Raw genomic sequence first — 236282 nt, 5'->3', positions numbered from 1 at the left:
TTTCAAATAAATAAATAAGCCTTTAAAAATAAATTAAAAAAGAAACTAACATTACAATCAATTTAAAATATTTTCACCAGCAGAAAACTCAAATGTATCTTCTAGTTATCACCTCTCACTCTCTTCCCTCTTATTACTAAACAAACATTAGTCTAATTTGTGTCTCTATCGATTTGCTTATTCTGGACATTTCCTATAAATCAAATCATAAAGTAAGTGGTCTGCTGTGTCCATCGTCTTTCACTCTGCACACTCTATCCTCTTGGTTTTGTTAAATAATGTTATTGTATGGATATTCTACATTTTACCTATCTATAGACTAGTAGATGAGAAGTTTGAGTGTTAAAACTTTCTGGGTATTATGAGTAATACTGCTATGGGTAATCCATGTTGGTTATGGTCAGTGATGTTTCGTTGAGACTGATTGTTAAGGGACTGTTGGAAGGGGAGTTGGTATAAATAAGGGAAAGGAATTGAGAGTACAGTTGGGTCCATGCCAAAATTGAGAGAAGAAATGAAAGATGGAAAACTGAAAACATTCTAGGGCATGATTAAAAACAGAGCCAGGATGACCAGAAAAATATGCATTTGGAATATGCAGAAACACTGGTATTTAGAAGGGCTCTGGGCTGTCCCAGGAGCATAAAAGGTAGATCTGAGTCAAATTCCTTCAGACATTAAACCTTGCGTAAACTCAAACCAACATCTGTTATGCACAAACCATTTTTAGCTTTAAATGAGTTAAATCTTACTTAAATAAGGTGAATATAATTTGATTATTGATGAACTTAATAAAATATGGATAGCAATATATGTAAAATTAACGCATTTTTGTTTAAAAGATACAAAGTAATTGCATGCAAAACTCTTGTTTAAGCTTTTAAATAAGCATGAGATTTAAAATAACAAATAGCACAGCAGGTGTTACGGCTCAGTGGGTTAAGCCACGTCTTGGGACAGCTGCATGCCATATTAGAGTTCTGGTTGGAGTCCCGGCTGCTCTTCTTCAATTCACCTGGAGAGGCCATGGATGATCACTCCAGTGCTTGGGCCGCTGCCACCCAGATAGGAGGCCTCCACGGAGTTCCAGGCTCCTGAATTCAGCCTGTTCCAGCCCTGCCTGCTGCAAGCATTTGGGAAGTAAACCACCAGATTCCAGAACTAACTAACTCACTCTCTCTTTTTCCCTGTCACTTCTCATTTGAAGTAAATAAATCTTTTAAAAAGTAATATTAACACTGATAGTTGATGAAATATTATCTAATCAATATCATGTTTTACCACAATAAAATGGTCAAGACATTAAATGCATCCATTTGTAACATACACATTTCAATCTCCTCCATACTAAAGAAAGGTTTGGATTTTTGGCCATTTGCTAAAAAAAACAATGATCTGATAAATTAGCTTCTTGTAGCTGCAAAGTAGCTTCAAAATTAAAATAAGCTATATTAAATGTTATTTTCTAAAAATGTTGAATATACTTTGATCACTACGCAAATGCAAAAGGCTAGAACATTTTCATTATCCTATGTTAGTTTAAACCACCAATAATTTAGAAATTCTCATCAACCCACTGCAGCTAAAAATCATAGAATCTCACTGACGGACAACATAGAAAAGTACAAAACAGCTTAGAAGGCGTTAAGCATGTTTAAAGCACTTCCAGATCTTCATTTTGAGATCTAATTATTGAGACTGATTCAAAAAATTAACTAAACTTGGATTTTTCTAACAAATAATGGCTGACAAACTCTGTACTATACACAAATATATGTAATATACTCACTTTGATTATATTTAAGATAGGATATTTTATTTTGAAAATGAAAAGAAATATTTTCATTTTAAAACACAAACATTGCATGTGAAATATCATTGTTAAACAAATGCTATGATATCTTGAATGGAGACTATTAGTATCTTGGTTATTTCTCCTAGTTCACATAATCTATATTGGGTAGTTGTCAAAATCCTATTACACCCCTGGGCCGGCTCTGTGGCTCACTTGGTTAATCCTCCGCCTGTGGCACCAGCATCCCATATGGGTGCCGGGCTCTAGTCCAGGTTGCTTCTCTTCCAGTCCAGCTCTCTGGTGTGGCCCGGGAGTGCAGTGGAGGATAGTTCAAGTGCTTGGGCCCCTACACCCGCATGGGAGACCAGGAAGAAGCACCTGGCTCCTGGCTTCAGATCGGCGTGGCACCATCTGTGGTGGCCATTTTGGGGGTGAACCAATGGAAGGAAGACCTTTCTCTCTTTCTCTCTCACTGTCTATAACTCTACATGTCAAATAAATTTAAAAAAAAAATTTTAAAAATCCTATTACACCACTAATGTTATATCTCAGAATAGAAACTGGGGACTCAGAAATGTGTATACGTTAAAAAGAGAAAGATTATACTAAATCTCATACATGAAAAAGACTTTCATGAGAATGTTTTACATAAAATTCTGCATAAATAACAAATAAGTGGAGAATTATTTGTAAGAAGGTAAAAACACAATAGAAGAACAGGAGCAGGAACAATCAGACCTATTGTTAGGATCTACAATGAGCGTGCATGTAATTTTAGCCATCTGTATTTTTTAGTAGAACTCTCACTATTGACAACTTAAAAACTACAAAACACCACACACTGTAAATACAGATGCTCAAAATTTTATTCTTGAAATCATAACAATAACACAACCAATTTCCTCTTGGCTGAAGCCCATAGGTTAGAATCAATCCTGTGTCTTAAAGAGGCCTGGAATATACTTTTCACCTCACTCTGTTGCTATCTCTTCTTTCCAGATTTCTCAACATAACATCTCTTACTTATTCTGCATCATTTACTTAATTTTTTTCAAGCATCCAATAAAACTACCTCTGGAAATGTTTCACCTGCACTGGAGTTCACTTGTTCATATTCTTCTCTTTATCCCAGTCTTTATACTCTTTCTGATTGAGGTACACTAACCTGGAGACCTAACAAATACTATGGCATTGGTTTTGCTTCAGAAAAATGCAGCCTGTATTTCAAACAACTGACTTATAATTTAACCTTTGAGTTTCATTCAATTTATGATGTGGAGTTTCCTACATTCTTGAATCAAAATGCTTGGTTTTAGTCTAGAGTTCTTCACTGACTGCCAGACCATAATGAGTTCACAAGAATAGAGCCTGACCCAGCTGCTAATGGACAAAATGTCTGAGTCGGCAAAGTTGTGTAGGGGTTGGGCAGGACAGAAAATGAATGTGAATGAAAACTGAATACTGTAAGAAAAGACCCACGTTATGAGGAGAAGATCCAGAAGACTAAGGACTGAGGATGCAAACAGCAGGTCAAGAATGCAAACTAGGATAGCAAAAGGAGTTGGGGGCCAGCACTGTGGCATAGCAGGTTAAAGCCCTGGCATCCATATGAGTGCTGATTCTAGTCTCAGCTGTTCCTCTTCCGATCCAGCTCTCTGCTATGGCCTGGGAAAGCAATGGAAGATGGGGCAACTCCTTGGGCCCCTGTACCCACGTAGGAGACCCGGAAGAAGCTCCTGGCTTTGGATAGGCATGGCTCTGGCTGTTGTGGCCACCGGGGAGTGCACCACTGGATGGAAGACCTCTCTCTCTGTCTCTACCTCTCTCTCTAACTCTCTCAAATAAATAAATTAAAAAAAAATCTTTAAAAAGGAAGATAGTAAAAGGAGTTGGGCAGTGCATTCTCAACACAGCAAATGAATTATCAGTTTGTATAGGTGGCTTTAAGAGCAGGAAAGGCAATACTTGGCATCACTATGGTGTAAAAGCAGGATTAATATCAGTCTCAAGAACTCAGAGAAACTTTAACGGTGTAGTATGGCATTCCTAAAAAGCACAATGTCATTTCTGGATAGTTGCAGTGCTTGACCACAAGCCTGAATTTTAAAAGATCAAATACTAGTGATTCTAAGCTACAGTGATCTTAAATCACACTAGGTAAAGTGCATGGTGGAGTTAACTAGAGACATTATCCTAGCTCAGCTGATTCCAGAGAAACAACTCTCAGTTACTTGACAAACTTAATTCTAATATCTTTGATTCAGGGTTTTGAAAGACCAAATGGTGCTAACCAGTAATCTCTAAATTCTAAATTGTAAGAATCGGCAACAAAATGAAAATTTAGACTAAATTATGTCACATGCTGTTGTGAAAGTTGATTATTGCATTTTAGCATACGGTTTGGCACCAGATATCCTACATGGAATGTACTCTGTCATCTACAGTCAACATTTTTATTGAAAGAGAAATGTATAAATACGGAATCAGGATAGATTGCTAACGGGCATATAATTGGATTTTATAAAAGTATTTATTTGTTTGAAAGAGAGAGAGAGAGAGAGAGAGAGAGAGAGAGAGAGAGAGAGAGAGAGAGATATCTTCCATCCACTGGTTCACTTTCCAAATGACCATGACACCCAGGTACATACTAGGGGCCAGGAACTCCATCCAGGTCTCCCACGTGGGTGGCAGAAAATCAAGTACTGGATCCATCACCTGCAGGTTCTCAAAACCATCAGTAGGTGTTGGATCAGAAGCAGAGCAGCTGGGACTCAAATCAGCGCTCTGATTAGGAATGTGAGCATCCCAATGAGCAGCTTAAATGGCTGTGCCAAGTCTTCCCTGAGGGGCAGGTATTCGGCTTCAGTTAAGATGCCATTTGGGATGCCCACATCCCATCTGGGAGTTACTGGGTGAGAGTCCCGGTTCTGCTTCTGATTCCAGCTTCTTGGTAATGCAGGTGATCACTCAAGTAGTTGTGTCCTATGGCGGAGACCCAGATTGGGCTCATGGCTCGGCTCCTAGGTTCAGTCTGACCTAGCCATGGACTTTGTGGACATTGTGGAGTGAACCGGTGGATAGATGACTTCTCTCTTTCCCTTTCTATAAATGCATTACTTTTGGAAAAGAATGCCCTATTCAGGCCAACAGAACACAAAATGCACATGTTGTTGGTATTGTGAAAAACTCTAAAAGGCAGATGGAAACTTGTTACTTTTTGGAATTTTACTTTATAGTGATTGCCATGCCACTGCATTATTTTAGGTAGGAGTCAGACACTATCAGGTCTTCATGGTAGCAAGATCACATACAAGAGTTTGGAGATACTCTGGGTGGAAGTGATAAGAAAGGGAAATGAATCAAATGTCCAGGACAGAAAGGATAGGAATCTGATCCGAGGAAGTTTGGTGTTAAGACAGAGAGGAGAGGACACATTCTAAAGTTAGAATGGAGACAGATTCACCAGGGCCTAATCAATGAATATGAGGAAATTGGTCAGAAAATAAAGAAATGGTGATTGAGAGTGATTCCAAACAAGAAGTAGATTTCAGTGGCAAGGAAAAAGGGAATGCAGAGAGTTTGGTTGTGAATACACTAATGAAAGTGCGTTGCAACCTCTTAACAGTATAAACAGAGGTCTCCTGTGTATCTGAATCTGGTGTTCCAAGGACAGGTTGGGTGAAAGAGGTGCTTTTGGTGGACACCATTAAAGATTATACACTAAAAACAAAGTCTTACAAACTGATGACATTATTAGAGTGCTTACTTAGTTTGATAGCTGTCGCTCCCCCTCTTCATGGAGGAACAACACTGAACCCTGCCTAGGCTTCATATCCGAGTCACGGCACCATTATGTCGCTCCCCCTCTTCATGGAGGAACGACACTAAACCCTGCCTAGGCTTCATATCCGAGTTACGGCACCATTATGTCGCTCCCCCTCTTCGTGGAGAATGACGCAGGACCCTGCACTGTTCTTTTGTCTGCTCGGCCCTCCCCGGGTTTGCTGCTGGTTCTTCCTGGGTTGGCTACTGTCCCTTCCACCTCCGTGGAAGGGCGGTTCCCCCTGCCACTTTCCCCACTTCCGCGGGGGAGCGGCACACCGCCGGCCGGCTCTCTCGGGGGCTGCTCAGATGTTCCTTCAGATAGAAGTTCCCCTTAGATGTTCCTGGTGCATGTTGTCTCTCTCCTCCTTTATAGTCCTCTTCCACCAATCCCAACTCTGCTACCCACATGCCAAGTACGCTGCTCTCCTCCAATCAGGAGCAAGATCAGCTCCTGCAGCTCATCACTCAAGCTGGTGAGAGGCAGCTGTGTAGAAGCTGTTTACTCCCTTCTCAGCACCATATTGTGGGAGAACAGATGCATAGAATAAGTCTTAATTCCAGTAACAGTCTAGTCTGAGTTGCTCCCCACAGATAGCATACTCTAAGATGGAAAACCTATTTTTACAGCCAGCTGTCCTATCCTCTCCCACAACCCAAGTTTGGATGGGAAAAGAGAATTTAAGCATCATCTCCTAGGTTTTGCTCATACTAGGCATGTAATAATGAAGAGCAGTTTTCTTGGAATCATCACCCGCTTTCCCATCTCCTTAAAATTCTAAGAGCTTGGGTGCTTAAATCATAATGAATCTTTTTCTCAGAGTCTCCACACGGACTGTATGTGCATCCTCTACACTGGACTGGAGATGGCCCTAAAGTCCTTAGGTCTCAGAGTTTCAATATCTTAAAATTCTAAAATATAATCACAAATAGAGAAAGCTCTGGGAAATCAAAGTTTGTTTTTGTTTTCTTGTGCAGAGAAGTGTGTGCACTTTTGAAAATCTATGGTAGAAAAATAATGTCTTGAGTTAACACAAAATATGATGCTTAACATAGTTTGTGTTTTGCTTCCAAAGGATGACTATCTTATTGCAGGGTGATGTGCTACAGCATTAGAATTTGTTTTTACAGTACATGCATTGGGTATCATATACAGATGCTCCCTGAGTTAGGACAGGGTATGTCTAGGTAAACTCACAGTAAATTGAAACTGTTAAGTCCAAAATGCATTCAATATGCATAGCCTATCAAACATCGAAGCTCAGCACCAGAGTAGCATACAGGGAATCAGCCACTTCCCTTCATGACTCCATGTTGCAGAGTGGGAGCTACAGCCTCTCCCTGAATGCAAGGGAGGACCAATACCTCATGATGTGAGGCCAGTAGAAGGTCCACATTCAAAGTAGAGTCTCTACTGAATGCATATCACTTTTATACCATCTTAAGTTAAAAACAGTAACAAGCCATTTTCAGATGACAACCATTTATATTACAACATACATAAATCATATTGCCTTTTGACAACAGTTTCAAAGTTCTAAAACACATCTGTTCTAAGGATTTGAATGCAATATAATATGAGCAGGTGACAATCGCAATTCATGCAGTGTTTGCTATGTCCTGGTAGAGCTCTTTTCTGTTTATATGTAAAATATTCCTGAAGCCATTCTCTGAAATAGGTGTTACATCAGTTTTAGAGACAAGGAAACTGTAGCCCAAGTGCCATGTCCTAGTTTGTACCAGTAGTGACTAGTGGAATAAGCACTCAAACCCCAAAACTTGGAATTACAAAGTCTATATAATTTGCCACTGAAGAACCCAGTTTGCTGTGCTTTAGGTGAAACTGAGAGTAGCTGTAATGATGTCCTATGATCGATTGACCTTTATATTATCCATAACACAGAACACAGATTCCAAAAACTGATGAAATAGTATTGATATATGATGAAATAGTATTGATATATGCAATATAATAAAACAAGCAGATAAAGCAAAAAGAATTTTGTCACAGCCTCTTTGGTTTTCATTCTGAGCGTTCATTCTCATAGTTTTCTGGGCTTCTTCCTCTTCTCTGAATAGCTCAGTTGTTGCACTGTTAGTTAGGGCCTAACAGAATTTTGATACCTCTTCAGTTGAGAAAACCATTCCACAGAGCCTCCACGCCATCTGTTTAATCTGACGTCTTACACTTCACATTAAAGCACTACTACCACTTTCATGCAGAACATACATTCTGGAAAACCCTTTAATTATTCTTTCTGTCCATTCATGTTTAGGCCTTTAAAACATAGCTCTCTGTGCTGTCTTAGGTCTGCCTCTTCGCTTGGCTGCCTCCCTGGTTTCCCACAATGCAACAGGCCCATGCTCCACTGCACTCTTTCAACCGCTCACAGCCATTTCTCGGGATCCTTGGGGTGTGTGTCTTTGTTACTCCTCCCCATCGATACATGCATAAAGTGATGCTTCAGATTATTTTTGCTAGAAATCATACACATGTTCTCCATCAGCAGAGCTTTCTTCCAAGTAGTCTGCACGCTCCTGCATGCGGTCTTGTTTTTCAACTGTGTATGAAGTCAGTGTTCACGGACACATGACAGCCTGCTTTGGGTTCTATTTGTGTATGACTAATAGAATACACATAATGTCACTTGAGCCTCAGTTCAGTCCCTATGGTAATCATGGTAAACACTTAAAATAACTGCCTGCTGAGAGGTTAGTTACGTGGTTTATAAAACTAGGACATTGTCCTATGGAAACCTGAAATGTCCATATTATTGCTTTCAAAATTCCAGTAGAAAACTATGAGTAGACTGCATGATGTTAAAAATAGAAATGCTTAACTTTCCGAGAAGCACACCTGTGTCAAGAGCATACTGATGTTGCTCCAGTCAACAGCATATCCCCACTTTGTGGGTGAAGGTGAGAGGGCTGTATATGGAATAGAACATTAGCATTGTTGGAGGTCCATTAGCTGTAAGGCCTTAAACCATCTAAATACCAATTTAATTTATTTTAGGAGGGTCTGTGAAAGAAGTACATTACTTGCACATAAACTAAGTACTGAAGGGGCAAAGTAAAGAGAAAGCTTTGAGTGATTGAAGCAGAAGTCACCAGTATTAACACGTATCAGGCTGAGGCAAACAGGGAAGGTGAAATTGAGAAGCTGCTTAGTGAACGTAAGCATTTGAAATACAGACAGACGAGAGAACTCCAAACAGCTTATGGAAGTATTAAATGAAAAGTGAGTTTATTTTGGTGCAAAGTATTTTGAAATCCATGCATATCTTATCCCTAACGTGCAATTTCCACGAAGTTTCTGAAGACACCTCTTACTTATTTTTTGAGCTTGAGCACCGGCAATAGTTCAGCACTATGACTGATTTACATCCTATAGTGATTTACTGCAGCCAGCTTTGATGCATACATGGTTAAGACACCACCTGCATGCAACACCTATATGGGCACCAGTTTGAGTTTTGGCTGCTCCACTTCTGATCCCACTCCCTGCTAATGCACTTGGGAAAGCAGCAGAAGATGGCTCAAGCGCTTGGGCCACTGCACCCACGTGGTTCTCATGAAGCTCCTAGCTCCTGGTTTCAACCTGGCTCATTCCTGGGTAGTGTGGCCATTTGGGGGGTGATCCAGTGAATGGAAGAACTCTCTCTCTCTCTCTCTCTCTCTCTCTAGCTTTTGAATAAATAAATAAATCTTAAAAAAAAAGAATAAGGGAAATGAGCATAACAAAATCTGGCTTGAACACTGGAAAAATTTATAGAAACAAAATAAAAGTAATTTTTATATATACAATTTTTAGGCTTAAAAATACACATCCTTGCAATTTCTAATGTTATATATGTGGTAGTGCATAGACAATTTCACAATCTCACTATGTACTGCAATGTGTTACAAGAAATTACTGGGGCATTTCAATTTTATTGTAAATAAAAACACATACTTCTTCAATACCCTTTTTGTTCCTCAAACATGAGGAAGATTAAGTAATTTTGGGACATCTATATTTCCTACTAGCAACATTTTAAATTGCTTTTTGAGGAAATATTAGCATGAATCCATAAAAATTGTAGCATAAAAGAGTATGATAGATGACTTGAAGACATAAGTCTCACATATTTTAAGACTATAAAAAGATGTTGCACAATATTAAGCTTTAGGCAATTTCCCCCAAAATGAGTTATTATTTCAGATAAATTGTTACATTTCTCTCTCCAGCCAAGTAAACTGTGCTTATGTCCACAATGACTCTTGTCCCTTTTGATTTTATATAACTAATTTACTTTGTATCATATTTACTTGGGAAACTATTCCACATTCAATTGTCTGTTCAAATATACAACAATGATAAATCAAATAAAGCAAAAACCATTAATACACAGCCAACAACTGGAAAAGAATTAAAGAAAGAAAAATCGTATGTGACAGTCAAGAATCCGGATTTTTTAGTACGCATTCAAGGGCACTATGTGCCCCTTTGTCTGATGGGAGGAATGGGAGCTGGCAAGAACTCTGCTTCCAGCCTGGATTTCTGATGAGCCTCTCTCTTAAATGCAGAACTGACAAAGATAAATGGAAAACTATAAGTGCATACATATACTGTGGTTAGAAAAAATGACTGGGATCGGCGCTGTGAAGTGACAAATGAAACCACCACTTGCAATGTCGGCATCCCATATGGGTGCCGGTGCTAGTCCCAGCTACTCCACTTCTGATCCAGCTCTCTGCTATGGCCTGGGAAAGCAGTGGAAGATGGCCCAAGTCCTTGGGCCCCTGCACCCTCATGGGAGACCTGTAAGAAGCACCTGGCTCCTGGCTTTGGATTGGCACAGCTCTGGCCTTTGTGGCCAGTTGGGGAGTGAACCAGTGGATGAAAGACCTCTCTCTCTATCTGCCTTTCTTTACCTCTCTGTGTAACTCTGACTTTCAAATGGATAAATACATCTTTAAAAAGAGAGAGAGAGAGAGAAATGATCATAAAATGGTGTAACACCTCCGTTCTGGAGATTTGAAAAACACTGGTGTTGAGATTTGAAATTACATTTACTTTCATTAGGAAAAATTTCAAGCAAATAAACTAATGAAAATAGTCAAAGTCATTTAGAAATCCTAGGGCTATGAGAAAAGCAAAAATAAGAATATATGATTGTCAAAAGTTTGCACAGAAGACAAAAAAAGGCCGGCGCTGCGGCCCACTTGGCTAATCCTCCGCCTGTGGCGCCAGCACCCCAGATTCTGTCCCGGTTGCTCCTCTTCCAGTCCAGCTCTCTGATGTGGCCCGGGAGGGCAGTAGAGTTTGGCCCAAGTGCTTGGGCCCTGCACCCGCATGGGAGAGCAGGAGGAAGCACCTGGCTCCTGGCTTCGGATCGGCACAGCCCCGGACATAATGGCCATTTGGGGGGTGAACCAAAGGAAGGAAGACCTTACTCTCTCTCTCTCTTACTGTCTAACTCTGCCTTTCAAAAAAAAAAAAAAAGTTTGCACAAACCAGGACACAACCCTCACAAAAATAAAAATAAGAAGAGAAGAGCTATGCCAATCCAAAGCCAGGAGCCAGGAGCTTCCTCCGAGTCTCCCACATGGATGCAGGGGCCCAAGCACTTGGGTGATCTTCTACTGCTTTCCCAGGCCATCAGCAGGGAGCTGGATTGGAAGTGGAGCAGCTGGGACTAGAATCAGCGCCCTTATGGGATGCAGCAAATGTTTTATGAACGAAAGCTTTCTAAATGTTTTTCAAATATTTCTTCTTTCAAGAGGGAGATCTTGCCTGTGCAGAACTCCAAATGCATTACTAACAGACCGGTTAGTAAAGTAGAACCCACAGTCCACCTGGCATGGAAGTGAGCGTTCTGGATCTCTCATAGCCTTCAGTTTGTCAAGGCCAACTAATATCACTGCTTAATAAAACCAGTGCTTTGCGAAGTAATGATCTGACTGTTGTTAAAGGAAGCTTTTATTGACTGTCAGTTACTTAGATGTGATTAGATTAAAGCCTCTCATTATTCAGAGAACTAAATCAAATGACCTCAATTTTTTTTGACACTCAGTCTTAATCTGCACTATACACTAGTGCACACTTTCTGATTGCTGCTTACCGAGGGGCTAAACCCATCACATCGATCTATCAAATCAATGGTTGGCCATATTAGGCAGCCAAAATCACTAAGTGGCCAACTTAGATAATTAAAGATGCTGGGAAATTTTGTAGACTAAGATAGTTAAACAAAGATTCAAAGTATTCAAAAAGTATTTGTAGTCACTTGCTTGGGATAGTTAATGGATGTTAATAGGAACCAATTAGAGCTGACCAAATCATTACAGCCCAATACAGGTGATACCCAAAATCACAGACGCAGCAGGTCAAATGGCTAAGATGCTAACTGTGGAAGTACCACTTGATAGCAAACATTATAAATTTAAATTTCTGACTATGATTTTAGGGAATAAAAAGAACATAAGTAGAAAGATACAATGTCACAGCCAAGCTGAAACATGAAATTCTTAAATCAAGATTTATCAAGTGGGAAATCAGGCTAAAGAACAAAGGACACTATACTGCTATACAACATCAGGCAACTTTAAAACTTACATAACAAAAAACTTGGAAATTGTTGATTTGCATTATACCTTTTGGAACTCAAAATCTTTACTACCATGTATATAATTTTCCTAGGGGGAAAAAAAAACAAGATATGCCACTTAGGCATAAGAAGGAACCAGAACATTTTCATTTTGAAATCGTGAAATTCACCTATTTTGAGAGGTAAGACATGAAAGAAGTTTTCTTCCAGATTCAAATTTCTCCATTACTGACCTAATTTAAAGCACCAACAACAAGTCTGGGAGACTAAGTTACTAGCAGTAAACTATGATATGGAATACATCTCCTTCAGTCTAACACATAGTAGAAAAAAGATATGAAACAGAGAAGAACAAAAGTATAGTCATTTTTCTGCCAGAAAGTGAATGAGGGGAGGGGGCTGGCACTATGGCGCAGTGGGTAAGCCACCACCTGTGATGCCAGCATCCCATATAGGCGCTGGTTCGAGTCCTGGCTGCTCCACTTCCGATCCAGCTCTCTGCTATGGCCTGGGAAAGCAGTGGAGAATGCCCCAAGTCCTTGGGCCCCTGCACCCACCTGGGAGATCATGAAGAAGCTCCTGGCTCCTGAATGGCACAGCTCCGGCCTTGCAGCCAATTGGGGAGTGAACCAGTGGATGGAAGACCTCTCTCTCTCTCTCTCTCTCTCTGCCTCTCTTTCTCTTGCTGTGTAACTCTTTCAAATAAATAAATAAATAAATATTTTTTTAAAAAGTGAATGAAAGAAAAAAAAAGTGATAGCAAAGAAATTAAATGCAGGTCCTCATTTCTCTTCCTTTGGGCTTCAAAACAGAGGACACTGGGAACAAAGATGCCACCACACAGACTGACCCATAACATCCTCCCACACTGACACATCAAAGTGGTGTTGGTAGGACAGCTGCCCAGTCAGAAGGCGCCCTCTGCTTGGACCCTGAGGGCCACCCCTAGTTCCTACACAGCACAATCACCAGCTTAAGAATCACCCCACTTGGCATGAGATCCAAACTGCATGGTGAGGTGACTCTCCCCAGAGCTGAATAGTGGGGTCAGTGGGATACATAGGGGCCATGTTAGGTATTAGCAGCCTGTAGCCAACAGAGCTAAGTTCATCCTTCTCCTTCCCATATGCCCAATCTACCACCATCTCAGAAAAAATGAATCAGGAGGCAACTGAAAGATTTAACACCCAAATAATTTTTTTAAATTTATTTGACAGGTAGAGTTAGACACACAGAGAGAGAGAGAGACAGAGAGAAAGGTCTTCCTTTCGTTGGTTCACTCCCCAAATGGCTACTATGGCTGGCGCTGTGCTGATCTGAAGCCAAGAGCCAGGTGCTTCCTCCTAGTCTCCCATGCGGGTGCAGGGGCCCAAGCACTTGGGCCATCCTCCATTGCCTTCCCAGGCCACAGCAGAGAGCTGGACTGGAACAGGAGCAACCAGGACCAGAACCCGGCGCCCATATGGGATGCCGGCGCCACAGGCGGAGGATTAACCAAGTGAGCCACGGCGCCTGCCCCGACCCAAATAATTTTAAATCAAATTATTTTATTCAATTAGTATCTGATCATGGAATTAAACTATAAACTAGATTGTACAGTTGCTATTGTTATGTCATTAAGGAACTCATAAGGAGATTTTTATTTTTTGGAGACTTGGGAAGTAAACAAATGTATAGACTGACTGACAAGACTGCACTTTTCCCACACAGTCCAGTTCACCTTCTTCTGCTAATACCAATATGTAACTTGCATACTGAATGATCTTGGATAGAGTGCAAGGAAAAACTTGATGCTTCACTCAATTCTCAGGGTCTTTGCAATGTTAAATTTGTTCCTTGAGGCTAATATTTCCCATTTTCGAGTAAAAATTCAAAGAGTAATTTTAACTATTTTTACATGAATTACTCACCCAGCGCAGTTTAATTATTCTGCAACTTAGAAAGTCCATATTTTACACTCATTCTCCAGCAGGGGTCCTGCTTCAATTTTGGATTTCTGGAGTAGAAAAAGGAAAGTTTGTGTCTTCTCCCTCTTATCCTGTACTCATTCATTATTCTTCATCATTTCTAGAGCCATTGGCCTAAAAGAAAAAAAAAATAGTGGAGCAGGATGCCAGGCCTTCAGTACCACAGTGGTTCTTGTGGACATTGTCCTGCAGAACAGACTCATCTGCACCTCTCCACACGTGCCAGGTTCCCCATGGATGTCCACTCTGGGCTGCCCATCCTCCTCTGAGAACCTGCCTCCCATCATCCACCTCTCATCTGGGATCCTCTCTCTCCTCCCCAGCTGTCTATGCTAACTCCTGCCAGCAGAGTGCCCAGTCAATGCAGGCATGAGCCTGAACTTCGATGGAAGGTCTGTTCCAGCTCAGTGGAGACACCTCAGTTTTACCTTGCTAGACCCAGAGGCAGAAACTTCTGTGGGCATTTATCCTTAGGACAGGCAGCCCTATGGCAATGCAAGTCCTCGTGTCACTGAGGATAAAGGGTCCACCAGGAAACTCACCGAAATGACAGAGAACAGCTCTCCTTCCTTCCACCACCAAGTGTGGAGAGAAGAGGATGGTCACCACAGCATGCACAGACCCTTTACAAGGAAGGCCAACTCTCCCTAATCAGCCTTCATCACTGATTACTTCTCTTTTAAAAGGTAGAGTGGGGGCCAGTGCTGCAGCATAGTGGGTAAAGGCGCCGCCTGCAGTGCCGGCATCCCTTATGGGTGCCGGTTCGAATCCCGGCTGTTCCTCTTCTGATACAGCTCTCTGCTGTGGCCTGGGAAAGCAGTAGAAGATGGCCCAAGTCCTTGGGCCCCTGCACCCACATGGAAAGACTCGGAGGACGTTCCTGGCTCCTTACTTTGGATCAGCGTAGCTCCTGCCATTGCGGCCATGTGGGGAGTGAACCAGCGGATGGAAGTCCTCCCTCTCTCTGCCTCTCCTTCTCTCTCTGTGTAACTCTTTCAAATACATAAATAAATCTTTAAAAAAAAAACTTAAGAGTGAAGGCTGGTAAAGGCAATTTCACAATCTCTGTGCACTGTCCAAGTACGTAGGCTTGCGTTTTGCTTTAGGCTTTCAAATCCCCGGGTCTCTGACACCCATTTCATTGCCTCTGACATTGGAGGCCTCTACTGAGACCTCTGTTCCAAAAGAAGAGATGAACCTGACTCCTGTTGCAAACAAGTTTCAGGATTCTGGCAAAATGATGCAAACTGACTGGTTTCTGTGTTTTTTCCACTTATTGTAGTTACTAACAGACACATAAATATATAGGTATATCATATCTATTATACACATTATATAATCATGAATTTATAAGAACATTAAGTGTATAAAATTATATTTACATAATATATGATAAACAAAATAGCTTGTGTACTTGCTGTTCCCTCGATACTCCAATGTACAGTTTTCTATTTTAAAATATTTGCATTTTTTATTCTAAACTTTAGATGGAAAAATATTAAATCACAAATCATATTTTCTCCAATCTCTGTACCTGTAGACACAAAGGCATTTATTTGCACACTATGGACATATACACCTCAGGGATGTACTGGCAGTTACCCAATGCCATTTCTTCTTTACCTGAAAACATCATCTAGTCACATTCTCTGGCCTCCTTTACTAAAGAATTGCAATCCTGTGGCTCAGTTCCAATTGGTAGAGCATAAAGAATGCAACGTTGAACAATTTCAGACTTAGCCTACAATAGCCACTCACTCCAAGGCTTCCATTTCAGTGAGATAGTGGGCCTCCAAGATGCACACTGGGGAGAGGCCAGAGCTGTGTGTGGCCAGGCCTCTGCCCCAGTGACCAGAGCACAGGTTCCCCGCAGCCCTGCACACACTTGACTATTAACCACTAATACAAGCAAAACAACTACAAAGGAAGAATGCTCCAAAATCGGTCTGATGGAGTGGGAAGAGATGGTGGAGTAAGAACAGTCAATGCCCAGGCAGTGACAGATGATCCAGATGGGTCCAATCCAGTGTTGACACTGTCACCACCAGGGGGCACCAAACAGCAACCCAAACAAGATAACTATGGCACACAGGAACCCACAGAGCATCCAAACAACCAGGCACGGTCATACCTACATCTTTCTCAATGTCACAATCATTAAAATGGACATTTTAACTGTTTAAGTCCCTTGGACCCTACTTATCCTATAATTAGGCTTTATCTTTAATAATAAAACTAATAAGAACAATACCTGGACTACCGTGATATTCTTCTACAACTCAGTAATTCATTTACTTATCAAAAATAGGAGATAAACATTGCACACACTGTCAGGCTTGTCACACTGGTAAAGCTTCCAGGAGCCTGTCAGTGTGGAGAGCAGTATGACAGCCCCACCTCATTGGGATGGGCTGCCCCGACCCCCCTACTGTGTAACTCACGGCACTGAATTTCTAAGTAGGGCAAGGAGCAAAGGAAAGCTCTGACAACAGATCTAAGCTGAGATGCACACAGCCTGGTACTTAAACCTTACAATCCAATCCATAATAGTCCAAAAACCTAGCGTTTTCATGTGAAACATACCCTCTTTTGCTGTCAATTATTCTCGACTTGTCTATTCTTCCACTTGTCTCCAGGGCCTGATCAGGGACAATCAATAACAACCAGGCACAGCTGGCTCATTATACATGGGGCAGTTTCTAACATGTAGACTCATTCCATTATTACACACCATCAGCCACTGTGTGGGAGGGGAGATACGTCTTGAGTGACGGATGGACTCTACATCGTGGGCGGTGGGCGTATACAGGCTTGCTGATCTGGAAAGAGTAAGACTGGATGATTTGGACAGGAGTTCAGTGGGAGGAATATTGTGACATAGAATGAGCAGATAATCTTGTTCTGCTAAGTGCCACTGAGAGTTCTCAGTCCCCTGACGTTGGTTAGCTCTTTACCTAGTCCTCCAAGGATTTCCCTCCTGTCTTCCTAGTTTTTGTTCAGCAAGTCCTCGTGTGCTGTAACCGTGGTGACATGTACAGAGACACAGAACTCGCTAAGCAGTTCTCCATTCAGCCCATACTAACCAATGGTGTTCCCTTTGCCTCACAAGGCCCAAACTGCCAGAACCAGAGGTCCCTGCAGGGCTTCCAACATGAGACTGCTTCAGGCAAACTATTTGGCCCCTGCTTCTGCCCAGACGGCCTCTCACAACATCATGGACATGAAGACTGGGGCTGGAAACCAGAGGAGCCATTTGGGTGGTCTTCCAGGCTGCATTATCTGACATGCTGCTCAGTTGGCTCCTGCCACCACCAAATGAAGGTGGTGACATCATTGAGAGCCTTCGGGAATTAGTATTTGCAGCATCACACGAGGTTAAAGAAGGAAGGAGTAATCAGACACACCAGAAGTTATGGGCGAGCACTCAGGAGAGTGGAGGGGGCAGGAATGGACGTGGAAATAGGGGGCTACGGCTAACTATGCAGTCTTCTTGACAGAGAAGAGCCTTTTGGTAGCAATGGTTCCACGATCATTTCTTTTCCCTCTCCTCTCTCTCCCTGTCCTCCCTCTCCCTCTCTTCCCTCCCCTCCTCTCTCCCTTTCTTCTTCTCCCTCTCCTCTCCCTCTCCCCTCCTCCTCTCCCTATTCTCCATTTTCCTCCTCTACCATACATGAAGAGAACTGGTGGTGGATAATATTCTGTGTTTGGTTCTGTAAGGAGGGTGACAAAATTGGCAGTCTCTCCCAGTGATGTGATGGGGTCCCCAGGACTTAGTAATTTTCACATCTGGAGAAAAGAGCAAGAGAAAAGGTAAGACTCTTCGATGAGAGGGAAAGGCAGCAGGTTGGGCTGGACGTTCTCTGCACACACAGGCCATCTCTGTCTTGCTCTGTGCTATCAGTCAGAGGTTTTTGAAATGTATCATCTTAGATTCCTTCCCCTCTCGAAAGGGACTGGAAGAACGAAGTCAAAATATATGTCTACCTTTTCTCTCCTGGAGACTCCATTCTGCAAGTCTCTGATCACGGCTACGGGATTGAGACTGTCCCATGGTTACAATTTACACTGGGTCCCCCATGTCTCTTAAGACACAAGGTGTGACAACTTTCTTCGCTGCTAGACCCCGGGTGGGTGCCTCACCTATCCTTGAGGGGCCCCTTGTACACACCTTTGTGCATAATTCCCACTAAAATCCCTTTCATTACCTACTCCTACTTACTGGTTGAAGAACTAGATGGCACTAGACTCGGGCTGGCATGCTATTCCTGACCCTGCACAAACAAGCCACTTGCTTGAAAATGTGTCCTGAGAGACGTAGATGATGGAAGCCTCGCAAAGGGCCGAGGCACCTATACCTACCAGTATGCTGATTTCTGAAAAATTCCAAATGAAAATGAAAGGTTTCTTAAAAAAAGAGAGAAAAGTTAAAAATAAGCTATCAAAAGTATCACTTTAGCATTCACTGTTTAAATTATTTCCAAAAGCATTCTTTTTACTTCCAGGTAAAAAGAGCAGCTTTAATCGTGCAAAAGGATCAGAATTAAATAACATGCAATGTTATGAATTAAAAATTTTACTCATTTCTTCTTGTTAAAGTATGTATTAAATGCCCTGAAAGCTCCTTGTGACACAACAAGTACATGTCAAGGAACAAGCTTTGAGATCATCAATAGGCAAGACATAAAAAATGGATATGAAAATGTTCTTCAGTTGGATTTGAACAGTGTAATTAGCTGTGTCTTAACAATCCATCTAATAGTATATTATGCAATTTAAAAAAACTTGTATTTATAAAACTATATTTTATCATTTTTGCCTCTTAAATGCTTGAACTTGCGCTTATTCTTTCACGGCAGAATTACAAATTCTTACTTTCCTAGACTGATGTCTATGTCATAAAAATCTACCTGGGGGCTGATTAGGGCCTAGGAAAGCACAAGGCTGGATGACTGGGGATAACAGGGTGGGAGGAAAGCTATGTGGACGGTCCTCTAGGAGTGGACGAGGTGTGAGTAGATAACAGATTTCAAAATTCCTTTTTATCCTCTGGCTAAATTAGCCCACATTTTTTCATCTTGTGTTCAGTGATCACTCACTCATTTATGACTGGTGTGGAAAATTCTTCACCCCCTTAGGTAACCCTGCCCATTTCCAGAAGGTTTCACCCGGGCTTCAAGCTTCAAATTTCCCCATTAGCCAGTGAGCCAAGCTACCATAACTGTACATCAATGACAACAGACATCGCAAGGCTGACAGAATCGCAAGCCAAAAGGTGAAAATCCACTACATCTGTAGCCCTGAATATATTAATATGTGGGCAAGGCCTTTTTGAAGCTTAAAGCAATGGCAGTATAATACAGGTTTACTTTAGAACTGATATTTACCTGTTCACATGACATATATATGTATATATATACACACAGAGATACAAATCAATTAATGAAATAATTAATATTAGCATTGACAGAAACTTACTTACTTGATCATGCAAGGGTTTCCTCTTGCACGTGTGATTCTTAGAACTGTTACAACCAAAGGCAGAAGTACAGCCTTTCACAACAGTCATATCGCCAGGAACTGCTGACCAAGAGCACATTATTCCAAAGCTGTACACCCAAAATGTACATCTCCCCGAAGCTCGTGTTTTTAAAATATAGTTAGCCTCTTCATCCTTTCTTACACTCAAAGTGTAAGAACACACATACATAATCAACATACGTAACCAAATGATGCTGAAGGTGTGTGGCGCCGCGTTAAGGTTAAGTAGTCACAGGACACGGGGAAGGAAGGAACAGTGAGGATAATCCTCCCATGTGAACTCATGCAATTCAGTGAAAATGCTGGAATAGCTTACCTGTCGTATATGTCAGGTCACTAACCACACCACACCACACCATACTTCCCAACCCTCAGCAACAAACAGATGGTCAGGCAACTGTACTAAAGAATATTATACAATCTCTAAAAAGAATTCTTTAAGATAGTAACATAAGGAAAAACCTCTGGAAAGACCCTGCCTAGTGGAATCTCTCTGAGACACAAAAGATGATGTTGGAGTGATTCCTTTGTTACATACAAACGTTTGGAGACCTGTGTTGTGGCACAGTGGGTTAAGCACTGTTTGCAACACCTGCATCCCAGATCAGAATACCAGCTTGAGTCTTCGTTGCTCCATTTCTATTCCAGCTTCCTGCTAATGTATCTGGGAAAGCAGTGGAAAAAGGCCTGGTTACTTGGGTCCCTGCCACCCTCATGGGAGACTCAGAAGAAGCTCCTCGCTCTTGGCTTCCATCCAGCCGGCTTCTGCCAACGCAGCCATTTGGGGAGTGAACCAGTAGATTGAAGATCATTCTCCCTCTTGTCTGTCCCTATCTTTCTGTGTCTCCCACTCTCTGTCACTCTGTCTTTCAAGTAAATAAAATAAATCTTAAAAAAATTTTAGACATAGTCTCTGAATAATTCTGATAATAGCACTAAGCACACTTTAGTATCATTAGTGGCAAATCACAAATTCCAAAATCTACTGTTTGCTATTACTAAAGGTAAAGGAAAGGACTAAAATGCAAGAATTTCTCTAAAAGTGAATGGCGATAGCTGATTATAATACACTATTTTGCATCTAAACATTGTATACATTTTGAACATCATTCATCATGCGGTTAAATTTAATCCTGTTTTATTTGAAAGTATACAGCATTGGCCGGCGCCAAAGCTCACTAGGCTAATCCCCCGGCTGCGGCACCAGTACTCCAGGTTCTAGTCCCGGTTGGGATGCCAGTTCTGTCCTGGCTGCTCCTCTTCCAGTCCAGCTCTCTGCTGTGGCCCGGGAGTGCAGTGGAGGATGGCCCAGGTGCTTGGGCCCTGCACTTGCATGGGAGACCAGGAGGAAGCACCTGGCTCCTGGCTTCAGATCAGCGCAGCGCCAGCTGTAGTGGCCACTGCGGGGTGAACCAATGGAAGGAAGACCTTTCTCTCTTTCTTTCTCTCACTGTCTAACTCTGCCTGTCAAAAAAAAAAAAAAAGTATATAACATTGATTGAAAAGTAAGTCCCTGCATCTGCTGTCTTTCTCAAATTTCCTGGCTTTTATTTTTGAGCTGAAGATATTTTCTTTTCTCAAATATGACATTTTGAGGTAAACTGGAGAGGATCAGAGAAGAGCTTATATGATATGATTTGTGCGGAATTTCCCAGCCTTCAATCGTGTAATTTTTCTCCTCTGTCTCTAATCAAATCATTCACATTCCTCTGCCTTGGCTTTGTCCACCCCCTCACCTTGATTAATTCCTAGTTATTCTCGACATATTTTTTGAAATGTCATTCATCAAGGAAGTCTTCACCAACTCCCTAGGAAAAGGCCAGGTTTCCTACTTACGTAACCCACCCCATTCTGAACAACCTCTTCCCATTGTTCACAAGTTGGAACATCATCTACTTGCTCTGCAGTGTTTCTGATTGCAATGGGTTGTTTCCACGTCATGCTTGCAGTTGTTATACATTTTCTCATTAATTCTGTCTATGTTTGCATGGTGGAACAAAGATTATGTAGCTCGGTGCGTGCAACCTCACGACGCTTGACGTTTCTTGGAAAAGAACGCCTTTCGTCACTAGATAATGCCTGTTCTTTCTTTGTCTTGTTACTGGTAAATATCATTTATCTATTATCAAAATGATGTGTTGTTTTAGATCTTTGGTTTTAAAAAATTATCTAGATTTGTTTTCAACAAATATGTTTATACTTCTTCTGATCCCCACATGCTTGAACTCTTTGTCTTCCTATGTTCTGTTTTATCTACCAGGCATTTATTTCTCTCTTTTGCTACATGCTATTGAGTGGTAATATTCTCTTCATCCCACTCCTTTTAAATTTTTTAATTGACTAACGATTTGTATCTCTCAAGAATAAGTCTACTTATGTAAGATAGAAATAATTTGGTTTTAACAAAATCATTGTAACCTTACATAAAATAGAAATTTAAGCTGTCTGGGAAAAGAATGAGGCTATATGGTGTCGCAGCCTCAGGCCACCCTTATCTTGTTCTGTCATTCTTGGCAACTGGCTTAGTATTTATGGTCCATTAGGAACCCTTGAGTTCTGGTTATATACAATTGCCAAAGGATAAATGTGACATTTCAATATCATTCCATTTGGCCAGAGCTTAGTCATATGGCTACACTAGCTTCCAAGGAGAGTAAGAAATTTAAATTTTCATCTAGGAAGCCATGTACCCAGAGAAAAGTCTGAAGTTCTGGTTCTAGGGAAAACTGCATAGAAACAATCAACTGGGCAAAGTGCAGCCACGAAGCGCCAGATCATAGATGGTGCATTATCACTGACAATGGCACATTTTACAGACTGAGTTAATTCTTTATACAAAGAAAAGAGTATGCTTTCACCATCGATTCTCCCAACACTTCTGGATCTTAGCAGTCTTTAATTACTTACCAACTGCTACCTACAGATCGCAAATGCATTGTGCTTCTGACTTGTTAGGTTCAAAACATTAGGCATATGGATTCCATCTCTCTCTTCATATTTTTAGAGTCAAAATTCCCCAACATATTTGACCAATTTCAGTAATTTACCCAAATTCATCACTTTCCTTTGCATTTTACTCTACCCTTAGATTTTATTTTATTTTCTTTCCAAGTATACCTTTTAGTAGTTGTTTCAGAAGAGATCGGAGGGTGAAAACATCTCTTCGTGGATCTGTAATTATTTCCCATGCTCTCAGATTATAATTTAAATGAGTGTTTAACTTTGGGTGGTAATTTGCTTCCCATTAATTTTAAAAAGAGGACTCTGTTTTCTTCTATATTTATGTCATGTAGAATGCTATAGGCAGCAAGCCACATCATCTTTCCCTCCCTCTGGCATGCTTGTGAATTTTAGCCTCTGTATTTCCCCATTATTTTATGTTTAATAAATGTAAGAATGGATTTTTTAATCCTCTATTACACTCGTTGTACATATATTTTATGTGCTATTTTTAACATTCAGATATTATCAACTTTTTTTGCGGTTTCCATTCAGGTTCAACCTGCGGAACACATGTGACACACTCATTGAGTCATTCATCCCCTCAACTTGACATAGGTCCTTGTGTTTGGTTTCCTCTTGACCTCGCGGCCTGTCCCTTCTGTGCTCCAATATCACATCATTTCTTAGAGCTTGCTTATTTTTATTCTGTTTTACACATTCACTAAAATTCTTATTTTTTATTTTAGTGTGATTTAATAATGCTGTTTACCTAAGTATATAGAAAGAAACTAGGTAGGATGACAAAGAGAGACAGAGACATTGATTAATTTTTTGGTTCTCTGGTTAAATCCTTTTCATGTACACCCAATCTCATTTCATTTCTACTTAATTCTGATCACCTTTTTTGTTTTTAATGCATGTTATTCTTAATCTCTGAGCAATATGAACATTTTTACTCAGTTCAGATAACCATATTTTGTTCACATGGCCTGTGTTAAATTTATTTCTTGATAATTGGCTTTGTTTCTTGGCTGCAAGCACAGATTAATCTCACTGGTCTGCTATGACTGGTTGTTTATTTCAATGTATTGAGCGTTGGCCAACATAATGAAATGTATTAACAAAAAATGAGACAAGGATGCTCTTTAGAAATGCATCTGTGAGTTTTTGGTAGTGTATGTTATAGAAGCCCATCAGCTTTGTCTAACTGAAATACTTGGATTTATGATTTGTACCTAAATAGTTTAATAGTTTTGGTAGGGGCTAGCTCTTTTTTTTTTAAAGATGCAATTATTTATTTGAAAGGCAGAGTGACAGAGGGAGGAAGAAAGAGGGAGAGAAAAAAGGAGAGAGAGAGAGAGAAAATATGCAGGGAATTGAACCCAGGTACCCCAATGTGGGATACAGAATTTCTCACTGGCAGAGAAATCACTCAGCTATATGTTTACCCCATCATTTAATTATTGAAGTACTCTACTCAAATAAAATAATTAAACTTTTAAAAAAGAAAAGGTGAGATGAATAGAATGAATGTATTTATTATGGCCTAAATATTCTGAATTAATTGTACAAGCTATTTTAATAAAGACATTTGCACATATTCTGAGAGGAAAAAGAATAAATCTGCTTGATATTATTTATCTCCACCCCCCCCCAAACACAAATATCCCTCTACTTTACTAAAACATTTTATTTCTTAATAACATTATTAGGTCATAAAAATCACAGTTACTATGACCAAAGTATAAGAACACACAGAGTTTTAATACTGTAAGAGTAGTGAATGACTTGCTTATCAAAAAAAAAAAAACCATATCATTAAGTGAAAATAGCAGAAAAGAGCAAAAACATTTACTTTATAAAACTAAAATTAGTTTGGAGATTTTTAAAATTTATTTGTTTTCATTTGTTGACAGGCAGAGAGACAGACGGACAGAGCTCCCATCCACTGGTGCACTTCCTAAATGCCCACAGTAACAGGGCCTGAGCCAAGGGAAAGCCAGGAGTTGAGAACTCAACCCAGGCTCCCCTAAGGAAGCCAACTAGCCTTCACCACTGCCTGCCAGGATCTGGATCAGCTGGAGCTGCTCAGGGGCTGGAGCTTGTTCCAGGACCCACACGCTCTGAGATGGCACATCAGGGTCTTTACCAGCACTCTAACTAGTAGGCCAGATGTCTGCCCCCATCTGAAAATGTACACTCACCTCCAGTGGGTTAGAGAATGGAGAGACAAAGAGGACTGGGCCAGAAGCAGAGCGTTTTCCATAGGGACGGAGCGATCTCCCAGCAGCCTTTCCCCCTCCTTGTTGTAGCATCCTTCCTCCCCTTCGGGACGTTGCTCCTCGGGTCAGTGCCTCCACTCCAGGGATAGAAATGAAACCACCTTAGACATAAAGCGAGCATCTGACCTCAGTTCCACCAGTCAGATTCCGCTCAGGAGTTTGTAGCTGGACTGTGTATAGCACCAGCAACGTTAGCTATTCCTTTGATCTTGTGAAGTTTCTACAGTCATTTCCTTCCTGCTGAACTCTGCCAAGGGCTGGTTTTTCTGTGCATGCACTTAAAGACCACTTACTATAAAAGGAGCAACTGCTGAACTATTTCAATAAATAAACAGAAAGTCTCAATAAAGAAGAGGAAGAAGCTGGGAAACACTGCAAATTCACTAGTCCAAGAAATCTAAATGGGACATGGTTAAATGATGACAAGAGTTCAGAGCAGATTTTGGTTATGGGGGGAGAAGCAGTCATATGAAGCCAAGCTAAAGTGTTCAAATTTGTACACATGATTTAATTAAGCAACATAAAGATTAGCAGATAATTATATCACTGTTCATTAACATGAGGATAGTGTCAGGACTCTAGAGGCATAAAATGGAGGCGGTGGTCCTGCTGAGTGCAGCAAACTGGGCGCAAATAATAGAAAAAAAAAAAAACACAAGAACGTGAAGGCTGCAGCTTGGAAGCTGCCTTGTCGTGGCAGATGATGACGTGTGGGACAGGAAGCTAACTAGCCCCACGCACAACACTACTGAATTTGGACATCTTCCCCAGGAACATGCCATGATAGACTTGAGCAATTCCTAAGATCCTCTCGTCCCCACAGATACAGTATGCTCAGTCAACCCTGAGACCTCGTCACCACAGTCACTGGAGTGCATATGTGCTAATGGCTGATACAGTCCAGCTTTGTAAGAATGAAAATGGAGGCCCGTGCTGCAGCACATCAGGTCAGGCAGCTGCCTGTGACACTGGCATCCCCTGCTGGAGGGAGGCTTCAGTCCTGGCTGCTTGGCTGCTCCGCTCCCTATGCAGCTTCCTGATACTGTGCCTGTGAAGGCAACAGAAGATGGCCCATATACTAGGGCCCCTGCCGCCCACATGAGACCTGGACAGAGACCCTTGTTTCTGGTTTCACCTTGGCTCAGGCCTTGTTCTCATGACCATTTAGAGATCTAGGGAGCGAACTAGTGAGTGCAGGATTCATTCTCTCTCTCTCTCTCTCTCAGTTGCTCTGCCTTTCAAATAAATAAACTAAAGCTTAAAATAGCAATAAGAATAGAATATTATCTACTAAGATACTTGCATACTGGTTATTTAAGTTTCATTAATTACCACAGAATAAAAAGGCCTTAAAAGAGCTTCACTTAAGTGAAATTTTGAAAAATAGTGCTGTATTTCTATGTAGTTTCTGGAAAACACACTTCAGAGCTCAACTGTCATTATCTCTTAAGATGCTAAAGAGGTAATGCAGACTATTTTATCATTCGGGGTTGCCTTGCATTCACCTTCTTTGGTTTCCTGTGAAACCTGCTATACCCAAACATGATTTCTTCAATTACAGCTAGTGATTTCATTTCTTAATTGTTCATGTGTAGCTGAGATACTCAGGCGGCCTTAATGTTTCTGGGGTTCAGCTTAGTTCAGAACTACTTGCAGCTTATGTTCTTAGTAATATCACGGTATCATGACATCATCATTATAATAAGCATCATTATTAATTTAGGAATTTAAATCAGAGTGTCATGAATTAATATAAGATGTTTAAAATGAAAAAGAATTGTCTACAACTACAGTAATTAACATTAAACATTCTGAAAGGCTAATATGCTTAAATAAGCACTCAAGTTAATATCCTGTGAAAACACAAAACAATTTATACTGTTTTCCAAAATTTGAAGTCAAGGAGTTACACTGCCCTAATGATGCACATTATTGGAAGTTGTCATTATTGTTCTGTTTTCCATGGACTAAGCACTATCCTCAAACCTTCATATGTGTTATTTAATCTTCACACCAGACCTATGAGTGAAGTGTTATTCCTCATTTGCAGATAGGAAACTAAAAGTTCAGTTGAGTGTGCAGAAACAAGCCTTGATAATAACAACAATCATAACTATGCTGAATGATCACTAAGCACACGCACATAGGTCCTCATACCCCACCCGTGGTGAGCCTGAGACTGATTCTCAGCACAGAAGTGCAATGGTCACCACACTCAGACATTACGGTGCTGAAATAATCATCTTTGTCTGTATTGCTTAGTGTTCAAAAATATGGATATAAATTTAGGGTGATGGGGGCAGATGTTTGGCTTAGCCGTTTGGATGCCACACAAGACACCCATATCTCATATTGGAGGCCTTGGGTCTGAGTCTCAGTTTAGCTCCCAATTCAAACTTGCACAAATGCAGACCCTGGGAGGCAGCAGGTGATCGCTCAGGTGGCTGGGTCCCTATCACACACATTCGAGACCTGGCCTGAACTCGGCTCCAGGTCCCGGCCTCAGCCCCAGACCTAAGTGTTGTGGGCATTCGAGGAATGAACCAGAGGATGTGTCTGATTCATTCATACTTTCCCTGTCTCTCTCCCTCCCTTCCTTCAATCTGTGTCTCACTACGTGTCCCTCAGTATCTGTCTCTGACTTCTAAATAAATTCATAAAAATTTAAATGTATGGTAAATTGAAAGTTCCTATTATCAGTAAACTATCTTAATTCTCCATCTGAATTTCATAGATGAAGACTCTCCCACATAAAATTACAATAAATTCTTGGCTTTCTTCTGATAATTGTATGTTAAATCAATCAGCCGCCGGTGCCTCAGCTCACTACGCTAATCCTCTGCCTGCGGCGTCGGCACTCCAGGTTCCAGCCCAGGTTGGGGTGCCGGTTCTGTCCCAGTTGCTCCTCTTCCAGTCCAGCTCTCTGCTGTGGCCCGGGAAGGCAGTGAAGGATGGCCCAGGTGCTTGGGCCCTGTACCCGCGTGGGGGACCAGGAGGAAGTACCTGGCTCCTGGCTTAGGATCAGCACTGCGCGCCAGCCATAGAGGCCATTTAGGGGGTGAACCAATGGAAAAGGAAGACCTTTCTCTCTGTCTCTCTCTCTGTCTAACTCTGTCAAAAAAAATTAAATTAAATTTAAAAAATCAATCAGCTGCTTCATCCTATTAAATGTGTCCTACTAAACAACAAAATATTAAACTTATTATATACTACTGAACCTTATAATTACCTTTTATCCACCAGAAACTATATGCAATATAAAAATACACTGATGGAAATAGCCACTATGTACTTTCTGAACTAACTTACAGTGAGAGATAAGTTCCAAAAAGAATTCTGAATAATACTAGAACTAAAACTCTTGCAGATAATCAAAAACCCTCTGAATTCTCCTGAGTTATAGAAAGTTATGTACATGTAGCCAACCTAGGAATAGCAGCAAACTAATTTATTATGTATATATAATATTTGAAAATTTTCATGTATGAAGACATTACTTTTGAAACAGATAATCTACTTAGAAATTAAGCATGAAACGTAAGCCCATAAAGAAGAGCTTAATTTAAAAAAAGAAACTGCTTGATACTAAAGAAACTATCTGAGGCCAGGAAGTGGCATAACCGATAAGAGGTCAGCGCTGCATTGCTCAGGAGGACACACTGAATGTCTTCTCCTTAATGGAAAGATGGAGATAAGGTTTGAAAGCAGTCTGATGGGGACTTAGATACCTAACTGGATGCAGAGACGCAATATTCAACCTAACTTGGCAGCCTGGCGATGATTCCTTTTATCAGCTCAGGAGGGCTCACGTCATGTTCTGTGATTAAAACTATAGCTCTTCCATGTGCATTGTCAATACAAACTCTTCAAGAAAGAGGAAATATGGCCCCCAAGATCTGTATCTGCTTACAATGTCCATTTAATGTAAACAATAACCTAGCTAGAAAAATCTTTGCAGTTTAATATCTACTTTTAAGCCATGATAAATTAATAGGATGTTTTTAACTGATTGGCAATTATTTGATTTTCCAGATGGAACCAAAAGTCAGGTACTTGAATAAAAAGGTAATTCATCTCCACATAAATTTTTTAAATTTCAGCACTCTTCATATATTAAGCAAATATTTTGTCAACAAATATATTTATATTTGAGTATATTCTGAGCAATTCGCTTATTCCCAAATGAGCATCTACTCCCATTTATAAAATAGGGAGAATTGTTTTAATAATTAGCTTAAAAGCTATAGGCACACATTCAGTGTAGATCGGTAAAGAAAAACTAGGGGCAAGCATTTATCCCAGTGGTTAAGACATCAGTTAAAACACCGTGAACATGAAACCTCAGGGGGAAGCAGTTTCTGCGAGCTGGCACTGCACCCCCTCAAGAGGCCCCCTCCTGCTGGAACCCTCTCGACTGCTGTTCCCTACCTTGCCCATACTCAGCTTGAAGAAGCCAGAGTGGTCATCATCCCATACCCCTAACAGAAGTTAGGGTCCATTCTTCAGGGGGAGGAATGTGAGGAATCAGATGGGTTCATGGGCAGCCAGGGTTGCTCCTAGTGGAAACTGAGGGTGCAGACCTTTTAGCAAGGTCAAAAGTGCCTGCCCCACTCATTGAGAATTTCCAGTCTTTTGAGAATAGCAAGGGGGTGGTGATTCCACCCTTTTGAGCTCCCAGTTTACTGTAAAACAAATTAGGTATCCCACCCTCTGATGACTCTTGTTTTATTATGAGCAAGCCAGACAGGATAAAAAGCTACGATCAGGTCTTTTGATGGGTTTTGTCCTTGCCTTGTAACTGAATATCAAACTGAGAAGTGTTTTCTTCTTCCCCCAAATTGTGCTTAGAAACCCCAGTATCACTAGCCCCTTTGGGTTTTGTCTCTCTCAGAGCCCCCTCCAGGCCACTCTGGCTGGAAGTCTCTGACTTAAATCTTGCTTACAAAAAAACAAAAACAAAAACACACCATGCCCACACTACATCCAATTCCCTGCTCTGGCTCCTGACTCCAGATTCTAACTAATGTAGAAGCAGTGGTGACAGTTCAAGTAATTTGGTTCCTGCCACCCATATGGGAGACTTGCATTGAATTTCTAGTTCCCAGTTTCAGCCAGCCAAGTAAGAGCCACTGCGGGCATTTAGGGATTGGGCCAGCAGATGGGAGCTCTAAGTCTGTCTGTCTCTTTCTTTCACTGCCACTAAAATAACAATTTATAAAAGGACAAAAATAGAGGCTGACATTGTGGTGCATCCCATATTACCACCAGTTTGAGTCCCAGTTGCTCCACTTCTGATCCACCTTCCTGCTAAGCACTTGGGATAAAAGCAGATGATGGTCTGAGTGCTAGGGTCCTGCCACCCACGTGGAGACCCTGACTTCAGCCTGGCCCAGCGGGCAGCTGTGGCCATTTGGGGATGGATTAGCAAATGGAAGATAACTCTCTATACCCACCCCCCTTCCTCTGTCATTCTACCTTTCAAACAAAATTATATATACATATACATATATATAATAAAATGGACAAAGATAAAAAGAGACAATAAAACTAGACTGGTGAGTAACTGTCCATTTTAATACTCAAGTTATCTCCAAATAGAAAGAGAACGAAAACAGAGTAAAATACAGAGGTAAAGGACAAATGATGTTAATTCTAGAGATCCTTAAAACCTCATAGATGTGACACAGCGGTGCTTTTTCTGTTGTTTCTGTTGATTCTTGGCTTTGCATTGTGCTTTCCATTATTTCTAAATAGTTCTCATGACGTCTAAGTGTGACCCCATATTCAGACAGAAGAGCAACATCTGACGATGTGGCAGCTTTAAGTATCACGATCAGCAGGTGAAATTAATTTCACCCAAAAGCACCTTTTGCAAGCCCCCCTCTGCTCTCTAACCCTGAAACCTAGTCTGCAATTTCCATAGCCCTAGGAGATGGGACCTCACTTTCTTTCCTTGCCAGAATCCTTTCAATGAGACTCCTCCTATGTTCCTGGCTCAGCAAATACACTGTCCTTTATTTAGTGAAAGTTTAATTCTCATCCGAAAGGTTAGATGTCTTATCTTTTTCTTTTTTTTTTTTAAAGATCTATTTATTTGGGCCGGCATCGCAGCTCAATAGGCTAATCCTCCGCCTGCGGCACCGGCACCCCGGGTTCTAGTCCTGGTCGGGGTGCCGGATTCTGTCCCAGTTGCTCCTCTTCCAGTCCAGCTCTCTGCTGTGTCCTGGGAGTGCAGTGGAGGGTGGCCCAAGTCCTTGGGTCCTGCACCTGCATGGGAGACCAGGAGAAGCACCTGGCTCCTGCCTTTGGATCAGCGTGATATGCTGGCCGCAGCGGCCATTTTGGGGGTGAACAACGGCAAAGGAAGACCTTTCTCTCTGTCTGTCTCTCACTGTCCACTCTGCCTGTCAAAAAAAAAAAAAGATTTATTTATTTGAAAAAGATATATATATATATATATATATAGAAAGAGAGAGAGAGAGAGATACTAGAAAGTCTTCCATCCACTGGTTCACTCACCAAATGGCCTTAACGAAGCCAGAGTCAGGAGCTTCACCCAGGTCTCCCAGGTGGGTGCAGGGGGGGCCCAAGCACTTGAGCCATCTTCTACTGCTCTCCCAGGCACATTAGCAGGGAGCTAGATTGGAAGGGGAGCAGCTGGGGCTCAAACCAGAGCCTAAATGGGATGCCGGCACTGCAGGCAGCAGCTTTACCTGCTATGCCTATCTTTCAATGCAATGGCCAGCTAAAACATGCTAACACACCACGAGTTCTGAAAAGACGGCTTTCCCCAGACTTCTGCAGCCTTAATAAACACCTCTTGTCTCTTCCTTGGAAGAATCAGGACCTTCACCACGTCATGAATTAATCCATTAAAGATAAAAGATTGCATTTGAGTTTCTATGGAATGCAGCTTCCTACAACATAATCCTTTGTTCCCTTTCCTATTTTAAAATTTTATAAAAGATCACTTAACACATCTTGATGTACTGGTCCTTTTGACAGAAGCTGACATTTTTAATAAGACAACTCAACTGTTTGAGTTTGCTCAACTATTTGAGTTTGGTTTAGTACGCATTTATTGTGTTTCAAAATGTACTTTCCTGAATATCTGTTGTCATGGGTACCCTAATCTGCTTTTCTTCTTTGTTCTAAATTAGACAAAGACACCCAAAGTTTGCAGGTTTCTTCTCCTTCATGTCTTCCTTGACCTTAATTCTTTATTTATATTGCTACTTTAGACTTGTGCCGAGTCAGTTTCAACTGAAAACACCTTTTCGTCCTATTGTAACCCAGGTGCAGAAGAAAATGCACAAAGCTACCTTAAAATATCCTTGCTGATACAGTTATTCTGGGTCATTTTAGAGTGCCATGTAGCAGACTCACAAATGAAAGGCTTCTGGAAAAGTGGCTAACACCTGAAAAATGTGGTGTCCTTTGAAACACAGAAGGAGGTACTCTTACATTTTAAATTTTATTTCTTTATTAGTATTTATTTGAAAAGGAAGAGCAAAGGACAGAAACACAGGGAGACTCAGAGATCTCCCATCAACTGCTTTGCTTCTCAACTGCCAAAACTGGGCCAGGCTGAAGTCAGGAGACTGCAACTCAACTTAGGTATCTGGTGTGAGTGTCAGGGACCCAAGACTTAAACCATCACCAGTAGTGTCCCAGGATGCACTTTAACATTAACTTGGAAGTGCAAATGGAGTCAGGGCTTGAACTCTGGCACTTTTAATTTTTTCCCTTTATTGTTATTAATTCTAAATTTACAAAACTGAAGTCATGAGATAGTATCACAATGAGCTCCTACATACCCATTTACTTTATTAACATCTCAGATTTGTCACAGTATATTAACCATACCCAGCTTTGTACCAAATGTCCATTCCCATATTTGGCTTTTTATCCTTTTCCACTAATTACAGTGAAAACAGACAGTTAATGGCTAAGCGAAGTCACATATTGTTGGAATTCTATACTTGAATGAAAATAAACATCACCTTCCATATCCATATTTATAATCATATTAAATGGATCAGAGATGGATTCGCTGTTATCCTGTTATACCAAAAACTTGTGAACATTCTGGGAGATCCACATTTCTCAAGTACTTTGTAAATTTAGTCTCAGAGATCACACTGAATATTTGTGTTTCCCTAGCTAAGATTTTGGATCTGGTTCTCAGCTTTATGAATACTTCCTGAAAGAGCTTAGCCAATATCAAGGATGACACAGCTTGAAAACTTAACTTTATACATCCTGCATTTCTTTTTTTTTTTTTACTGAACTTTTTTTTTAACTTTTATTTAATGAATATAAATTTCCAAAGTACGGCTTATGGATTACAATGGCTTCTCCCCCATAACGTCCCTCCCACCCGCAACCCTCCCCTTTCCCACTCCCTCTCCCCTTCCATTCACATGAGGATTCATTTTTGATTCTCTTTATATACAGAAGATCAGTTTAGCATACATTAAGTAAAGATTTCAACAGTTAGCTCCCACACAAACATAAAGTGAAAAATAATAGATGATTTTTTAAATGATGATGAAATCAGATCAGACCTATTGTCATGTTTAATCCCAGCGAGAGTCAAGTTGGGGATTAATAATTTCTTCTTCTTCTTTTTTTTTTTTTTACAGAAGATCAGTTTAGTATACATTAAGTAAAGATTTCAACAGTTTGCACCCCCATAGAAACACAAAGCGAAATATACTGTTTGAGTACTCATTATAGCATTAAGTCTCAATGTACAGCACATTAAGGACAGAGATCCTACATGAGGAGTAAGTGCACAGTGACTCCTGTTGTTGACTTTACAAATTGACACTCCTGTTTATGCCATCAGTAATCTCCCTATGCACCAGTCATGAGTTTCCAAGGCTATGGAAGCCCCTTGAGTTCGCCGACTCTTATCTTGTTTAGATAAGGTCATAGTCAAAGTGGAGGCTCTCTCCTCCCTTCAGAGAAAGGTACATCCTTCTTTGAAGACCTGTTCTTTCCACTGGGATCTCACTCACAGAGATCTTTCATTTAGGTGTTTTTTTTTTTTTTTCCATAGTGTCTTGGCTTTCCATGCCTGAAATACTCTCATGGGCTTTTCAGCCAGATCCGAATGCCTTAAGGACTGATTATGAGGCCAGAGTGCTGTTTAGGACATCCGCCATTCTATGAGTCTGCTGTGTATCCCGCTTCCCATGTTCAATTGTTCTCTCCCTTTTTTATTCTATCGGTTAGTATTAGCAGGTACTAGACTTGTTTATGTGCTCCCTTTGACTCTTAGTCCTTTCATTATGATCAATTGTGAACAGAAATTGATCACTTGGACTAGTGAGATGGCATTGGTACATGCCACCTTGATGGGATTAAATTGGAGTCCCCTGCTATGTTTCTAACTATACTGTTTGGGGCAAGTCATCTTGAGCATGTCCCAAATTGTACATCTCTTCCCTCTCTTATTCCCACTCTTATATTTAACAGGGATCACATTTCAGTTACACCCGTTCATGATGAAAACTCTAAGCAAACTATGTTTGGAGGGAACATTCCTCAATACAATCAAAGCAATCTACGAAAAACCCACAGCCAACATCCTATTGAATGGGGAAAAGCTGGAAGCATTTCCACTGAGATCTGGTACCAGACAGGGATGCCCACTCTCACCACTGCTATTCAATATAGTTCTGGAGGTTCTAGCCAGAGCTATTAGGCAAGAAAAAGAAATTAAAGGGATACAAATTGGGAAGGAAGAACTCAAACTATCCCTCTTTGCAGACGATATGATTCTTTACTTAGGGGACCCAAAGAACTCTACTAAGAGACTGTTGGAACTCATAGAAGATTTTGGCAAAGTAGCAGGGTATAAAATCAATGCACAAAAATCAACAGCCTTTGTATACACAGACAATGCCATGGCTGAGGAAGAACTTCCAAGATCAATCCCATTCACAATAGCTACAAAAACAATCAAATACCTTGGAATAAACTTAACCAAGGACGTTAAAGATCTCTACGATGAAAATTACAAAACCTTAAAGAAAGAAATAGAAGAGGATACCAAGAAATGGAAAAATCTTCCATGCTCATGGATTGGAAGAATCAATATCATCAAAATGTCCATTCTCCCAAAAGCAATTTATAGATTCAATGCGATACCAATCAAGATACCGAAGACCTTCTCAGATCTGGAAAAAATGGTGCTGAAATTTATATGGAGGCACAAGAGACCTCGAAGAGCTAAAGCAATCTTGTACAACAAAAACAAAGCCAGAGGCATCACAATACCAGATTTCAGGACATACTACAGGGCAGTTGTAATCAAAACAGCATGGTACTGGTACAGAAACAGATGGATAGACCAATGGAACAGAATTGAAACACCAGAAATCAACCCAAACATCTACAGCCAACTTATATGTGATCAAGGATCTAAAACCAATTCCTGCAGCAAGGACAGTCTATTCAATAAATGGTGCTGGGAAAACTGGATTTCCATGTGCAGAAGCATGAAGCAAGACCCCTACCTTACACCTTACACAAAAATCCACTCAACATGGATTAAAGACCTAAATATACGACCTGACACCATCAAGTTATTAGAGAACATTGGAGAAACCCTTCAAGATATTGGCACAGGCAAAGAATTTCTGGAAAAGACCCGGGAGGCACAGGCAGTCAAAGCCAAAATCAACTATTGGGATTGCATCAAATTGAGAAGTTTCTGTACTGCAAAAGAGACAGTCAGGAGAGTGAAGAGACAACCGACAGAATGGGAAAAAAATATTTGCAAACTATGCAACAGATAAAGGGTTAATAACCAGAATCTACAAAGAGATCAAGAAACTCCACAAAAACAAAACCAACAACCCACTTAAGAGATGGGCCAAGGACCTCAATAGACATTTTTCAAAAGAGGAAATCCAAATGGCCAACAGGCACATGAAAAATGTTCAAGATTACTAGCAATCAGAGAAATGCAAATCAAAACCACAATGAGGTTTCACCTCACCCCAGTTAGAAAGGCTCACATACACAAATCTAACAACAACAGATGCTGGCAAGGATGTGGGGGAAAAGGGACACTAACCCACTGTTGGTGGGAATGCAAACTGGTCAAGCCACTATGGAAGTCATTCTGGAGATTCCTCAGAAACCTGAATGTAACCTACCATTCAATCCAGCCATCCCACTCCTTGGAATTTACCCAAAGGAAATTAAATTGGCAAACAAAAAAGCGGTCTGCACCCTAATGTTTATTGCAGCTCAATTCACAACAGCTAAGACCTGGAACCAACCTAAATGCCCATCAACGGTAGACTGGATAAAGAAATTATGGGATATGTACTCTTTAGAATACTATACAGCAGTAAAATCAATGAAATCCGGTCATTTGCAACAAAATGGAGGAATCTGGAACACATCATGCTGAGTGAAATAAGCCAGTCCCAAAGGGACAAATACCATATGTTCTCCCTGATCAGTGACAAGTGACTGAAGACCAAAAAGGAAACCTGTTGAAGTGAAATGGACACTATGAGAAATGGTGACTTGATCAGCCATAGCCCTGACTGTTGAAGAACAATGTAATACGTTATCCCTCTCAGTATTTTTTGTCTGTTCTACTTAATACTATTGGTTTAATTCTGTAATTAATACAGTTATGCTTAAGTGTTGAAATTTAACTGAAAAGTGATCCCTGTTAAATATAAGAGTGGAATAAGAGAGGGAAGAGATGTACAATTTGGGACATGCTCAAGCTGACTTGCCCCAAACGGTAGAGTTAGAAACATACCAGGGGATTCCAATTCAATCCCATCAAGGTGGCATGTACCAATGCCATTTCACTAGTCCAAGTGATCAATTTCTGTTCACAATTGATCATAATGAAAGGACTAAGAGTCAAAGGGAGCACATAAACAAGACTAGTGTCTGCTAATACTAACCGATAGAATAAAAAAGGGAGAGAACAATTGAACATGGGAAGCGGGATACACAGCAGACTCATAGAATGGCGGATGTCCTAAACAGCACTCTGGCCTCAGAATCAGCCCTAAATGCATTCGGATCTGGCTGAAGAGCCCATGAGAGTATTTCAGGCATGGAAAGCCAAGACACTTTGGCAAAAAAAAAAAAAAAAAAAAAAAAAAAAAAAAAAAAAAAAACCGACCTAAATGAAAGATCTCTGTGAGTGAGATCCCAGTGGAAAGAACAGGTCTTCAAAGAAGGAGGTACCTTTCCCTGAAGCGAGGAAAGAACTTCCACATTGACTATGACCTTGTCTAAATATGATCAGAGTCGGTGAACTCAAAAGGCTTCCATAGCCTTGGAAACTCATGACTGGTGCATAGGGAGATTACTGAGGCCATAAACAGGAGTGTCAACTTGTAAATTCAACAACAGGAGTCACTGTGCATTTACTCCTCATGTAGGATCTCTGTCCTTAATGTGTTGTACATTGTGATTTACTGCTATAACGTGTACTCAAAGAGTATTTTTCACTTTGTGTTTCTATGTGGGTGCAAATTGTTGAAATCTTTACTTAATGTATACTAAACTGATCTTCTGTATATAAAGAAAATTGAAAATGAATCTTGATATGAATGGAAGGGGAGAGAGAGCGGGAGATGGGAGGGTTGCGGGTGGGATGGACGTCATTGGGTGGGGGGGAAGCCATTGTAATCCATAAGCTGTACTTTAAATTTATATTCATTAAATAAAAGTTAAAAAAAGATCAGTTTAGTTGAGACAAAAAAAAGAGAGGCCAGCAAAGTGGTGTAGCTGATAAAGCCACCACCTGCAGTGCTGGCATCCTTTGTGTGCACCAGTTCGAGTACCAGTTACTCCACTTCCAATCTAGCTCTCTACTATGGCTTGCAAAAGCAGCACAGTATGGCCCAAGTCCTTGGGCCCCTGCACCCACGTGGGAGACCTAGAAGAAGTTCCTGGCTCCTGGCTTCGGATCATTGCAGCTCCAGCCGTTGCAGCCATCTGGGGAGTGAACCAGCCAATGGAAGATCTCCCCCAACACACATCGCCGCCTCTGCCTCTGCCTCTGCCTCTCTGTAACTGCCTTTCAAGCAAATAAATAAATCTTTAAAAAATTATTAAAAGAGACAAAGGAGACTATGTAATTATTAAATGAACAATTTAGCAGGACTGTGACTATTATAAATGTATATACACCTAATTACAGGGCACCTGGCTATTTGAAAGAAATGTTAATTGATTTAAAGGGAGATATAGACTCAAACACTATGGTAAAGGGGGACTTCAATACCCCACTTTCAGCAATGGACAGATTAAACAGACAGAAAATCAATAAGGAAACAAAAGAATTAATTGACACCATAGGCCAAACAGACTTAGCAGATATTTACAGAGCCTTCTATCCTACAGCCACAGAATACACATTTTTCTCAACAGTGCATGGAACTTTCTTTAGGGTTGACCACATGCTAAGTGATCAATAGACCACATAAAACAAATCTCAGCAAATTAAATGAAAAAAATCATACCATGCATCTTCTTGGACCATAATGCAATGAAGCTGGAAATCAGCAACTCAGGAATCTCCAGATCATATGTAAACAAATGGAGACTGCACAACACACTCCTGAATGGACAGTGGGTCATAGAAGAAATCAAAAGAGAAATCCAAAAATTTCTGGAAACAAATGAAGATGACAATACAACATACCAAAACTTATGGTATACAGCAAAAGCAGTGTTAAGAGGAAAGTTTATAGCAATTGGTGCCTATATCAAGAAATTGGAAATACATGAGCAATTAATGCACCTCAAGGATCTAGAAAAACAACAGCAAACGAAACCCAAAACTAGTAGGGGAAAAGAAATAATTAAAATCAGAGAAGAAATAAAAAAGTTGAAACAAAAAAAATACTAATCAAAATACCAAAGACATTCTTCTTAGATCTAGAAAAAATGAAGCTGAAATTCATCTGAAAACACAGGAAACCTCTAATAGCTAAAGCCATGTTACACAACAAAAAGCCAGAGGCATGACAATACCAAATTTCAAGACATACTACAAGGCAGTTACTATCAAACAGCCTGGTACTGAGACAAAAACAGATGAAAAGACCAATGGAACAGCATAGAGACACCAGAAATCAAGCCAAGCATCTACAATCAACTTATATTTGACCAAGGAGCTAAAACCAATCCCTAGAACAAGAGCAGTCTCTTCAAACAATGGTGCTAGGAAAACTGGATTTCCACATGAAGCAGAACTCCAACCTTATACCTTACTCAAAGATCCATTCAAAATGGATTAAAGACCTGAATCTATGACCTGATATCATCAAATTAATAGAGAGTATTGATGAAACCCTGCAAAACACTGGCACAGACAAAGAGTTCCTGGAAAAGACCCCAAAGGCACAGGCAATCAAAGCCAAAAAAATAATAATAACAAATGGGATTACATCAAATTAAGAAGCTCTGAAACACTCAGGCAAGTGAAGAGGCAACCAAAAGACTGGGAGAAATTATTTGCAAACTATGCAGCTGATAAAGGATTAATAACCAGAATATATAAAGAGACCAAGAAACTCAACAAGAACAAAACAAACAACACAGCTAAGAAATGGGCAAAGGACTTAAACAGCCAATTTTCAAAAAAGGAAATCCAAATGGCCAACAGACACAAGAGAAAATGCTCAGGATCACTAGCCGTCTGGGAAATGCAAATCAAAACCACAATGATTGTTTCATTTCACCCCAGACAGAATGGCTTTCATATAGAAATCAAAAAACAATGAATGCTGGCGATGATTTGGGGAAAGGTATCCTACTGTTGGTGGGAATATTAACTGATAAAACCACTATGAAAGACAATTTGGAGGTACCTCAGAAATCTAAATATAGTCCTACTATGTGACCCAGCCATCCAACTCCTTGGAATTTACCCAACAGAAATGAAAAGCAGCAAATAAGAGAGTTATATGCACCCCTATGTTTATTTTAGTTCAATTCACAATAGCTAAGACATGCAATCAACCTAAGTTCCTCTCAACTGAAGACTGCATAAAGAAATTATGGGATATGTACTCTATGGAATATTACACAGTGGTAAAAAATGAAATCCAGTCATTTGCAACAAAATGGATGAATCTGGAAAACATCATACTTAGTGAAATAAGTCAGTCAGTCCCAAAGGGACAAATACCATGCATTCTCCCTGATCTGTGGTAACTGATAACTAGCAGAGCACCCAAAAGGTAACCTGCAGAAGTGAAATCGACACTATGAGAAGCAATGACTTGAACAGCCCTTGTCTTGACTGTCAAGGAACAGGTTTTTTTTTTCCTTCTTAATAACATTGGTTGAACTCTTTACTTAACATAGAATTAACCATATGTGTATAAAGTCAGTTGAAAATAAATCCCAGTTAAAAATAAGAGTGAGAATTAGAGAGGGAGCAGTTACATAGTTCTGCATATATTCCTACAGACACACTTCTTGTTTTTTTTTAAAGATTTATTTATTTATTTGAAAGAGTTACACAGACAGAAGAGAGGTAGAGAGAGAGGTCTTCCATCCATTGGTTCACTCCCCAGTTGGCCACAACGGCCAGAGCTGCGTTGACCCGAAGCCAGGAGCCAAGAGATTCTTCTGGATTTCCCACATGGGTGCAGGGGCCCAAGGACTTGGCCCCTACTGCTTTCCCAGGCCATAGCAGAGAGCGGGATAGGAAGTGAAACAGCCGGGTCTCAAACTGGCGCCCATATGGGATGCTGGTGCTTCAGGCCAGGGCATTAACCCACTGTGCCACAGTGCCAGCCCCCAGATGTACTTCTAAGGGTGAAGCTAAAAACTTGCCATGGGACTCCAAATCCCATTAAACTGGGTGATAATAACACCATCTAAGTGTTAAAGTGATCATTTTAAGTGTGTAACTGATCATATGGATAGGATTAAGTGTTAAAGGGATCATATAAATAAGATCAAGTGTCTGATAATAACAATAGATAGAATTTAAAAGGAGAGAATGTTCCAACATGGGAAGCAGTCCACACAGCAGACTCATAGAATGGCAAACGCCCTGAACAGCACTCTGACCTCAGAATCAGGCCTTAAGGCATTCTGGTCTGGCTGAAAAGCCCAGGAGAGCATTTCAGGCATGGAAAACTAAGACACTGGGGTGGGGGGGGCGCGGTAGAGTCCTACATGAAGGGTCTCTGTGAGTGAGACTCCAGGGGAAAGAAGAGGCCATCAAACAAAGATGCCCTTTTCTCTAAAGGGAGGAGAGAACTTCCATTTTGATTATGGCCTTGTCTAAACACTGACGGAGTTTGTGGACTCAAAAGGCTTCCATAGGCTTGGCAGCACATGTCAAGAGCCTCTGGTGATCACTGACATCACACATGAGAGTGTTAATTGTTAAATTAACAACAGGAGTCACTGTGTACTTACTACCCATGCAGGACCTCTGTCCTTAAGGAGTTGTACTGTGAGGGTTAACTGTAAAACTTGTTCTCAGTTTTCTATATTTTGTGCATGTGTGAGTGTAAATTATTTAGTAATAAATAGCTAATTAATTCTACTTTTGTTAGCAAAATTTTAAAATAAAGTTGAACTTAAACACTAAGGAGATTGTAATTAAATCACTGGCATCCATTTTTTAAAGTATTTCAGGGAAAATGTAGGTTTTTAAAAGACTTCTTTATTTAAAAGGTGGGGCAAGAGAGAGAGACAGGGAGAGAGATCTTCCATCACTGGTACAGCCCACAATGGTGGCAACCACCATGTCTGAACTCAGCAGCCAGAAACTCCACAATGAACTCCCACATGGATGGCTGAGGCCCAGGCCTCTTCTGCTGCTTTCCCAGGTGCATTGGCAGGAAGTTGGATTGGAAGTGGAGCAGCCATGACTGGAACTGGCATTCTGATACGGAACCCTGGCAGCATAAAACACAGTGGCTCAGCCTGCTGTTCCTCAATGCCAGCCCCAAAAGTTGTGTTTGTTTTCTTTTAATTTTCGTCTTCATGTTTCACCTCCTTCTGTGACTAAGACAGTAGAGAATAAATACCTGCAGTCTTTGTAGCATTTCAGAGAATGTTTTCTGCATCCATTCTGTGTCCTCTGAAAGGTCATCCCCACCAAATGGAATCAACCATGAGTCTTCTTGACAAGTCTACAGACAAGTTTAAACACTTTGTAATAAAGGAGCAAAGGCTCATAACCATTCTACAACTAATGCCAGACCCAGCAGACAGCACTGGAAGGTTATACACTAAGGAGAGAATGAGCTGGATTGTGGGGGACTTTGCAGGTTTGACTAAATAATGTGAATTGGAACCTTCACCAGGGTTGGAGAATGTCTGACCCATTTCCCATATAAGGCCCGTGAAATCATTTGATCTGGCCATGCCCAGGCAACAGCCGGTGGCACCTGAAATTCAATAAACCTACAGCTGGCTAATTTTTAAGCTGATAATTTTGTGTGGTCCACAAATGATGCTATAAATATCCAAATGGACCTTGGCAGAACAAAGGTTCCCCAGCCCTGCAAGCAATGACTTTCAACTCAAAAGCCAATCAGAACAAAGCAACACTGTTTTTATTTCTCCATATCATAGTATTTACAGTTTTGAAATTTCAGTTAATATTAAAGGAAAATACAAGATTTACACTCATCAAAGAAGATGTGATTGGACCGCTGCTGTGGCATAGCATGCTAAGGCTCCATCTGCAGCAAAGGCATCCCATACAGGGCGTTGATTCATGTACTGGCTGCTCCTTTTCCAATTCAGCTCCCTGCTTACAGCCTGGGAAAGCAGTGCAAGAAGGCCCAAGTGCTTGGACTTCTGCACACATGTGGGAGACCCAAAAGAAGCTCCTGGCCCCTGGCTTCAGATTGGCTCAGCTCTGGCCATTGAGGCCATCTGGGGAGGGAACCACTGGATGGAAGATCTTTCTGTCTCTCCCTCTCTCTGTCTGTAACTCTACCTCTCAAATCAATCGATAAATTGAAATCTTAAAAAAAAAGAGGATGTGACTTTTAAGGTTAAGAAACAGTGCAGACTTAGGAATAAGCAGCCACTATGTCTTTGAAGAAGCAGGATTCAGGAGAACTATTTCAGGAGCAAAGGAGAGAAGCAACGGCAGGTAGGAAAATTAATCAGTTCAAATGTCAGGGGCAAAAGGACAACTCTGTGTATAATTAAAGGAGAAGAAACAGTCGTGAGCAATGTTTAGAAGAACTGTTTTTTAAGTCTTTTTAAAAATTTTTTAAACATTTTTAAAGGCAGAGAGAGAGTCAGACACAGAGAGGTTTTCCATCTGTTCACTTCTCAAATGGCCATCAATGGGCAGGGCTGGGCCAGGCCAAAACCAGGAGCCAGAAGCTTCCTCTGGGTTTCCCACATGGGTGCTGGGGCACAAGGACTTTATCCATCCTCTGCTGCTTTCCCAGGCACAGTAGCAAGGAGCTGGATCAGAAGTGGAGCTGCTGGAACACAAACTGGCACCCATATTGAATACCAGCGCTGCAAGCCGTAGCTTAATCTGATACACCACAGTCCAGCCCCCTTAAGTGTAGTTTCTTGTGGAACACTAGATGATGTATTCACAGAAAATAGATCATAGCAGGTGTCCACAGCAGACATTTCTGAAATGGCTTCCAATGTCCCACACACATGACTGCCATATTTTTATGTGAACTCTCTTCGTGTGTGTGTGTGTGTGTTACCTTTTATTTTTTTTATCTGACCAGAAGATTACAAAGATGATTTGTCTTCTAGTTCAGATATTCTTTCTTCTCCTTCACCAAGTCTGCTATTTTGGCCTTCCATTGCATTTTTTACTTGATCTATTGAATTCATTTCTAATATTTCATTTTGATTTCTCCTTAAAATCTTAATTTCACAGGAAAAATATTCATTCATGTCATATATGTTTTCTTCAGTTCATGGATTTCCTTCTGAGTGCCTTTGAGTAATCCTATGGTTAACTGTTTTTATTCTGTTTCTGGCATGTCCTCAATCTCTTCATCTTCCCATTCTAATATTGGAATGTTATTGTGTTTCTTTGTGGGGATCATGTTTTGTCTTTCTTATTCTTGTGTCTTGAATTTCTGTGTTTGCTTTCAGGCATTGGTGGAGTTGATTTTTGTATTTTTCCTCTGCTGGCTTTTAACTTTGAGCTGTGCCTCTGTGGCTTAGTGAAATCTCTGCACTTTCTGTGAATACCAAGAGGTGAGTGTGGGTGTGGCCAGGGAGCTCTGGTCATTGCTCCAGGACAAGGCGAGTATCCACGGTAACAGAAAAATTGGGCATGCTAAATCTCAGTACCCAGCTACACTCTGCACTTTGTCGTGTAACTACTGAGTCCCTACAGTCTGAGCACACAAGGCTCCCACAGTGGCTGGGTCCAGAGGTTTCTGTCTGCCCTGCCAGTCTGTCTAGTAAACTTAGAGGTTGACATTCACCAATATGGCTTCACATAGGCATGTTGATCCTCGGAGGCCACGGGAGCCTTACCCTCCCAAGTGGTAAGATTGCTCAGCCATCTCCAAGCCAGACTCAAAGTCAGTGGGGACTGAGGATTGTTCCCTATAACTAGAATCTCTGAATCACACACATGTAAAGAGCCACTGGCTGAATCTGCTCCCTCCCCACCACGGCCACCAGCACTGGTGAGAAGACGTTCTGTCTCAGCCAGTTGCTGTGTACACACACAAAGGCTTCTACAGCTGCTGCCCAAACCCAAAATGGCTCCTGCCCTTTCTCAGCTGGGCAGCGGGCAATTCTGTGGGGAAGTTGGGGCAATATTAATGTGCCGTCTCTCTTTCACTGGGCAACCACTAGCAACTACTAGGAACCACTGACCCCCAGGGCTCCACAATGGACTCATGCCATGCTCTCTCTACAGCTACATCACCACGGGTTGCTACCGTCTGGTCTCACCTCTGTCTCCAAACTACCACCTGCTCTGGCTCTGAGCTGCTGCAGTTGTCTGTGTTCGTGCTGTGTGTCCGCATCCTCCACACAGGTCCACGGAGTTCTTCCTTTTGTAGGATTTCCAGTGCAGTTTTCTCTCCAATTCTCCCGTGAGAGTGCACTTCCTACACTTTTTTTAAAAAGTTTCTTTAAGGATTTTTATTCAGAGAGAGAGAAATGCACAGGAAAGAGAGGGCTTTAATTAGTGGGGAAAGAAGTCTAGAAGCTAGATTGGGTCCATACCATGCAAAGAGCAGGCTGGCATGAGGAAGCATGCAGGCAGGAAAGCAGAGGCAGGGCAGAGGCCATAAAGCCTTGCCCTCAGAGGTGCAGTGCAATAGGGGTGCGCAACCGAAAAAGGGAGGGACCCACCATGCTCCAGGCCCTTTATCTATCCCAAAGGTGGTGGTTACATCGTCTGATCAGCAGGTGAGCGTCCAGGTGAGATCAACAGGGGCATGACATCACACAGGGGGCGTGGTCTCCAGCTTACAAATCTGATCAGTTTTATCCTGTCTGCCTGCCTGCATCATTCCCCCCTCAGAGAAATTCCAGACTGTAATCTTAAGGGACTCTGGAGGGTGTCGAATCACTATATCTTCTATAGCTGCTTCCTGCTGATTAGGGGCGTAGTGCAGGACTTGCCTGCCCTGGGTCTGGAAGTCTTCGCCTATCTCATCTAATGAATTTGTTTTATGAGCTGGAGAATTTTTGGTCACCACCAATGGCTGTGTTCCCTGCATGGCCAGTTGTTCTTAGAAGTTGTTGAGTTCTGAAACATTTAAGTTTGTTAATTAGCATGAACAAAACTGGAACAAAGCTAACTGCAAGTGGTGTGCCCCTTCAGATAGAAAGAACTTATCTTACAGACTTCCAGATAGTGAGTGGTGATAGGCTACCCTTATGTAGAGTATAAAACCATTTAGCTTGAGTGTAGAGGATTATAATAAAAGAACCTAATAAGGAATTTATTGTCAATAGCAGCTCCCAGACAGAATCAAAAGAGGAGACAGGTACAGCATGTCTGCCTTAAGGTGCAGCAGTCTTGATACAGCAAAAGCAAAAGCTTCACTAATCTTTTTGTTTTTGAAGAGATATCTAAGATCCTCAGTTGACTTCAGGAATAATCAGATGTGCCTTTTGAGTTCACCTGTGAAGACTTTGAGCATGACCACCTCAGTACACTTTTTTATCCTTAGTCTAGTGCAGTACGTCTTTCCCTAATCTGCCATCTTGGAATCTCTCCCCAGTATGGCATTCTTTGAAGCCAACCTTGCCCTCTTCCTTTTTTCTCCTGAATTTCTCAAAAATTTTTCATCTCACTCTTGTAACTCTTTCACTGAATGTTTCCTAATTAATTAAGTTTCATTTACAATATTTTCTCTTCAGTTTAAACTTGATGGTAGAGACCATGTTTGCTTTGTTTGTGTTGACAAAAAATTAAGTCATTTGTCAAAAAATATTTAGTTAACTGAAATACCTATGTTGATTATTAAATGCAGTAGCTAAAAATCATGGATCTTGGGGACATCTATCAGTTCTGGATCTTTCATTCACTACCTATGTTTACTTTCCTAATTATGGCATGTAAAATACTAATTTGCAACCTGCAGGGGACAGAATCAGGACAGCTGGCATATGATCCATTCTATTTTTTTTTTTTTTTTGACAGGCAGAGTGGACAGTGAGAAAGAGAGAGACAGAGAGAAAGGTCTTCCTTTTTGCCGCTGGTTCACCCTCCAATGGCCGCCGCAGCCGGTGCACTGCAGCCGGCGCACTGTGCTGATACGATGGCAGGAGCCAGGTGCTTCTCCTGGTCTCCCATGGGGTGCAGGGCCCAAGTTCTTGGGCCATCCTCCACTACACTCCCTGGCCACAGCAGAGAGCTGGCCTGGAAGAGGGACAACCGGGACAGAATCTGGCACCCTGACCAGGACTAGAACCCAGTGTGCTGGCGCCGCAAGGTGGAGGATTAGCCTATTGAGCCACAGCACCGGCCCCATTCTATTCTTGGTTACTATGGAAATACACCCAGAGGAACAAGGTATGGCTAGTCACCTAATCCAAGCTCCTTAAACATAGATATCTAGACAACATGTTTATAAGTTGCTATGAAAGAATATCATACACTGGGTGGTTTAAAAAATATTCTTCAGGGAAGATTTGGTGTCTGTTAAGGGCCTGCTTTCTGCATCATAGATGATTGTTCTCCGTGTTCTCACATGGCATAAAGAGGGCTGGTGGGCTCTCTGGGGTCTTTTGTAAAAGCACTAACCCCATTCATGTGGTCTTCACCCTCATCACTCAATCATCTCCCAAAGGCTGCACTGTCTAATATTGTTGTATTGGAGGTTAGGATTTCAACATATGAATTTGAGGGAACACATACCTTCAATCCATAGCACCAGAGCATGAGGCAAGTAGACTAGTGATCTTTGGTAAGAGGAAGCACCCTTATCTATGGTACACTTCTAGCAGGATGTCTCTGGTTTATAGTTGCTTATAGTAAATACACCTGAAATCTGTGGACTCCCAGAGACTCGGTTCTCTGAATAATATCACACAAGTTGTATAAAACTCTGGGTTAAAAAGGTGTTATTTCAAAACATCAATTTTCCTACTCTGTAAGGTGACTGGCAAGAAGATAACAGAAAACTTAAAAACAGTGTTGGAGATTTATGGGATGCTATCAAACTACCCAACATACAGGTCTTAGGGGTTTCTGAAGGTGTGGAAACAGAAAATGGATTAGAAGGCCTTTCTAGTGAAATAATTACAGAAAACTTCCCTAATTGGGAGAAAGAAAGGGACATCCAAGTACAGGAAGCATAGAGAACTCCTAAAAACACGACCAGAAAAGATCTTCACCACAACACACTGTAGTCAAACTCTCCAAAGTAAAACCTAAAGATAAGATTCTAAAATGTGCACAAGAGAAACGCCAGATTAATTTCAGAGGATCTCAAAGTAGACTCACAGCTGACATCTCATCAGAAACACGACAGGCTAGAAGGTAAAGCAAGAGATAGTCCAAGTCTTAAAAAAAAAAAAAAAAACTGTCAACCCAGAATACTGTACCATGCAAAGCACTTTCATTTATGAGTGAAGGTTAAATAAAGACCTTCCATAACAAAAAGAAATTGAAAGAACTTGTTGCCACTCATGCAGCCTTACAAAACATGCTTAAGGATGTGCTACACAAAGAAAACACAGAAACATGGTTATCACTATGAAAGAATGAGAAGCAGAAAATAACCCAGTAAAGGTATAATATAAATCCAAAGTAAACAACAGGGATATTTGAGCAAAAACAGCAGGGCCAAGTCAGTGCTCATCAATAATAACCTTCCACATAAAGGGCCTCAACCCTCCAATTCAAAGATACAGACTGGCTAAATGGATTAAAAAACAAAACCCATCTATTTTCTGCCTAAAAGAAACTCATCTCACCAACAAAGATAAACACAGACTGAAAGTGAAAGGATGGAAAAAGATATTCCATGCTAACAGAAACCAAAAAGAACTTGTGTAGCCATCCTAATATCAGAGAAAATAGACTTTAACATAAAAAATGTTAGAAGAGATGAAGAAGGGCAATATGTAATGATTAAGGGATCAATTCAACATGGAAGATGTGATTATAATAAATGTATAGACACCCAATTAAATGGTACCTGGCTAATTAAAAGAAATGTTAATGAATCTAAAGGGAGACACTGACTCCAATGCAACAGTAATGGGGACTTCTATACCCCACTTTCAGCAATGGACAGATCAACCAGGCAGAAAATCAACAAGGAAACAACAGACTTAATCCACACTATAGACCACATGAACCTAAAGGATATCTACAGAACTTTGCACCCCTCAGTGGCAGAATACATATTCTTACCAGTGCATGGAACTTTCTCTAGGATAGACCATTTGCTAGGCCATAAAGCAAGTCTCAGGAAATTTTAAAAGATTGAAATCATACCATGCATCTTCTCTAACTACAATGGAAAAAACCTGGAAATCAACAACTCAAGAATCTCTAGATAACATGCAAACAAATGGAGACTAAACAACAGGCCTCTGAATGAACAGTGAGTCACAGAAAAAAATCAAGAGAAATAAAAAATTTCTGGAAACAAATGAAGACAACAATACATCATATCAAAATTTATGGGATGGGGCTGGCGCTGTGGCTCACTTAATCCTCCACCTGCAGCGCCGGCATCCTGTATGGGCGCCAGGTTCTAGTTCCGGTTGCTCCTCTTCCAATCCAGCTCACTGCTGTGGCCTGGGAGGGCAGTGCAGGATGGCCCAAGTGCTTGCGCCCCTGCACCCACATGGAAGATCAGGAGGAAGCACCTGCTTCCTGGCTTCAGATTGGCACAGCGCCAGCCGTAGCGGCCATTTGGGGAGTGAACCAATGGAAGGCAGATTTTTCTCTCTGTCTCCTTCTCTCTCTCTCACTGTCTATAACTTTACCTGTCAAATAAAAAAAAATAAAAAAAAAAACTTATGGGACACAGCAAAAGCAGTGTTACGAGGGAAGTTTATAGCAGTTGGTGCCTACATGATGAAACTGGAAAGGTGCCAAATAAATGAGCTATCTATGCATCTCAAGGACCTAGAAAAACAACAAACCGAATGCAAAATTAGTAGGAGGAAAGAAATAATTAAAATTAGAGAAGAAACAATATTGAACCAAAAAAAATCAGAGAAACAAAAAGCTGGTTTTTGAAAAAATAAACCACACTGATACAAAATGGGTTAAAAAACAAGACCCATCTTTTCTCTGCCTACAAGAAACACATCTTACCAGTAAAAATTGCCATTTTTAGTCAAAATTAAAAAAAAGAGGGAGAAGTACTTAAATCAATAAAATCAGAGGTGAAAAAGGATATGTAACAACAAATACCACAGGAATAAAAAGAATCATCAGGAACTACTACAAAAAGCTGTATTCCAACAAATAAGGGAACCTAGAAGAAATGGATAGATTCCTGGACACATACAACCTACCTAAATTGAGCAATGAAGAGATAGAAAACCTACATAGACCAATAACCAAGATGGAGATTGAATCAGTAATAAAGACCTCCCCTCCCCCACTCCAACAAAGAAAAGTCCAGAACCAGATGGCTTCACTGCTGAATTGTACAAGACATTTAAAAAGAACTAACTCCAATTCTTTTAAAGCTGTTCAAAACAACTGAAAGGGAGGGAATCCTCCCAAACTCCTTCTATGAAACCAGCATCACCTTAATTCCTAAACCAGAAAAAGATACAATAGAGAACTATAGAGCAATTTCTCAGATGAACATGGACACAAAAATCCTCAACAAAATACTAGCCAATAGAATCCAATAACACATCAGAAAGATCATTCACCAGGACCAAGTGGGATTTATCCCTGGCATGTAGGGATGGTTCAAGATTTGCAAATCAATCAATGTGAACCATCACATTAACAAATTAAAGAACAAAACCCACTGGTGCCGCGGCTCACTAGGCTAATCCTCTGCCTTGCGGCACCAGCACACTGGGTCTAGTCCCGGTCGGGGCACCAGATTCTGTCCCGGTTGCCCCTCTTCCAGGCCAGCTCTCTGCTGTGGCCCCGGAGTGCAGTAGAGGATGGCCCAAGTGTTTGGACTCTGCACTCCATGGGAGACCAGGAGAAGCACCTGGCTCCTGCCATCGGATCAGTGCAGTGCGCCGACTGCAGCGCGCTGGCCGCGGCAGCCATTGGAGGGTGAACCAATGGCAAATGGAAGACCTTTCTCTCTGTCTCTCTCTCACTGTCTACTCTGCCTGTAAAAAAAAAAAAACCCATATGATTACCTCAATAGATGCAGAGAAACCATTTGATAAAATATAACATCCTTTCATGATGAAAACCTTAAGCAAATTGTGTATAGAAAGAACATACCTCAACACAATCAAAGCAATTTATGATCAACACATGCTCAGCATCTTATTGAATGGGAGAAAGTTGGAAGCATTCCCACTAAGATCCAGAACCAGAAAGGGATGCCCACTCTCACTATTTCTATTTAATACAGTCCTGGAAGTTTTAGCCAGAGCCATTAGGCAAGAAAAAGAAATCAAAGGCATACAAATTGGGAAGGAGGAAGTTAAACAATCTCTATTTGCATATGGCATGATTCTATATATATGGGATCCAAAAGACTCCACTAAGTGGCTATTGAAACTCATAAAAGAGTTTTGTAAAGTGGCAGGATATAAAATTAACACACAAAAGTCACCAGCCTTTGTATACACTGACAATGCCATGACTGAGAAAGAACTCTTAACATCAATCCCATTCACAATAGCTACAAAAAATATCAAATGCCTTGGAGTAAATTTAACACAGGATGTCGAAGAAGGGTGGGAAGCAGGTGGAAGGAAGGTCAGGAGGGGAAGAATCACTATGTTCCAACATTTGTAAATGTGAAATGCATAAAGTTTGTATGCCTTAAATAAAATGTTTCTAGGTTAAAAAATAAAAATAAATTTCATGGACATATCTCAAAAATGCTAAAAAAAAGAAAGAAAGAAAGAAAAAAACCTCCAAATACCAACATACTAGGGATTAGATTTCAATATATGAATTTGGAGAATTCACATTCCATCTATAGAATCATGGAATTCCTGGAAGACAGGATGATGAGTCATGATGAGATCTCTACTTTAGAAAACAGGCACAACTGGCAGGGACTCATTTATTATTTCTTCAGATTGATGTATTCTTACCTCTCGCAAAAAGAAAAGTGCTTTGATTTTATTATGGAAATTACTCATATACATGCAGAGATATAAGAAAATAGAAACACAGAACTATTTCTTGAAGCCTGAGATTGTGCAACAGCCTTCTCAAGACATAAATTTGTGACCCAGAGCATGATCCAAGTAGTAGAAACAAGTGTCTTGAAGGAAAGTCAGAAAAAAAAAAACTCACCGGAAGATTACTAACAGAAAAACAGTCATACACTACAGGATATAAATCACAGGGCAGAAGTCATCCTTCTAAGAAATCAGTTAAAATCTTAAGTGGCCTTAAAATCTTAACCTTGGCTGCCTCAGAAATCTTCAAATGTGAACTTGTGTTCATCATATGCAGCCTTCAAATGAGCCTAGAGTAAAATAATTTTCCATCTGTCATGCTTCATCACAGAATACCACCTTGCCCTTCTCAGAAGCACAGAATTGTCACCCTCACGCACCTTACTTCCTCAGAACTAAACACTGCACTTACAAAAATCTCCCTTCTTTCCCACCTCTTCCTATCCCACTAATAAAATTTTAAAACTCTAAAATACTGTTATTTGATTAAATTCTAAGCAAATATTTTAAATATTTAATTATACATTAAATATTTAAAATATTAATTTTAGTTTAATCTAAATGTATCCAATAAATAATCCAACTTTCAAATGTTTGCAAATGAAGAGTAATGCAGTAAATTCATGTATCACTGAGAAATTTTAAATTTTTTCAAGTAAAAAGTTCATTAAGACTTTGTGCAAGTCAGAGTGGGGCAATATGAAAATAAACCAGAAACATCAGAAGTAAAGATGAAATAAACTGTAACTCATCTATAAGAAGAATCCAGTTACCAAGACGTATGGGTAGATTTGGATGAATTATCTGCTTTTCTCGAAGTTCAAGTCAGCCCCCAAACCTTGGTATTTACTTTGGGGGGAATCCTACATGGGAAAACCAACAAACCTGTCTGCAAATAACCCCTTATTATCACCAGTAGGCAACACCTAAAATGACGGAAGAGCAGGTCCCACATCCTTCAAAGATAGCTATCTGAAGGCAACTGCTGCTGGTGGGAGTGTGTGGGGAAGACAAGCAAGAAATTCACCAACCCAAGACACTGCACGGATGGAAGGCCATGCTCTTCTGTCCCTGCCGAGACGCAGGGAACACACCATACTCCAGACCCACCAGCAGCAGCAAGAAGCACACGATTTGGGAAAGATCAGAAATTTTATACAAGTCCAGCCCCCCAGATTCAGGCACATACAATCTCCCCAAGACTAAAGTTGAAACAGGAGTATCAAGTAATGTTTCTCTCCTCACTAGAATTCTTACTCCAAATACCAAAGGACAAATATCGGATCTCACAAGAGCTACTGAAATCTGAGAGTGTGACAAAAATACTGAGAAAATCCCAGTGCTTTCTGTATGCTGCCTCTGCTATGGCCTAGCTTATGAAATACCCTAAATTAATTTCGGGTGCTGGCCTAGAAATCTGATTCTTGAGTTCAACCTTACTGAATGGCTTATTTTTTGTTTTGTTCGGCAAATACTCTGTGCATGCAAACACAGTGGTAGGCATGGGCAAGATCTCACGGAGAACCCTGACTCCCATTACCATACGGTAGTAGCTTGGCAGGTAGGACCAGAGTTCATGTCTAAAGTCCACTGTCACGGAGATTTCTTCTTCCACAATAGCTCTTGATTGAGTCTTCACTTTTATTCCCACTTCCACCACCCCAGCACAAATGGTATTATATTGAACATAACTTGCAACACAGAAATTTGCCTGTTTGTGATCTCTCCCCTAGCTTTCTACACCATCCATAAAACCTTTCATAAATCTTTATTAAACTGCTTTTCTCATGCCAGCCCCTGTGCAAGAATCTTCAGTAGATTCCCAAGTCCTACATTCTGATATCCATGACACCAATGAAGACAAGCTAATCTATGGACAGTGCTGGAAGGTCTAACATAATAATTAGGAATATAAGATGGCACTACTTAAGCTCCATTCAAGTTTTAAAAAACAGGATAAAATTATAAGACTGAAGCCCATGGAGTTGCATTTGGAAAATGTTGTATAAGAGAACTATATCAGTGTCCATTCAAAAAGTATGAACTACACAGAGATGCAATAGTCCTCCATTATCAACCAAGGATATGTTTTAAGACATTCTGCAGATGCCAGAAATCATAGATAGTACCATATATATATACCATGGATACTTTTCACTAGACATACATACTTGTGATAGTTTCATTTACGTATTAGTCACGGCAAGAGATTTCTAAAAAAATCTAACAAAATTAACAATTATTAAAAATACAATGCTATTTAAAATATGAATTGCTTATTTCTGGATTTTCCATTTAGTATTGTCGGACCACAGCTGACTATCGATAACTGAAAATGCTGAAAGTCAAACCATATAATTTCAAATAAAACATAGTTAACTAAATAAAAAACTATTAAATAGTTTCACTGAAAGAGTACAGACAAGAGGTAGCAACTGCAAGAAACAGTTTTTATCCATAGGCTTGAGGGAACAAAGGGAAAAGGGTGAAATTGTTAAAACTTAGAAACTTGGAGGAGAGGCTTATGCTTGATGGTTAAAACTTCCATTCCATGATTTGTTTGCCCTTAACTAGGACTTCAGTTGTTTGGTGTCTTAGTTTGTTTGGGGTGCTATAACAGGTATTTCTCACAGTTCTGGAGGCTGGGAAGTGCAAGGTCAAGGTAGCAACGGCTTTTGTCTCTGGTGAGGGCTCACTTCCTGTTAATACAAGGCACCATTTCACTATGTCCTCACGTGACGGGAGGGACAGGCGGCTTTCTGTTTCTTCTTGTAAATGACATGTATAAGGGCTACATTTTAAATGTAATCATCTCCAAAAGGCCCCACCTCCTCCTTGGAGATTAGAAGTCCAACATAAGAATTTGGGGCATACCCAAGCATTTAGACTATTTGAGTAGTCCTGACAGGCTGAGAAAACCTCCAGGCCTGATGGGTCTGAATCCTTAGTACCCTGCTTTAGTCACGCTAATTTTCCACTAGCTTTTACAAATGGACATGAAAGTATGAAGTATCCCTAGAAAACCCCATAATTTCCAATGGTGCCTCCACTGTATGACATAAGTCAATTTCCCTTACATTTCCAGATGTAAAGTACTGAATACGTTCTTTTGAATTGTTTTTGTTGTGTTTTGTTGACGAAATGCAAAATATAGGCCGGTGCCACGGCTCACTTGGCTAATCCTCCACCTGCGGGGCCAGTACCCTGGGTTCTAGTCCTGGGTTGGGCACCGGATTCTGTCCTGGTTGCTCCTCTTCCAGTCCAGCTCTCTGCTTTGGCCCGGGAGTGCAGTGGAGGATGGCCCAAGTGCTTGGGCCCTGCAGCCGCATGGGAGACCAGGAAGAAGCAACTGGCTCCTGGCTTCGGATCGGTGCAGCACACCGGCCATAGCGGCCATCTGAGGGGTGAACCAATGGAAGGAAGACCTTTCTCTCTGTCTCTCTCTGTCTGTCTAACTCTGCCTGTCAAAAAAAAAAAGAAAGAAATGCCAAAATATTACATATATTAGATCAAACAGGAAATATGACATGAATTACACAGTAACTCTAAAGACCAGAACATTTAGAAATGGATTTGGTCTCAGAAACTAACACAAACTGTATCATTTATGGAAACTGATTAATAGTGCTTCACTGCTTCATCAGTGGCCAGCATTGTGGCCCAGTTGGTTAAGATACCACCCTCAACACCAACATCCTATATGATCACCAGTTCAAGTCCTAGCTGTTTCACTTCTGATCCAGCTATTTTACCTACTTCATATAGTCCTTACTACAACTTGCTAAGGTATGTATTATTGTCCCCATTTTACAGAAAACAAAACTGACCCAGATTGACTTGCCCAAAGCTATTCAAACAATGAACAACACAGCACCAAAACACACTTTTCTACTACCAAGTCTTGATTGTCACACCATTCCACACTATTGCTTATTATAAACAAAATTCATAGATATAGTAAATCAAATTATCCGATAGGATTACTACTTTAGTAATGTAAATAAATTCTGAGACATGATCTAAACTTTATGAGTTATGCTGATCTGTATTTTTAGTGATTCAGTTAACTTTTTCATCCTTATCAGATGTCTAGAACTCAAAGTTCAACAAATATTAATAAACATGATTTGTATAATCATTCCTTGTCCCTTTCCAAGAAAAAAGTCATTTTACAATCAGTGTTTCTGAAATTAGTATTTTTCCCTTTTTCTAACAGATGTAAGACACCTATTAGTTTGCCTTACATTTCTTTTGTCTGTTATATAGTTTACACCTAGGTTTGTGTTGCACTACATCTTGACTGCATACATATTACAACACACTCATGCCTTCCTTTTGAAATGGCTCCTGCTCTATGACATTAGTGGTATGTATTAAAAACAGACAGTAGGGTGGCATGCTAAGATCCGGCAACAATGAATTCTATCACTTAGACCTTAAGTCAGATTCTCCCTTTCAAACTCCATTTCTGAACCTCATTTAACCCTTTCTCTCAACTAGTTAATACCAAATGCCTAGATCTTCATAGACTCCTTTGTCTGCAAAAGGATGTCCTTCTAAGTCATTGAGACTCTAGGCCAGAAGCACTCCAGGTACGGAAGGTATAACACTGAGCACAAGAGACTCAAATCTGCCGTGGGGGGAGTTTCTGTTCTACTGGGACCTCCCCATCAAAATTCTATCCTTGAGTGTCTTTGCTGGGATGAGGAAATTTCAGATTATGGTATACAAGGGATGGAGTTTTTGCTTAAAAAAAAAAACTTTATTAATTAAAATATCCTGACATAAGTGGGATGCATTTACCCTTTCCTCCTTTCTCCTGTGAAATGAATTTTTAATTTAAAAATATAATGATGTATTATGGAAAAACGTATAGGGATGTATAAAACTAAACTGTTGCATCAAAAATTCTCAAACATCATTAAACAGTTTCCATTTTCCCTTTCTGCATGAGTATGTTTCCTGAGGACACCACTGGGGTAAAAACTCTTGCTCAAGTTCGCACAGCCAGCAGGCCAGAGAGTAGAAACCCAACCCGACCTAACTTAATTCTCAGAGCAGGGTTCAAGGCCCTAAACTCGGGTTGTGTCAGCATGCATAGTATCCACACTGCTGGTATGCAAGGTGGCACCATGCCACCTGCACAGCCCACGTTCCTACCTGGAGGTGAAACCCAGAAGCGTGCCGTCACCACGCTGCCACTGCGGTTGCTACAAAAACGAGGTCCACAGTTTCCAGTCACTCCTACCGTTGTGAAAAACGCGCTGTCTCCACACCATGCCGTCCTCACACTGCCCTCACTTGGCAGGGCAAAGGGAAGGCGCCATGTGTCCACGCCACGCCGCTGTTAGGTCCACACACAGCTTCCGGTCATTCCTGCTGTTGTGAAAACCAGCACCGCATCATCTCCATGCCGCCATCGTGGTTGTTATAAATACGAGGTCCACACACAGCTTCCGGTCATTCCTGCCGTTGTACACACCGCACCGCGCCGTGTCCACACGGCCATTCCGCGCCGCCCTCACACTGCCCCCAGTTGGCCGGGAGAAGGGAAAGCGCGCCACGTCTCCACACCGCCATGTTAGGTCCACACACAGCTTCCGGTCACTACTGCCGTTGTACACACCGCACCGCACCGCACCATCTCCATGCTGCCATCATGGTGGTTATAAATACGAGGTCCACACACAGCTTCCGGTCATTCCTGCCGTTGTACACACCGCACCGTGCCGTCTCCACACGGCCATTCCGCGCCGTCCTCACACTGCCCTCACTTGGCGGGGAGAAGGGAAAGCGCGCCGCGTCTCCCGCTCCCGGAGCTGCAGGGCTCCCGAGCGGCTCGCGCACGTCAGTTCCCTCGTCAGCCTCCGCAACGCCCCGGACTGGCGCCCGGGCAGGGCCTGCGGCGCGGCGCCTCCCTCCGCCATGGCTGCCCTCCGGAAGAAGCTGGTGGTGGTGGGAGCCGGCGCCTGCGGCAAGACGAGCCTGCTGGTGGTGTTCAGCCGCGACCACTTCCCGGAGGAGTACGTGCCCACGGTGTTCGAGAACTACGTGGCCGACGTGGAGGTGGACGGCCGGCGGGTGGAGCTGGCGCTGTGGGACACGGCCGGCCAGGAGGAGCACGACCGCCTGCGGCCGCTGTCCTACCCGGACACCGACGTCGTGCTCCTGTGCTTCGCCGTCAGCAGCCCGGACAGCCTGGAGAACGTGCCGGCCAAGTGGGCCCCGGAGGTCCGGCACTTCTGCCCCGGCGTGCCCCTCGTCCTGGTGGGGAACAAGAAGGACCTGCGGAACGACGCGGGCACCAGGCGGGCGCTGGCGGCCTGGAAGCAGGAGCCCGTGCGGCCTGAGGCAGGCAGGGACGTGGCCAGCAGGATTGGCGCCTTCGGCTACCTGGAGTGTTCGGCGAAGACCAAAGAGGGCGTGAGGGAGGTGTTTGAGATGGCCACGAGGGCTGCTCTGCACGCCAGACGCGGCAAGAAGAGGTGGGGCTGCCTGGTCCTGTGAAACCTTGCGGCTCGGTGCGAGTGGCGTGTTCGCTGGGCTTCCTGTCTGCTTATTGGCGTGTTTTTTTTTTTTTTTTTTTTTTTCATTTATCAGTGGTTTACCAAAGACTGCAAACCGGAAGTCACCTTGCTACAGCGTTTAGAAGTCAACCATGGTCAATGATATCCAACTCGGCCACCACCACCATCCCCCCCCCGCCACTGCCCTGTACCCTAACCCTGCCTGACACAGCAGGTGCTGTGAATTTCTTCACTTCTTTCTTGAAAGAGAAAGCAGGTGTCTCTTGTGAATCAGGTTGGAACTACTTTAAAACCAGCATCCCACCTGGCAGCTGCAGGGTACTCTGATGCGTTACCACTGCGGAGCTTTGCTCCTTAGCAGATCTCATTGGTGTACCTCTGGGTATCCAGTTTGTTTCAAAAAAAAAAAAAAAGGGGGGGGGGAGTGGGGACTCAACCAGCAAGACCCAAGTCCATGCGGCTGTGGCAGAGTTACAGCTCTGTGGTTTCAGGTTTGTTACCTTATGGTTCCTGTGTAATTAGTGCCACTTAATGTATGTTACCAAAAGTAAATATATCTACCCCAGGCTAAATGTGGTTTTGGTATAATTGGATTGCATAATACCGATATTTGCCAACCCTTCAGAATGTGTATTGGCTTGTAAAAAAAAAAAAAAAAAAAAGTAGTGTTTGAAAAAAATTGAGATTGAAGTTTCAATTTCAGTTTTGAAATTCCCACTGTGTTACTATCTCTGGTAAAAGATAACCACATCACTTGTTTTCTACCTATATCAGTACCTGTTTCCAGAGATGAGCTAAGTCAATAGGACTTTGTTTTCACACCTGAGGCAATTAGAATCTGTGGAAGGTGCTATAATCTCTCTCACCTGGCCTGCAGGCTCTGGCTGTAATTCACAGCGCTTTTTCTCTTCACTGGGTCTAGGTTCCCTCACAGAGAAATTGCCAATCTTAAAGGTGGAACTTGATTTCCCGCTTCTCTTTAGTGGACTAATTTTTTTCCCCTGTACTTGTTAATTTTTCCAACTAATAAAATAAAGGTAGTTTCAGCCCCAAAAACAGTGCTGAAGTTTTTTGAAACCTGAAATGGCAAGAAAGGTGGTAATGGAGGACAGATTTCAATGTCACTGTTAGTCTAAATTATTAAGCAACCAGATAGGATTTATAGAGATTTAAAATATATCTTCATGGTGGGAATAAACAAACATTATCTTGGTTTGTAGCTCCATTCCGAATTCTGTAAAACACTGGTAGAAATGGTTTGCAAACTTGTTCAGTACAGGGCCACATCATAAGTATCTTAGGCTTTACAGACCATTCTTTGTTGTGTATTCTTTTTTTGGTGGTGTATTTTATTAACAACCCTTTAAAGAAATAGAAAGCATTCTTAGCGCTATGCAAAAACAGGCCCCAGGCCAAATTTAGTCCATTAGCTGTAGTTTGCTGTCCCCTAGAAATGGGTGTCTGGTTCCACCACAACCTTCTCTGCTATTGTCTACATAAATGTCTAAGATGTACAAGGTGAACTTTTTCACTGGAAGTTTTGTGACTGGCCGAAACAGAGGTAAACTTAAAAATTCTGATTATATTTTTTCTTTTAAAAATGCTCATGTTACAAAATAAACAGATACAGCGATTTCATGCTATATTAACATAAAGAGATTCTTTGTTTTTCTTTCACTTATAAAAGTTCAAGAAATACTTTTAAATTTTCAAATTGAGTACTTTTTTACAACAGTAAGTGCATAAATGATTGCTGTATCATCAGAAGTAAATGTATAGCAATTCATTGGGCATTGTAGAGTATCACAAATATATCAAAGTAGACTATATATTTTTTTGACAGGCAGAGTTAGACAGTGAGAGAGAGAGACAGAGAAGACTTTATATTTTTGGCCGGCGCTGCGGCTCACTAGGCTAATCCTCCACCTGCAGCGCCGGCACCCCGGGTTCTAGTCCCGGTTGGGGCACCAGATAATGTCCTGGTTGCTCCTCTTCCTGTCCAGCTCTCTGCTGTGGCCCAGGAGGGCAGCGGAGGATGGCCCAAGTGCTTGGGCCCTGCACCCCATGGGAGACCAGGAGGAGGCACCTGGCTCCAGGCTTCGGATCAGCGCAGCGCGCCGGCTGCAACGAGCAGCCATAGTGGCCATTTGGGGGGTGAACCAACGGAAAGAAGAACTTTCTGTCTCTCTCTCACTGTCTAACCCTGCCTGTCCCCCCCACCCAAAAAAAAAAAAAAAAGAGCGAGAGAAGACTTTATATTTTAAAGATAAATGTGTTCACTTATTTTCTGAAATTGCTTTCATAAAAATGTTCCCTATACAATTGCTGGTTTTTGTAGCATCTTTTTAATACATTTTTACTACCCAGACTTTGTGTTTCAACCTGTGTCTTTTTTGGACGACTATAAACTAAAAAAATTCTTTTTTGTTCAGGTAAGAAAAATAATTTTACAGTGAAAAATGTTTCACTGTAGCTCGTGATGAGACAGGGGTTATTCCACTTATTAGTTTGCACACAATTGTGAGTAAAATATAGTTGCTTAGTTCTAATTCAGAGTATTTGGAATGGTAAAAATTCCAGTTCTTCAAAAGAGGTCAATGAATAAAAAAATGATTTTTCTGAAAATCAATTATATCACTTATATTAAAGCCTTGTGTACTAATTGTGAGCTACATATCAGCAATTACAAGTCACGAAGCAGATAACATAGGCCTGATACTACTGCCGAGAGCAGAGGTCCTCTTTGGAACCAACTCAGCTCTTATGAAACCATTTGATATGAAAACCATCTCTCTGGCTTTAACTTTTTGCAAAACTGAATATCCAGAAGTAGTTTGGCATGCAGATCCCATGATTCCAAATGCACATCTTTGCATGGTTGTAAGATTTCAAAGACATTTAAGTCTCTAGGACAACTTAATAAACTATCAATTTGTTTATTTGCTCCTAATAAATTGTTAGTTGTAGAAAAAAATAAACTATCAATTTGCTTTTTTAAGTATCTGATCTCTAATCTTAAAAATGAAAGAAACTTTTAAAATAACTGTTGGAAAATTTATATAATCAGTGGAACAGATTAAGTGCACATAGGTTTTTTCCCCTACTGAAGTGGTATTAGAATCTCTCTCTTCCTTTAATGAGTTTTGCTGTCAACTTTATCATGTGATCTGATTCTAAATGTTTTTAACTTGAGAATCACTGTCTTGGCTTGCCTAAAAAAGTACAAATTGCAAAGGGAGTGTCATAATATCTTGCTTCTCTTAGGTGAAAATGACCCATGCAGATGTTCAGGTAAAGGAAATTTGGCCTGGCTATCAAATGGTCATGGATGAAACAAACAAGAATTTCAACTGAAGCCTGAGATTTGCAATCTACATCACTGCTTTTCCACTGAGTAGCATATGAATTGACAATATGATCATCTACTTTCTGTTATCATTAGCTGATTGTATTATTGGTTAAAGCCAGCCTATGAGGATGAACATATAGCTTAATATGCAAATCAAATAAAATGTGAAATACACTTATTTACGATATACTTGCATTATAGAAAGTATGATTAAAATTTAAAGTAATTTAAAAAATTAAAAGTAATTTTTAAAAAGATTTATTTATTTGAAAGGCAGTTACAGAGAGAGAAGGAGGGACAGAGATTGATCTTCCATCCACTGGTTCACTCCCCAAATGGCTGCAATAGCTGGAGTTGTGTCAAGCCAAAGCCAAAAAACTAGGAACTAGTTCTCACTGGGTTCTGCTACTTTGTGCCCCAGCAGACTGACTCTTTCCTATTACCTCCCACTACACCCCACTTTCCAGATGCTCTGGTTACTGTCGTTTCTACTGAAGTTTGTTTCAGCAATTTCTACACTGGTTTGGATATTCCTGGTAGGACGCACTATGGTGATTAACACTATTTTGTAAATAAAAAAAAAAAGTATTGTAGTATTGTATGCGCACTTGTGTGTCACCTGTGTTACAATCATTTGGGTTCCATTTCAGGCTTTGGCTCTGGTTACTAACGTGGAGTTAGCCAAACTATAGTTTGAGTGCATGATCATTTCTGACACCCACTGCAAGGAGTCCAGCTACAAAGTAAAAAGGGAAAATTTATACAAGATTTCTCTCTGACTTCTGCACCAACTTAAAAGTCAGTAGTTTCCCAAAACTACCCTTGTGCTTGCTAATTCACGAGAAAGGCCCACAGTAATCAGGAAGGCTGTTACACACCTGGTGATGACCAATTGTAATGCAGGGGAACAGAGGATTCCACATGCCCTTAGCACATACTGCCTTCTCGGCACTCGTGGGTGATAAACACACATGCAGTGCTGCCAACCGGAGAAGCTGACCCAGGTCTCCCCGTGAGCAGAGCTGTTATTGTGGTCCTATTAGGTAAGCGTGATGGATTGACTGCCTCTATAGTTGAGATTCAGCCTCCAGGTTAACTGATACCACATGATTCAAAGACCCAATTCTAAAATCACATGGCTGAGCTTTCTGGTGTGGTCTGCTCTCATCTGAAGATTATCAGTCATGGCCAGCCACATTCTCAAAAACATTCCAGATAGTTATGATACAAATTTCCAGAAGCTACAGGCAAAGTCCAGACTCCACTGTAAACTATGTAACATCTCTAATCCTGTGTTTTTTCATCTGTAAAATAAATGTAATCATACTTTCCCTATGACTTTCAAGCCTTAATTCATGAAGAAATGCTGTAATCCTCTATATTTAGAAAAAAATCCCAGCTAGTAAAAATTTTAAAAAAAAAAAAAACCTCTTCATTTCTGCTAGAATGAGGTAGCTTCTCTGTCTGAGAGAATACTGTCAAATGGCCCCCACCACAAATCCCATTTTCCAAAGATAATTCTGATTGCATCATGTCCTCAGACAGGCTCTCCCATTTTCAGGGGAACGGTACCTTGTGGTGAGATGTCCACTGTACCAACCACTGGCAGGAGAGCCATAAAATACGGCCAGGCAATTGATTTATATATATTTCTTCTTAAAGCACTGAAAAATGCTAAAAATGGAGAGGATTTTCTAAGATGACAGTATACAGGAACCTGATTTACGGATTAGTTATTATGAGCTCTGATACTACGAGGGCACTCAGTGCTTTTCACCAAGCACAGGTGCACAGAAATAAGATTCCCGCCTGTCCTGGAGAACAGCATTATCTGCATGTGTGTTCGATATGAAGTACAAGAATTAAAGAAGCAAATTTCATATTTTAGTAATGTGACTCTAAAGCCACAAATGAATGTGGGTATGCTTATGGTTTGGAAAATTTTCCACAATCAAAAATATCAGAAAATGAATTTTAGATGTTGTTTTTATATTTTGTACTCAGTATGTGCAGCATCTTGCAAATATCTTTTAAATAATATGTATGGCTACAGTCATGTAAAATGAAAAGTACCCCAAACACCTTGAATAATATGAAGAAATTTGTTCATTTCATAATTTCAGCTTTAAAAATAAATATTTAGAGGTTTCTAAGGTAAGTAGCTTTGTTGCCATGGATCACTCAAATTTGTAAAATACACATTTGTAAAATTGTAAAATCTAAGAAAGTATTCCAGTCATTAAGAAAGGGTATTCAGGGGCTGGCACTGTGGTGTACAAGGTTAAGCCTTGGTCTGCAGTGCCGGCATCCCATAGGGGTGCTGGTTCAAGTCCTGGCTGCTCCACTTCTAATCCAGCTTCCTGCTAATGCACCAGGTAAAGCTGTGGAAGACGGCCCAAGTCCTTGGACCTCTGCACCCACGTGGAAGACACAAAAGAAGCTCCTGGCCCCTGGCCTGGGCTGGCCCAGCTCTGGCAGTTGTGGCCATTTGGAGAGTGAACCAGCACATGGAAGATTGATCTCTCTCTCCTTCCTTCTCTGTATCTCTGCCTTTCAAATAAATAAATACATCTTTTTTAAAAAGGGTATTAAAATCAGCTTTGAATAGAATAAACTTTAAGTGGAAGCATTAGAAGACTTTTTTAAAGGTAAACGTAGAAGAATGTAATGGAAAAAACTGGGGAACGGAGATCTTTGCAGACTTCAAAAAGTTCACGGAAAATGTGAATTATCTTTTCATTCCATTTTTCTGTAACCTGTATTTTTAAGGGACTTTTGTGTTTGAGTTGGCACTCAGTGGCACTTGTGAACCATTAACTTCAATTACACGGAAAACCCCAAACAAACCCTGGGCATTGTAAATCTCATTAATTTTTAAACACATGGGGACTGGAATAAATGGACTTTGAATTAACTCAATCCAAATTACCTGATATGAAAACATAATTGCAATTCCGTTGCCTGAAATCAGTCGCCAGTTGAAAATGCAGAATAGTTTGCTATGCTAAGGTTTATTACAATTTTATCTGTTTTGAAGTTTCATAGGAATGTTTTCATAAAACATGAGTCTGAGATTGAGAAAATAAGGGATTTTAACGGACATTTCCATATAATTTTGTAAACCTCGGGGAGCATTTCATCAAATGTCCCTTCTTTAAGGGGGGGATCTTTGAGTTGCTTAAGTAAAACATTCAATTCAAAACATACAACTGCAATCCTCAAGCACACCCGCTAATGCGTCATCAAGAAAATCAGGACTCGCGTATTTCTAGACTTCCTGCTTTGTTTCTACAGCAGTAAGGTAAAGCATAATATTAACATGAGCCTAACAACGAGAGTGAAAATGTGAAGAAATATGCTATAAGAGAAAAACAATGGAAATGTTGCTAAAATGAGATATTTTCAAAAACCAAAGAAAAATCACCTTGAAAAATCTGCTGCTTTTGGAAAGTCTGGTGTCCTTGGTCCCATCTACTTGTAGACAGTAAAGTCACCATATAAACTTTTAATATTTTTGTGTTGTTTTACCAAAGTTTCTATTTCTTAGATCTTAAAATAATCTCTGATTGGAGGCAGGCCACATTTCCTGAGGGATCCTGTTATTAATACCCTCATTTAAGTAAAGAATTATGAAACACAGAATAACGTCCATCCTATGTGCCTTACAGAAAGCTTTAAAGATTAGCCCCCTGTACCCAACCCACTTGGAACACAGTAACACCCACAGACAACACGTGAAGGCTTATACCTGAGAAAAAATGTGCTTTGAAGCCCTTCTTGGACACAGTATTATCAGACTTGAACTCGATTCTCATGTTGTTGAACTGGGACGTGATCACTTCGGGCACTTCAGCTCCACAGAACTTGCCGTGTAACTTAGCCTCAGAGGAAAGCCCACTCCAGATCTCCACATAATCATATTTGCAAACCTGCAAAACACGTTAATGTGGTCAACAGACCCGAGAGTCGCAGATGATTGACATTCACACATGCATTGCGTTTTTATTCCTGTATCTAGTATGATGTTTTTATTCCCCTCTTTATTCCTGTGTTAATGTTAAATCAAGCTGAAATAAACAGGTAAAGGAAAGATAAACAAGACTAGCACAGGGCTCAACCATGAGTCTGAAGGGATGAAACAATTAGAGAGATGAGAGCCCCAGAGGGTGCACACACATATGTATGCTTGTTTACATCTTTCCTAAAATATTAAAGGAGAGTTGAGATGAATGTTTGTTGAGGCATAGGCACTGATAATCACAAGACAAGCAACTCTGCCCTTTCAAATCAAACTCCTGAAACCTTCACCAGGGACTGTGAAAATACTTCTTACATGTGGTCTTATTTAATATTGACAGTATATGACATAGCCTATGAAATCACCAATAGCAACAGAAACTGTACTTTCTATGGTAGAGATGAGAAAACTTAGCTCTAGAAATTTTTTATACAACGTGGTCAACATTTTCTTAGCCTACAAGGCAAGGTGGTGATGAACAGCACGGAGTGTGGTTTAGAACCGGGCTGTCTCACAAGAAAGCCACATTCTAATCAGAGCTGCACCATAAACAACTTTCCAAGTGAAAGACAGATACTTGGTATATAAAAAGCAGACGTTTTGCCTTTCCAATTTGCTAACGTCTTGGAGTTGCTACGTACTAGCAAGTTACTCTGTATGATTACTGTAGAATTGCAAACAGGCTGGAACTCTAGTAAATGGGACAGAGGCAAAAATCTAGCTCATTGTGACTTACATGAAATGCATTAACAACAAAAGGGAAAAAGCTAAGTGAATCTCAGGCAATAAGCACTGTTGTGGCCACTAACAAACATTTTGTGAATACACTTTCCCAAAGTTTCTGTAATAGGACATGTTCTATAGAGTATATGTTGTATGAATGACCTTCTTACATAAATGTTTAATTAGCAACACTTAACAGTTTGCAAAGGATCTTTCTGCAACTGAGGAGGACCCCATGAGAATCATGCTTTGAGAAAACAAAGCTCAATTTACGTAAAACCTGAACAGAAACCTTCAGCCTTTTAAGCAACACCTATCAAAAATGAGTCAAAGAATGTCACATCCGTCATAACTATAGTTTTATGGAAAACCATGAAAACAGAAGTCATTCAACACTGAATTCATATGAAATCACAGAATGGGTAGTAAAATTGAGATTTTCAAAATGTGTAGCTCATAAAAAGTTTTTGCAAAAATATTACAAAAATCATTTTCATTATTTCGATACTTCCCACAAACTCAAGCTAGTTTGTAAAGAAAAAATATATTAATGTGGATAAAGTATGCTGAAAAGAGTAACTCTATTCTTTTCTATCATGAAACTTAATCATGATGTTAACAGAAAAAAGCTGAAGACGTCCAGTCAGTTCTAGGCTTCTACAGTTCTCTGAAATACATCTTTATTATGGTTCAGATTTCAATTCCCTTTAGGTAATGAAATAGCTATATCTTTTACATTGAAACCACTGATATGGACTAATCTCATGGTATAAAATGCACAGATATTACAAACACCTCAACACGTACTGCCCTCAGGCACACATGCCTTACATTTCTGTTCTCACACTTCTTTGCAAGTGTTCATCAGATATACATCAAAGACATGAGTTATTTTTAATCACGTTTAGAGGTGATGAGTCATGTTCATTTTCAAATAAACACAGAAACTAGTTATTGGGACCAAAGGTGTGGAAGAAGTTAGTAAGAGAAAATCAAGTATGAGAGATTAAATAAATACTTATAACCTTTTCTCTGGAATTAAACTTGTGTAGACCAATCATACAAAGGACATTCTTCAACAAGTTCTCATTCTTATTTCTAGGCTTGCCATTCATTTATATTTGGTGTACTGTCATATAGAAACTTTCAAATAAATAACTTCACTTGTTTAAATGTGGTTACCTAGCAGAAAATGCTACTATTGATACAGTATGCAATAATTTATAGAAGATAGCTTCAGCTCAACATGTCTTACCGAGGTTAAAAAATTAATTATTTATTTATAAAGCATGCACACATTCATAATGAAAAATTACTTTCATAATGAAAATACACCCATTTCTACAAATAAGATATACCAAGTTGTTCCAAATGGATATTTTTGTTATGACTCAAATCAAAATCCACTGGGTATTTTTTTCCCAGCCATGACATGAAGCTGACCCTAAATACTCCAAGTCTCTAACAAATGGAGAAAATGGTGTATATTAACTACATGAATTAGAAACTCCCTCTAGGTAATTTCCTATCTCCCAGAAACAATCTAAAATAGAGTACTATGCTCTTTTTTAAAAAAAGTTTTCTGATTTGCCTTCAGGGATTCCTTCATTTTTAAAAAAAATCTATTTATTGCTCACTTACTTCATTGCCTTCCAATTCAAAAAACTCAAACTTCATAGATATTCTGTACTGGGTTGGTGCAACCACTCGCCACACACAGTTTTTATTAGGAGGATACTCTTTGGGCCATCCTGGGGTGGTGATGGTGCCATTAAGCTTGGTAAGAAGTCCGCCACAAGCAGCTAGAAGAAAGAAAAGGAAGGGTATTCCCTTATTAAAGTCACCCCCTTCTTAGCACAGTTCCACTGATACCCAAACATTCAAAATAGCCAAGATACAGGACCTACCAGGATATGAATGAATGGATGAAGAAAATGTGGCACATAATAAAATGGAATAGTATTCAGCCATAAAAAAGAATGCAGTCCTGACATTTGCAATGCATGGATGGAAGTGGAGGTCATTATGTTAAACAAAGTCAGGCACAGAAAAGTCAGTACCAAATGTTCTCACTGTATGTACAAGGTAAGTTGATCTCATAGAAGTAGGGAGGAGAATAGGGTTGACAGAGGCTAGGAAGGTTGGGCAAAGAGAAGATGGAGAGAGGTTAGTGACTGGGTACAGAAATCAAGTTAGATAAATAGAAAAAGCACAAGTGGTCTCTATATAGTACAGTAGGGTGACGATAATTAACAGTTATTTACTACAGATTTCAAAATACCCATAAGAGAAGTTTTTCAATACTCCCAACACAGAAAAACAATAATTATGCTGATGTGATCACTACACATTGTACACATGTAAAGAAATAACATACTGTGCGTCATGAATACATGTAATTATTAGGTGTCAATTATATAAGTGAATGAAAAAACCGCCTTCTGGATTCCAACAGACACTGAAGCTACTGTTCTTTAGTTTTTAGAACAACTATGGCAATCATGAAACCACAGTTACAAAGTACCACTTTGCAGCTTTGCAACCAGGCAGATAAGAGGTACAACAATATTTTAGATCACTTTAATCTTTGGCAATCAACCTAAAGGAAACTGGGTGTCAGTTTTTGTATCTCTTAAATGGGTTCACCATAATAATATCTTGTAGTGTGCCTTGGGTACTTCAGAATTAACAGAAAGAATACATTTTAGAATTGATAGAGTTGTGATAAGGAAAAGATATATGTAAAGCATAATATAGTCTAAAATCATTCTTTCTTCAATCTCTTTTTTGCCAAGACAAGCAATGATGTATTACCTGAGTCAGCGGGCAAGATAAATTATGACAGATACAACATATTTGTTATTCCACAAATCTCTGTTTAACAACTGGTTTTCATTTCCTGTGGATGATCTATTTAAGAGAGACACCATTTACTTCCCTTCTTTGCTAACAGCGAAGTTAGCAAAATCAAAGTATCCCAGAGCAAGTTGTGTGAAAAGATCATATACACATTTTATAACTAATTCCCAGGGAGTCAAGAATTGCTTAAACTAAATGGTCTCTTTGATTTTATGTACATGTCACTGGTGTGCCAAGTCCTCTTTTTGAAAGGTATGGCATTTTGTTCATAACAATGTATCTTAATTAACAGAGAGAGGATTAAGTGTTTAATAGACAAAAAAAGATCAACTTTTACAAAGAAATAAGGAATCACTGTTTTTTTAGGTTGGCAGATATGGAATGAATTCATTAAGGAAACACCTTAGGCACCTTTGCCTCTTACATCCTCTAGCAGAGACACAGTAGAGAACAAAGTGCTTATTTTCAGGGAGCTTGCATTTCAGTGGAACACACCAAAACAAGTTAATAAATACAAAAATGCAAGTATTGCTGCAAGTCCTGTGGTGATGCATTCGACAGGAATTTCTAAAGAGGAATAAAGGGGGGAACAGACTGCAGGAATGAAGATCCAAATGTTTATTCTCTCTCCAGTCTGAGGTGTGAGGCCTCTGCTAGGGTGGAGGAGAGGGAAATGAGAGAGGCAGCTTTAAATGTGAGGGCAGAGATCTTAGGACATGGTAAGACAGCCTGGCAAACAAAACCTCACATGGGATTGTAAAGAAGAAATGTGGATAACCATGACAAAGACATCTCTGTTTAAAGAAGCATTTATTCATGAAATGCATGTCTGGTTTTAGGCTAGATGCTTTCTGTCTACTACATGCTGGAGGTAACAAAAGCAAATCCGGTTTAGGGCTGCTGACTTAGAGACCACAGAGACCACAGTAAGAAAATATCAAGTCATGGATGGATGGATGGGTGAGTGGGTGGGTGGGCAAATAGGTGGGTAAAATATCTAGATTTAGAAAGAGACAGAAATGCATACATGCACACACAACAGCGTAGTAACCAAAGGAGGACAGAATTGATTACATAACAAGAATTTGTTATCAGCTGTGACTTTGAATTAAGTCTTAGTAGTTTTTGGAAAGAGGTTATTATAGGGGACAAGAAAGGCATGAGGGAAAGATAGAGATAGAGATAGAGATAGAGATAGAGATAGAGATAGAGATAGAGATAGAGATAGAGATAAGGATGGAGACAGAGTTAGAGATACAGAGAGCACATGAGAATACAAAACAGTCATCCCTCCATAAGTGGTTCTTCAACACCTCTGGATAAGGAACTCTGTGGCTGCACAAGTCCCTTATACAAAATGGTGCCGCATGTGCAAATAACCTGTGCACACCCTCCTGTATACTTCAAATCATTTCTAGAAGACCTGCAATATCTAATACAATGTAAATGTTATGGGAATAGTTGTCTCACTATCCTGTTTAGAGAATACATACAAGAAAAATGAAAGAAGGCTGCACTTGCTGAGCACAGGCTTAATTTCTTTTTGGAATATTCTGGAACAGTAGCTGATTGAATTCGCAGAGGGGCAACCCGTGGATGTGGAAGGAGGACTTGGGCAGCAATGAGGGTGCGCGCAGGTGCTGCCCGGGCCCAGCCATACCTTCGCAGCTCCTCCTGTCCGGCCCCAGCTCGTAGCCCGGCTCACAGGCACACTGGTAGCTGCCCAGGGTGTTCAGACACCGCTGCTCACAGCCGCCTCGGTCAGCTTTGGCGCACTCGTCTTCCTCTGCAAAAACGGCAGAGTTACAGGATGACCACCATGTTGTGCTTTCATAGGCCATGTTTGAAAACAGGATTCTACCTGGCTCTGAGGACAACGAAGACAACGACTCACCTCTCCGACACAAGAAGAGGGAACACAGCCTTTGCTGGATGACTTGCAAGAATTCAGGTCCCGCAACCCAGGAATTAGAGAAGCAGGCTAAGTCCTGGACCTACAGCAGGGCCACCCAGAGCCCACGTTATCCCAGCGTGTGTTTGCTCTGAATTTGAGCTTAGAAGGGGATGATTAATGAAATAATAAAAAAAAAAAACAGCTGCAATAGCATAGCTTCACCTACTGATTTCACAGAATAGTTGCAAGATATGTCTCAAAATGTTTTTAAAGAAATAACATTAAGAAAGAGATTGTGGGAATAAAAATTAAAAACAGATGAAAATCCTAAATTCACTGGACCTCTTTCAATTGAAAGCCTTTGGTGTTTCTTACAAATACATTTTGAGCCAGAAAATATAACTATCTCACATGTTTGTGAATGTATATACTATTTAACTGTATATATACATATGAAAATATGCATAGGAAATATATATGAAATATGTTATTTTCATTTTCTAGATTTATTTATTTATTTGAAAGTCCGAGTTACAGCAAAAGAAGGAGAGACAGGGTGAGAGAGAAATCTTCCATCTATTGGTTCACTGCTGAAATGGCCACAGTGGCCAGGGCTGGGCCAGGCCAAAGCCAGGAGCCAGGAGCCAGGAGCTTCATCTGGGTCTCCCATGTGAGTCTTTGCTGCTTTCCCAGGTTCATTCGCAGGGAGCTGGATCGGAAGTGGAGCAGCTGGGACTTAAACTGGTACCTATATGGGATTCTGGCACTATAGGTGATGGCTTTACCAGCCATGCAATGGCGCCAGCCCCAAAACATATATTATTTTAAAAAAATGTATGACAGAAAATCTTAAACATATAAATGAACATTTGAATAAATATTTTAATACATGCAGTAAAAGTGTCAAGTTGCTCTGCTTTTTTAATTCATATGGTGAATATTTAAGCAACTCAGAGAAAATGTGTTTTACTGTTTTTTAAGTAACAAAATATTTAGGTTATCTGTAAATTTTCATATATACAACTGAGTACATTATGTATCCTATAAAATTAGTATAGAGGAAACATTTTTCTCTTTCTTCATAACAATTTTATTGCACAATGACACACTTAAAATAATTTCCTATGAATTTCAGAAAGCATATTTGATGCTATTTACCCCAAAGCAACTTTCTTATCTCAGTAATATGCAGCTAACATGGAACTAGAAAGCAAACTGAAATGCAGTTATGTAACCACAAATTAAAGTTGATCAGTTCTGTCTTTGTCAAAAAGACACTTTAGATATCAGAAGATCCTGTTAAGGAAGCCACCGGGAATTTCCCAGGGGGGAACAGCATCCTGTAAAGCTGAGTTTAGACGCGCTGGCATCTGGAAATAAATCGATTGTCTGTGTGTCAGTGCACTCTCTTCTCATTGGGAATCTTTTATTGATTATATGCACTGCAGATATTTAGTCCTGTCTGTGTATCCCTTTCTGGATTTTGCTAGTTTGACTATTTCATAAGAAACAGATGGTTGAGTGCCCTAACGGAGTTCTTACTCTGTGCTTCAACGTTGTTTTACAAAAAAAATGTTTTCCACCAAAACATATCAAATCATCCTTATAAACTGTACCTACTCCAACTTTTAATACAATTTTAATTTCGTCCTCCCCTGGAAGCTAGATGCTGTATTTACTCCAAAGAAAGTTCCTCATTCGTAAAGGACTTCCGATTACCTTTAAAGAAGTTAGCGGCAAACCCAGCCTTGTTCACAGTTCCGTCAGAAACAAACTTCATCCACAAGGTGTTGGAGGTAGATCTTATGTCTTCAGGCTTATCATAACCACAGAAACGCCCTATCAAAGGGCTGTTTTCGCTGGTTCCATCTCGAACCTCTATGTAGTCATAGGCACAGTTGTCATGTCTTTCAATCTACAACAGTGAATATAAATCTTATTAATAGATGAAACAGGGGCTGGTGTTGTGGCACAGCAGGTAAAGCCGTGACCTGCAGTGCCCACATCCCATATGAGCACCGGTTCTTGTCCAGGCTGCCCCCTCTTCCGATCCTGCTCCCTGCTAATGTGCCTGGGAGAGCAGTGGAGGATGGCCCAAGAGCTTGGGCCTCTGCACCTACACGGGAGACCCGGAAGAAGCTCCCAGCTCTTAGCTTTGGCCTGGCCCAGTCTAGCTGTTGCAGCCACCTAGAGAGTGAACCAGTGGCTGGAAGATTTCTCTCTCACTCTGTCTCTCCCTTTCACTGTAATTCTGACTTTCAAATCAATCAATAAATAAATATTTTTCTTAAAAAATAGATGAAACAATTCTTATAGGAAGATAATTAAGTACTCTCAGTGTTATAGTACTGACATAGTAAGACTGAAGATGACTTATATTACGTAAGTGCACATAAGCATTCCTTATGAGTGTATATGATAATGCATTGCACATTTTTTATTACGAAAACAATACAGGGACAAGTACTTTACTTGGGTCAGGATCAACAGAAGATAACTAACTTTTTAAATGAAATTAACTTCTAAGTACTGATTCTTTAGTAACTAAACCTGAAAAAAATACCCAGACTTAAAATGATCATTGAAAACACTGGCCATATAAACTGTAAGCAATGATTTGTTCTGAAACATAGTCATAAAAATAGCCCATCACTCATCAACAGAATCATTATTTTATTCACAGAGAAGCTGAATCCAAATTTCCTTAACAAATGTAGTACAAGTTTAGGCTACAAATATAATTTTGAAAAGTGACTCTGATAATTCTAGAGGACATTTCTTTCTAGTTGATGACTCTATCCATAATTAGCATGACTGTATGTAGACTACTGCTTGACTGTGGAGTCAGCACTGTCTTGCCCTTTCTCAAGGTAACATGGCCTTGTTTGGATGAGCCCTGCCACCTCGACACACTCTTCTTTAATCAGATAACCTGGGGAAATGTAAGCTCTTTCCTTATCAACGATCACACTATCGGTCTATGTCTATGAAATTTTATGGAAAACATATTCAACGACCTGTGTTTTGGTCCTGAACTCCTTAAAGCCACGGAACGAAAACTTACAAATTATTTTAAAAATAATAATAATCTTTAAATAATATTTTTGCTTTTAATTTCAAAATCTTAAGAGTCAACTCCCTATTAGATATTTGAAACTAGAAAACAGATACACTAATCTACAAATCAAAAACCATTGAAAGAACCACACGTTATCTATCATTCATCATACAATTCAGTAACTTGTCCATTTTCTTGTTACAAACCAATGTCAGGAAATAGATTCTTTCCTTGTAGCTACAACCTGAATGCATGAGACTGCTGTTGTAGTTGCTAGAAATCTCTTTTTTTTATCAATATATAGACAGCAATAGTCTTCAAATTAGGTAGCATAAGGACAACCAGAAAAAAAAATTGGGGGGGAAATACAAATGTAGCTGGAACTAAGTACTGCATTTGCTGCTTCCTTTTCCCAAATCAAAAAACAGGATTCATTCATTCTTTCATCAAATACTCCGCGTCTCCTCTCTGTGCTAGGCACTCTTCTCTGTGCCTGGGTACCTGATGTGCATCATTCACTTAGCAAAACAACAAAGAACCTGTCCTGCTGGAACCCACATTCTACTGACAGAAAAAACAATAAAACCACTGAGTGGGGCTGGCACTGTGGCTAGTGGGCGACGCCTCCACCTGCGGTGCTGGCATCCCATCGTGGGTTTGTGTCCTGGCTGCTCCTCTTCTGATCCAGCTCTCTGCTTACAGCCTCGGAGAGCAGTGGAAGATGGCCCACATCCTTGGGCCCCTGCACCCACGTATAAGATCTGGAAGAAGCTCCTGGCTCCTGGCTTTGGGTCAGCCCAGCTCCGGCTGTTGTGGTCATCTGGAGAGTAAACCAGCGGATGGAAGACCTTTCTCTCTGTCTCTCCTTCTCTGTCTGAAAGTCTGCCTCTCAAATAAATAAATTTGAATAATCTTTTTTTTAAAAAAATCACTGAATCATCAAATATTAAAAAGTAGTAAATTCCTTGGAAAAACATAAAGTGAAACAAGCTAAGAATTAGAAGGGCGGATCTTTATGCTAGCAGGTAGGAGGCTTGTTAAGATATCTGTGTCCCACAGGTGAATATTGGGTATGATTTTCAAACCCAGCTCCTGATTATAGCTTCCTGCTGATGTGGATCCTGAGAGGCAGCAGGAGATAGCTCAACTGGTGGGTTTCCCACTACACATAAGGAAGCCTGAATTGAGTTCCCAGCTTCTGGATTCAACCTAGTTCAGTCCTGGTCAGCATGGAGATTGGTTAGTCAATCAGCTTACGGGAGCTGTCATTCTCTCTCTGTTGGTCTCTGCCTCTCCGATAATAACTTAACTTTAAAGGGATCTCAATTATTCTCTTCCTTTGCACCAATTAAAATAAATACACATTTTTTTTAGAAAGGGGAGGAAAGTTTGCAGTTTTGAAATGCCTTCAGGGAGGGGCTCACTGAATATGATTCATAAATCTAGATTTTGTTCCTGAAAATAAATCCTCTTTATATGTGGGGTTAAAGAATACATGAAAAAATATTTGCATAAACAATGTCTTGTTTCAAAGCACACTTTAAAAACGGATGCTGTTTAAATAGGGATTGATTCAGAGCTGGCAGGGCACAGTTCTTCCAGCTACTCACCAGGGATAACAGGTGCATACGACACTCTCTGGTCTCAATCTTTCATACACTGTCTTCTTCATAAATATGAGAATGTTCCCAGATGGCCAAAGGCCATTCATCCGTCAAAATGGTATCTACAGGCCGGCGCCACGGCTCACTAGGCTAATCCTCTGCCTTGCTGCGCCGGCACACCGGGTTCTAGTCCCGGTCGGGGCACCGGATTCTGTCCTGGTTGCCCCTCTTCCAGGCCAGCTCTCTGCTGTGGCCAGGGAGTGCAGTGGAGGATGGCCCAAGTGCTTGGGCCCTGCACCCCATGGGAGACCAGGAAAAGCACCTGGCTCCTGCCATCGGATCAGCGTGGTGCACCGGCCGAAGCGCGCCCGCCGTGGCGGCCATTGGAGGGTGAACCAACGGCAAAGGAAGACCTTTCTCTCTGTCTCTCTCTCTCACTATCCACTCTGCCTGTCAAAAAAAAATGATATCTACAACTTTCAAGGTATGGGATTTGATAAATGAATAAGCAACACTGAACCAGTGACAAAGCTGCAGGGGAAATAACCGAAGGTCCCAGCAAGTCGTCCTGGCCTCCCCTGCTTCGAGCAGGCAGAACTGCTCCTGATTTTCAACTTGTACTGGAACACTGGGGCTGGGGAGTATTTTAATAAGATTGCTTTAAAAAAAATCACAGTGAGGGGCTGGTGCTGTGGCGCAGCAGGTAAAGCCATGGCTTGCATTGCTGGCATCTCATTTGGGCACCGGTTGAAGTCCCAGCTGCTCCACTTTCGATCCAGCTGTCTGCTTTGGCCTGGGAAAGCAGTAGAAGATGGCCCAAGTCCTTGGGCCCCTACACCCACATGGGAGACCCAGAAGAAGCTCCTGGCTTTGGATCGGCCCAGCTCCGGCTGTTGCGGTCAACTGGTGAGTGAACAAATGGATAGAAGACCTCTCTCTCTACCTCTCTTTCTCTCTGTGTGTAACTCTTTCAAATAAATAAATAAATCTTAAAAAAAAAAAAACCCACAGTACTACGAATGAAGAAAATAAGACACATGATTGAAGAAAATGAAACAAAAGTCTACATTTCCTCAGTTATTAAGAAGAAATGGGACAACAGATATTGTCTTCATAAAATTCACACTTTTCTTCTAACAGATACACAATAGATTGCTATAATTTTAATATAAAGTATATTCACTGGTTACTTAGCTAAAATTGGATGTTTAAGTATTTCATATGATACACAAACTATAAATATTTCATGGGTAAAATGTATAAAAATGGGCATTTTAGGATGAAAACCATTAGTATATAGTTATCTATATTGTTTATTAAATATTACCTGTCTGGTATGGAGTAAGGAAACAGAAACATAGACTGTAGTCCCACATAGTAAATGCCAGTTGTTGAGTTGGCTAGACAATACAATACGCATCATACAAAAGTTCATAATATTCAGTAATGCAGTACTCCCAGCAGCAAGCCTGGATACCTCAACAGTGACCGGAATGTTCTGTCCTTTCCCAGTTCATTCCCAAGTGCAACGCCTGCACGATGAGCCGACGCTATCGTGTCAATGATAATATGTTAGGAGTCATAACAGGGAACGCAAATCAAAGTTTGGGCTGTATTACTTATGCTATTTGTGCAACTTTTTCTCCAGCTACCTCAAGTTTCTTCATCAATTAATGTTCAGAATGGATACAAGGAAATATAGCTGGGGCTAAAAATCAAGTCCATTGATGCTATGCCAGTAACCTTAATTTCCATGAGAAAAAGAACACCCAAATCAATGATATATGAAAACAAAAACAAAATAAAAAACAAAAAGCAGTCCCTTCTTGAGCTACAGCATGCACACAATTCAAAGACCTGGGAGCTGAACACAAAGTCATGCATAATTACACATATAATAAATGCGTCTTGATAATGATGGTGCTGACTTCTTACAGATTTTGAGGTAATCAGAGCATACATCGTACATAAGTATGGCCGGTATATCATAACATAAACCGGACCTAATATGCACATAGAAATTAAAGTGAAAATGATAGAAAACTCTAAAAAATTTCAGAAAATTAATAATTAAATGATATTGGAATCAGATCCCAATATGCAAAGAAGGAAGAACGAGTACTATGACTTGCTAGATGGGTTAATATTGTATTTCATTACTAAGTGGGGAATCACACCTCTAATGGCCTAGTAGACAGAAACCACAGAAAACTGCGGAGATTTCCACTTGGCAAAAACAAAAGTAAATTGAATTGAACCCACAGCCACCAACCTCGCATCCTGAAGCGGCCGCGGTGTGCGGTGCGCTGCGCTGGGCTCACTGCGTGCGTGTGAGTTCTCTCGGAGAAGGAAAGTCAGCCCTGGAGGAGGGGCCGGCTCCGGCGCGGGGCCCGTTCCCACGCCTCTGGGACCACTTCATAAATCTCCAAACAGTTTATACCCGGCAGACGCATCTACTGCTCTGGCAAGAGCTCTCAGAACCCTGAAACTCCTAAACAACAGTTTTCTTTAAAAGGTCCCTATGCCACCCAAGAAGTTAAATAATGAAATTCCCATGGAATCTAGAAATACTCCACTGGGGTAAATATTCAAAAGACCTGACAGCACAGTCCTGCATTCCACGTTCATAGCAACCTTACTCACAACAGTCACAATGTGGAAGCGACCCAATGGGCCATGGATAGATGAACAAAGAAAATCACAATGGAATATTAGCTAGCCTTAAAAAGGGAGAGAATTCTCATATATTTCACAACATGGCTAAACCTTGAGGCTTATGTTAAGTAAAACACTAGTTGCAAAATAATAAATACTATATTATTCCACTTCTATGACTTACTTAGAGTACTCAAATTCATAAACTGAAAGGAAAGTTGTTGCCAGGGACTAGGGCAGGGACAAATGAGGAGTTATTATTTAATAGGCACAGAGTTTCAGCTTTACAGAATGAAAGAGTTGTGGGAATTGACTGCATAATAATGTGAAGATACTTAACACCACTGAACAATACATTTAAACTTTGTTATGATGCTGAATTTCGTGTTATGCATCATGTACTACAATAAAAAAATTCTACTGTGATGTAGGTTTATTATATAATTACTGCAATAAAATACAGTAAATGCAATAAAAATGATACTACCTTTATAGATAATATAATTTTAAGTAACGTATTATACAAACAATATTAAGACTCTTTTTTGCTTTTGGAGAGAATATAAAAGAAAACTATGACTAATAAAGACAATATGAATGAGCATTTATCATTCAAGCTTACATTCGTTTTAATAATGGGAAAATCTAGTAAAGTCTAGGAAATAATGTTATTGACAGAAGAAATTTTGGAAAGATGCATGTAAGCTTAGTGATTAAGATGCCTGTGTCACCCACTGGGCCTGCCTGGGTTTGATCCCTGTCTCTTGGTCCTGGATCCAGCTTCCTGTCAATGCAAACCCTGAGAGGCAGCAGGTGATAGCTCAAGTAATTTGGTTCCCACCATAAACACGGTAGACCTTTACTGCATTTCTGGCTCCTGGTTTCAGGATCTACTGCAGGCAACTAGGGAGTGAGCCAGCATATGAAAGTTGTCTCTCTCTGTTTGTCCATCTTTTTCACTCTCTCAAATTTAAAAAATAAAATCTTTTGGACAAATGGGAAAAAGTTAATATATAGATAATTATTTAAAATGTATTATCTTATTCAAAATTTATTAATGACATTTAATATAGCCTTAAAAGTAATATATAATTACTCAAGAAAGAGGAGAAACAATATGCTCAAATGTTAAAATCAACAACATGGAAGGTTTATAGGTTTGCTTGGATAGGTTTATTTTCATAAAATCATTCATTTAAATGCTGCCAATTCATGATGTAGCATTTTTCATCTCATAAATTTAAAAATCTTATTGAAAACCTGCTATAGCCAGAGAGTATGCACTCAGTGGTATGTGAACAGTGCTAAATTAAAAAGAATGTCTTTGACAAATGAGGATGCATCAAAACCTTTATGAAAAATTGAATTAACTGATATCCATGCATATGAGTGCAATGACAAGTAGGTGAACTGTGGAAGGCATTGGCTGCTATGAGAAAATGTGATGCTACTCTCTACTCCCAGGGCCTGGTGACAGAAGTGCACAGACCACAGACTTGGTTTCAATCACTGCACTACCAACTGTATGACCTTGGGCAGGTTTACTTAAACTAACCAGGGCTAATCTCTCACAGTCCAAATACATCCTGAGCCATAATTCATGAAGAGCTGTTTAACTCTTGTCTTTTACACTCATTAACCAATGTATACTCTTAGCTGAACACCCAAAAATAGTACATGGCAAGCAGAAAACCATTAACCCCCTTATCTGGTCTTCTTTCACTCACAACAGAAAGTCTACTTATCATCACCTATTAAAAAATAGCTAAAGACTCCCCCCGGTGCTTCCCGGCCGCCCCTACGACCTGGCGGCGGCGACTGTGGCCACAGACCTGGAGAGCGGCGGAGCCGGCGCGGCTTGCGGCGGTAGCAACCCGGCACTCCTGCCCCGGAGGGAGACCGAGGAGTTCAACGACCTCCTGGACCTAGATTTTATTCTGTCCAACTCGCTGTCCCATCAGGAGTCGGTGGCCGCCACCGTGTCCTCGTCGGCGTCTGCCTCTTCCTCGTCCTCCCCGTCGAACAGCGGCCCTGCCAGCGCGCCCTCCACCTGCAGCTTCAGCTACCCGATCCGCGCCGGCGGCGACCTGGGCGTGGCGCCGGGCGGCGCGGGCGGCGGCCTGCTCTATGGCCGGGAGTCTGCGCCCCCTCCCACGGCTCCCTTCAACCTAGCGGACATCAACGACGTGAGCCCGACCGGCGGCTTCGTGGCCGAGCTCCTGCGGCCCGAATTGGACCTCGTGTACATCCCGCCGCAGCAGCCGCAGCCGCCAGGTGGCGGGCTGATGGGCAAGTTCGTGTTGAAGGCGTCGCTGAGCGCGCCCGGCAGCGAGTATGGCAGCCCGTCGGTCATCAGTGTTAGCAAAGGCAGCCCCGACGGCAGCCACCCGGTGGTGGTGGCGCCCTTCAGCGGCGGGCCGCCGCGCCTGTGCCCCAAGATCAAGCAGGAGGCCGTCTCCTCGTGCACCGTCGGTCGGCCCCTGGAGGCGCACTTGGGCGCCGGACCCCCTCTCAGCAACGGCCACCGGCCGACCGCACACGACTTCCCCCTGGGGCGGCAGCTCCCCAGCAGGACTACCCCGACCCTGGGTCCCGAGGAACTGCTGAGCAGCAGGGACTGTCACCCTGCCCTGTCGCTTCCCCCGGGCTTCCATCCCCACCCCGGGCCCAACTACCCGCCCTTCCTGCCGGAGCAGATGCAGCCGCAGGTGCCGCCGCTCCATTACCAAGAGCTCATGCCACCGGGTTCCTGCTTGCCGGAGGAGCCCAAGCCAAAGAGAGGCAGGAGGTCGTGGCCGCGGAAAAGGACAGCCACCCACACTTGCGATTACGCGGGCTGCGGCAAAACCTACACAAAGAGTTCTCATCTCAAGGCCCACCTGCGGACCCACACAGGTGAGAAGCCCTACCACTGTGACTGGGACGGCTGTGGGTGGAAGTTTGCCCGCTCCGACGAACTGACCAGGCACTACCGCAAACACACCGGGCACCGCCCGTTCCAGTGCCAGAAGTGCGACCGGGCCTTCTCCAGGTCGGACCACCTCGCCTTACACATGAAAAGGCACTTTTAAACCCCACACGGTGGACAGGACCCACACTGCCAGAAGCGAGTTCAGTATTTTTCGCCTTTCACACTGTCTTCCCGAGGAGGGGGGAGCGCAGCCGGAAAGCACTACAGTCATGGTCAAGTTCCCCGCGAGTCAGCTTGTGAGCGGATAATCAGGAGGAAAGAGGAATCCAGAAGACAAAAATCAAAGGACATTTCGGGTCTGTGACTGGATCTTCTACCATTCCAATTCCAAATCCAACTTGAATATTCCTGGACTTAACGAGGAACACCCAGGGGGGTGACTGGAAGTTGTGGATATCAGGGTATCGATTAGATCCATGAGTTGGGGGGGTGGGGAGGGAAGACCAGAATTCCCTTGAATTGTGTTTTGATGCAATATAAGTATAAAGATCACCTTGTATTCTATTTGCCTTCTAAAAGCCATTATTACCATGTTAGAAGAGGGAAGAAATTCAGGTACAGAAAACGTGTGTTCATAGCCTAAACGATGGTGCTTGGTGAGTGTTGGTTGTAAAGGTACCAAACGAGGAAGCCAAAGTTCTCGAACTGCTGCATACTTTGACAAGGAAAATCTATTTTTGTCTTCCGATCTACATGTATGACCTAAGTCAGGTAAATAGACCTGGTTTAACTTTAACATTTTGATGCAGACAGTCTGTTATGCACTGTGGTTTCAGATGTGCAATAATTTGTACAATGGTTTTATTCCCAAGGATGCCTTAAGCAGAACAAATGTTTTTTCTATATAGTTCCTTGCCTTAATAAATATGTAATATAAATTTAAGCAAACTTCTATTTTGTATATTTGTAAACTACAAAGTAAAATGAACATTTTGTGGAGTTTGTATTTTGCATACTCAAGGTGAGAATTAAGTTTTAAATAAACCTATAATATTTTATCTGAAAAAAAAATAGCTAAAGGAATTAAAGGATTATTTTGCTCAAGCAATCTACCAAGCACCAAGATAAAAACTTATTTACTTAGTTTAGAGTGTTGCAGCTGGCAGTAATGAGGGTTAAAGCTATTAAATATCTCTGGTTTTCATAAGGAAAAGTTACACCAAATCCGAATGTGCAGCAATGTTGACAAGTACCTCAAACATAATCCCACTTGAATTCATGTATGTGGGGATTCAATTTAAACAAGAGTTAGCTCCAAGTTTATTTCACTTCTTTGCTGCTTTATTGACATTTCTTTGAAGTTGTTATTATAAACATTTCCACTCTCCCAAACTTTCTCTCCTGTATTTCTGCAACTGAAAAGTCCCCAAATAGATTAGTAGTACTAGAAGCTTCTTTACAAACAATGCTGCCGCGGAATTGCGAAAACTCTGCCCAAGTTAATTTCAGAGGTGAGAGATATTCATAAAAACATTCATGCCAGTGTATCAGTCATAAGAATAATGCATCCAGTAACTATTTCCTGTCCTAGTCCATCCAGGACACTGGAAGAAGACAGCATGGCGTGAGCTGATGGTGACCAGTAGAAACCGACTGCTCACAGTTCTGGAGGTTGGGAAGTGTGAGATCCAGGCCCTGGTGGGTTCAGCATCTGATTGGCATCTTCTCGCTGTGGCGGAGGCTCCGGGGACTCTTTCATGAGGGCACTAATCCCATTTATGGAGGCCCCATCCTCATGATCTCATCACTTCCTAAAGGGCCCACCTCCTCAAAACAGTACCTTGGTAGCTATGAATCTGAGCAGAACACAAACATTAAGCTCACGGCGCTTCCTAAATGGCATGATATAAGAAGGAAGGGAATTTTGGTATATGCTACAGTAGCATGGATGAATTCTGACAACCTTATGCTAAGTGAAACAAGCCAGCACAGAAAAAGTAAATACGGCATGAATCTACTTAAAGTACATAGATTCATAAGCCAGAAAGAAGGGCCATTGGCAGAGACTGCGAGAGTGTATCACCCTCGAAATAGTGTCTCTTCCTGTTCAAAGATGTCTAAACTTCATTCACAAAGACACTTATTCCGGTTTTCTTTCTGAAATTACACTAACATCCAAGTAGCACTGGGAAGGGTAGAGCTATGACGTAAGTTCACGGGAGGATATAAACGACAGAGAGCCAGAGAATTCTTTACAGTGTATTCGGGCAGATTGATGGGTGCATTTATCTTACTGGCCTTTTATCTGCAGAGAAAGAGTACCACAGAGAAGGGAAATATCGCCAAATCAGACTGCGCGGCGATGTTGACAAGAACCTCAAACTTAATCCCACTTGAACGAATGTATGTGGGAATTCAATTTAAACAAAACTGCAAAGCTGGAAACTGTTTGTGAGGAGTGGAAAAGACTGGGATCAGTAAGGAAGAGCTATATTTTGTGAGACAAAACCACAGAACTCCAAGAAGGTGTGAGGACATTTTCTTTAATTATGTATTTTAAATATATAATCTGCATATTGAAAACATTAAATAAATAAAAATGAAGTGACAGAGAAAACAGACAAAGTTAAACAAGGCAACTGATGCCCTATTAGAACAAATAAGAAAATATTTAGAGGGGCAGGGATTCGGCCTGGTGGGGAAGACACTAGTTAAAATGTTCCCAGCCAATATGAGAGACATGAGTTTGATTTCCAGCTCTGATTCCTGACTCCACTTCTTGCTAATGTGGACCCTGGGAGGCAGCAATGATGGCTTAAGTAACTGGGTGTCTGCCACCCATAACAGGGACCTGTATTGAATTTTAGACTCTTGGCTGCAGCCCCAGAGAGGGGCCACGGGGAGCACGTGGGAGGAAACCAACAGATGGGATTGCTGACACTTCCTCCGTCTGTCTCTTAGATAACAGGAAAATCTCAGAAAATACTATATGATCTATTGAAAGACAGCTAATTTATTAATCTTTAAGATATCACAAAACACAGGTAATAGCCATTGGTTAGATAATTTTCAGTGAACTGGTTCTTTTAGTCTAAATTAGAGGTGAAATCATCTATGCAGTTTCATTTCACTTTTAATAACACACAGGTCTATTTGAACAATGTTTGTTATCCCACGAGTCCATAAAAATAAAAAAAAATTAAATGTGAATCAAATAACCTTAAAATCAAGATTTTTAGATGTGCAAAGTGGTTAGGAGCATAAAATAGAACATCACGATCAAGGCAGAAAATGTTATTCCATGATAAAGGAAATAGGTATGAGAAATTATATGGTACCTATAAAGGTGCCGAGGCCAGTGCCAAAGAAACACAGTGCACATGGGGCTGGTATTGTGGTGTAGCGGGTAAAGGCCACCTCCAGGCCAGCATCCCGGATGGGCACCGATTTGTGTCCCAGTTATTCCACCTCCAATCAAGTTTCCGGCTAACGGCCTGAAAAAGCAGCAGAGGACGGCCCAAGTCCTTGGGCCTCTGCACCCACATGGGAGATCCGGAAGAAGCTCCTGGCTCCTGGCTTCAGTCTGGCCCATTGCGGCCATCTAGGGAGTGAAGCAGCAAATGGAAGATCTCTGTCTTCCTCCAGCTCTCCCTCTCACTGTAAGTCTGATTTTCAAATAAATGAATATATTTTATTTAAAAAAAAAAAAAAAGAAAGATAGTGCACAGGCGTGCAGGCAGGTGTGAGCCTCTGTGGGCTCGTGGGGGTGGTGCCTGGACTGCCCAGGCCTCCAGCTTCCCTAATGAAGCTGAAAGCAGCTCAGAATCTTGATTTCTGATATAAACACTTATCTGTGTGATGGTTAAAAAAATACAAAAACTGGGTCCCCCCCCCCAACAAAAAGACAGTCTACCTTTTAACCTCTTAGTTTAGAAGAGAAATAAAAGTTCTATCACGTAATGGACCCTCCAAGAGTCTCATGAAACAACTCCACGCATTTGTCCAAAAAAAAAAAAAAAAAAGATTGTCAGTAGTTCAAAACATTCCGATTCAAATAGAGCAGATAATGTAAACGCACTTTAATCTTCTTGGAAATGTCTACGAGGAGAGGAAAGGAAAAAATCCTGTCCCTCTTGATCTTGCATTTTATAGGCAGTCCTTGGCTTCTTCGCTGATTAAAAGGCCGATTCTCCGGTTCTTTGCTGACTTAATGAGGAGTCCCTTACATGGCACTGTCATTTATGGAGAATACGCCCAGTAGAGTTCGCCTAAAAGACTTTACCTCAAAAGCCTGAAAGGTCAGTCCCACGTGGTAGCTCTCCGACACCATTATTCGCCACACGCATTCCTTCATGGGTCTGTAGTCGTCAGGGTAATTCGGAGACTGAATCTGCCCTTCATTTTTCCGTATCTCACCTCCACAGATGGCTGAAGTAAGCAAAAAAAAACAAGCAAATAAATAAACCTCGACGACGTGCCCCTTCACTTCCCTTTCCTTCTAAGGTGATGTTTAAGTTCAGTTCCTGGAGCTGAGTACATAAAATTATCAGGTTATAAAAATCAAAGTTGACTGGTTGCGCTGTTGTAAAAATTTATACGGTTAAAAAAAATGTCACTTCACTGTAAATGTCAGATAACAATCGGCCAAGGACTATTCAATTTTTAATCACTGTTATTTCATATATTCACCAAAATGAACACTTCTTTTTTAAAACTTTTAAAATCCTTCGGGGATTTGGTAAATGAATTCCATGTGAGCTTGCGCGGTGCTTCTCCGATTTGGCTCATTCCCTCGTTTGGACCACAGGTGAACAGCTCATCAGAATGGACGTCTTCCCCAGAGCGGCACTCCCGGGGCCTCTGCAGGGAGCCATTGCCATGTGCTCAACATCTGTGGCCCCAGCCCAGCAAGCCGCTTCGCTGCTGTGTGCGTCATTCTGAAGACAAAATGCTTCCGTCGACTTAAGGCTTAAGGGAAGCAGAAATCGTCTTTGAAATCACCTAAACGCGTGTGCCGGGGTCTCCTCCACCCACAACCTGGCAAGAGAGGAGCTGTTCTGGAAGCCAGGAGGCACGATGCCAGTGTACCGTGTCAGAGAAGTGCAGAACAAAGCATCTAATAAATCCTTCCTTGAATGCTGCCTCTTGTTTAGACAAAGCACACTCCAGAAATGTGCACACAATTCCTCTCTGTTGCAGTTTCCTAGAATAGAGCCCTTCAGCAGCCCAGCGAATCAGCCCAGAGAAAAGCAAGAATGCCTTCATAACATTTTAACGTTATTGTCAAACGAAGTTTAAGAACTCTTGTGTCATGTGTATTCTTTCACATACCCCTAAGCACATTTAGAAGTTACTGTGACATTGATAATGGGTCACAATGAGTTGTTCTCGCACTTTAAATTTATGGAGTATTTTTATTCAAATCATCCTTGTGAATATTATGAAACATGTTCAGAGAATTTAGTAATTTAGAAGCATGACTTAAATATCATTCTAATGAAGCTGAAAGAGCAGACACTTCTGTTGTGAGATCTAAGATGGACAGATCTCTGCGATCCAGTGGGACTTGCCTTCATAGACAGCGGCAAAGCCTTTTCCTACCCAATTACTGCTGCTACGAAACTCGATCCACATCCTGCTGTCTGTAGAGGCGAGAACTTCTGGCACTTTGTCCCCACAGAATCTACCTAAAAGAAGGAAAGGAATAAAGAGAGATTCCTAAATATGACTCAGTATGATCATGGATTTTCATGATAATTGCAAAGTCTATACAAGGAAGCTCCGAAAGTTCATAAACAACAGAATTAAAAGATGTGTACTTTGGAATTATCACATTGACCGACTCATGTCTGTACCACTGGCATACAGAATTAAGACAGGCTGTTCAGAAAACACAGTTGTAAGAGGCCACGTGGGGTACGGAGGTAGGGAATTTACTCGATGGACAACAGAAACAGGTGCACATCACCCCAAGACGCTGGGTCGAATTCTTCATCTGCTCCTTAGCATGGGATGACTTGGCCAAGCCTGTGTTCTCACCTTGAAGTGGATTTCCTTGTCCAGACACGTTTAAAGATCGCTCCTCTAGAAACCCCTGGGCTACCTCCCGTGTCTAATAGCAATGCTCACCTTCCATCCTACCCACAGAGCCATCATCTCTAGCCATGTGGGCAGAGAGGCAGAACTCTCAGCTGTAAGTTACAATCTTTTCTAACTGTGTAGTCACAGATAAGTTGGACAGAAAACACACATATAAGACCTATCATTTCTCTCACTCTTCCCTCCACATTTGTATTACTTACATTATGTCTGTCACTGTGCTCTAGGCTTCCACATGATGACAAAATGGTTAAATGTGACAATTTATATGAAATAATTCTATACACATATTAATTGTTATCCATATTCTTTGTTCTGGAAAAATGCCATACGTAGTTTTAACATACGAGAAATGCTGGCTGACTTGAACAAAGCAAACCTCACTAATAGCTAGTGAAAAAACACATCATAAATTGCACAGTCCATCCGAGGCAGGCAGCACCAAGCAGTACTTCTTAGAGTGTGCGTGCGAATGGCTAGGAAACTGACAAAGTTCAGTCTGCTTCAGAGGTACGCAGTGGGACCCGAGTTTCCACAATCCTAATGCCTTTCCGGATGATTCTGAGCCAGCAGTCCAAGGAATACACCCCTCAGAGCAAGGCCCAGGAAGAAAAGATGGGGAAGGACTTGCCCATGAAAACAAACACACTGAGCCAGTCCGGTGGACCACTCTACGCTGAACCCTGCCATAAAGACGCTCCTCTAAACAAGTGCTTTCTCACATTTTGTATTTGCGTCTGATTTTCCAATATGAGCTCAATGAAATGTTTCCTTCTGAAGGCACATCCCTATGTAACAAACTGCTTCACCCAGGCTGCAAAATTAAATGTAAAGATAACGCTTCCCTCAATGCAACTTAGCCGCATTTGTTCAAGCCTTCCTCTTCCCTTATTTTTAAACATTTCCTCTTGGACTTACTCAGGTTGCTGTCACTTTTAATGTAAGAGTGTCCACTCAGCAGGTTTTAGAAAAAGATCTGCATAGCACACAACTCAACTGAGCACAGCTGCTTCTAAAAATAAAGGAGAAGTCACAATGCCTAGAAATGAGATCCGGATAGAGAAGACACTTGAGTGCTCATACGGCTCTCACCTTTAAGTAATACAGAGGCAACAGAAGCCGCCGCATGCAAGTTAACAGTGCGGTCTGTGGTTAAACGTGGGTGGCAGACTTTGGTGAGCACCAAATCTGAGCTACAGTTTATGAGGCAGACTATAAATGCCTCTTTTCAGCCACAGAAAAGCTGTCTGAGAAGTTTCAGGAACACGGAATCTGCTTGTTTTGGGAAACCACCTGCCCTACATGTACCTGACAGCTCACTGGATTACATGAGCAAAACACACACAAACAGCCCATACACAAGGAATGTGTCCATTTCTTCATCAAAACTGCGTTCAATTTTATTTATTTATCGAGAGGTGGAGAGACAGAGAGAAGATAAATAGACAGATAGAGACAGGCAGACCAAGAGAGCTCTCCAAAGGCTGGCAACAGCCCGGGCTAGGCTATGCTAAAGCCACAGGCCCAGAACTCAATCCAGATCTCTCCATGGCTGGTAGGGACCCACCTATTTGAACAATCACCTGCTGCCTCCCAGGGTGCACCTCGCAGGAGGCTAGAATTGAACATGGTGCCAGGACTCACCCAGCCCACATTGATGTGGTATGTGGGCATCCCTTTAGGTATCTTAATTGCTAGGCCAACCACCAGCCCCAAGCTATGAATCTTAAATTTAAAATGCAAAGACATTGTTCAAGCTAGCCACAGTCGTTACAATTCATGGGAAAGCCATTGTCAATCATGTTCAGAAGCAAATCTGCTGCACAATATATGCTCTTTTAAACTCCATCTGGTTGACTGATTAACTTTAAAAAATGATGAATTTAATCAGTGATTTGTTTCTGAATATTTTGTGTATGGTTGAAAAAAGTATACTGAAACTAAAGATAATACTGATGGCACATATTTTTATCTCTAACGCAACTCTGGGAAGAATCAACTTTCTTTAGACAGGTCAGATAGCATGCACAACAATGCAGCAGGCAAACAGTGTCTTACCAAGGAGGGGTGACTTCCTCCAGTACCCATCTCTCACTTCAATGTAGTCATACCAGCACAGACTGCTCTTGTATAAGTCCATCGTGGTGAAATTTAAAACAATCTGCAAAACAGAGGGGAAAACACACAGAGTAAAAATGATTGTAATTCTACACGATGATGTGATTTTTGGAAGTGAGGAGCCCAGGTCTACGGTGAAAGTGTGTTCACGGCTAATTCCTTCTCTTTTCTTTATTAGCATCACCCTAACATCTTTTCTTCACACACACACCTGGAAAACATGTTGTCACATTCTCATTTGTAGTTGACAATGTCAGTAGAAGCACAGTGTTAAGAACTGAATAAACCAATATTTTAGCAATTAACCCAATTTGTATAAAAATGTGAACAATTCTAAAATAGAACTCTTTAGTCAAATAGTTTATTTTGAATTTTCCCAGGATAAACATGCCTAAACCAAAAATTCTGATTTTTCCACGAAGGTCTTCTTTTTAATAATTTATTTCAAAGATGACCAGTCAGACATCTATAATTATGTTAAAAATAACCACTGTGTGCCATTTCCCAGAACATAATATCATTGTGTATGTAGAAATGTTTTAAATACAGCCTAGGATTCATATTTATTCATCTAACTATAATCAAAGGCAGATGTCACTGTGCTTCTGTAGCTCCAAGAACATGGATTCAAAGACCTTCCAAGTTCAAAGCTATTGTACATGACCTTTTATTCTGTGCTTTGTTAGTATGATGCTGCAATTCTAGGAAAGACAATCTTACAACTTGATAAAAAGACTTCACTTTCAAATAATTACTTTTCAGTTTTACTTGATTATACCAGAAGGAGGATCCAAGTTACACAAAGGATGCACTTACTGATGATTTGGAAAATATTTGCTCTAACTCTATTCTACTTTTCATATATATAATTTTTTATTTACATAAGGTGAACAAATTTCATGTATTTCATATACACAGATTTAGGAGCATAGTGATACGTCCCACTCTACCCTCCTGCCCACGCTCCCACCCTTCCTCCTGCATTTCTATGCTTCCTTTTAATTTTTACAATGATATACTTTCAGTTTATTTTATAATCATAAGTTTATGACTCCTACTCTTTACTCTAGAAACTGAAATGGACTTTGGCTAAAAGCAACAAATTATGGGTATTTGAAATGCTTCCATTACAAAAAATAGTTCATACAATATTAAAAGACACTTTGCAACAGATGAAAAAGCTGAATATGAGGTAATTCTCAAGGATTTAAGAGTGTTGGGATGATATCACTGAATCAACCTTGAATCCATATTCTAGAAGAATCTACCAATTCTGTGTCAAAAAGCATGCTTCTCCCCTTTGTTGAACAAAAAATTTAACAGAAATCTAAGTATTAATAATGGTAAATCAACCTTGGACTAGTTTACTCCTTCGCAGAATGAAGAGATAATATCACCACAAATATGAAAAGTGTTCAAAAACTTCATGGAAATGGAAGTAAAAATATATTTTGGAAGAAAAATTGTTGAAATGTATGCATATGAGGAGCTCAAAAAGTTTAATCACGCTAATTGTATATTTTTTAGAAACTTCATGTATTTCAAAAAATTACATGAAAATAAGCGTCTTCTAATTCCTATTTCCACAAAATTTTTGTATTTCTAATGGCATCTTATGTCTGGTACCACAGTGATCACCAATAAAACTGTACATCAACATTGGTTTCAAATCACATTAACATGTATTTTTTTTATTACCCACATGGAAATTTCCCAAGGACAAGAAAATAAAGATATGCTGTTTATTTTTTTAAGGTAAATCAATAGGTTATGGCATAAATTGGTTTTGTTCAATAGAATTGTTCATCTATTTTTGTCTTTCTTATATATGTTTTTCCTTTTTTTCTTTCTTTGTCTTTCCCTTCATCCAATTTTATTATTCCAAATATTTTCAATAATTTCTCAAATATCTGAGCAAAGTACATATCATTCTTTTCTTTCTTAGCCAGTAATCCTCAAAGTTTGATTATCAAAATGTATTAGATCACTATTAGATTTCAGATTCTTCCCATGAAGTTTCCAGACATTTTCTCCACTTGTAAATACCGAGGTAACATTACATGATCCTTCAGCTGTAGCTGGGAAATCATTTCTGTTTTTCTCCTCTTAACTTGGTGTTTACATCTGTACAAATGGGGAATACTGCCTGTTATCGAGTTTCATTCTGCATTTTCCCCCATAGTACCCACCAAGGATTCAGTTCATGTGTCTGCTTAAGAATTCCTTCTTACAACACAGACAGCAAAGCTAGCATACAGACACCAAAGCTCACTCAGTGGCTTTCCTCTTGCATTTGAAAGGAAGCTTTCCAATGATGAGCAAATATTTTCAATTTCCTCCCGGATGTGGAAAAAAGTCAGCTACATTGGAAACATGTAAATCATCAAATTTCACCAAAAACTGAGAATAATCTGGTTCGACTGCTAACAGTTAATATTTGAACTTTCAGAACACACACACACACTCATAAACACATACACATTTGGAAGTTTCCTATCTTGTTTTTGATCTTCTAGTTTAAATGCCAACTGCCATGGAGGAACAAAGTCGACCTTATATTAACATAAAATATAGAGTCCTAGAAGCAGAAAATGTAATAAAGATAGGTTTCTAAAATCCAATCCTTAGAACTTTGACAACAGAAGCAAAATGCTGGCTTTTGACTAAGGTTGCTAACAGAATCATACTTCAGTTACAAATCAAAAGCTCTTGAAAAATATTTGGTGGCTTCATATTATGCTACTTTGTATAGATACATTGCATCTTTTCCCAAAAAATAACAATATGAAATTATAGATCACAATTATGTAAATATTTTATTTCTGATGGCAAATGTAAGTATCAATTTCAAATCAATCATAGTTTCTTTAGAACCTATGATTGAGGGAGTTTCTAGAAACATGCACATTCAGTTCTTGGTTAGGAGTCTTGGTTGCAAAGTTAAGTTGATGCAACTGATGTCATTTGCTTACTAAAAACTTATCTTCCAGGCCAGCTCTCTGCTGTGGCCAGGGAGTGCAGTGGAGGATGGCCCAAGTGCTTGGGCCCTGCACCCCATGGGAGACCAGGAGAAGTACCTGGCTTCTGCCATCGGATCAGCGCGGTGCGCCGGCCATGGCGCGCAGGCCGCAGTGGCCATTGGAGGGTGAACCAATGGCAAAAGGAAGACCTTTCTCTCTGTCTCTCTCTCTCTCACTGTCCACTCTGCCTGTCAAAAAATTAAAAAAAAAAAAAAAACCTAGTCTTAGATTGCTACAGAGTAAAAAATCATGGAGAAAGACAGATCAAAAGTTCAAGGGACTGGCTATCTACAAGTCTCCAGGGAAAGACAGAATCAATGAACTTTAGTCGGCACAATTAAGATATTGACTTCCTAAACAGATTCCATTGGCAATATAAAAAGGCTAGTTAGAAAAATTTACACCTTTTAGTGCTTAGGATAAGGACTATACAAACCTTGCCAATCAGACTGATATTATTAAATGGCTTTTCAGAGAGAGATTAGAACAAAAGGGGCAAGATAAAATAGCTTACTGGACTCCAGCCAGAAGCAGCTTGGACAAGTCAAATGAACTCCCTAGAGTGAATACAGTTTTCTCTTTCAGAAATAAGGCTCAAAGGGAGCAGATCAGGGATCAATAAAAAACACTGTTCCTCAAGAATATAGACAAGGGTTATAAACAAGAATCAAATCTCAAAATGTCAAATTCACTCATACACATAACATTTTTTGTACTCCATATAAATCGGTTACCACAAATAAGGGCAAACATATAATTTCGTCTTTTGGAGACTGGCTTATTTCACTAAGCATAATGGTCTCCAATCGCATCCACTTTGCTGGAAAAGATAGGGCTCCATTCTTTTTATGGCTGAGTAGTATTCCATACCGTGTGTGTGCGTGAGTGTGTGGGTGTGGGTGTGGGTGTGTGCGTGTGTGTGTGTGAGTGTGCTTGTGTGTGTGTGGGTGTGGGTGTGTATCACAATTTCTTTATCTGGTCCTCAGCTGATGGACATCTGGTTGACTCCATATCTTAGCTATTGTGAATTGAGCTGCCAAAGATATGGGGTACAGATAACTCTTTCAAATGCTGATTTCATTTCTTTTGGGAAACCTTGTGAATTTTTTAAATTAATTTATTTATTTGAGATGCAGAGTTATATAGAGAGGAGAGACACAGAGAAATCTTCTACTGATTCACTACCCAATGGTCACAACAACCAGTGCTGGGCAAGGGTGAAGCCAGGAGCTTCTTCTAGGTCTCCCACATAGGTGCAGGGACCCGAGTACTTGGGCTATCCTCCACTGCTTTCCCACGTTCATTAGCAGGGAGCTGGATTGGAAGTGGAGCAGCTGGGACTCAAACCGGTGCCTATATGGGATGCTGGCACTGCAGGCGGCGGCTTAACCTGCTGCACCCTAAACAACATCCCCAACCTCGTAAAGTCTTAATCTCCTCCTGTGTAATCCTTAAAGAAGTTGTCCTGGGGCCAGCACTGTGGCTTAGCGAGTAAAGCTGCCGCCTGTAGTGCCAGCATCCCATATGGGCGTCAGTTCGAGTCCCTGCTGCTCCACTTCCAATCCAGCTCTCTGCTATGGCCTGCACCCAAGTAGGAGACCTGAAAGAAATTCCTGGCTCCTGGCTTTGGATTGGTGCAGCTGCAGATATTTGTCTGCCTGGGGAGTGAACCAATGGATGGAGGACCTCTCTCTCTCTCTCTCTCTGCCTCTGCCTCTGCCTCTGCCTCTCTGTGACTCAGCCTTTCAAATAAATAAATGATTCTTTAAAATAAAAAGGAAGTTGTCCTATTTAGACTTCTGTGTATAATCACGTATCTTTCACCTCATTCCATTGATGATGTTGCTAAACTTCATTGGTGTATGGTGAGTCTACAGACACCACTGCCATTGTCCTAATCACCAGCGGTGCTCCCCACTTAAGGGATGGAAACTTTAAATATATAACTATGTGTGGGGTTTAAATTTAACTACATTAGGAAATGAGACAGACGGGTGCAGAGATTTAGAGAGAAGGAAAAATGGAAAACAATGGGGGAGAATTGTTCAGTGAGAATTGAGAAAAAAATGTCATTCTCAAAGATTTGGTGAATTAAAAGCTAATTTATCTTCATTCAAAAAAAAAAATCCCGTAACTTTCCTTTACTCCATGTAATTCATAAGCTATAACAGCAACTGGCTTTTAATTCTGCTTTAGAAATACAGACATCTTTTGTCACAGAGAATAGTGCTTTCATGACTGTGCTTTTACTATGTTAAATAAAGTAATGTATACATGAATATTTACTCTGGTTTGAATAAGAAAATGACCCATTTGTGCATTTATATCATGAAAATCTCAATTAGAAACCACACTTCTAATTTTCTTTCTGTTAATAATGGAAATATTTAAGAGTCACTGGCTGAAATTTAAATTAATACAATTTGATTATTTTTGATTCATATTAACTTTCCTACAATTTAATGCTCAAATGAATCTCCAGTGTGATTTTTAAGTGTGATGTCTGAATGCATACATGGAGAGAGACAAGCAAAATTGTTTACATGCAAAGTGGTCAGTTATTTAATTGTAGCAATTAAATTACTAATAGTAAAACCTTTCTCTTTCTAAACGATTAAAAACATCACACGCTAAATGTTGCTAAAAATTAGTCAAGAATCACCCCTGACTTTTTCATAGTGGTGCCATTCTCTTACAAGTGTGTTTTTCCTATGGAAATATGAATTTAAAAAAATTAAAGAAATACTGCATGTGCCTGTATATTTTATAAACCTACATAAAACATTTAAAAGATATTTATACAAGTATGAATCCAATTTAAGTATCCATGATGTAAATAAATCTATGAATACTAAGTATTATTAGATACAGGACAAAATTCTATAGGTAAGCAGTCAGATGACTACAGATAGGATTATGTACAAAAGAAAAAATTTTAAAACTTACTTTCAGTATTGAATCACTAAGATGTAAAAGGCCTTAAATAAACTTTACATTTAAAAAAAAGTTAACTGTCCTTCTGAAAACTTAATAGACCTAAATTAGAAGAAAATGAACCATTACAAGATAATTGGGAAAGCCGTAATATCTTATAATTTACTGTAGCCAATTTGATCTTGAGGGAGTGGGAACCTCTTTTCTCAGCAGAAATGTTTACTAAATTCACCAGGCTGAATCAATGAATTAAATAATCACATCATACTGAATGACCAACTTCCTAGCTATTTCCTGTGACTATCCAGCCAACTCACTTTTTCTTGCTTGCATCTGAAACCTGAACTGCTCAACAAAAGCATACTACCCCATATGTCAAGGAGCACATATTAAATTGTTGTGAATGAATCAGCTTGCTTTCTCCTATCCCCTGAGGGCATATCTTCCCAGACTCACACCAGACTCGTAATAAGTGTAATGAACATAAGAGCTTCCCTATCACTCAATACATAAACAACATCAAGGTAAATTTTCAGGGATGAATATAACCATTACACCCCTGATAATCTGCAAACATTATTAAACTAGCAGGAAATTAAAACTGTTATAGTTATTTTACCTTCTGCAACCTTAGTGATCTAGAAATATTTCCAAATGTGAATGCTGTTAGTGTTAGGTAAAGGGGGTTTCTTTGGAAATTTAGTTTGGGAAAACTGTATTGAATCTTTCACGTCTGCTCTTTCAAAGATGATCACTACTCAGGATGTGAACAGAACTCACAACATAGCAAATTTGCAGCAGAATCCCTTTTCTTCCTTGAACCATCAATGTACTGGAGTTCCCTTAGAATATTCTTGTTTTATAAATATATTTTTTAAAATTGTATTTAAGTTATACAAGGTTCATGCATTTCATATATACAGATTTAGGAACATAGTGACACATCCCCCCACCCCCACCCCGCCATGCTCCAACCCTTCCTCCTCCCTCTCACATTCCCACTCTTAATTTTTACAAAGATTTACTTTCAGTTTACTTGGTGATTATATAGCTAACCCTACACTAAGTAAAAGAGTTCAACAAATAGTATGAAGAGGAAAACAAAAACAAAACAACACACGGTTCCTCAACGGAAGCAACAAGGCTGCAAACAATCACCAAGACTCTTTCATTCATCCTTTCTTCAAAACTTCATTCAGTAGCAAAATACACAGTGGCTCACCAGTAACTTCGTGAGAACTTTTTTTTTTTTTTTTTTTTTGAGCAGGGTTATAAATACCTACTGCCAAAATTTTCATGTATATACCATTAAGGAAGGGACTTGAAAGAAAAGGTCATTCAGGAACCAATTTTGCAGTTCAAATAAAGGATATTCTTTCTCTATTGGCAAGGAAACTCAGCACTTGATTAGAAAATCATGCAACTCCTTAGTAACTATCAAATAACCATTCTATTTTGCTCTTTTACTCATGAAATTAAAAGAAAACAATGCGTATTGCCCCAGCTCTTGAAATCTGAATTCTAACAGCTTGTTTTGATTTGTAGCGATGAGTATCCCAGAGTTCCCTCCTCGCTCATCCCATGATTGCTTGGAACTTTGCATGTCACTTGTCAGCAAGGAGAGAGACAAGTAAACAGCTGGGTAAACCATGGCTTGTCCATCAGCAAGAGCACAGCCCAGCACAGCCCAGCACAGCCCAGCTCAGCCACGTGCCTGTGTTTGCAGAGAGCAATACCTGGACATCGATACAGCTTTCTTGCCTGTGCAATATCTCCTTTACTTAAACGCGTGCGTTGACCGATGGCGGGACGTATGCCATTATCATCGCGGGAGGGGAGAATCGTATCCAGAAACATCCCCCTGAAAGAGAAAAGAAACAAACCACCCCTACGTCACCAAATCAAAGCACATATCTTGCTTACCAATATACGGTTGCTTTTTAAACTCAAGTCAATCAAATGGAAAATACAATGGAGTGAGCTCTAGGCAGTGTGTCAAACTTTCAAAACACCAGCATCATGTGTGTGTAGCATAAAATCAATGATGACATCCACGTGTTCCTTAGAAAACTGTATTATGTGTTTTTAAAATACATGGAATATTTTATAGTCTCCCACCAAGTACACCATGGCTCTGTTTTTGTCTCCCAAACAGATCTAAGAATCCCTTAGATTGTCAGATTGTAAAACAATTCTTCCTCATGATATATATATATATACAATATATACAATAAAGACTTCTGCAATTACTAAAATTCAAAGAGTCAAACAAAATACACCTTAATATTCTTCGAATTAAATTCTAATTTAACTATCTAAGCATTTAAGATTTCTTACAAGTCTAAATGCTATAACGTATGTTAAAAAAGGAAAAACAATGTCAAAATGTAGACAGAACAGTGCAAAACAAAAGTATTATGTATCATTTTCAATGTTTCATGGCAAAATTGCTTAGCAAAAAATCCTAATCAGTGCCCCATTGATTCTAAGCTATAGATATTGAGTTGCTTTTGACTCAAAGTTTTAGTAGAAGAATTACTACTTTTCCTACTATGTATGAGTTAAAATTCTTAATATAGTACACTAAAGATACATTCTAATTTTGCAATACGTATCAAACATTTATAACTCTAAAGGAAGTGCTTAGGTTAAAAATACAATGAACTGTGAAACTATTACAACAGGTTGAGAAGGAGGGAGTTTGCCTGTGTGGATTTTTAAAAAACAAAAATTGTTTTTCAGAAAATAAAGAAGGAAATTTTCCACAAAGATATTTTAAATTAAGAAATAACCTTAGCACCAATGCCTGCAATGGGCACCCATATGGGCACTGGTATGTGTCCCAGTGTTACTGTTCCAATCCAGTTCTCTGCTAATGGCCTGAGAAAGCAGTGGAGGATGGCCCAAGTCTTTGGGTCCCTGCACCCACATGAGAGATTGGAAGAAACTCCTGGCTCCTGGCTTTGGATTGGCCCAGCTCTGGCCATTGTGGCCACTTGGGGAGTGAACCAGCAGATGGAAGACTTTTCTCTCTGTCTTTTCTCTCTCCCTCTCTCTGTCTATAACTCTACCTCTCAAATAAATAAATATAATCTTAAAAAAAAACAGAAATGACCTTGTAAGATGTCTTTTTTTAAAAAAAATTCTCATTTATTTTTCTGAGAGGCAAAGAGACAAAGAGAAAGACAAAGAAAGTTCTCATCCTCAGGTTCAATCCTCAAATGCCTGAAACTTGGGGGCTGGAACTGGGAGCTAGAAAACCAACTTAAGTCTCCCATGTGAGTTACAGCAATCAAATCAATTTGGCTACCACTGCTGCCTCTCAAAGTGCAAATAATTTGGAAGCTGGAATCAGACTCTGACCTCGAAAGTGAACCCTGATTCTTTGATGTGGGACGTAGCATCATAACGGGTATCTTAACATCCAGAAGAAATGCCCATCGCGTAAGATATCTTTTAAATGGAGATGAGTGATGGGACATGCCTTTTCAATATTTACAATATCACACATTTATACTGCAGGTTAAAGAATAACACTTTAAGCTCTGCTTAGTCCTCCCCTTTAGGAAACATTCGTTCAGCACTGTTCTAGGTTTGGATTTATAGCAGTGAACAGACTAACAAAAATACTGCTCTTTCTGATTTTAATATCCTAATGTGGGGAGAAAGACATTAAAATGAAAGACCAATAACTTGGGTAGTGATCAGATCAGCACTGTGGAAAAAATAAAGGACAGAAGGTGGGTATCGGCTGCACAGCAAGTCTTATGGCTACCTACCAGTAGAGAGTCCCCAGAAAGAACCATTTAGAGATGCAAGGACTTCTGAAATCTTTGAGCACCAGCTAGATAATGTGTTTACCTGGAGGACAACAACTACTAATTTATAGGAAGATGGCAAACAGAATGACATGGTTAACTTATGACTTATAGCTTTTAGGTAAGCAAAGGAGTGGTGATATACAACCTGGCCATCTTAAATCCCAAGGCGGCAACTCTTTAAAGCCAGATCTAAGCACTTATAGAACTCCATCTATATACTGCCCGAGACAAGGGCAGACAAGTAGAGACTAATGATTTATGGGAACTGACCATCAAAAGCAAGAGCTCACACTAAGATGCAACTTCGGGAGGCCCCATGTAATTGGAAAGGGAAGCTGAGTTATAAGGTAGCATTGAGAAAAGCCATCTCTCAATGGCACCGCATGAATCAACAGAAACATTAAGTAGGAAAACGGAAATTGATGGAGTGTTACAATTTCTGCAGTCCTCCAGTACTAAGCAAAGTATTGACTATTTTCTATTTTCAAAAATAAATGGGCACTCTTTGACGAGTTTCACTTTTTAAGCTTTCAGGAGGTTCAATATTTAAAAAAAGTTAATGACATTTTGGAGTGGATATATGCTACCTTGGCCAGTAGAATAATGAATTTTGACTTATTCTATATACCGAGGTATCCTTTCTTACATTCTAAAGGGGACCAATCACCCATTCTTGTACTTTCTTTATGGTCAGGAAGTTAACAATTCTGTTTGTCCAAGACATGGCCATTGAGCAAGGGAGGTGTTATCAATAGGCCAGAGGCAAATCATACTGAGGTTCCTTTCTAATAGCCATTCTTCATTTATTTTAATTGTGTAAAAATGGCAAATGAGCTATTCTTTTAAGAAACTTTGTAAAATTTTACAACTTTTCTTTGTTTTAATGAAAAAGTTATCAGTTTGCATGAATTTACCTTACAGAATATCTATGCATTTGAAGGCCTCATAGGCCAAGACTTCTCACCATGATTTCCTAAACCTATTCCATGGGTTACACTCACAGAAACAACTGGAACATTGTAGACTCCATGAGTTCAGAACAGAAGAACTATAAAACCTCTCACTAGTGTAGAGAAAGCATTTGACAAGATTCAAGACGCTTCCCTGATTCATACTCAACAAACCAGAAAGTGAAAGAAACTACCTCAAAATAATGAAGGTCACAAATGAAAAGCCCACAACTGAGGCCGGCGCTGTGGCTTAGCAGGTAATGCCTGCCGTGCCAGCATCCCATGTGGGCGCCAGTTCGAGTCCTGGCTGCTCCACTTCTGATCCAGCTCTCTGCTGTGGCCTGGGAAAGTAGTAGAAGATGGCCCAAGTCCTTGGGCCCCTACACCCATGTGGGAGACCGGGAAGAAGTTCCTGGCTCCTGGCTTCAGACTGGCGCAGCTCTGGCCATTACAGCCAGCTGGGGAGTGAACCAGTGAATGGAAGACCTCTACCTCTCCTTCTCTCTCTGTGTAACTCTGACTTTCAAATAAATAAATAAATCTTATTAAAAAAAAGAAAAGTCCACGGTTATCATCATATTCAGTGGTGAAAAACAAAGCTTTTCCTCTAAGAGCAGTAACAAAGGATGCCTGTTCTCAGCCCTTCTGTTTAACCTGGTACTGGATGTTGTGACCACAGTAATTAGGAAAGAAGGTAGAAGACGGGAGGAGGAGGGGGAACAAGAAGGTGAGAGAGAGGGGAAGGAAGTAGAGAAGAAGGAAGTAGAGAAAAAGGAAGAAGAGGAGGACTAAAGAGGAGGAGGAGGAAGAGAAGAAGAAGAAGAGGAAGACTAAGGAGAAGGAGGAGGAGGAGAAGAAGAGGAAGAAGAAGAATTAAAATTAAGGAAGTAGGAGACATTACCTCTATCTGCAGATGATATGGTCTTACACAGAACACCCTAAATGCTCCACAAAAAACTGTTAGAACTAATATGTGAATTTAGCAAAATCAAAACACAAAACCAGTTATCTTTCTACACGCCAACAGTGAGTTACCCATAAAGGAAATCAAGACAAAAAATTGTACAAATACTTAGAAGTAAACCCAACCAAAGAAACGAAAGACTTGGACAGTGAAAACTAAAACAACATTGCTGAAAGAAATTAAAGTGATAAGTAAGTGGAAAGGTCCTGTGATCCTGGATTTAAAATTAAATAGTAAGCTCTTAATATTACTCAAATAAATCTATAGATTCAATACAATCCCTATTAAAATTCCAACGTTGTCTTTTTGTATTATTTTATTTGAGGTAGAGCTTCAGACAGAGAGAGGGAGAGACAGAGAGATCTTCCATCTGTTGGTTTACACCCCACATGGCTGCAATGGCAAGAGCTGGGCCTATCTGAAACCAGGAGCCAGGAGCTTCTTCTGGGTCTTCCATGTGGCTGAGCACTTGGGCCATCTTCCACTGCTCTCCCAAGCCATTAGCAGAGAGCTGGATCGGAAGAGGTGTGGTTGGGACACAAACCAGTGCCTATATGGGATGCCAGAGCCCCAGCAAAAATATATTACAAAGCTACAGTAATCAACATATTATGGCACTGGCATAAAGATAAACCTCTAGACCAATGAAATAAAGTAGAGAACCCCCCCCCAAAAAAAAACTAATGTATATAATCAAATTCTCTTCAAGAAGGATTCCAAAAGGCAGCCTTTTCTACAAATGATGACAAAAAACTGAACATCCACAGCCAAAAAAAAGAAGAAGAAATGAATTTGCACCATTATACTATGTAAAAGTATTAACTCAAAGTCAACTACAGATCTAAACATAAGACCCTGAACTATAAATTCCCAGAAGGAAAAATAAGGGGAAAGCTTCATGGCTGTCATGATTTATTGGATATGACATCAAAAGGCAACAGTATATTTAAAAAGAGAGCCACACACGATGAAATCAAACTTAACAGATTTTGGTCATATAGGACAAAATCGCCAGAGTGAAAACGTAACCTGCGGAATGGCAGAAAATATTTGCAAATCATATATCAGATTAAGTGGTTAAGAGCCAGAATACACAAAGAACTCTCACAGCTCAACAACAAATCAAGTAGCCTGAGTAACAACTGGGCAAAGGACTTGAGTAATCATTTCTCCAAAAATGACACACAAGTGACCGCCATGCATCTGAAAACATGTTCAGCTAATCAATACAAGATGCGCATCAATGATCACAAAAATGTCAATCTAAACCAAAATGTGGGGCAGTCATTATGGCATGGGAAGTTAAGTCGCCACTTGGAATGCCTGGTTCAAGTCCCAGCTACTCTGCTTCCAATCCAGCCCCCTGCTAGTGCACCTGGAAAGCAGAAGATGATGGCCCAAGTACTTGGGTTCCCGCCACCTACATGGGAAATCCAGATGGCTTTCTTAGGCCCTTGCATCTGCCTGGCCAACCTCTTGCTGTTTCAGTCACTTGAGGACTGAACTTACAGATAGAAGATCTCTCTCTTCTCTGTCTCTCACTCTCTCCGGTCATTCTGACTTTCAAATGAATAAATAAATCTTGTGATGGAAATTATCAAAACAAAGGAAAACAAGTGTTGGTGAGGACATAGAGAAAGCTAGAACTTATAAACCGTTAGCAGGATGTTAAATGGTGCAACCACCATGAGAAAAGTGTGCAAGTTCCTGAAGAATTAAAAGTAGAAATGCCACTGGGGTCAGCAATGTGCACAGTGGGTTAAGCCACTGCCTGCGATGCCAATATCCCACATGGGTGTCAGTTCGGATCCTGGTGGCCTCACTTCAAATTCAGCTGCCTATTGATGCGCTTGGGAGAGCAGCAAAAGACAGCCTAAGTCCTCTGGCCCCTGAACCCATGTGGGAGACCTGGATGGAGTTCTAGGCTCCTGGTTTTGGCCTGGACCAGCTCTGGCCTCTGCAGCCACCTAGGAAATGAACCAGTGGTTGCAAGATAGAGCACTTGCTCTCTCTCTCTCTCTCTCTCTCTCTCTCTGCCTTTCAAATAAGAACTACTACATGAACCAGCATCTCATGTCAGCTTAGATAGTGCTAAAGAATAGAAAGAAGGATCTCTGAGGAATAGTTACACACACATGTCCCACAGCAGCACTATTCACAGTTGTCAACGAGTGGTAATAACTCAAATGTCTGTTGATGGACAAAGGCATACATAAAATGTGATTATACAATCAAGTATTAGTCATCATTATTATAGAGGAAAATCTTGTCGTATGCTACAGTATGGATGAACTTAGAGGAAATAATGCTAAGGGAAATAAGCAAGTCACAAAAGGACACACTCTGTATGGTTCCAATTATACAAGGTATCTAAGGTAATGAAGTCCACAGAAGCAAAAAGCAGACTGGTGATTGCCAGGTGCTGGAGAGAGAGAATGGGAAGTTGCTGTTTAATGAGTACCAGGGCTTCAAGTTTGCAGACGAAAGTGTTCTAGAAATGTTTCACAACTGTGAATATACTTAACACTTTAAACTCTATACGTAAAAATGGCCAAGGAGGAGCTGGTGTTTGTCTAGTGGTTAAGGTGCCTACCTCCCACATCAGAGTGACTGATTTGATTTCCAGGTCTGGTTTCTGACTTAGGCTTTTTGCTAAAGCAGATCCTAGTAGGCAGTGGTGATGGCTCTAGGAACGGAGTTTCTGCCACTCCCGCAGACCTGGATTGACAAGTTTCCGGTTTCACTCCCAGCCCAATTCCAGCCCTGGGGCAGTGACCAGTGGAAGGATTTTTTTTTCCCTCTTTTTCTTTCTGCCTTACAAATAAATAAATATTTTTAAAGGTTTAAAATCATAAGGTTTTATTATGTGGAGGAAGGACTGAGAACTGTGACAAATGCTTCATTACCTGAAATCAATTACATATGTCAATAAGCAGCCTCTCTTTTTGGAAGATTTATTTATTGAATTGAGAGGCAGGGTTACATAGAGAGAAAGGTAGTGACAGAGAGAGAGGAATCTTCCGTCCACTGGGTCATGCCTCAAATGGCTGCAATGGCCGGAGCTAGGCTGATCTGAAGCCAGGAGCCAGGAGCTTCTTCCGAGTCTCCCATGTGGGTGTAGGGGCCCAAGCATGTGGGCCATCTTCCACTGCTTTCCCAGGCCATTAGCAAAAAGCTGGATCAGAAATGGAGCAACCGGGACCCAACTGGTACCCATGCGGGATGTCAGCACTGCAGGTGGAGGCTTAGCCTACAACGTCACAGCGCTGGTCCCCAAACACCCACTTTAAAGACTCCAGTTTATAAAATAATATGAGTGAGGATCAATCAGATATTATCTTTCCTACTATAAGGTCTTTTGAACTACAGAAATCTGTTTATTTATGAAAAAATGAGTAGCATAACTTTGAATCAATTTGATCGAATAAAAAGTCAAGACTGGGGGCCGGTGCTGTGGCGCAGCAGGTCAACACCCTGCCCCGAAGTGCCAGCATCCCATATGGGTGCCAGTTCAAGTCCCGGCTGCTCCACTTGCGATCCAGCTCTCTGCTATGGCCTGGGAAGGCAGTGGAGGATGACCCAAGTCCTTGGGCCCCTGCACCCACATGAGGACCTGGAAGAAGCTCCTGGCTCCAGGCTTTGGATCGGCGCAGTTCCAGCCATTGCAGCCAATTGGGGAGTGAACCAGCATATGGAAGACCAATCTCAATGTCTCTCTCTCTCTCTCTCTCTCTCTCTCTCTCTCTGCCTCTCCTCTGTGTAACTCTGACTTGCAAATAAATAAATAAATCTTACAAAAAAAGTCAAAGCTGGTTGGCACACAACACAAAGGCAGATGATGGAGGAGACAGCAGCAGGCAGCATGAGAAGAGTGGTATATGGAGAAAACAGCCAGGCGGAAAGGCAAAGCAGACAAGTTCCAAGTTCAGGAAAGACTCAGCATTTCTGAAGAACAGGAAGCGTTCATTATTTTCTGCACTCTTTGCTACTTCCTGTCTTCCAAATAATCAAACCTCAGGTTAATTCTAAGTAACTGAATTCAGCAGCATAAGAGAGCAGTCTTGTCTAAACTTGGACCAAATGTTCATTTCTTTCACATCTCTATGGAAAACTCCCTTCCAAACATTGGTCTGAAACTAAAAATTTTATTATTCTTTAAGAATAATTGCAGGCTAAATTTCTGACTGTCATTTTTACCAAATCCTAAATTCAAATTCCAGGAACAATAAGCATGGGGATAGTTATTATATTTTAACAAAGATATATATACATGCATATATTATATATGCATGCACATGCATATATACATATACATACATATTTATGTGTATATATATATGTGAAACATATACTTCAGAGGAGAATGGTTTTCAAAATAAAAGGGTTTCATAAAGTTCACGGAAAATGCATATTGTGAAAAAACTATATATGAATTTTAAAATGTCCTTACAACAAAACAAACTTATCTTTTAATTCCAGTTTCCATGAAGTTTTCAACATACACTGCACAGTCAACCCTCGCTTTTTTTTTTTTTTCAAAGTATGGGTTTTTATAAAAGAATGATTCTAAAATGCGTCCAAGTACAAAGGGCTCATTAACACATCCTTCTCTCCTTTTTGCCAAAAATCTTTTATTGAACACATTTGACGTTTTCTTTCCTTCCTGAGCCTGCCTTCATAAACAGTTGTTAATGAACTGTGAGATGGATGTAACTGGGCAAAAGAGTGAATAGAAATGGATGTAGGAGGGTAAAATGAGCCTGAGTGTGCCAAGGGAATGGGTGAGTTCAGTGGTTTTACAGCTCCGAATTCCTTACCTGGCAACTATTTCCTGGATGCCATCATCTTTAGAATGAAGTGGATCAAAACCCAAGTTTATTTCACTCTTTAAAAAGAGTATTCAGTTAATGAAAGAATCCTAAGGTTAATAATTAATGAACGATAACTGAAAACTATATGAAGAAAAATATCTTCTTAACTTGTTGTCTTAGAATTCATTGAGTAATAGTCTTTCTTGAGCATTGGTGGTACTCGAGCCACTGAAAATGCACAGTATCCAACCGGAGTTGCATGCAGAGTGTGACATTCCAACGCAGCAACCAAGTAAACCATTTGACTTTTCACTACACTACACTTTGGCAGTTTAATACACGGACTGGTTTGGTCATGATTTTAATTGACATTTTTAAAATAATTAAAATATACTTTAAATCCTTGATAATATCCTATCACTTCAAATGTATATATTTGATAGGAAAGGCAAAAATGTGTTGTAATATGTCATTAAAATGTCTGTTGTTGGCTATATTCTTAACCATGATTTTTTATTTATTTTGCTTGGTTTATTTCTGCCATAGAGCAGCAACATTTGAAAGGTATTCTCATTCTAATGTGAAACATAGCTTTGAGAGGAGCTACATGGAGGGAAGGAATTAAAAGTCAAAAGGTATAACCTGAGAGTCCAACCTTGAGAAGGTGTTCCTGGCATAGTGCATGATGCTGTCAAAGTCGTATCTTTCCCCAAGTGAGTTCACTTCACCGGGTTCCATCTTCAGAAAATTGTACTCTTGACCTAAGGATCAGGGACAAACAGAATCTCAGAAGCCTGGAAGAGGGGAGAGCACCACAGCCCTCCCTCGACTCGCATCTGCTCTTCATTAAATGACCCGTCTCCTTGCTGGCTCCACTTACACTCTCAGCCGGGCGCATGTGCCAAGGGCAGAGGTTTTCACTCGAGCTCCTACTGAAAGAATGGGTTAATGACTTTATCTCGGCAAAAACACTGACAAAACCAAACTTTGTATGTTTTTGACGTATGCTCTTTTACTACCTCACAATATTCATTTCTTTAAAATCTTGCTGCTTTTTGAGATACTGTACAAATCATAATAAGAGTTGGATTTTTATCCAATGAATTTGTCACTTTTCTCTTATGACTGTACTTGCCAGGGCCCATAAAAATTATCTTCTTCTTGCTTTGGAATTTTAGATCCTTTCTATGAAACACTGTGAAAAGGTGTAGGAACAATATTAGTATATATTAGACTAACTGCTTGGTTTAGCAATGTGACTTCAACATTAAAGATAAAACAACCGGAAATCTACTTTCATTCAAAAATGAAACAAGGCTCTCTTTTATGAAAAGACATTTCTATTTGGAAAGACTTTTTTGATCCAGAAGAATATGACAGGGGACTGTCGCTGTGGTGTAGCAGGTAAAGCCGCTGCCTGAAGTGCTGGCATTCTATATGGGTGCTGGTTCGAGTCCTGGCTGCTCTTCTCCCAATCCAGCTCTCTCTGTGGTGGCCTGGGAAAGCAGTAGAAGATGGCCCAAGTGCCTGGGCCCCTGTACTCGTGTGGGAGACCTGGAAGAAGCTCCTGGCTCCTGGCTTCAGATCAGCACAGCTATGGCCATTGCAGCCAGTTTGGGAGTGAACTAGTGGATGGAAGACTTCTCTTGGGGGCTGGTGTGTGGCTCACTAGGCTAATCCTCCCGTCTGCGGCATAAGCATCCCATTTGGGTGCGGGATTCTGTCCCGGTTGCTCCTCTTCCAGTCCAGCTCTCTGCTGTGGCCGGGAAGGCAGTGGAGGATGGCCCAAGTGCTTGGGCCCTGCACCCCATGGGAGACCAGGAAGAAGCACCTGGCTCCTGGCTTCGGATCAATGCAGTGCTGGCCGTAGCAGTCATTTGGGGGGGGTTAACCAATGGAAGGAAGACCTTTCTCTCTGTCTCTCTCTCTCACTATCTATAACTCTGTCAAAAAAAAAAAAAAAAGACTTCTCTCTCTGCTTCTCCGTCTCTCTCTGTGTAACTCTCACTTTCAAGTAAATAAGTAAATCTTTATATATAAAAAAAGAATACGAATAAGAACTAAGGGAGTTTTTGTTTTACTTTTCACATGTTATTTTAACTTCATTTTTAACAGATTTTTTTCAACTGCCTGTTTGTATCTGCCAAGCAGTATTATTTCTTGAAAACTGAAAAAAAAAAAGAGATAAATATATGAATCTACATTGATGGTTCTAGAACAAAGAATTGCTTCTTGTTGACTTCAGATTTCAATGACTCAATTTCTGCAGTTTCAACAGCCAAAGGAGCTGATGCTGTGGCATAGTGGGTAAAGCCGCCGCCTGCTGTACTGGCATTTCAAATGGGCGCCAGTTTGAGTCTGGCTGCTCCACTTGCGATCCAGCTCTCTGCTATGGCCTGGGAAAGCAGTAAAGGATGGCTCAGGTCCTTGGGCCCCTGCACCCACGTGGGAGACCTGGAAGAAGCTCCTGCTCCCTGGCTTCAGATCAGCCCAGCTCTGTCTGCTGTGGCCATCTGGGAAGTGACCCAGTGGACTGAACACCTCTCTCTCCCTCTCCCTCTCTCTCTCTCTCTCTCTCTCTCTCTGTAACTCTGCCTTTCAAATAAATAAATAAATAAATATTTTTAAAAAATCAATATGACTTTAGAGCTAGAAATATGTATTTAAAAAAATAAACAGCAAAAGATGGTGCATGACATACTATTTATGTAACCTAAAGAGCTTTGAGAAAGTATAAAAGTGAACTATTGGAATTCCAAATTCATGCCTGGATCTCAAAAGGGGACTATTACATCGCTCATTTGATTGAGCATTCTAACTTCAATATTTGTATTAAATAATATCACATTAATAGTTTTCCAAAAGGTACTAAAGAAATGGAGTGATGTCCTAGAATACAAGGTCTCTCCTCCCTGTGATAGGGAAGCCTGGGAACATGCATTTGAACACTAAAGGTTAGAGACTCAAGCTGTAGTTACAGAGCCTGCCTCTCAGTGTAATGTATTTTAAACCATATCTGAATAATTTCACATGGTAAATGATTCTGACTTCACCAGCCAGCCTGTAAACTGAAATGTGTGCTCCTCAAACCTCTGATATGTCTTCGTGTGTTAAAACCATTCTTAGGGAATACGCTGCTCTCGCCCCAACCCTGAGAGGAACAATTGTTACAACTGTGATCTCCATAGAATTTGAACCTTTTTTTTAACATATCCAATTATAAGGTGGAAATTTTAAAGCGCTGTGGATCTGATTTTATAATTATAAACTTTCAAGATTTCAGTATAGAGCACAATATGGAAAAAGGCTCTCTGATCAACAAGAAATGCTTCACAAAATTTTTGAAAGTAGAACATTCAGTAACTATAGCAATAGTTGCACATTCCAAGCCCATAACTGAGCACTTAACACGTACATGAGGCTTTTTTTTCCTGCTAGTTAAAAAGGACATGGGCCTACACAGTCCAAATAAGAGAAACTTAGACCTACGTCATGAAGGAAAGGAGAAAGTCAGAGATACAGAGCAACATGGAAAACTATACTTAATAATTCAAAAATTTTAAAGACATCCCTCTTTATATGCACATTCTGATGCAAATTAAAATAAATCTAATTATCATACCAATTTAGTACTCTCATAGTCATCCCTTGTGCATATAAATTTGAAGCCAAAGTTTTTGCTTATTGGATAATCTACTTGAATAACATTTGATTTTAAGTTTCTGAGTCACAGCAAGTCATAAATTTGTTGAAGATCAGTCTCCAACATGAACGCTTTTATACTGGAATTGCTGATCATGGTTCCAATTACAGGAAATCTCACACAGTAATTTTTTTTTCTGTTAGCCAGAATGTTTAGTCAAAAACCTAGTAAGAGTCATAATTTTTCTAGCATTGTGTTAAGTATTATAAATTTATTTATACTACTTATACTAGGGTACTTCAAAAAGTTCATAGAAAATAGAATTGAAATATGTGTTTATTTTGGTACCAAAAAACTGAAATCCATGTACATGAGGGATCTTCAAAATAACTTCATGAAGAATGCATGTTATACAAGAACTATGCATAGATTGTAACATTTTGGGCACCAGAAGAAACCTATCTTTTTTTTCTTAAGATTTATTTATTTATTTGAAAGGCAGAGTTACAGAGATAGATAAAGAGAGAGAGAAGCAAAGAAAGGTCTTTCATTTACTGGTTCACTCTATAAATGGCTGCAACAGTCAGCGCTAGACCAGGAGCCAGGAGCTTTTTCTGGGTATCTGGGTATCCCACAGGGGTGCCGGGGCCCAAGGACCTGGGCTGTCTTCCACTGTTTTTCCAGGCACATTAGCAGGGAGCTGGATTGGAAGTGGAGCAGCCGGGACTCAATCCAGCACCCATATGGGATGCTGGCACTGCTGGCACCTTTACCACTACACCACAACACAGGCCCCAGTAAACATCCTTCAATGGACACTCTGAAGTACCATGTACATCTCTTCCTCTATTTGGATACATATTTATATTGAATCAAAATTCTATTTAAGTGTAAGAACCATTTTTGGAAGTTGCATTCATTATGAGCTTTTTTTTTTTTTTTGTCAATATAACAAAATGTTTGGCAAATACAGGAAAACTAACACCTGCTTAACAACAAACTTCTCATTGACTTGGTAGCTGAGACAATTTTCAAAAATACTGTTTCCTCTTTACGTCCTTCTTAATGATGAAAAATATAAGATGAACCTGGCTGTTTGGCTCAGGCGTCAGATTCTCAGCTAAGGAGTCTCATTCTTTTTCTTACTTACCTTCCATACCCAATTCTGCAGGTTACTTCACCGTTCTGAAAGGATTCGCCCTTTTGCAACGGCTATCATATTCCACTGAGTTTTCTCTCACTTTCTTTCTACTCACCAATTCTCGTTTTAATGTGACACTAATAGAGAATGGGCTCATGTAGTTCACAGACACAATTCTGATAATACAGTAACACTTCCTTCCTCCCTCTATCTCTGTCTCTCTTATTTTTGAGATAACATTCTTACCCTTTTGGTAAATAGTCCACCAAATTCTCCAAATTCTGCTTAAATACCATTGTTCTCTATTTTGTATCCTCAATTTCTTTTAAAAGATGAATTTGTTTTGCTTGAAAGTCAGTTACAGAGAGCGGAGACAGAGAGAGAGAGAGACAGACAGACAGACAGACAGACAGAGAGGTCTTCCAGCTGCTGGTTTACTCCCCAAATGGCCACAAAGGCCAGAACTGGGCTGATCCGAAGCCAGGAGCCAGGAGCTTCTTCAGGGTCTCCCACACGGGTGTAAGGGCCCAGGCTCTTAGGCCATCTTCTACTGCTTTCGCAGGCCATAGCAGAGAGCTGGATTGGAAGTGGAGCAGCTGGGACTTGAACCAGTGCCCATATGGGATGCCGGCACTGCAGGCAGCAGCTTTACCCACTACACCCCAGCGCTGGCCCCTCAATTTCTTTCTTCTCATTCCAGTATCGTCCTAAATAGGCAACTCCCGACCACATTTGTATTGCTAGACACCTGCCGAGGTCCTCATTCACCTTCTCTTTGTCTACTAAACCATCATCATCCAAGGGCTTCTCAAATTAAAAAAAAAAAAATGCTAAATGAAATCACTGTTTTTCTCTTCTTTAAAAACATGCTGCTCTATTAGTATTTCTTGTTTCATCTGATAGTTTCACCCTTCTTCTTGGGGCCTAAGAACGAACTTCTGAAGATTTCCCTCACGCGATGTTGTTCCTCTTAAATATTTCTGAAGTAGGAGTTCCTCTCGCTCATCTTGCCCTGTACTAGAACACAAAGGGCATCCACCTCCCCCACGCGACTAAGGCTTCTCACAGGTTTCCCCGACTTCACCCTCACCAGCCCCATAATGCTTCCTCCAGCCAACAGAGTTCCTGCTGTTTATTCTGAACGTGCTCCCTATACGATCCTTCAGTTCCTCGTCAGTACTCAGAGGGTGCTCTCTGGATCACCCACCCAACCTCAGTCGTTACCAACTAAACACTCCACTTTGACTTCCCATGCAGCCGTACTAGACAGGAGGAAAGGGTTTGATTTTCCATAACTGTAGCTTTGATGCTCGTGTCCTTTCAGCCTGGATATCTCCTCACTCTTCTATTCAACTTGGACATTTCTACTTGACCTATAAATCTCAGCCATTCTGTGGCATCTCTCTGGAGGTGCCAAGATGCAGGTTTTCACATGTTGCCTGGACGACACATTAATCTCAACTTAAGCCTCTTGTTAGTTTTCTCACTCACTCCCGGTCATCTGCCTCCATGCCTACACCTTAGACACCATCTCCAATCCCAAACAGCACCTCCACAAACAGCTGGCATCCAATACTCAATAAGCAAATAGAAAGATCAATGCTGTTAACGGAAGACAATTCGAAGGAATTCAGTGTGTTCGTAAATTACAAGTGGACATGAATAAGGAAGCTAAGAATTCATTTTGCTTAGGCAAGTCACGCATATCATGAGAAAACCATTCACAATGGGAAATTTTATTTTTGGGGGCAACTGAAATGCACCCATCTTATGAAAGGTAAAGTTAAACCAATCCGAAGCTCTCTAGGGAGGTTATTATCACACACCATTGTTAGAGAATACTGGATTAATCATAAATTTCATTTCAACTATTAAAAACAGTCTCAAAGAATTTGAATCTAGGGCAGTCACATTTAAGAGGAAAACCTCAAATACACCATCTAGACTATCTTGGAAATGACTCATTTACACTGGATTTTTCTCCAGAAATTATACCTGATAAAATGAAAATTCCTACAGTAGCAGCACATTTAATGGCAACCCCCAGCCCTTTTATAAGTCCCCACGCTTTAAATGATAGAACTAAGTACAAAAACTGCTTAAATTAAAAATTAATATGAATTTATGGTTCAATATTTCACACCCAATCTTGAAAACACTGAAGTTTAGAAATGATAGAGGTACATCTTAAGCAAGAAACAGAAAAAAAAAAGTCTAAAAAAATGCATGAGATGATTTAGTCTCTAGGGAAAAGAGCAAAAGTATGAAAACAATACAGGTAATTTTTAAACAAGTGAAATGTGGCTTCTACCAAGTTTAAAACAAGAATTCCACTCTTATGAGATGTGCAATGGTGAACGGCATAACTATAATTCAATGCTATCTACGCAGACTTAAACCACACACACCCTGGAAAGTCTCTCACCTGGCTGGATGTTTTCTCTTATGATGGTTACATGGTTATCTCGATCTGGCCGCGTGTGCTCGTGCCAAAAGCCTATCACATGACCCAACTCGTGAACAACAATTCCAAATTTATCACAGTTCTTGCCAATGGAGATTGCCTGAGGTCCATTTCCCCTTCGCCCCACATAAGAACAGCACCTGGAACGCAGCAGAAGGTGGGGATGGAGGAGAGAGTGATGTTGGATGGGGTCCAGTGTAGGGAGACTTTATGAGTAATTGTGGTGAGCTATGAAGTCTGACTTGCCCAGACTTTCATTAATAACTAGGGCTAAATTCTGGCATCCTTTTACATTTACGGACAATTAAAGTTTCCAAACAACCAATCCAAGTGCTTTTTGATTATATATTATAGAATATGCTGTGAATTATTTTCATAAGTGTTCAGCAAAGAAGCAGAAGTCATGACAATGGTGATGATTAGTGCACTCACACATAGACTCGGCCCCTTGTGTCCTTTGGCTTCAGATCCATCAGTTCAACCCACCAGGAATGGGAAAATAATTTTTTTGATTAATGTTGCTTTTTGTAATTGCATCTGCATTGACTATGTATACACTTTTTTCTTGTCATTCGTTTCCTACACAATGTAGCACAACAGGGGCCGGGACTATGATTTAGCGAGTAAAAAGTCCCAATTGCTCCACTTCCGGTCCAGCTTCCTGCTAATGCACCTGGGAAATCAGATGCCCCAAATGCTCGGGACCCTGCAGCCACATGGGAGACCTGGAAGAAGCTCTTGGCTCCTCAATTTGGCCTGGCCCAGCCCAGGTTGTTGTGGCCAATTAGGGAGTGAACCAGCAGATGGAAGACCTCTCTCCCTGTCTTTCTCTGAAACTCTGCTTTTCAAATAAATAAAATAGTTCTTTAAAACTATAGCTCATCAATATAACTCTCTGTCCTCTTAGATAGCAATAGAAAGCACTAAATGATTTGTCTTGAATGGCAGGAATCACAGTACAGCAGACATTCCAAACATCTATTTTTCTGATTTATTAAATTAAAAGGAAAAAAAATCTCAAAAAACAATTGCTCAAATCATAAAGAGAATTTCAATATTTCAACTTCCAGAGTAGTGCATGTGACTCTTCTTTTGATTTTTCCACAAATATAAATTCTATGATTCCACCTCTACTGCCCACCCCTCTTTTTTCCCCAAATAGTTTCTTTAGGCTTTAAATATATACAATATGCATTTTAATCCACAGAGTGCTAGTTAGAGACCTAATCTATACTCATTACTTATAAACTATACTCGTACTTATAAATCTATTGTAGTAGTTAAATTAAGCTTAGTAAGTCAGTAATGGCAAGCAGAGAGAGGTAACTAGGAATTGGTAATCAATGAATTGTGGTTTTGTTCTCTGGCAGTATTTTATATTGACACGTATTATATATCCATAAACCATTAGGTGCAAAAAATTAAGACTTTCCAAAGCTTGTAGAGATTTAAACTGAAATATTTGCTATCTTACAGGAACAGTAATGAAACTAAAATATATGATGATTATAGAGCAACTAAATTACCCACACTGAGTCATTCTGACTGGAGTTACATTCAAAGAAGAAAGTACTTTTGAAATAAAAATCTGGGAGACAGTAAGGCAATGTGGTCAATTTACTTAATCTAAAACACCCTTTTTTAGCATAATTGCACCTATAGCAATTCCCTATAAATAAGATGAGGTTTCACAATGGAAAGGAAATATAGATTTCACACTGCTTTATTCATAGAGCTATTATTTTACAGTCATCCTGCACACAAAGAAAATGATGGTGCTTTGACCCTTAACTAACTAAATATCCTGGGAACACGATTCTAGATGTTCAGATAAAAGAATAAGTGGAAGTATGCTTACACAAACATTAGGCACGGAATGACAGGTTTGATGTCATTTTCTTGTATTTGACACTCAAATTTTTGTTCCTAATTTGTGCACCACTTTAAAGGTTGGCCTTTTTTTAGGCCTACATGCCCTTTCAAGAAAAGCTTTCAACATCAATAAAAGTCTTGCCACTCCTTAAATTATGCAGGGTAAACCAGTAATCTAAAGTCTGCAATTCCCTACTTTCACCTAGAGTTGTTAGACCAACCTATCTTTGGAAACTTCCTCTAAGTAAACTCATCAAGACATCCAGTGAGTTGAAATTTTTTATGCCTTTTTACCTGCTGTACTTTAAGTCCTTCCAAGTATCAAGTCATTATATGCCTTTTTATGAAAATTACTCATTTTGTTAGTGTTCTAAGACAGCTTCCTTAAAAGGGACTACAATATCTGATACATGATTTCCACCTACTTTTTTTCGTGAACAAAAAATACTTCAATTTATTTTGTCCCTAATTTTCTTCTCCCAAATCTTCCTCCACCTACTGACTTCCCCATCCAAGTTACTGGAAACTCCAACTTTGCTCCAGTATTCCCAAAGCCTCCATCTCTCTCACAATAGTAAGTCTTATTGTCTCTACCTTCAATCTGTACCTGGAATTGATCCACTTATCATCATCTCCTAACAGCCTAGTCAAGGCCATCATCTTTCACCTGAGTTGCTGGAATAATTTGCCAGCTGGTCACTTCCTTTCTGGTCTTCTCTTGCTACAGCAGTCTTGTCTTAGCACTGAAATCATTTAAAACACCACGTCAGATTGTGTCACTTCTGCACCCCATATTCTCCAATGGCCCTGTGGTAAATGGTGTCGATGTTCAAAAATAGCCATTGCTCCCCTCGAGACAATGATCATATTGCCCTGCCCACTAATTCCGGGTTTCATCACATGGTGTGCTCTGGACAACACTACAGTAGCACAGAGTGTTTGTGTCATTTCTGGAGAGAGTCTTCCAAAGCCAACACGTCGTTGGCCATAGTGCCCCTGTTCCATCTGCCATAGGAACTGCTATGTCGTAGCATAGGATTCTCCCTGGGACTTTATATAAGAGGGATGCTTGTGGGGCAGAGCTAAGTGGTGTATGTGCACTGTAAGGAATGCATGCTTGTCATAAAGTCACTGAGATGGAACGATCACTTGTTACCATTCTGTAACTTCACTAAGCTGCCTGAGATAGGCTCTCTAAAACTTCTTTCCCAAAACTGTAAGAGCCCAGAGGTCCTTAACAAATATATTTCACCACACATAGCACTTCTGGTACGACTGTGCCTGTCATTATCCCTCCTCTAGTCATGCTTGTTCTCTGCTCTGCTTTCAACCTACTGGCAAGCTCTTCACATTTTTTCCTCTCTGTCTCCTCCATCAGGAATTCTACCCTCCTCGTACGCGTGGTCTCTTTTCCCTATCTTTTTCAAGTCTGCATAAATGCCATCTCCACTCTGCTTACTTGGCTTTCTATTTACATATGGTAAATGATACATAATTATTTCACTCATTTTGGTTTGTCTTTGCTGCTTTCCCTCCATGGAATGTAAACTCTCTGTGGGCACAGGTCTCAGATGCCTTGTTCACTGCGATGGCTCCAGACCCTAGAGTACAACCTGCTGTACAGCAGCGTTCAGCTGCTACACGTGGGAAGAGCAGATCTCAAAAGAGCAGGAGAGGAAGACGACTTCTCTGTAGGCAGAGCTTCCAGGGCAGCAGTGGCGACCCAGGTGCACACTCTTGGAGACAAATGAAAAATCTCATGTACTTTCATATATAAATACACCCATATGTATGTATGCATGTATACACAAAGACATATACATGCATATAAACAGTTCTAATACAATTTAAGAATATGAATTGCACTGGGGAAAAATGGTCAAAGGTTCTGACTTATGTTTAATGTTTTACTTACTATAGTGTGTTGTTTCCCTCCTACCATATTTTCCTGATATGGAAAATACATCAATAACATTAACCGGATAAAAGTCAACAATAGCAGAATAAAGTGGGAAATACAATGCTCTAAAAGACACATGTGGTTCCATTTTTAATTGTCCTCCCCATAAACATGGAGTTTAGCTTAGTTTTTAAAAAATAAACAGAAGATACAAGTTTCTTAATGTAGCCAATTAAGTCAAAGTGATACAGTGATATTAAATGGTAAGATGTATTTCCTATTAGATTTTAAAATAGAAATAGATTTGATGAACGTTGCTATCAATATCTGTGGCACCATGCTGCAGGCTTCCATGTCGAATACAGAGGTGCAATAAATCTTGTTAAGTGCTACACATTACTGCCACAGCTCTTATGAATTAAAATACCCCATATTGAAATCCATCAGGAATGTTAGGCATATGACTTGACACATATCTTACTCTAGTTAGCCCTAAGTATTTTGTACAACACCAACTGCTGAACCCCTTAATAATTTAAATGATAACTTTATGAGATTTAGGTGCAGCATTCTCACAGCAAAAATGATGAAATAACTGTTTTATGAAACTGTGGTCGATAAATGATTCCAATGAAATTATTAGAATTTTTGGCAGGCTAAAGAGCACTTCTTACATAAAGCATCTCCCTTTCTATAACTAACAAAGTCATACAGGTCAAACTGGGAACTGCAAAATGAATGCTAAACACATCACCCAAATGTGACACTGCTACTCTGAAAATTATAAATATATGAATATGTCAAAATTCAAAAATATGACTTCAATAGTGCAATAAAAGCTTTACGAATCACTGGACAAATCACAACTTCAGTGAGTACAGGTACTTAAATATCCCTTTAAATTCTTACAGTATTTCATGTGTGGGAAGATCATATACAAGGAACATAGATGATTCTGATATTGTCAGCATTTTCTCAATGTGCCCACCTGTACAGTGGAGTATGGGTATCATGAGGGCCACAAAAGTAAGTCACCCACCTTCACCAATGACAAAGACAGGCATTTGAACAAGCTGTAGTGATACAACTGATATGATACGGGTAGAGCAAAATCCCAAAGTGAGCCACTCAGAAAAGCTGAGAATGAAAGCTGGGAATGATTTCCACTGATTAAAAAGGAAAGCATAGGTGTTCCAAGCAGCCAAAGCATTATGAGGAAAAGCACTAAGACGTGACAGTGAATTGGGATAAAACAGTGTTGAGGGGCCGGCGCCGCGGCTCAATAGGCTAATCCTCAGCCTGTGGTGCCAGCACACCAGGTTCTAGTGCCGGCTGGGGTGCCAGATTCTGTCCCGGTTGCCCCTCTTCCAGGCCAGCTCTCTGCTGTGGCCCGGGAGTGCAGTGGAGGATGGCCCGAGTCCTTGGGCCCTGCACCCCATGGGAGACCAGGAGAAGCACCTGGCTCCTGCCTTCAGATCAGCGCGGTGCGCTGGCCTTAGCATGCCGGCTGCGGCAGCCATTGGAGGGTGAACCAACAGCAAAGGAAGACCTTTCTCTCTGTCTCTCTCTCTCTCTCTCACTGTCCACTCTGCCTGTCCAAAAAAAAAAAAAAAAAATCACAAGTGTTGAGGAACTCTGACAACAAATCAAAGAAAATGTGTACAAAAATGAATTTATTGCACTCAAAAACTGAGTGAAAAAAAAAACAGAGTAAGTTATCAGTGCTTTGGATGTGCTTATTTTTCAGAATGGGAAGGCGGGAGGGAAGAAAGATGTATAGATCTGAATATATTTTGTATTTAAAAACATGTAAGCTGAGTTACAACCATTCTTTTTTTTTTTTTTTTTTTTTTTTTTTGACAGGCAGAGTTAGACAGTGAGACAGAGAGACAGAGAGAAAGGTCTTCTTTCTGTTGGTTCAGCCCCCAAAATGGCCGCTACGGCCAGAGCTGCGCCGATCTGAAGCCAGGAGCCAGGTGCTTCCTCCTGGTCTCCCATGCGGATGCAGGGCCCAAGCACTTGGGCCATCCTCCACTGCACTCCCTGGCCACAGCAGAGAGCTGGACTGGAAGAGGAGCAACCAGGACTAGAACTCGGTGCCCATATGGGATGCCGGCCCCGCAGGTAGAGGATTAACCAAGTGAGCCATGGCGCTGTCCCCACAACCATTCTTATTAAATAACTGGAAGGATAGAAGGACAGTCACTATTTGGGCCTTTTAAATATTAAATCAATAGAAAAAAACTAGGAAGAATTTCAGATGTAAACAAAAGTTTTCAAGCCAAAATTAGAGTGACTTAGAAGGATTCAGTGCTGAGTAAGCCATAACTAAAAATTTATGGCACTATCCAAAAATACCCATGAAGGTACTGATGTACAATTTTTTCTTACTGTCACTTAAATAAGTCAAAAACTAACATATATTACCTTTTTAAGTTAAGAGATCTAGGCAAATATAATGTACAGAAATAACACAATGCCCCTCTCTAAGAACTACTGAAAAGATGTATTTTTCCTCCCAGAAGTGCATGTCAATAGCTCAATAACTATTTTCTCTAGCAAAACTAAGCATTTATTTTGACTTGCCTAACTGAACTACACTATAGGGTATTCAAATGACTGTGGTAGATTAGAGAAAATTCATCTATGTGTAAGAATTTCAGATAATAAATGTGGAAAGAATAAAAGAACAATGATGATTCAACATATGCAAATCAATAAACTTGATATATTACATGAACAAATTGAATAAAATCATGATTATCTTAGTAGATGCAGAGAAAGTACTTAATGAAATTCAACATCTTTTCATGATAAAAACCTCAAAGAAATTGGTTATAGAAAGAACATACCTAAATGCAATCAAGGCAATATATGACAAATCCCCAGCCAACATTGTACTGAATGAGGTAAAACTGGAAGCATTTCCACAAATATCCATAACCAGAGTAGGATGCTCACTCTCACTAGTATGCAATATAGTTCTAGAAGTTTTAGCCACAGTCAGAAAAATAAATCAAAGGGATGCCAATGGGAGAGGAGAAAGTCAAATTATCCCTATTTGCAGATGACATGAACCTATACATAGGGAATCCAAAAGACTCCACTAAGAGACTACTCAAACTCATAAGAGTATCTGGTAAGGTTGCAGGATATAAAATCAAGACACAAAATCAGTAGCTGTTGTATACAGAAACAATGACATAGGTGAAAAAGCTTGTAAGATCAGTCCCATTCACAATAGCTAAAAATATTTAAGTACCTTGGGATAAATTTAACCAATAACATGAAAGATTTCTACAATTAAAATTATAAAATATTAAGGAAAGAAATAGAAGAACCAAAAAATGGAAAAAAAGCTTCCATGTTCATTGATTGAAAGAATTAAGATCAAAAATATCCATACTACCCAAAGCAATTTGCAGATTTAGTGTGATACCAATCAAAATACCAAGGAAATTCTTCTCATATCTAGAAAAAATGACCCTAAAATTCATATGGAAACACAAGAGACCCTGAGTAGCTTAAACAATCTTAAACAATAAAAACAAAGCTGGAGGCATCACTATACCTGATTTCCAAGACATTCTACAGGGCAGTTATATTCAAAACAGCTGGTATTGGCACAAACATAGACATGTGTACCAATGAAACAGAATATAAACTCTAGAAATTAATCCACATATCCACAACGAACTAATCTTTGATAAATGGACTAAAACCATGCTCTGGATAAAGGACAGTCTCTTTGACAAATGCTGTTGGGAAAATTGGATTTCCACATAGAGAAGTGTGAAAGAAGATCTTTACTTTTACCCTACACAAAAATCAATTCATGTATTAAGGATTTAAACCTAAGACCTGAAACTACTGAACTACTAAAGGAAAACATAAAGGAAAAACTGCAAGGCATTGGGATGAGCAAAGATTTCCTAGATAAGACCCCAGAAGTACAGGTAAGGAAAGCAAAAAGAGACAATAGGGATTACACCAAGCTAAAAAGTTCCTGGACAACAAAGGAAATACTCAACAAAATGAAGAGGCAACTGACAGAATGAGAGAAAATATTTTCAAACTAAAATTGCTAAAGGATTAATATTCAGAATATGTAAGGAGTTCAAGAGACTGAACAACAACAAAACAAACAATCCACTTAAGAAATGGGCTAAGGACATGAACAGGCATTTTTCAAAGGATTAAATATAAATGGCCAATAGACATCAGGATCGGTAGCCATCAGGAAAATGAAAATCAAAACCACAATGAGGTTTCGCCTCACCCCAGTTAGAATCCACAGCAAGTAAATGTAAAAAGTAACAAATGTTGGTGAGGATATGGGGAGAAAGGTACCCTAGGATACTGTTGGTGGGAATATAAACTAGTACCATTATGGAACACAGTATGGAGATTACTCAGAAAGCTAAAAACAGAACTACCTTATGACCCAGCCATCCCACTCCTGGGAATTTACCAAAATGAAATGAAATCAGCAAATACAAGAGTGATCTGTGACCCCCTGTTTATAACTAAGATATGGAATCAACCCAGATGGCCATCAGCTGATGATTGAATAAAGAAAATGGGATATATACACAACTGAATACTACTGAGCCATAAAAAAGAATGAAACCTGTCTTTCACAACAAAATGGATGGAACTGGAAGCATTGTGCTTAGTAAAATAAGCCAGCCTTGAGAAAATAAAAACAAATATCATGTTTTCTCTGAGTTGTGGTAACAAATATATAGAGTATAAAAAAGGGCAATTTTTAAGTGTGAAATTGACATCTTGATATTTGATTATTGCTTATAGCCCTTATCGATACTCCTGAGAAACAGGGATCTTTCTACTTGCTACTTGATGAATTTTTTATTTAATGGAGGATTAAACTTGTGATTATAAAGTAAAGTGGAAAACAAAAGTATGGCATCACCAAAAATCAAAAGAAAAATCAGAAAGGAAGGAGGAGGGTAGGTGGGAATTATCATCATGTTCTTAAAACTATATAAATGAAACACCTGAAACCTGTTCCCTTTATATAAATAATTTTTTTAAAAAAATCACTGTTTTGTAATATTGGAGACATTCACAATGGAAGCACCTGCCCACCAACACTCCATTCAACTGAGCAATCACTAAACCCAGTAGAGCAGTCACTGGAACGGCAGACCCAGGCACGCTTGCCTCCTGAGGGGATGCAATATAAATTAATCCAGTACCAAGTATTCTTGGCAAACAAGCCAAAACATTAAGCTGGAGTGAATCAAATCTTTCGATATAATTTCCAAATAACTAAAAGTGCTGGGAAGAGAAGTTTGAAAACTCTTTTGAGAAAAAGTCTTCTAAAACATAAATTACTTGGAGAACGGCTTGTCCTGTATCTTGGTTGGATTCTGGGATATGTGGAGAGATGTGGAGGAAGAAGGAGCCGAAAATGGAAGCTGTGGTAAGTTCGTGGCGTTCCTTAAATGTTATACCAAGGACTCAGGATTTTACTCTCAACCCAGCATTTCCCAAAATGTTCTTGGGATATTGAGGTATGTTCTTCTCTTTTAAAAGGTGAGGTGGATATTCCATATTTTACATAAGTTTAGCAAACATACTCCTTTCGGTTAGTTAAATATTAATAACATTCATTAGCACTCTGCTATAGAAATACCTACTGGAATTTAACATAGCACTTCCAAAACTTAATGATTTTATTTGGAGTATTTTTCATCATCCTGTAAGAAAACAATCTAGAAAATATCACCCTAGGTGGAAACATCAATGAATCTCAGAAAGTGGCACTTGCCCTGGCCAGTATTTAGTCATTCATTCATTCATTCATTCAATCATGCATTTATCTGAAATGCAGAGAGGAATGGACACAGAGAGAATTAGACAGAGATCTCCCCTCCACTGGTTCACTCCTCAAATGCCTCCAGCAGCCAGAGTTTGGCCAGGCCAAACCTGGGAGCCAGGAATCTAATCCAGGTAGCCCATGAGGCTGGCAGGACCCAGCTGCTTGAGCCATCGCCAGATGCCCCCTAGAGTGTGCGTTACCAGGAAGGTGGAATCAGAGAGCGTCAAAACCATGTCTCAATTGCTGCACCAGACACCAGCCCCTGACCAGTATTTTCAGAAGATAACTCTAGTGGCAGTGAATTGGTAAAGCAAGAAAGATCAACCGTGAGTTGATCTTCATAAAACAGCTGAGGTGGTGGACAAATACACCATGGTCAGATGCACAAAGATCTGTTTCAAGCAATATGTTTAGATGTGGGGTCTTCAGAAAGTTCATGAGAAATGTCTGTTCTAAAAATTCCATGTGTAGCTTTCAGAATTTTTATACGAATTGATATTTTAATTCCTTTTTCATAAATTTTTGAAGTCCTCTCAAAGAGTAACATTTGCATATGTAAAAATCACACCTTTCATGGCCAAAATACAAAGCACATATTACAAAACAAATCCTACCCATGAGTTTTAATTTTTTCCTGCTAAACTTACGTAGGTCATTTCCGGGCTCTACTTACCCACAAGGCCTGTAGGTGAATACAATATAACTTTCTTCGTCACTTCTTTCAATGAAAGTCACACACATGTGCTTTTCCCAGTGTCTCATGGCCTGCTTGAACATGGCTCGCTGGCTGCCTGCCTGGAAAAATTGAACGATGTTAATAAAAGTGGCCACCACCCCAGAGAGGAGTGCTGTGTGCTGGCTCCTCCGATCTGTGTGGCTTGGTGATATACAGATGCCACTGCTATCATCAGCCAACGACTACAGATTCATAGCACCACAAACGAGTCCTTGTTGAAAACGGGCACTCCCTTTATAATCAGAAGATGAAGGCTCCTTCACTCTGCACATGTGTGTACAAGTCTCTATAAATGGGACATACATTCTCCCTGTCAGTTGAAAGGAGATCAGCTTCCAGATTTCATGGGCACATTTGAAATTCAGTTTAAAAACAAAATCGGGGGGTCGGCACTATGGTGTAACAGGTAAAGCTGCCACCTGCAGTGCTGGCATCCCACATGGGTGCTGGTTCGGGTCCCAGCTGCTCCATTTCCTATCCAGCTCTCTGCTATGGCCTGGGAAAGCAATAGAATATAGCCCAAATCCTTGGGCCCCTGCACCCACGTGGGAGACCGTGAAGAAGGTCCTGGCTCCTGGCTTCGGATCGGCACAGCTCCAGCCATTGCTGCCAGCTTGGGAGTGAACCAGCGGATAGAAGACCTCTCTCTCTCTCTCTGTCTGCATCTGCCTCTCTTAACTTTGCCTTTTAAATAAATAAATAAATCTTAAAAAAATGGAACTCTACACTCTTAGAGCACAAGGTTAAATTTATTTTTTTAATTCAAAAACATTTTAAACTAATAACCTAGGTTAACGGAGTGTTTTTACAAGTATGATTTCATACTCTGTTTTTGACGATATCCTACGAACATGCACACTTAATCTGTATGACAGCTTTTACTTCTCCATCAAAGTAAACATTCTGAGAATAACTTACCAGTGAAGTTGCCTCCAATAACGTAAGGAATAACACCTCCAGGCCAGATTCTCTCAGTTCTTGATGTGGCAGCTCTGGGAACTCGGTTTTTCTCATTTGGCCCTGAGAATTTTTGAGGTACTTTTCCCTTAACTGTGCTGTTTTGCTCCAAGCCTGCAATGACATTTAAAACATTCTGTGAAACAGACGTCCTGGGTCAGGGAACCGTTTACCTCTTAAAGGACAAAAGATGAAATGTCTTATTTACATATGTATATAAATCAAGGCACATTAAAGAAAAACTTGGGATATTACATGCTTGAGAGGAGCATTACAATGTAGAAATATCCACATCAAAACATTATTTATTGAGATCCCATCGATGAGTTTTGATGAATCTCCAGACAACAGCCTACACCAGACAAAACTTAGGTCATAGAAAAATTGTTGATGTTTGCTAACTTGGTAGTTCACTAACAATGTACAAACAGGTAATAAAATATATATTGCTACCCTGAATATCCTATGATACCCAAAACTAGCCTTACTCATGCTAAACTTCCAATATTTAAATCAGACTGCTATTTGTATGAAAGCCTAAAATTATGAATATTACATTTTATAGACAGTAAAATAACATCAAGATAGAGACAGTCTGGGTCCAGTTGGGACGAGGAACTCTGTCCATCTTAATCTCCTCCTCATCACGATTTAGAGGTCAACACAGGCTAACATAAAACACCGTCTAATCTGGAGCAGCTTTCACGGCTACAGGTTTCCTCTTTTCTTAATATTTATTTATCTGAGAAACAGAAAGTCAAAAAGGGACAGACACAGATAGATAGGTTGTCATCCACTAGGTGACTCCCCAAATGCTGCCAACAGCCAGAGCTGGATGAGCATCAAAGCTGGGAACCAGGAGCTCAGAACATGGGCAGCAAGGACACAAGTACTTGAGCCCTCATCCGCCTGGCCCCTCTCAAGATGTACATTAGCAGGAAGCTGGAATTGGAAGCTGGACTTGAACTCAGGCGCTCTGATATGGGAGGTGGCCATCTTAACAGCTGGGCTTAATGCCCACTCCCTATACTTACTTTTTTTTTACTTTCCTTAGTACCTTTCATAATATTTTTTACTGTTTTTGTTTTTCTTAAATTTGCTTGATTATTCTCTTTATTCAATTATTACTATTGGTAGAAAAGCTCTCCCACTGTGCTCGCTTCAGCAGCACATATACTAAAATTGATAAAGCTCTCCCACTAGTACACACATTAACATTACATACATTAAATGTCTCTAACACGTCTTCTTTTTTTTTTTTCAATATTCTGGAGCAAAGCATCTTTGCTTGGGAAAATTAGTAACTTAAAGTATGTACTTCAAGTATTTAATGACCAACTTAAGGGATGTTCGGATGTGAGCTATGAGGAGAGGGCTTTTACATAAACTCTTAACTACAAATAGTGACTAATAAACACTATAAATACTAATCATGAAACCAGAAGGTAGTTTTCATGAATGTTTACATATATTTCTCCCAAAGATTCAAAACATTTTAAACTATTTTGCAACCTAATAAATTAGTTTGTTAACTTTTAAGTAGATTTTTTTCAAGACAAATATTCATGACTTTTAAAACATTTAATTGAGATTGAATCAGCTCCATGCTTTATATAAAAACTTTGGTGTGATGTCCAATTAACTGAAAATTAGTATCAACAATAAAATAAACAAACGCCAAATCAATTTTCACTTGGGAAAAGCCTGAAATAAGTTAAGGGAACATTTTGAAATTTCCTATATAATGAATGAGCCAACAGATATGAACCAACAGAACAAAAAAGAATAAAAGACCCTCAACACATATTCTTTGCATCATACTGCATACTGATTTCAATGAACTGAACTGCTATGAGTATAATATTTACTGTACATCAAGTCAAGCGTCTGCAACTTTAAACATTGATATACCAGAGCCGATTCTTCTGATCCTGTCTATAAGCTGGTAGAGGGCTCCTCGTTTCTTTGATACACCATGATCTCCAAGTCCACCTTAAAGAATCAAAGAAAACAATTAAGTTACATTTAGCGTACTTTTAGACTTATTGCAAATAATTAATGGTAATAGAGTACATTGATTATGCTTGAACATCTTTTTGCATGTGCTATTAAAGTATTAGAGTTATGAGTAGCCATAAATCTTTGTAGAGGGTAAAAATTCTATAGCAACAAATGAAGATAACTAAAAATAAGGTGGGGGAGCAGAATTCAGAGAACAACGTAAATGACTTTATTTGGACATTAAGATAATTGAGTCATCTGTTGCTAATGTGAAATGTTTTTCTTCACTGTGACCTTGACATCACATGCTGTTATACAGAATGACAGCAAGGAGTTCTGTCCTACTTGATTGCATTCCAGCTCTTTCCCCAGTGCAAACTGAATATTTCCAGAGGCCAAATTAGCAAGTGGAAATAAGAACACTGGAAGAGAAAATATGCATCACCAAGTTTTGCTCCGAAGTTTTCACCAAAATTGAAAACTTTTAAAAAGCATATCTGTAAACCTTTTAAAAAATAGTTTCTCTCATCCATAAAAACCAATAATCTATCATTAGAAAAAAATCATAAGAATCCAAAAACAATGTTCACCTGCAAAATACATTCTGCTATGCAAAGTAATTTGAAAAATTTATAAAAATAGATGTGCACAATTTGGTTGTACAAAAAGAAGATAGAAATAAATAAATGTGTCTTCGTGCAATTTACCAGATAGAGACTAGAAAAAGTAGGTTCATATCATAAGTCAAACAGCATAACATTCAACACAAATCCAAGCTCCATAATTCTTAACTTGGGGTTTCCTAAAATGCAATATGCAATTTTATCACCTATTTCTTTAAGTTCTTAATCAATAAGCGAGAAATATTTGTCACTAGTAATGTCATTAGAACAAGTACAGATGAAATTCTATCACTATCACTAGAGTGTCTGGTGTATTCATGGAGTCTTTTCGGGCTAAGACAATGAAAGGCAGCCCAAAATCCACAGAGAAAGAAAACTTTTCAAACTTTAAGCTATTTCCTTCCAATATCTACTTTTCCTTTGAAATTAATGCTGAAACCTAATTTCCTATATTGGAGCTAAAAAATAATAATAACATCTATTTCCGTACAAGTCCTTTAAAGGAAAAATCACTTAAGTCCTTATAAGGTAAGTAAGTTAGAGTGCTTGTTCAGTGGCTAATAACCTGCTTAATTGTTTGCATTACTTGGTCACATTTCTGCTATGCATCTTCAGAAACATTTTTGAAATTTTTCACTGAACATTCTAGCAAGATGAGATAATACTTAAACATATCCATTCCTAAGCAGTTACAAGAAACATTTTTAACGTATGGCATCTATGTGTTTTAAATGACCATTATGTAGCAACCATTTGTGTTAGATGGGCCTGAAACAGATATAAATAGATTTAGGAGGGAACTAATCATGAGAAAAGAAAATGTCTTCATTAATATTATAGTAATTATAAAGAGTAATTACCAAATTGCAAAAAATATTGTTTCAAGAGCATCAGTGGCAAAAGTGTTTCTAGCAATATTTTTAGCAATTTTGAGTAATTCTATAGCAACTGAAATATAATTATGTGTAGGTAGTTCATTGAAATATAAAAGGAAGAAGAGTGGTTATTTCGTACATGTTCTAAAACATAATGAAAATGCAAAACAAATTTTTACTGAAAAGGCCATATATTTTGAAATTGAAAAATTCTGAGAAATGCAATAAAATCTGTACAGACAAATTAATATGAATAAAAAAGACATAGTAAGAAAAAATGCTATACTTGTACATTGTTTGAATTTCAAAACTTTCAAACACGTGTACCTTTCACACACATTTTTAGTAAATATTTTTACCATTAGGAGTATATGTTTTACTCTATAGATTTAAAACTACAGTATATTCCTCTAACTATTAAGATATCACTTTAACCTTAAAAATGATAAAATTAAATAATAGTATTAAAAATCTTAAATCACAGAAAATTAATGCCTGTAGAGACTGAAGCTAATAAAAAGTTTAATAAAAGTTGAACATACAATTTAAAATAAATCTAGAATTTTGCTTGAGTTGTATCATTGTTTTCCTGTCCCTATACAGTTGCCTCCATGTCAGTGTCAAGTGTAACATAGCAGAGACTCTGCCAATGGACATATTCTTCAGGAATTTAGAATGAGTGATTCCACTGCAAAATAAGACTTTCCCCCTACATTGTGAGTGCTTCAGAAATGATGACCACTCTAAATAACAAAGGCACACCATTTTTAATATTGCTACTATTTTGAACAAATTTCTTAGGTTTCATCTTACATGTTTGTTACTTCAAATAATCGCCATAGATGTGACAGTAGCATTTTGATTACCTAGGATCTTCTTATTCTTCGACAGTGCATGCTAAACTACCTAATATTAAAGTGTTATATTTTATATAATTAATGTAAAAATGTTGCTTTATGCACACTTACACATGTATATGCACACACACACAGGGCATATATGATAAACTAATGAATCCAAGAATTGTACTACTCTGGTGGTCCTTGCATGTCCTATCAACTTTTCCATTTACTAAAAATTTGTAACAATAAAAAGTTACTGAAAGAGAAAATCAGGTAAACAGATATTGACAGTCTGTATCTGTCTGCTAGATACCCGAAACTATATATTTTACTATATATTTTACTCTCCATGGACAGAAAAAGAAAATAAAAATGGTAAAGGTGGACAGGGGAAATGCAATGAGATCAAAAAGCATTAAATCAAGTAAATTTGGAAGGTATAACCAAAACAAGAAACTTTAACCTTTCAATCTTTCTCCAAAATTTAACATGAATTAAAAAAAGAATTTTTTAATTAAATAAAAATATTTTAAAAATGAAAAGAAGAAAATCTTTTAAATATTTCAAGTCTCACATAGGCATAATTCAACATGTTCAAAACAACTGAAATTACATTCTGGAGTTTTCATAAACACTGAGTACACAGACATCAGTGTAGATATTGATGGAGTCTTCTCAACCAACAGCTATATAATTAAGAATAATTTACATTCTGCAACTGATATCCAGTTGGAAAGCAACATAATATGTTCAAGAGTATGAAATCTGGGCTTTCTCAGAATTGAACTCTGGGGCTGACTCAGGTACTTCCTGACTCTGACAACAAGAAATCATCTATCTGCTCACTTGTGAATCACGATAGTATCAGTACTTACCCTCCTGCGGTTGCTATGGGTACTCAAAGAGTTAAGATCTCCATATGGTCTAAGCCAGGTCTGTACAGTGTGAACACTACAACGTGTTGACTAAATTAACATGATGAAAAATATGAATATAATCTGTTTCGTAATATGTTTATTTGTGTGCAGGAAATCACAGGTGATCTTCGGAACATTGAAAATGACTCAGTGTAGCTACAAAATTTCAAAAAGTATATTTCATACAAAAGGAACACAAAGTAAATGAAAAAATCAACTGTACCTGTGGTATGTCCAAACTGTCCAAAAGGATTCTGTGTAAGATCAATCGTCCTATCTATTTGAAAGATATTTAAGTCTTCATCATCTAAGGCAATATCACCCCAAAATACAGCTAAAAAAGAAAAATCGAATTGAAATGTAAAATATTTCAGAGTGAAATCAGTGCAAACGAAACTAATTAGAAAACAATTCTATTCCTAAGGAAATATGGCCCAGAAAGAGACAGATATTTCACAAAGTAACTAGAACTTAATTTCCAGACTCATTACCAAGTAAGTATTAGGCAACTGTAGAAGAGCAAGACCCCCATATTTTTACTTTAATGTTTGTGGGGAGGAGAATAGTTTCTTTGAATGAGATCAGCGATTCATGGGCGTTCTAGGAAAAAAGAAATCATCAATCATGAGCTACTCTACAAATACCAATATGTGAACATCTGATGAGAGATCGCCATACTGTTTTCTATGATGGTTCCATTAATTTGCATTCCCACAAACATTATATAGAACTTTATATATAGAGAGAAGGCCCTTTTCTCCAAAATTTAAAGAAAGACAAATAGTAACATTTTCTCCTATTTGTGGAAGTTAATATAGACAGAATATAAAAATTGTGTAGATGTTGTATTATTTGGCATGGAGTTATAAATACTGCTCACTGAATTATACCATGCACATGACAATAAACCTTTATTTCCCCACTGTATGATCACTGCCATAAATCCCACAGTTTGTGATAATACTATCCTGGCTTTCAAGAAACATAGTATTTATATATGTACGTATATAGTATCTACATACAAAGTGAATTTGGCAAAACGCTAAAAATCACTCAATCGTAAAATTAAAATAATAGTTTTTTCAAAGAAAAGAAAATCTGATGAGAATGCCTGCATTTTCTGTGGGTGCTTGTGGCCCTCAGCATGTCTTCAGCGACAGGTGGAAGGAGGTGCAGTAACAACTAATGCATGTGCTATGGTAATTTGAGAAAGCAAGGTGCAATCAAGACATGAGAATACTGTGCTTTTCCAGCCACTCATTCATTGTAGTTCACCCATAAATAATGCTCTTCCCTAAAGATGGCGTTGCCTCAGAATCTCCATCAACAACACATAGAACTATCAACAGCAATACTTAAGTCAACATGTATTTAGCCCACAACCAAGTGTCGGGCCTTTGGTCTCCAATGACAAACAAGGCATGGCCACATCATCAGGAATCCTAAAATCACTGCCCTAAAACGTGGAAAGACAGTTTGCTCTATGTTTATACCGGGTGTGTTTTGCTACTTAATAAAGCAAAGCTCTACCAATCATTTTGAAGTAATGGGAGAATTCATTTATAACTAATGTGTAAACTTGTCTCAAGATCAAAAATACACATTAGCCTACTTGTTCATTGAGTCCAGACAAGACCAACCAACCCCTTAGTGCTGCCAGATGAAAATGCAATAACTTTAGAAAACACACCAACCCCAAGACAGAAAATAAGTTAATCAAGAGATAACAAAATATTGACAAATTTCTAGAAAACTTGGAATATTTAGTTTTTGACACAGTTCTACAAATTTTCTTTTTTGTCCTTAACTTTCTTCCAGTCTTATTTTGTAAAGCCAAGAGGGAAAAGAGGAAAATGCAATAAAAATTTAGGAAGTGACATACTCGAGGCTATTCAAGTCACACTTTTACTAAATTAGCATTTTAGTATTTATGAATTTTTAGCACCATGAAACATTAGCTAACAAAATTAGCCAGCATGAAATGTAAACATTTGTCTTAAAAGCTATGCCATCCTTTATGCTTCTATCAAAGTTTTGTCATATAAAATTATTTACTCAGTTTATTTCCCTCACATAAAACTGGCATGAGGTAAGGAAGGGATTAGATTTATGCAGAAATCTAGAAGAAACCAGAATTTAGCTCAAAGTGTGTTGTCAGTTCAAGTAAGAGAAATCTGTATCAGAATTAGAATGCTCTCCTCAATCCTTTTCTCCTTTCTATTGTGAGCTTCCTACAGTGAAGATGTGCTTATCTTCATTGTCATAGAAACAAAGAGAAGAGTTTAGAGAATGCAATACTCAAAAGTTATTCTTGATACCTGAAATTGATTCCTGATTCTAATCAGTTCCATACACACGAAGCAAAAAGCTGGAATGTTTGGATGTCCCTAAAGCTAGACACCCCAAGAAACATGAGGGGTCTTCAAAAAGCTCATGGAAAATGTACTTTACAAAAAAAAAAATCTATACATGGATTTCAGATTTCTTTGCACCAAAATAAACTTACGTCCTAATTCCATTTTCTACAAACTTTCTGAAGTTCCCTAAAGCCAGCTTGCCTAAATCAATCATTTTGCCAATGCACGACTTGCTGGTTTTCATAAAAATGAATTTCATATTACCTGTCAAGATTTAAGGTAAATCCGAGTTTGCTAGTTATTTAAAACTGACATCATGTGTATTACCATGCAAAGAGTTGCGGCCAGTAACTGGCAGAGACCCAGCCCATCTCTTCCTTTCTCGGTGCAAGGGGTAACTGCAGAGAGAAAAACAGCATAGCAACCAGAGCCCACTGCTTAAAATGCAGACGGATTTAGCAGATCTGAAGAGCAGCCCCAGATCCTGCATTGTTAACTCCCAATTACAACAGATGATCATCATTGTCATCCTCTTTCGGAGCATGGATTTTTTTCTGCAAGAATGAACGTTCACTCTTCTCTGAATAAGCCGGTTGACTGGAAAACGGAGGCATCCAACCAAGCAGAATGTAGCTTGTCAGAACTGCATTTGATATAATAAAAGTAGCACCAGTGAAATAAAACTCCAATGTGTTTCAGATTTTTATTTCCTCCTAATGACTTTTCCCATGCAGTAGGATTCCTGTCTTGATGGATTATATAAAACACAGATCAGAAGTTCAAGTATAAATCACTTCACAGAAGCAAAAGCATTACTAGTGGGGAGAGGAAAAGGTACAAGGCTAGCTGATACTTAGAAGGAGATGAAACCATTCTGCAGTACATAAACGCATTTTATTTATTGCTTTTTTAAAAAAATTTTTTTTTGGTAAACTAACAGCTTCACAATAGTTTGGCAGTTTTGCATATGACATAAACTGCTCTTGGAGAAAACCAAATATTTCTTTGAAAGTAAGCAACAATGATTGACCAAGGCAATTCATTTATGTGCAGATGTGATGTGCTGCAGACCATATATGTCACTAAACCTTGATATTATTAATAAAGAAAAAAGACATTTTAGTATTTCCAGTACATCTTATAGTTTAAAATGCATAATATTTTCTTTATGTGGCACATGGTTGAAAATCTCCTTAACTCACTTCTTCCTAATTCTAAGTGTCCTATTTCTGAAAGCCAAAATGTTTTACTTATGCATTGGTAAAGCACTGGACCAATGGACATTGTATATATAACAATGTGTGTTAATTGTACATAGAAAAATGTATGTTATGTATTTGACATTTAGGGAAAAAGTGGTATATGTGATTCTGAAGTCTTTAAATTTAGAGTTTTTTTGGTTTTCCATTCTATTTGGTATTTTCTATTTATTTTACATCAAAAAACAAAAGTTATAGAGCAAAGTTTTAAAAGTATGAATTATCGTTCATTTGGTCCATTTAATACAGTGATTTGAGGTTAGTGAGATCAGAACTAAAAACAATATGGGAAATGGGTTCTAAAGGACAATTTCTAGGGAAATGTTCAAGTGCAATTAGAATATTTACTATCTGTTTGGAATTCTTCTTGGATTCCTATGGTCAAATGGGAGCCGAAGCTAACCAATAGGCCAAAATTAAATGTCAGAAAGAACAATTTTTAAACTTCACAGAAAACCGCAGGTTCTGTTTTTCTCCTAAAGGTCATTTGCCTTTAATGTACTAGAAAATTTTCAAAAGAATCAGAGACCAGGAAAGAGAGTGCTTTTATTACATTACCCAGTGTAGACATACTTCATGAAATAATAGACATTGAGAATAAGCCATGTTAAGACTATTATTCCTACACCCTAACTCTGAGAAGCCTTGAACTTCTAACTTCCTGAACCCCCAAGAACCTTTTGTCCTTCCATTCTGGAGCTGGTATCCAGGGATCAGCTTAAAGGAGGCTAAAGTCTGTGATTTAAAAAAAAAGTATGCAAGAAATATGGATGATTTTATAAACACTGACACCACATACTCTTCTGGGGAGAGGTCCATGGTACATTGTCAAAAGAGATCACACAAAGTAAATGTAATCACTTTTGCCAAAAGCAAATCCTTTCAGTCATCTTGGGAGAAAAAATTTGCATGCCAAATGCCCTCAGGAAAATGAAAATATGATTGAATTAACACTAAATATCTGATGTGTGGCTACCACTTGATAGCACAGGAAGAGAGAGTTTGCAGGCCTATCCAGCCTATCCAGAAATGCCCCTTCCCACAGTGTCCTGACTCTGTTTCCATCCATAATTGGCCAACACACTGGAATTCATAATGTTGCTTTTACTCATCTGTTTAATTTTGAAAATGCTGACCATGCCGGCGCCGTGGCTCACTAGGCTAATCCTCTACCTTGCGGTGCCGGCACACCGGGTTCTAGTCCCGGTCAGGGCACTGGATTCTGTCCCGGTTGCCCCTCTTCCAGGCCAGCTCTCTGCTGTGGCCAGGGAGTGCAGTGGAGGATGGCCCAAGTGCTTGGGTCCTGCACCCCAAGGGAGACCAGGAAAAGCACCTGGCTCCTGCCTTCTGATCAGCGAGGTGCGCCGGCCGCGGCGGCCATTGGAGGGTGAACCAATGGGAAAGGAAGACCTTTCTCTCTGTCTCTCTCTCTCACTGTCCACTCTGCCTGTCAAAAAAAAAAAAATGCTGACCACATAGGGAGCATAAGTGGGCCACCTGTACATTCTCAATGCCAAAGTGCCCGAAATAAATATGAGGGTACTTCAAAAAATTCATGGAAAATGAAATGCAACAATCCTCCTTATGTCTTCAATATATAAATATATATTTTGGTGCACAAAAATTGTGAATGAGAATACACTATGGATTGAGGTATAAGTTGTATGACACAAAAATGAAGCTAGGTGGGCTATATATTTGACAAATTTGCCTTAAAATCAAAATACTAGATATTTAACCATTCCAAATAATGAGTATTTCCAAATCCTTCAGTCTTCTAATCTAGCATGTTACTGCTGTATGCCTTTTGTTACCAACTAAAAGGAAGCTATCTTTCTTTTGAATTATAACATTGTACACTACTAAGTCCAGTTACAGGTAAAGTTCTGTTCTCATCACTTAGATGATCAGGAAGTACATGACTGAGCTAGGAGATCACTTATCTTGAAGTTTATGGGAATGGGAGAGAGAGCTCCAAGCTCCCATACCAGCCAAGAGGGTCTGCTCATTGTACTTGTTCTATAGAGTTCACACTTACTGCTTTCCCTGACACTGCCTTTGCCTACAGAGCTGGCATCCCATATGGGGAACCATCGAGTCCTGGCTGCTCCACTTCTGATCCAGCTACCTGCTAATGCACATGAGACATCAGTGGAAGAGGTCCCAAGCAGTTGGGCCTCTGCAGCCATGTGGGAGACCTGGAAGAAGTTCCTGGCTCCTGGCTTCGTCCTGGCCCAGCCCTGGCTGTTGCAGTCACTTGGAGAGTAAACCAGTGGATGGAAGATCTCTCTCTCTTTCTCTCTCTGTATTTCCGACTTTCAAATAAATAAATAAAATCTTAAATAGAAAAGAGAAAAAAAACTAAGGCCAACTACCCAACCCCATAGACATACATAGAAAAAAAGAAAAAAAAAGGGGATGGGGATAGCTGGAGACTCACTGCTCCTGAGCTCATTCCTATCCCATTCTGGGCCACTGTGATTTATTTATTTGTTCCCTTGGATAATGGTGCCTTAGGTCCCACTTTCTCCAGGATGCCAACTGCACAACATTATCTTATGAATGTTCACTTGCTTTTTTTGATATAGATATTCTAGTTTTGTATTTTTGACATTTTAATCTAAGGCTCTCATTCCTGCACTGTGTTCTCAAGTGCATGAGGCAATCTCAGGGATAAGTCAGCAGCAGCTCCAGGTCTGCACAGCAGGAAAACCTTTTGTTGCTTTTATCACCATGGAGAGCAACTATCTGGAGTGCGAAGCTACTGAACTACCTTAGTTTGCCTAGTAGAGCTGGCTTTTTTGCCAGTTTTGTCTTGAAACCCCCTCCACCTTAAAAATGGTTCACAGGTGATGAAGTGTTAATTGGGTTTCCCCATGACTTGATCTCCTCTTCCCAGAAGATTGAAAATTAGTCTAATCAGGACAAGGCAGTGCAGAGAAGTTAAGAGAGGCTGAGCCAGGTGAAAGGGCCAGAGAGGAAGCCATGGTTAGGGTTGCCTGATCCTAGGACACGGGTCTTTTGCTTCATATAACAGATCCATCCCTCACCAGATTAGGCCAGGCCCACTATGAACAACAAGGTGTGTGTGCGTGAGTGGGTGTGTGTGTATGTGTACACATGTAAAAATATGAGCTGTAAAAAAATGTGAGTGTGTAAAAATTGTGAGCTGGTAAGGATGAGTTTGAAGACCAATCCCCCTGTACCCATCATGTGATGTCCCGAGATAGAATCATGAAGCAGGTGCCAGCTGTGGCACAGCGGTTGGTTAACACCCTGGCCTGAAGCACCGGCATCCCATATGAGTGCCAGTTCGAGACCTGGCTGCTCCACTTGCAATCCAGCTCTCTGCTATGGCCTGGGAAAGCAGTAGAAGATGGCTCAAGTCCTTGGGCCCCTGCACCCACATGGAAGACCCAGAAGAAGCTCCTGGCTCCTGGCTTCGGATCGGCCCAGCTCTGGCCATTGTGGCCAACTGGGGAGTGAACCATTGCATGGAAGACTTCTCTCTCTCTCTCTCTCTCTCTGCCTCTCCTTTCTGTGTAACTCTGACTTTCAAATAGATAAATAAATCTTTAAAAAAAATCATGAAGCAAGGATTAAAAATCCTTAACCTTCCCAAAGTCTTGGCTTCCAGGGAGACCTATAAGTGAGAGCCTCAGGGGTATGCAGAGCCAGTGACCTGCCCTGTGACAGTAGTGATTACTATTGCCATGGTAACTGAACAATTAAAAAGGTGGTTTGTTTACATGCTGAGAGATCATGCAAACCTATCTCGCTGTGCTGAAACATGACAAATGCAACAGAACGCACTGGGTGATGTGTGTCTGGTCCTAGGTTCCTGTCTCCCCCAAGTGCTGTCCCTCCTTTAGTTACTCTAGTTGTCTGAACTTTGTAGGACTTCACTGAGTCTCTATGTTGGTGATTGCTAGGTGGCCTAGTTTGTGTATATATAACATGTTGGCCTTTCTCCATGTTCTTTTGGGGTTTTATTGTTTATAAACTTCCTTTTGTATTGAGAGAAAGACAGCCAGAGCACCAAAGCATCTCTGGCAGAAGGTTCTGCACCAGGCAAAAGGATCTGGATCATTAAGTTCGAGGGCCCTCTTCTTGAAGTGGGGATCTGAAACCATCTTCTCTTGTGTTCCCCTTCCCTTATCCTATTTTAGATTTTCTGTCCTCAAAATTTGACTCCTACCCTTCCCACTTCACCATTCCTCCATCCATAAAAAGAAACCAACACATCCATACATAAGCATTTAATTCTTGGGGTGTCTCCACAACTCTAAAGGATTCATGCAAAAAAAAAAAAAACCCTGAAAAATAGGAAACCTCTATCCCTTGTCCCCAACCTCCAGAGTCAAAATCATTTCTTGATGTAATTCACACCAAAAACTTAATTTATCCATGCTTATGGATGGATCAAACCTTCCTAATTTGTATCCTAAAGAAGAGGAGCTACTAGGGAACTTCTGTGTAAAAAGTGGGGTTTGGAGACCAGGAAGAAGATTATGATTGTATTTCCAAGTTACTCAAGGACTTCTTGCAGGTGTAAGAAACTTACGTCAACGTGGCCACAAGATTGTTTGATAGGAGACGGACAAATGTAACTCTATGTTTACTGCTAGAAACCAAAGATTTGTGTGAATTCTTGAATTTATGGAGAGGGGCAGTAAGAAAGCTTGTGTCTTCTTTGTCATGAATCTCTTCCACTCACTGCTGAGTTGCTGAAGACGAAGTCGCACTGGGGTGTGCTTATTTGAAGACTGATTTATGCTATACTGGGTGCTTCTTTTCCCATTTTCTAATCACTCTGTAATACATATGCTGGCTGTCCCCATCCCTTCTCCTTCCCTGGAAAAATACAATGAATAAACCAAGACTTATGGGTTAAGAAAAGACAACATAGGTCAAAAGGTAATATTCAGTTATCATAAGCCAGATGGGGGCAATTATTGTTACGCATGGTAAGGCTGTAGTCCCATACAGGAACTGTAACCTTCAGAAAATTATGAGATAGTTTACAGAACAAGGTTTCTAGGGAACAAAATGGATGGGCATCTAACCAAGGGCATCATTCAGCATACACAATCAAAAGATATGAAGACTGGATAAGCAAAAGTGGTTACTCATTACCCTCAACAAATTATATTCCTCAGCTTCATGATATGAGCTAGTTTTCTAACCTGGAATCTATATGCTGAGGAAGGAACAGAATTATAAGAGCAGCAACCTTGAAGCATCATGAAAAGAATACAAGACAGTGAATCTGCAGTCCTTTCACCGAGAGCCCTACACCCACACCCTTTGATAACCACACGCAGACATTTTAGGGGTTGTCAGAAAGAGGGTCATTGGCAATGACACTGGGGAACCCAAGAGCTTTCCTGGGTCTCCTGTTAGAGTGGAACTGTGGAGCAACTAAGAAATGGAGTCTTGGCCCAAGTTTGACTCATCGCATATTCCACCTCTGACGGAACATGAGAGGAAGATGCCCATTAAAAGTGAATCAGGGCTGGCACCATAGGTCAATAGGCTAATCTTCCACCTGTGGCGCTGGCACACCGGGTTCTAGTCCCGGTCGGGGCACCGGATTCTGTCCCAGTTGCTCCTCTTCCAGGCCAGCTCTCTGCTGTGGCCAGGGAGTGCAGTGGAGGATGGCCCACGTGCTTGGGCCCTGCACCCCATGGGAGACCAGGAGAAGCACCTGGCTCCTGCCTTCGGATCAGCGCGGTGCACCGGCCACAGCGCGCTGGCCGCAGCGGCCATTGGGGGGTGAAACAGCAGAAAAGGAAGACCTTTATGTCTCTCTCTCACTGTCCACTCTGCCTGTCTAAATAAATAAATAAATAAAAATTTAAAAAAAGTGAATCAGAAAGAGAACATTAACAAATTCTTGAAGAGTGAATGTTTGTTAGGATCAGAAAAGCTGGGGAGCTGCATCACTCCCAGTGACCCACTGGAGATCCGAGCTTCTCAAATTACATGGCTCTGGATCTCTGGATTCAGAGAGCTTCGTTCACGGAAGTTAGTCGTTCTACCAGAAGACATGGCAAGAATGCCACTGACATGCAAGCTAAGGTCGTTACCCATGAACTTCAGGTGCGTTGTGCCGAGGGACCAACAGGACTCAGCACTGACTGTGAATGCAAAAGTTATGGGCTATGATGGTTATGGTCAAGGAGGTGGGAGTAGGGGGCAGCACTAAGTAATCCATGTGGATCAGCCGAGGGGACTCCAATACTGCCCACAGAGAGTATGTCCTTGGACAGATAAATCCCTCAAGAGTTGTCATTCCTGTTTCATATGGTAGACATTAGCTCTCCAACAAACCAAATCAACTGTATGTATATTATGTATTTTTCAAATCAGAATAATTATAATCATGTAAATCATAGAACATTACATTTTTAAGAAGCACATTTTGGAACAAGAAATCTAAGTGAAATAGTAAAGGTAATATTCCTAGAGTCATGTCATATGTGGTTAAAAGAATATCAACTTTTTGGCTCTTGGCTTCTCTCTCTCTCACCTCCTCTCACTCCTCTCCCTCGCTCTCTTCCCTGCGCTCTCTGCTCTCCTCTCCTCTCTCCCTCTCATCTCTTTTCTCTCTGCTCTCTCTCTTCTCTCCTCACTAGCTCCTCTCCTCTCTGTCTCTCTCTTATACTCTCCTTGTCTTTTGCCCTCTTCACCCCTTCCCTCCAGTCTGCTGGGTTTTCCCCAATAAACCCTTTCCCTTAAAAAATTTTTAGATGATAACATTCTTATGAAACCTGTGAAAAAAAAATTTTAAACCCAATCTTCTACAACTTTTACTTTGTGAGGAGAAAGTAAGACTTGGGCATGGGAAATAATATTATCTAACGCAGCTTGGATATCTTAAATAATTCACTGCCTAAGAACAGTATGTTTGGCCACATTCTAGTTCAAGATCATACTGGATTTCCATGGGATCATTTCCAAAATGAGTATGAATGTGTACGTTTGAACTTCTTCTTTCATACAGTTAGAAATTAAAGCAAGGAAGATTCCTTAAGGAAACAACACTGTTACAGTTTTTTTACAGCATGTTACTTATAAATTGAGCATCTTTAGACACAAATGTAGAGAATCACAAATATCTAATTATAAATATTAATCAGCAAAGACTAAGCCTTTAAAATTTTTAAACAATGTGATACTCCCATATGTTTAGTTTTGCCTTGCTTTCCTATACTTTGAGAGTCTCATCCAAGAAGTCATCACCTACACCATTTTCTTGTAATGTTTCCCCTACATTTTCTCCTAGCAATTTCATAGTCTCAGATCTCAAATTTACGTCTTTGACGTATCTTTGGTTTTTGTATGTGGTGAGAGGTAGGATTCTAATTTCATTGCTCTACATACTTACATCCAGTTTTTGCTAGCACCATTTACGGAAACAACTATCCTTTCTCCAGTGTCTGTTCTGGGCATTTATCTCAAAAAACAATTGGTTGTGTGTATGTAGTTAATTTCTGGATTCTCTATTTTATTCCATTTACTTATGTGCTGATTTATATACCAGTACTACACTGTTTTAATTATGATAGCTTTTGTGGTATAATTTGACATCAGGCATTGATTATGATTCCTGTAGCCTGACTTTTTTGCTCAGTATTAGTTTAGCTGTTCTGGGATCTTGCAATTCCATATGAATTTCAGAATTATTTTTCTAATTCTGTTAAAAATGTCATTGATATTTTAATAGGGATTGTACTTAATCTGTAGATTGTTTTGGGTAGTAGTACAGATATTTTAATGACAGTAATTCTTCCAATCCAAAAGGAAGAAATGTTTTTCTATTTTTTTTGAATTCTTGATTATTTCTTTCATCAATGTCTCATAATTTTAATTACAGTGATCTTTCATTTCTTTGGTTAAATTTATTCCTAAATATTTGAATTTTGTGGTTATTATGAATGGCATTTCGTTCTTGATTTCTCTTTCTGCAAGTTCATCACTGATGTATAAAAATGCTGCTGTTGAAATCAATTCCAAGATGGTAGAATAGGGAGGGAGCTTACTGCTCTAGTCTAGGGGAAGATAGTTAAAAAAAAAAAAAGTGGAGAAAGTGCAATCTCGGGGAAGAGTTAGAGAGAAAAGTGCAGAGGAAACTCCATGCAATTAGAGGGACACTGTGGATCTATGTGGACGATGTAGACCCACACAACTCAGGACCCCAGCAGCTGAGAGCTCAGCACCAGCGTTGGAGAGTGAAGTGAGACCAGACTGCAGCAGCCCACGCCACTGGCGATAAAGCTGCGAGAAGAGCCTGGTGTGAGTCTTGTTTGGAGCCCTGCGGGAGACAGGGTACCTGTCAATCTAGAAGAGAAAAAGGGAGAGGGGCAAGTTTCTTTGTCCCCAACAACCCAGCACTGGCATCCTGTAGCTAGCTGACAGTGGGCAGGCACCATTTTAGACATACATAACAGCTGTGCCAGCTCATGCCTGTGCCCCCAGCAACCAGCTGAGAGGAGACACCTGAGTCTGCCTGGAAGCACTGACAGGGCGCTGGGTGCTCATGAGTGTGGGAGCCTTATGTGTTGGGCCTGTGAAAACACTGGCTGTGTGAGAGGGTGCAGGGCATGGCTGGGCCTTTGGGCGCTCACGATGGGCAGTTCCACACACTTGAGGCTCCCTGATTTCCTGATGAGGATCATTGCTGTGGGATTCATGCTCACACAATGGGAAACTCATGGATTCTTTGAGTGGTTCTTGTGGCAGTGTGGATAAATATTATACCCAGTGGGGCTAGCGCCCAGGCATTGTTCTCCTTAAAGGAGAGGAAATGAGCATGAGACTACACCAAAAGAGCTGACCATATATATCTCCCATATGATAAAAACGAGAGAGATTTACCACACCTAACTTGGTGTCACTTTGGACGTTCCCCTCAACCGGGAGTACTGAACAGAGCCCCCTGGTTGTACCCAGCACATGTCCCTGGGTATTCACTAAAAAAGAGCACACTCCAGTAAACCACTGAGGCATAGTCCAAAGATAAAAGCCATCACAGGGGAAAAACAAGTATCTCCACAAATGCCTAGAAATAAACACAGCAATTCAAGAAACAAGAAAAAGGAAGAGAACATGACATCCCCAAAGGAACGCAACACTTCAATACTAGAATGTGAAGATGAAGCGACTGAAGAAATACAGAAACAGAATTCAAAAAATTGAACGTAAGATTGCTTAGATTTAATCAGAAGTAAACCCCTGAATTAAAGAAATCTGTAATGACTAGATAGAAAAATTTTCCCATGAAATTGAGATTTTAAAGAGAAATCAAAATGAAATATTGGAAATGAAGAATTTAATAGAGCAAATAAAAAATGTGGCAAAAAACCCTAATAATTAACTCAGTAAGGCAGAAGAAAGACTATCTGAGCCAGAAGACAAATCTCTGGAAATTTTACAGTCAGAAAAATTAGAAAAAGGAAAAACAGTGTTGGAGATTTATGAGATACTATCAATGACCCAACATACGGCTATTATGAGTTCCTGAAGGCTTGCAAAGAGAGAATAGATTAGAAGACCTTGTAAGTGAAATAATTACAGAAAACTTCCTTAATTTGTAAAAAGAAAGAGATGTCCAAGTACAGGAGGCACATAGAACTTCCAACAGACATGATCAGAAAAGATCTTCACCATGACACATTATAGTCAAAAAAAAGATTCTAAAATGTGCACCAAAAGCAGTTTACAGATTCAATGTGATACCAATTAGTATACCAAGGGCATTCTTCTCAGATACAGAAAAAGTGATGCAGAAATTCATATGGCAACACAGGTGACCCCAAACAGCAAAAGCAATCTTATACAACAAAACAAAGCTGGAGGTATCACAATACCAGATTTTAAGTCATACTACAGGCAGTTATAATCAAAACACCCTGACACTGATGTAAAAACAGACTTGTAGACCAATAGAACAGATTAGCAATCTCCAGAAATCAACTCACATATCTACAACCAACTTATTTTGACAAAGGTGCTAAAACCAATCTCTGGAGCAAGGGCAGTCTCTTCAACAAATGGTGCTGGGAAAACTAGTTTTCCACATGCAGAAGTATAAAACAAGATGTCCACCTTACACCTTACACAAAAATCTACCCAAAATGGACAAAATATCTAAACCTTTGACCTGATACCTTCAAATTATGAGAAAACATTTGGGTAACCTTGCAAGACATTGGCCTAGGCAAAGAATTCTTGGAGACTCCAGAGGCACAAGCAATCAAAGCCAAAATTGACATATTGCTTTTACATTAAATTGAGAAGCTTCTGCACTACAAATGAAACACTCAGCAAAGTGAAGATACAACCGACATAATGGGAGAATTTGCAAACTAAGCAACTGATAAAGGATTAATAAACAGAATATACAGAGCTGCAGAAACAACATGCAAACAAACAACCCAGTTAAGAAATGGGCAAAGGACTTGAATAGGCATTTTTAAAAAGAGGAAATCCAAATGGCCAATAGATGCATGAAAAAATGCTCAGGATCACTAGCCATCGGGAAAATGTAATTCACAACCATAATGAGGTTTCATTTAGAATGGCTTTGATACAGAAGTCAACAAACAATAAATGCTGGCAATGACATGAGGAAAAAGGTACCCTAATACATTGTTGAAATATAAATTGGCACAGCCATTATAGAATACAGTATAAAGAAACCTCAGAATTCTAAATATGACCTATCATATGACCCAGCCATTCCACTCCTGGGGATTTACACATCAGAAATGAAATCAGCATGGAAAGACTTATCTGTACCCCCATGTTTCTTGCAGAACAATTCACAATAGTAAAGATATGGAACCAACACAAATTTCCATCAACTGAAGACTGAATACAGAAATTATGGATATCTATATTGTGGAATACTATATAATGGTAAAAAATGAAATCTTGCCATTTGCCAACAAAAATTGATGAAACTAGAAAACACTGTACTTAGTGAAATAAGCCAGCCCCCAAAGGGCAAATAACATATGTTCTCCTTGATCTGTTGTAACTAATAGAGCACCTAAAAGGTAATCTGTAGAAGTGAAATTGACATTTTGAGATGGCAATGACTTCGAACAGCCCTTATCTCAACTATTGAGTAAGTTTTTTTTCATACTATTTGTTGAACTCTTTACTTAGTATAGAGTTAATCTTATGTATATAAAGTTAGTTGAGAATAGATCTTATAAAAAATAAGAATTAGAATAGGAGAGGAAGGAGGAAGAAGGGTGGGAGTGTGGGTGGGAGTGTGAGTATGGTGGGAAGACTCATTATGTTCCTAAAGTTGTGTTTATGAAGTACATTAAGTTTGTATGCCTTAAATAAAAGGTTTCTGGGAACAACAAACAAAAAATGCTACTGTTTCTGTATGCTTATTTTGTAAGCTGTGACTAGACTGGTTTATCAGTTCTAAGAGCTTTTTGGTGGAGTGTTTAGGTTTTTCCATGCACAACATCATGTCATCTGTGAAGATGGGTATTTTTACTTCCTGCCTTACAACTTTGATGCCCTTTATTTCGTTCTCCTCCTGAATTGCTCTTCTAATATTTCCAAAACACAGAAGCTTCTGCACAGCAAAGAAAACAATCAATAAAGTGAAGAGGCATTTGGCAGAATGGGAGAAAATATTTGCATTCTTCTTGTCCAACAATGGATTAATATCCATAATATATGAACAACTCAGAAAAAAACTCAACAACAAGAAAGTAACCAGTCCAGTTAGGAAATAGGTAAATAATCTTAATAGTTCTAAAAAGAATAACAAATGGTGAACAAATATGCTAAAAAATGCTCAATATCACTAGTGGAATTAAAATCAACTAGATATCACGTCGTTCCTGTGAGAATGACTATTAACAAAAAGACAACAACAAATGCTGGCAAGGATGTGGAGTAAGGGGAAGACTTATCTGCTATTGGTGCAAATATAAATTAGTGTGGAAGATGGTATGTTGAGCTGTCTAAAAAACTAGAATTGGACATATGATCCAGTAATTCCACTACTGGGTATATACCCAAAAGACAAGAACTCATTTTATCAAAGAGATGCCTACTCCACATTTATGGCAGCACTGTTCACAACAGCCTAAAATATTGAGTCAACCTTGGTATCTATCATCAGATGAATACATAAGGAAAATGAGGTGTGTGTAAATAAATGCACAACAGAATATTCAGCTTCGACAAAGAATTAAATGCTATCACGTTCCACAAAATGGTTAGAACCGAAAGACATCTGAGTGAAATAAGCCAGACATGGAAAGACAAATTCTGTATGTTCTACATTACATATGGGAGCTAATTTTTTATAGAGTTAGAGAGTGAAGGAGACAGGCAGAGAGAAAGGTCTTCCTTCCGTTGTTTCACCCCCCAAATGGCCACTATGGCTGGAGCTACGCTGATCCAAAACCAGGAGCCAGGTGCCTCCTCCTGGTCTCCCATGCCAGTGCAGGCACCCAAGCACTTGGGCCATCCTCCACCGCCTTCCCGGGCCATAGCAGAGAACTGGACTGGAAGAGGAGCAACCGGGACTAGAACCAGCACCCATATGGGATGCCGGCACCACAGGCAGAGGATTAACCAAGTGAGCCACCGGCCTGGGAGCTATTTTTTTTTTTTTTAAAAAAAGAGAGAAATGTTCATGTATATCAGTTTTGTTGCAAATACACCATTTTTTCAAACTTTTGTTTTAAATCTCTGTCAAACAAACTCATAGGACTTGTATACTACCATAATTTTTATGACTTTGTGACTATATTAAAATGTATTTTATATGAGTGATAAAGTTTTACATTTGATGGCCTTAGAACACTCATTAAAAGTTCAGTGTTTACATCTTACAAAATAATGAAACTTGCTCTTAATCCTTCTTGGTTTATGTATTTAATCCTAATTAATTCCCTTGGAGCTACAAAGGATGAAAATCTGTGTGGGAACTGTACTTTCCTATAAAATTATACATATAACATCACATCCTAGAGTCTATCTAGGAATAACAACTGCTCACAAATTAATATAACTATGTGCCTTAGTATTAATGTACAAACAAGATTTTTCAAAGGGTCAATGTTTTTCCACATTACGATATGAAAAATTCCAGTCAAGTAGAGTGATTAACAATTCTGAATGTGTGTGCTCTTGCTTATTTTCATGACATCAAGAATGTCACACATCCCTGAAAAGTAGAAAAAAGCAGACCCTGAGTAATTTTTTAGGTAATCCCTAAAATAACAATAACAACAACAACACAATCAATTTATACCATTTTGCTATTGTGACTTATAATCTATTGAGAACAGAGAGAGAAAAATTTCAATATATTGTTTTCAAAACTTGGGTTAGAAATGCTGGAATTGTTGACTGTGAAGTCCACCTGAAATATTCAACATGAATGAAGCATTTAAAATTATCTGTGTATGTGTGTGAGTTTTTATGTATGAAAGTACTTCAAAATGCTCATGGAAAAAGAGAATTAGAAGTAAGTTACTTGGGCATAAAAAAAATTGAACTCCATGTGTATTTGTTCATGACATAGTTTTCATGAACTTTCTAAAGATCACTCATATGCATGGATTTCAACATTGTGTTGCCTCAGATAAGCTTATATTTTAATTCTATTTCCTCCAACTTTTGTGAGGTAGTCTCATACAAATACATATGATGTTATGCACTCTGATGTCAACAAATAAAAGTACTAGAGAACCCCGATGTTAATTATGCAGGGTCATGAACTCTTTCTAAGTGAATATCCACAGAAACATGTAGCGGTCAGATGATGTATGCAACGGTAATGCAGACTAATTATCTATTTCAATACAATTAAAAAGAAACACAATGGAAACGACTAGTGATATCTGGCCAACCAACAAGGCCCAAATTAGGAATATTTAACTGGACTCAGACTTTCTGGACTAGAATGCGATGTAATATTGGCAAGACAAAATATCCAAGTTCAAAGAAAAAGGCCCATGGTTATCAGAAATCTCATAAACTATTGGAAATGAATCAGAAAAAAAGTAATAGGACTTAATATACCTAGAGATATAAACTTAAGTGAGAAAGCAGTTCTCAAAATATGTTTTGAGTTTTACTAAACACAAAACATTTCAATGTGTAATTTTATTTTGCCAAGCTCAAAACATTTCCAGGTTTCCCAATGCTTAACACACACACATATGTATTCTTTCTTTTCACCACCCAGGCAGCAATGAAAGTAGCTTTTCCAAACCACAAGAGGCATTTCTCTGACCTGTGGTATCACAGTTCTCTACGGAGGTCATCATAACTATTGGAACAATAACATGGCACTAGGAACTCTGCTTTTTTTTAAATGAGTTACTACAACAATTCTGATCTCATGGATTGAAAAAAAAATGACATGATGGTAGAAAACATGATTGAAATATTTTTCCTTACAAGACACTGACAAAACAAAATTCATCATCTTCCCCCTTTAGGCCATGAATAAGGCTGAGCTGACTTGGATTTTTCTTTGAGAAGGAGCCAATACCTCCATATTCATTTTAATATTCATGTATCTAATAAAACAAGCTTGACAAAAATGGTTCTGAGCTACAACGGGATAAGAGCTGAATCTGAAACTTATAATACTCCCCTATGCAGCAGTGAAATAGCACCATTTTTTTCTTTAGTCATTTGCTTGATTGATGTCTCTAGGCAGAGAACTCATGAGTTAGCAACTGGGAATAAGAGTTCCAAATCGGAACTGGGCAGAGAAAAAGTGTCCTTTGATGGCCTTTGGCCTAGAAACAACTTGTGCACCATCACAAGAACACCAGTCCTGTAGGGATACAACATAGTGATTACTAACATCATACTTCCTCACAAGTAGTCAAGCTTATTGAAGAAACTTTGTTGTATGCTTCTTGTTTGGAACTTCTGTGTTGTTTTTTTAAAAAATGATATGTAAAAATACATTAATTTTTTTTCCTTTGACTAAAGACAAGCAAAGTATTCAGACAGCTCTTCCCTGATGTTTACAACTTAGAGTAGGGTGCAAAAAAAAAAATGCTCAGTGTGTACATAACTACTCCGTGAGGTTGTTCTACACTTTTTACAGATAAGATTACTAAAGTCCAGTGATGCAAAGAAACCCATCTCAGGTAGAAAGGGTGGAACGCTAATCCAGGCATTTTATCACTATGTTATTTTAACTCCCCAATAAACCTGAAACAGAAATCAACCTAATTATGACCAGATAAAATTTATTTCCTTCCCTGTAATATCTCACATCAGCTTTGTGATTGCTCTATCCCTTGCTTAAAGTGAATCATCGAGTTGGGTTGCCTCTCCTCTACACACCCCTGGTAACTTTTCTGTCTTTTCTAACCCTCCTGTCAACACTTGCCAGGCTCTCATCACCTCGTAGCTGAACTAATTAGTAGCTCGCATATTGGCCTCCATGTGCCACTCCACCAAATTAATCTTCCTAAAACATTTTTAACATGAACACTTGGCACAAAATGCTCCATAAATGTGTCCATCTTCCCTGGCACTATTTCTCCAAGTGTGAGCTTTGGATCATATGTATTAGAACTCATTGGGAGACAGAAAAAACTGGATATCTGAGCCTAACCTCCAATCCATTGGAACACATGCTGTGAAGATAGCACCCGTAAGTCTCCATGATAACCAGCCCACTGGGTGATCCTCATGGATCCCGTGGGGACAGCCCTCCGCACCTTAAAGTCAGGCTACCTCTCTGGCTCCACTCTTATCCACCACCCAGAGCCTCATGAACAAAGGTTTAGTTCTGCCCTTTGTCTTCATTCAGGTCGTTTGTGGTAAGATCCCTCTCCTCTCACCCTTGTACCTTGAAATCTCAAATACATGTTACTCTGCCCCTCAAAAAACCGTGGTGCTTCTTAGTACTCTGGGTAAATAAACATCCCTCATCAAATTATTGGATGCTGGCGACCTTCATGTACTTCAAGATCCAAACATATGCTCTAGAGGTTTGAATTAGCTCTCACTCTGCCTTCAGAGTACATGTGGGTTGATAAAATCTTTTATAAAGAAATTTGGACATGCAGGATATTTTAGGTAAGTACAATCCCACCAAAATTATCCAAACATTTCATGAAATAAATTATATCTGTTTGGAGTCTACATGAAGGGACTTCAAAATGTTCATGAAAACATGGAATTAAAACTAAATTTTTTTGTTGCAAAAGCTTTTGAGATCCATACACCGTCTTTCTATATTATGCATTTTCCACAAACATTTGAATAGTCCTCAAATATACCTCAACATGATATGTCTAAATTTAGATTTTGATTAATCTAATTAAACAGAGAAATAGCCATAGCTAGAATAAAAAAGCAATTTGAGAAATCTAAATTATTTTTCCCTTTTTTATTTGGTCATAGTGTTAGATTTTAAATTTTTTGCTAATATAAAGAAAACAGATTTCATGTATTTCATAGGTGCAATTCTAAAAAGATAACCAATAACCTCACTCAACATAATTTCATATACTGAATTAAAAAATATAAATGCCCCAAATTGTGCAAGGATAATTGAGATGGGCTTATTTATTTGCTTCTGACTATATTTTTCTAGAGTCTCTTTAATACCCTTATGAATTACAATATATGAGGAGGCTAAAAATAAGAGAAATTTTATCAAAGTCACAACTCAAGAGCTTTAAGGGCAGAACTACAGCCTAGATCTGTTTGACAACCTTAAAGTCAGAGCTCTTCTACCCATTGTGCCCAAACACACACACACACATATACTCACACACACATTAACACACACACTCACACACACACAACTCACACACACATACACACACACTCATACACATACTCACACACACATTAACACACACACTCACACACACATACACATACACACTCATACACACACACAGAGGTTTAGAAGTGTTGAGGCCTTAATAGATTGCATATCGCAATGTTGCTCTCAATAAACTTTGTTCTTATTTATCCTCTTAGCTAACTCACTATATGTGGCAAACACAGAGATAGGAAATTACAAGAATTCTTACACATCAGCCTACTATTTAGTCCAGTTATCTTCCCAACTGTGAAAAACTGATAAAGAAACTCAGCCTAAGAGAAAAATCACAGAACAGATTCAAACCCAGACAGTCTGATCTCAGAGTACAAATATTTAACTACAATTCTATTCCTGATGTATTTCTTTGAAAGCACTTAATTCATTGTCATGTATATGCTATGCTATGTGTCCCCATTAGGTAGTAAAATCTTAGTGGGACTGTGCCATATCCAGCTTAAAAGTTTGGAGTTCTGGCAAACAGTACAGCACATGGACAATTCTCTGTAGGAGTCCATGACAACAGAACTCTGGCAGATGCATTACTTCAGTATGGCTGCTGCTTCTGATCACATGCTACAGGATTGGTATCTCGTTTCTCCCTCCTATTTCTCCCCAACCACCCTTTTTCACATCATCAGGTTCACGCTCAAGCCAAGAACAACTGCAGCAAACCCGCAACCCTGAGAGCAGCCAGCAGGGAGATCTAGCCTCTCCCACCACTTAGCCAATGGGCTACACACTTACCCAATGAGCTACACACTTCCTTTTCTCCACGATGATAATTTGCAGAAACTTGCAAGCCTTCCAGCCTTCCAATAATACAGTGTATCTCGTTTACTCCCTGTATTGTCTTTTCTGATTACCTTGCCAATCTTCAATTCGTACTATAAAAATCTTAAATCTGCAGAACATAAATTCAACCGTCTCTGAGCTACAAAGAGAATATAATTTCCCTCACTCGCCCTGACAAAGAAAATATGTGAAAGAGACAGTAGTGAAAAGATCAGAATGGAAGAAACTATAAGCCAAATATGTGTTCATGTCACAGACTCGGCCTGAAATACTGAATCTTAAACCCCTAGACTATCGGACTCTCTGGTCCTTTTTCTTCTATTGCTATCACACTTTTAAAGTACTCTGCTTAGCTTGGTTGTCCTCCTCACACCAGGACAATCATTAAGTTGTGGCCATGTTTTCTTCCATTTATCTCTTCATGAGTCCATCAATATTTTCCAGAATGTTACCAACATCTTCATTAGTCCTGTTTGTACCCTTTACCTACATTTCATCCTTCTGTACTTCTCAAATGCACAAGCATACTTCAGGAAGTTTGTAGAAAATGGAGTTAAAATGTTAAGCTCAGTTATTTTGCTACAAAATATTTCTGAAATCCAAAGTGTCTTCAAAAAGTTCACGGAAAATGTGCACTGTGAAAGGATGATGCACGGATTTCAAAATCTTTTGTTCCAAAATAAAAATGTATCTTTTAATTCCGTTTTCCATGTGTGAGTATTCTGAGTGTTTTTGACAAATATTTATGGTCTATCTTAATCAAAAGCACTCGTAACAGCTCCCTTGCCCCGTATCCTTTGGCATCCCCCAGCTTCCCTGGGAAACATTCTGTAGGTCTTTGCATCATTCTTGCACAAATCCAATTAGGAAAACCTGGAAAGAGGCCAACTGTTGCTTCAGGAGTTAAATAATGTCTCAAATAAGACATCATAAAAATAAATCTTGAGTTTAAAAGTAAAAATAGTAAGTATCCAACTGAGAAATTCCAGCCAGAGAAAAGTTTGAAATCGAGAAATAAATTAGGTGAGCACCAAAGTTTGATAACAAATATCACTTCATGGAAAGTTTTTTTGCTTCCCTCCAAGAAAATATGTTAACCCTTTATTACACAAGATGTTGCCACAGGATCCCTTCCTGGGCCTAGAATCTTACAACAATTCTCCATTGGAATTAATTTCAATTTTAAAATGCTAGCAACCCCATAACTCCATTTCAGAAATACCTTCTCCCTAATAAAAGGTGCAAATAGTGATTTAAGAGAAATTCTGCCCTACTGTTAAAGAGAAGTGTGCAAATAACTAGCCTGGTGTCCTTGACTAAACCACGTGAAAAATTCACTGTCTTCATTTGTACAAAAAAAAAAAATCACAAATAGCAAATGGGTGACCTATCTCAAAGGTATTTTCCTAATGAAGAAAAAAATGCCAATGCAGTTAACATCTCTGCAAAGAGGAGGCAACAACAACACAACCAGCTGGGTGTTGCAGCATGAGGTGCTATATAAATAGATGTCCCAACGAGAGAACACAGCTTGCAGAGACAGGTAGAAGATCACTCTGGCACTGCAGTGTTGGCAAAGTTAAGCGGACTCCAGATGGAGAAGAGGATCGTGGGGGAGCCAAGGTACGTGAGGAGCATAGGCTGTCCATCTGGCCTCTTGGTTCCTGAAAACTGCAGGTTGGGTGAGAACCCGGACGATGCTGAAAAACAGCAAAGGACAAATCCCAGACACACTCACTGCTTCACACGCTACATCCTCTGCTGCCCAAAGCCCTGGTTCAGTGTCCAGAGAAGTCAGTCACCCTTTTACCAGGATGCTCATGATCATGGAGTTAAAACAGATACTCGAGGCCCTACCTCCACAATGCAACAAGTGCTTTTAGCGTCTTATTCTGACCTTCGTTTTGACTGTACATCATTCGGGCCCTGCACCCCATGGGAGACCAGGATAAGTACCTGGCTTCTGCCATCGGATCAGCGCGGTGTGCCGGCTGCAGTGCGCCGGCCACGGCGGCCATTGGAGGGTGAACCAACGGCAAAGGAAGACCTTTCTCTCTGTTTCTCTCTCACTGTCCACTCTGCCTGTCAAAAAAAAAGAAAGAAAGAAAGAAAGAAAGAAAGAAAGAAAGAAAGAAAGAAAGAAAGAAAGAAAGAAAGGAAGGAAGGAAGGAAGGAAGGAAGGAAGGAAGGAAGGAAGGAAGGAGGGGGCACTGAGGTAGGCAAACTTATTCTTGAAGTTTAGTGGAGGCAATTAGTCTACTATAATTTGAAATAAAAAAATGAAATTTTTCCTTTAAATAATTGAATCATTTTGCCTTAATATTGGTTTCCTGCACCCCAGTGACAAGAATGATGAGAGGGTTAACATAGGTATTTTGGAAATCAATTATATTGTGTTTTCTATGGATTACTAATAAATTGGAATACTTCAGACAGTGACTATATATGTCGTCAGAAGGCACTCAGTGTCTTGAAACTATAATCTTCATTTATTTGGGTTTTCAAATCCTTCAGTCCATTTGATGCCATCAATCTCCAAGGACACTTACTCATTGGGATGTCTCAGGCCACAAACTTAAGAGTGCTATCTTAAAATGCAGAATTTTAATTCCTTGCTCACTTCGCCTTATATTACTCAAAGCACTGTTAAAATATCAAGTTAAAAGCACAATTTAGAATTCATTCCCAAACAAGTTTTCCTTGAAACCTAGAATACAGGGAACAGTTTTCAGCTGGGTTTCATTCCCAGTTCCAGCTCCAGCTTCTGACTTCAGCTTCCTAATGCTGGGAGGCAGAAGTGATGCCTGAAGAAACTGGGTTCTTGCCATCCCTCCACGGGGGAGATTTGGACAATGTTCCTTGCTGTCAGCTTCAGCCACAGTCCAGCCTCAGTTGCTGCTGCGGACATCTAAGGAGTGAACCAGTGGATGAGGCTTCTCTCCACTCCATCTCCCCCATTCTCTCTCTCCTTCTCTCTCTGTTTCTCTCTCTCTCTCTCTCTCTCTCTCTCTCTCTCTCTCCCCATAAAACACACCTAAAACACAGTATCATTTAAATAATCCAAGTGGGGCCGGCACTGGGGCATAGTAGGTCAAGCCTCCCCCTGAAGCACTGGCATCCCATATGAGCGCCAGTTCCTGTCCAATCCAGCATCCCCGCTGATGGCCTGGGAAAGCAGTGGAGGATGGCCCAAGGGCTTGGGCCCCTGCACCTGCTCCCGCATGGGAGACCCAGAAGAAGCTCCAGGCTTTGGATCAGTCCTTCTCTGGCCGTTTCAGCCACTCAGGAAGTGAACGGGTAGACAGAAGACCACTCAGTCTGCCTGTAACTCTGCTTCTCAAATAAATAAATAAATCTTTGAAAAATAATAATAAATAAATAAATATTCCAAGTACTTTGTTGAAATCGTACAATTTTTTATATGGTGATATTTGATCCACAATATTTCATAATATAAAGATCAGGAATATGGAAAAACATAAATTACCATAGAAAGTTAATAAAAATTCTTTAGTATCTGTCATATTTGGAAGAGCATCATCTTGTATTTTCCTTACTTGCCCAAAACTGTAGAGTTTGTTAGAACAATTTGATAACTGGGAAATTCTCCATTTTGAATCACATGAAAAAATGTTTATACTACAGGTACTATGGCTAACTTCAAAAATTCAATTTTTTGTTTCTCCCTGTCCAGAGCTACCTTTACAAAAGATAGAACAGTTGCTAAGATTTGTAACAAGAAGCGAAAATAAGTAGAATGCTGCACAAAGTATAGTTAGCCCTCCATATTCCCAAATTCCACAAGCACAGATTCAAGCAGATCACAAATATTTGTTCAAAAAATTGCATCTGCATTGAACATACACAGATGTTTTTCTTTTTTTAAAATCTTATTTAAGGTATACAAGTTTCATGTATTTCCTATATACAAAGTTAGGACCACTGTGATACTTCCCACCAAATCCTGCCTCCCGCCTGCTATGCTCCAACCCTTCTTCCTCCTCCCTCTCATATCCCCACTCTTAATTTTTACAAAGATCTATTTATATAACACCTGCACAGTATTTGTTGTTTGCCCAGCACCTACACAGTATTGAGTAGTACAAGTAATATAGAGATGGTCTAAAGTATACCAGAGAATGTTCACAGGTTATATTCAAATACTGCACCATTTTGTACAAGGGAGTTGAGAATCTACAGATTTTGGTGTCATGGGGTTCCTGGAACCAATAATCCAGTGGCTACTAAGGGACTGCACAATTGGATAGTACAAAGTAGGTTAGCAGTGTTCTAGCACTGTAGTCTTTCAAGATCAACAGCATTGCTACAAGAATAATGACAATGCGTTAACTGTAACCAGTTAGCCTTATGGAAAGGGACAACACTGGAACTAAAATTCTGGAGTACAATGAGATGCCCGCGTTTATCGCCTGACGACATTTCACTGTAGTCTGGAACACAGGAGCTCAGAGAACCACTCAGTTCTGGAAGAGGGTTGTCTTGTCTACCAGGGCACAACAACTTGCAAGTCAAAAATCCTTCCCCTCCACAAAGGCACTGTTTCAGTGATGTAATACATGTAACATAGCCCTTTTTCCCCTGAGTACTTTTGCATATTTATTTCTGAGGAAAAGAGACACAGAGACATACAGCCAGAGATCTTCCATTCGCTGTTGTATTTCCCACATGCCCCAAACAGCCAGGCTGCCTCAGGCCAGATGATAAGCTGGGAACTCCATCTAGGGCTTCCACATGGGCAGCAGGGACCCAAGTACTCCAGTCATTACCTGTTGCCTCCCCAGGGTCTGCACTCACAGAAAGCTGGAACTGGAGGCTGGCCATTGACCAAACACTGCTACTCTGATTGGGATGCAGGCATTCTTAACTGCCTGCCCCAGCCCTTCCTTCAACACAGGACATGTGGTCCTCTCAGACTCCCTCTCCAAAGATCACCTAGATCTTCTTGAATGCAACTCTGATTACATTCCCCACCTGCATGTCCTTAGTGGTCCACTGGAGAAATATCACCTAGTATTCACTGTGCATGGGACAACTGTGACCAAAACAGAGCTACTGTCAGGATTCCTTCCCACTTCTGCTATCAGGTGCAATACTTTCCCCTGGGTGCAATAATCCTTTGTTTGGACCATACTCTTCCCAGCCCTGATTTGCCTACTATCCAATTCCTTACCCTAAATCCTAGCCCTGCTGCACCTACAGTTTTTTGTCTTTGAAGAGTTTTAACCACTAGTCTGATTTCCATAATATATGTAGGCCCCTCAGGTTATCACTTCTTCTTTGTAGTGTCTGTATTTCAAGGAATTGATCTCTTTCATCTAAATGTCAAAATCTCATGCATGGAACTTTTGTAGTTTCCTGCTTTAGTGATTCCAGAATCAGTAATTGTAGCCATGTTTTCCTTTCTTTTTATGATTAATTAATTATCTAATTAATTTGAAAGATGGGGGGAAGGAAGAAAGAGAGAGAGAGATAAAGAGAGACCTTCCATCCACTGGTTTACTCTCCAAATGGCCACAACAAGCAGGTCTGGGCCAGGCCCAAGCCAGGAACCAGAAACTCCATCCTGGTATCATACATGGGTAGAAGGATCCAAGCATTTGGGTCATCATCCCCTGCTTTCCCACACACATTAGCAGGGAGCTGGATCAGAAGTGGAGCAGTTAGGACTCCAACTGGCACTCCAATAAGGGATTCCAGCATTGCAAGCACTATCCCCACAATTTCAATTTCTGATGTTTATAATCCACTTATTCATTATTTTTACTTGTTCAATCTAGCTAAAACTTTATCAGTTTTCTTGATTTTCCCCATAGAATCAGCATTTGGTTCCACTGATTTTCCTCTGATGTTCGTCCCTTTTGAATTGGAAAGACTTTCTATTTAGTCTTTTTGATATTTTCCTTTTGCTTACTTCAAGTTTTCTCCTCTTTTTTCTAGATTCTGAAAGTAAAAGCTCAAGTTATTGATCTGAGAGTGTTTTGTTAAATAATTATTTAACATAATGAATCCCTCTCTGAAATTGTTTTAGCTATGTTATAAGCATTTTGGTATGTTGAATATTTATTTATTTCAATTTAAAATATTCCCTATTTTCCTCTGCCTTTTCTCATTGGCCCATGGATTACTTATTGGAATGGTGTTTACATTATTTAATATTTTCAAACATTTGTTACTGAAATATACCTTTTTGCTTATTAATTTCTACTATGATTCAATTATAGTCCAACATAATTTCACTAATTTCCATTTTTAATTTAATAAGCTTTTTGTGATTCTGTGGTATATCATGGTGAATATCCCAGGTATATCTGATAAGGACAAGCAGTCTGTCATGGTTGGATAAAATACTCTGTAAATGTCAACTGGGCAAACTGATTAATGATTCATTCAGGCTTTCCACTTGCATTTTCTCTTTGTCTGTGTATATATGTTCCATCAATTAGTGACAAAGGAATGTTGAATTCCCCAAATATAATACTGCATATTTTTTCTCCTTTCAGTTCTTCTTTCACATGTTGTGAAGATCTATTGTAAAAAACCCACAAACATTTTCAGTCTTGGGGAACTGACTCTTTTATTATTCTATAATATCCTTTTTTCCCCCCTGGTAGTTTTCCTTGCTTTGAAGTCTATTTTATTCTATATTATTATCTACAAACAAACCTTTGTTTTGAGTTTGTAAAGTGTGTCTTTTTCCATCCTTTTATTTTTGACCTATTAACAAAATTACATTGCAAGTGAGTTTTCTGCGGACAGCATATACTTGGGTCTTTCTTTTATATACAATTTGGCAATCTCTGTTTTTCAGTGGTGTGTTTAGACCATTTACATTTAATGTAGTTATTAATATGTTGTATCTATGCTCACCATTTTTCTTTCCAACTGTTTCTTTTTGCTTTATCAGATCAGTTTCCTATCAACTGCTACAGCAAATCACACTCATTTTTTAGATCATATTTCTGTGGCTCAGAAGTCTGGATGTTGTGACTCATCTAGTTCCTCCACTTAAGCTTCAGAAGGCTGAAAGCAAGATGTTAGTGGGGTTGTCTTTCTCTATGAAGGTCTTAGGGAAGAATTACCTTCCAACCTCATTCAGGTTGTTGGAAGAATTCAGCAATGGAGCCAAAGTCCCTATTTCTTTGCTGCTAACCAGGAACACTTACCAGCTCCTTAATGCAACTGCATTCCTGCTCAGCAAGCCCTGCAGTCACCGCGGGTCAGAGTCTTCTCATGCTCTCAGTCTCTCCAAATTCCCCATTTGCCGAATCTCTGTAACTCTGTCTTGCTCTTCTGTTTGTAAAGACTAATGTAATTATACTAGGCCTATACAGATAATATAGGATAAACTCCCTAACTTAAAATTAGCAGATTACATCTCGACTACGTCTTGCAAAGTCCCTTTTAAATTGCACCGGGATTCATGCTTAATTGAATAACCAGAAGACAAGAAGATTAAGGGAACATCTCTAAAATCATGTCTACCAGACTCTGCTCTCTGACCCTCAAGATTCAAATTCCTCCCAAAGCAAAATACATTCACACTCCTCCCAGTGTTCCCAAGAGTCTCACCCCATTACAGCATTAACTCAAAGCAAAGATTTTCATCTAAATTTTACCTCCTCCAAAGTCCAAAGTTTCTCCTCTAAATCAAATTTGGATAAGTAATCCATTAATTATAACCCTTGAGAAAATTTCTCTCTGGCTGCAGATCTATGAAATCAAAGACACAAGTTGGGGATTCCAGTAAAAAGCATATCAGTTCCAACAAGGTGAAAATGTAAGGCAAGACAAGGTCAAAGGTCAAAAGGAGGCAAAATACCTCGGGTGAAGGCCTTGGAAAAGTCCTCCATGGTGTTCAGCTCCATGCTTTGGGCTCTCAATTCCACAATTTGGCTCCCTCCCTATTCTGCCCTTTGAGTCACCCTTCTCTTTTTCTGAAAGGATGCACCTGCTGCCACTGACTATTTTATTAGTTTTATCTTCCAGGAGAGTGTGTAGATCAAACAGCCCTATTTCATTTCACTCTTTGCCCTTTTCTGTCTAAACTGACAGCATTATATGGACATCAGATTCTCAAGAATCCTGTAGGTTTGTGTGAATTTCATAGTTTCACTCCATTACCCAAGATGCCTTTACAGATATTTCCTAGGAAATCTCTTTTCTCTGTGTCTGGCTTCTACAGAGATGGATGAGGAAATACATACTTCAGGTGTCTAGAAGAACCCGGGCTTGAAAGAGGGCATCTGTAAGTCAACCCCTAGTCTCAAAGAGTCATTCCTGTCACTGAATCTGATGGTCTTTAGTGCGTCCAGGTTTCAGAGAGGATCCCTTCTGCAGTGTTTTCCCCACCAACCTCTTGATTCTAGAATCTTTGGCCCTCTGGAGAAGCTGAGAACTTCCAACATCATTAAGTCCCTGTTGTGTTTTACCTCATAGTTTTCTCCTCAACTTGTTTCTCTCCTCTCACCTTTTATGATAATCTCCAAGAAGGCAAGTGTTACAGGCTGAATAGTTGTGCCTCTTAGTGCTAAAAACAGATGTTAGACACTGAAGCTCTAATACTCTGTATGTCTGTAATTTCAAGTAAGGAAGTGATTAGGGGTAGGGGAGGTCATAAGGATGGGGCCCTGATCCATAGGATTAGTGTTCTCCAAAGAAGATACACCACAGAGCGCCCTCTGCCCACCAGCTCACACATCACAAGCCATGCAAAAGCTCCAAGAGCTGATGGCCGGGAAAAGGAGCCTCAGAATGGAACCTACCCTGCAGACCCAGTCTTGGACATCTTAACCTCCAGCACCATGAGACATCAATGCTGGTTAATCCACCTAAATCTGTGCCATTCTGTTATGATAGCCAAAGGAGACTAACACACTGCAACGTCCTCAACATTTTGCTTGGAAACATTGAGTTACTAACCAAGGCCATCAGTTCAAAGTTCTGCTGATTTTTGCCAATCTCTTTCTCACTATATAGCAATGCTCCCTATTCCTCAAGTTTCCAAAAACGTGTTCTTCATTCCCTTTTTAAAGTCCCACCAAATGTATCCTTAATGTCCTCTAGGCTTTTACTGCCATAATCCTGAAAATTCTTCCTGCCTCAGCCAACAGCCTGCTCCCAAGGCCACTTCCATAGTTTTACCTGTCTGTTGCAGAAGCACCTGGCTTCCAGAAAACAAAATCTGTATTAGTTTTTGCTGCTACCATAATAAAGTAAGACAAACTTAGTGGCTTAACCCAACACTTTGTCTCATGAACGCTACACATTAGAAGTCTGGGCATACTGTGGCTCAACTGTTTTCACTACTAAATATCTCACAAGCCTGACACAGTGGTGTCAACAGGGCTGTATTCCCTGCTCAAAATCAACTCTAAGATCATTCAAGTGGTTGGGAGAATTCATTGTCCTGTAGTCAGAGAGCCAACGCCTTATTTCTTTGGTGGCTGTTAGCTGGACATAGACATTGTGCCTCATCTGGCCCCTCCAAAACAGTAAGTTGAGCCCTCATGCTTCAAACCTCTCTTACTTTCTCTTCCTCTGCTATATCTCCCCAGTGAACTCTTTGCAATGTTCCACTTTTAAGAGATTATCAAAGGGAAGTAGAAAAGGGCATTTAGCGCAGTGGTTAAAACATCACTTGGGGCACCTACATCCTATATCAAACTGTCTGGATTCAAGTCCTGGCTCAACTCCCGATTCCAGCTTCCTCAAATGCAGGCCCTGGGGGGCAACAGGGTCCTTATCACCCATATGGGAGACCTGGATTGAATTCCAGACTCCTGGTTTTGGCTCTGCCCTGTAATTGCTGTGGGCATTTGAGGAGTAAAGCAATGCATGACAGATCTCTTTGTCTGTCTGTTTCTATCTCCTTCCCCTATTTTTTTAAAAGATTTAGTTATTTGAAAGCCAGATTTACACAGAGAGAGGAGAGGCAGAGAGAGAGGTCTTCCATCCACTGGTTAACTCCCTCAGATGGCTGCAACAGCCAGAGCTGTGACGATCCGAAGCGAGGAGCCAGGAGCTTCTTTTGGGTCTCCCACGTGGGTGCAGGAATCCAAGGACTTGGGCCATCCTCTATTGCTTCCCCAGGCCATAGCAGAGAGCTGGATCGGAAGAGGAACAGCCGGGTCTCGAACTGGCACCCATATGAGATGCCAGCACTTCAGGCCAGGGCGTTAACCCGCAGCGCCACAGCGCCAGCCCCTCCTTGCCTTTCAAAATAAGTACATTAAAAAAAAAAAAAAGACTTATGTGATTACAGCTGATTTACCTGGAGATCTAGAATCCCTTACTTTCAGGGTGGACTCTCTCTCTCTGTCTCTCCCTCTCTCTACCTTTCAAATAAACTGATATTTTTAAAAATGTGCCAAACACATCTGTTCATTATTTTAATTTCCTATCCTCTTGAAAAATACATGCCTGTATTAGAGAGAACTCCATTTTATTTTTTCCTCTTGCCATTCTGATTACAATAACTCCTATTTTCCTTTCTGTAGACTGCATACCATCTTTCTAATTGTTCTAGTGCTTACAATATATGGTTCACACATCACACCATCTGTGGAGAATTAGTAATTTTACCATTTCAAATGAAAAACAAAAACATTTCCAACTACCTAAGTCCCTTCACTCCTCTTTTATGATATTACTTTTTTTTCTTGCATGAATTCACTTTTTTATTTTATTTTATTTAATGAACATAAATTTCCAAAGTACAGCTATGGATTACGACGTTTCATGCTGACCACATTGAAAGCCCTGTCACTCATTGCTGCTGTCTGCTGAGTCATGACCAGTCCTTCCACAGGACAACCCCTGTCAATCGGCAAACCTGCTCCAATGTTTATCATTCTTTTCAAAGTCATGGATGGACTGCAAATATTCCTACAGCTACAATACTGTTCTCAGCTCACCATTCAGAGAAATGTTCGAATGAAGTGTGCACTTTCTGCCTTTTGCTACTCTCGCCTCCTTAATCAACTCCTGTCCAACTTTCACCCTCTCAACATGACTTAAAACTCGATTACTAAGCTGAGATGGTTTAAGCCAGTTTTTCCACAGGCTGATCACGCACCCTGTTCTTAGTGGTTCACAATCCCAGTCTTCCTCCCTACATTTTCAGCTATTCCTGTCTATTTGCTGATTCTGCACAAATCTGCTTCTGATATGTCAGATTTGCTCACATGTCTTCCCTGGACTTGCTTCTCTCTCCAAGATGATGGTACTCAGTTCTGTATACCTGAAGAAGAGGTATTAAACATGCCAAGTTCATGGTTTTAGTGAGATGTATAATTTGGGAGATGCTCAGGCTGACTTGCCCCAAGTGGTGGAGTTGGAAGCATACCAGGGGATTCCAATTCAATCCCATCGAGGTGGCATGTACCAATGCCATCTCACTGTTCCAGGTAATCAATTTCAGTTCACAGTTGGTCATGGTGGAGGGACTAGGAGTCAAAGGGAGCACATAGACAAGTCTAGTACCTGCTAACGCTAACCGATGGAGTAAATAAAGGGGAGAGTGATCCAACATGGGAAGTGAGATACTCAGCAGACTCATAGAATGGCAGATGTCCTAAATAGCACTCTGGCCTCAGAATCAGCCCTAAAGGCATTCGGATCTGGCTGAAAAGCCCATGAGAGTATTTCAGGCATGGAAAGCCAAGACACTCTGGCAAAAGATCTCTGCGAGTGAGATCCCAGTGGAAAGAACAGGTCATCAAAGAAGGAGGTACCTTTCTCTGAAGGGAGGAGAGAACCTCCACTTTGACTATGACCTTGTCTAAACAAGATAAGAGTCGGAGAACTCAGAGGGCTTCCATAGCCTTGGAAACTCATGACTGGAGCATAGGGAGATTACTGATGCCATAGACAGGAGTGTCAATTGGTAAAGTCAACAACAGGAGTCACTGTGCACTTACTCCTCATGTAGGAGCTCTATCCTTAATGTGCTGTGCATTGAGATTTAATGCTATAACGAGTACTCAAACAATATATTTCACTTTGTGTTTCTATGGGGGTGCAAACTGTTGAAATCCTTACTTAATGTATACTAAACTGATCCTCTGTAAAAAAAAAAAAAAAGAAATTATCAACTCCCAACTTGACTCTCACTGGGATTAAACATGACAATAGGTCTGATCTGATTTCATCATCATTTAAAAAAAATCATCTATTATTTTTCACTTTATGTTTCTGTGTGGGAGCAAACTGTTGAAATCCTTACTTAATGTATACTAAGCTGATCTTCTGTATATTAAGATAATCGAAAATGAATCTTGATGTGAATGGAAGGGGAGAGGGAGTGGGAAAGGGGAGGGTTGTGGGTGGGAAGGACGGTATGGGGGGGAAGCCATTGTAATCCATAAGTCGTACTTTGGAAATTTATATTCATTAAATAAAAGTTAAAAAAAATTATAATGGCAATAAAACTTAATAACCTTATTCAACTGAAAAAAAAAACTTATTTTTTGAGATCTCAAGTCACACATCCACCTCCTTGTTGCTGTCTGTATTTGAATGTATCATACAACTTAAACACGACATGTTCAACATTTTTTAAGTATTTGAGAGACAGAGACAGAGATCTTCCATCTGCTGGTTTGCTTACCAAATGCCTACAATAGCCAGGACTGGGCCAGGCCAAAGCTGGGAGCCAGGAACTCAACCTGGGTCTCCCACATGAGTGACAGGGACCCAACCTGCTGTTTCCCAAGGCCTCACATGAAGGAACCTGGAGTTGGGAGCAGAGCCAGGACTCCAAACCAGGCACTCCAATGTGGGATGTGGGCACCCCAAACACATCTTAAACACTAGGCCAAACATCTACATTCAAAATATTTTAATTTTATTTTTAATTTGAGAGGCAGAGGGGGATGCAGGGAGAGAGAGAGACAGAGAAAGAGAGAGAGAGAACACTCCCAGCCACTGGCTCACTCCCTAAACACCCATGAGAAGCAGAGTTGGGCCAAAGCTGAAACTAGGAGCTAGGAGTTCAATCAGAGTCTCCTATTTGGGTGGTGGAAACCCAATCACTTGAGCAATGAGTGCTGCCTCCAGGTGCGCATTGGCCTAATGGTAGAGTTAAAAGCCAATGCCAGAACTTGGAAACAAATACACCAAGAATGGACCCATGCATCTTAACCATCTGCTCAACCTTTACACCAAATACCCATCCTTCCAAAATCTTTTGAACTCCCACCTCAAATGTGTAACCCCAACAGCAGAATTTCACATCTGCAGAAACTGTACCAACATTACCTTTTCTCAATTTCTATTTTCTTTTCATTTCACTTACTGCCACCACTGGAATCTAATCACCTTCTTCTTCCTTGGCAGCTGTGCAAGTCTCCCAGTATCTCATCCCCAGTTTGCTCTTGCTCACATTCAGTCCAGTCTCCTTAAAATTCAGACCTTGTAGCCGGCGCCGCGGCTCACTAGGCTAATCCTCCGCCTTGCGGTGCAGGCACACCGGGTTCTAATCCCGGTCAGGGCGCCGGATTCTGTCCCGGTTGCCCCTCTTCCAGGCCAGCTCTCTGCTGTGGCCAGGGAGTGCAGTGGAGGATGGCCCAAGTGCTTGGGCCCTGCACCCGCATGGGAGACCAGGATAAGTACCTGGATCCTGCCTTCGGATCAGCGCGATGCACCGGCCGCAGCGCGCCAGCCATGGCGGCCATTGGAGGGTGAACCAACAGCAAAGGAAGACCTTTCTCTCTGTCTCTCTCTCTCTCACTGTCCACTCTGCCTGTCAAAAAATAAAAAAAATAAAAAAGAGAAAAAAAAATTCAGACCTTGTCATTTCCTGCTGATACCCCTACAATGATTTCTCCTAGTACTGTGAAATAAACCCAACTTTTAAAATAAGGCCTTTAGAAGAAGGCCTGCTAAATTCTGTAAGCTCATCTCACATCATTGCTTTGCCACTCACCATGCTCCAGGCACACCAGGCATCTTTCAGTGTCAGGAACACACCAAGCTTGTGTGTGCCCCAGGAGCTTTGCATAAGCTGTGTGGAGAGTTAGACCCTGTGTATGAAGGAACAGACTCATTCATTCATTCATTCATTCTTCTCATATTGTTTGAGTATCTATTATGTGCTAATCACAGTGCTAGATGCAAGAGTGGCTGTTATAAAGTATATATAAATTCTAAACCTTCAATGTGTGCCATTCAAATGAGAGAAGACCACCAATAAAAAGTCAATAACATATAAGAACAATTCTATAAGTGCATAATCAAGTAAAGGCTATTACAAATAAACAACATGGGAGCAGAGTCATTTTTGTTGAAGGAGACAGTCTTTCTGATAAGATGCTATTTAAATTGAGGCCTGGGTGATGAGAATGAGTCAACTAATCAGGTGAGCCAAGAACACTCTAAAGCAAAGGGCAGAGCATGTGCAGAGGCCCTGGGTCCAGAATAAGTATTCTGTGTTATAAGCACTGAAATAGACCATAGATATTTAAGCGTGTTGAGTCGCAGAAAAAGGGCCTGCAATAAAATTAGAGATCAGATAAAATCCAAGTCAGGCAGGGCCTCAAGAGAGCAGACAAGGTGTGTGCATTGTATTGCAAGTGCATCGAACAGCTTTTAGAGTTTTTAAGCAATAGAGTAACAAAATGTGATGTACAAAAGTAAATTTAGTACGGTACATTTTAAAATTGTCCCTAAATTCAACCATTGAGACCACCAACAGAAGACCCTCTCAAATATTAAATGTGTCTCCAAGAGGGTATTTTACTCTTTTATTATGAAGATCTATCGGCAGAATGCTTATTTTCTTTTTTTATTATTGTTTTTGTTTATTTGACAGAATTACAGACAGTGAGAGAGAGAGAGAGACAGAGAGACAGAGACAGAGACAGAGACAGAGGGAAAGGTCTTCCTTCCATTGGTTCACCCCCCAAATGACCGCTATGGCCGGTGTGCTGCGCAGATCTGAAGCCAGGAGCCAGGTGCTTTCTCCTGGTCTCCCATGTGGGTGCAGGGCCCAAGCACTTGGGCCATCCTCCACTGCCTTCCTGGGCCACAGCAGAGAGCTGGTCTGGAAGAGGAGCAACCAGGACTAGAGCCAGCACCCATATGGGATGCCAGCGCCGCAGATGGAGGATTAACCCAGTGCACCACGGCACCGGCCCCAGAATGCTTATTTTCAAACAGCTGAGTCCATGAGGCCTGAAACAAGAATGCATTGGAAATGACTGACAACATATATGCACCAGCACAGGAGGTCAATCCCCAGAAGGAAGATGGCATGACTAACCTCAGCATATTACAAAACGAAGAAACCAGTATGTGGTCTAACTCTCAGTGTTCAATTCCCCAAAATTACACAGTATAAAGTAAGAAATAAAAAGTAACCCCAATCTACTTAAGCAGCTTTATGTTTATATAGCGCAAGCATTTCTTTCCTTGGATCTAAACGATGAGGTCGATACTGAGCATTCTGCTTCACATTTTCCAAAGGGAAGGTGTAGCGTAGGAATACTCTAGGAAACGATCTCCACAGAACCAGCACAAGAACTCAGATTCATGAATTACCTCAAATGCCCTGGCAGGCATGTTTTAAAGGTTCCATTTTGGGGCTGGCGCCATGGCACAGTAGGTTAATCTTGCGCCTGTGCGCTGGCATCCCATATGGGCGCTGGGTTCTAGTCCCGGCTGCTCCTCTTCTAATCCAGCTCTCTGCTGTGGCCTGGGAGGGCAGTGGAGGATGGCCCAAGTGCTTGGGTCCCTGCACCCACATGAGAGACCAGGAGGAAGCTCCTGGCTCCTGGCTTTGGATCGGCGCAGCTCCAGCTGTCACAGCCATTTGGGGAGTGAACCAACGGGAGGAAGACCTTTCTCTCTGTCTCTCTCTGTCTCTCTCTCTCTCTCACTGTCTGTAACTCGACCTCTTAAATAAATAAATAAAATCTTTAAAAAATTTTAAAAAGGTTCAAGTTTTAAAGCATAAGCAGTTTTATTTTAAAGATGCATTCTCCACTACAAGCGTTTATTCTATTCGTAGGGAAAAAAAATCACATTAGGAGTATCAAAAACAAACAAAAAATGTAAATACTACCAAGAGAGAAGAACAGTTGATGCGGTAAAATCTGGAACTCACAAACTCTCAGAGAAGATTTCCTCAGGCATAAATAAAACAAACAGCACAACGTATACAACTAGCAAAGCTTCTCTTTCTTATCAGAGCAATTTTTCCCAACAAACTTAACGCTTTGGATTTTTGCTTGAAAGGTTAAAATTTATTACTTGGAACACAGCTTTGTACATTTAAAATAACTATATTGTAAGATGAGAACTCCATTTAAGCAATTACCTTATTTGTGTGAGTTAGCAATCCTTTCTTATATGCTGAGTATAGTAAATGAATAATGGAGCTAACCTTGCAGTCCGTTTAATTTTGATTTAAGGTACCCTGATAAATATTGTAAATTAAAGGGAAATAAAAGGAAGTTGAATGTCCTATTCACCTATGATAATTGAATTCCCCTCCTCTTTCCTATCCCCCAATGAAATAATCTATCAGTGAAATGATCTGACATGGAATTAAATGGTTCTTAAGAACATCCAGGATCTGTGATCAAACACATCTCTTGGTTTTCTGATAAAGTTCCTGTATGTGAATAATCTAAACTACTAACACAATTATGAAAATAACTCTCACTTAATGAGTAAATTCTCCATGGTGTGAATGTACTTAACAAATTGTATTATTTCAGTTCTCACCATCATCCTAGGACAGGAAGGAAGGACACAGCATTGATCCCAGTTGTACAACAGAAGAAGCTAAAGCTAAAAGAAAGAACTTGTTCAAATTATAGTGTGTGTGTGTGTGTGTGTGTGAGTGTATGCATGTGCATGTACACACTATACTAGAAGGTACTCAGCTCGATTAGGTTCTCGTGATACAAAGACCTCAGGATGTGCCTCAGTCCAACCATATAACATTCACTACAGCATAAAAGGAAAGGACAAGACATAAAGGACACCCTGAGGGCCAGCGTCCCCGTTACCAACTCGGGTCACAGGCAGACTTCCTGCTATGAGGGAAGCTGGTGCTGGGCTGCAGAATGAAACACGGGAGGGTGGTAGGGAGCTCCACAGAGAGTGTGCCTCCCCAGGCGTCTGAGCTTTGAGACAGCCAGATTTCTCTCAGCTACTGTTAGTACCAGCGTCACTGACACACTAAGACGCAGCCAAAGCTGGAGCCGGAAGGGATTCGGCAGGTGTCCCTGATGAAGGATCTACAGCTCAACTGCTCTTGGGCAAGTGGCTAGATCTCTCCATCTATACAACGGTTAATCACACTTACTGGCTTGTGGGGAATAAATGAGTTGGCAACCAAAAATTACAACAGCAGAATGACCTGGACACAGTACCTATTGAGTGACTTGAATTATTGCTCTTACTAACAGACGAAAAATGACTGGATCCAGATCAGACACCTAGTCAATGTCTAGCTGGATCTAAACGCAGATAGGAAGCAGGCTGAAGCCCCTGATCCTAACACTATCTGAATAAGCCTGTTTTATGATGTAGGCAAATGGAAGCCAGTAAACTTTAACTACCGGTTATAGCACACGTATACATCTCACAAGTAAGAGGGTTTAATTCAGACAATTATTTCTTCTTTTTAGATTAATTTTAAGGTATTTTTCCAAAGGAAGGACTTGAAACTTAGATACATGTTTATGTTGATCTTGAACTATAAAAATCTCAATAAAGTCTTAAGGGCTAATTCTAAGTTAAACCAAATCCTAAATCTCAACAGCAATGGAATTCTAAAATATGTCTTAGTTTTATTCACTAGAAAACTTGGTCTTCTGTCGCCCTCCTCAGAAATATTAAGATGTGCTGTAACAATTTACGTTTTTATTTTGTCCACTTATGGCACATGTTCCTTTTTTATGCTTTCAAAGATTTCTTCTCTTCAAATTATTTCTACTCTTCTAAAATGGAATTGTTGTGTTATAATTAGAACAAGCTCAACTTGTTGGGCAGGACATCAGAAGTCTCGCTGCTTCTCTGAGTGTCTCTTCTATAAACATAAATAAGGAGTAGAATCCATCTTTGTATCATCTATCAGTAAAATCCCACACAGTAAGGTTTTGTGCTCAAAGATCACAAAATAAGAGTCATAAATAAATCATGTCTTTCCAACCAAAGAACCAAAAAGGCATCCAATTTAAATTTTATATAACTTTGACATATTTACAAAAATCAGAAGATATGAAAATACTCTCTTATTCTCAGATCTAAATAATGTAAAGAGATCACGAAACTTCTGATATAACAAAATGATGTTGAATTCTGAGTTATTCTGAAGATGAAATTAATAAAATAAGTATGCTAAGAGACAAGACTCAGCAAATATATGACATTTCTGGCTAAATGTCAGGATGTAGAATAGAGGAACAAAACTGAAAAAAAATGCAGAATGTTTCAAAAACACAAGCATAGCTAACCCTGTCCAAAACTGCACCCCAATTGGGGAACCAGATAGCAAAGGTTGGGCATTTGCATTTTGCTCTTTAATAAAACAGATACATGAGATAAGTGAAAGGTCACATAACCATACTATGTCTTTCCTAACAATAACGCAGGCAGGAATATCTACAGGCAGAAATCTTACAGAATTCAGCTGGAAGCAATTTCTATTTTGGCCATGTGCACATAAATGAGAAATCTTTAATTTTGAACAAATTAAGAAATAAATTACCATTTTCATATAGTAAATTCAGCCATCAGTTATCAATCAAAATTATCAATCTGGTGATTTTTATGCCTAGTAGATGCATATAAGTATATGTATGTTGAATATAAGTGTGCATAACTAAGACTTCAAATATATATTTAAAGTATTCTTCGAAATTCCAACTTCCTCATATCAGTTTTTTGTTTTTGTTTTTGACAGGCAGAGTTAGATAGTGAGAGACAGATAGACAGAGAGAAAGGTCATCCTTTTCCGTTGGTTCACCCCTCCAATGGCTGCTATGGCCGGCACGCTATGCTGATTCGAAGCCAGGAGCCTCCTCTAGGTCTCCCATGCGGGTGCAGGGCCCAAGCACTTGGGCCATCCTCCACTGCCTTCCCGGGCCACAGCAGAAAGCTGGACTGGAAGAGGAACAACCGGGACAGAATCCGGCGCCCCAACCAAGACTAGAACCCCGTGTGCCAGCGCTGCAGGTGGAGGATTAGCCTAGTGAGCCGTGGCGCCGGCCCTCCTATCAGTTTTAAGGAATTTTTACTCACCAGAGTTCTTTAGTATAGAAATGGGCGATGTTTAAATCTCAGAACAAAAGGTGACGAGGCGGAACATCCTGATGTGCATTTAAGCAGTAGTGAAGGAAAGAAAACCCTGAATGCAATCACATACAATTGTGATAAAATAACCACATGGATTGCTTTAATTGCCAATTATAGGTTAAAGGTAATTCCAAAGTGTCAAGCCTGAGTGCACAGGGTAACTGCAGTGTCATGAACTAGAAAAGTAAAGAGGAGAATCTGGTTCTGGCAAGGAAGATACCTCTAGTTTTATTGTTTGACTGGTACAGAAATGGGTAGGAACCTAAAGGAATGCCCGGCGTGCACATGGATAGCTGGTCTGGTTGGAGCTGGCAGAGACAGTCAGTCATCACTCACGGCAAGAGTAGGGATCATGATAAAATCTGAATTGTATTCATGTGCAAGAAGTCATATGGATGAAAAATGCCACCCTAACAATAGACAAAGAAAAAGAGAAATTTAAGAAGACCAATTAAAAACAATGAAAGTGGAAGGAAAAGATTTTCCCCAGTCTATTAATAGTTTCAAATGCCATAAAAGAGTGCAGTTTCCATACAAGTCCAGAGGAATGTGTAAGGAAACAACTGTAGACTTCTCACTTAAGATGAGCATAAAAACACATCTCCATATCCTCCTGCTCCCCCAAATCTCCCTTACACTGGGAGCAAGAAGAAACAAAACTCTGTTATCATCTTGAATGAAACTATGAAACATCTATAACCCAAGTAGTAAGTAGATAGAGAGCAAGGCAGATTAAAGAAAGGGTAAACCTTGCAGAAATAATGAAGAGAAACAAATTAATTTGCCCTGCAGATCCCTAGGAAGGCTCCTAACAGCTTCCAACTACGGTGGAAGGTTGAGATGATTGAGATGAGTCTGGGGTTGAAAACATGTGGTCATTTGAAAATATCCAGATCCAATAGGCTACACAGAAGAGAGTTTTATAGATTCGCAAGATCTGAGGCAAGATTTAGGACACCAGGCATAGAATAAAGCCAGTGAGAGGTGTGAGATTCGGACTCAGAGGGTGAGTGATATTGCACATGTTTATCCTTGAGACCCAAGCCCCTTTTCCTGCCCCACGTCTTTATGACTAGCGACTTACATCGTCAGGAAGGACCCTGAGGACTGTTTCTCTGGAGGCGGCAACCCACACCAAGAATTATATTTACAGATGATTTTGAGATGAATGATGAATGGCCAGCTGGTCCTCCAATCACTCTGTAATGAAGTCCCCAAATCTCCCCGACCAACCCATGCACACAGGAACTTCTAATTATAGTCAGCACTCCACACTTCACAGGACTCCACAGTTAAGAACCATCAGAGGTCTGAGAAAAATACTCAATTTGAAAAAAAATATATAGCAAAACAAATAAGAAAAGGAAAGAGGAAAAAATAATCTTCCAGGAAACCATAATTAACACATAGAGAAAGTTAAAAGCATGGTGCAGGTGGGAAACAAGAAAGAGATGTTAGGACAATTTAAAAAAATATAACCTAAAAGTTTATTAGAGCCGGCGCTGCGGCTCACTAGGCTAATCCTCCGCCTTGCGGCGCCAGCACACCGGGTTCTAGTCCCGGTCAGGGCGCCGGATTCTGTCCCGGTTGCTCCTCTTCCAGGCCAGCTCTCTGCTGTGGCCAGGGAGTGCAGTGGAGGATGGCCCAAGTGCTTGGGCCCTGCACCCCATGGGAGACCAGGAGAAGCACCTGGCTCCTGCCATCGGATCAGCGCGGTGCGCCGGCCGCGGTGGCCATTGGAGGGTGAACCAACGGCAAAGGAAGACCTTTCTCTCTGTCTCTCTCTCACTGTCCACTCTGCCTGTCAAAAAATAAAAATAAAAAATAAAAAAAATACATATGTAGCTCCCAGATGTTCCAGTGAATATACTGAGAAACGCCGGCAAGTGATAAATGAAGGGACCTTGGGATACGGAGAAGGTTGAAAGAACAAGAGGAGCAAAAATGTGGGTCTAGGTAGCCAGCGTTTTTGGGCATGGGGTTAAGCAGCTGCTTGCAGCAACACCCACATCCCTTATGGGAGTGCCGGTTCAGTCCCAGCTACTCCACTCCTGATCCAGCATACTGTTAATGCACCTCAGAGGGCAGCTGATGACGGCTCAGGCACTTGAGAGAGAACAGGATGGAGTTCCCGGCTCCTGGCGTCGGCATGAGTGAACCAGCAGATGAAGATTCTCTCTCTCTCTCTCTCTCTCTCTCTCATTCCCTCTCTCCCCCCTCATCTCTCCCCCCTCATCTCTCCCCCACCTCCACTGACTCTCTTGCTTGCCAGCCTTTCAAATAAATAAAAATTATTGATTTTTAATAAAAATATGGGGGCTAGTGTTGTGATATAGTGGGTTAAGCTGCAGCCTGTGAGGCTGCCATCCCATGTGGGCACCAGTTTGTATCCCAATTACTACACTTTTGATCCAGCACTTCACTAATATTCTAGGAAAGCAGTAGAACATGGCCCAAATGCTTGGGCCCCTGCCACCAAGAGTTCCTGGCTCCTGGGGTGTGTGTGTGTGTGTGTGTGTGTGTGTGTGTGTATCTATAATTCTGCCCTTCAATAAATGCATTTTTTAAAAAACTTTAAAACTTATCTTGTTTAGACAAGAGATGTATAATTTGGGACATGCTCAAGCTGACTTGCCCCAAATGGTAGAGTTAGAAACATACCAGGGGATTCCAATTCAATCCCATCAAGGTGGCATGTACCAATGCCATCTCACTATTCCAAGTGATCAATTTCAGTTCACAATTGATCATAATGAAAGGACTAAGAGTCAAAGGGAGCACATAAACATGTCTAGTACCTGCTAACACTAACCGATAGAAGAAATAAAGGGGAGAGTGATCCAACATGGGAAGTGAGATACTCAGCAGACTCATAGAATGGCAGATGTCCTAAATAGCACTCTGGCCTCAGAATCAGCCCTAAAGGCATTCGGATCTGGCTGAAAAGCTCATGAGAGTATTTCAGGCATGGAAAGCCAAGACACTCTGGCAAAAGATCTCTGTGAGTGAGATCCCAGTGGAAAGAACAGGTCTTCAAAGAAGGAGGTACCTTTCTCTGAAGGGAGGAGAGAACCTCCACTTTGACTATGACCTTGTCTAAACAAGATAAGAGTCGGAGAACTCAGAGGGCTTCCATAGCCTTGGAAACTCATGACTGGAGCATAGGGAGACTACTGATGCCATAGACAGGAGTGTCAATTGGTAAAGTCAACAACAGGAGTCACTGTGCACTTACTCCTCACGTAGGATCTCTGTCCTTAATGTGCTGTGCATTGAGATTTAATGCTATAACGAGTACTCAAACAATATATTTCACTTTGTGTTTCTATGGGGGTGCAAACTGTTGAAATCTTTACTTAATGCATACTAAACTGATCCTCTGTAAAAAAAAAAATAAAGAAAGAAAAGAAAAGAAATTATCAACTCCCAACTTGACTCTCACTGGGATTAAACATGACAATAGGTCTGATCTGATTTCATCATCATTTAAAAAAAATCATCTATTATTTTTCACTTTATGTTTCTGTGTGGGAGCAAACTGTTGAAATCCTAACTTAATGTATACTAAGCTGATCTTCTGTATATTAAGATAATCGAAAATGAATCTTGATGTGAATGGAAGGGGAGAGGGAGTGGGAAAGGGGAGGGTTGTGGGTGGGAGGGACGGTATGGGGGGGAAGCCATTGTAATCCATAAATCGTACTTTGGAAATTTATATTCATTAAATAAAAGTTAAAAAAAATTTATGTATTTGAAAGACTTACAAAGAGGGAGGGAGGGAGGAAGAGAGGGAGGAAGAGAGAGAGAGAGAGAGAAAGAATATTTGCCATCTTCTGTATTTACCATCTTCTGTTCACTTCCCAGATAATTGCAATGGCCAGGACTGGGCCAGGCTGATGCCCGGAGCCATAAGCTCCTTCCAGGTACCCCATGTGGTAGCAGGAGCCCAAGTATTCAGGCTATCTTCTGCTGCTTTTCCCAGGCCAGTGGCAGGGAGTTGGATTGGAAGTGGAGCAGCCACAACACAAACTGGTACCCAAGTGGGATGCCAGCACTGCAAGCAGAGGGTTTACCCGCCATACCACAAAGCCAGCCATTCCCAGGTCACAGTGCTTAACCTGGCCACACTGGGCACCAAGCTTCCAACACATGAACCCTTGAGTGACAGATCATATCCAAACCATAGCAGACATCCAAGTTTAAAATGAGGCAGACCAAATTAGTGTCCATGATGCATTTTTTAGCTGACAAAACCATAAAGAAGAGTGAGTGACGATTATAAAAAGCGATAGAGTGGTTGTGTTCAGAGCTTGGGAGAAGCCTGTGACCAAGGTAGGGCACATGTTTAGCTTCTAGGACCAGCAGAAATGTTCTATTTGTTGACTTAGGTAGAAGCTACAGGCATTCGGCTTGTAATTCACTAAGCTATGTGTTTGTTTTGTCTGGTTTCCCATGTCTGAGTTTTATTTTGGAATAGTAAGATCCAAAAAGGTTAAACACAGATCATGCACATTAACTTTGGACTCCATCAAATTTATATACTGCTAGAGGAAAGAGATTAATGTCAGACAGGTAATATTTACTCTTTCAGCCTAGCTTCCCCCAGCGTGTTCCTAAGGCAACTAAGCATTCAATATTTATTTCTTGCAAGATTTTCTGTCACAGAGGTATTTTTAATATGATCTATTTACTGAAGCTTAATAAGTTGGACAGGCATAGGTGCTGACCTCACACGGGCCTAATTTTCAATCCGGACTCCACTTCCTTTTAGTTCCACCGTTTAGCCTTTCTGAAGTTGTTTCTTTGCCTGCAAAATGGGAGTAACTATCGAACACTGACCCTTATAAAATTAGAAATGTTTGACTTAACATGCCTGCAAACAGATTAGGCATGGAGGAGATGTCAGCTGCTCTTCTGATCACAGAAATTCTTTTTTCTAACACTTTTTTCCATTTAGCAATATTGGCTTATAGTCATCTTGAACAAAAAGAAATATGACAGTTATCTGTATTATGGGATCCTGCAGCATGGTGACAAACACGGGAACAGGCACCAGGCTCCTGGAGGCCACTAACAGCAGATCCCCACCAGATCTAGGGTCATGGGAACAAAGAAGGGCCCTGATACGACACACAGGAGAAAGCATGTTCCTTTACATGGCTCCGTCTTTTCAAAAGTACACACTCAGCTCCCTGGGACATTCCCCGAAAGCACCACGCGCCGTCTTTGTTCACAAGCACCATGTGCCGTCATTTCTAGCAGGCCTCCGAATCACCACCTCACACACACAGAGGCCTCGTTCTCCTACTTGGAGATGCCGGGACGAATGCAGTGGCTTAGCTCACCTATCAGAGGTTGCAGACTGCTTTTGAAAACATCTGTGTGAGTTTGGAAATGTTCTTCTGTGATAGAGCGCCTCTCAGCAGGCCCCCTTCACTTACAAGCAGGAGACAATACCACCAGGAGAGGGATGACCTGACCCAGGGGACCCCTTCTTCAGGCCCTGTGCAAGGTCCCGGATGGGCCTGATAAGGCTGGGTGGCATGGCCAAGGTAGGGGCCCTGAAATTAGGAGCTGAAATTAGTGCTCTGCACTGCTTGCAATCCCTGCCACACCGCCCAGGAGCGGGGCCTGTCGCAGCAAGGACACAAGCCCATCACCACTGGTTTCTGCAGGGACAAATCGCAGTGGTATGAAACAGAATGGCTGTCCCCAGCAGAGGCCAAGGAGCACCCTCAGAACTGAGAGCTGCTCTCCTGCAAGACCACGATGTCACAGAGCCAGCCAGCCTCCCCACATTCCTGTCCCCAGATAACATCACGGGGAGCACACGGGGGAAATGTAGCAGAGGCGCAAGTAAACATGCTGAACCACTGTGTAAGGGGAGGCTGAGCTAACTGGACTTGCTGCTCCAAGTCTTTAACATTGCAATCAGCACCAAGGAGCTTGAAAAGTCAGATGGAGAAGAGACCCCAGGGGCCGTGTTCGTCCACGTGCTTGTTTTGGACACACAGTACGGTCAAAGTTGCCGTGCCCCATGCAACACACTTTGAGTAAGTTCACATATAAGGATACATCAAAAGATTTGTGAAGGAGAGAATTCAAAGATAAATTTATTTTCGTACAAAAATCCTTGAAATCCATATGTAGTTTTTTTTCACAATATGCACTTTTCATGAACTTTGCAAAGATTCTTCTTTTGCATGGATTTCAAATATGTTCACACACAAAAAAGCATAAACTTAGTCCCATTTTTCCACAAACTCTTTAAAATCCTGTCATACTTCAGTGGCTCTAGCTTTCCAATCAGAAGCGGTTAATGTATGCAGGTAATGCAGGTGTCATTGACAGGTGACAAATATTGTGTTCCATCTGATGAACTGCTCTTGTCTACACTTCTAACAAGCAAACATCCCATATTTAAGCACAGTTTGTCCTCTTGGAGGATGTTTAAATTGTTACATCAATGCAAATAAAACAGAAGGCTTGCGGTGGTCTTCTGCTCAGAGCTAAGATGCCCATGGCCCGTGGCAGAGAAGCAGGTTTGACGCCCGGCTCGGCCTCCTCGCATGAACTCCCTGCCAATGCGCATCTAGGAGGCTGCAGGGGATGTCTCAAGTACTTGGTCCCTGCCATTCACATGGGAGACAGGGATTGAGTTCCTGGCTCCTCGGTCCAATAGGGCACCCAGCCCAGTCCACGCAGTTGTGATCATGTGGGGAGTGAGCCAGTGGATGGGGGAGTCTCCCTATCTATCTATCTATCTATCTATCTATCTATCTATCTATCTATCATCTATCTATCTCTATCTCCTTCCACCTGTCTCTCTCCCTTCACCCAAACAATTTGTTTTAAAAGAACACTTTTTCACAAAGTGAAGGGAACAAAGAGCATACTACTGATTCTCACTGTTGTTTGGAAAAACCTTTCTGACATGTAATCACAAACCTCTTTAATAACAAGGGATCACAAACACATGCTAAAATACAGAAGAAAATCTGAAGTTTGAACGTCAGAAATCCGATTAACAGCACCGACAGCTTCTTGCTCCTATTATTTAGTAGGGGTCTTCAAAATGTTCCTAGGAAGCAGCCTCTGCCTAATCCCATTTTTCACGAACTCCATGAAGTACCCTTGTCTTCCCAGCCTCACAGCTATGCTCCAGAGTTGCACATGGTTACAACAGATGCTGGGGGCAGCTCCAACTGGAAAGGTTTCTAAGTTATCCTCATTGCGAACTTGCCCTTGTGCTTTGACAGAAACAGATGTCTCTACCTAGAACTCTATAAAGTGTATTAGGCAAGGGCGGGGATGTCTTCAAAGACTCACATTCAGGGGGCCAGCGCTGTGGCGCAGCAGGTAAAACCGCCGCCTGCAGTGCCTGCATCCCATATGGGTTTGAGTCCCAGCTGCTCCACTTCTGATCCAACTCTCTTCTATGGCCTGGGAAAGCAGTAGAAGATGGCCCAAGTCCTTGGGCCCCTGCACCCACGTGGGAGACCTGGAAGAAGCTCCTGGCTCCTGGCTTCAGATCGGCCCAGCTCTAGCCATTGCGGCCATCTTGGGAGTGAACCAGTGGCTGGAAGACCTCTCTCTCTCTGTCACTCTCTCTCTCCCCCTGCCTCTCTGTAACTCTGCCTTCAAATAAATAAATAAATCCTAAAAAAAAAAGACTCACATGCACCCACAAAGCCTTTGAAAAATCCACTGTGCATCTTCCAGTTTAAAGAAACAACCTGGAAGAAGGTGGAATGAGGAAGAAGTTAAATGTTTCAGAGTTAAAAGCAAACAGTAACAGGCCACATAGCTGAAACAGGGGTGCCACAGGTTCCGTAAGGCTGGAGGTGAGGGGAGGCAACACTCACGTGTAGGGGCTACTTGGGGCATTTCTGTTGTTGACTATCCGGTGGCTTTTTTTTTTTTTTTTTGACAGGCAGAGTGGACAGTGAGAGAGAGAGAGACAGAGAGAAAGGTCTTCCTTTGCTGTTGGCTCACCCTCCAATGGCCGCCGCGGCCAGCGCCCTGTGGCCGGTGCACCGCGCTGATCCGATGGCAGGAGCCAGGTGCTTCTCCTGGTCTCCCATGGGGTGCAGGGCCCAAGCACTTGGGCCATCCTCCACTGCACTACCGGGCCACAGCAGAGAGCTGGCCTGGAAGAGGGGCAACCGGGACAGAATCCGGCGCCCCGACCGGGACTAGAACCCGGGGTGCCGGCACCGCAAGTGGAGGCCTAGTGAGCCGCGGCGCCGGCCCTCCGGTGCCCTTTTTGCACTGTGTCTTGCCTCTTTTCACTGGGTACCTTGTGCTTCCTCAAGACAGGTTCCAGAGTAGATGCAGAGGGACGTGTGACGCACTGCGCTGCACACTCCCCCTTGAAAAAGTACCACTGGGGGTCTCTCATGCCCCTGCAAGTCCTCTCTGCAGCTTCTACTCACAGCCACGGCCTGCAGGGTCACTCTGCCAACATTCCCACTGATCAACTCGGTGCAGCTTCCACAGTACCGCTGAAAAGCTGAACTGGTCTGTGAGTTACCCACCCACCTGCTGGGCGTGCTTCTTAGTCCCAGGTCTCCCCCTCTTAGATCCCAGAATGAACCCCTGAGCACAGTACCACGTCAGCCATTGCAATCTCCAATCAGGTTTGAAATTTTTAACTTTAAATGAGGAGAAAAATAAGTCCAAATGAAACTGAACTGTATAAAAAGTTAAATTAAGCACGAAAGAAGCTTGGGAAAATTAAATTAAATTTAGGACCAAAAACTATCAAATGACTATTTGCAATACTCTCCTATCATATTAAAGCTGTTCTCTATCATTCTTAATGATCAAGTCACGGAATACAGGCAATGCTTTGGCCTTCTGATCCCAAAAAATATCACTACTTATTTGTATCAATAAACACCCATGAACAAAATTATAAATGATATTTTATTACTTGTTTGCCTTTCAAATTGCATTCTTCAACTGTATTTACAAATTCAAAAAAGTCAGTTATTGGAATAGTAATTATCCTACTTCAAATTGTTGCTGGGGAAAGAAAAGTGAAAATGCTTGAAACAGCACCTGACAACGAAAGAACATTCCATAAACATTTGCTATTATTACTGTTACTTACTAATTTCCCTAACATAACTAGTAACATACTATTCAAGGTCATGGTAGAGCCTCTATACTATTATAAGCGCGTGGTTTTTTTCTGGAATCCTTAAAGATATTAAGAAACATTCCTTTGGCATATTATTTTAACAACTGTATTTTGAATGAATTTCTCAAGTATTGTAAGGCAAATAAGAGGAAAAAAGGTATTTGGAGTTATCACCTTTTCAAAAGAAAAGAATTCCATTTGTCTAGATGAATAATCACCCTAAGAGAATTGATCTAAACTGCAGAAATCAGGTTTTGTTTAAAAAAGAAATTTCTTTAACACAGAGGTCAGCAAACTTTTCCTATAAAACGCCAAGTAGTAAATATTATATTTTAGTCTTTGTGGGCCATAAATCCTCTGTTGCAACCACTTAGCTCTACCACTGTAACATAAAAGCAGACTACACATAAAAAAGTGAACATGGCTGTTTCAGTAAAACCTGATCCAGGCATGTTCTAAAGCAACAGTGAAGGATTATTCCTGTAGAAAGAAGAATATTATAGGCAATTAAAAGAATATAAGCTCATCACCTGTTGCATACTGAGATGTCTTTAAGAACTCAACATACTTTAACTCTCATATATCACACTTGAGATTGCTTATTCATTAATTCTTCATTACAGCCCCACATCTACTACCGTCACGGTTCCTGTACACACTCCAGGGGAACTCTGAACTCTCTTTGTACCGCTCCCTCTTCTCGCCATGCTGACAAAGCCAACTGACCTGCAGTACTTTCTGGGAGAACACACCAGGCCTTGACTTCTGAACGTTCCCCCTGAGCTCAATCCAGATTAAATCATATTGGCTTAATTTAGTGGCCAAATTAGTAAGGCTGCACTGATTCAACTCCAGCCAAGTCTGCTCTTTTCTGGAATGTTTATTGGGTTAAGTGCAGTTGTGACAAATTCGTAATGAAGAGTTAATCATGAATTTCACTTTTTAGCGGGGGGGGGGGAAGGATTGCCAAATGTGAGGCTATTTTGAATTTAATTGTACAAACAGAGAATGAACTGATATCAAGAGTGGAAAAATACTTTTTTGTGTTAAAGAAGCTTTTTATTCTCACATGCGCAGCAGGCATCACTTCATATGAGTAGCCGGTATTATTAGATTTATTTCCAGAAAGAGAAGTTCGGACATGAAGAAATAACTTGTCAGAGAGAGTCCGCTGCCTGGCTGGAAAGAGAAGACAGCCTGCCTGCCCTCCCGTCAAGTCATTGCAATATCCAGTGTATAACTTTTTTCTGGACATGTGCAAAGGAAAGCGCCAGGAAGAGTCATTCCACCGAAACTCCTCTCTCCTGAGAAAACGTCTCAGACTTGCTCAGGGAAAATTCAAGCAAAAGGTGACTTACAGACATGGTAAGATGCATCGCCCTCAAATGACTCACGCTGCCTTTTATAACATAGTCCAATGGAAGATTCTGACCTTCACATCCACCAAAGAAAACTGAGTATGATAGGGTCTTACGCCGCCCCGAGAACCTGGCTCAGCAGTGCAAGTAGCACTGGCTCTCCCAAAACCAAAAACTGGTGCTGCCTCGGACTGGCTTGTGCCAGAAGTCTTGGCTCTGTATCCACCATCACGCTGTGCACACTGCACGGAACTCAATGGGATGGTGTTGCTCTACTTGACTCACCTGAGATTCTGAATCAAATCAGCAGTTTTAATTACCTAAATCCAGGCCCCAAGGGGGTAATTAAAATTCAAAATTACTTCAAGTGAACTTGATGGGGGCGGGGGGAGGGAAGCAGGGACCCGGGTGTGTATAAATTGGATTTGTTGTACCTGACTTTTCTGCATTGCACATCTCGCTGTTAACTATGAGTCAGCACGTCAGGCACAAGTTAAGGCAAGTGCAGCAAGACAGAGCCTGAAGGAATCCTGCACTGTAACTGAAGCTGTCTGTGCCTGTGATACACACATTACAAATCAATGAATGGCCGCGGTGTAAAAGCAAGGGCTAGGTGGGAGCACACATTTTCATGACTGTTTCTGGATTTTTTTTTTTCTATATTTCAGGATTATATTAAAAGATACCTTTCTGTGACTTTGGGGGAGCATTTGGCCTAGTGCTTATGTTGCCTATGTCCTACGTCAAATCCAAGTACTGGTTCTACTGATCACAGCTTTCTGCTGATGCAGACCCTGGGAGGTAGTGATGACGGTGCAGGTGATTGGGAGACCCGGATTGAGTTCCCAGCTCTCCAGGTACAGCCCTGGCTGCTGCGGGTGCTTCAAGAGCAAATCAGCAGATGGAAGAGTGCTCACTCTCTCATAATTGAAAAGAAAACACTGTTTTTTTTCCTTAAAAACTGGTCAATAAGTTGCTTTTCTCAAATGAAAAAGAAAATACTCTAGACAAAGCACCACGTGGAAACAGTTCCATTTCTTGATTATAGTCCTCTAATGTCTATGAGATCCGAAGAGTAAAAAGCGGATTGGAAAACTCAATTTTTCTCAAGAAAAGCATTTTTATTCAGTAACTGCTGTGTTTTGGACTCACTGAAATTCTCCAAAATTAGTGAAGACACAGAGTCCTGCATGACTCTACGCATCTGCCCGTGCTGCTGCCTTCTCCTGGGACGCCCTTCCTCCCCGTCTGGAGAACACGTCCTCCCTGCGGTAGACAGATCAGATCCTCTCCTCCTCTCTCCCCTCCTCTTTCCTCCCCTCCCCTCCCCTTCTCTCTTCCCTTCCCTCCTCTTTCTTCTCCTCCACTCTCTCTACCACCCCCCCATCCTCCTCTCCCTCTCCTCTTCTCTCCCCTCGACTCTTCTCATCACAGACAGTGGCTGCCTCCCACACTCTACCATAGAACTCTGACCACACCTTTATTGGACTCTCATCAGCAATACTGTCTACACATCTGTCTCCCAACCTATATCGCAGGGACTCAGAAAACAGAAATCTTTTTTTTTTTTTTAAGATTTATTTGAAAGACAGAGTTATAGAGAGAGGCAGAGACAGGCAGAGAGGTCTTCCATCTGATGGCACACTCCCCAACTGGCAGCAACAGCTGGAGCTGTGCCGATCTGAAGCCAGGAGCCAGGAGCTAGGAGCCGCCTCTGGGTCTCCCATGTGGGTGCAGGGGCCCAAGGACTTGGGCCATCTTCTATCACTTTTCCAGGCCACAGCAGAGAGCTGGATCAGAAGTGGAGCAGCCAGGTCTTGAACTGGCGCCCACATGGGATGCTGGCACTTCAGGCCAGGGCATCAACCCACTGCACCACAGTGCCAGCCTCAAACATCTTCAATGTTGTGTCTCCCTTAGCAGACAGCATGTAGTTTCACACAGCAGATACTCCAATCAAGTTGAGTTTAATTATTTCAACTTGATTGGGTTAAAAGAAACCCTAGCTCTTGTTTAATTCTGATTCTTGGAGAGGAAGAGATTAAAAACTGATGTGTCCAAGATCACACAACTACAACGCATGAGTCTTTGCTCCTTTTTACACCCCTTGATAAATGATACTGTAAAGATTATATTTAGTGCAAGCCAGAGAGCTATTTTCTAACCTCCACACCAAGTGACACACACCTAACTATTGTGAGATGAATGGAAAAATAAAGAAGAGAAAAGAAAGAGTCAGGAAATAGGGAAGAAGCCAGGGCTGCCCACCCTCAACACTACTGATACATCTTTGTGGTGGAGGGCTTTGCTGCACATTTTAGTACATTGAGTAGCACCTCTGGTCACTGGTCACTAGATGCCAGCAGCCACCAGTTGTCATCCTGAGTTGTGCCCAGCAAAATGTCTCCAGACATCGCCAGATATTCTCCAGGGCCAAACTGCTCCTACTTGGCAATGACAGCTCCAGTTGAACAGTCTCAGAGGAGGTTATCGTCTAGATGACTTCAAGCAAAGTGTCAATCAATTAGCATGTAGAGTACACTGGTTTCAACCCACACTCTCATATTAAGCAAAGAAGCCAGACCCCAAGTGCTTAATCCTCTTACATTTTTGTTAATCCCTTTTATTAAAAACAACAGTGTTGTTACTTGGCCTTTGGCTACTCATGCAAGAGCTAGAGGGGAAAAGATGAAAAAAGAAACTAACTAAAGCTCCCAGTTCTAAAGGATATTAAACACATTAAGTTCTAGAGATATCTTAGCAGCTTTTACTTTGGCTTTACTTTATAAACTGCCTAAAGTTTCCTCCCCAGTATCCAACATAAGAATCATGGAGAATTCAGCACAGGGGTACTTCAAAAAGTTCGCAGAAAATAGAATTAAAAGACGTTTATTTTGGTGCAAAAAAAAAAAAAAAACCTCTCTAAATCCATGGACAGTTTTTTCATAACATGCATCCATAATTACTACATAACACAATCTAAGAAAATAAAAATTAACAAAAGACTAAGCAAATATCCTTCTACTTATTTTACTATGTCTTTCAAAATCGTCTTCTTTCATGGTATGCCAAGGTTTCTATTGAGATTTTAGGAATTTGGAATGTCTTTCTTTTTAAATTTTATCTATTTGAGAGAAAGCAAGAGGACAGTGGAGCGAGGGAGAGAGAGAGAGAGAGCACATGCCTTCCCACCTGTTGGGTCATTCCTCAGATGTCTGCAATGGCATGGGCTGGGCCTGGTTAAAGCCAGAAACCAGGAATTCAACCCATGGTCTTCTTCCTCCATAGGAGCATTGACAGAGGATGAGACCCAACTGCAAACCACGTTATATCCAAATCCTAGTTTACGGGGGTCTTCATAAGTCACTCATGGTTTTAAAACCCATTCAACAGTAATTTACACTTTCAGATGTGAAATTTTAACCAGAAATATTTCCCAAATAGCTGGCTATCTCTTCAGCATCATCTAAAAGCCTGAATTTATATGTCCAGGAAATATAGACAGACTATATATATATATATATATATATATATTATTTTCCAACCCCAAAACCTGGTTAAGTAGCAAAGAAGCAATTCTTATATTTCAGGTTCACTTTTCTAACAATTAATATTATATGGCTAGAATATTACTTTATTTAAAACTAAAATCTGTCAGATAAAGTACTGAAAGTCTCTTAATTCCAAAAGTCCACCGTTTCTTTTTTTATTAATATAAAGAGAACAGATTTCATGTATTCCACAGGTACAATTCCAAAGAGACAACCACACTTCTTTCCCTCCACTCTCCCTACCCAATCCCCATTCCTTCTTCCCGTTTCTTCATAAGGTTTGCAAAGACATAATTTTAACCCAGTCTATAGTCACAGGTTGAAGTCCCCACAAACCGTAATATTCAGCAAGTAAAAAGCAGGAAGATCACAGTTCCACAGGAATGCAAATAAGGGCTAAAAACAACAGTCATACCACAAAATGTCCATTTCATTCCTATATATTTTCTGGACTGAAAAAGGTTGTGCTCTATGTTGGTGACTTTATGTGTCGCTCCCCCTCTTCGTGGAGGAGCAACACTAAGCCCTGCCTAGGCTTCATATCCGAGTCACGGCACCATTATGTCGCTCCCCCTCTTCGTGGAGGAGCAACACAGGACCCTGCGCTGTTCTTTCTGTCTGCTCGGCCCTCCCCGGGTTTGCTGCTGGTTCTTCCCGGGTTGGCTACTATCCCTTCCACCTCCGTGGAAGGGCAGTTCCCCCTGGCCGCATTCCCCACTTCCGCAGGGGAGCGGCACACCGCCGGCCGGCTTTCTGGGGGCTGCACGGGTGTTCCTTCAGCTACATGTTCCCCATAGATGTTCCCGGTGCATGCCGTCTCTCTCCTCCTTTATAGTCCTCCTCCGCCAATCCCAACTCGGCTGCCCACACGCCGAGTACGCTGCTCTCCAATCAGGAGCAAGTCCTACAGTTAATTGGTTGAACTGGAGGCAGCTGTGCAGAAGCTGTTTACTTCTCTCCCAGCGCCATATTGTGGGAGAGCAGATGCATAGAATAAGTCCTAATTCGAGTAACTTAGTCTAGTCCGGATTGCTCCCCACAGATCCCCCTTTCTTTTTATTTTTTAGCGTTGATACGTGCCTGTCTTCGGTGTCCCGCGGCACACACTCTGCTCTACTTGCTAGAGTTGCCACAGGCTCTTACAAGTCCTATCAGGCAAACCGAATCCGGGTCCTCTCTTCGCCATGTTGTGAGGAGGTTTTTAGGCGCTGATGCGTGCCTGTGTTCGGTGCCCTGCAGCGCATACTCTGCTCTGCTAGAACTGCCTGCAGGTGTTTACAAAACCTATCAGGCAAACCGAATCCAAGCCTTCTCATTGCCGTATTGTGGGGGAGACTTATTAGTGTTAGTTTGTGCCTATCTTCGGTGACCTGCAGCTCATGCTTTGGTCGAGCTGCTTGCTGGCGCTTACCGCCTTAATTAGGCAGACCGAATCCAAGCCTCCTAATGGTTGCATTGTGGGGAAGCCTTACTGATGTTAATTTGTGCCTGTCTTCGGTGACCTGCGGCGCACAAGCTGCTAGCCGCCCAGGTGCTCATCGCCTCACTTAATCAGGCAGACCGAATCCAAGCTTTCTCATTGGCATGTTGAGGGGAGGCCTTATTTTTCTCTATTTCTCTATCTCCGGGCATTTCTATTTCTCCCATTTTACTTCTGTCTGCCAACATTCCTATTTCTCTTTTACTTCTAAACTTCTGTTTCTCTTATCCCCGCGGCTTCCCGGCTCTGCGCCGCTTCAGCCCGCGCGCCTCTCTCATCTGCGCAGCTTCCCGGCTTTGCGCGGCTTGGCTTCGCGCGCTCCGCGGTCTCCACGCTTAACCCTTTCGCGTCTGAACCACAGCCTCGCGCCAGCGTCCCGTGCTCTCTCTGCACGCGGCGGCTTCCGCGAATGTTTCTGCCACCACCGGCATTCAGTCCAAGTTCCCCGGACTAACCTGGCGAATTCTGGCGGCCCACATCTCTGCCTCTGGTTCCAGATCTTCGCCTCTTGCTCCCCAGGGTGACTTGAAGAATTCCAAGATGGCTTGGCCTGCACTCGCGGCTTCATCCTCCCTAACATTTTTCTCTACCCGGTGTGTTTCCCTAAGTTTTCTTCCAACAATATTCCTCCCTCATTTCTCCTGGCCTCTCCCCACAGTCCGTATCCAAGTCTAAGTTTCTTATAGGTTTCACTTTCACTTTCAACCTGCAGTCCGTATCTGAGTCTAAGTTTCTTCTTGCTTTCACTTTAAATCCTAACTTCTTTCCCACAGTCCGTATCCGAGTCTATGCCTAGGCTTTCGATAGCTTCTTCTGGCACCTTTTCTGTCCGGCTTTTCCCTAGGCTGTTTGCTAGTCTCTCTCTCCGGCATTTTCCACTTCTTCCCATTTCTTCCCTCTTAGGTTTCCTATCCGACCTAGGTTTCCTATCCGAGTCACGGCACCATTATGTCGCTCCCCCTCTTCGTGGAGGAGCAACACAGGACCCTGCGCTGTTCTTTCTGTCTGCTCGGCCCTCCCCGGGTTTGCTGCTGGTTCTTCCCGGGTTGGCTACTATCCCTTCCACCTCCGTGGAAGGGCAGTTCCCCCTGGCCGCATTCCCCACTTCCGCAGGGGAGCGGCACACCGCCGGCCGGCTTTCTGGGGGCTGCACGGGTGTTCCTTCAGCTACATGTTCCCCATAGATGTTCCCGGTGCATGCCGTCTCTCTCCTCCTTTATAGTCCTCCTCCGCCAATCCCAACTCGGCTGCCCACACGCCGAGTACGCTGCTCTCCAATCAGGAGCAAGTCCTACAGTTAATTGGTTGAACTGGAGGCAGCTGTGCGGAAGCTGTTTACTTCTCTCCCAGCGCCATATTGTGGGAGAGCAGATGCATAGAATAAGTCCTAATTCGAGTAACTTAGTCTAGTCCGGATTGCTCCCCACATTATGCTTTAGAAAGCATCATCAATTGTAGGGAAAAGGCCAGCACATTTTTGCAGGGGCTACTGAATATGAGTGTCCTGGTTTTGTAAAAAAAACTTTAATAAATATAAATTTCAAAAGAACAACTTTTGGATTATAGCATTTTCCCCCCATAACCACCCTCCCATCCCATCTCCTACTCCCTCTCCCATCCCATTCTTCATTAAGATTCATTTTTTATTATCTTTATATACAGAAGATCAACTTATATATACCAAGTAAAGATTTTAACAGATTGCACCCACACAGACACACAAGGTATAAAGTTCTGTTTGAATACTAGTTTTACCGTTAATTCGCATAGTACAACACATGAAGGACAGAGCTCCTACATGGGGAGTAAGTGCACAGTGACTCCCGTTGTTGATTTAACAATTGGAGTGTCCTGTTTATTCATGTGCCAAAGTTCCTGGGTGGCAAGTAAGGGTCTCAACCCAGTCCAAACTCAATGCCAACCATAGCCTGAAAAGCACAGTACCTTGTTGTAATGGTTTGGCTTAGAAGGGGCACTTTTTTGTACTTTGTCCAAAGACAAGTAGAAGCTAGTAATGATATGCCTACGTGGGAGACAGAGGCATCCTCCCGTGCTCAATATTCACTCCAAGGCACAAGCCCAGGCAGGAAGGAAGTGACCAGAGAGGGAGCCTCGCAAATCCTGTGCAAGCCACCAGAATCCAACCCTCAGAGAAGAGCGGGCTTCCTCCAATATCCACGTTCCAAAATTTACATACTTAGCTATTCTGAAAAATCAGGCAAATGTTCACACACTGCCCGAATTACTGAACATTCTGTTTTTTAATTCTTACGTCTTTATTGATACCAGTGTCACTGTGCAGCAGAGAAAACTTGACCATTCAACAAGACACAGGAACCTCCTTTGAACTGATACTACTTATCACTGACATGTTTGGGGAGAAATGTTTCTGAGATATTACACTATCACGCTAGAACTTTTAAATCTCAGGAAATCATTCTCAAATCATGGATAGAATAGAAATCGAAAAAGGAAAGGAAGAAGAAAGAAACATGGGAAGAAGGGGAAGGAAGGAAAAAGATGATTACAAGGAAAGATGATGATAAGAAATGAAGAAATGAGAACAATGGACAAAAAACAACTCCAATTCTCTGCCTTAGGGGAATGAGAGAAAGGTAAACAATGTCCACACAAATCCTGGACTTTCCAAATTACTCTTTCAACTACAGGTTTCAAAAAGCAAACAACCAATAACAAAGAATCACAGCAAGTATATGATGCTAATAAGTTCAAATAGTTTCAAAATGATACTCCTCTGAAGTTTATAATGTTTAAAGTATAAATGCCAAGTCAAATGAGTTCCTTACCTCCTAGAACCCAGCCACTCTTGGCTTTGTCTTGCTTTCCAGTGTCTTGCGTAGGTCAAGTGGTGGGCACTGTTTGTCTCCCTGGGTTCCACAGCCCCAGTCAGATGTGCTGAAATCAGTCCTGTCAAGCTGAGAAATTCTGGCAAAATGCATTTTCTGTTTCTGTCCCTGCCTTCCCCTCATCAACCTAAAAAATTCACCTTGGGTGTGAGTGTTTGATGGAGCATTTCGGACACCACTTAGGATGTCTGATTTCCACATCAGAGAACCAAGTTTCAGTTCCAGGATCTAGCTGCTGATCCCAATTCCTGCCAACGGAGACCCTGGGAGGCCGTAGTGATGGCTCAAATGGATGGGTTCCTGCCACCCACGTGGGAGATACAGATGGAATCCCTGGCTCCCAGCTTTGGTCTGGCCCAGTCTAGCTATTGCAGGCATTTGGGGGTTTGAACCAGCAAATGGGGTTTCTTTTTCTCTTCTACCCCTCTCCTCCACCCCCATCTCTGACTCTCAAATAATTAAAAAGAAATTCACCTGGGACTGTTACCCTCTTGATGCAATCCAGGTTTCTACGTATTTCTTCTGAAACTCTGTTGACCCTGGTCTTTAACTGCTTTCCTACGGTTCTGCTCTTGCTGGGTTACTTTATTCTAAACATGTGGTGGTGTGGCTTCAAGGCATTTTTCTGAATTGTAAATGCCATGGCAGATAGAGCTAACGTGTTTCAAACCACAGAACGGTCTCAGCTCAAGTGTGACTCCACACACCTGTCAACACCACCCAGGACTTTATTAGTCCCTGGGAGCCAAAGATGGAGCTCCTTTATTTCTGGTCCAGCAACTTAGAACTTCACCTTGTCTAACAATAAAGCATCAAGTGAGAGATGTCAAAAGCACTTCATAGGAAATCTGCCAGGGAGTTATCTAAGCGATAAAAAACTGATACAGAAGGGCCCATGTGGTATAAAACTTAAGGTCAGGAGACACTAAGAGAAAAACTTACCAACCTCAGAATGTAGGGAAGAGTGAAATAGGGGAGTAGAGGAAGAAAAGGGAAGTGGGAGGAGGTCAGAGAGGAGAGAGGGGAGAGAGGCTAACATAATCAGCCTGTCCCGGATCTGCCATGGTAACTAAAGCTGTGTGTTCACAAATATTTTGATGTTGCTATCATATGAAATTTACATATATATAAATACACACACATACACATATAAACACATTGCTTCTTGCTTTTAAAAAGTAGTAGAATGTATTTATGCATACATCCAAAAGTTTGTGGAAAATGAAGTTAAAAGATAAGTTCATTTTTAGTGCAAAAAAAATTCTGAAATCCATGCCTACATGGAGTCTTCAAAAAGTCTGTGGAAAATTCATATTCTGGAAAAAAAAAACTGCATGGATTTCAAAACATTTTTGCACCTGAATCAACTTATTTTTCAATTCCACTTTCCACAAACCTTTTGAAGTATCCTCATTGAGATATAACCATGGATTAAATACCTGGAGTATTTTAAATATTTTTTAAGGGTTACATCTCAAAGATCGATAGATTCTGTGTGGTTTGTCGCAGCTGACCAAGTCCTTTCACATACATAATTACATCTGGTCCCCACAAACCCAGGTGTGTAGGCACACCAGGAAATAAAACTTGATGCTCAGTCTAGTAAACAGCAATATGAACTTAAAGTATTCCTAGGGCCTTCATTACATCTTCCATGCTCCTTACTCACTTTTTTAAGGTGTTACAAAATTTTTTTAAAGTAGCCATAAGTAAAACATTAAGCTATACATTAATTGCTCAAGTCTCTTTATCTGAGTTAGATGCCAACCATTGGATAGAAAAAAGAAGCTAATATGAAACTTTACTACTACTGTAAAAGCTGGTTTCCTTTCTATATGATCAAAGTATGATATTGTTTCCCTAAAGTTATGGATCTTGGCTGTACAAGAGAAATTCTCATCATGTGACCTCCAAACACCATCACAAATGATTTACAGTTACAAAACTATTGGAAAAAGAGATTTAGATTAATTAGGACTTGATGAGAATGAAACTTGAAGGTACTATAATATTTCCTATTATTTCATCACTGTCTCCTCTACCTGTTTTAATGAAAATCCCATCTTAATAAAAGCTTTGTGTTGTAATTTCATCCTAAAGGAAAAACGCAATCTCAATTATCAGTAATTTGTCACAAATGAACACTTTTGCTACCATTTGCATTATCCATACACCAAGTGTTCTCTGATACAATTGCCTGGAATGTTACCTTCGGGAATCCTTACAGGATCAGGAGTGCATGAAACTCTATCACCTGAGGAGAGAGAACGCTGCCCTGAGCAACAGTGCTCTGACTACAGCAAAGTAAAAACTGGTCTCAAATACAACACACTTTCGCCTTTGTCCACTTACACATGTATGCCTGGTAGGTAAATTCTGCTCAGCTTTCAAGCCCAAGAAAATTTTAAATTAGACTTTCTGAGTTTCCTCTCAATTGACTCCAATTTCCAAAATACCTCCAAGGCCCTCCAAATAATCCTTTCATTGAACCTATGGGTGGATAATCCTAAGGGAACAAAGCAGTTCGGTGCATCATGCCTTTGAACTAGCACTTGAGAAACATTTCTGAGGTTGCATTTGAGGTCAACAACAATACTCTGGAGTAAGAGAATGACTCAAAAGACACTAGAAAAAAAACGTGCTTGCGGCTGACTTCATACAGCCCTAAATCGCTGAAGGGAGTTAGCCCCCCAAATTAGGAAGACATCTGCATTGACTCTGCCCTCCCATCAGGAGAAGTCCAGGTGCTGCAGCTTCAAGGGCTGGGACACTGCCCCACACTGCTTAGAGCAGCGGTCATTCTGAAAGTAAAGCGGCACAGGAGGTTCTGAGAATGAGTGTTTTCAACAAGGCCTTCCAGGGGCACCGACACAGCGTCCATGTTGGCCACCTGTCATCTGAGATCAGAACATTACCCCCCCCCAGCAAGAAGGGACGATGAAAGCCTAGAGTAGGCTGCCTCTATCCAAAGCATTTACCGTAAGAGGGTTATAAACACAAGGTCCCACGCTGCCATTCTTTTAGAAGTCAGCCTTCTGATGGAGTGACTATACTATAAGTCTACATTAAGCACAATTTTAGAATACACATAAAGTTAATTCATTATTATAGGATATGAATTAAATTATCTATAAAGAATATTAGGATAATAAAAAATAGGTAAAATTACATTAAATGAACTTCAACGGTGGTATACATTGATCTTTTTTATTCTACCATCTTTAAGAAAAACCTAATATATGCCTGTAACTAAAGCTAGTCTAAAACACATAAGACTTCATTATTACTGAACTACACAGACTGCAATTTAGTGAGCACAACGTACATAAAACGCAGATCAAACAACTAGGAGTACTTCTGTGCCTTCTCTTGGCCACAAAAGAATCTCAACTGGGGAGCACTGGGCCAGTCCAGTGCAGGGAAGCTGGAGGGAGGACAGGTCTTCACTCACTCTCCAGTCCTTCAGGAAATGCAAGTATACGGTTCCTCTGAGTCATCCAACACAAGAGAAGACTACATGTGAGAGGCCCGATCTACTGGTCTGGGACCTACCCAAACTCACAAAGCAGGGTGGAAGAGTGCCAAAACCACTGGTTTAAGAGGAGATGGAGATCGGTATTTCAACAACGAAGATAAACTCTCTGTGCCTTCACCAAGGTCTCAAACAATTATGTTTCTCCTCAAAATGTGGCAAAAAAAAATATCCCTCAGATGGTGGCTTCTTATCATTGACATTACAGTGGAATCACCAAGAAAGCTTCTGAAAACCAGAAATACTCAGATCCCACTCACAGAGAAGCTAGCTGAATGCATCCAGAGTACAACTTAAACACTAATAATGTTTTAGAGAGTCCTCCAAATAGTCTTAATATGCAGCATATGCAGCAAAGGTTAAAAACCACAAATTTACAAATCCAGATGACCTCAAAGCTTATGCACAATCCTCCAGTCTATGATTCTGTATCATACACTCACTTATCACTCTTAAGAACTATGAAATAGCACATTATTTAAAAAGGAATTTCAAATGATGGACAAAAAAAGTATTACACACCTACTGAACGACAGTAAATATAATCTTGACAGTTTTTCCTTCAAATGACATATTATTTTATGCATACATTAGTTACTGTATGATTATCTTACTGTACTATTATGTGTATGTATGCTAAGATGTATAAAATGTATTAATCCAATAATTTTCCAGCTAATATTTTCATTAGTCTGAAAGTATATCTCCAATTGACATCAATATATTTATTCTCCAAATAAGAAAAAGTAGCACCTTTACATCTCAATTTTTAACAGTTATACTAATGATAAAGTTTTAATTACTGACTATTGAAATTCTGCATTTCTTGGATTATGAATTCTTATATTTGGGATTCTAGAGGGAGAAATTGAAAAGGCAATAATTAATGCTAAAATCTGAAAAACTGAAAATAATCCTTCAAAGGATGGCAGAATTAGGAAATAAACTCAATCTTGAATAAATGTGCTTTATAGGTAACTCATGTTTTGGGGTAAAAAAACTGGTAAGAGTTACACCACGCATGCTTTCTTGACAAGATAAGACAAAATGTAAACCCCAAAGATATTCAGACCTAAGTCCCTTGTGAAAGTGAATGCTATAAATAAAAAGCAAATTAAATAAAACAAATATAAAATGTTGCAAATACAATATAAAGATATGTCATCCACTAGCAAATTCCAAGGTCACCACAAATAAAAGTCATACTGAATAATATTTACTAAACACTATGAGCCACTGAGGACTGTTTTTATGCCCTATTTGATACCTAAGGAAGAAAGGCTCAGATAATTTAAGTGACTTCCCAAGTCTCCCACCAAAAATTTTGGCAAAGCCAAAATCCAAACCTAAGGCACTCTGGACCCTAGAGATTCTTACCCAGCAAACATTCTAGAAGAGTACAACAGTAAAGGAGAAATCACTTTTATTTATTTCTTAAGTTTATCTCTTTTCACTTAGTTGAAAGGTAAAGTGATAAGGTTTGTGTTGGGGGGAGGAGGGGCAGAAAGAGATCCTCCATCTGCCGATTCACTCCCCAGATGCCTACAACAGCTGGAGCCAGGCAGGGTGAATGCCAGCACCCAATAATCACATCAGGTTTCCCAAGTCTGAGGAATGGATCCAAGCCCTCAAGTCATCACCCACTGCCTCCAGCACTGTTATCAGCAGGAAAGTAGTTTGAAAGCAGAGGCGGCATCAGCCCCAGTCACTCCAGTATGGGATGTGGTCATCCCAAGTGGCAGCTCAATCTGCTGGGCCACAACACTGGCCATTTTTAAATGGTCCTCCAACATCACTAATGCTAGCCAAACATCAGAAGCAAATCCGTTTTGTGTTTCCAAAGACAGCAAGAGACTCTACCTGAAGTTCGTGGGCCGTTTCTAAAGAAGTTACCTTCATTTCTGCACTTTCAAAGGAAACCATTCATCAGGAAACATCATATGCACTTATGTGTATGTGAATAGAAAACAGAATGAAATGCCCCAAAATGCCACAGAATACATTAATTTACAATCAACTCTAATGTATTAAACTACAGGTGCAAAATTGCCTTGATACCAGCATGAAAAAGTAAGGTTAAAAAGGTGGGGAAAGATAACCTCATGAAAGCAGTAGTTTCAGTACTCCTACAGAATGTATTTATTTTTCGAGGAGCCAGGGACTCAATCTGGGTCCCTCATGTGGGTAGCAGGGACCTGACTACTTGAGCCATCAACCCTGCCCTCAGCACCTGCATTAGCAGGAAGCAGGAGTCAGCAGCCAGAGCGGGAAATCAAATCTAGGTGCCTGATGTGTGCCAGAGCCTGCCTGACCAAATGCCTGTGCCAGAATGTGTGTTTTGTTTTGTTTTGTTTTGTTTGTTTGTTTTTTTGACAGGCAGAGTGGACAGTGAGAGAGAGAGAGACAGAGAGAAAGGTCTTCCTTTTGCTGTTGGTTCACCCTCCAATGGCCACTGCGGCTGGCGCACCACGCTGATCCGAAGGCAGGAGCCAGGTGCTTCTCCTGGTCTCCCATGGGGTGCAGGGCCCAAGCACTTGGGCCATCCTCCACTGCACTCCCTGGCCCCAGCAGAGAGCTGGCCTGGAAGAGGGGCAACCGGGACAGAATCTGGCGCCCCGACCGGGACTAGAACCCGGGGTGACGGCACCACAGGTGGAGGATTAGCCTAGTGAGCTGCGGCGCCGGCCCAGAATGTTTTTTGCCATCTTTCATAAGTACTCGTGATTTTTTTTTACACTCATGTAAAGAAATCTTAAGCAAATGCTCAAATCTGAGTACAAAGACAAGCAGCAAGCCAGTTCTTTAAAGATATTTCTGGTTCTGTTCCCATTCAACCAAATACATAATCTTAGTCTCCCTGAATCACACAATTATTTATAAAAATTAGACAACTATGTTTTTCCACAAATGTTTATTACAAAAAATGTCAAACATGTAGCAAAGTCAAAAAGAATCATGCAATAAACACCCATAATATCTTCACTTAAAGTGTGCCTTTAATGTGTTACTATATTTGCTTTATCTTAGGCGGTACTTCAAAATATTCATAGGAAAATGCAACTGAAATAAGTTTTATTTTGTTGCACAGAACTTCCAAAGCTATGCATAGTTTGTTCACAACATTCATTTCCAAGAACTTTCTGAAGACCTCTGATATATCTATCTTATATCCACTCACCACTCTGCTCTATTTTTGGTGCATTTGCAAAGTAAATACCAATCATCAGTATAACTTCCCCTAAATGTCAGCATGGCTAAACTGAGTTCAATAATTGCTTATGTGTTTTAGACAAAATTCAAAAACATGTAAAACAAAAATGTGTTAAGGGTACATTCACTTAGTTTTAATAAACCCATGTACTCAAAATACTACCAAGATATAAAATATTATATTTGGAGTTTTTTTAAAGCTTTATTTTTCCTAAATAGCAGAGACTCTATTAGAAATAAATAAGAGAGGACGTCACCCTCAGTGTGTCCCTCCTCCTGTCCCAGGGGTGCCCAAGATCTTGCAAGCCCTCAAGAGGGAGAAAATCAACCCTTCAGTCGCTCTGTAAGATCCCTTCCAGTTCAACATGGCCAGTTCTCCGACTGCAGATGAAAGTAGTTAAACCATCTGCCTTTCACCAAGCACGAAACAAAGCCAATTCTTCAGAGACCGAAAGTTTCACTAATAAATTATAGCTGGTTTAATTCTTCACTGTGCTTAAGGCAACCCTGTATTTGCATCTCAGATAGTCATCTTTTGTAAGTGACTGTGAATTGCAATTAATGTTTTTCTCCACCAGGGCCAAGGTCTAGTCACAAACTGGAATCAGCCTTCATACATTCTAGCCAGTTCGCAAATAGGAGATTTCAAAAAGCTCTCAGAAAATGCAAATCCTTAAGAAACTACGTGCATTTCAACAATAGTTTGCTCCAAAATAAATTTAGCTTTTAATTCCACTTTTGCACAAACGTTGAGAAGTGCTCTCATACCACAGTGATTTGGGCAGCAATTTATAGTGACAAGCAGAGTTTTCTATACACAGAAAAAATATAATTCAGTTTTGTGAGTTCTCTCTCTCTCTGTCTCTCTCTCTCCCTCTCTCTCTCCCTCAACACCCCTGTAAGGTGCATCTTTTGAGTACATAAATGCAATACAAGGAAGCGAGAGAGGTTAGCTCTACTCCTTCTTTGTGTGGTTTTAGGCAATGCTCCTAGTCTTCTTTGTCCTCGGTGCTTGAGACGGTAACATTGAGGGAGGAGCGACTAAAAGGATCCTTGACATTCCTAACCTCAATTATGTGAACAGTTTACACAAAACTCACGTCAAAAAAGTCATCCCACTGCAGGCAGTGAAGTACCTGGCAAAGAAAGATAAACCATAGTTCATCACATCACTCAGTCATCATAAGCATTCAGTCCTAACCACAAGGTTTAACTCAGACAACAAAGAGACTGAGTCCTGTTCTCAGCATTAATAGAGCTTTCTCGAAAGACCTGGCTGCTCTTTCTTGCTTTGCCACATTTTCTTTCTTTTCCCCATTTCTTCTTTTAAAGAAAATTCCAGCTCAGGTTATTAGAGGGCACCCCTAATCTGAAAACTCTGAATTCAAAAATTATTCCAAAATCTGGAAATTTTGAACGATGACATGATGCCATGAGTGGAAAATTCCACACCTGACCCCCCGTGATGGGTTGCAGTCAAAATCCACTCACACTAGCAATATTGCATAAAATTACCATTAGGCTCTGTGTATGTGAATCATAAATAAATTTCGTGTTTTGACATGGGTCTTATTCCCAAAATATCTCAATATGTCCATGCGAATACTCCAAAATCCCCCCAAAAATATGAAGCCCTAAACACTTTGGGTACCAAGAATTTCAGAAAAGGGATACTCAACCTGTATTAAACATGTTTATAATATGGAATGTTTGTATGGAAGGGGGCCTGGTCCATGTTGAGTTCTCCTCAATATTTCTATTTATTTCTGTTTTAAGCAGAGTATTGGTCAACGTTGCACATGATGAAGTTAAGCACATCAGAACTAGTACACTGGGCAAAAATTCTGGGAGGGAAGGTTTAAACCATGAGCACATTCATTGCTCAGTACCACTGGTTCTCTTGGGTTCCTGCTTATCTTTCCATCAGAAATGCTGGTGAACTCATTTCTAGATTATCCCTTCGAGAACAGCCCAAGCAGACATGGCACAGAGCAGACTTATTAAGTTGTTCAGTACAACGTAGCTCTCTGGGGTAAAGTTTGGCAAGGGTTACTTGCAGCCTATTGTGAAAGGGCTTCCTAAGCTCGGGGCCCTTGGTGCTGATGAGAATCCTGAATTCACAGCACCTGCCTGGCCCACTCCCTGCCACCCCTGAGAGACTTAAGGGTACAAAACAATTCACACACACACGAAGTGCATGCTATCTGCTGTGCAAGGCGTAAGAATTGGCCTGAACACCATGCTGTCCCGTAACTCTCCTTAAATCAGAGGATGCTGCGGCTTCAAATAACAGCACAGAAAGACTGTCAAAGATTCAAACAATTATGTATGTCTACTTGGACAAAGAAACTCTGGGAGAAAGTAACATGAGTAAGTTCAAGACTTCTCCAAATCTGCATAAGTTTAACATGTAATGAACACGTAGTGGGCAGCAACGGAGAAACAAGCCTCACGAACAACTGACATTTGAGAATAGGTAAAAAGCCATGGAGAACACGTTATCTTCAGAGAATACTGAACTCAAAAGGTGAGTAAGCACTTCTGAAGCGTGTAACGTCCTTTGCTACTGGAGCTGCAAGCAGCTAAAGAAGGTAAAGAAGGAGAGGATTACAGAAATCTACACTGACTTCTTAAGAGTTTTTGAAATGCCCGGTGGATGCTGTAAATAACTGTGACCTAGAACATGTGTGTTACAGAGTTACCTGAGTTTCAGTGGCTGTGGCAGGACAGCTGTTACTCTGCATGACTGCAAATGAAGGCTAAGGTGCAGGACAGAAAGACTCAGTAACACGCACCGTGTGTAGAACACAGAATTACCACGTTTTCATCTAGATTTGCAGGATCAGCTTTGCCCTGAGCTTCTCAGTTGAATAAATTATATATTATTATTTTATTTGCTTCAAGATGTTCTCTGTAATTAAGCCGTATCTGACCTGTCTTGAATAGGAAAATAGCATGAGGTGCCAAGCAAAAAAACACAGCCTGAAAAGGCTCTTTCTCCCCAAATAAAAACAGACAGCAGTCAACAGCATGAGGACATTTCTCTCCAGCACCTAATAATATTCTTAGCATTTCATAGACATTCAGTAAAATATTCATCAAGCTAATTAACATGAACAACTTTACTTTCATTAAATACTTTAATCATAACAAAGTCATGCACAAACTGATCTTTTTAAAAAAAAATCAGTGATCTAGATTTGTTATTCAAATAAGAAAAATATCCATTGGGAAATCTGGCTGAAATCTCTTATTTCAAAAACTGCTTGGAATAAACATGTAATTACTTCACAGTTCCTATGGCATCATGATGAGTTTTTTTTAAAAAGCCTGCTTGTGAACTCCAGTACATAATTAAAATTTTTTATATTTGATTAAAGAAGGAAAAATAACTCAAACCAAAAGGTCTTTGTTTCTTTCAATTTATGGTAAAATGACCACCTCTAAGGGAAATGTAATTCCAAATGTAATTTACTATGAAGTGCTTACACAACTAAAGTACAAATGAAGACATTTTCCTGGAGTTTATAATACATTCTTGTTCTAATTATCTTGGAATAATAAAGTTTCTAATCCAGGTACCAAGAAAAAATGATACCACATCCCTAACGTCTCATATTCTCAGAACCTCAGAGCACAAACAAGGAGAAATTCGACTGGAGAAGCTACTCCAAGTTATGCTATTTCACAGGGGATGGGTGTTTGGCACGACCATTAAAGACACTGCTGCAGATGCCCACATTCCATCCAGGAGTACCTAGGTTCAAGTCCCAGCTCTGCTCCTAATTCCAACTACCTGCTAATGCAGATCCTGGGGGTAGCAAATTACAGCCAGAATAGTGGGGTCCCTGCCACACACATGAGAAACCTGAGTGGGAGTTCCTGACTCCCACATTCACCTGGGACAATCTCCAGCTATTATAACCATTTAGGAAGTGAGCCAGCAAAAATTGAAACCCTTTCTCTTTCTCCAGTCCTCCTGGGTCTTGCAACTAAATAAAATAAAATAAAATAAAATATCGAACATGTAGCAATACAGGTTTATTTTTAAGTTATCTCACAGTCAGGGATTCCCAAACTGGCCATTCATGAAAGGATTCTTTCCAGTAATAGGTCCCAATCCCAGCTACTGGTTTTGCACTTGGGATCTACACTTCAGCATCTTTCATGTAAATTCTCCCAGTGATTCTGATTCTGTCTCAGGTTTGAGAGCTGTTCGGATGGGTCGAAGAAAACAAGCAGGAAAGGCAAACCACATCAAGTTTTGGGGTAAGGGGCTGGCTATATGGTGCAGCAGGTTAAGCCACAGCTTGCAACACCATCACCCCATATTGGAGCAATAGTTTCAGTCTCGGCTGTTTGCTTCAAATTCAGCTGCCTGCTAATACATGAGGGAAAGCAGTGGATGACTGCTCAAGCGCTTGGGCCCCTGCTGTCCACGTGGGAGATCGGATGCAAGTCCAGGCTCCTGCTCTGGCTGTTGCTGCCATTTGAGGAGTGAACCAACTGATGGATGCTAGCCTTCTCTCCCGCAGTCTCTCTTGCAGGCTCCCCCCTGCCCATCACACACACACACACACACATGCACATGCACACACACAGACACACAGACACACAGTCACTCTGCCTTTCAATAAATAAATAAATCTTTTTTACAAAAAAAAGTTTTGGGGTGAGAAATAGGAGGCACACAAAGGATTGGCTGGGACCTGGGAAGGGTCCAGGGATAAGGAGACAGAAACAGATCAGACACTCAAGTTGTACCAGACAGTGCACGGTGCTGGGTCACAGGCAGGAAACCAGACACGTGAGCCCCTGCAGCAAGTATAACAGTTCTTCCAACAGGAAGAAAGTTTTCTGGATGCCGAGCTACACCACTTGTAAGAAAAACTTTGAGTTAAGTCTTTTCTGTAGAAAATATAAATGCTACCATATTAAACATATGTATGAATGATAAGACCTTTGTTTTTCAGAAATATTAGTTTTGTGGCCATGCTTTTTATGACTGAAAAGTTGAAGGGAGGGGTTATTTCACAGGAGGCACAGCCAGGACAATGGACCGTGAACTTGGTTAACTCAAAAAGCAAGAGGGAGTTCAGAAATGAGGGTACTTGACTAGCATGAAGCTCCCTCTGGTCTTCACACTTTGTGACTTCATGTATGTCAGTAATCCCTACAGCAGGGAAGGCACAGAACCCCCAAAATATAGAGAGAAGATACCTGCATATTTAGTGACGAAGTTGGAACAAACTCAGACTTGACTTAATCACTCAGCCGCGATAGGATTGTGGGCACGGCACTTCACCTGGAGGCCATCCAGTGTCCTCACATGTACAGCTGGATGGTGGACTATAAAGATAGTAACTACCTCAAGTGATATTGGCACATGTTTTTTTAAACAGTGGGTAGCTGAATTAAATTACTGAGTACTGATCCAAATCACAATTTCAGCATTACATTGTATCACCGCATTTCAGTTACCCAAGTTTCTTAAATACTTCTCTACCAAGGTTCTCTTTTGGGATGATTGGGGTGCAGCAAGTCAAACTGCCACTTCCAATGCCAGCCTCCCGTTCTAGAGCGTCAGTGCAAGTCCCACCTGCTTCCAGCTCTCTGCTGATGTGCCTGGGAAGGCAGCAGAAGACGGCCCAGGTACCTGGGTCTCTGCCTCCCACCTGGAAGACTCAGATGGAGTTCCAGGCTCCTGGCTTTGGCCTGGCTAGGCCCCTGCCATTGTGGACATTTGGTGGAGTGAACCAGCAGATGGAAGACTCTCTCTCTCTCTCTCCACTTCTCTGTCACTCTGCCTTTCTAATAAATAAATGTAAATCTTTAAAAAAGATGACCTTTTATATGGTACAATTGCTCCTTAATGTACAATGCAGGTACAATAACTGGATAAATCGATCTGTAAGTTGAAAATATTGTAAGCCAAAAATGCATTACATTCAGTGAAGCTACTGAAAATCCCAGTTTAGCAACTGAGTGTGCTGTGGTGTGTTGGTCATCCCCCCTCATTGTAAATGACTGGGAGTTGTGCTCAGTATTACACTGTAGCTAGCCAGGAAAAGGTCAATATGCAAAGAACAGTTTCTACTACATGCTTGCAACTTTCGCACCATCATAAGGTCAAAAGATCGTAAGTTAAAACGTTATAAGTCAAGGACCACCTGGTTAGTAGGGCTATGTGGGGGAACAAGATGCCAGATGGCAATGTATTTTAAAGACCCTTATCAAATATCTCTAATTTTAAGAAGGAAGAAAACTCAGATTTAGAGGCCAAATGGATATGAGCTACAGCTTTCTGTGGCAGTCTAGAAATTGCTTATTGAATTTTGATTACAGTTTTTCCCAAATCCACTTTTGATGAAACTGAAGAAGGCAATATACACCCATGATAAACAGTGCTGAGGAGGAAAGAAAATGGTCTCTTTGTTGCTCCTTTCAACTCTATCTGCTCCCCTGAAGAAACTGCTGGATCCGTGAGTAATCCCCGGCCTTCTTAATGAGCTTGCAAAGCCTTTCCTATATGAAAGTCGTGCTCCCAGCAATGTTCTCAGCCCTACAGGGCTGCTTTCAAGGGTTTCAGAGGTTAAACAGCCAGGCCTGGAGTCCAAGTTTCCTGATTCCCAGCCAGGGTTTTTGTAGCCACACCAAGATTCCTCCTGTCCTTGTAGATTATGACACTTGACACTGTTCTAAATGTTCTTCAGTGATTATCCAGAATACGACTTTCCTTTACTTTGTTTTGGTCTCTAAGTGCTCCCTGCTTATAGAATATATCACCCTAGGAAATGGTCAAGACCTCTGTCAACAGGAACTCTATATTTAGTAGGTATGGGGAAAAGAATTCCTATTCTTGTATAACCGCAAGCAATCCTTTTCGCTTCGTTGATCTCAGTTTCATTATATTAAAACAAGAATGAGTCTCCATTACTTAGTACTCGTTCTGTCGTGAGTAGCACATAACCATTGCTTCAACAATTAAGTAAAAAACGTTTAACCCCTATGGCCATTTAGTATGGGCTTCCTTGAGCAATTCAATGCCTGATGTACTGTGAAGCCCACAGCATGGTCTAGGAGGAAAAGTCTCTCTAGGATGCTTTGAACTTGTTTCAGCACACCCTTACACCATTTCCCACACTCAGTGGACTTGTTTCAGCTCACAGTAAGACAGCCACCTTCGCATCAGATTCATGTGGGTCCCTGCTTATCTTCAAGAACGTAAAACACTGGGTGTCCCAGAATTAAGTCCTATTCTTTGTCAACAGTCTTCTCCTAGTGACAGCACCCAATCTCATCACCACAAATTCCATCTATATTCTGATGACGTCTAGATTCCTACATTTAGCCTCGACTTTCTTCTGGACCCTAAACTCCTGTGTCCAACTGCCTTATTTGTATCACCATTTGGGTATCTAACTGGCACCTCAACTTCTCATTTTTAAAACAACTCTGACTTGTTCATCTCTCAGTAACCTCCTCATATTAAACCATAATTGTATTTTCCAACTGCCCAGATTTAAGAAACTTTGGAGCCATCCTCCACTCTTCTTCTTAAACCCTACAATCGATTCGTCAACATATTCACTTGGCCGAACCTTCAAAATATATCTAGACTTGAAATAATTCCCTCCAATTCCATTACTAATACCCTGGTCTGGATTGTTGCATGGTCCACTCATGTTTCCTTCTGTCTCTGCCCAACAAGTATATTCTTAGGCATTCATGGAGTTTCAGAATCTAGTCCCTATCTGCCTCACAGTCTAATTTCCACCCTCTTTTGTTTGCTTTCCATGCAGACTGACTTAAGCTTAGTGCTTTCCATTCTTCCCTTTAGCAGGTGCTACCATACAGAACTGAGACGATTCAAGGTTAGAAGACCTGCATACAAGGAGCACCTCCACCACTTACCAAGTAGAAACAAAAGCCATTTATCCCCTTTGCATCTCAAACTGTTTCTCAAATGAGAACGCCAATAGTACTGGTTCTATCAGTCTGTAAAATCTGATTAGACATATGAAAGTGCTGAAAGAAAGTCAAGTGCTAGAGAAATGTTTAATACTCATTAAGTTACACTTCTCGTTGATGCCAAGTGCAGTGCACATCCATTTGCGAAGCATTCCCAAGGTGAACTAATAAAGCACGTCTCTTGATTTCCAAGTCCGATAGCACAGTTTGTGGGAAAGACTTATCATGATTTGTATCATCTTATACAACTGCATTTCAATCATCTGGCTGATTCTATTACTCGGAACCACACATATTTATGTAGCAAGACATTCTTTACAAGACGCCCTATGATTCATCACATATTTCACAGGTCGAACAAAACGCACACATTTTTGTAACCAATGTGGTTATTTGAATGCAATGAGCAGGGATTGCTTTAACCTATCATGATGAAAAAAATTAATGCTTCCTACATTGAAAGAAGTATCTATTATGGCACAAAAAAAGAAAGAATATTATGAAGAGTTCAAAAGTGGATAAAGCTGTGGCATGATGGTCTTTTAAGAAAAACATTACCCTAGCACACTCTTAAATATTAGTGCATGCTAAACTCTGGTCATAAGTATAAACTTCATAGGGAAATAGTTATCAAATTATATGTTCATAATTTTCAAATATTTTTGAAACTACTGACATATGTGTTAAAAATCCGAAAAGAAACGGTTTCAAGAAAAATAAGCAAGCTGCCAGAATCTCCGTAGCCTGTTTTCTTTCACATGTTTTAGTTGCAAACAATTAAATAAATAAATGTTTACTGATTGCTCTACTACAATGATGCAGAAAATAGAAAACAGGTTCAAGGAAAACTCAAAGTTAGGAGACTGAAACTTTGGAAATGACCCTGATTCCTTGTTGGCGCTGCTCCATGGCATGACACTGAACAACAACAAGATCAACAGAGAAACAGAGAAGTTGACAAAAGGGCCCTCAGTCTTTTACCCCATAAATCACTACAGTGAGATACAGGCTGAATTCAAAGATACAATTTACTGAGGGTGAATACCACAACCACAGTAAAGAACAAGCTGGTTAGTCATACTTCTTTCATGGGAGAGCCTAAAAGCAAGGCGATAATTAATCTAAAACTAATTGAACATCTTGTTTTTATTCTAGAAACGTAACCCACAGAGGTTTTCACCTAAATTGGTTGGCTGCCCCCCATAAATCCAGCAAACATGTTGTTGCTGTTGTTGTTTAGATATTCTGTATCTGCTTTAGTCCTTCCATCAGAGCAGCTGTATGAAACATGGTCTTTTTTAAATTTTATTTAATTTATTTATTTATTGACAGGCAGAGTGGATAGTGAGAGAGAGACAGAGGGAAAGGTCTTCCTCTTCCGTTGGTTGACCCCCCAGTGGCTGCTGCGGCCGGCGCACCACGCTGATCCAAAGGCAGGAGCCAGGTGCTTTTCCTGGTCTCCCATGGGGTGCAGGGCCCAAGCACTTGGGCCATCCTCCACTGCACTCCCGGGCCATAGCAGAGAGCTGGCCTGGAAGAGGGGCAACCAGGACAGAATCCGGCGCCCCAACCAGGACTAGAACCCGGTGTGCCGTCACCGCAAGGCGGAGGATTAGCCTATTGAGCCGCGGTGCCGGCCAAGACATATGTTAAGAGCTCATGCTTTGGAGTCAAGCCACCCTTGTCTGAGTCCTGGCACTAACACTTCTCAGCTTTGTAACATAGAAAAAAATATCAACTGTTCTGTGCCTCAGTTTCCTTATCCACTAAATGGGTATTGTTACATTATCTATCTCATAAGGTTATTATGACTATTAGAAATAATGTTTTATTTAATATATTGAAATAAGCTGGCACATAGTAAGGGCTGTATCTGCTAAGGCTAATACTAATAAACTATAGGGGTTCGCAAACATTTTCTTAAAGGGCACAGAAAATAAATATTTTTGGTTTTTGAGTGATGAATTCTATATGTCTTGTAACTGCAGCAACTCAGCTCTACTACTCTAGTGTAAAAGGAGCCATAGATAACAGGTCAAAGAGCAGGCATGGCTGTGGTCCAAAAAAACCTTATTTTAAACACTTTTATTTATAAAACAAGTATTGAGCCTTAGCTTATTGAATCCTCAACTGTAATGTTTAGAAAACTGTTTCTATCCTAGAATCAAGCTGTGGCATTATTAAACATGAAAAAGACAAGCAAAAGAGAAAGAGTTTGGTGATTAAGACACCCGCATCCCACATCAGGGTGCCTGGTGCCTAGCCCTGACTCCAGCTTTCTGCTAATTCGGGTCCTGGGAGAAAGCAGGTGATATTTCACGTAAATGAGTTCCTGCTATCCATGGAAGAGACCTGGATTGTGTTCCCAGTTCCTGCCTCAAATGTGAGCCCAGACTGAGCAGTTTCAGGCATTTAGAGAGTGAACCAGTGGATAAAAGTGTCATCTATCTATCATCTATCTATCTACCTACCTACCTACTTATCCATCCATCCATCCATCCATCCATCATCCATCTCAAATAAATAAATTATTAAACAAAATTAAAACAAGGAAAATCATTCCTTTAATACAATGCAGATGTCTACCTCACTGGACACCTGTGGAGTCTCTCCTTGGTCAGTGATTGTGAATTGAGACAGGAAAGCAACTGAGGATGCTTTTCAAAAAAAAAAAAAAAGGTTAGAAATTGTATTTGTTGTAAGACAGTCACACTCTCTGTCTTCACGTCAGCCCCAATCCTGAGCGTTTCCAATATTTGTCTCTCTTGATTACTCTATGCCTATTTCAATGTTGTATTTGACACTAACTTTAATCAAATTTTACTTCTACAAGAATAGAGATGTAGGGCTGGTGCTGTGGCGTAATAAGCTAAGCCTCCTCCTGTGGTGCCAGCATCCCATATGGGCACCTGGTTAGTGTCCCGGCTGCTCCTCTTCCAATCTAGCTTTCTGCCTATGGCTTGGGAAAGCAGAAGGTGACCCAAGTGCTTGGGCCCCTGCACCAGCGTGTCAGTCCTAGAAGCAGCTCTGGGCTCCTTGCTTCAGACTGGCTCAGCTCCAGGCGTTGTGCCATCTGGGGAGTGAACCGGCGATGGAAAACCTTTATCTCTGTCTCTTCCTCTTCTGTCTGTAACTCTACCTCTCAAGTAAATAAACAAATCATATGTGTGTGTGTGTGTGTATATGTCCACCAAATCATATATATATGTACATGATAAAGACACACACATATATATACATACATACATATATATACGTATATGTGTCTCCTATATATAGAGAGAGAAAGAAGAATAGGGATGTGTGTAAGTCCAAGGAGGAAGCATAAACTCCCTGTAAATAGGAAGGCAATAGAGACGAGAAGATGAATGGGTAAATATGACCCAAGAGATAAGAAGCAATTGAGGAGATAGAAAGTCATAACTGATAAGGAAGAATTTAGAACGCCACATTCTTTGGGAAATGAGACATACAAGACAGGAGTAAAGGAAAGTAAAATAGGGGATATTTAATTTGCATAGGCCAATATTTCAACTTTCTTCAATTAAAATCTAACATAAATTTTAACTTTTAACAGTTTTACTGATAAAAACAGACATATGACAAACTGCAGGGCATCTTAAGTGTATGATTTGATTAGTTATATATATTTAACATATTATATATCATATGTGATATATTATATATATTTATCAGTTCTTCTACCTTTTTTGTAAATTAAAATGGAATTCCATAACAGCAGATAGAGATTTGTTTCATTCCTTTGATTTCTTATTACTGACTTACTGCATTAGCCAGAACCTCTACTGCAATATTGAACAGATGTTGTAAAAGAAAACAGCTGGCTGGCGCCGCGGCTCACTAGGCTAATCCTCCACCTTGCGGCGCCGGCACACCGGGTTCTAGTCCCAGTGGGGGCACCGGATTCTGTCCCGGTTGCCCCCCTTCCAGGCCAGCTCTCTGCTGTGGCCAGGGAGTGCAGTGGAGGATGGCCCAAGTGCTTGGGCCCTGCACCCCATGGGAGACCAGGAGAAGCACCTGGCTCCTGGCTTTGGATCAACGCGGTGCGTCAGCTGCAGCGGCCATTGGAGGGTGAACCAACGGCAAAGGAAGACCTTTTCTCTGTCTCTCTCTCTCACTGTCCACTCTGCCTGTTAAAAAAAAATTAATAAAAATATAAATTAAAATAAATTAAAAAAACAGCTTATTTTTTTTCCAGATCTTTAGGAGAAAAGCATTCAGTGTTTCACCACTAAGTGTGCTGTTAGACATAGATTATTTCACAAATGACCCTTTTTTTTTTTTTTTTTGACAGGCAGAGTTAGATATTGAGAGAGAGAGAGAGAGAGAGAGAAAGGTCTTCCTTCTGTTAGTTCACCCCCCAATGGCATGCTGCGCCGATCCGAAGCCAGGAGCCATGTACTTCTCCTGGTCTCCCATGTGGGTTATAATGATCGGTTTTCATATGTTAATCTATTAGAGCAAACAACACTGGATCAAGATGTATTACCAATTTTTTTAGATATTTAGGATTCAATTTTCTAAAATTTTGATCAAAATTTTCACCAGTATTCGTAAGCATTATGAAGCATTAGTTTTATTTTCTCGTGATATTTTAATTTGCCTCAGTTTCAGAACCATGATTACAAAGACTGAGTTGGAAGAAAATCCTTTCCTCTTCACATTTTTGGGACTCCTTGTGAAGAATTGCTATTAGGCTTCAAATGTTGGGTAAAGTCCACCTGGAAGCCACCTGGGCCTGAAAAATTACTTGTGGAATTTTTTTAACTTGAAAAATAATTTCTGTAACAGATATAGAACCATTTCTTGAGTGATCTTTGGTTTGTGTCTTTCATAGAATGCATACATTTTATTAAGTTTAAGAATATATTGCACACAGTTCCTCATATCTCATCCTAATCACTTTAATATCTGCAGAATCTGTACAGATTTCATCACCTTGATTCCCAATATTGGTCATTGGTTGCTACCTTTTGTTCCAGTTTGGCTACAACTGTGTCAACTTTATTAATCTTGTCACAATCATTTTAGAGTCTCACTAACTTTCTTTTTTCTACTTTGTTAACTTCTGCTCCAATTTTATTATTCCCTCTTTTCTGCCTATTATTTGTTTAAGCTTCTCTTCTGTTTCCAATTTCTTATTGCAACAGCTGATGTCATGTAATGGAGATCTTTCTCTATTATGACACAGGCATTTGCAGTTATAAACTTTTCCTTATAAACTGCTTTAATAGCAAATTTTGATTTTGGGAATTCTCATTTTCTTTCAGTTCAAAATACTTCCTCATTTCTCTAGATTTCTTCTTTGACTCAAGGGTTAGTAAAAGTGTTAGTTTCCTAGTACTGGGAATTGTCTAGAAGTAGTCATATTATTTTCTATTAATGTTAAGAGAACATATCTTTTCTGTTTTTCATTTTCTGCCATTCCCATTTATCTTCTTTAAGGCTTACTATTATATTTTATTTCCTTTATTGACCTCTTTGCTGTAATTCTTTGCAATATTATTTATGATTTGCTTTAGAATCTGTATTACACATCTTCATCTTATAAGAACTCACCTTCCAGTAATATACTATTTCAAGTATAGAATAAGAAACTTACAATGGTATATCATCTCTTTTCCCTTTGTCTTAAAGCTATTATTGATAACATTACCTATGTTATAAACCATATAATAAATTTTTCTTTTTAATTTAAATATTCAATTATATTTTAATTAGGAAAAAATTTTCACCAAAAGAATAAGCAGCATGTCAGTGAGCTGTGGGATATCAGTTGGTTTCATATGCAATTAATTAGAATTCCTGCAGAGGAGACAAACTGATGTAAGGGAGAACAAAACATAGAAGAATGTTTGAACAAATAATGGCTGAAAATTTCTAAATTCAGTGAAAATATAGATTTGTGTGATCCAATAGTTTTAATAATACCCAAATACAAGAAAAATGAAGAAAATTGTACTATTTTCTATTTTCCCTTTTTTTTTAATATTTATTGATTTATTTGCAAGTCAGCGTTACACAGAGAAAGGAGAGAGAGAGAGAGAGAGAGAGAGAGAGGTCTTCCATGCAATGGTTCACTCCCCAATTGACCACAATGGCCGGAGCTGTGCCCATCTGAAGCCAAGAGCCAGGATCTTCCTCTGGGTCTCCCACGTGGGTGCAGGGGCCCAAGTACTTGGGCCATCCTCTACTGCTTTCTCAGGCCATAGCAGAGAGCTGGATTGGAAGCGGAGCAGCCGGGTCTTGAAGCAGCACCCATATGGGATGCCGGCACCTCGGGTCTGGGCATTAACCCTCTGTGCCACAGCGCCGGACTCTCTCTGCTTTTCAATTCTTTGAGTAGATGTAGATTTTACTCTGTTGTCATTTACTTAAAACTTAAAGGATTGATTTTTTTCAACTTTTATTTAATAAATATAAATTTCCAAAGTACAACTTTTGAATTATAGCGTCTTTTCCCCCCATAACCTCCCTCCCCCCCACACCATCCCATCTCCCACTCCCTCTCCCATCCCATTCTTCATCAAGATTCATTTTCAATTATCTTTATATACAGAAGATCAACTTAGTATAGACTAAGTAAAGATTTCAACAGACTGCACCCACACAGACACACAAAGTATGGAGTACTGTTTGGGTAGTAGTTTTACTGTTAATTAGCATAGTACAACACATTAAGGACAGAGGTCCTACATGGGGAGTAAGTGCATAGTGACTCCTGTTGTTGACTTAACAATTGACACTCTTGTTTATGAGGTCAGTAATCACCCGAGGCACTTGTCATGAGCTGCCAAGGCTATGGAAGCCTCTTGAGTTCACAGACTCCGACCTTATTAGACAAGGCCATAGTCAAAGTGGAAGTTCTCTCCTCCCTTCAGAGAAAGGTACCGCCTTCTTTGATGGCCCATTCTTTCCGCTGGGATCTCACTCACAGATCAAACTTCTGTTTGTCATGGAAGGCCTTTATTTCACCTTCTTTTATAAATGAGAGCTTTGCAGGGTACAGTATTTTGGGTTGACAGTTTTTTCTCTTAAGACTTGGAGTGTATCTAGCCATTCTCTCCTAGCCTGTAAAGGTTTCTGATGAGAAGTCAGCTGTGAGTCTAACTGTAGACCCTTCAAAAGTAATGTGGTTCTTTTGTGCATATTTTAGAATCTGTTCTTTACATTTCACTGTGGAAAGTATACAATGTGTCATGGTGAAGATCTTTTCTGGTCGTGTCTATTGGGAGTTTTATGTACTTCCTCTTGGATGGCCCTTTCTTTCTCCAAATTGGAAGTTTGTAATCAATTAGTTTCTACTATTGGGATCAAGCTTAGTTTTATCTTTTCTTCTGCAGAGTATGTCCTGTTGGGAATTCTGGTGTATTTTTAATCTTAGGGGATACATTATCCCCAAAATTCTGATTTGGGTCTTTTTATAGTTTTCTTGTCACCTCAATCTCTCTTTTAGTTTTTTAAACACATGAAACACAATAATAATTACTTTAGTGTGATTATCTTGTAATCCTTTCATCTGTATTAATTTAGAGATACTTTTGAGTGATTGCTTTTTCCTCGTGATGAGTCATGTTTTCACAATTCTTTGCTACCTGGAACTTATTTTCAGATACCTTTTATTATGAAGATAATGTAATACTACTAAAGTTTGGGGAAATTGAGAAAAAAAATTATTATCCTGCTATTCTAACATCTTTCATTTTTATATCTCCTATACTTTTGTCCACATCATCTATATTTTACAAATATTACATAATACAGAATTAGAATTATTTCCATAAATATTAAGATACAAAAAAGGAAAGTACATATATACTTAGCATTCTAAAAAAACTCTAAAGCTCTTACTAGTTTTTATCTATATACATATCTCATTTAAAAAAAATTTTTTTGACAGGCAGAGTGGACAATGAGAGAAAGTTCTTCCATTTTTTTCCATTGGTTCACCCTCCAATGGCCACTGCAGCTGGTGCACCACGCTGACCCGAAGCCAGGAGCCAGGTGCTTATCCTGATCTCCCATGCAGGTGCAGAGCCCAAGCACTTGGGCCATCCTCCACTGCACTCCTGGGCCATAGCAGAGAGCTGGACTGGAAGAGGAGCGACTGGGACAGAATCCAGCGCCCCGACCGGGACAGAATCCAGCGCCCCGACAGGGACTAGAACCCGGGGGTGCTGACGCCGCAGGCAGAGGATTAGCCTAGTGAGCCCTGGCACCAGCCTCATTTTAAAATTTGTAACCAAAGTTTATACTCAAATTAATGTTTATATGCTATCATTTTATTACAAACATCTTTAACATCCTCTTATAGCCTTTTTTACTTTTTCTCCTAAATATTTTAGGTTTGAAAAGGCTGTAAAATCATTTATGGATATTTTACATGTAAAGCAATTCAGTTATATGAAAGAAAATTTATATAGTCCCCACTCTATCCCAATGACATTTCCTACAGCAACAAGTTTTTTTTTTCTTTTTTTTTAACTTTTATTTAATGAATATAAATTTCCAAAGTACAGAATATTGATTACAATGGGCCGGCGCCGTGGCTCACTAGGCTAATCCTCCACCTTGCAGCGCCAGCACACTGGGTTCTAGTCCCGGTCGGGGCGCCGGATTCTGTCCCGGTTGCCCCTCTTCCAGGCCAGCTCTCTGCTGTGGCCCGGGAAGGCAGTGGAGGATGGCCCAAGTGCTTGGGCCCTGCACCCCATGGGAGACCAGGAAAAGTACCTGGCTCCTGCCTTCGGATCAGCGCGGTGTGCTGGCCGCAGCGCGCCAGCTGTGGTGGCCATTGGAGGGTGAACCAACAGCAAAAAGGAAGACCTTTCTCCCTGTCTCTCTCTCTCACTGTCCACTCTGCCTATCAAAAAGAAAAAAAAAATCCTACAGCAACAAGTTTTAACAGCCTATAGTGCATCCTTTCATGTCTATTTCCTTTTCTTCTATGTAACAACATAAAACATTAATTTAATTTTTATAGCTATTTTTGTCATTTAACAAACCACACATATATATCCAGATCTACAAATATGCTTATGATATATCTGTATATATATATCCACACAGATATACGGACATTTAGCCTAAAGGTTAAGAGGTCCATATTCCACATCTGAGTTAACTGTACTCAATTTCTGGATCCAGCTCCTGTTCCTGATTACAGCTTTCTGCTGATGCAGACTTTGGGATGTGATGATGAAAGTTCAAATAGTTGAGTTCCTGACACCCACGTGGGAGGCCTGGATTAAGTTTCTGCCTCTCAGCTACAGTCCCAACCAAGCCTCATCCTTTGTGGGCATTCGAGAAGTGAACCAAAACATCATAACGTGCTCTTTCTGTCTTTAAGTCTTCTGCCTCTCAATAAATAAAATATGTAAAATATCTTTATTATATTCTCTACTAGAAATATAACATATTTTCAAACAATCTTCCTAATATTTTCATACATTTTGTTTTTCTTTTGCCTCTTAGGACAGTTCTGCAATACTGACTGAATGCCAGACATTACACTGATTGAATTTTAACTTGTGAGCTCCTAGATATGTTTATATGCCAGTAACTATTCTTGAATTCTGGTCTAGGAAATAGTTATTTTGATCTCTATTTTTTCCTCTCAATTTTGTTGGAAGGAACCACAGCAGTAGGCAAACTAGGAATAACACCAAAGTGCTTCTCAGTATCCCAGCTGATACACAACAAATTATGAAGGTTTTCACGTGGTGCTGTGTCGGATCATGCACTATCACTCGCTCTGTGTGAGCCCAAAGGTATCCTCCGATGATCCTTGTGGGTGGTTATTTCCTTAGCTCTGGGTGATCTCACTAGCCAGCTGAATATTTGGGTTGGACATTCTGCTGAACACAATAGGGGAATTCTCTGCGGAGTTCTTCCTCTGCACAGATCTCTCCTCTCTGCTACTTTGTCCTGAAAATTCTAGGTTCCTTCAACTCCTTGAACTCCCAACTCTATCTTCTCAACTCAGGGAGACTTCTGATTTCTGCCTGCCCCTCCCTCCCTGTTCTAGAGACAAGGAGCTGAGGAAAAACAAGACTCACCTCATTTACTTCGCATCACCCAGCTACCACTATCCTCGGTTGACCGATGCCCAAACTACTGCTATTAGAAACTGCTTTTCCATACAAGCTGCCCAGCTTGTTAGCTACTTCAAGCACAATGACAAATGTAGTTCCTGTTATGTCATATTGTAAAGAAGCAGTTCTCATAGCTTCAATTAAGATTTTACTCAGTCCCATATCAAGAAATATAATCATCAGATCAAATTGCATTAGAAACCTTGTTAAAGAAGTAGTTTATACATTATCAGCATTCTTTGGGAGTTATGAGATTACTTAGAGATCAGAAACTCCATCTTAGCTTACAGGCTCACTAATGATTCAAAGTGGAAAACACAATAATGAGTTACAGCAATCAATGGACTTTAGGAAGGCAGCTAGTATCTTGAAGATTAAATTGCCTTGTGTGGGGTCAGAATAATTTCTTTAACGAAGAAAATCTCAATTACCACAACCCAAATCAAGGCTAAAGAAGAATGAGTATCATGTGAAGGTACCAACCAGTATATGGAACCCAAGAGCTGGGAAGGGTGAGAGCCAGTGGAGTACCGATTCTGAGCTGCCTGACAGCAAAGTGTCAATTAGGCTAGCGTCATCCTCAAAACTGCTTCCCTCCCTTCCCAGTGCCTATGTTCCCAGAACATCTGTGAGCTTTCATGATAATGATTTTCAAGTTAATGATTTAATATTCATCCAGCAAAGATTATTTATGTTTTAAAAGAAAAAAAAAGACAAACAGAGGGGGAGCACTGCTTAACGCCAAGAAGTCATTAATGGGCATATTTTCAGGAAACCATCATTAATCAGTAAACAATACATTGTGAGTGTATTTCTCATTTACCTCCATTCATATACCTAAGTTACCACCAACCCTGCCTATTAATCTGCACCTAATAGCTCAAACATGGTAACTGTGATTTGTTTAGGATTCAGAATTGAATTACAGTGCCTTTGATATGAGGTATTTGGAAATATAACCTCTAGCAGTACATTCAGAACCACCTTACCACAATTAAAGAGTAAGATTTCCTTTGAGGCCCTATAACTTAAGACAACACAGGACATTTTGAATGAGTGCAAATGTTAACTGAGGTCAAAGCTCTATTATCAAAAGTTTCAACAATCATGGGAGACTAGGCAAAGACAAATCTAGTTTATTTTAAATAAAGAAAAGAAAAAACTAAAAGCTTTGTTGATGGCTTTCAAATAGTTGAAGTGACCGAAACTGCTGACCTGCTTCTCAAAATTTCGATATCAATGAAATCACACTAAATATCAAACAAAATGTACAAACATATACCTCACTGACAAGTTTAAGAGGAAATCCTAGGTCCTCTTGCAAGACTAAAACATAATCAAACCTACCTGTGCAGAGCACATCAGTGCAGGTGGCTACCTCTTCACTCAAGCAGCATCTTTCCTTAAGAAATCCATGAATACTGGGGCCCGTGCTGTGGCGTGGTGGGTTAGGCCACCGCCTGCAGTGCCAGCATCCCATATGGGCGCCGGTTTGAGACCCGGCTACTCCACTTCCAATCCAGCTCTCTGCTTTGGCCTGGGAAAGCAGTGGAAGATGGCCCAAGTGCTTGGGCCCTTGCACCCGTGTGGGAGACCTGGAAGAACCTCCTGGCTCCTGGCTCTGGATCAGCACAGCTCCGGCCATTGCAGACAACGGGGGTGTAAACCAGCAGATGGAAGACCTCTCTCTTTCCCTCTCTGCCTCTCCTTCTCTCTGTGTAATTCTGACTTTCAAATAAATAAATAAATCTTAAAAAAAGAAAACCAAAGAATACTTTGAGGTACAAATAGATGTTCTTTCCCCAAGTAGTTTGAATTGAATGCCTTCAGGTGAGGGGTATACATCTGCAATGAAATCTTCACAAATAATTAAAGTTCTGGGTTTATCATGCATAAAAAGAACTGAAGAATACCCTCAAAAGTCAGCTAAAATAAATAGTGATCTGGTTGTTATGAAATTTCCATATTAACCACATTACACATATGGTCTATTGCCATAGGAGCCCTTAAGTTATATTTAAAAAGTAGTGACAGACGAGCTTCAAATGAAACCACTTAATCATCCTAAATTTTAAGTCCTATGAGGAAATTCCGGTGATATTCAACATTTAAAAGCCTTTGTTAAGAGTACTGTTTTGCCACAGTGATAGCCTAGTCACTGGAGCTGAGCTTCTGGAATCACTGAAACTGCTGAATGAAATATCTGCAAAATGTCCCCGAACATATCAATAGATGGCAGAAGAGTAAAAAGAAATTACGGCTGAGAAGAGGAGGGGATCCAGAGACAGAAGCAGAAGGCTAAGGGCAGCTTTCAACAGAAAAGGAGACTCGGGCTGGGTTGACATGACCGCTGGATTCCAATGTATTGTAGGGATGGATCAAAGGACAGAGAATACGATCTGAGGTCCACTCAGACTAGAAACTCTCAAGTGACAACCCTCAAAACTCAGGATTACCTAATTTGGGACTCATAAGAGTGAAAACCAAGTTTGGACAACGCAAGGAACTTGCTTAAAAACTGCTCTTCCAGCAGCTTGAACTAAGGGAAGAAATGCCACTATCCTCTGAGACATCGTAAGCAAAAAACCATTCCCAAACGAGGTTTGTATTCTGAATTGATATTTCTATTTTGTAGTCTAACACTGCCAAGTAGAGAATTTAAAGTCCTGATCTGTTAGTACTTTCACACACCCATCAGAACCAAAGAAAAAAAACCTTTCATTAAATAATTAATTCCAATCTCCCACAAATTATTCAATTGTATTTACAAATCTTATATGACTTTGATAACAACATCCAAGAGTAAAAGAAATTAAAGACATATGAAGAAACAGAAATCTTAAACTATTGATAAGCTAAATCACCATCAATGTAAAAAAAAGATTATATGCAGATTTGGTTCATCTCAAGAATGCTAAATAAGTTAATATTGGTTAGTCAATTATTCTAATTCACTACATTTAGAGGCTAAATAAGAATAATTACCATTTAAGGAAAAGCAGAATTCTTTAACCTGGTAAAAGGTATCTATGCTTTTTTTAAAAAAGATACTACATTGCATAATTGATAAGTAATTGAAAGCATTCCCTTTATAATTGAGAACAGAACAAGCGAGCTTTGAGTTATAACTTCTATTCAACATTGGAAGACTGTCAGCACAGCAATAAAATTAAATTAAATTACAAGCACAGGACCGAAAAGGAAGAAACAAAACTACATGCTTATTTGCAGATGACCTGATAGCCTTTTTGCAAAATACGGTGATAAAATATTTTGAAAGACTGAAAGGACATTTCATAAAAGTGAAAAATATCAAAATGAAATGTATTTCCTACACAACATCTACAAATGATTATAACGAATTTTTAAATATATATTGTCATAAAAAATAGAAAATATATTAATAACTCTACCAAAACCTGTATAAATTTTCCAGAGAAACATATTTAAAATTTATTAAACAGTATTAAAGAATGCTAAAAAATGTGTATGTATACCATATTCATGGACTAAAGACTCAATGTCATAAAAATAATCCTTACCAAATTAACCCATAGATTCAATGTAATTACAGTCAAAATCTAAACAATGAGACTTGACAAACTGAATTCCAAATTGATAAACATAAAAGTACAAATATAACCAAACTCCCAAACAACAACAACAGGAGAGGGCTTGTGATGCCAAAGGTCAAGAATTATGTGCTACTCAAAGGGATCTCAACACCAAATTCATTTGTTTTACAAAACACATGCATTTCATTGTTATTCTATGTTTCTTACATTGTTCATCTGTATCAGTGTCTATGTGGGCACTAAATTATGGAGCCACAGAAAAGTTCATTTAGACTCCTTTTACCTTTTAACTATCTTCACCTTCACCCCAAGGCCCTTTGGTTGGTCACTGGTCTCTTAAATTCAGTTCCTTTTCTGTGGTAACTGACAGTCCAAATGCATGCACTTACCCATGCTTACCTCCACTTTTACTAGAAGGTAAAAAGTCCCCCTGCTCCCAATTGCTCATTACTTCCTCCACCAACTACACCAGAGCAGCATTTACAGTCTCACATATCTTTAGAATGTGCCTGCAGTCAAGCCAATGATCTGCTTTAGATTTTCAGTAATCCCCCTTCTTACTGCCAACAGGATCAAGTTCACACCCTGAGTGTTAAAGATCCATTATGCTATATCTTCCAGAGTCATTTCTGGCCAAAACCTAAACAGTTAGACACCCTTTGCTGTCCACACTAGACTAATTACTACTTGCTTTACTTTCACAACATTTATGAACTTCCACATCTTCAGCTTTTACCTTATTTGACTCTAAAATCTTGCCCCATCTTTCTTCCAGAGGGAAATATATATATACATATATATATGTGTATATAAATGACTTCAAGATCCAAATTATATGTAACTAACCTTCTCTAAAAAGTCTTCTTGTACTTTCATATTGATAATTAAAACAAATATTATATTTTTTCTGGCAGATGTGGTAATATTTTCAGGAATGTAACACATCTGTATCCTCCAAGTACATTCCTGAAATACATCAAGTACAAAATATTGGCCATATTAACATCTTACAGTGCATCACAGTTTTCCAATTCCATGTACATTTAACCTTTAGATGTTTTATAGAATATGTATCACTATCCCCATGTTACACATGAAAGAACTTAATCTCAGAGAAGCATGATAAATAAATTAATAAAACAGAATCAGACACAATAGACCTAAGATTTGCATGTAGGTCTCCTACATAATATTCAGTGCTCTTAATTAAATTATACCACCTAGATTTATGTTATTAATTTTATTGGATTTCATTCTGTTCCACTATGAAAGCCTCCAAAATGAAACCTGGGAATGGTATTTTGGAGAATTTCGAAGTCTCCATTAGAAAAGGAAAACCATGTTGTACATAAAATAAGTTAACATGACAAAAAGAACAGTTCTTTAGCAGACAACTAGGATACACTGAAAGTCTGTTAAGTTGAGTTTGATGAAGACAATTAAAAAATACACACTTGTGTCAAGTGGAAGAATATTTTCAATGACATAGAAAGTGATGGATTAATATAAGAACCCAGCTTTTAATGTGCCGTGTAATTTGATAAAATGCTTCAAGCTGGAAAAAGTTCCCTGCAGTTTCCTTCCCTATATTTCCTGACAACTCCATCAGGAACACTGACCTCAAATTTGAGATAACTGAATGCTCTCCACACCCTGGCCATGTCCTAACTAATATCTCTCCTGTGAAACAAATTCCAGTGAGCAGCCTTCGATTCTGATGGGAATGTGACAGAGACATGCTCAAATCAGAACAAGGGTCACACCTGCCCACCCTGACTCCCCTTTGGCAGTTTTTTTATTTAACTGATGAGCTGATGTCAGAAAAGGAACATGAGAAATTAAGCACAAACTATTTCCAAAACTAAACTTGGCAAACATGAGTCAGAGAATTTCAGGGCCTATTACAGCTGCAGACTGCTGGTTGCCATGATTGTGCTGGGACCTTGAATCTGAGGGCCTAGCAAGAGTGACCAGCAAAGGTGTCCCATCTCCCCTTTCCACTGTAAGTGGCCCTGGGGCACCCTGGTATCACTTGAGAGCAGCCCTTGCTTCCAACGCCAGAGGCACCAGGATTCAGAAAGCTTTAGGGCTTGAAATAGCCTGAGAGATTTCCAAGCCTTGGAGACTGAGGCTTGGGAAAACCAAGGAATTTCAAAACCACAGAAGAACAGTTCAAGTAAAAAGCCAGATTTCCATTTAATTTATCATTTGCTCTGCTTCTCCTGACCAGCAAACAAAGAAAACGTGAACTACATACCTCTAAATCTATGTAAGGATATAGTATGGCGAACAAAAATGTGTTTTTTTGATAGTAGAAAAACTTGGGGAAATCATGACAGCTAACTTGAAATATTAGAATGAGACTTTGAGGCCAAGTAAATGTGAACTATTTCTAAGTCACTGTTTAGGTAAGTATTGGTTGCATCTTACTCAGTACACTGTGAAATAACTAAGTCTAAAAAGTACTTATTTACACATTCTTGTGCTCCACACAGAGCTTTATTCTTCGTTATTCTTAAATAAAATCTCAGGAAAATTTTCTAATAACACATATTCTCATTATCATAATTTTTTATAGTAATTATTTTCAGATGCTAAATTGAAATAACTTTAGCACACAATTATGTACTTATTAATGACCAATCATTTATACATAAACATCTACCTGCAAATGGTGAAGACTAAATCACATCAGGTATTGCATCTTATTTCATACTTCTGTGACCCCAAGATTAACCCATGTTTCATTCATAGTAGGTGCTTGATACATTTTTGATGCATTACTGAATATTTGTAACTCAGAGCCATGTGCTTGAACTTAGTTCTGTGTAAACACAGAATTGTGAGTACATGAGCTCTTCAAGTCAATCCAGATGGCAAATGAAATCTGAACCAGAAATTACTGAAAGGCTATACAGCCAAGAGCCTATTCACACATTAGTGAATGTGAATTGAAAATTGTTGATATATTTGAGTGTATTAGGCATATGAGCAAGGTCTGGAGAGTAACATATAGAAAATGTTTATATTGATTACATCTGATAACTTCCCACAAAAAAAAAGGTCTACTTGGGGGTTTTATCCTCTCAATCACAAAATTTCATGGACTTAAGATATGAATGCATTTTGTATATGGTAAGAAAAAAAAAAGACCTTTATCCAACAAGTGTTTTTATAAAGATCATCTTTCCACACACACACAAAAAAAATGTAGTTGTGATTTAAAACAACCATCTGTGACCTCTATATTTATGTTATAGTGAAAAAAGTAGTTTTCTAAGTTTCTGACAAAGGGATGTGTATTTTACATTAATTAAATGCCTATAATAGGTGCGAGGGTTCGATGCAGCAGTTAGGATACTGCTTGGGTGATCTGCATTCCACACCAAAGTGCACTGGACTCCATTTCCCCTTCACTTCTGATTCCACCCTCCTGCTAACATGGACCCTGGGAGGAGGCAAGTGATAGATCAAGTAGTTGAGTCCTGGGCGTCTACATGGGAAACTCACACTGACTTCCAGTCTCCTGGATTTGACCTCTCCCAGCCCCAGCGTTTTGGGAGTGAATCAACAGATCTTTCTATGTTTGTCTCTGTCTCTCTCTCTCTCTGTATCTCTGTGCCTTTCAAATAAATGAAAATAAATACATTTTAAATTTTTAACTCTTATTTTAATACTATGAATATCACAATATCATGTCCATTTATAAATCAGAAAATTGAAACAGAAAGGACTTAAATAATCTGCCAAAATAACAGTGATTATGTGGGGGTGTTTGTATTAGAACCCATGTACCTCTCATTCCCAAATCTAAGTTATTAAAAAATCATTATTTTGTGTTCCTGAAACCTTGCTGTTAATTTCTGAAGCCAACTCAAATTTGTGAAAGACTACTCATGTGAAAAAAAGAGAGAGGGAGGGAGAGATAGAGAAAGGGAGAGAGAGAAAGCGAAGAAAAACTGTCCATGGCACACTTAATTTAAAATAAATAACTAATAAAATTTTTAAAATATTTTTAAAAAGGTGATATATATGCACCCACTATCCACTCAAGAGTTTGTATTATCTGATACATGAGAAACAACAAGGTGCTGTTCTCAAAAACATCCAGTTATCTACTTTCCAAGAATAACCACTGTTTTCTCACTCTTAGTCTTTGGTTCTATGTTATGGTTTTAATATTTTATACTTTTATATATAATTTATGCATATTTATATTTTCAACTAGCTATTTAAAGAAAAAAAATAAGTCCAGAATTCTGGATACAAATTTTGCGTTCAGCATGAAGTGGCATCAGGCAAGTTATCTCAAAACACCTAACCACGAGTGCCATTCCAGTATACAGGTAAGGACGGCTGGGTCACTGCTTATGATGCAGGCGTCCCATATCAGAGTGCTGGTTCGGGGCCCGGCTGCTCTGCTTGTCATCCAGCTCCCCACTGATGCCTCTGGGAAAGAAGCAAATGACGGCACAGGTGCTTGGGACCATGATGCCCATGAAAGGGGCCAGAATGGAGCTCCTGGCAATTATCCTCAGCCTGAGCTGGTCCCAGCTGTTGCAGCCTTTTGGGGAGTGAACCAGAGGACAAAAGACATCTCCTGTCTCGCTCTCTTTCTCTCTCTATCCTTCTTTCAAGTAAATAAATTATATATATATATATGATATGTATCATATATATCATATATATACACACACGCATTTATACATACATATGAAGTAATAGAATACTTGTTTTTGAAGCATACCGTTCTGTGTATGAAGTCCCTTTCCATTCCTGAGCTCTATTATATATACGGTAGAGATCTGTGCCTATAGTAAATATTTTAATCCTGGAACACACTGGAGATGTATCCTATATCAATATCATCTTTCTGTATGTCAACTCTTGGTCACTAGTCAACCCACAAAACTGCTTCCAAATCTCGTTCCAACAGAAACAAGGCAACCCAAGGCCCCTGAAGTGGGTCACTGCTTCTGTTATCCATTCCAGATAGCAAATCCCAATTATTCCAACCCTAGTCCACTCAGGACTGGGTATACAATATTCCTTCTTTTTAGAATACAAAATATGACAGTACCTCAAAATGCTCGTGGAAATGGAACTAAAAGACAAATTATATTTTGGTGCAAAAAATTTTATACTCCATGCATACATGGGTCCTTCAAAAAGTTTATGAAAAATTCATATTATGAAAAAAACTATGCATATATTTCAAAATATCTGTACCACAGTAAACTTATCTTTCATTTCCATTTTCCTTGAACCCTTGGGAGCCCCTTCAAATACATGAAATAAAAATTTCCCAGTTCTCAGGTTTAGAAAAGAGGCCCCAAGAAAGAGAGCCTGTTTTGCCAGATCTTGTGCTTACTCACTTGTTAGAGAACAAGTACAAGCAGGAATTCTTCGTCCTAGAAAACACGATAATTTGCTAAAAGTAAATAAGTTTTCTTCAAAGGAATTACAGTTTCGTCAATAACACATAGAGTATATTTTTTAAATGTGCCAGACATTCTATACTTCGGAAACCAGACTGGAGCTCTAAGAAGTTTCTTTGACCAAATTTTTTCCCTGAACTTTGTAAACCTTCAAACTTAGGGCTTTTAGACAAATTAGCATTGAAAAGGAGGAAGTTGTTTAAGCATATTCACATAGTATATTTGTTTTCTCAAAGGCATTACCCATCATTTATCACTCTCCTAAATCATATGCATCTGAAAAGATATTCCTTACACTTTTTATGGGCTCATAGCCAGCATTTCAATGAATATTCAAAGAGAAAGTCTAAAGTGCTAAAGAACTTAGTGCATTACCACCCCAAACATCAAAGCCCCCAAACAAGGGACGCTAATGACTGCATTCTACTCTCACCCAACTCAATTCTTGCCTCCATAAATACAGAAAAGCTAAGGCCACATTTTTTATACTGAGAACCACACACAGCAGGGCCTCCCCGACACTATTTAGCTCTAAAATATTTCTCTAGCCTTATTAAAATTAGTCACACGCATCTTCATTTGTTTCACACATATCTGGAGCATTTTTATCTGTAAACACCAGGGAATATTTGCACAAGAATAGAAACTACACTATACACCAAGCAATTAAAAAACATTGGTCATGTTCTGACAATATAGCTTATAAAACGCAAGAACACTGAAGGCAAGATGTATTCTTATTCATAAAACCCAACTTCTATTCTTACTCATGAAACCCCATATGTATTCTTACTCATGAAATCCAGTGAATAGATGCTGGGATGCTGTCATGGGTCCCTTCCTAATTGCTAATCACAGACTGGCTTGATTATAAAGAAAAGAGGTTTATTTTGGTTCATACTTCTGGTTGAAGGGTTAGGGCCACATCTGGTGTTGGCCTTCTTGATGGCAGAGTCCAGAAGGGGCACAGGGCATCCCATGGTGACAGACAAAGAGTAGATGTCTGTGCGTGTATATGTGTGTATGTCCATCCTCTGGCAGCTTTAATATTTTTATTGGTTGATTGATTTGAAAATAAGCATTACAAGGCAGAGAGAAGGAGAGATTGTCCATTCGCTGGTTCACTTTCCAGATGGTCCCAATGGCCAGTGCTGGACCAGGCCAAACGCAGAGCCAGGAGTTTCCTCCAGGTCTACCACATGCATGGCAGGGGCCCAAGCATCTGGGTCACTTGGCACTGCTTTTCCCAGTCCATTAGCAGGAAGCAGGACTGGAAGCGAAGCAGCTGGGACATGAGCTGGTACCCATATAAGATACCACATTGTGGGCAACAGCTCTAACCACCATGTCATAATGCCAGCCCCTGGTCTCTCTTCTTAAAGAGCCATCAGCACTCAACTGAGACTCTACCCTGATGATTTTAGCAGATCCTAATCACTCCCAAAGAAGTCGCTTACAAACATCACAGAAGGACTAAGTGTCCACCCTCACCATGGGTATTAAACTCCAACATGAGGACTTGCATTGTGGCTAACAGGTTAAGCTTCCTCCCGCAATGCTGGCATCCCAAAGGGGCTCTTGTTGGAAACATGGCTGTTCTACTTCTGATCTAGTTGCCTGTTAATGTGCCTGGGAAAGCAGCAGAAGATGGCCCAAGTGCTTGGGCCCCTGCACCCACGTGGAAGACCTAGAAGAAGCTCCCAAGATCCCTAGCTTTGACATGGCCCAGCCCCAGTCATTGTGGTCATTTGGGGAATGAACCAGCAGACGGAGGATCTCTCTCTCTCTCTCTCTCTCTCTCTCTCTCTGTCTTCCTCTCTATGTCCTCTTCTCTTTTCAAATAATTAAAAAAATAAATCTTAAAATAAACTCCAACATAAATTTCAGAGGGGACAATCCACAGTCCAACCACAATAGTTGCCCATGGCACAAAGGTTCTCTCTTCAACTTTCAGTCTCATTATGTTTATGCTGGCTGGAGGGACCATCTGGAGGGTTCAAAGAAAGGCAGAAGGAATCCAGAAACCTAGGTTCAAGTTCTCACCGTGTACTACTTACTCCCTGTGATGACAGCCCCATCACGGAAACTTTCAGAGCCTCAGTTTCCTTATGTGTCCAAAGGAAATGATAAGGAAGGTCCATTTGATGATAAAGTTGAGAAGGTCAAAAGAATATGGGGAAGACAGGAGAGGCTACATGTTATCAAAGTAAAAATGTGAACAATGTGAAGACAGCATGAATGAGGAAGACAGTTCCCAGACGTGACACATATGGGTCTCAGGAGACATTTTCTTTCATGGGTCTTGACCCATCTGATGGTTTGCTAGTGATTCAGTGTTCCTCCCTGGGGTGTTTTAAGGATTTTGATTTCCATACAATGAGGTAGTCACATACTGCTTACTGATGAGGATGTGTTCCAAGAAATGTGTGTGATGTGTACTATGCAAACATCACAGAGTGCAATTACACAACATGCGTGCCACAAGGACACTAGGTGACAACAGCCTTTGGGGAGCACTGTCATTCACCAGACTGTCACTAGGCAGCACATGACCATGAATTCTTCACCTCAAACACAAAATGCTATAAGCACTCAACTACTAGGCATCTCTGATCAGAAAAGGCTATGGCAGGTGTTGTGGTACAGGAGTGAGGAAGCCTCTTAGAGCATCCCATACTAGAGTGCCGGATTTGAGTCCTGGCTCCAGCTACTGCTCACTCAGGAAGGCAGGAGGTGACGCTCAGGCCCTTGGGTCTCTGCCACCCACATGGGGGACCCAGATGGAGTTTCAGGCTCCTGGCTTCAGCCCAACACAGCCCTGGCTGCTGCAGGCTTTGGGGAATGGACGATGAGCTAGCAAATAGAAGCTCGCTCTCCCTCCCTCTCTCTCTCTCTCTCTCTCTCTCCCTCCCTCTCTCTCTCCCTCCCTCCCTCCCTCTCTCTGCCTTTCAAATAAATAAAATAACTTCTAAAATTTTAAGAAGAGGAAAAATCAGAGCAGAGGAATAGAATACCATCTTTTTAGAACGGTCAGTCAGCTAAACTGATGCCAAAGTGGTTTCAGACATTGCACAAGAACCTGAGATTATCCTAATAAGCACTTCAAGTCCACTTGCGGCCAAGGAAGAGGGCTCAGAAGACACTGATATCAGCAACCTGGCCAGGAGCCACTGGAGGCGACTCCGTGGTACACAGTGCATGTGCTGACAGTTCAACAGGGATGAGAAATGTCAGGAATGAGGAAAGCGTTCCACTCTCTTTCGCCTCCATCTCTGCCTCCCCATCACATAAATCAGATGTCGTCAATGGAAAATCCAACACAGGCAATATCAGATGTTGACAGTAAATATGGTTTTATCTACATCTCAGTCACAGTTCTCCAGCTAGTAAGATAGGTGTAGTGTGTTTAAAATTGTTAAAGTGTTCTTTAAACACTGACTTAAGTGCTTCCAGTAGCAAACTGATACGTAAAATTAGATTTTGTTTGGAAAACTCAACATATGCAGAAGAGGCACTTCTGACCTGTAAAGGTATGGTTTTGATTTTCTAGAATTATTATCATTGGGGGAGGGAGTGAAGTTCCAAGTACTGGTTCACTCCCCCAAATGGCTGTAACACCAGGGATGGTCAAGGCTGGAGCCGGGAACTCCATCCAGGTCTCCCACACGGGCAGCAGCGGCTCAAGCTCTTGGGCCATAACTGCTGCTTTCCCAGGTATATCAGCCAGGAGCTGGAAGGGAAGCAGAGCATTCAATACTGGAACTAGCACTCCACTATGGGATACCAGCATAAAAATCTGTGGCTTTACCCGCTGTACCCCAACACCAGCCCTTAAGTAGCTGTTGTTGTTGTTGTTGTTGTTGTTGTTGTTGTTTTAGAAATACATGATTGCTAGCAAGTCTTTTACTTTTACTTTTTTATTTTTTGACAGGCAGAGTGGACAGTGAAGGAGAGAGAGACAGAGAGAAAGGTCTTCCTTTGCCATTGGTTCACCCTCCAATGGCCGCCGCGGCCGGCACACTGCGGCCGGCGCACCGCGCTGATCCGATGGCAGGAGCCAGGTGCTTCTCCTGGTCTCCCATGGGGTGCAGGGCCCAAGCACTTGGGCCATCCTCCACTGCACTCCCTGGCCACAGCAGAGAGCTGGCCTGGAAGAGGGGCAACCGGGACAGAATCCGGCGCCCCGATCGGGACCGGTGCCGGCGCCGCAGGTGGAGGATTAGCCTAGTGAGCCGCGGCACTGGCCGTCTTTTACTTTCAACTACAAATATAAATTGTGACAGAAGAGCTGAGTAAGATAAATACCAACTATGCTCACTTTCTGGATTTCAATTAACACCTAATTTACAGTACTTCTTAATACAAATATGTGGCTGAGCTCTGAAGAACAACTTGACGGGATTGGCACATACTTCGTAAGGAGCTGACAAAACTAGCAGTCCACTAGTCAGCCCGCAATATCTCAAAATTCAAACGTCAATATCCGACTTTCAGGGCTGACAATGACAGGAACTAAGCAAGCAAGGGATTCTCTCCTCCTGCTTTCTGGAGAAGAATGCATTCTGTTTCATTCACTCATACCTCTGAGGCTAGAAGAAAACAAAAGCAAACTATTTCCTCCCCAAGTGTTACTATTCGGCGGATAACTAGAGGAAATCAATCACTCTACCATATTGCTAAGTCATCCTGCTATAACCAGGGCTAGGGCAAGGACTCTCCACTCCTCCACTGAGGAATTATCAGTCCACAATTCATTCCAGATCCTGGAAGATGAAAAGCCTGTAAGAGGATTCGAAACTCTGCTAATGTAGGAAATCCTACTTCCCCAGGAATCTTGCCAGGCACCTGAGCCCTGGCCTAGCCTGGACCTAACTTGGAGCTCCAGATGCTCTGGGTGGGGAGGGGACTCATTCCTGCAGTTCAGGAGAGCAGCACAGCATGCCCCCAGCAACCCCCAACCTCCCCAGATACCAGATGGCCCCAGCAGGATGTGCAATGCTTCATTGAAATGGATTATTTGCCTCTGTCTTTTCTAGGTATTCTGAGCAAAGCTTAAGGAGGGTTTCAGTTTTGTTTTCTGATGGGCAAAGACCCAGAGAAAGACAGACAATTTCCACCCATTGGTTCATTTCCCCAGTCCCATAATGCCTAAGGCTGGGGGGCGAATTGTAGCTGGGAGCAGGGTCCTCAACACAGGTCTCCCAACGGGGTGGCAGGAACTCAATTATTTGTGCTATCACCTGCTGCCTCTCAGGATAAAGCTGGAGTCAGAGTCGAAGTTGAGTATCAGTGTGGGTACCTTAGCCAACATCATACATGCTAGACTTAACGCCCACCAGGTGAGTCCCAATTCTAAGTACTTTAAGCAAAGCATATGAGTCTAACACATTGTTAGAACAACAAACAATATTCTAAAATGAAGGCTGGTAAATCACCAGCACTTGATGTTAGCTACCTGAGTCCCAGAAGACTTTAAAGGCCAACCTTTTTCCAGGAAACTACCTTGCCAGAGCCTCCACAGTTGGCAGTCCTAACTGATTATTCATGTGACTGATAGTTACAAGAAGATTTGAAAATAACATGTTTTAACTATAGATAAGACAGCTCAATTTCACACTGGGGAAAGTTGCTCAGATGTTCAAAAATAGGATTCAAACATATACATACATTGGAAAAGACAATATGGTTGGTTTCTGTGGAAGAAACTATAGACTTTTTTAGAAAGGAGATCATCACAATGGAAAGAGGAAAAGCTGTGGAATTGTATGTTAATTTTTCCAAAGGCATTTGTTAGACTCCTACAGCCTTTTAACTATTTTAGCATGGCTAAGTAAGCCCAAACAGAAAAAGTAGTCAGATAGGCAGCTACCTGAACAGAAACCATGACAACGTCATGTATTATTACATGAGAAGGCATGAAAGGTCTCTACAATGAAAGCTCAAAACAATGATGTAAGAAATCAAAGAGACACAAATAAATGGAAAGATATTGCATAAACATAGACTTGAGGAATTAATATTATTAAAATGTCCATCCTGCCCAAAAAAGACTACAGATTCAATGCAATTCATAGCAAAATATAAATGGACTCTTCACAGAAACAGAAAAACAATCACAAAATTCATATGAAACCACAAGACACTGAATATGCAAACCAATCTTGAGCAAAAAGAACAAAGCCAGAGGCAGCATACTATTCAACTTCAAAATGCACTAAAAAGTTATCATCATCAAAACAGCATGGAACTGGCATTAAAAAAAAAAAAAAAAAGACAGCTACACAAGAGAGCCCAGGAATAAACCCACCAACTTACAATCAAATGATTTTCTGCAAGGTGCCAAGAACACATATTTAGCCAAGGACACACATTCTTAGAGCAGTGGGCTGGATGTCGACCAGTGAAAAAATGACTGTCCCCCATCTATCACCCTAAACCTAATCTAAATGGATAGAAGACATAAATGTAAAATCTGAAACTATAAAACCACTAGAAGAAAATGGAAATACTCTACACCACTAGTTTGGGCAAGGACTTTTTTGGACAATAACATAAAAGTAGAGACAATTAAAGAGAGACAACAGATTATATCAGAGCAAAAAGCTCCCCCACCGCAAAGGAAATAATCAAGAGAGTGAAGAAACAGCCTTCGGAATGGGAGAAAATATTTGCAAACTATGCTTCTGACAAGGGGCTAATATCCAGAATACACAAAGAACTCAAACTCAACAGCAGCAAAGCAAATAATCCAGTTAGGCTCTGAATTTGCAAATGAAGGATCTGCTTCAGAGACAAACAGTGGGAAGATGTCAGGAGGCTTTGCAAACACTCCCTCCCCCTACCAAAAAAGAAAAAGACAATGAGGGAGTCTAGAGCTGGTCCAGTCCGAGGGTTTATATTTAAGAAAATATCTAATAACAGTAACTGCCATTTGTAGGCCCCAAATGGGAAAGAGCCCTTAAGACAAGGGCTCAATAATTCCTACTGGCAAAGGAAGAACAGAAGTCAAACATACGGAAAATGATGCCTTATCCCATCCCTTTTGCGAAAACTGTATTTTGGCCTCTTCTAAGTTGGCACCGGAGGCAGAAGGGGAAAAAAAAATCCATGATCTGAGGAATGAAAACTAAAACAGAAGAGACTGGTTAGGAGAAGCAGATCTCTGAAATACACTTTTTAAATGAGAACTTGGCAGTCTAAAGAGGCGCCGACTAAGAAATAAATGTTTGGATATATAAAATGATGATGGAATAAAGTAGAAGCTGAGTTGAATATCAAATTCTAAAGGGCCACACCTGACAGGCTGCCAGTCCAGCCAGAAAGTACAACGCGGAAAGCCAAAAGAATGAATATAATCTTACGTAGAAATTGCAAAGTTACAGAAATTATCCCAGGCTACTGTACCAGGACACTAGGGTACCGGTTATGAAGAAAGACAGAAAGAATTCTCTAGGATGCCAAGACTCTTTCTATATAAACAAGCTTGCAGAAGCTACCCAAAAGGCAAATTCAACCTTGCAGCCACTGACCTTTAAGCACCACTCGATTTTCCAAGGAAAAGAGCAATCAGGAGCCTTAAGGTGGAGATTCATGTTCTTTGGAGGGGGGGGGGGGGCTGATGTATGTCCAAAGAGATTACCCTTCTGAACAAACATTTCACTTCACCAGTCTCACACGTTTCTCAGTCACAACAGTCTCCGTCTCCCTCATTAGATAGTCCATTGGCAACTGCCTGCACTTTGCTAACAGCCCCTAAAATACAGAAAAGAAAGAAGAAAGGAAGGGAGAGGGTGGGAGGGGGAGAAGGAAGGCCTTGTGTTAATAGTCAGTTCATCAGGCCTCTGCTTTTCCAGATTTCTACACAAATCTGCCAGAAGATTAACTGGCAGACTGCATCTGGCCCAGCTCAGATGAACACTTACTGATACAGGACAACAAGGAAACAGGACACCACCGGCTGGGCGCTGGACCAGACTCCTGCAACATCAGCCCCCCAGTGTCCCCGGGGACCTGTCTGAACTAGAAAAAATAAGAGAAACCTGCCCATTCAGATGACCAAGGACTACGCCAAAGAGAGCCAGAGGCTCCTCAGAATTACCTACACTTCTGTGTATACAAAGTACCTATGTGAGTATTCTGTCTTAATGGATCTGGCCACATAGTGATACTTATTTGAAGCTGTGTTTTACTAACTTGCCTTCTTTCATATAGACCAAAAGGTGCCCTTCTACATCAACATGCAATAAAATGAATACAAGGCTTCCTTCCTGCCCTATAGTTGCATAATTTGGTATCACAGTTCTGATAGGCATACAAATCGGATTCGATTTCACAAATATTGTAAGGTTGGCACAGTTTTTAACAAGTTTAACAAGTTATAGCTCAGGATAGTGCCCCATGGGCAACGTGCAGTTGATCTTATTTAGAACAGAAGTTGGTAGAGAAGTAAGGCTATGCATCCCAGCAAAGCGCTGAGAACACACTCAGGTCTTATCAGTCATACCCCATCGCCTGCCTTGATAAGCATTAAAAACCTGTTATGATCTCTGTCCTCAAGGTTTTGGGCTTGCAAAATATGAACCTATGCTTTTAGCCACTTCTTTTAACCAAGTATGACAATAACTGCAGCTCTATTACTCTGGATTCCTAGTAAACCTAAACCAATTTCTGCTGTTTGTCTCCAACAGCCAGCTAAAAGTGTAGTGTGATTATTAAATACGACCAGGCTCTACAGTCATCGGACTAGGAATCGAGTGCTGGCTAATCTTAAAAGAGGTTTTAGGCAAAGGCTGATAGAGGAACGGTTTTCCTATCTGTGTAATGGGGAGATTAAAAAACTTCTACCCTCTTGGGTTGTTCTGAACACCAGGTCAAATAATGTACTGAAAAGTGTTTGAAACATTCAGCTATGGGTGTCCTTGGGCCCCTACACCACGGAGTAGTTTGAGGAATATTGAGCCTCCCCTCACAGAAGTTCAGGAGGGCTCTTTGGAGTTCATGGGCCAAGGCCTCCATTCGCTACATGGAAAGGGAAAATCAAAGGCAGCCCCAGGGTGGGGGCAGGATGCTCCCTGGGCTTTGGCCTGGCCTCCATTCCCAGACCTGTTCTCGCCTTGTTACCTCAGTGACCTTGTGCACTCTCGTTAGGGATATCAGTGAATTACCTGGTGTTTTTCATTCTGTGACTTCAAATTGTGCTTGTCTCACTTAGTAGCAAAAGGAGGCATCAAGATTTTTCCACTGTCACCAAGCCAGTAAACGAAAACGTTTCATTTCTCTAAATTCAGAAAGCAGAGTGGAGCATTTTAGAAGGAATCTTCAATTCTGCGAGTACTTCGCAGCCTTCCACCAGAGACATTATTTCTCTCACACAGGCAGGCGCTCGTCTCCTCCACCCAAAGATGGGGAGAAGTGAGATGACAACAATTGGCTCAAACTCGAGCTGTAGCTACTTTGAACTATAGTATCAAAGGGGGCGGGGAATAAAGGCTATAAATTTTTTTTTTAATTTGCTCTATGTGTTTTCCCCCTTAGGAAAATAAACCTGGACGCTCGATGTGCCTGTGAATACACACTGTGCAAACGCTCCACAGGGAAGGCTGGCTGAATTTTCCTAGACGGTCTTCAGAAATAATGGACCTCCGTTCTACGTCACCACACAGAAGCAACACAGTTTTCACTGGGTTGCAAGCATCACTCAGCACATTGGTAGCGGGGCGCCCAGGACCCACTCAGCGGAACGCCCTCCTCCTATCCAGACCACCAGGCAGGACGCAAGACACTTGGGTGGGAAACCAGGTGATGTGTTTCTGGAGAGAACCTGGAGGTGAAACTGAATCGCGTCAGAATTCTCTGAGCTCCTCCCAGCAAGCGTCTAAGCTCCTCTGAGTTTTGAGTGAGTCTGTGCATCAAGGGTGCGCTCACTACTGGTAACTGGAATACAACACGCACACCCTCCGTGTCAGCACAAGGCGTCATCCAACTACCCGGGGGACGGACGGGCAGCACTTCCCTTCGCTGGGGACGCGCCTCCTCCCTCCAGCACCAGGAGCAAGAAACGCCAGCCACAGAGGGCCAACCCCACCCGCCGCCGCCACCGCCAGCCCGCAGCGACCCTGGGAAGTCACAGGCGGGGACCGGAGGCACTGGCCCGCTCCCTTTCTCGAAGCTTCGCCACGGGACTCACGCAGCCCTGCCAAGTCCGCCCCCTCCAGCCCCCTGGAACCTTCGTCCCAAAGTTAGCCGCGGGTCCACGCTGCGCTCGGGTCACCTCTACCGCCACCCGGGCGAGCGAGGCCGCGGCCGCCTCCGGGCGCCGCGCTCACGTGGTCGCGGGGCGCCGCACGTGGGGGCTCCGACCTGGGGCGGCGGGCGGCCGGCACCGCCCCGCGCGCGCGGGCGGCGGCGCCAGATGCGAGCCCGGGAGGCCAAAGACCCGGGGCGCGGAGGGGGCACCCGGGGCGCCGAGCGGGTCCCTCTGCAGCTCCCGGGGCCGTCCTCAGGCGGGAAGGCACAAGTTTGAATGGGGTAGCAACTTGCAAGGAAAAATAATTAAATTTATGGGGGGGGGGGGGAGATTTTCAAGGGACAAATGCAAAGGACTCCCATCTCGAAGTGAGTTCTTCCAAGGTGGCCACAATCCCCTCCTAGCTGGAACTCACGCTTGGAATGCCCGCCAGAGGAGGGGGGCGTGTAGAGGCGTCTCCAGGTGGCAACGCCATCCCCAGCCACCCCGTGGCGGCGGGGACCCTGCCCGCCCGGTTCTCGGCCGCCGGGGAACCGCGCCCTGGAACAAAGAGGCGGTGCGGGGAGCCGGCGGAGTGCGGGTATTTCGAAGCCAGGGGCAGCCAAGCTGTCTCCCTGACTCGTTTCGGTTTTGCTGGGGCAGGAACTCCAGGACGCGCGCTGCCCAAAACTAGGGGCCGGGAGTTGGCACGGGGGCCCCGGGCTCCGCGCTCCCGCCGAGTCGGGACGGGGCGGCGGAGGGGCTGCCGAGCGCGGGGTGGAAGCAGGTGAGCTCCCACCGCCCCCCGTCGGAAGCGCGCCGCCGTCCCGGCCCCGGCCAGGCACTTACCGGCTTTGCACGGGTCCTTGTAATCTAGGCTCTCCGTCCTGTCCTCTTCGCTCCCATCCAAAGCGTAAAAATCGTCCCCGAGGCCAGCGCAGACCCACGGCTGCCCGGAGAACACGACCCCCGAGGCCACCAGCCACACGAGCATCCTCGGGGAAAGCGCGTCCAGCCCCATCCTCCTCCCCCGGAGGCCACGGAGGGGACGGGACGCGGAGCGCAGGCGGCCGCGGCCGTGCGGGGCGCAGGGGACCGGTGCTCCGCGCCCCCCACCCCCGCCGCCGCCGCGGGGAGGCTCCTCGGCGGGACCCGGGGTGTTCAGGTGTCCGGAGACATGCGGGTGCCGGCGGGACAGGAGAGAGGGCGGGCGCCGCCTGCTAGCCCCGCGCACGGGCAGGGGGAAGTTGGCCGGGGGCCCGCGGGTGGGCGGAGGGCAGGTGAGGCGCTGGGCTCCCGGAGGCGGGCGGCGCGGGCGCTCGCCGCCGGCCCGAGCGTCCTCCCGGAGGCCGAACTTCCCACGGCCGGCCGCGGCTCGGCGAGCGGGCGCCCCCGCGGGCTCAGCTGCGCCCGGAGCTCGGGCTCCCGCGCCGCGCCGCCGCCGCCGCGGCGACTACCAGGACCGAGCGGCCGAGCGCGAGCTGCCGCCGCCGCCGCCGCCTGCGCCCGCCGCCGCTCCGGGAAGATGAATCCGGTCTGCACATCAGCACCGCTGAACTGAAAGGGGAGACCGAGCAAGGGGGTGGGGGGCAGGCATCTCCGCGCCGCCAGCCCGTCCAAGCCTGCGGGAGCCCGCAGAGCGCCTGACGGCGAGGAGAGCGCAAGGGTGAGGCTTTGGGGATGCACTGTTGGCCCTTCTCCCCCGCCCGCCCGCCCGCCGGGCTTTTTCTTTCTTTCTTTTTTTTTTTTTTTTTCCCCTACCCTCTTCCTAACTTGAAAAAAAAAAAAAAAAATGTTCGCAGCATTTAACCCAATCACTCGCGTCCTGCTTACTTATTCATACAATCAGGGTCAGGATCCGGGCCGCAGCCTCCTCTCTGACTCCTTTTGATAGCCTTACACAAACAGACACGAGCGCGCTCGCTCCATTGATGGCTCCCAAAGCTAAAAAAAAAAAAAGGATGCGTTAGGTTTGCGAAGTCTGCAGACAGCAATTAATGGATGACGTGCGTCCCTGCGGGGAGTGCCAGACCGGGGGTGGCGAGGGGGATCGTGACAACTTTGCTGCCGATCTGCGTCTCCCCTCCCCCGCAAACAGCTCGTGCGTTTCTCTCCCGGGCTGCTGCTGGCACCCTCGGGCAACTCAGGGAACAGTTGGGAAAGCGTGTGCGTGAGCCTTCGCCACAGCTGACTGTGAAAGTGTCCCAACAAAGTTTTTTTTTTTTTTTTTTTTAAGAACTCAGATCGCCAGAGCTGCAATTAAAAATATATATATATGCCAAGTGGAGTTACTGACTGCAGCAGCGGGCACTGCCCAGATCGCCCGGGCTCACGTGGGCGCAGGGAGGGCCGGGGCCGGAACCCTCGGGAGCGCATTCTCCGGGGCCCTCCTGGCTGCTCTGCACCCCCGGGCTTCGCTCGCCTTACTTCGGGCGGAGAGTGTGCCAAGCCCGGCGGCGGAACCGGCGAGGTAAACCACACGTCAGCTGGCGGACTCGAGACAAACACAGGTTGTGGGAAATTGGGGTAGGAAAAAAAAAAAAACAATCAGAGGGAATCTCTGCAAAAGCCCCCGGTGTGCGCGATTGCGAGGTTTCCCCACAGCTGCTAGTCGTTCCCAAAATAGGTGAGGAGGGAAGGGTGATTCGGGAACTGCGCCTTGTCCGGCTGAATCTTCCAACTGTCGCTTTAGCAGGGACTTCGAGGAAACCCATAGTTGCTTTCGCATCGTTATTGGACACACACGCCCCCTTTTCCAATTAAATGTAGACACGGAGTCTCATCTAGAGAGAGGTGTAGGTGCACACACACACACACACCTTCCAAGGACAAAGCCAGCCACTGGTTTGGAGATTCAATACCAGGCTTCAGATAAGTTTGTTAGAGGAAAGAAAAAGGCGGATGTTGAAAATTGTCGACCATCTGCCCCTTTGATGGAGATGAAGGGACAGGAGGAGGAGGTGGACCAGAAGTGACTGGACGTTCTTGGAAAAGCTGGCACTTCCCAGGGGCCACTGCACTGAGGATGCCTGTTCTGTATTCTTAAACTTCTGACCTCCCCAGGGTACACAGCAGACACCAGATTTTAAAAAAGTTCCATAAGCAGGTAAAGGCCTTTGGTTTTGAAATCTCTTGCTGAGTCATTCTGAATTCTTTTACCCATCCAAAAAAAACCAGTTTGCATAATTAATAATAGAGTTGCTGTAGTGCAGGGCTAACCCAGAATGCATCCAGGTCAGCCCTTTGGGAAGCTCAGAAAATGCAAATCTCCCTTAGAGGACCTCAGATCTACAGCAGCTGCCAATGTCTCCACCTGCCTCCCCCAGACTTGCAAAGTGTTCCTTGTTCATTTCAAT

General features: G+C 40.8%; 2 protein-coding genes and 1 pseudogene across 4 annotated transcripts; 2 read left to right on the top strand and 1 right to left on the bottom strand.

Moving 5' to 3' along the window:
- Nucleotides 1-57019: 57019 nt before the first annotated feature.
- LOC100348967 (transforming protein RhoA) lies at nucleotides 57020-59249 on the top strand. 2 transcript variants are annotated; one of them, XM_051830147.3, is made up of 2 exons: nucleotides 57020-58224; nucleotides 58340-59249. In XM_051830147.3, exons 1-2 carry the CDS (start codon nucleotides 57665-57667, stop codon nucleotides 58386-58388), a joined length of 609 nt encoding a protein of 202 aa, XP_051686107.2. In that variant the 5' UTR covers nucleotides 57020-57664; the 3' UTR covers nucleotides 58389-59249. The 2 variants fall into 2 exon arrangements, with proteins under 2 accessions (XP_051686107.2, XP_089158324.1); XM_089302198.1 differs by lacking the exon at nucleotides 58340-59249 and having other exon boundaries at nucleotides 57020-58275.
- Nucleotides 59250-64441: 5192 nt separating this feature from the next.
- Nucleotides 64442-234615, bottom strand: LOC108175735 (tolloid-like protein 1). Its single transcript, XM_089301760.1, has 16 exons — nucleotides 233776-234615; nucleotides 130094-130204; nucleotides 126524-126604; nucleotides 124574-124726; nucleotides 123593-123710; nucleotides 113264-113442; nucleotides 106710-106815; nucleotides 97157-97369; nucleotides 95675-95744; nucleotides 89495-89597; nucleotides 86908-87024; nucleotides 85620-85765; nucleotides 72829-73024; nucleotides 70876-71001; nucleotides 67998-68158; nucleotides 64442-65544 (listed from the first exon to the last, which is right to left on the bottom strand). Exons 1-16 carry the CDS (start codon nucleotides 233945-233947, stop codon nucleotides 65290-65292), a joined length of 2307 nt encoding a protein of 768 aa, XP_089157886.1. The 5' UTR covers nucleotides 233948-234615; the 3' UTR covers nucleotides 64442-65289.
- On the top strand, nucleotides 77673-82408 carry LOC138843450 (Krueppel-like factor 4 pseudogene; annotated as a pseudogene). The gene is made up of 2 exons (XR_016212282.1): nucleotides 77673-77716; nucleotides 80198-82408. The product of XR_016212282.1 is annotated as a Krueppel-like factor 4 pseudogene (transcript).
- Nucleotides 234616-236282: the final 1667 nt, after the last annotated feature.

The sequence above is a fragment of the Oryctolagus cuniculus genome, chromosome 8, assembly GCF_051225735.1.
Source record: "Oryctolagus cuniculus isolate XC-2025 breed Fujian yellow rabbit chromosome 8, ASM5122573v1, whole genome shotgun sequence".
Classification (NCBI taxonomy): domain Eukaryota; kingdom Metazoa; phylum Chordata; class Mammalia; order Lagomorpha; family Leporidae; genus Oryctolagus; species Oryctolagus cuniculus.
This window is presented reverse-complemented; position numbering and strand designations above follow the sequence as displayed.

What these genes read in the sequence shown, in the direction of transcription:
- LOC100348967 (XM_051830147.3), top strand. Translation starts at nt 57,665, where the DNA reads ATGGCTGCCCTCCGGAAGAAGCTGGTGGTGGTGGGAGCCGGCGCCTGC. An exon ending in GCCAGACGCGGCAAGAAGAG is followed by an intron (nt 58,225 to 58,339) that starts GTGGGGCTGCCT and finishes TTCATTTATCAG; the next exon opens with TGGTTTACCAAAGACTGCAA.
- LOC108175735 (XM_089301760.1), bottom strand. Translation starts at nt 233,947, where the DNA reads ATGGGGCTGGACGCGCTTTCCCCGAGGATGCTCGTGTGGCTGGTGGCC. An exon ending in TATTGGAGGCAACTTCACTG is followed by an intron (nt 123,711 to 124,573) that starts GTAAGTTATTCT and finishes TTTTCCAGGCAG; the next exon opens with GCAGCCAGCGAGCCATGTTC. An exon ending in CTTTGCCGCTGTCTATGAAG is followed by an intron (nt 85,766 to 86,907) that starts GCAAGTCCCACT and finishes TGCTTACTTCAG; the next exon opens with CCATCTGTGGAGGTGAGATA.